General features: G+C 39.2%; 1 protein-coding gene across 18 annotated transcripts; it reads left to right on the forward strand.

Moving 5' to 3' along the window:
- The first annotated feature begins 34,749 nt into the window (after window positions 1-34,749).
- On the forward strand, window positions 34,750-167,255 carry LOC149176135 (protein ANTI-SILENCING 1-like). Of its 18 annotated transcripts, XR_016258049.1 has the most exons (15): window positions 34,751-35,195; window positions 39,995-40,053; window positions 40,170-40,609; window positions 53,210-53,648; window positions 90,609-90,765; window positions 90,898-91,745; window positions 91,839-91,865; window positions 133,232-133,324; window positions 157,283-157,361; window positions 157,689-157,779; window positions 165,603-165,720; window positions 166,021-166,137; window positions 166,273-166,349; window positions 166,480-166,556; window positions 166,664-167,255. XR_016258049.1 is itself a non-coding variant. In XM_089419893.1 (12 exons), exons 2-11 carry the CDS (start codon window positions 53,265-53,267, stop codon window positions 166,345-166,347), a joined length of 1,989 nt encoding a protein of 662 aa, XP_089276019.1. In that variant the 5' UTR covers window positions 34,751-35,195; window positions 53,210-53,264; the 3' UTR covers window positions 166,348-166,353; window positions 166,664-167,255. The 18 variants fall into 18 exon arrangements, 7 of the variants coding, with proteins under 7 accessions (XP_089276022.1, XP_089276023.1, XP_089276024.1 ...); XR_016258050.1 differs by lacking the exon at window positions 39,995-40,053 and having other exon boundaries at window positions 40,054-40,609; XR_016258048.1 differs by lacking the exons at window positions 39,995-40,053; window positions 40,170-40,609 and having other exon boundaries at window positions 166,273-166,353.
- The last annotated feature ends 121,103 nt before the right edge of the window (window positions 167,256-288,358 follow it).

The following is a 288,358-nucleotide window of genomic DNA, read 5'->3' on the forward strand; positions in this document are numbered from 1 at the left end:
ATATGATTAAATAATGAGTTTTGAAAAATAATTCCTTAATATTGGAATAATGAGAAGCCACAACCTATCAAAATGTGATGTCATGCTTTCATGTGTATGATGGTTGGAAATATCATAGATAAATATTATTAATAATGTTTTTTGAAAAATAATTCTTTAATATTGGAATAGTGAGAAACCACAACCTATTAAAAGGTGATATCATGCTTACATTGCACAAATACTCAAATCTATCTTAATGACTTTTAGGATGATCACTAACTTCCTTAAGGTAGTGCATCATCCAATTCTTATGAAAATCAATTTCATAGTCATAATCCCTTAATAATAATTGATATCACATCATCTAAATACATCTTTGAATTTATAGATATTGTGTATTGATGTTATAGCATCCCTACAATAATGTTAAAATCCATGACATCCTCACTTATTGTAATCCATGACATCCTCACATATATGAATAACATCTTAACAATAATATTAAAATTAATGGAAGCCATTAATGACATCTTCACATACGTGCTTTCTAAAAATTCCATAAATAAAAATGTAAGGATGGAAAACAAATGTGATTTTGATATTTCTATAAATTAATATTATTAACATATACACAAATATAATCAAATTTATAATGTTTTTACATATGGGATAGTTCAAAGTTTCAATTTTTGAAATAATGTTGGAATATATTAGATACTTTTCTTGATGTATGGATGTCTATTAGAATATCACAAGTATGATAGATGCACCATAAATAGTATCAACTTGATTTATTAAAAAAAAATTGTATATATACAACAACTCTGCAATAGATACCTATGGAATGGGAGACAGGATAAAAGAATTTTTGCTTGGATAGGTTGGAAGAAAATCACTCTGCCAAAAAAATGGGGTGGCTGGGGTCTTAAGGAACTACCTGAATTTGCAAAAGCACTTGCCGCCAAGATGGGGTGGACTTTGCTTACTGGACAAAATCTCTGGACACAGGTAGTATATCATAAATACATTTGGCCTCTTAATATTTTGGATTGGGCCCGTCTCCCTACTTGGTCAACAATGGGATGCTCATCGGTTTGGAAGGCTCTGATTCATTCACTGCCCCTCATTCGCAGCAACCTTGCTTGGCGCATTAATGATGGAATGACAGGTCGCATTGGCCTAGACCCTTGGTCCAACAGTGGGGGGAGACACATCCTTTCTCCTGATCTTGTATTGCACTTACAGGCCCGGAATATATGTCATTTTGCTCACATTGCAGACCAACAGCGCTCTGATATTTTCTCACAGGCTTGGAAATCCGCCCAGCAATTGGGTCTCCCATTACACTGGCATCAGGAGTGGAATAGTTTTACTGAGGCATTGGCTGAATCTCACATCCGTATTAAGCAAGGTCCGGATGAGCTCATTTGGTGCGCTGCTGATCATGGGGTTTATGCTCCTAAACTTGGATACTCTGTTCTTATTTCTCACAGAATGCCTGATCCGCTGCAACCATGGTGGCATACCATTTGGAAATTAAAGGCTTCCCCCCGATCAAAACTCTTTTTTTGGTGTGCTCTCAATAACATTGTGCCCACAGGGGAACATCTCACCCGCAGAGCCATTTTTGGCCCCACTTGGTGTTTTTTCTGTAAAAATTCTACAGAGTCACAGGATCATATATTCCTACTCTGTCCTGTCATCGTCAACCTATGGAACAATATATGCAATTATCTGGGTATAGCTGTTGATTGGAAGGGGCATGACATTAGGAACGCATGGGACTGCTGGTCTCTCCGTCACCCGGGAACAAAACTACTAAATCTCCCCCCTGTTGCATCATGGCACATATGGCTTGCACGTAATCGAGCTATATTCGATGACAGAGAGATTATATGGGCGCGGGTTGAAGCATCCATCATGGCTGCTTACCATGAACTTCCCGATCCTCCTCCCCCGCGAACGCGTCACATACAGCCTATGCCTGTTATAGACAGAACAGTCCCGTGGGCTTTTTTCGACGGAGCTGCCAACCAGGAGGGATGTGGCGGGGGTTTTATCCTGCACATTAATGAGAACCATCGATTCCTTGCCAAAATAGGCTTTGGCATTGGATCGAATAATTTTGCTGAGCTATCTGCTGTTCACAATCTCCTTCAATTTGCATTAATGCATCATCTTACAAGCATCAATATATATGGAGACTCAATGGTGGTGGTTAACTGGATTAACAATATTACCACATGTCATTCACACACTCTCAGCAATATATTACATGATGCTCACATTCTCAAAGCTGCTTTTAACCATTGCACATGTTTTCATATCTACAGAGAGCATAACAGCGATGCTGACAAATTATCCAAAGAGGCCACGTTACTTCCCAGAGGCGAGGGGATAACAGTTGAACAAAATGGAGCAGAAGAGTTCCAATTTTACCACAGGCCTTTCATAGATCAGAGACATCAAAGGGACAACAGTCCCAACAGATGAATAACAATGACAGTTTTTGTTTTTTGTTTATAGACCTATATAGTACCCGGAGCCAATGTTATATAACAGAGTCCTCTAATGGACAATTGATAGTCTTGTACAGACTGTATAATGAACTCAGATCGAATACTGTTTATATCTACAGAACTACTCCTTGAAAAAGGATTTTTGTATGAACAAACTGCAATGCCTTGGCATCTACTTATGTAATTTTCAAATTATAATGAAAGTTACTGATTTTTCCAGTGGAAAAAAAAAAAAAAATTGTATATTAATTAATTTTTTTCTTCTATATGTTAGCCCATTGAGGTAGTTTAATTAGCAATCACCGTGATATGAAGTATTGTGTAAACCATGTGATTCAAGGTTCACATCCCCTATAGGTCAAGACAACAATTAATATATATATATGTATATAGATATGACCATGAATGACTTCTAATATGAATAACTCAATTGATTAAGGATTTTGTTAAAGAGGTCAATATAGTAAATAAATATAATTTGTGATAGAATACAAAATATCTATTATGGAAATGAAATTAATCAAATCAAAACAAGTAAAACAATGGTCATAGTTGCATACATAGTCCCTGGCTTGGCTCTTTGTGCAGGTTCTGCATTTTGTCATCATTTGAAAACACTCAATTCTCGCAATCGTTTCCGTAAGTCGCACCTCCGCAAGTGTTTATTATTTTTGCTACACAATAATCAATGTTTCATTCTGTGGAGTTTTCCTTGTGCATAGATTTCATTGTGCGAAGCTTAAAATAAAATATTTTATTGTGTGGAGGAAACTTCCTCCGCACTTCGCATTAATTTAACTTAGATTCATCTTAAAACTTCCATGTACCAATCCCTTATGATTTGGTGGCCGCATCCTTCTTATTGAGTTGTTGTGATAGTGTTTTATGATACCAAAAATGTTCATAAATTTCAACATATCTTGCAGTATTCAATTTACCACACTCATTGCAAACAACACTTGTGTGTAAAGTCGTCTTAGAGTTTCTTGGTTATTAGAAATGTGTCCATTCTAGTTACAACTATAGAAAAATTGTATTTGAATTGTGTACTTGTACAAGAAAAATGTATATAAATTGCATACCAGTGCCCAAGGAAATAATCCAGATTCTAAAGAGAGATTAAGAGTTTTGCATGATGTTACATATTTTTCGATTCCATTCTTAACCGTGACAAACAAATAAATAATGGAAATTGATCTCTATCGCATTAAAAAAATACAACAAATGACCCTTCAGAGAAAAGATCAGAATATGTCATAGCCATTGTCAATTGCTTATAGAAATATGTTCTAAGGGCCTAGGCAGAGGGACAAAACTACATTTATAGAAATCTATTCAAAGTTCTTCGACCCATAAACATGAGTGCCATCCCAAGAAATTCGATATTGTTCAAATGGCTAGGCCACCATTGATGGAAATCTGATCCCGTTCGAATGGATGGGTCGCGATTGATGGAAATACAATATGTTCCATGCCACTCTGTTCCTCAAACGAATTTCCATAAATGAAAAAACAACGAGGCATCGAGAATGAATTTATTGGCCATCCATTTTTAGAGTAGGGAGTAAAATAAAATATCAAAGGGAGATGCAACAACAAAGATCAAATGTAAAAGTTTTCATTTTGTAAGAAGAATTTTAGTTGAATAAAACAAATTTAAGATCAAACCAATCTATTACGATACGTGGTCATGATCTTTTGCTGCAATGGTAGGGCTTGCCTAGTGGAAAAAGAATTAAATGGTTTTTTTTAATAGTAAATTCCTTCTATGTTGAATATTGATGTTATAAATATTAGACGAATAATAATGACGAAGGGGATATCAAGAACCAAAATTATATGTTGTGTACCGAAGAAGAAGAACCATTATTAAGGCTTCTTGAGTTAAATCAACATAAGGAAAGTTCTACACAATGAATTTCTTCAATTAAAACAAATATTAGCCAAGTATGAATTGCTTGGAAATGGGATGTATTATTTGTTGAAATGGTATAGGTGATTTGTGAAATTTATATAATTTAAGTGTTGTAATTTTTTTATAATGTGTTGAAAGTATTTATATATTTAATAATACAATTTAAATAATACAAAAATGATAAACATGTTTCAAACCATTAGACTGCATATCATTAGTAAAATCAAATGCCAATGCCATTGTTAATCGACGAATGGGCAAATTTTGTTACGTAATGAAACTGAGCCTAGGCAACATGGGAATAGAATTGAATTTACAATATTATCATAGGAACAACCAAATTGAAATGTTACTTAGAGTTCGAAATCAATACACAAAGATATAATGTGTAGTTTCATGTCATTTTCTGTACTTTGTAGAAAAACATATAAAAAGTATATGACATTTGGTTCGGTCGATAGCTAATCAATAAATGGGAAAGTAGGTATGTGTTACCCAATTATTCTGGTATCTATTTTACATGGACTAGTGAATGACCAATGAAAATTAGAAATATAATATGCCTATATATATATATATATATATATATATATATATATACATAGTTGAAGACATATTGAGTATCTTCAACAATAATGGCATCTGTTGAAAATCCTATAATATTAATTACAGTTCTAGGTTTCCTCTTAAGCTACTTGGCTTTGGTTGGTGCGACTAATGATGCAGGCCTAGGGAAGGGCTCATCTATTGTGGTTGTGTACAAGGTTTTTTGTGATACATGCTTGGAGGAAAAGCTTTCTGAAAATGGTGAGACAAAAAGTCAAAACATACGAAAAAGTCTCTGCACTCTCTACACATAAATTTGATTGGATAAAATTATCAATGTTGCAGCCAAGGGACTGGAATTACCATTTGAGTCCATATTTGTAGTCCACAACTTCAAATTCTAAGCATGGAGCCAAGTTTGTTGCGACAAGACCCACTGCTCATGACATTGATTCCTTCATTGCTCCCATCTCTCTCACTATTCAGATCAATGAGTTTAAGGCCAAGATTAATTTATCTATTATGGTGTTATCTTTTGCGGAAGTTTTCATTGTGCAGAGTGTGGAGGTGCGGAGAAAACTCTGCACAATGAAAGCTCTTTGCACTCCACATACAATAATGAAGGCAAAACCTTGTTCCAGTTTATCACTACTAACCTAAAACATATGGTAAGCATTTTACGTGAGAATTGCAACTTCGGTATTTAACAAAAACAAAAAAGAGTGGGGAGTTTTGCATGCACAATTGTCAAATTGGACATCAATGTTTGTTGTCAAAAGTGTTTTATAAAAAAATTGAGAGCAACCTCTCCTCCATATTTTATTCATGTCGCCTTCATCTGATCACATTGATCCACCTAAGACCAAAGCAAAATAAATCCTATTTTGAGAAGCAAATTTTTCACTCAATATGACATATCTGCAATGGCCATTAATAAAGAACATAAAATTTCTATCAACACCATGAAAGTATCAGTGCAGAGCTTACAATAAAAGCATTCATTGTGCATAGGAAGCTTCCTTCACACCTTTTCACTCTGCATTGAGTTAAAACCTCCACGTACCAATCCCTTATGATTTGCTCCTAAATTCCAACTATTGTAAGACAAATGTTAATGTAGATGAACCGCCGTTGTAGTCGATGACACATGATGAGATGCAAGGGATGCACTTAGTTGGAAGATGCCACTGTGTTTAGTATCTGAAAATGTCACCCATGAACACATATCAGAATGTCGACATGATGAGATGTAAGGGATGCACTTGATTGGAAGATGCCACTGTGTTTAGTATCTAAAAATGTCACCCATGAACACATATCAGAACGTCGACAATGATTTGTTGTATTTATAATGCTCACACACGATGCCAATTTCAAAGTTGTGGCATTTAAATACCAATAATGTGATTGAGCAATAATTAAATCTCTCACTTCATTGCATTTAAGCAATGCACTGTGTGGAGGAAGCCCCCTTCGCACAATGAAAGATTTCATTGTAAGCTCCACAGAATTAAACAATATTTGCACGAGTAATTGCATTTGGATTTTCATTTGTATTTATCTTTCGAACACACATAAAACAATTAGACCATGTGGATATCCAATGGATAATACAAATTAACAATCAAATGAAAAAATGAAATATGTTTGACATTTAAAGGTTGGAATGCATACTAGAGGCACATGGGAATCTCTTAAATATGTAACCAATCTGTCACCCTAGGATATTGGAAACATTGACAAATCGTGGACTACAATCATATTCCATTCAAATGTCGGTACTGCCAGGAGTACAATCATCTGGCTTGTGATTGCAATAATATGCCCAACAACAAAGCTTCAGATCATCCTACTCCTCCTAAGGAGCAATCACATACTCAAAAGAAAGGAGGCAACAAGGGAAAGAACGCATATTCCAATTCTCAACCTAATCGTGGTAATAATGTAGCATCAACATCCTCTAATGCATTTTATGTGCTAAAAAATTAGGGAGTTGACAGAAAAAAAGTCCCAAATGTTGTTGAGAACATTAAAAACAAGAGAATGAAAAAGAGGTTGAAGAAGTTGAGGAATGGGAAATAGACGGAGGAAATCCTACTATGGATTTAGATCTTCCCAGATAAACGTCTTTGAACAGGATTCTTGGCGCTTCACAACCTCAAATCCCTCCAAAAACCCTTGTTAGAGTGTTGTAGAAGAAATTGTGGGGGTTCTCACCCGCCATGTGGCTCATAATTTAATTTGGGTGGATGATGGTAGCAACCATAAATAATAAAGCCCCAAAAAAAAGTTTAGTTGAACGATTAAGAAAACAACTAGAGAAAAAGAAGTAGAACAAAATAAAAAGTTTGGCAATCAACTGGTTATATCATATGTTTTCAAAGGGGAAGGCGGTAAAGGCGGAGAAGAATCAGAAGCGGGAGGGCCTCAAAACCCTACTTCTAAATGAAGCTATTATCTTGGAATGTAAGGGGCCTAGGGAGCCCAGTAAAATCCCCTAGCGGTCAAACACTTGGTTATGGAAGAAGTTCCATGGGTTTTGTTTGTGCAAGAAACAAAGCTAGAGGGGAATGAAGTCCTTAAGGCAATAGAAGTATTCTGGAAAGGGAGTGTTGGGCTAACTCAAAGTTCAAGAGGTTCATCGGGAGGATTGTGTACTTGCTAGTGGGAGAGGCAATTTTCTTGTGTTGAAAACATAAAAACACAACATTGGATAATGGTTCTTCTGGAATCTAAGGAATCTGGGGATCACATCCCAATGGTAAACATCTATGCTGTTGTGCTATATAGTGAAAAGATAGAGTTATGGGACTCTCTAGATGAATTAAAAAACAAAGGTTTGCACCAAAATTGTGTGATCGAGGGTGATTTCAACACTACCCTAAGTGTGGTTGAAAAAAGAGGAGGAAACATTGTAAGAGATCCATCCAGGGAGCGAATTGAAGATTTGATAGCTCAGTGGGACTTGTCTGAAGTAATTCCCAAAGTCAGAAAGTTTACGTGGTCAAATCGGAGAATGGGGGACAACTACATTATTGCCCGTCTTTACATATTCTTAATCCATAGTAGTTGGATCTTAAAAGGATCGGAGTATATTTCAAATATCAAAGCACAAGGGAAATCTGACCATTACCCGATCACACTACAGATGGAGAAATTATCAAAATTTTGGTCCTATACCTTTCCACTATAATTCAATATGGATTCAAAAGGAAGGACTAGGGGATATGATCCAACAGGCTTGGATTACTCTTGTGAGGGGTTTTTCAGCCTTTGTTTTGGAGACCAAGCTCCTTTAGGTGAAGTGTGCTCTCCGAAAATGGTTTAAGGAAAAGTACCAGTCGTCTGGCCAAAAAAGAAGAGAATTGGTAATCTAGTTGGAAGAACATCACAAACTCCTTCAATCTATGGCGATGGAAGATGAGCATATAAACCATGAGAGGGATTTGACTAAAGAACTTTATTCAGCGAGCAGGAAAGAAGAGGAATTAGGTAGATTAAAGTCAAGAAGCCTACGGCTAAAGGCATGAGATATGAATATTGCCTTTTCTCACAAGCAGGCCAGGGCTAGAGAATTAAAAATTTGAGTCAAGGAAACAACATTGGAAGGTAGACCAAGGCTCACTTCATTTGAATATATCAAAATGGAAGCTTTTAACTATTTTCACCCTTTGTACAATGTTGATCAAATTCCACTAGATAAAATTGACAAACTTCTCCAAGTTATTCCCAAGGTGATCTAATGATCTGAAAATTTGGAGCTAATCAAGCCTATCAAAGAAGATGAAGAATTGGAAGTAATTTAGTCCCTTCAATGAAGCAAGGCTCCAAGCCCTGATGGATTCACCATCAATTTTTATCTCTCCTTTTGGCCACTGATAAAAAAAGCCTTGATTTGGATGTTAAATAGCTCCAGGGTGAAAAAGAATCTGGGTGTAGGTATCAACTCTTCCTTCCTGGCTTTAATTCTGAAGGAATCAAATCCCATCAATTCTCTCACTTTCGTCCCATCTCCTTATGTAATGTGAAATACAAAATTTTAACAAAAATTATGGCAAATCGGTTGAAATAGTTGCTACCCTCCTCCATTGCATAAAATCAAGGGGAGTTCATGCAACAAATAAATGTTCTCAGCAATATTGTTCTAGTGCATGAAGTTATTCACTCTAGTAAAGAAGCAGGGGAAGAAGGAATGGTAATTAAGCTAGACATGGCCAATGTCTTTGACAGGGTTAATCACTCTTTTATGTTCCTCATCCTGGAAAAATTGGGTTTTTGTCAGGAGTTTATTCAAAGGATAAAGACTTGTATTAGTGCTCCTTGGATAACATTACTTGTCAATGACATGTCCACTCCCTTCTTTTTTAAAATCGATATTTCCATTACACCAAAACCCACAGGTGTTTGTAAACCGATGCATCACTAGAGTTAAGAGATCCACGAGAGGTGGTTGAGAACATGTCACAAAACACACGGGAGAAATGGGTTGTCCAATGTCCAATAATCTCCCCCCCTAACACAAGTCAAGTGTGATTCAAACTCAATACCTATGGCTCTAATACCACTTGTTGGAATCACGATTTCCATTACACCAAAACCTGCAGGTGTTAGTAAATAGACGCATCGCCAGATCTAACATATCCATGAGAGGTGGTTAAGCACATGTCACGAAACACACGAGAGCATTAGTTTATCCAATGTCCAACATTTTTCTCTCCTTCAAGAGGATTGAGACAAGGTTGCCCCTCTCCCCTCTTCTATACATTATCATGGTTGAAAATCTCAGTAGAAATCTAGAATAAGCAAGGAATGAAGGGTGCCTTATGGGATTGAGTATTGCCAGGAATGTTAAATAAATCAATCATTCTCAATTTGTGGATGATACACTTTTTCTTGGTGAAGCCTTGAGAATAATAGCATGTGGTTTAAAAATATTTTGGATTCATATTTATTCTTATCATGGGGGTTGCTAAATAAGCGGAAGAGCGAGCTGTATGGATGGAATTGTTTTGAATCTATATTGCAAGAGATATCTCGTGTTTTTGGAATTCAAGTGGCCAGAAATTGGAAATTTTTCTCATACTTAGGCATCCTAATTTTTTTGGGGTCTTCAAATGGTGAGGATTGGGAAACAGTTATTCAAAAGATCGAAAAGAAAATCCTATCCTAGGGAGCACAGTGGATGAATGTGGCAGGTGTTAGAGCCTAGATTTGCCTCAGGCTGAAAAGACAAGATTCTAGGTCCACATCAAACCACGCTCAGCCTCGTAGCTAGCCCTACGAGGACAGGAAAGGGCTCTCTAAGGGTCGATCTCGGCAAAAGACAAGCGATGGGGCTCGAGATGACTGAAATAAAAGTTAATTTTAGGCTAGGTATGAAGTACAAGGGTTCAATTTGAGTTTTTTGGGTTTTGTGCTAGAAACAGGGAAAGGAAAATTGGACTCGGGGATGAGGCACAGTTTCTGCAGAGTTCTGATTGGGGCAAGGAAGGCAATCATTTTGATGCTTTAAATTGAGTGAATGGATAGATCTGACTGGTGAGGAGCTAAGGAGAGCAAGAAAGTCTCAATAATTCTCCTTAAACAGATGAAAACATGGAAATTTAAACAAATTCAAAGGCAGAGCATAACAGTTAATGGATTCCACCTTAATCACTCATTTGTTCAAATTCAGAAGAAAAGAGAGGAAAATGATACACATAACACTAATGAACTTACAATTACTTAGAGAAGCACACCATCAAACATAAAGCCACATGGATCCCAAACAGTGCTGCAAAACCCTGGTCTTTCCTTAGCAAAAAATGCAGAGATAAAATGTACAATGATATGCCAAAGCAATCCCAAGTGTCCAACCCTGAAAATGACTTAGGAATTACATGATATAGACTAGCCCAACCCATTCCCTTGCCTCTAGGGGTCAATCACATCATTCTAGGAGTTGTTTCAACCAATTCTAAACAAAGCACTAAAATCTAGGCAATCAAAACAACTTGCCTCGATAAGGTAGGAAACTGATTCATTCATTAAATTTTCACTTTTTGGTGAATGAATCCTCTAGAACAAGTAAATAAGTGCCAAAATTACATCATTTTTATCCAATTACATCAAGATAGATCAAAAATTACGTCACAAAGCAAAACTAGTCAAACTGGCCGAATTTCTGAGCTAGAAGGTGAAAATTTGAGCAAAAATCCTCTGTGCGCCGCACCAAAATCTATATGCGTCATGCCACTTTGGAGCTGATTTTAAGGCACTTCCTGAAGTCCAAATTGAGTTCAGGATAGCTTGTTGGAAAGGTATTTGAGTCTACTTTCCAACCCAACTGGAATATTTCAATTTGGAGTTCATTTTCCCTGTCAAAAATCAAATATCCCAAGACTAGTCAAAATGTGCCAAATGAGGTTGCCTCAAGGCAGAGTGTTGTTGCAGTCAACTTTTGAATGCCTTCCTCAACTCCAAATTGAGCTCATGATAGATCATTAGAAATATATTTGTGTCTAGTTATCATTTGACTCATCAAGAAAGTCATTTGGCCAGTCAAGCTATGAGAAAACTTGATTTTCCCAAGGTCACTTCAGAGGTGCATCAATTCTCCCGAGGCAATTGTATTTTTGAAATTTCTCTAAAACCATGACACCTGTGTAAAAAGTGAAGGATTTTTTTCTTTCTTGGCCTGTTGTGGACAAAAAACTCTTTCAGTTTTCCAAAATTCATCTTTTATTGCTTAGAAACATCATTTGAGTGAAACCTATCCTGATGTGTGGAATAAGGGATTTGTCGAAGTGAAGCGAAATGAAGGGGATAGGGAGCTTCTAAATTCTTGAGGAAATTTTGGGAAGTAGGGAGGGATGTTAGGAAGTAGGGGAAAGTGTAATCTCAGAAATTGAGTGAGGGGAAGGGGTGAAAAAGGGCAAAACACAGGCTTAGGCTTGAAAATTGTCAAGTTGTAGCAAGAAACTAGGGTTTGTGCGAAAATGAGGAATTTGGGGAATCTCAGTGATGGGAAGTGTTTAAAAAGGTACACTAAGGATAGGGGAAGGTGTATGAACATCAGGATACAAGTTTTGCTGATGATTTGACCATCCAAGAGAAATTTCCTTCAAAACCCTAGGAGAGGGAAATGAACCTTACCTAGGCACAACTGAAGCATGAACAAGGCGTAAAACGACCCAGTGAAACTTGACATGATGATGAAAACCCTCTGAATGATGGTACACTCAGCTGAATGGTGACACGGACCGACATTTGGACAACTTTGAAAGGAGTGAAAGCAAACCCTAGACCTAATGCCTAGTGACCAAATTTTACTTGAAGACCCACTGAAATGATAAAATTTGACCTTAACACCTTAAAATCACTTTGTAAGAGCATGTTTGATCACTGGAGGAAGGGTGGAAAGGCTGACACTAACAGCAAGAAAGACAGTCCTTATTAAATCAATACTATCTTCTTCTAGTGTATATTGGATCTAGATTATTGGCTCCTAAAGGCATATCTCGTTGAAATAGTAACCTAATTTGGAATTTTATTTAGCAAGGAGGAAAAATAAATGAGAAGTGCTTTCATTTATTCCACTGGAATATTGTGAGGTTCCCTGAGAAGTATGGAGGTCTGGTAATCAAAGATCCAGAATACATGAACTTAGCATTAGGTGCATAAATTGTATGATGACTCCTTATTGAGTCCAAAGAGTGGTGGAAGCTCGCTTTTCTTAGGAAATAATTCCACAAAAACATATTGCTTAGACCAAAGGAAGAGCCTTGGGAGTCTTTGGGATCTAAGATCTGGAAGCTATGGAGTGCAACAACCATGTTCGTTCTTTAGTGTTTGGCTTGGAATTCGAGAAATGGAAGGATTAGATTCCATCTTCTACATATGTTTGCGAAGGGGTAGAAGTTTGGGATCTGGCGGCTTTGATAAAAGCACAAGGCCTCTAAAGGCTATAATACATATCAAAATGGGATCAAGATGGACTATGGATAGCTTGGCAGTGCCCTAATCTTCCAGCTCAACTCTCTAATCAATGGTTAGCTTTAACCAAATCCTTGAAAGGGTTTGCACCAGTAGCAACAAAAGAATATGGATTGGATGTAAGAAACCATACTATACAGTGAAGGAAGGGTATGAGTTTTTACTTTCACGACTCTCTCTCTCGCCTTTATCTAGGATTTGGGGGAAAATTTGGAACAAGGATGGCTTGCCTAAAGTCAACAAATTTTGTTGGGAGTTAGTTCATGGGAAGGTCTTGACAACAGAAAACTTAAAATCAAGGAAGATTCAAGGTCCTTCATGGTGTGCCTTATCTCAGGCGGCAAAGGAGGATATTCAACATGTCTTCTTTAGGTGCCTCTTTTGTCAAGAGGGAAGTTCAAGTTCCACGAGTGCTGGATAGGGATGTTGATATTCACTTTCTTACTGAGAGGGAGTGTTGGAAATGCAACAAGAAAATTTCACTTTGACTTTGCCTTGGTCAAACTAGAGAAAATTCAAATTTATATTTCAGCAGAAATCTTGGAGGTAGTTAACTGAGGTGACATGGAACTTGTCACTTAGTTAACTCAGTTAATTTGAGTTGGAAAAGTGATCTGTAAAATTCTGTGGATATTTCACTGGATAGTTCGTCACAACATATCTGATAATATTATATTAAAAATATGAGATTATACACTATTACAATTTTATTAAACTTGAAGATCTATGCATTTAACTATAAGTAGTGCATGCATGTAAAGGGAAATTATGCAGAAAAGTAGAGAACAACAAAATAATCTCACACACACATAAGACACAATATATGCTCTTTAGGAAACCCTTTCGGAAGAACACCCAGCTAGAAGGTGGGTTCACTTCACTCTCTTTCTTTGTCTGGAAATATGGTTGCAGGTACAAATAAGTAATGCTTGTGGCCCATGTGCTGCTACAGTGCGCAAATCCTCTCTATGTGCTCTACCTCCTATCTCTCATGTCTATCTTTGCTCAACTATGGAACAAAATTCTCTCGAAAGAATGGAATGCCTCTTCCTCCTAGTGGCTCAGTTATAACATAACTCGATAACATACTAGTGGTTAGTTTTGACTACATCAGATCTTAAATAGAGTTACAATATGGACTCTTTTAGAGTCTTTTACATTAAAATATATGTGAGTGTGTGTGTGTTTCTAGCCCATTTTCCATAAATAATGGGCACTGACACGACATCCTCCTGAACTATAGGTGTGAAAATAGGAAGGTCAACTTCTAAGTGGCATAACTTTTGCATATGGACTTCAATTGACGCGCTTATTGCGCCTTTGGAAAAATAGTTGTTTGTAGAATAACATGAAATGATGCAAGGCGAGAGCAATAAATTTTTACCCCCAAAAAACATTGTTTGATGCCTCGAAATGCTCCCAAAAGGTTCTAGACCTTGTTTTACCAAACTGGGTCTCGTCGGTAAAAATGATCCCTTGAACTTATTCCTCCACTTTTTCCACTCCAAATGCATTGAGATGGATGACAAACAATATAATGATCCAATCCAGATCACACCTCCCCATTTTGGGAGGATTTTCATCCCCAAAAGCTTCTACTGAATGAGTTGAGGAAATTTTTCCTCCACCTTCTCTCTGGTGTATCATTTAGCCTTGCTTGGAAGCTGTCCCTTCAATCCAATCTACCAAAGGTCATGCGGCCCCTGTCTTGTATTTCTAAACCTCTTCTGCAAAACTGTATCTTTTGTCAACTCTGGCTGAGAATATGGTGTCAAATCCTCCACAAAAGGTAGGACCTATTCCTCTTCCTGATTTTTCACGGAATACCCATAGAGTTTCAAATTATCTACATTCACAACTAAGTTAATGTGCATATATGGTGGTAAACTGAGTCGATAGGCATTATCACCCACCTTTTCCAGTATCTCAAAGGGACCATACCTTAGAGCCTTGGTTTTCTTACCAGGCCCCGACAACCTCTCCTTGTTCCATTGTAACCATACTCTATCTCCCACCTTGAATGACTTCTCTATTCTGTGTTGATCATGGCTAGCCTTATACTTCTGTCGTGACTTCTGAAGTGTTTCTTGTACCTGTAGATGGATCTGTCTGATCTTCTCTATAAACTTTTCATCCCTCAAAGCATATCATGTAAGAAGTTCCCTCACTCCTCCTTATTGCCCATATGCAATATCCAAAGGTGAAGGTGGCAAATATCTAAAACAAGCCTCAAAAGGGGACTTTCTTGTAGAAGTGTGGACTGCTCCATTGTAAGAATGTTGTATATATACCAGATTTTCATACTAGGCCTTCAGATGCTTATGGTTATGTCCCCTCAGAAGCTACACCAAAGTCTTGTTGACTACTGTTGTTTGCACATTTGTCTATGGATGGAATGTTGTGGATCTCTTCAACTTTGTGTCCATCTTCTGCCATAATGTAGTCCACAATGCACTGAGAAATATTGTATCTCTGTGTGAAATGATGCTCCTTGGTATCCCAAAGTGCACCCAAACCTATCCAAAGAACAAGTTTGATGCTTCTTTCCCGCTGTGGTATTTTTACAGGGCATCATAACACACATCTTATTGAACCTATCAACTACCACGAACAGGTAGTCATGTCCCTTCCTGGTTGTCAGTAAACCTCCCTCAAAGTCCATGGAAATGTTTTCCCAAGGACGAGTAGGTACATGTAAGGGATGATATAGATCTTGTTTCATGTTGCTAGGCTTGTTGGTACAACAAAGTATGCATCCTCTTATGAACCTAGCTACTTGATCTTGCATCTTGGGCCAATACACATACCTCTGCAAGTTAGCCACAGTCTTCCCTACACAAAAGTGCTCTGCAACCTTAGAGGTGTGAGCCTCTCTGATCAACTACAATCGCTCACCTTTAGGAACACATAGTATATCCAACCTGTAGAGTAACCCATCCTAGAGATGGTAGTTAACCGTTATATTGCCATTGTGCACATGAATCTCACTCTGCAGCTATTGATACACCTCCTTGAAGTCCTCGTCTTCTAAAGATGCCTCTCTATATGCATCATGGGTGAATGGCTTCATGTGCATAAGAGTCCCCAAAGTTGTGATCTTTAATGTGGGTGGCCTTGAAAGCATGTCGACCAAGTTGTTTGTGCTTCCCTTCTTATACCGGATCACCAGATGAAACTACTGTAAAAACCCCATCCACTTGTAGTGCCTGGTCTATTGTAGCGTACTCTAGGCCTGCAAGTACCGTAACGACTGATGGTCTGTGTGTATTACTATCTCCTTTCCCATTAGATACTGCTTCCACTTCTTCACAACTTACACCATGGCATAGAGCTCCTTCCAGTAGGTAGGATAGTTAAGGGCCACCACACAGAATACTTCAGAATGGTAACATACAGGCCTTCCTCCCCGCATCAAAACAACTCCCATAGCATACCCACTCGCATTTGTCTCCACTTCAAAGGGTCGTTGCAAGTTTGGTAATGCCAAAACTGGTGCTTGGCTAATCTTCTTCTTTAGCTCCTCAAAAGCCCTCTACTGACCTTTTCCCCACTTGAAACTCTTGCCCTTCACTATTATGGCATGGAGCATGTTGGTATTGTTGAAAATGAGGTTATGAACATCCTCAGGTACTGTGCTGCTCTAATGAAATTCTGACCTCATAAACATTAGTAGACATAGACCATTTGCTAGCAGTTGATGCTTCTTCAATATTTCCAGCACCTACGTCAAATGTGAGATATGCTCCTCCCATGTAGCACTATATACCATTATATCATCCAAATAGACAATAACAAATGAATCTATAAAAGGGTGCAATACATCATTCATTAATCTCATAAATGTAGTTGGTGCATTACATAGGCCAAATGGCATAACTAACCACTCATACAAACCTTGCCTGGTTTTGAAGGAGGCCTTCCATGTATCTTCTTCTTTGACTTGAACCTGGTAATATCCAGACTTCAAGTCCAACTTGGTGAAGTACTTTTCTTGCTACAATTGATCTAGCAGATCATCTACCCTGGGCAAGGGGCATTTGTTCTTGAGCGTGATTTTGTTCAACGCTTTGTAATCTATACACATCCGCCAAGTCCCATACTTTTTTGACATAATGATGATAGGTGACCCACATGGTGATGTACTCGGTCGAATGACACCCTGTTCCAACAACTGCTACAACTATATCTTCACCTCACTTGCTTCTATAACAGACTCCCTATACAACCCAATATTTGGCAACGGGGAGTCTGGCAATAATTGGATCTCATGCTCCATGTCTCTCTTAGCTGGTAACCATTTAGGCTCTCATAACACATCCTTCTATGCCTATAACAACTCCTCCAATTGTTGTTTATGTTTCTTAGCACACCCCTCTAAGGATGCCTTGCCTCTTATTGACTCCTTTGTAGACTGACTTTCTCTTAAAAACAATAAAACATACTTCTTGCTGTAACTGATCAATTTATTGGCTTGGTTGGCACTTACTAGTGAAATTTTCAGCTTTCCTTTGTGTGTGTTGATGATGAACGATTTTCCATCCTTAATGAGTCGGTACTGATTGACTCTCCTCATGAATATTGCATCTCACATGTACATGTATGGACCCCCAAACACGACTCCACATACATTAAGGAAAACCAATATAGATCTACGTCATCAATAAAATCAACATTGATAGCAAATCTAATTTTACATTGCTTTGTTACCTTCATCTCTGCATCCTTATTTACCCATCCCAGTGGATATGGGTTTGGATGATCACGAAATTCCAACCCCAACTTCTTGACTAGCTCTGCTGCAATGAGATTCACCTGTGATCCTGAGTCAAACAAAGCATCAATCTTTGTCTTCTTGACCTGTATCTTTATATGGAAGAGTTTGGTCATTTCTTTCTCTTCTTGTTGCTAAAGGATACTCAGATTCACCTCCTTTTGCAATGAAGTGTAGATGATATTCTCATCCATGTCCGAGCTGCTTTCAACTTGGTTGCTCAAATTCGTAGACATGATATTCTTCTTCTTATTATATTTCTTCTTGTTCTTCAGGTTTAGCTCTGGATGCAACTTCTAGCACTTCTCCTCTGTATGGCCATCAATGTTGCAGTAGTTGTAGTGTTTTCTAGGATCTTTGCAATGGTGTGTTGTGGTTGTCACCTTTTTATATTTTCCTCCTCTTTGCTTCTTCTTCCCCTCCTTAGAAGATTCATGTTTCTCATTCTGCTTCGATCCACTTGATTGCACTTTTTTCAGGCCTATGTTTTCCAGGTATTGTGCTTGTACACAAGCCTCGTCCACTGATTTGGGCTTGAACAACATCACTTTCTCACGCAGATGGTGGTGCAGACCCCCAAAATACTTGAGGAGTACATCTAGTTTATTTTGAGAGATACCCAACATTATAGCCATATTTCTGAATTTTGTGGTGTACTCCTACATGCTTTGGCTCGACTTTTGCTTGAAGTAATGCCACTGGATCCAATGGTCCTCCACGTACCCGATGAGATAAAATTGTGACTTAATGAGGGTTTTGAAATCCTCCCACTTAGTCATCGGAGGTTCTCCCTCCAACCTCAAGGTTTCTGTGTGGGTCTCCCACCAAGCCAGTGCATGGCCCTCTAATTTTAGCCATGCGAATGAGATCTTTTTCTCTTCCTCGATCTGATGGACAATGAAATAAACTTCCAGTTGCTACAACTAGTGGTTCAACTTTAGAGCGTCGATCTCATTGCTGTACAACTTGATATTGAATTTTGATTCCATTTTAAATCAAGATTGATTGACGAAACTCGAACTAGGTTGATATTTTATGGGTTCTTTCTTTGGTTGGTTCTCTTAGTCTTCCCGATCTCCCGATCCACCTTCTGATTTGTCCTCTGCATTTGAACCCCCATCTTCTCTAAAGCCCCAACTTATTGCTTAGGGCTTCCATGAGGAGGTTTACATTGAGGTTTATATCCATTACTTATTGTTCGAGCTGTGAAAACCTCACCTCTACAAGATCAAGAGGTTCATTTACATATTCGTTGGTCATGATTAAGGTTTTACGATTTTCAACCCCACCGACCTAGATCCCTTGCAAATATCCACAAATACCCAAAGAAATATTATCTGATACCAAATGATCCGTAAACTGTCATGGATATTCCACTGGACAATTCATCACAACATATCTAATAATATTATATTGAAAATATGAGATTTTACATTATTACAGTTTTATTAAACTTTAAGATCTATAGATTTCACTGTAATTAGTGCGTGCATGCAACTGGAAATTATGCAGAAAAGTAGAGAATGACAAAATAAGCTCACACACACATAATACACAAGATATTTTCTCTGGGAAACCCTTTCAGGAGAAAACCCAACTGGAAGGTGAGGCCGTTTCGCTCTTTCTCTATCTGGAAATATCGCTGCAGGTACAAAGAAGTAATGCATGTGGCCCATGGGCTTCTACAATGCACAAATCCTCATTGTGTGCTCTACCTCCTATCTCTCCTGTCTATCTTTTCTCATCTATGGAACAAAATTCTCTTGAAAGAATGACATGCCTCTTCTTGCTAGTGGCTCGGTTATAACAAAACCTGATAGCCTACTAGTGGCTAATTTTGACTACATCAACTCTTAACTAGAGTTACAATATATAATCTTCTAGAGTCTTTACATCAAAAACACGTGGCTAGCCCCTTTTTTATGAATAACGGGGGATGACGCAACATCCTCCCGAACTATAGGTGTGAAAACAAAAATTCAACTTCTGAGTGGCATAACTTTTGCATAGAGACTCTGATTGATGTGCTTCTTGCATCGTTGTAAATATCTTTGTGTGTAGAATAACATAAAATGGTGCACCATTAAAGTGGTGAATCTTTACCCCTAAAAAGCGTTGTTTGATGCCTCAAAACGCTCATGGAAGGTTCTAGACCCAGTTTCACCAAATTGGGTCCCGGCGGTAAAAAAGGTCCCATGAGCCGATTCCTCCACTTTTTCCACTCCAAATACATCAAGATGGATGAAAAACAATATAATGACCCTATCCAGATCATGAAGCTTGAGTTCAGTTCAGTATGATAGATTTCTAATTTGTAGAAATCTATTTAAGTTAATTTGAGTTATTATCAGTTAAACTAGTTCTAACTGTCAAAAGAACGAGTGGAGGTCAAGTTATGGAAGTGGAACTTCAACCACATTCAGTGATCAATTAGTTAACTGACCAATCAACCCAAAATAATTTTTGCATGCAGAGAATTCGAGTCACCCAGTTGAGATGGAGATTCTGTTGAAAATGCAACAAGATGATGGAGCTTAGTGGAAAGGAGTCGCATTCACTAAGTGGCCCTGTAGGCTATTTTTTGGTGCAAAGTCTATTTTTAGACATATGGATCATGGTCTATGAGTTGCAGGATGATATTTGTGGATGATTGGTCATGCTGGTAAAAATAGATGGACTTTTATTTTTAGACATATGGGCGGATTCTATTTTTAGACTGCCAGGCTAAAAATAGAACAGTCGAATATTATTAGCTCATAATAATATTTGGACTATAAACATTATCTTATCCTCTTGGAGCACTTCAGTTCGAGCTACAGATGTGGCACATGCAACTGTAAGAAGGAAATACGCTTTTCTTATGAGTCAGTTGAGCTATTGCATGGTGGACTTCAGTTAGAACTCAAGTAGTTGAGTTTGGTGGAGTTGATTGAGGAGTTGATGGAGTTGTGTTCAGTTTGACTTGGTTAAACTAGTTGTATTTAGTTTAACTGCAGAATACACTAGTGATGAGTGATGTGAATTAATAAAGCAACTAAAGAATACATCAGTTAACTTAGTGCATGGACAGTTCAGTGGTGACAGGTGTTAGAGGTCGAGATTGCTATCAGTTGTGACTATAGTTGTGAATGAGATTTTGCACATGCATGGATTGAGTAATGCCAATGAGGATTGCGTGGTTCAGCCAAGGAAATACGAGTTTGCTTCAGCCATTCATCATTGTTCTCATGCAGGATTGCGTAGTGGAGGCAAGCAAAGCAGTGGAAGAGATTTGAACCTGTGATTGATTCATATCTGAGCTAGTTTTGTGTGTACCAGGTGGAGATAGTACTGAGTACTTGTGAGGAGTATTGTACTATGTATTGTTACATGTTCTCAATCATTATAATATACAGATAGTGTGGGGTTTTCAGTGGTATGCTTTCCCCGGGTTACATACTGTGTTAATGTGCACATGCGATTGATGTTTCATTGTTTTTAATTCCGCAAAATTGATGATCAATGTAGAGGAGGTTATGTATTATGCATGCATTCCGCAATAGTGTATAATCAGGATAATCTCTGTGAATAAGTGTTTAAATATTCAAAATTTCTATAGATTCCAAGGCAGTGTACTATTAGTTGTAGCATATTCCAATGTGTATAGGTGGTGCATGCAATCAGAGGAAGGACCTAAGCAATTGTGCAATTCAATAGTGGGAAATTCTTAAATAATAGGGGCTGATTTCCTAGAGGAAGAATGCAAGGAAATAGGATCTTGGAGGGCTTGAAAATTGACTAAGTGTTGGCCAAAGTCAGTTAGTCAGGCAGAGGGATAGATTATACACTTTCAGGGTGTGCTCAAGCTTGAGCAAGCATATGTATTTCATCTCTATTCTCTGATTAATGGAATATAGATAACAAGGGGTTTTGAGCAGTCACTTTCTCCTAGATAAATATTTGTGCATATGTGATGTTTCCTTTGCAGCATGTCTATGATTTGTGTTCTAGACGGTGAATTAACATTTGTAGATCAATAGAGTAGCTTCAAGTCTTGGGATTTAGTAAATTTCATGAGAAATTTTGAATCTACACATTAATTTCTACACTGAATTCCCAGGAGTTTTAATCTTGACCAAAAAATTGCCAAATTGTTGAGCTAGAAACATAAAAAATAGAGGTACCTTCCTTGTGAGAAAATTATAGCAGCTTGAGGGGAAAGGGACCTAACTTCCCAGGTCCAAATGATTTGCCTCTAAACCAGAAAGCCTTGAGCACCAGAATTCTCACGAACAAGGGTGCTTTTCCCAATCTAACACAGATCAAAGAGGAATTAAAGCCAGAATTGGAGCTCTTCGTAGAGCTTCCACTAGAGAAATCGCCTTAATGCTACAATTGAGAATGGAGGACGAACAAGCACCCAAAACTCCAACACCAAAGAGGGGAGAACTCTTAGAAGAGGGAGCAGGGAAATGAATGGCCTAGAGGAGAGGTCCCTTGTTAGTTTAACTCTACCATCCCTCCCTTCCCACATGAATTTTATCATCATAGCAATAAATTTACCTATGCTTCAATCCAACTTATTCATCATTATATTGCATGAAGTATTTTCTCCAAAGCTTGATCAGAGTAAGTTTGATGTTTTGAGCATGCGATCCAGGAGAGACTTAATGTGCATGATGAGAGCAACCATAATAGGACACATATTGGATAGAAGTTGTGTCAACATATAACCTTTCATACGCTTGAATGAAAATTAGGTCGTCATTATTCAATGTGGTATTATTCAGGTGGTAGGCTTAATAAGGGTGAGAGGATTGAAAATATTGTGATTAGTCATGTCCCAATTCCAAGAATATTTGCACCTAACCTTATCATTTGAAGTCCTTTGAATACTTAGAGAATCAAGCATTTGGTTCTAAGCTCATTGATCCTTAGTTCAATTTCTTCCATTGAGCAAGCCACACCTTCCATCTCATCTGCTTCTGAGTGATTGATTCTAAGGATATGGAATGAGTCCATACAGTGGAAGGTTGTCATCAAACATATGATTCTTTGGAGAATTATTGAATTCATATATTTGATCGTTATTAGGGAATCCCCAAAATAGATCAAATCCTCCACTCCTTTACCCTTAGCAATGTATAATCCTTGCAGGAGACCATACATTTATGCTTCGTTATTCAATCTTCTTCCTTACCCCATGAAAATTTTGCTTCAGCTATTCCATCAAAGATTGAACAAAATCCCTCCCCCTCCTTCCAGCCCTTGGATTGTACTTTCAAACTATATAATATTTATTATTTTAATTTAATTCAGTCTATGATATGTTAAATATTATAATGGTAAAAATAAAAGTGTGGAAAAGAGTAACCTAACAACTAGCCAAGTTAAAACGAAGACTCAACTTTACCAATCTACATGCCTAATTATCTTATAGTGCACACACACACACACATATAGATACACGTGGGTTATGGCACAAGTAATTGATTAAAACAAGAGTTTTGTGAGGCAAAGTCCATTTATGTGGCCAGGTATTTCTTGGTGATTATGTCATCAAGAAATTTGTAAAATGAACGAGATGGAATACATTTACTCAACTTACTTGTAGATTGGGAAATTCTTAAGGGTGTATGGGAAGAGATTTTAAAATGAAGATCCTCCTCTCCACTCCTCTCCTCTCCTCTTGTTACAACCATCCCACTGAACAATTTGGTAGCTCCATAGTCATGAACAACCTACAGACAATAAATATAATTCATTAATATCAATTATAATCAAAATAGATGAATCCTTACCCCGATAAGGGTGCATGCCTAAGAAGAGGATAGTTGGATGGATGATTACCCTTGCGTGGAGACATGATACAAGAATTAATGCAAGGTGGTGGGAGGGCAAGTGAGCTACTCCCCCGTATTGTTTCATTTACTTTGCAAGTGTGTGACCTTTAAGTCTCTCTGGGCTGGCGACAGTACAAATGGATGGGTTTAAAGACTCAGGAAGGTGCCTGGTCGGGCCATTCATTGGCTAAGATATTCTGGAAAACAAGCCTTGTGACATATACAGTATACCAGTGCAGGGTTTGCTCAAACTTGAGCAAGCATATGTATTTCATCTCTATTCTCTAATCAATACAATATAGATAGTAAGGGGTTTTGAGCAATTGCTTTCCTCCAGATAAATCTTTGTTCATGTGTGATGTTTCCTTTTATGTCTATGATTTGTGTTCTAGATGGTGAATTAACTTCCGTAGATCTATAGAGTAGCTTAAAGTCTTGTGATTTAGTAAATTTCATGAGCAGTTTTGAATCTACACATTAATTTCTACACTGAATTCCTAGGAGTTGTTATCTTGACCCAAAATTTGGCAAATTACTGAGCTAGAAACAGAAAAGACAGAGGTACCTTCCTTGTGAGAGAATTGCAACAACTTGAGGGGAAAGGGACCTAACGTCCCTAGGTCCAAATGATTTTCCTCCGAACCAAGAAGCCCTAATCGCCAAATTTCTCACGAATAATAGTGCTTTGCCCACTCTAACATAGATTAGAAGAGGAATTGAAGCCAAAATTGAAGCTCTTCGTAGAGTTGCCACTCAAGAAACTGCCTTGACGCTACAATTGATAATGGAGGATGAACGAGGACTGAAAACTCTAGCACTAGAGAGGGGAGACCTCTCAGAAGAGGGAGCACGAAAATGAATGGCCTAGAGGAGAGGTCCCTTGGTAGTTTAACTCTACCATCCCTGCCTTCCCACACAAATTTTACCATCATAGCAATAAATTTCCCTATGCTTCGATCCAAATTATTCATCATTATACTGCATGAAGTATATTATCAATGCTTGAGTAGAGTAATTTTGATGTTTATAGCATGCGATCTAGGAGAGACATAACGTGCATGATGAGAGCAGCCATAATAGGACACATATTGGATAGAATTTTTGCCAACGTATAACCTTTCATACGCTTGAATGATAATTAGGCCATCATTATTCAATGTGGTATTTATTCATGTGATAGGCTTAACAAGGGCGAGAGAATTGAAAATATTGCAATTAGCCATGTCTTAATTCCAAGAATATTTGCACCTAACCTTGTCTTTTGAATTCCTTTGAATACTTAGGGAATCAAACATTTGGTTTTGAGCTCATTGATCCTTAGTTTAGTTTCTTCCATTGAGGAGGCCACATTTTCCATCTCATCTACTTCTGAATTATTGATTCTAAGGATATGGAATGAGTCCATATAGTGGAAGGTTGTCATCAAACTTCTGATTATTTGTAGAATTTTTGCAAGAGAACTCTTTTTCGGAGCTTTTTTGAATTCAGATATTGGATCGTTATTAGGGAATCCCAAAAACGGTCAAATCCTCCACTCCTTTACCCTTAGCAATGTATACTCCTTGCAGGAGACCATACATTTCTGCTTGGTTATCCGATCTTCTTCCTAAGCCCCATGAAAACTTTGCTTCATTTATTCCATCGGGATTGAATAAAATCCCCCCCCTTGTGCCACCCCTTGGATTGTACTGAAATGATATAATATTTACTATTTTAATTTAATTCAATCTATGATATGTTAAAGATTACAATGGTAAAAATAAAAGTGTGGAAAAGAGTAACCTGACAACTAGCCGATTTAAAACGAAGAGTCAAATTTACCAATCTACATACTTAATTATCTTATAGCGTGCACACACACACACACATATACATAAACATGGGTTATGGCACAAGTACTTAAACTGATTAAAACAAGAGTTTTGTGAGGCAAATTCCATTTATCTGGCCAGGTATTCCTTGGTGATTATGTCATTAAGAAATTTGTAAAATGCATGAGATGGAATACATTTACTCAACTTACTTGCAAACTGGGAAATTCTTAAAGGTGTATGGGAGAGATTTTAAAATGAAGATCCTCCACTCCTCTCCTCTCCTCTTGTTACAACCATCCCACTGAACAATTTGGTATCCATATTCATGAACAACCTACAAACAATAAATATAATTCATTAATATCAATTATACTCAAAATAGATGAATGCTTACCCCGATGGGGGTGCATGCCCAAGAAGAGAACAATTGAATGGCTGATAACCCCAATATGGAGACATGATACAAGAATTAATGCAAGGTGGTGGGAGGGAAAGTAAGTTACTCCCATGTATTGTTTCATTTACTCTACAAGCATGTGACCGTCAAGTCTCTCTGGGCTGGCGACAATACAGAGGGATGGGTTTAAAGACTTGGGAAGGTGCCTAGTCGAGCCATTCGATGGCTAAGACATTTTGGAAAACAAGCCTTGGGACATATTCAATATACCAATGGGAGTCTCGAAGGAAAGATTGTGCATGCTGACTATAGTGTATGCTTTCAATTTTTAGGTTCAATTTTTTCCTTTGCATTCTAGGACTTGCTATGTTCAGTGCTCTGGGGAATTATGTCTCCAATGTTTAAGCATTTGGTTAAGGTGGAAATTAAGCCACTTCTTGGTGTGCTTGGTGAATTTTGGGGTGCTGTGGGGATTTCTTCTCTGATCCTGGTAAGGGGATGGGTCTTTCAAGGCATGAAAAATGTTGCACGTTGGCTAGGGGGCTTCGATGGTGGTGGAAGTATAGGTCGTTGAGGTTTTATACAGAGTTATGCGTTTAGAGAATGACTCCCCAGTGACAAGAAAGGTGTTGGTGGATTGGAATCTAGCTAGGGTGATAATTCTTTGCCTTAGGAGCGAGTGACAATTCTCGGGGGGGGGGCTCCTTGTCATTTCTTACGGTGTTGGTAGAGGCAACTTGGTTGAAACACTGGTGCATTCATTAGGAGTTTCTAAGTTGTTTTGGGGTGGCAGGAGAACAATTGTTTGGTGGATTTTTGATGTTTCTTGTGTAGCCATATCTATTATGAAGCTGACTTTGAGGTCTTCTCGTGTGACCAAAGCCTCCCCTACCCTGCCTGGTTTAAATGGGAATGATTGTCATGGGGGCAGTAAGGCTAGTCATGTTCATGGAGGTGGGAGAATTACACGAGGGGGTCATGGTCATGGTGGTGGAGCGAATAGATGTAGAGGTAAGGGTAGAAGTAGGAGCCTCGCTGGGCGTGGGCATGGGAGACCTCCTCATCGTATAGTTTCGTCCAGTTCATCAGAGTAGTCTATACAAGCAATATTAGAGGCTCAGGATAGGATTTGTTAGGAGGAACATGAGGTTGTGATGACAGCACTACAACAGCTGCAATACTTCCAATGCCACCTTCGTGAGCGAGTGGTTGTGGTGTGAGGTGGATAACATATTCTTTTAGAAAAAATGAACAATTTGGAAGCATGGTTGACTCATATGGAGCAACATGTAGACTGCCCGTATCACCCTCCTCCCCCCATAAGGATAGGGCTTGACAATCCAGCATCCATCGCTTCCGATGATTAGCCATGGTGACTGGGGTGCTATTTATTTTGCAGGTTTTTTGGTGTCTTTGGCCTCATCGGATTTGCGCGACATCCCTTAGTTTATTTTGGATGTTTTGTAATGGTCAGTTATCGATGGTCAACAAACCCGGTCGAGTGAGACCACTAGTTTTTTGGTACTGTATGTAAAATCTCCTAGCAATTAATAGAAAGTCTGATTCACCAAAAAGAGAAAGAAAAAAGAGATGAATCCTTGGAGAAACAAAACTGTATTAAAGAAAATATAAACCAATTGAAAATATTAAAACTCACATATTTATAATCAAGCCACTGTGTTGTGCTTTACTAGATTGATATATAAAGATGGATTACACTTCAATTGAATAGTCATATGTGATTTATAGTTTTCCATAAAGTTTGAATGCATATTTAGCTATGGAAAAATCAAATTCTCTATTATTAATTATGGAAAAAAAATACTTATTAGTCTATATAAAAGTAAAATCTCCTTGTTCTATTATGGAAACAACAAAAAATTGTATTGAAATTCTTTATTATCTAAAAGATTAACTCGACTATAATTTTCCAATTTTAAGAGTTAAAAATACTATTTATCTGGAACTAAAGTGGTGTAAGTATGTTATTGATATAGTATAAATTCACACACACACACACACACACAAATACGTGTGTGTGGATACAGGTAGTTGTTAAATATGCCCTTCAAAATGACGTTTAATAATTTAATTTAGTGTGATTAATGATGCACAAATTTTAAAAATGCTAGTAAATAATGGTTAAAAAAGTGAAATATAGGAAAATACCCATCAAATTTAACCACTGTTGCCAATATCCCTTGTGGGTTTGAGAATGAGCATGATGGCTCAATCCAAACTCTTAAGTGGGAAAACCATAATAGAAAGAAAAAAATAATCCCTTTACAACTAATGTTTTTCCAAATACTTGTAAAATATACATATATTTACATTCCATTTCTCACTACTTGGTGATTTATCTTTGATTGACTTCTCATTTTCCTTGGTGAGATATTTTAGGCCTTTTTCCCATCTTTGATACAACTTGTATTTTTAGCGAAATGTGGGGGTCACCTTTTTGTGAGCGATCTTTAATGTCTTTGTCTATTTTAGTAGATTCTTCTTCGTATGCATGATTAGCCTAAAAAATTGTTTTTCTAGCCTTATTTCTTGAGGTTTCAAAAGGGGATCCAACGTTCACAAGGGATTGCTGATCCACTCTCACGAGTTTAAAGGATCCTCTTTAACATACACTTCTTCCTGCCTAATTTTTGTTTCCTCTTCGACAAGAGATTTTTCATGGTTTCCTTTTGCTTCTTCCTTATACTCGATCTCCTATTCCTTTTATACCATATAGTGTTTGCTTTGAGCTCCTTCCCATTATTTATTTATTTTTTCTTCTCGGACTTTATTATTTTGCAAATGCTTGGGCCAATTTTTTATTACATGCTCTTTTTCATAACACACTTAGCAACAAAATGAAACATTTTCATAATTAAGCTTTTGAATCCATACATAGTCTAGGGCTGCGAAATTTATTTCAGTAAGGAAACCCTGATTAAAATCCATCTCTACACATATTCGAGTATATGTGTTCTTAAAAAAATCATTAATTTATTTATTATTATAATTTTTTATGGGCTATGACAATAAAATTTCCCTAGTGCATTTCCAATAGAAGTTAACGATGGGAGATTCGAAAGATGCATGGAAAGGTTCAAGAGACTTACCCAAACTGGAGCCATGGAGATTGATGCCGAAACTAGATCAAAGATAGGAGACTAGAGCCGCATGAAGACACCAACACTACCTTGAAATTATGGCTGGCAATAACAAATAATCTTCTTATCCTCAATATTATCGAAGACAATGACAAAAAACCATGGGCTAGAGGATAAATATTTAGATGATCAATTAATAAATATTTCCACGAGTCAAAGATCCAGTTGTGAAAATTAGTCATTTGCGGCCAAAACCTATTAAATTGACAAACTAAACACTGTTTTTTTTTTTCACAACTAAAGGCTTCCTTCTCCAAAGGAACATTAAAGGCATGAGATTCTAGAACTATCAGAAGAGTAGATCTAGATTTCAAAACGACACTGGATGAAAAATTGCCTTGATTTGATTGAGAAGAAGAATTTGCGAAACCAATTGCCATTCTGTTAAGAGATATTGTTTTCTTCACTAGATCATGAAATTTCGCCATTAATCAGAAAGTTGCGGCAACCACGTAACATAAGCCTATTGGGATGTTCACACGAGGGGATGGGGTAATTGGTTAGGGAGAAACCCTAACTGCTGCATGAGGCTTTATAGCCAACTCCATTGCTCACCATCCTTTAACTTATCCCTCTTCATAAAAATATATATTAACAATTAAAAAATATTTATATACAAATATCTCTATGTAACAACAATAAAAATACTTTAAAAATACATTATAATTGAATCATTCACTCTCATTATATATATATATATATATATATTTTCATGGATCCTGTTGCTTTGTTTCCTAAGACTCAAACTTGCACTCACTGTAAGTCCCTCAAGGTCGCTCTGGACCAGATTCGATCCATGCATATTCAGTATCGGGATAAAAGCAAGATAGATATTGCGTACCTCTATCATCAGTGCAATGAGTACATGAAACAATTCGAGCAACTCAACAACAAATGTGCTCATTTGGAAAATGTAATAAGTGTGTTGCAAGAGATGGTTGCCAAAAAACCAGGAGAATGCTCAAATACTTTGGACTATGGCAGTAAAATCCAAAAGACAGAGGAAAAGTAAGTCAACAAAGACTAAAAGGAATGCTATCTCATGGCTCACTAGTACTCTCCTTTCAAATCAACATAATTTACTCCTTCCTCTCGACTTTATATCTTCAATCATATTTAGCTATGCCATGTAAATGTAGTATGCTTCTATAACAATTTGTTAGATCTTTCAAGCTAAACGCAGTAGGTAAATTAGGAACTTTTGATGTTAATGTAACAACTAGAAAGGAAGGATCAAGGACTTTTGTCTCTCCATCTCCCTTAATCGCTTAAACCTTTATGTACTAGGGAGCCTTGCTCCCTTCTATTTTGGAATGAATATAACATACCCAAATTTGTTAACAAAAAATAAATAAATATAAATAAATTAATAAACCATTTTTTTAATACTAAAAACCGTAAATACTTATATTTAAAAAGATCAACTTGTACATATAACTCATCAAAATATATATTTACAATAAAAAATTATTTATACACAAATCTCTTTATATATAACAACAATAAAAACCACTATATATTTCAATCTTATTCTTATCAAAATTCATCAAGAATTTGTTGATGTTGATTACTACTTGGAATTACTTTAAAGATTTAACAATATCTATGAAGGCTTTTGTGAGTAGAGTCATTCAAAGATCCACCACATAATAGAAATATTACCTTTTATCCAATTTGTATATTGCTATTTAAATGATCTAAAATAAAAAATAAATTTAAGTTATATTGTTATTTGAATTATTTAAAATAAAGCAAACATTCAAAGTTCAAAAAAGGAACATGCTCATTAGGATTTTCTTCTTATTATCTACCTTGGTATTTAGACACTAGGTGATTTCTTCTTTCTTTCTGTTAAGCCTTGTTGATTTGTCTGTTTTCCCCCCGCTTGCATATGTTTCAGTCCAATAAATCCCACATGGTAATATGAAAGAGCTGTTGATTGAATTTCTTCCACTATTGTTCTTTTATCCTTTTCCAAATTCTCAATTTCATCCTCCATCTCCCTCATTCTCTCTTCCATTTCATCTAGCCTTCCTTAATAATGTTAATTTCCATCTACTTGTTCTTAATTATTTCAACCTTAGAGTTTAGACTTGGAATCTTCTTATGGGTGGTTTGTTGGTCTAGCTTATGATTGCACTCTCATTCTCTTCACTTCCCTTCCCATTTTCACACATATAGAGAAAGATAATCCTAATTTTCCATTGAAAGCTATGCATATTCACATTTAGGTTTGCATTTTCATAATTGGCACAACTATTGTAGTATTCATAAGAGTTGACCATGCTACAAACTTATGCCAAAACAACTAGTAAAAGGAATAAAGCTAGGGGTGGTCCAAAGGGATTTTACTTTCCCAACGCTGCAAGCCCCATGCTAAGGAGCAAAGGAGAAAAACAAAGCCAAATAATGATAGCTAGTTCCAGCCTAATTGATTATTACTCCCACACATAAACGCTTGCATCGTTCTTGTAGATCTAATGACTAAGACTTCCTTTAAAGCTAGGTTAATTTGTATGCTAATTGTGGGCAAATTTAAAACCCTTAATTCCACCACCATTAAGCTTTGTCACATGTCCCAATTGCTTAACTGCATTACAAAAGTCATCACTTATCTAATTTATCATGGAAGATGGAAAATTTCCAAAGGTCACCCATTTTTCTTCTAACATTGTTGATGCAAATGGACCAGATCTCTTACGAGCACATTAGATAAAACATCGAACTTCCCAAATATTTGATGAAGTTCTTTAAAAACAAAGATTTAACCCAATATTTAAATTATAATTACAAGTTTGCTTAAAGGATTGCCTTGTAAGTCCCATGGGGTAACTTAGTTGACAAAACATGTAAACATGTTATGTAAATTATTATGAGATCTTTAGTTCGATTTCTTGATTTGTTCATGTCCATGTTAAGTGTAGGCATGGTGCACCTATGAAATCAATTCCATATTACACAAGTACAAGACTACCCCAGTTGTTAATTACACTAAAAAAAGAACTACTTTATAAAATTGGTGTAAAATATATTTGCCCAATTATAATAGACTAATCTATGGATACAAACAATTTTCTATTTTTACTTTCATATACAAAAATAATAACATACAATGTAAACTTTTCATACAAATATCTATTTTAAACTAGATAAACACCTAAATATTTACTCAAATAAATAGAAAAACAACAACATACCACGTAAACCCTTATATACAAATATCTATATTTAAGGTAGATAAACACCTAAATATTTAATCAAATAAATAGAAAAAAAAATAGCATGCAATGTAACCCTTATATACAAATATCTATATTGAAATTAGATAAACACCTAAATATTTACACCCTTAATTAGTGAGTCTCTCGTATTAATCACAGGTTACAGAATGGGTTGACGTTTCGAACCAACTAATGTGGTTCATTCTCAGGACAAATGGTGAGAAAAATAGTGTTAACAAAAGATTAAATAGCAGAGAAGCATCTGGGTCTTGAGATAGCCATTAGGAACTAGCCGTTGAAAACTAGCTGTTAGGGGGTTAAGAAATAATTAAGGGAAAAAAATAAATTAAAATTTTAAATTATATCTTAATTTTAATTTATAATAATAAATTCCAAAAAAATAAATATAATGATAAGATTAACAAAAGGCATTAAAAATAATAACCTTAAAAAAATTTAAATAAATAAATAAAAATAACAATAAGAATATAAATAATAAAAACAAATAACTTAAAGAATATTAAGATAACTAAAAACAAATAATATAAAAATAAAAACAAATAATAATACCCTAAAAAAAATTAATAAAAAAATAATAAAAATAATAAAACAATTCATAATAAAAACCTAAAAAAACAATAAAAACAAATAATAATAACAATAATGGTAATAGAATAATAATCCTAATAATAATAAAGATAGATAAATAAATAAATAATAATAAAAAAAACAATTAATAATAATAACCCAAAAATTTAAATAAATAAATAAAAAAACAATAATAACCTCTAAAAAAAATCACGAAGAGAGGGCAAGAATCTAACTCCTGTTTAATTTCCAACTATAATCTAACTCCTGTTTAATTTCCAACTATCATCTCGATTGAGGTTGATAGATTGCTTCTCAATCTCAATGACTTCTCTATGTTTCTAACGATGGAAATGATCAACCCTAGCAATGACCTGAGAATTCTCATTGCACACATGGTGTTTTGATTTTGCGGCATGTTCAGCTAAGGCAGAGGAACGAGAGTGATTATGTCTAATGTCTACGACATGCTCTTGGATTCTTTGGTGGATTCTTTGGTTTATGGATCGACCCGTCTCACCTAGGTAGGGAATCCTAGATGAGCAAGGAATGGAGTAAACCCCTTTCATATCTTTGGGGTCAATTGGGTCTTTGACCGACCTAAGAGAATTTCTAATGGTATTAAGGGGTTTAAAAGACACAGAAATTTTGTTCTTTTTGAGAATATGAACAATCCTATCAGTGGTCCCCTGGATGAAGGGAAGGGAGCAATCCTATCAGTGGTCCCCTGGATGAAGGGAAAGGCCAAATTGGAAATAGGGTTATCACTAGATGGCTTAACACAAGATTCTTTACTGCTTTGAATTGCTCTGAGGCCGTGATTTTTTTAGAGGTTATTATTGTTATTTATTTAAATTTTTAGGTTATTATTATTATTATTTATTTAGTTATCTTTATTATTATTACGATGACTATTTTATTACCATTATTGTTATTGTTATTATTATTTGTTTTTATTTTTATATTATTTATTTTAATATTCTTTAAGGTATTTGTTTTTATTATTATTATTATTTTTATTACCATTAACATTATTATTTTTATTTTATTATTATTTATTTATTTAAATATTTTTTTTAAGGTTATTATTTTGAATTGTTTCTTGTTAATCTTATTATTATTTATATTATATTATTTATTTATTTTTTGGAATTTATTATTATAAACTAAATTAAGATATAATTTAAAAATTAACTAATTTTTTAATATTTTTTTTTTCCCTTAACCCGTTGTTTCCGGTAAAACCAGCTGTAATTATTCTAGCCGTTAGCTGGATATTCTGCTCGATCTATTTATAATGTATAGCAAGATCTGCTCATTCAACTTGTCCTGACGAACCACACTGTTTGGTTCGAAAAATTATCTGTAATTATTCTAGCTGTTAGCTGGATATTCTGCTCGATCTATTTATAATGTATAGCAAGATCCGCTCATTCAACTTGTCCTGACGAACCACACTGGTTGGTTCGAAAAATTATCTCTATGTGATTTTCGCCGAAGATTATTCTCTAAATTGATATGGATCACAGAGGCCTAAATTCAATATTTCTTAACTCGTTAACAACTAGTTTTTAACGGCTATGTGAAGAACGGCTATCTGAAGACCCGGATGTTTCTTTGCTATTTAATCTTTTGTTAATACTATTTTTCTCCCCATTTGTCTTAAGGATGAACCACATTAGTTGATTCAAAACATCTACTCATTTTATAACATTTGTTTAACCGAAAAAACTTCCTAATTATCAATATAAATCACAAAAATCTGAGACCTGGCATTTACACCCCTACTGATTTTCCATTAAAAGCCCGCATCATCGGCGAAACTCAATACTAACAAAGCATTTTGAGATTACTAATATTTAACCCCACGTTTAGTAAAAGTCATTTGACTTTATCCTTGGTAGGGATCTCTCCCACATTCTTGTATAAGAGCGTGACGTAGGGTTTAGTTTGTCGTACCAGGAAACTAACCGTAGTTAAGGAGCGGGACGTAGGAAAGTAACTTAGTTGAGGAGGAATTGATGTTCTGCTTTCCTTTTAAAACTGAGTCTGGCTCTCTGGTTTCCAATTTTGTATGTATTCTTTGGAGCCATGATATTTTATAGATAACTTACCATTCTCACATTGCCACTCTTCCGCCGGAGCCAATAGTAGGGTTTGGGTTTGGGTCCAAATATCACATGGGATGGACATTCACCCTGTGGAAATCGACAGAATGACTTCGTTTTTCTCCACTTAGTAGGCCGAACACTCTTTCATCTAAAATCTCTGTTTCTTTCCTTTAAAATGTGCGCTGAGCCAATGGATACCCATTTATCCTGAGACGAGCGTCCGGAATTCTGCATTTCTCTGAAATATATCATAAACCCACCTATGCATTTCGAAGCTCACAACCTTTCAGTGGCGAATGCCAGGCCCAAAACATCGTTTGCAGTTACCTCGGGGTTTAGGGTTCGGCTGGACAGTTTCATTTTATAACTTTAAGGTGAGTTTTAATGATACGCCTCTGTAAATTCTACAATTCTTTTCCTTCCTATCGTGAAAATGCTTGTTAGTTTTTGAATTTAATGAGGGATTTTAAAAGTCTAGGTACGGAATGGCGATTAGGTTTAGGATATAGCTTTAACTAATGGCGTGTTCCTACAGAACGACCATTATAGCACATTTTGAGTGCAACTGCATTACTTTAAAATATTAGTAGTTCTAAAACCGTGGTTGATTTTTTCGTAGACCTACTTCTACGATTATTTAATGTGTAATATCTCTTGTATGCTTATCTAAACGGAATCCTTATGGTATTTCCAGTTCCAGTCGTGCCTTAGAACTAAATGCTTTTAGGGCCACTTTACATTGGCATATTATTTGATGAAAGTTATTCCGAGAAATTAAAATCAGTTTTGAAGCTACTTTAAGAACCTCTGCATATTACGGGGTCGCTTTGCGCAAGTTCTAACGACGAATTATGTAAAATCATCCATTATCCTTTCGCGCAGTACTTGTGCAAAGATTTCTGTTCAATTTAAAGTGAAAGCTAAAATTTGTGGTGCCTGGCAATATCTGAAAGAACTTTTTGATCGGCTTTAAGAAATTTTATTTCACTCTTTTATTATTTTCAGATATTCTGACTTAAATTCCCTAGATTACCCTAATCACTTGAGAGTGTGCAACAACCTTAAAAAATAAAATGGTGTATCCTTCAAGCAGATCAGATCGTGCTTGTACGATGTTGCATAAAAAAATGTGGTCATATCACTCTTCCATTTGACCCCAACTGCTAATTTGTAACTCTCATCATCGAAAGAGCCATGCCTCCAAAAGGAAGAACGGCTTTTGAAGTCAGGATTGGAAAAGCGAAGGGAAAATAGAAGGGAGACTATTAAAACGGGTTTTGAGACTCGCATCAATTTTCAATAACGCCTAGGTTATAACCACAGCATCGGTTGATTCCTGCTCGGAGAAGCGGAAGCCTTCGCCAATATACAGTTTTCAGAAAACAGTCCGATGCCATTGTCGCCATGAAGCTCGTCATGTAGTTTGTTTTTCCTTTCGAATCTTCCCTGTTTTTAAATTTTTAAACATGAAAAACCCCAAAAAATTTGAATATGCATAGTCTAGAGTCTAGACTGTGTATAACAGGGGTTTTGAAGAATTTCTCTACACTCCATCACTCTATTTGTGTGAAAGGGGCGGTACTTGAGAGGAATCGAAGAGCAAACACTACAGATAATAGTTGGTTTAATCCTGAATTGTTCGTAATTTATTATAAATGTGTTAACTATGTTTTTATTTCGAGTGCTTCCTGCATGTCTCTTTGCATCGTCATTTCGAACGTATGGGCGTCCATTGCTCTGAGATTTCCAAAATCCGTTTTGTCTTTCAACCACACAGCCTGAAAACCATAGACTAGTTTATTGTTGTGAAAGACTGGTCAAAGATTCCTGTATCAGTGGAGATTCTCAATCAAGAGAAAAATTCTGTATGTGCACGCGCTTCGAAAAATGTGCCCCGAGGTCAGACGTCGCACTACATAATACGCGCTTTCTTTGGCGTAGGCGAGTTTATTGTTTTGCAAAAGATCGGTCAAAGATTTTTTTATCAATGGAGCCTCTCTGTGTGTACATCCTTGGAAAAACGTAGCCGGAGGTCAAAAGTTACACTGCATAACAGTTTCTTCTTTCAGCTCATGTGGCAAGGACCGAGGGTTATCTCTTCTACCAAATTTTCCAGTCTTGCGCTGGACCCATTTCTCTTCGATATGCCATTGTGGTTGGCCATACCACATTGAGAATGGAATCCTTGTGGGTGGCTTTCTACTCTTGTCAACTTCACTGCTGAACCAGGGCCTCGGTGGCATCTGTTTTATATTTTGCTATAAAGAGCAATGCAACTTATTAAATTTCTTCAAAATTTTATAATTTGAATATCAAATATGCTATGATTTGAGCCTGGCCTCGTCCCTTTTTTGGACATGCCATTCAGGTTGGACAGACGTCGGTGAAAATGGAACCTTGGTGGATGGCCCTATACTCCATAACCTCACTATTGAGCCAAGCAGTCGAGGGTATTTGTTTTATATTTTGCTATAAAAGTTAATGCAAGTTAACTTCATAGACATTTTATTACTTAAATATTATTTCAACTATTAGGTTATTAAAATAATATAGGAAGCATCAAATAAGAAGAAATCAACATTAAATTGACATTAGTAAACGTAAATGAACAAGAATATTGATATATGAATAACTTAATCACGATAACATTCAATTATCAATGACATTATTGTAATATATTGCAATTAATGTGTAACTACAAATTGCAAACAAAAAAAACATCTAGACTTAAAATGATTTCCATAATGTTGTGTCATGTTATGTAAACATCAAATAAAAATAAAAACCAACTAGTTAAGCATGGAGTAAATGTTTTAATATTATGCAAATATTTTAACTCAGTCAAATTAAAAAAAATGATATATATATATATATATATATATATATATGACCAGCATAGATCTATCTTAACTCATGATTTATCAAATGCTGTTCCTGAAATTTTGCACTAAAAAAAAGTTTACACTTTGAGAGATTTGATCCCTCTCGACATTTGATAGATTGGGAGTTAAGATAAATCTAGGATGGTACAATTTACATACCAAAAATTCAAAAGAATATACTACATATGCATATGACATGTATATGGTTATATATTATCAATGGGGAAGTTGGGAAAAATAGAATCAAAATCATTAGCAACCTTGGATTTGAGGAGTCATAATAAGGACAAGGGCTAAAAACAAAGAGCTTTAGGCCTTATAGCTTTGATGATGCTAGTTTGTGTTATTGCCTTTGTTGCTTTTTTCTTGAAATTTAAACTTTGGCATTCTTTTATGGTTTCATTGATTAAATTCTTCAAGCTCAACCACCATGTTTGAAATGTAAAAATATCATACTGTTTGCTGTGTGTTTTTCTCATATTTGTGAAATAATCTTTTGTACCCTTTTCCCATAAAAAATTAACCTAACTTAAGGTTCACCTTTGGCAGATGGTGGTGAACCTTGGTAATATTAAGTCATGATTTTCCTTGTGTCCAAGATACCTTTTTCAAACTTCCACCTATATATAGGGAATAAGATAGAGATCACCACAACCTAAATGTATTGGGCGTACAGTTTACTTGTCCTTGATTCAATTTGAGACTTGTTCCCCAACCTCAGTGAAGGATATGGGCTTGCTTTTGTGCTTGAATGCAAGTGCTTCCATACATATTTTTAGGATATTCATGCTGATATTCAACTCTTTGACATGATCACCAAGTTGCTTGTCATATAGGGCTAAGATATGAGGTCCTATGTTGCTACAGGTTGATTGGGTTAATATAGAGTGAGACATCCCCTCTTGTTACGACTTACAACTACTGTTGCAAGCAGATAGTCTTATGGTGTTGTGTAGGCCAAGGTTGGCACCCATCCCTTCTTTCTCAAGGACATCTTTAGATTTGTCTTCTTTCTTCACAGGATACACACCATGGCAGATTCAATTAAAGGGCATGAGAGATACCCTTACTTGGGCCCATTGCTACTTCATGGAGATTACCTCTATCAAATGCTTAGCACGAAGATGAACATTGAAGCTTATTCTTTGAAGCCTCTTTGCTTCTTCAGTCCATTGGTATCTCTATCGAGAACTTCCCTCTTTTTAGCTATTCTATGAACACCCCTAACCACCTTTTCTTTCTCAACTAAGAGATCAACAATGTTGTTAGAGAAGACATATATCAATAATATACAAGTCACTTGGATCTCCCTTCCCTAGACTTTTGGTATAAGACGACCTTCTATTGGAGCAATTTTTGTAGTTGAATGACCTGCGTATTTTCTGCTTGATTACATGCCGCTAGCCACCTTCTTATCAATCAAAAGATCAACAAGGTTGTTACTGGTTAGTGAAGACATCTATGATTCTAGTTGCAATGTACATAGGTCACCTGGATTTCTCTCTTAGACTCTTGGCTTTAATATGGCATTTTACTTGTAGCCCTTTGTGCACTTGATGGATGAGCTTATTGTTCACTTTGCATACACTTGACTCCATTGGCCACATAGCATCGACCTTCATGTAATGTCGTCTACAAATTGAGGACGAATGGGAAGTAATAGTTATCCATTCTTGTAAGCTATAGTCCTCCATAAAGGGAAAAAACACCCAAAATATCCTTTCTGGGCAAGATTTGGGGCAGCTAGGTTTAAAAACCTAAAGGTGATTTGGAGTAAGAATACTTAATCAATTATTTAAAAAGATAAAACCTCTAAGAAACCTAGAAATATGAGATGGATGGAATCATTTTGGGCATCAAGAGTGGATCAATATTACTCTATTGAATGGGAAGTAATAGTCTATCCATTCTTGTAAGCTATAGTCCTTCATAAATGGAAAAATCCCCAAAATATCCTTTCTGGGCAAGTTTTAGGCAACTAGGTTTAAAATACCTAAAGGTGGGTTTGGAGTAAGAATACTCAATCGATAATTTAAAAAGATAAAACCTCTAAGAAATCTATAAATATGAGATGGATGGAATCATTTTGGGCATAAGTGTGGATCATTTCATCTGTTTTAGAGCATTAGCTCTAAGGGTTTTAAGACACCTTCTGTCTTGTCAATTTCGGTGGTGAAACATTCCACCCTAGTTGACACATTTCTGTATTTCTTCTCTTTCTGTCTGGCACAGGAGCACCATCTGGGAAAAGCAGTGAAGTTTTAATCGTGTTGTCCCTTGTTCTGGCACAGGAGCACCATCTGGGAAAAGCAGGGAAGTTTTAATCTTGTTGTCCCTTGTTCTGGCACAGGTATATCTTGAAGAAGAAAGCAAAACTTCTTATGATCTGAATCTTGTCTGGCATATGGCCATTTACTGGAAAGATAGTGGAATTTTCTGTTTACCTTGTTCTTGGTTTGGGCACAGATGTACCATTTGAAAGGCAGCGAGACCCTCTGTGGCTATTGCTCATGATCTGGGGTTCAAAAATGAACAGTGAGGAGGATACCCGAAATTTGTTGGCACTTGATAAACTTCTGGGCCAAATCTCGCCGCCTCTACCCAAGCACTAGCAACAAAAAATCGGAAGCCTGAGGAGTATTCCAAAATAGGAGAACATACGCTGTGTGAATCGGGAATCTCTTTGTGGAACAGATATTCTCCTGTACAGCATCCTTGAAATGAGAAATCAAGGAAGGATATAGCTGACGGAAGGAGTAGTCTTCTCTGCAGGCCGAACACTATCTATGGAAGAAAGCATCTTCTGTGCAAGATCGGGATATACGCTAGAGTGTCTCTGTGAATCAAATTTTCTGAAGCTCAGGACCTGTCACAAAAGAAGTCCGAATTGCCTTAACAGAACCGAGGTCAGTCCAGAAGTGACTCTGGCCCTTGCAAAGGCTGCGCTAAGGGTAGTCCTTTCATTCTGAACATTGCAGAGGATATACAAACTGTAGTTAATTATCTGCTTAGAAGATTCTGTGTATTGAACTAGTTTTGGTTTTCTACTGCGGATACAAGTTATATTGCTTATCTGAATGTAAACTCAATATTCTGTGGTTTGGTTCTTTCCTTTGAGAACTGGACTTGTCATTTGACAGAATTGAAGTTCTTCATTATATTTCCTTAGCTTATGAAACTCTGGTTATGTAATGCATTATTGTGAAGTCAAATAAAGAAGATTAATGGTAGTGGATGAAGAAAAAAGTTTGTAAAACCCTATTGGCCAAAGAAACCTAAGTCAGAATTGACCTAGGTCACTACACTTCAGGTTCTCACTTGAGCAATTTAGGGTTTGTTCTTGTTAACGTCGATTGATTCTCATTGTATTTCACTGGAGGAGAGGATATGTCGGTGACACTATTTATATCTGAGGAGGATTTAAATTTCAAGTGCTCCATTTTATTACAAGAATTGTGCGAGATATCATTGTCTATTCCATGATTCTAGGGTCACTTTCCATCTGTTTTTGTCACTGTCCTTACTAGACTGGCTTGGCTTTCTTAATGTGTGAGGTGTTGACTCTTCAGTTATAAGCATTGTGGGATTTTTCTAGACCTTGTCATAGAGATTGATTCTTGTGTTAGTTAACCTACTTTTGCGTGTGAGGCCTTCAGTGCTGTGCATAGCCTTTGTAATTGGGTTATGTTCTAGCCTAGTTATTTTATGTACATTATATATGTAGTCCTCATGTTTAGGTGTTGGATGTCCCCACAAAGATACAGAGGAGTACTCACTTTTAGCATGAGCTATATTTGAGCACCTCCTAGGGTTCCCAATCATGGCCTCATAGTCCTTGAGACTTTCCATCTGACATCATTGGGTGGCTTGTTGGTGGCTTCTCAGTGATTGATGTGGAAGCAGATACTTCTCTGCTTGAGGCTGATTGGGTGACATTGTTAGACAAGATCTCTTCCAAGTAGGTAGACAAGATCGCCCAGGCATTAGCAGTGGGTTACCTCTTCCTGACAGCAGTGCAACGGGCATTCTAGATCTCCCCCATCTCTTCCTTGAGACATTGTATTCAAAGTATTCTTCATTCAACCTAGGATGTTAGCAGAGATAGATCTAGTGGACCATGATATTTTTCTTATATATTATCTAGACTCCAGTCTATGGACCCTTCTATTTTGTACACCTCCCCCTGGTGTGGTCACCCATACTTGGAGTCAAGGGTTTATCATACTTTTGCATGGATATCAATCTTTAGTTAAACTGGAGACATTTTGGAACTCTTGCTTTGTATCAACTTCATTGTACTTAGTAGTCCCATTGACCTGCTTTTGTAGTCATCGGTTGGACATTAATAGAATTACTTTATCAACTTATTTATCCCTACCCTCCCCTTTTTCATTTCTTTCTAGTAATGGATAGTGGCTTTCTTTTTTCTTTGCTGTATTACTTAAGCTATTGCATATTTTACTTTTGCCTCTCAGAGTAGCCTTTTACATTCCTACAATTTAGTATAACTGATGTTACTTCTTAGTTCCATTACCTACTCTTTTGTATTTGTGGACATCAATAGAACTACTCATATTTATCATATCTATCTAGTGACTGCTCATACTTTCTCTTTCTTGCTGTCAACAGCCTCTGAACTTCTAGTACTTGTCTTTTGAGCTGCTGAATTCCTCAACAGTGAAATCTACAATGTGAATTTTGTGAAATTGACACTTTGAACATCTTAAACTCTTCCAGTCTCAATTTGTTTGCCATAGGAATGGCTACACAGAAATGACCACACGAGGAGTCTAGTCCTAGTGTGTTAAAAATTGTCCAGATTCCACACACAAACACCCACAAGGGAATGGCAGGATTAGAATATTTGCCACAAGAACGCTCTATCTTCTTTTAAAAATTTAATGACAACCTTCGGTATATTTTTTTTTGCATTGACAAAATTTTCCTCAAATTTATCTTTGTAACTTTGAACTTCATTCTGAATTAGGTGACTTAAATGCTTGAACATGCTTTATTTATGCTTGCAACTAGGTGTACGAATTTGGCTCAGACGACATATAACGGGTTCTGCAGATCAAGATACTATGATCCAAGTTTTCACACTTCACACTTGGTATATTGCAAAAATGCAAACCAATAATCTTAAGAATAATTTTCCTAAATATTCAGGACTCAAACGAATATATTCAATTTAAATCCACTTGGTTACGCCTTTTTTCAGGCATGCGACATCATCTTCTCTTCTAGACTCGTGAGTTCTGCACAATTTGATTCTTCAAGTCTATGTACTCTTTTTCTTTCTCACTTTATTTGTTTTTTTCTAAACCGGAACTCAAATATTTTATATTATGAAAATCTGTGCTCGAGGCACAACACTAGAAGAGTTAAGTTTTGTTCCTCCACCTGATATCTTGTAATAAACAAAACCATAGTTTTCCTATCCCGTAACTGTTCAACTTATAGATCCTTCAGGGCTGTCCCAGGATCAAACAAAATTTACAAAGAACGATAAAAGACTATGTATCAGGAACCTCCTCCTTGGGCATGGAAACAGGCTGCATAGCAGTGGCCACAACATTCAAGTCAGGAATGAACCATGGGCTGAATGAAACTGAACTACCAGAGATCTGAGAAGGATGGGTACCCATTTCTTGTCCTTGCTGGATTTCTTCTATCTGACGGTGCAGGTGACTGATTTCATTCTCTGCCCTTTGTAATTGAGACTGATGCTCTCCGAGTATTTCCATAGTGGTTGTCAGACTTGATGCCATTTCATTGTGTCTGATCTGCAACTGGATCATTTACACCTGCAAGAGCTGAAGGCCCCGTTCCATCTTATCCTGATGGGTTCAATTAAACATTGTATCAAGTCTTTGCAGCTTCCAAGTGACCATCAAGATATGTGCTAGCAGAGAAACACACAACCCAGCATTTGATACCTGAACCAATTTGAGATCTTTGAAACTACTGTTTGTTCTCTGTTTCCAATTTCTCACTCTGCTGGTGCATTCGCTTTCCCCGTCTGTGAGAATGCTGGGAGTAATGTGCATTCTTGACAGCGAGTACAAGGGCTTGGGGGCTGGCCTGGGCTGACCTTAGACCCAAGGTCGTCTTCCATATGCAATATCTTTGACAGTGATTCAGGAAAAGACTGATTTTCAGGCAAACGTCATTCCTGTGCTGCAGATGCTCCAAACATGAGTGTCCACTGTCCAACCTGTCATCTTCAATATGATCAACTATCAAATCCACTGAGGGCTGGAGTAAATTTATCAGTACGAAACTGTAGACCACTACATTGGCCTTCCTCCCCAGGCACATTTGGTGATGAAGTTGATCTTGTTTAATAATCCATATGCATGGGAGATCCACATGGCTCAGTGTGGCAAAAGCCAAGTTGAGGGTCGGTCCCCCTTTCGCTTAGAAGTTAGAACATAATTTCATAAATAATTCTTGTTTGTTTAAGGGATAATGAAATAATCCCTTCTCAAGTTGATCTTGTTTAATCCATATGCATGGGAGATCCACATGGCTCAGTGTGGCAAAAGCCAAGTTGAGGGTCCCCCTTTCGCTTAGAAGTTAGAACATAATTTCATAAATAATTCTTGTTTGTTTAAGGGATAATGAAATAATCCCTTCTCGCATTGAAAATAATTGTGCTTGGTTTAAGAAATGAACCTTGATTTGCAAGGAGATTAGCTTTCTGATTGTTATGCCTTAGGACATAGTGGATTGATTGAATTGTCATTGTTTTGGTAAAGAGAAAATTTGGGGAGTCTCCAAATATTAGATGGCAAGTTATTAATTCTGAGTCCCCTACTATAATCAGCTTCTGCAGGTTGAGAACAGAGGCTTGAAGTAGCCCCTGAAGGAGGGCATATGCCTCCACTTGATTATTTGTGGCTTGTTGTTAAAATTGGCAACTAAGGCCAAACTCGAAGTGGGTCGCCTTATTTATGGCAGCTGATATTTTTCCTAGATTCTTCTTGTTGAGAGGTGTAGGATTGATCTAAAGATCATCCGATTCCGGCAAGTATTTATGGAGATATGAATTTATTTGTATTTACTTGACAAATTGTCAAGGTCGGCCAGCAGCTAAATGTGTGGCACATTCATTATCAACTCATCTTCTCTCTCCTCATCTTATTGGGCAAGCAAGAAGGACGAATAAAGGCAGCCTCTTTCACATGTGCAAGAAGGACAAATTAGGGCAGCGTTGACATTTCTAGGGTTGTGTTGACCAAATGTTGGGCTGTTTTATGGAGAGTTGACCAAGCGTTGATCAAGGGAAGACCTGCGCTGACTTTTTAGGGGCTGCATTGACCTGAAAGTGGACCAGCGTTGACTGGTTAGGGCTGACCACAGATTGCTGAACTTTTGACTGCTGTTTTGATTGATTATTGTGGACTGTTTTGGACTGCTGAAGGTAGCTATTGAAGACCGAGTTCTTCAAGTTGACTAGAAGTCAATCTGGGGCTGTTTTGACCAAGTTTGACTTTGCTAATTTAGGGTTTGCTGCTGCTGTTATAAAATTACAGAATTCTGAATTGTACTATTTCTCTCTGCTGAACTATTGAAGATTAAAGAAGAATTGATCAAAGGGTTTCACCACATTGTGGTTTGTCCCTGGCTAGCCGCCACATCTTGTGTCTCTTGTCTTGGCTTGTTTTCTGTCGATCGTTTAATGTTCTATCTGCGCTCTACTTTATGTTTATCTGATTGCTAAACAGTGGCTAATAAAAAGATTTGAAGTAAACTGCTCTAAGCATAGAACATACCATAATTTAACATGGTATCAGAGCTTAGGTGAAGACAAAGTCCAAGCAAGAGCAAGAGTTAGAGCAATCACCGAAGGCTGTTGAAGCAATCTTAAAGAAGTCATGGGGCCTCAGCGCACTTCCCCGCTGAAGACAAACTTCATGAGAAGTCTGCCTATCACGGATGGAAGATGTCTCTCGATCTGACATTAGAAGAGCAGGAAGTGTTGGACCATGTGAGAGGCAGAATTGTTGAGCCTCCATCAAATGCATCTGCTGCTGCAAAGAACAAGTGGACCAGGGGAGAAGTCAAAGCAAAGAAGATTATCTGAGACTCTATTGATAAGCGCCGGTGGCCTATGTTTACGAGCTGACCACCTCCAAGGAAATCTATGATAGACTAGTGAGTTTATTCAAAGTTAAGAAGGGCAAAGATGAGAGTATGCAAGCATATTTCTTAAGGATCACTGAGATCAAGAATGATCTCCTATCTATGGGGAGTAGTTCCTGATAGGGAAATGACAATCACAACTCTCGGAGGGCTGCCATCTGAATGGTATATATTTAGGACTACTCTTCTCAATAATAATGTAATTCCTGGATTTGAGGAATTGATGGCAAGATGCATTCAAGAAGAAACAAGGATGGAAGAGCAAGAAATGCCCATGCTTAAAGGCAATCCCTTTGTCTTTTCTTCTCATGCTAAAAGAAGAAACCATTCCGAGGCTAAATCCAAAGGAAACGCTGGACCGAAAGGTGGAAGAAAAGGACGATGTTACAATTGCAACAAAATGGGCCACTATGTGAGGGAGTGCCCTGATAAAAGGGACTCACACCATGACGATGACCAAAATCACTCTCAAGGCGATCAAAGGAATGGCAGGTCCAATGGCAGAGGTAAATGGAATGCTGGAAATCAAGGACGAGGTCAACCCTTCAAGAAGGCAAGAAACTCCAGGTATGAATCTAACGTTGTTAACAATAAGCAAGATGAATATTATCTACCAGTGGCCCTCTCTACTACTGCTCCCCCGGACTCGTTGGGAAATTGGCTTATTGATAGTGGTGACTCAAGGCACTTCACTGGTTACAAAGAAGCTCTCTCTAATCTGATAGAGAAGGAGACCAACCTGGAAATTGTTCTTGGGGACAACTCAAACTATCCCGTGAAAGGCGTAGGGAATGTCACTCTTCAATTGAATCAGGGAAATACAATTCATTTACAAGAAGTCCTATAAGTACCTAATCTAAAAAAGAATCTGGTGTCCATTTCGGCAATGGAAGACAAAGGCTACAAGGTGGCCTTCATCGATGGCATGGTACGTGTATGGAAAAAGAATTTTAAAGATGCTTTCACTCTTGGGTTTCGAGTTGATTCATTATATCAGGTCGGAGGAAGTCCGCTGGGTGTCATGTCTTGTGACACATCTTTTCAATCCGAACTATGGCATCAGAGGTTTGCTCACCTTCATTATAAAGCTCTACCCGATGTGAGAAAAATTGGTGACCGAGATGCTCGAGTTCAAATTAGAGCAAGAAGGTGTATGTCCAGGATGTGTTGAAGGAAAGCTCAAAAGGGGACCATTCCCCTCAAGCCAAAGCAAGACCTCCGATATATTGCAGTTGGTTCACTTAGACATATTTGGTATGATGCTTGTGAACTCCTTGGGAGGATATTTATATTACCTCACTTTTACAGATGATTATTCTCACAAGACTTGGATATACTTCTTGGAAAAGAAGGATGAAGTGTTCTCTTGGTTTCGTCACTTCAAAGCTTTGGTCAAGAATCAAACTGAAAAGAAGATCAAGATCTTAAGGACTGATAATGGGATTGAGTATGAATCCAATGAGTTCCATGACTTTTTCGAAGAGGCTGGCGTTAAGAGGGAGATTACAACACCATATACTCCTAAGCAAAATGGTGTGGCGGAAAGGAAGAATTGTACAATTGCGGAAGCTGTCCATGCTATGCTCCATGATCAAAGACTTCCGAAATTTCTTTGGGCTGAATCTGCGAATACTGCCGTATATGTGCAAAACCAATCCCCTCATCAAGCATTGGGTTCCAAGACTCCCGAAGAAATGTTCACTGGTAAGAAACTTGATGTATCTCATTATAGAATTTTTGGAAGTCTTGTATATTTTCATGTGCCGAAAGAGAAAAGGAATAAATTGGGTGCATCTGGAAAGAAAGGAATCTTCGTGGGCTATAGTGAAAATACTAAGGGCTATAGAATCTGTGGTTGGTTAAAGGGAAGTCGAGATTAGCCGTGATGTCACCTTTGACGAAGATATGGCTCTTAGCAAAGTTGACAATCTTTCTACTCAAGGGAATCTAAAGAAGCCGACACTAGGAAATCGGAGGAAAAGGAAGATGAGACGATGCTCGATGTGGAAGAACCTATGGATCCTATTGATCCCCCTCCGCAAGAGCCTTCCTCTTCTAGCAAGAGGCCTTCATGGCTTAGGGGGACACTTGATGATGTCGAAGGACACATTGCACCCCGAGGGACTTTCCGTTAAAGTAAGACCCCGGACAGGTATCAGGGATACTTGACCATCATGAGCACGATCATCCAAAATGAGCCTTCTTCATTTGCAGAAGATGTCAAGCTTCAAGTCTGGAAGGATGCTATGACTGAGGAATATGAGTCCATCATGAAAAACGATGTCTGGGATGCGGTCCCCAGACCCAAGGACAAAGCCGTTGTCACTTTAAAATGGATTTACAAGATAAAGCATGGAGCTGATGGAAGCGTTGAAAAGTATAAGGCTCGTTTTGTCGCTCGTGGCTTCTCTTAGAAGGAAGGTATAGACTATGACGAGATATTTGCACCTGTTGCCTGATACACCACCATCTACTCGATCATAGCCCTTGCTGCTTCACAAGGATGGAACCTACATCAGAGGGATGTCAAGAATGCATTCTTGCATGGTTCGATCAAAGAGGAAGTCAATGTGGAACAACCCAAAGGATTTGAGATTCATGACTGGGAATCTCACATGTGCAGGTTGAGGAAAGCCCTCTATGGGCTGAAGCAAGCACCCCGAGCATGGTATGATTTGCACTTGTTGCCCGATACACCACCATCTGCTCGATCATAGCCCGTGCTGCTTCACAAGGATGGAACCTACATCAGAGGGATGTCAAGACTGCATTCTTGCATGGTTCGATCAAAGAGGAAGTCTCTGTGGAACAACCCGAAGGATTTGAGATTCATGATCGGGAATCTCACATGTGCAGGTTGAGGAAAGCCCTCTATGGGGTGAAGCAAGCACCTTGAGCATGGTATGAGAGGATCGATAGCTACTTGATGAAGCTGGGATTCAGTAGGAGTGAAGCTGACCCTAACCTTTACTTTAAGGTTGAAGATTACAAACCTCTCATACTGGTGCTATATGTTGACGACCTTTTTCTGACAGGTGCAGACCCTCTCATTCTCAAATGTAAGAGGGAGTTGGCTTCCGAGTTCGAGATGAAGGACCTAAGACTTGTGCACTATTTCCTAGGACTAGAAGTTTGGCAGAAACGAGGGAGATTTTCCTATTTCAAGGAAAATATGTGGTGAAGATATTGGAGAGATTCGGTATGGTGGACTGCAAGCCCGTGACTACCTCGATGGAGCTTTACTTCAAGAAGTTAAGCGGTAGTGCTGCCGGACCTGTTTTACAAAATGCTACTGAGTATCGTCAACTCATCGGAACATTGATGTTCTTAGTGAACTCTCGTCTGAATATATGTTTTGCAGTCAACACGTTGAGTCAACATATGGTTGAGCCTCACCACACACATTGGATTGGTGCCAAGAATCTGTTGAGATATCTTCGTGGCACAATCACTCATGGGTTGAGATACACTGCCGGAAATGTGAGACTACATGGATATTGATGCTGATTGGGCTGGCAGTGTGGTGGACCGAAAGAGCACCTTTGGGGCACTGTTTCTCTTTGGGATTTGCCTCGATATCCTTGATGAGCAGGAAGCAGAAGTCGGTGGCTTTGAGCACCGCCGAGGTAGAGTACATTGCTGCTAATATGGCCTCTTGTGAGGCGGTCTGGTTGCGGAATCTCTTCAGTGCGTTGTTTGGATTTACATTGGATACTACTGTGGTCCTGTGTGACAACTAGAGCAGGATTCGTTTATCAGAGAATCCCGTACTTCATGATCGCTCCAAGCATATTGATTTCAGGTACCACTGTATTTGAGATATGGTGCAGTAGGGAGCCATAAGGCTCCAACATATCGGTACAGATGAACAGGTCAAAGCCCTTGTGAAAGGTCAAATTCTTGACTTTCCGAGAACGACTTGGCGTCGTTGAGAGATCCTCTTATGAGGGTTGTGTATGATGCATACATTGAGCTCTGGGAGCTCCAAGGGGGCGCGAGGTACTTTTTGGAGCAACATGCGACCACAGGGTGACTCACCCTCCCCTGGTGGTGCGCTAAGTACAACGTGAATGGTTCAACCTTCCCCTGTGACACCTTGTGGCGACTGTGGGACATGATGATTAGTTCTCCTGTGGGCCAGGATGATTAGTTCTCCTGTGGCGATTGTTGGATAGGATGATTTGTTCTCTTGTGGACATGATGATTAGTTCTCCTGTCGAGGCATCCTACCCATGCAGTCTGGGACTCATGGGAAGTACCTCTCATCTGATTAATGAATAGGGAAATGGGGTTAGGGACCATTAGTAGTACTATCGATGGATGCATTGTTGTATCTACCGTACTCCCTATGTTAGGATGACCTCCATTGATCTGGGATCAATGATACTGATCTAGGATCAGTGAGAGTGGTATGACACACTCTGAGATTGACATTGGGTCAGTGGAGGATGGTTTGATACATCCTTGATCATTTCTTCTTCTTCATAGTTCAGCAGAGCAAAGCCAAGCAGTGCATTTGATGGCAAGGATAGGATTGACGGTCAGATGGATTAGCAGATGGAGTTCTCCCTAGTTGTGAGGGAGTGTTAAAATTGGCAACTAGGGCCGAACTCCATGTGGGTCACTTTATTTATGGCAGCTGATATTTTTCCTAGATTCCTCTTGTCGAGAGGTGTAGGATTGATCTAAAGATCATCCGATTATGACAAGTATTTATGGAGATATGAATTTATTTGTATTTATTTGACAAATTGTCAAGGTTGGCCAGCAGCTAAATGTGTGGCACACATGCCCAACAAACCATAAAAGTACAAGTGAGGTTGATTCATTATCAACTCATCTCATCTCAACTCATCTTCTCTCTCCTCATCTTATTGGGCAAGCAAGAAGGACGAATTAGGGCAGCCTCTCTCACACGTGCAAGGACGTATTAGGGCAGCATTTAGGGCAGCGTTGACTTTCTGGGCAGCATTGACCAAATGCTGGGCTGTTTTATGGAGCATTGACCAAGGGAAGACCTGCACTGACTTTTTAGGGGCTGCGTTGACCAAATGCTGGGCTGTTTTATGGAGTGTTGACCAAGGGAAGACCTGCACTGACTTTTTAGGGGCTGCGTTGGCCAAATGCTGGGCTGTTTTATTGAGCGTTGACCAAGTCTTGACCAAGGGAAGACCTGTGCTGACTTTTCAGGGGCTGCGTTGACCAGCGTTGACTGGTTAGGGCTGACCACAGATTATTGAACTTTTGACTGCTGTTTTGACTGATTATTGTGGACAGTTTTGGGCTGCTGGAGATAGCTGTTGAAGACTGAGTTCTTCAAATTGACTAGATGTCAATCTGGGGCTGTTTTGACCAAGTTTGACTTTGCTGATTTAGGGTTTGCTGCTGCTGTTATAAAATTACAGAGTTCTGAATTGTACTATTTCTCTCTGCCGAACTATTGAAGATTAAAGAAGAATTGATCAAAGGGTTTCCCCGCATTGGGTTTGTCCCTGGCTAGCCGCCACATCTTGTGTCTCTTGTCTTGGCTTGTTTTCTGTCGATCGTTTAATGTTCTATTTGCACTTTACTTTATGTTTATGTGATTGCTAAACAGTGGATAATAAAAAGATTTGAAGTAAACTGCTCTAAGCATAGAACATATAATAATTTAACACTTGTTCAATTCCCTAGGAATTTAGTTTGTCTCTGTCTTGATTCCTTGAATAATGAATTTCAAATTTTTTACCTCTTTGAACCAAGGTCACCTAAGCAATGTGGGATATGAATTTTACAGACTGAATCATTGATATGATAACAAAGTTTAAAAAACCTCCGCTTTTCCACCTAAGTAACTTCTTGTGGCAAAATCCCTGCTGATTGAATGGAACTTTTGTTTGGCATGTTGTGTTGAAACTCAAGCAACCATAGAGTCAGCTTCTCTAAATGATGCTACACATCCTCCAGCAAAATGTTTACTTTGGACATTGTGGCCACAAATTCCCACAGTCATATTATCCATTGTGGTCCATTAATCTCCACTTTTATTCTTGTATGGCTGTACCTTCGTTTTAGTTAAGGAAAACAACTCTCTCTTTTCCTTAAGTCTTATCTCTTTTCCATATGTAGGTTTGGATACTCCTCAAATTGCTTTGCTTCATTCCTTGTATCAGTGAAGGAGGTCTTGTCCATTTTTGTAGGGATAAGGTTCTCTATTAGTGGTTGAATGCTTTGGATAACTTTTGTCTTCATGGTCCCTCGTGAGTCGTAACAAATGACTTGCATGGCAATTGCTTGCTTGTCCAACTGCAATTTTTGTAATGTCAAGCAAAGTGTCCACATTATCTACAGTTGATTTCTGTGACGTGTTTTTTCATATTATAAAATTCAAATTTGCCCCCCAGTTTATTGCTTCCCAACTAGAGATTTAGAAAGCTCCAGCTAGTTTTTTCTTATCAACTTCTCTTTCTCACTACAAGAGCTAAATAAAGGTTATATAAAAATCCAATTTGCCCCATTTTGTTTTGCTTCTTATATCGGGATTTAGAAAGCTAGTATCTTCTTATCAACTGCTCTTTCGTGCTCCATGAGGTAAATAGAGGTTATTTTCTTTTTTGTGCTCTGTAGTGTTTAAGTTGTAAGGATATACTTTCAGGGAGCGGTCATTTTCAAATATCATAGAACATGCTCATGATTTGTGGACAAATTGTTGATATATGCCCCTTATTCTCCATAATCCCTAGTCTATTATTAATTTCTCGATCTTCTTAGCATATCCTTATTTAAGATTGCAATCGATGATGATTGGTTGTCGTCATACTAGGGTACTTTATTTGTGCTTATGTTACATATTCATCTTTGAATATAGGGCCTAATAAAAGGCTTTGCTACATATGTTGGTGGAACCACTTCCAATGCCTATGGGTAAACCTTCTTTTCTTCAACTTGTCTTTTTTAAACAATAACTGGTGAATTTTATTAGATAAATGTTTGTTTTGGTTTTCAGGTAATCTTAAATCAATTTAATAGGTTATGCATTACATGCCCATTTTGTGTAAGGTCCTCTTCTAGGGACATCAATAAGTTTTGTTTCCGAGCTTTTAATCCATATATTCTTGTTAATTTGGATTATTATTTTTAGTGTAACTATTATGGTATTCAAATGCTCAAAATTGGTTTGAAAAGATTCCTGTAAGAGTTGAATAATGTCATACTAATATGATATTCACTTAGCTGCTAATGTCTTACAATATTCTCTCTCTGATTTTTTTGATCTGTTTTAAGATGCTTAGCTTTGCACTTATCTTCTCTGAGATGCACCTATACTTGTTCTATGTTAGCTGACCTGTATATGTTTTATATACTCTTGTTTTGGAAAGTTGTTAAGACATCAAATCACAACAACGGAATTGGAAATCCAGCCAAAAGTCAAATATGGCTCCTCCTAAAGAAGGATCAAAGAGTGCAAGTCACAAGCAAGGACCTGAAACAGACAACTCTGAATTTCGTTGGGGGGTGAAACGTGGAGCGGGAGCTAAAGGAAAGGAGATACAATTTTATGATTCATTCACTTATGAAGGTGTAGAGTATTCGCGCTATGATTGTGTTTATATTCACAAGGATGGTGAGTCAGATCCCTACATTGGGAAAATTATCAAAATCTGGGATGATCGTAAAGATAAGAAGAAGAAAATGAAGGTCCTGTGGTTCTTCCGGCCTATTGAGATTCGTAACTGGGTGGATGTTGAAAGCTGCACAGAGAGGGAGATTTTTCTGGCAGGGGGGGAAGGAAAAGGTGTTTTTAATATAAACGTCCTGGTATGTCTAAAGCTTAAAACCTCAAATTATGCTTATTGCAAAACATTGTTTTCGATAGTCTTCCTGCTGCAATGTGCTAGTTTTTTAATCTTACGGTTTTGCAGACTTTTGAATGGATTTATATGCTTGCATAGCCACATATGCAGACAATTTTTATCATTATATTCTTCTAAATGGTTGGTTTCTATATTTATTGTATGTCTATTTGAATACTTCATTATGAAATATTTGCCTTTTGAATGCACTGAGAGAAGTGAGGTGCTCTGACAGCCCAGTTGGATGAGATATGTAACATGCATACGTATGCCTGTCACTCTAATAAAATTAAACATAATTTTTTTTTGTCTGACATGAAATGGTAAAAAGAAAAAGAAAAGGATGGACAAAAATAATAATAATAAAATAAACTAGCATAGATTCACTTGAAGTTTGGACCTTTAAAGCATCAATGGGTTTGTGCCTTGTTATGTTTTATCCCACTTGCTGTTTAACAGATCTGGGGTTAAGATGGATTTACACTATTATGCCATTTCTGATGCTTTTGTCACATGGTTGTACAATTCTACATGCTTTATCTGTCTCTTTTGTTACTTTAATTACTTGAATCCAGGGGTTGGAAGGACAAATATGCAGTTCTTTTTGAGCAGTTAAATTTCTGTATTAATGCTGTAGTTGAAACTTGTTATAAACAGGTTCTGATTCTGCATTTTGATGCATAACAGATTTTTACATGAGAAAGTGGGAAGGTTTTTTCTATCAGATATCAAAAGATTATGATAAAAAAACTGTGTTTTCTGGGATAAAACATTGTGTAAGATCACATGAGGTTATGGTTTGCCAATCTCCCTGTTTGCAAAGAAGGTTATGTGAGTTGTTATTGTTTTTAGCTAATATTCATTTCTTGCTCTTGCTGATAACTTCAATCTTTGCTGTAGGCTTGGATTTATAATGTTAATATTACAAAGGGAGGTGTTTTTGCAAAATGTTTTCTCAAAACAAACATATTATATCAGGAAACATGGATTGAAAAATACACGATAAAGATTAAAAGAGAATTATTGCTTGATTATTGAATGATGCAATGTTGCAATCATAGGTCAGGAAGGAGCACATTACTTAACTCCTGTTTCATTACATCACTTTATTAGAAAGACTGCCTACCCAAGTCAATTATTATGACTTTATTTTTTGAAAAAAGTACAATTATTGTATGCATAAATGTAATTGTGATCACTATATATACCGCCCTCCCATAATGGTCATATTGCATAGATTAGCTTGTCCAAAACAAAAACAATATCTGGATCAAGTAGGATATTTGTGGCCCATGATAGATGTATAAGAGGTATGTTCAATCAGCTGTTGGAAATGGACTGTATTTGGCATGGTTGATGTAGAACAAGTCATATCACCAGATTTCTGTTTGAATATTGATTCACCAGCTGGATGAGAGCCATTGTTTTTTCGTTGCTATCAACAGTTGAAACATAATAAATCTGTTCTTTACATTACCTTCTATGGGACGTCTCCTCTCCATCTGAAACAAACCTGTTCTTCCATGACCATTGTTGGAATTTTTATGTGTTAAATTATGCAACTAGGGTCAAATTCCACTTTGGACAGCTCATTTGATGGAGATAATCATTGCATTAAATCCCTCTTTTCGAAAGGACCAAAATTGACCTAAGGTTCAATCAAATCGGTCAAGAAGAAATGGATTTTTGAGGTCAAGCCCACAAATTCAAAATTGTCAAGGTCGGCCTTGGGTCAAATGACACATCTCATGGACAAAATGGCACCCCTCAAGTTGCATATAAATATAAGTGTCCTCATACCTCATTTGGACATCACACAACACACATTCCTCTCTCTTCATTTGGTTGGTTTGTACATATCTGGAGCAGCCTGTTCTTCTTCACATGTGCGGAGGTGTGGATGCATCTTTGACTTCTGATGAATGGGCATTTGGTTTGGCTTGGTTTTCTTGGGTTTTGGATCTGATTAAGGAGGACGAATTCAGTAAAGAAGGAAGGATGAAATTCTGAAGCATCTAGACCACCTTTGACCTGCATTGACTTTTCTGCAGTTGAAGTTTGGCCAGCGTTGACCAAGCGTCAACAGGAGCCTTTTCACTTTGATTTTCTTTGAGAAAGTCCGTCCCACCAGGCTGCATTTTTGGGCTCTAAGACCGATGCATTTTGAGGAATTTGACTGCTGTTGAGTACAGTTTTGACCACAGAATAGAGATGTACATTTTCTCTGTCCTCTGGCCAAGTTTGATCGAAGTTTTTGGAGCAATTTTGATTGATCCTTGACCAGCAAAAGAGGCCGCATTGACTGGGCTTTGATCGAATTAAATTGGAGCAGATTTGTCCATGCTTTGACTGCTGTTGACTTGACTGGTTGGGGCTGACTGCGCTGTTGTTGACTGCTATTGACTTGAACAGAATTACAGTTGACTTTTGTTGGGGCTCTCTCTCCCTTGTCTCTATTTTGGATAGATTCTTGGCATATTGGATATTGACATTGGATATTGGCTAGTCAAAGTTTGACTTTTGACTTGGATGATGTACTCTCTCTGCTGAACATTTGAAGACAACCTATTAGAAGAAGATTTGCAAGGGTTTTCTCCCTAGTGGGGTTTTTTGTGGTCATTGACCAAATATTGTGTCTCTTGCCTCTTGGCTGTCTTTCATTGTGCATTGGAATAATTGTTCTATCTATTATTATTCTATTGTCATTGGTTAAATTGAAGAAGTGGAAATTGTTAAATTGGATGCTATTGGATATTGTTGAAGTAATGGTTGCAGCATAGAACAATTGATGAAAAATTAACATGGTATCAGAGTTGAGGTGAACACCCAAGAGACAAAGGAAGAGCATCCATCTTCTTAGCTGATTGAAAGGGGAAAATCTTTTTGTAAAAATGTCCACCTCTTGTTTCAAAGCTAATGAAAAGCTAGCTGACTCATATGGATTTGCAGCATGTAAGACCAAGATCAACGTCACCTTAGATGAGTTTGATGTTTTGGAGTATGTGGAAGGAAAGATCTCAACCCCCACCAGAAAATGCATCTCAAGCCGTCAAGTCCAAATATAAGAAAGGGGAGATTAAAGCTAAGAAGATCATTATTGATTCTTTTAGAGATCATTTACTTGTTTATATTTCATCCTTGAAGACTTCCAAAGAAATGTACGATAAGATTGTTGGCATGTATGAGCTAAACAATTTGAGTCATATAATGGAATTGAAAAATCAACTCAAGGAGTCTAAGTTGCATAAGGGAGAAATTGTGTAATCCTTCTTCATAAGAATCACTGAGTTTAGGAACCAACTTTAGACTGCACAAGAAATCTTACTTGACATGGTATTGGTGATGACTACCCTTAGTGGCCTTCCTTCATCATGGGATATGTTCATTACTTCTATCAACAATAGGGAAAAGTTCCCTTCTTTTGATGTGCTACTTGCTCTATGCAATCAAGAGGAAGAATTCAAAGGCCAAATGAAGGAGAGCCCACTGCCTTTGCTGCTCAAGGGAAGAAGAAGAATGTAAAGAAAGGAAAGGGAAATCCATCTAAATCAAGAAAACTTGCTCAATCCAATCGAGATTCCAAGGACTCAAGAAGATGAGATAGATAACACTACAATTGTCATCGGAAGGGTCATGATGCTCGAGATTGTCCTGAAAAGAGAGATGCACCAAGAAGAAACTCTTCAAGGTCCTACAACAATGATTGTGGCTTCAATAACAACAACAGGTCGTATGATAGAAGAGATGGAAGGAGAAACAAAAGAAGAAGAGACTCTCTTGATGATCGTGAAGATAACTATCATCCACCAAAGAGGTCTATAAACTCCATATATGAAAGTAATGCTACTAATCAATTTGTGTATATTCTTATTTTCGCATTATCTAGTTCATCTCCTTCGGTTGCTTGGGATAGTTGGTTGGTTGATAGTGGGGGCCTCTCATCACTTCTTTGGATATAAGGATGTTCTCTCTAATTTGGTAGAGAGGGAGACCAATTTGAACATTATTCTTGGGCATACCACTCATCCCGTAAAGGGATTTGGTTTTGTCAAATTTCATTTGAACTCTGGGGAATTTGTTTTGCTTCATGATGTGATGGGATTGAAGAAAAATTTGGTATTGATATCTGCCTTGGAGGATAAAGGAATGAGGGTTGCATTCATCAAAGGAAAAGTACTCACTTGCCCTCTTGGATCCTATATGAGAAATGCCTTCACATTGGATTCAAGGTTTGAAGGACTATAAAGTCAATGGAAGACCCCTTCTAGCTATGGTCCATAATACAAATCATCAAAGCAAGTTGTGGCATCGAAGGCTGGCCCATCTACACTATGATGCACTTCCAAAATTGAAGAAGTTGGTCTTTGGGATCCCTGATGTGCAAGTTCAACATGATGAAGTATGCCCTGGGTGTGCTAGTGGAACAAAGACAAGGAGACCATTCCCCTCTAGCGAAAACAAAAGTACTTTTGTTGGATATAGTGAAGATTCTAAAGAATTTAGAATATATATTTTTGGTCAAAGGAAGGTTGAAATTAGTAGGGATGTAACATTCAATGAAGATGTTGCCCTTAGAAAAGGAAGGGACCTCCCTCCGCTTCCTCCTCCTAAAGACAAAAGTGTTGATATGGATATTCTAGAAGGTCTTTTTGTGCTTGAATCTGAGAAGGACATCGTTGATGATCCCATGGAGTCTATTGACCCTCTAGAGCCTCCTCCATGCGAGAAACATGCTGTTGCTCGTGGAACTTTCAGGAAAAGCAAGAAGCCATGCATGTAACAAGCATACGTTGTAGCTATGAGTAATATGATTCAAGTTGAACTTTAGTACCTTTGAAGAAGCTGTGAAGGAACAAGTTTGGAAGGATGAATTGGCCGAAGAATGAGTCTATTATGAAAAATGACGTATGGGATGTTGTGCCGAGACCGAAGGGAAGATCTGTGGTAACCTCCAAATGGCTCTATAAGATCAAGCATGGGGACGAGAAAGCATTGAAAAATACAAGGCAAGGTTCGTAGCCCGTGGATTCTCTCAAAAATAGGGAGAAGATTAATGATGATATATTTGCTCCGGTGACTTGATATACTACCATTCGTTCGATAGTAGCCCTTGCTACAAGTCAAGGATGGACCCTTCATCAAATTGATGTGAAGACTACTTTCTTACATGGTTTGCTTCAAGAAGTGTATGTTGAACAACCTCCAGGATTTGAAGTTCATGACAAGAAGACCCATGTATGCCGATTGAAGAAAGCTCTCTATGGATTGATTATGCTCCTATCGACAATTACTTGATGAAGTTGGGATTCACATGGAGCAATGCTGATCCAAACTTGTACTTCAAAACGATCCAAGGTATGCCTCTCATTTTGGTATTATATGTTGATGACTTATTCATGACAGGTGCAGACCATCTCATTCTAGAATGTAAGAGGGAGTTGGCTTCTGAGTTCGAGATGAAAGTGCTTGGTTTGATGCACTATTTACTGGGACTAGAAGTATGGCAAAAGCCTGGCGAGATTTTGCTTTCACAAGGAAAATATGTTGTAAAATTGGTGGAAAGATTTGGCATGGTTGAGTGTAAGTCCTTGCCTACACCTATGGAGATGAATTTCAAAAAGATGTGTTGAGAGGCTGTTGGACCAGACCTAGCAAATCCCTCTGAGTATGGACAATTGGTTGGTGCTTTGATGTTTCTCGTGAATACTCGCCTCAACATATGTTTTGCAGTTAACACCTTGAGATAGTTTGTGATCGATCCTCACCATGTACATTGGGTCATTGCTAAGCATGTATTGAGATATTTGCATGGGACTATTAACCTTGGACTGAGATATGCCGTTGGAGAAATTAGACTACATGGATATACAAATGCAGATTGGGTTGGCAATGCTGCCAACAGGTAGAGTACTGTCGGGTGCTGTTTTAGTCTGGGATTTGCCATGATATCGTGGATGAGCAAGAAGCAAAAATCTGCAGCCCTTAATACTACTGAGGTTGAGTATGTTGCAGCTAGCCTTGCAAGTTGTGAAGCAGTTTGGTTGAGGAAGCTCTTTGGAGAGCTATTTGAGCAGGTTCTGGACAAGACAGTTATATATTGTGACAACAAGAATGGGATTCGCTTGTCAAAGAATCCTATTTTCCATGACAAGTCCAAGCATGTAGAGATCATATATCATTTTATCCAAGACATGGTGCAGAGAGGAGTCGTGAGACTCCTTCATATTTCAACAGATGAGCAGATAACCGACATCCTCGCCAAGCCTTTTTTGAAAAGGAAGTTCTTGGTCTTTAGGGAGTAGCTTGGACTGGTTGAGATGACCCTTTCAAATAAGGATCCTAACTGATCAAGAACACTAAGCAGTGCTGTTCCCCCCTGGTTGAGCTCCTAGGGTGTGGAATGGAGCTATAGGGCTCATGGGGATGAGAGACCTCTGACCGATAAGATGTTGAGACCTGGGATCTCCCCTAGTCAGAGTATGCCCCAGTTAGTGTCCTGCCCACTCTGTGGGATAACCTCTCCCATCTTGTTAATGGGTTACGAGACATGGGATAGAGTGTGATCCCTACCGCTTGAAGAAGATGGATCTCACCCAAGTTGGTGGATGCATGTGTTCTACCATCTAACTCTTTATGGTTAAGATGGATGATCAGGGATAATAGGGTATAGTATGATCCTTACGTTGATCTCACCTATTGGTAGGGATTTGGGGATAAAGTGTGATCCCTATGCTTGGGGTAGGTTGGTCTCGCCCATTGGCTCCCTGATGATGATGATGATGATTCTAGGAGATAGTTGGAGCCCCCCTGCAATATTTCATCTTTTTTAGATTCGAGAATGTTTAACATGAGATGATTAGAGACAAACAAAGATGGTACATGATGATCGGATGGCATGATGATTGATGGTTAGATATTGGTATTAACACTCCCTCTCATCTAGGGATAGTTCAACCTACCAATATCTGACCAAGTAGGGTCAAATTCCACTTTGGACAACTCATTTGATGGAGATAATCATTGCTTTGAATTTCTCTTTTTGAGAGGACCAAAATTGACCTAAAGTTTACTCAAATCGGTCAAGGGGAAATGGATTTTTGAGGCCAAAGCCCACAAATTGAAAATTGTCAAGGTCGACCTTGGGTCAAATTGTTAGTTTTTGTAGCATCAGATGTTGTGTTCTAGCCATGAAATTTGTCGGAGAGGCTAGAATACATGAGATATCCAAAACTCAGAAATCGTTTATGGAAATTCCGCCTAGAAATGGCTTAATTAGATTATTAAGCAATTTTTAAATGTTTCCTAAGTCTAAACTTAGGGAATATGGTTAGTTAATCAGTATTAATTAAGTCAAGGTGAGAATCATCGAGAAACTCACCCAGATCGATCTGGGGATGATCGTAGCCATAGATTAAGTTTTAATCTTGGCCGTTGGTGCTCCAACAAAGGATTATAAGAGGAGGTTGATGTGGTGATGGAGAAGACACCTGAGACACTTCTGCAGTTCAATTTCTTGGCAGATTGATTTCCAGAGTAGCAACAATCAGTTGCTGGAGAGAGAGCTAGAGATTGAAGCAGTTTGAGAGGGGCAGAGACGGTGAGGTTGGAGGAGGCATTCCAGATCCAATGAGTGCATTTGCAGAGAGGAAGAAGAGCCATAAAGAGGCTAACATTGGGGCAGCGCAACAACCTCTAGAGGCAAGATCGATTTGCTGAGAGGGAGAGACGACTTTAGTTCCAGAGGCCGGGAAGGAGTCCAGAGTGTCGGAGAAGCATCTTTCCAGTCAACAGAAGGCAAAACGACTTCATCAATGATAAGAAGAGATAGATCAACAACTTCAAAATTAGCCTTTTCGAGGGGGCAACCTCCTTTACATTACACAAATGAACAATTCTTGGATGATACAAATGACAAGACCTCCTTTCTATATATAGGAGTCTAAGGTGTCACAATATAATCAGAGTCTACATAATAATAATATTGCAAGGGCACAACAATAACAATAGTGGGCTTCTATGGGGAACAATAATACAATAAGGGGGTTGCACTGATAATAATAAGGGGCTACACTAGTAGTATAAGGACCTTACATGACCCTCTCCTTCAAAAAGGTGTTGTCGTCAACGCTTGAGTAGTTATGGATGCTTTTTTATAAAATTCTCATCCTCCCATGTGGAATCTTCAACAGGTAAGTTCTTCGACTTGATGAGATACCTGAAATTGATTGATTTCGTAGCTGTCAGGTTCTTGTTTTCGTGACTGCTTCAGGTTCCAATATGATTTTTCCTTCCTCGTCAAGTTCTTGCAATATTGTTTGAACTGGGAGCTTGTCACCTATAACCTTCTTTAAGCATGAAACATGGAAAACTTGGTGCACTCGGGCAGATGCACGAAGTTCTAATTTGTATGCCATAGTATTAATCTTTTGCAGCGCCTTGAAAGTACAATAGTACTTTGGTGATAATTTGTTATTCTTCTTAGCTTGCTTGAGGGACATTTGTTTGTATGGCTGTAGCCGTAATACCCAGTTGTCTACATCAAAACTTCTTTCACTGCGATGTTGATTTGCGTAATACCCTATCGTCTACATCAAAACTTCTTTCACTGTGATGTTGATCTGCATGTTTTTTCATTCAATTATGCGCCAAAGTGAGGTTATCCTTTAAGAGTTGGAGAGCTTGTTGTTGATGCTCGATGTGATCTTCCACTGCTTAAACCTTATAATATTCTCTTAAAGATGATGTGATGGATGGTGGATCATATCCATAAAGTGCCAATGCATTACAAGATATGGTCGGATTCATTTCTTCTCTCTCGAGGGTTGGTTCCTGGTGTATATCCTCTTCTTTTGACGTTTCTTGTTCCTTTTCTTCCTCCTCACAATAGATGTAAAATAATTTCTTCTCAACACACTTATGACCTATAGTGTATTTACTATTACAACTGTAACAGAGACCTTTTGCTCCTTTTTTCCTCCAACTGTTGTAGTGTCAACCTTGTAGGTTGTCCAAGGCTAGGAGCAACAACACTTCCGTCTTTATAGTTGTGAGTGGTAGACTTCCTTGTTGCCATAATTTTGCTTTCCACTTTTTTGGCCACCTTGAATGCCTACTCTAATGAATCAAGCTCCCAAAGACGAACCTGATATTGGGTATTATCCAATAAAGTCCTTATGAAAACATCAATCCTATGCTCCTCCGAAATATCTTTTTTTTTTGCTAATGCAAGAGTCAGACCTTCTAATTCATTAATCATCAACTAAAGTACATAAAATACAACCAATCTCGATGGGACGTGGACCAAGGAGAGAACCTAGCAAAACCTGTAACCGGGCCCAAGGCCAAAGCCTCGCCCCCTACAACCAAACCTAACAACTCTCTAAAGAAAATTACAAGAATCTTGTTACGGACCCGAAGAGGAAAAGAAGTGCCAAACTTTAAAGTTTTCATATCCGCACAACTCCCTAACTCGCCAATCAGAGAAATGAGCGATAAGCCTCCTCCTGCCAAGAACAAATTGCTTCTCGCCATTTTCCTAACTTGCTTCTTTAATCTCAACCGTTGAACCTCCCCGCTCGATCCAACGGCTATGTCTAAAATCGCTATGCTAAGCAGTACGACTTTTACCTAGAGGGCCCACCAACATGCTCGAACAATCACATCTGTAGATCTGCCTCGCAAGATCCTACGGTTGGGGATCGTATCGCACCCGCCTAGATTCACGAACAATAGCATGCGATGAGGGCAGTATTCCTCCTAACCCCACCGCCATGTGGAACACACTAAATGGAATCGCTCCCGAAAGAGAAAAATCGCTTCTCGCTTGCTCGGCTTGCGATCACCGGAAAACCGCTTAGGCCACGGAAAAGCGAACAAAGAGGAAAAACCGCTGTTTTCGTGGCCTCCGAGAGTTCCCAGCTCCTGACCGCTCGCTGCGTCTGCCCTTCTAGAACCAATGTAACTTGAATCAACCACCATCCAGTTTGTTATCCAAAAAGCCAAATCGCTTGCGCTGTTGCAATTAGAAACTGCAGTGAACATATTAATCTGGGATGCGAGGGTTGACCACTGCAAGCAACCGGCAAAAGACCTGACTATGAACAAACAACTAAACAAAAAACTGCTAGTCATTTGTACCTCGCCTCCATGTCTCTATTCAGAAACACTGTCTTATCTTCATCTGCTTGGTCTTGACACTTCGCTTTTAATCTATTTTGAGGTAGCTCTTGCTAGTTCGTTGCCACTCTATTATCTGTGCAGATCACTCCTTGATTGGCCATAAAATCTGCCAGTTTATTGGCCATTCTTCGCACATGAATAAACCCGACTGTTCTCAAGCTCTGGAGGTGATTGTGTATCCGTTGAAAGACCTGTATCAGCCTCTAGTTTCTTGAGGCTTTTTCTGGCTTCGTACCTCAGCTGATTTTCTTGATCGAGTTAATGATTAACTCTGAATCAGCTTCAATGATCACATTTTGGCGGTTATCCTGAACCAGGAACTCTAATCAGTGCTCCATTGCCATTAATTCCGCCATGTTGTTGGTGGCTCTTCTTAAATGGCAATAGAAGATGAACAAAATATTTCCATTTTCATCCCTTAACACCCCTCCATGGCTGGCCGTGCCCGGATTACCTTTTGAAGCACCATCAATGTTGAATTTCAGAAAACCCTTAGGGGGAGGATGCTAGAAATCTAGCTCAGGATCCAAAATTGAAACTTTCCTATCCAAGCCTTGATGAAAAAGTCCCTTCAACTCTAGCTGACAGAGAATCCTCGAATCTGTTGCAGAAGATGGATTCGTAGGGAGATTTCGAACTCTAGAGCCATCCGTCTTCTTAAGTTGTTTTAGGATCAGATCATGAAGGTAATGGGAAGGTTTCTTAACATTCTTGAAGATTCTATTATTCCTTTCTTTCCAGACATTCCAAATAATGAAGCTTGGTGTAAGGGCCCAACCTAAACCAAGAACTTCGTTATCCGAAAAGTTCCTTCTCCAGTTGATAAGGGTATTGATAATAAACCCATAGTCCCTGTCAGACTGTTGGAAGATCGAGGCAAAAGAATCCCATAACCTGGAAGTGAAAATGCAGGTGTTGAGAAGGTGCTCCATTCTTTCCTCTTGAGCTTCACAGAGCTGGCATCTGGATGGCCCCAGTAGACCCCTCTTCCGAATGTTATCCCAGGTTAGAATCTTCCTATGCAGAACCAACCACATGAAGAGTTTAATTTTCATCCAACCTTGATGCCTCCATAGGTTTTGCCAAATCCTATCCGGAGGGAATCTACCTCAAGGTGTATGAGTTTTACTTCCTTGAGCTTAAAGGTACCTTCATTATTGTTGCCCCATCTCAGCTAGTCATGCCCCCTTGATACTAGAATTTTCCTTTGTTCTAACACTTTCATTAGTATCTCAGTCTTAGCTTTCAGGGGGCTGTCATCTCTGAAATCAAATTTCCTCCAATTTCTCCATTTCCCTATACTGTTGTTTTGATCCCAAAAATCCTTAACCTTGGAAAGCCCCTTAGTATCTGCCTCTGCTTTGAGGTCCTCCAGATCCTCTTTTAACAGAATAGGTTCTTGTTGCCATCTGTCCTCCCAGAATAAAGCTAAGTCTCCCTCTCTAATTTCCCAGAAGCTGTTATCTTGAACTAAGCCCTTGTTTTCCCAAGATTTATTCCAAATGTGTGATCCCTTTATATTACCATCCATCCTTATGTGGTCATTATCTTGCCATGAGCTAGCATATTTTTCTTTCCAAATGATTGCCCATTGAGCCTCTGGTTCTTTTATCCAGCGCCACCATAATTTTGCCCCTAAAACCTTGCTTAGAATCTCAGGATCGTCCAATCCAAGACCCCCGTGGTTTTTGGGTTTGCAGATCTTTTTCCTAGGCTACTAAGGCCCATTTCTTCCTTTCTTCCCCCTTACCCCAAAGAAAGTCTCTTTGTATGTTTCTGAATTGATGCAGGACTTCTTTAGGAGCTGGGAGAGCTGAAAACATAAAGAATGGGATTGATTGAAGTATAGCCTTTGTGAGCACCAACCTACCAGCCAAGTTCAAGGATCTCATAGTCCATTTCCTGGTTTTATCTTGCAATTTATTAATCACCGGCTCCCATATGCTCTTGTGTAATGGTTTATTAGTTAGAGGAATTCCTAGATATTATGAGGGGGAGAGAATTTCTTTGAAAGCCCAGAATTCTAGATATGTTCCTCTGAATAGCAATATTAGTATTGAAGGAAAAAAAATCTTAGATTTGGAGAGATTAACTTCCATACCTGAAGCCATGGCAAAGTCACTGAGTATTTGTTTGTACGCAAGAGCTTCTTTGACTCTGGGGATTCCTTGCAACATGGTATCATCAACAAATTGTTGATGAGTCAAGGCCTGTCCATTGTCAGAGAGTTGGAGACCTTTGATTTTGCCAACTTCTTTTGCATGCTTGATAGACCTACCCAGTCCTTCCATCATGAGGATGAAGAGAAAGGGAGAGAGTGGGTCACCTTGCCTAAGGCCTCTAGAAGGAATAAAAGTCTCTGAGGGAGAAGCATTGACCAGAATTGAAAAGCTGGAAGAAGTAACCAGAGCCAGGATCCACCTCAACCAATTGTGATCAAACCCGAAAGCAATAAGAACTTTCCTGATATAGGTCCAATTCGGCTTATCATAAGCTTTGGCTATGTCCAATTGCATGACCATTCCAGCCTTTCTCTTTCTAGTTAGAGAGTGAACCACTTCATGTGCTTGAATGATGTTATTAAGAATTTGCCTTCCTTCCACATATCCTGATTGTTCGACAGAAAATAGGGTAAGAAGGAGGGGTTTGAGTCTATTGGCTACAACTTTTGATATAATTTTGTAAACCACATTACACAAAGCAATTGGCCTGAACCTATCAGGGGTTTTATTCCAACTCCTGTTTAGGGATTAGGGCTATAGAAGAGGTGTTCAAAGCCTTTAAAATAGTTCTGTTCATTCTGGAGTCTTCTACAGTTCTACTACATTCATAATATCTTGTTTGACAATACTCCAGGATGCTTTGAAGAAATCGACATTGAAACCATCCGGGCCTGGCGCCTTACCATTCTGCATTTCTTTGAGTACCCCACTTACCTCCTCTTCAGTCACTGGCCTATGAAGGTTGAAATTATCCTCTCTAGAAACCAGCCTGGGTGTATGTTTAGTGAAGTCCCTGATGGAGTGTTCTCTATCATAATAGGTTTCCTGTGCTATGCTTTGAAAGTGCTGAACTAGAATTGCTTCTCTTTCTTCCTGAGAATTGAGAAGATTTCCTCCTTCGTCCTTGATCAAAGAAACCCTGTTATGAGCTCTATTCGCCATGGTGGATTTGTGGAAAAATCTAGTGTTTCATTCTCCTTCTTTTAGCCATTGAACTCTACATTTTTGTCTCTAGAATATTTCCTCTTGATTACATAAATTCTTCCAGTTTTGATGATATTTGGTGACTTGATCACTTCTGACTTTATCAAAGCCCTCCGTGATGAGGGCTTGGTTGAGTTCCTGCATTTTACCTTAAACAGATTTTTTCTCCCCAAAAATATGGCCATATTCATTCTTGTTCCAATCTTTAAGTCGGAGCTTGATGTGTTCGAGTCTTTTTTGAAGAAGGAACATTCTGGTGCCCTGAATGTTTAAATCTTCTGACCAACATTTGGCTATGTTGTTGATGAAATCTGGGTGGGAAAGCCAGATGTTCTCAAATCGAAAAGGTATGTTCCTGGGGTTACCAATGCCCTGAACCTCCAGTTGAACCAGCTAGTGATCTGAGCCTCCAAAGGGGAGAACTCTTGCTACCATTTCCTTGTCATTGAGCATAAGATCCTCTGAGATTATGAATCTGTCTAATTTTGACGCCACTTGAGACTCTCCTCCTCTTTTATTGTTCCAAGTAAAGATACCATTACTCGTTACAATGTCCACTATCTTCATCTTATCGATAAAGGTTTGAAATGCCGAAGAGTCTTTGCCTAGAAATCTGGTTCCCCATTTTTCTCCGAAAGTGATTTGATCAAGTTGAAATCACCCCCCAAGATCCAGGGTATTCCTGCATATCTGTCTTTGAGATTCTCCAGAGAATTTAGAAATCTAAGTTTATCATCCATTCTTTGCGGGCCATACACATTCGTTACCAAGTAGGTTTCCTTGTCTCCCACAGGTTGAATGACCACAGATAAATAATCCCTAGATGCCTCAGCATCTATTATGCCAATTTTTTGTGGGTTCCAAAGAGTGAGTATACCTCCTGCTGTATTCTCTGCTTTGACTTCCAGAAACTCAAATCTATTGAGCCATTTACTATGGATATCTTTTATTTTCTGAATGGAACACTTGGTTTCCTGGATGAAGATCACATCCGGAGCTGCTTGTTTCATTCTGTTACTTAGTAATCTTTGTTTTCTTTTACTACCTAGACCCCTGATATTCCAAGAAGTGAACTTCATAATTAAAGATTAGTAAAGGAGTAATTGGATAGGTCTTTCATCTTACCTGAATCTATCATTAGCTTTCCACATTCCATCAATAGCTCATTTTGCTTTTTTCTGCCTCTTTTCTTTCCTGGGTTTCTGGGTGCTAGTCCTGGTGTGGTTTTAATTGTTTTCACTCCTTCGTTGCCCTGCCTATCATTCTTTGTCTCTCCACACCTTTAGTCTGGGTTTTCCACATAAACAGCGGTTGAACTCTATTGAACACCTCTGGAGGTAACGAGTCTAACCCTTCTCTGGTTCCTTGATTCAAGAAACCTTCCAAATCTAGGTTCTCTTTCTCAAGAATTTCCTGTAGTTCATGGTCCTCCATTTCCATCTCACTCTCGGTCATTTCATGGTCCATCTGCATTTCTGCATCATTCATCATAGTTTCCTTCTGTTTGTTATTATCTTGTGTTTGTTCACTAACTGCTTCTTTCCCCTCCTCCACTGGACCTCCTCCCTTTGCCTGATCTGCTTTTGTTATACCTTCATCCTCTTCGAGAACTTGAAACCTGTTTTGGCTAGCTTGTCGCCCTTCAGATTTATGTGTCTTTGGCCCTCTTTTGCCTCCTTTTCCTTTATGTGCCACCTTGTGGAAGCTTTAATAATCCTTCATTGTGTCAGTTTTGCTTTTATTTTCTATTTTATTAAGAGGGCAATCTCTGAACAGGTGCCCATGCTCGTGGCATTTGTGACATCTGAAAGGAATATGTTCATAATCTACTGTTTGTACCCATTCTTCATCAAATACTTCCAAGATAACCTCATCCGGCAGAGCTCCAAAGAGATCCATCTCCACACATATTCTAGCAAAGGAAGTATACTTTCCCCTTCTAAAGGCCTCAGAAGCTTTGACAAAACGTCCTAACTTATTTCCAATGGCAGATAAGGATTTCGTTTGCCAGTAATCAAGAGGTAGAGAGTAGAGTCTTACCCAAACGGGGACCAATGTAAAAGTTTCACGTTTCGGAACAAGATTCATGGTCCATGGTCGCATATAGAGGGCTGCTGTAGCATAAAAGTAGGGCTCTCCTTCAAGCACACTGTCCTTGTCTTCAGTATTTGCAAATACCACAGTGAAGAAACCCTTGGACCCAAAATGTAGGTCAGTGTTGCCTTTTGGTTTCCAATGGTATTTAATCCACGTTTGTAAGGCTTTTTCAGTGGGCTATAAACCCGTGAATTTACAAATGATTGCATGTGTCTGCATGTGGTCGCTGTGCGCCTGCAGCGCAAGATCATTTAAAATAACTCTGGGAGTAACCGCTGCTTTGGGTTTACATGGTCCCATGTGTGCTTTGTCTTTTGTTCTTTGCTCCTTGTCTTCTTCCTCATTTTCCTTTGTGCCATTATGCTCCCTTGACTTGGTTCCATCTTATTCCTCTTCACTCTTTCTTTTCCCTCCTTCTGAAGGCTCTCTAACATTTTCCATTGGTTTTTTGCCTCTGCTAGCCGCAACCTATTTGTAGGAGGGATGGAGTTCCCTCCTTTGCGTCCTTCCACGGAGAACAACCTCTGTAATAGCCTGTAACCTTAGGTTTTCGTCCCCTACTCCGAAATATCATTTACCCCCTTATATTCAATTTTTGGAAGTTGTCCATGTGCTCTGCCATTGAACTTTTGGTTTGAGATTTATCAATTGGATAAAAAAGGTGTTTCTCTTTATATCCTCATAATGTGCTGTATAATTTCCTCCGTAAATATTGACCAAGTGACAATTTGTTTATGAGAGCAAAACCATCGATACCATACAAACTGATTGGGTTCTAAATATAAACTTGCAATACATACCTTTTGTGTGTTTTGCAGATTTTGGAGATCAAAATATTGCTCCATTTGTAGTATCCATGTTATAGGATCCTTGCCATCAGACTTCCTCATATTGATCTTTGGAATATGGTGGGTCTTCAATCCAACGTTAGATTCTATGAAATCATGATTAACATTACTTTTGTTCTCATCATGAGTTTACTCTACTACCTTTTCGTCATTAAGATGCCTTTCTTGTAGCAACTTTGTCCAACCTTCCTGCGAACGTTCCATGTCTTTCTTCAAATCTTCAATGTCGCCTTTCAATTTTGCTTCTATACCATCGATATTAGCTTCCATGCCATAGATAAAACCATTTATCTTATCTTCTATTGTATTCTTCAAATCATCCATCCAATTTTACTTACTAGGTGGTTATATTTTCTTGATTCGAGTCATTCTTTTTCTTGCTTTTAGGAGCTCGATACTGAAACGATTTTAACTCTGTAATTTTGGATCTCCAATTTTTGAAATTTCTCCTTGTGGTAGCTCTCTGAGTCCTCTTTACAACCCCGCAAGTCTGATCGATATTGGATTCTTCAAGAAAGAGTTATGCACAATCTCCCTCGATGACTTGATTATAGACTGGTTCAGTAGAGCGAACTTGTACGACGTGCCACGTGTCACTGTTTCGACCTTTTTCCTTGAAAACGGTACCCAACAAACTACAATCTGTCCTCTTTCTGTTACTTTTACGAAATTTGAATCCGATGCTCAGAGAGAAAGTTACGAAGATTTTCCCAAGGTCACCTGTTTGAGATTGAATTCTGGAGCTTGCAAAAACCCTAACTTCCTCGTATCATATCTTTGAAAATATAGTGAAACAAGATCTGAAATTTGTACAAGAGGTTCACCAGATTTCAACTCAAATGGGTTTTAATTTCAACTTCTGAAGCTTTGTAGAAAAAGAAGCTATAGTGAAAATGCCACGATGACCTGTTTGAAGTAGCGAAACCCTAGGATCCAAAGCTCTGATACCAAATGTTATGCAACTAGCGCACAAATTAGAAGAAGAGATAGATCAACAACTTCAATCTCTAGCTCTCCGACAATTGGTTGCTACTTATTGCACTACAGATCGGCAGGATCCTTGAGGAGTCCACCTCATGGATCATTACTTGGCTACGGGGGCCCACAATATTCAGTGGCAGGATGGATCAGTGGCAGTTGATGCAGTTAGTACCAGAGTGACAAATGACAACAGGTAGCTCAGTGCAAAGTTGGAAGCAACGCAGATTCTTCAGTGGCAGTGCAGATGCTAGTAGTAGTTAGAGACTTGGGAGACAAATGCATCATACTGAACACAGTTGATTCAATATTTTAGATGCTTTTCTACTGCAGATGTTGCAGTTGGAGCAACAAGAGATGAGAGGGAGTTGCAATGCAGATGTAGTTTTGGCAGTAGTTTGGCAACGTCAAAAGCAACACAGATGCAGAGTATATCAGAGTTGCACAATAGTTGGTGGGCATTAACAACCAAACATCATCAACGTGACAACAAATGATGCAGAGACATGGTGTTGTGGCAGGGAGTGCAACAATAGAACACATTCCTCGCTAAGAGGGAGTGTTAGTTTTTGTAGCATTGGATGTGTTCTAGCCACGAAATTTGGTGGAGAGGCAAGAATACACGAGATCTCCAAAACCCATAAATCATTTTGGAAATTTCGCCTAGAAATGACTTAGTTAGATTATTAACCAATTTTTAAATATTTCCTAAGTATAAACTTAGGGAATATGATTAATTAATCAATATTAATTAAGTCAAGGTGAGAATCATCTAGGAACTCACCCGGATCGATCCCGAGATGATCCTAGCCTTGATGAAGTTTTGATCTTCGCCGTTGGTGCTCCAACAAAGGATTATAAGAGGAGGTTGATGTGGTGATGGAGAAGACACTTGAGACACTTCTGCAGTTCGATTTATTGGCAGATCAATTTCCAGAGTAGGAGCAGTCAGTTGCTGGAGAGAGCTAGAGATTGAAGCAGTGTGAGAGGGGTAGAGACAGTGAGGTTGGAGGAGGCATTCCAGATTCAGCGAGTGCATTTCCAGAGAGGCAGAAGAGCCATAGAGAGGTTGACACTGGGGCAACGCAATAGCCTCTAGAGGCAAGATTGATTTGCTGAAAGGGAGAGACGTCTTCAGTTGCAGAGGTCGGGAAAGAGTCCCAGAGTGTTAGAGAAGCATCTTTCCAGTCAATAGAAGGCATAACGACTTCATCAGAGACCACTTTGAGGCTAGACTACCAGCTGGTAGCGCAGAGGCTCACATAGAGGGTCAGAGGGTCGAATTTCTGAAGGCAAGTTGTGGCGGGGATTCCCTGTAGATCTTGCTAGTATTTTATCTTTGTAGGATTTTCAGATTTCGACATTCAATTGTACTTAGAATTTCTCACTACTGCATAATAATAAAACCCTCAACTGTTGCACCTGTTTTCTCGCATTGGGGTTTTCCGGGGACTTTTGTCCAAAAATAACAATGTCAATTTGTGTGTGTGCTAGAATTTTCTCAGTTTTTAGCGCTATTTTATTTCCACTGTTTTATTTGTGAAGGTCGCAGTGTGTTTATTTCGATGTTGCTGTAGCAATAAACTGAATAATCAATTTATTAGTTAAGATAAATAATACCAGTTGTTGCAATAGGATTTCGATATTGGAATTTTCACACAAGTGATACATCTCATGGACAAAACCCTCAAGTGACATAAATATACGTACCCTCATGCCTCATTTGGACATCATACAACACACATTCCTCTCTCCCTCTTCATTTGGTTGGTTGTACATATCTAGAACAGACTGTTTCTTTTCACATATGCGAGGGTTTGGAGGCATCTTTGTCTTCTCTCTTTGGTATCTTTGACTTTTGATGATTGGGAATTTTCTTGGGTTTTGGATTTGATTAAGGAGGTAAAATTTAGTAAAGAAGGAAGGACGAAATTTTGAAGCAGCTAGACCGCCTTTGACCTGTGTTGACTGTTCTGTCGTTGAAGTTTGATCAATGTTGACCAGGGTCAAAAGGAGCCTGTCCCATCAGGCCGCATTTTTAAGTTTAACCAGTTAGACATTCTTCTTGTACTATTTGGTTTATTTCTCCCTACTTGTTTAATTACTTAACAAGTTATTTACCATGTAAATATTGAAAATAAACACAAGTACAATATCAACATCTACAGATCATCAATTGAAAGAAAACAAGCACACAAGTGACACTGTTATTTTTGGACCAATGTCCCTGGAAAAACCCAATGCGGGAAAACTGGTGCAACTATTCAGAGGGTTTTATTATTATGCAGTTTTCAGAATACAATCAGAGTGCCAAAAATGGCTTGCCCAACAGAGAATGTCCTTGGCAGTAGTACCTTTCCTCAAAGAGAGATATTCCGGCTGATTAATCACTGGATGAACGATCCCACAACAACAATTGCGGCTTCCACTGTTCTACGTCACTCGGATAAGGACTGCAACACCCTATCCGACTCACCAGCGCCCAGTCTGTCCCATGAAATCCTCCCAGCGCTGCCTCTTGTCCCTGTGTCAGCTTTGCCAGCCTTTGCGCAACTTTTGGAGCTTCCGCGTCAGCCCTTAGACCCTCTTCATCACACAAGCTGGCCTCTCCTGGCTCTGCACAACTCTTGGATGTCTTTGCGTTGCCCCCAGTTGCCTATGCATCAACCTATTCGGGCTTTGCGCTCTCTCTGGTACCAACTCTGCCTCTCTTCTATGTATTCACTGCCCCACGCTGCTGATCACTGATTTTATCTCTCTTAGCAAACCTTGCTCTAGAGAATAGAATGACTGATCACTCTGGTGAGTTCTCCAACTAACCCTCAAGCCTCCTCTTATACTTTTCTCGTCGGTTCATCAACGACTGAGATTAAATCTCTATTCAATGGCTAAGATTAGATTTGGCTTGATCCATGAATTTTGGAACATTCTAACCCAGTTTTATATTAATACCCATTAATATTTTATTTTTCCTAAGTTTAGACTTAGGAACTCCATTAAAAATATTAATTATTTTAATATCTCCTAAACTGGTTAGAATCTGCCCAAACCCTTTCTGGGTCTTGGAGATCTAATGTGCTTTAGCCTCTCCACCAATTTTCATGGCTAGAGCACATCTGATGCTACTCCAAATCCACACTCCCTCTTAGTGAGGACTGTGCTCTAGTAATACTCCTCACTGAGTATCACCCTGATTATCCAACACCTGTCCATGTGTTGATGCTAGGCCTCCCCGTCCAACATCATTTGCACCGCTGCATCTTGTACTGCTGCCCATGTCCCTGCCACTGCCACTGCCATTGTTGCATCCATACGATAGCTCCCTCTGCCACTGTTGCATCCGTATTGCAACTCCCTTTGCATCCGTGCTGTTGCTGTTCCATACTCCCAACACTGCATTTGCATTGTTCCATACTCCCAACACTGCATTTGCACTGCCACTGCTAACTGCTGCACTGCAAGTCAGTTACCAAGAAGTAAGTAACTGATCCACCCAACTTTGACATCCTTGTCAGGCTTGAGACACTCCTGATGCTGAAGCTTCCTTTGCAGCTAACAAGTGCTCCCTCTACTGACCTCTGCGCTGCTGCAACAACTCCCTACATCTCGCACAGTTGCACACCTCTGTGCCATCCCGTTGTCGGCTAATCATATCTGCATCCTGAAGGCGGCGGAACGTCATAGAAAGGCGGAGAGCTGGTGGCGAATAAACGGAGTACGGGACCAGCACAGGCTCATAAGTATAAAGCGAGGAACTAGGCGGAAAGCGATACCCTGGTCAGTGGATTCTTATATGTAGCCTTGGTCATATGGTGAAAAGCCTATATTGGATTGGAGCCCATGCCCGCACCAGTTTTGCTGCTATAGTTTACCCAGTTAGAGAAATAGCACCAGCAGCAGGGAAGCAAGCAACGGGAGAAGTCAAGGTAGGAGCAGAGCCAGTTTAAGTTAAAGCAGCAATTATGTACATACTACTGAACGTTTTTCCGAGCTAGCTACATTTTGACTGTGCTTGAAATGGGAGCACCCATTCTTATGAAGATGCAGGGGTTTCACCTGTTGACTCGTAATCCATTTAAGTTGAACCAGTAAAACACTGGTGCAACATTCCCGTGCCTCGCACTGTCGTAGCCTGCTAGCCTTGCGCTGTTCGAGGACTCCTGCACTGTAACACTCTCTGCCGCTTCATCCACATCCGTCTCTACCCACATTTGCCAATCCTGCTACTCCTCTTCGGGGCTCCCTTAGCAAGGTATAATCCAAGAGGTTGGGTACCTCAGGAATCCTGCCCCTCATCGCCTGTAGTCTGTCTGACTACAGCTCGATGTCTCCCCACTTCTCCTCAAGTGGCACATGATCCCTCATGGCACAATCGTCATCACTCAAGGCGAAGACCTTGATGCGATGTCTATCTAGAATGGATAGGATCTTGGCCTTCCAGACCACAAAGTTGGACGCTTTGTCCAGCCTATCCTGATCCCTCAACCCATTCATGACCATCTATCTGCTCTTCACTGTTGACTCCTACGACTCTCTTTACTTCCCGCCTGGAAGTTCTTGGTTCGACTTCTGCTGAGTCTCTCTGCTCTTCACTGTTGACTTCTCCGAGTCTCTTTACTTCCCGCCTGGAAGTTCTTGGTTTGACCCCTACTGAGTCTCTCTACTTCCCGTCTAGAAGTTCTCGGTTCGACTCCTCCGAGTCTCTCTACTTCCCGTCTGGAAGTTCTCTAAAAATCGTTCTGCCAACATCAAGTTGCCCCTCTTCGATCGTCCGTGCAATTGCAACACTGATCCAAATTCCTTGGCTAGAAATCCCTCTCGGCAACAACTCCCTCCACCTTGGTCTTGCCTTATTAGGTATTGTTCTGACCACAGTGCCCCATCAGCTTTGCTTCGCAAACTACCCATAGCCTCCTATGCCCCAACAACTGAAGGATTGAGCCACTTAGCTCTGCGCAATCCCGACTTTAGCAAATCAGCTCCCTCAACCAATTGTGTCATCCCTCCTGGCCTCTGCGTGAGCCTGATTTTGTCTCCCTCAGCCTCTGCGCTGGCTCTCTCTGGCCCAGACTGATGACACAGTCCCCTTGCGTCATTCCTTCCTCTGTCACTTTTTGCAAGGATCAACTCTCTCACTCGGGACAACTGAATCTGTTGCAAATGCTTTGCTCGGCTGATGCCTTCAGTTTTCCTGTGATTTGCAACGACCCTCTGATACCATGTTGGAATTTCTAAGTTTAACCCGTTAGAAATTCTTCCTGTACTATCTATGGTTTATTTCTCCCTACTTGTTTAATTACTTAACAAGTTATTTACCATGTAAATACTAAAAATAAACACAAGTACAATATCAACATATATAGATCATCAACTGAAAGAAAACAAGCACACAAGTGACATTGTTATTTTTGGACCAAAAACCCAATGCAGGAAAACCGGTGCAACTATTAAGAGGGTTTTATTATTATGCCGTTTTCAGAATACAACCAGGGTGCCAGAAATGGCTCACCCAATAGAGAATGCCCTCGACAATAGTACCTCTTCTCGGAGACAGATATTCCGGCTAATTAATCACCGGATGAATGATCCCACAACAACAATTGTAGCTTTTACTGCTCTGCGTCACTCTGATAGGGATTGCGTCACCCTATCCGGCTCACTAGCTCCTAGTCTGTCCCAGGAAATCCTCCCAGCGCTGCCTCTTGGCCCTGTGTTAGCTTTGTTAGCCTCTCGCAACTTTTGGAGCTTCTGCGTCAGCCCTTAGATCATCTGCGTCACATATGCTGGCCTTTCTTGACTCTGCGTAGCTCTTGGTTACCTCTGCGTAGCCCCCAACTACTTATGCGTCAACCTCTCCGGTACCAACTCTGCCTCTCTGCGATGTATTCACTGCCCCTCACTGCAGATCACTGATTCTATCTCTCTTAGCAAACCCCGCTTTAGAGAATAGAATCACTGATCACTCTGGTTTGTTCTCCAACTGACCCTCAAGCCTTCTCTTATACTTTTCTCATTGGTCCATCAACGGCCGAGATTAAATCTCTAATCAACGACTAAGATTAGATTTGGCTTGATCCATGACTTTTGGAACATTCTAACCTAGTTTTATATTAATACCCATTAATATTTTATTTTTCCTATGTTTAGACTTAGGAACTCCATTAAAAATATTAATTATTTTAATATCTCCCAAACTAGTTAGAATCTGCCCAAACTCTTTCTGGGTCTCTTGGAGATCTCATGTGCTTTAGCCTCTCCACCAATTTTCATGGCTAGAGCACATTTGATGCTACCCCAAATCAACACTAAGACCGATGCATCTTGAGGACTTTGATTGTTGTTGAATATAGGTTTGATTGCAGAAGAGACCGCCTTAGACCTGTGTTGACTTTTTTGTAGTTGAAGCTTGATCAGTGTTGACCAAGGTCAAAAGGAGCCTTTTGACTTTAATCTTCTTGGAGAAGGCCTGCCCCATTAGGCCACATTTTTGGGCACTAAGACCATGCATTGTGAGGAATTTCGCTGTTGTTGAGTACAAGTTTGATTGCAGAATAGAGCTGTACATTTTCTGTCTCCTCTGACCAAGTTTGACCAAAGTTTTTGGAGCTATTTTGATTGATCCTTGATCATCAAAAGAGGCCACATTTATTGGGCTTTGACAGAATTAAATTGGAGCAGATTTGTCCATGATTTGATTGCTGTTGACTTGACTTGTTAGGGTTGACTGCACTGTTGTTGAATGCTATTGACTTGAACAGAATTACAATGGACTTTTGTTGGCTCTCTCTCTCTCTCTCTTGTCTCTATTTTGGATAGATTCTTGGCATATTTGGATATTGGATATGGACATTGGATATTGGCTAGTCAATGTTTGACTTTGACTTTTGGATGATGTACTCTCTCTGCTAAACATTTGAAGACAATCTAATAGAAGAAGAATTGCAAGGTTTCCCTCCCTAGTGGGGTTTTTCCTTGGTCATTGACCAAATATTGTGTCTCTTGTCTCTTTGTTGTCTTTCATTGTGCAATAGAATAATTGTTCTATCTACTTTTGTCCTATTGTCATTGGTTAAATTGAAGAAGTGGAAATTGTTAAATTAGATGCTATTGGATATTGTTAAAGTAATAGTTGTAGCATAGAACAATTGATGAAAAATTAACACCATGCGTTTATGTCTTAGCTAAGAACATAAACACACTAGAGATGCTTAACATTAAGCATTTTTGCACAGTGGAATATAACAAGAATGAGATCAATAACAATACACAATATTTATGGCCCAAAACATGTATCTTATTAGTCCTTCAATAAGAAAACCATAAGGCTCCCTTACTAGGGAACATGGCCCTTTACAAACCCCAGTACAATGCTATAATACAAGATATACAAGTCTTTACTTCGACAATAACTTAGGGGTGAGGCCAATTCCTTTAGGCTCTCATCTGCCCACATACAAATGCAACTACAATTATCAAATCACACAACTGTAGTACTACTAGGGCTTAACTAGCCCACCATAAATCATCAATCAACAAATTACTTACCTGGGCATACTCCTTTAGTCCATGGTCTCCGTGCTTTAGCTCAATGAACCCTTCAATCATGCGCAACAACAGCGGGTCATTTTTTGGCCTACTATACCAGCCTGGACATCACTACGTCCACCAACGAATTGATCCTTTAGCCCAACTTTGACCCTTGGCCTCGTGATCTATCTTTGACCAGCTTTCAACAACCTACCTATATACTTCTAAGACTCACGATCTATTTGTCCTAGCTGTCATTGGCCTTATCAACCTTCCTTTAGCCTTACAACAACCCTTAACTACTATTGTTCAACCTGAGACTTCTTTGTTTACCTTGTAGCCAACCCTAACCACGTTGCGACGAACCGTTTATAGGCTTGTTTCAGTCTTGGCCTATATGATCTCCCAAGCGGACTGCTCCTTCTAGGTCATAGCTAGCGTTGTTGGACCTCGGCCTCTGTTTTGCTAAAGTAGGCCTCAATCTAGGGCTTGGTTCTCATGTACTAGTTCTTGGCTGCCTCTCCTACAATTTAACATGACCTCCTTTATGGCACTCCACCCTTCCAAATAGGCTCCACAGAAATCTCATATAGTGTTCCTTGGTTGCGGCCTCTCCTCTCTAGACTTCAACCTCCCCCTTGCTTTGGCTATGTATCTTGTAGCCTCCTCAACCTCCTCAGAACTCAACCTCTCTCTAGCTTGCTGCAACTCTTCTAGGGTTGCCTTGCTCACAAATGAATTCCTTCTTAGTTGTGCCATTAGCCTCCTTTAGCTTTCAATATATACCTTTCCTTTAAGTGTATTGGGAGCCCTCTATGTCCTTCAAGAAACCTCACTTCACCACTCAACAATTAATTAGAATATGAAGTTCATTTTCTTGGGTTCCAAGCCAACTCCTTTGGGTCAAAACCCTAAACTTTGGGTTCCTCGCCCATAAGCTCTTTTTTTTTGTGGGTTTTCTCCACTCGAAAATACCTTCCAAGCTAGCCAATTTCAAGAGCCATTGCAATTGCTTTTTTTTTTTTTAGCTTTTTTTGTCAACCACAAATCATCTATTATTGCTGAAATAATATCTTAGTGTGGGTTATGCTTCAAAATGCAACTAATTGAAAGCAACTTTTTCTCAAAACCAGTTACATGGCACACGTTCACAACTTCACCCATTGGTGCGGAGGAGTGCCCCCCCCGCTCCCGCACTCGAAATGCGCTTAAGATGGAAGTGCTCAGGGCCATGCTCTTGAATTGCTCCTGTTTGGGAGTGATTTTCGGAAGTGCGCTCTTGTAAAAAATTTCATTCCCTAGCTTTTCTTCGCAATTTTTTTTCTCTCGCAAAGATGTTCACAACACAAATTTTTTTCAAAGAAACAAAATTTTTTGAGTGGGGCAGCCTAATATTCAAGCATATGGCCCTAATATTGGTATGTAATTCATGGTAATGTTAAATTCTTAAAATAAATGTGACATTTTCTTTTATCTTTCATTTAACATTATCCTTTATCTTTCTTTATCCTTTTACTTAAATTTTTACTTAAGTTTTTAACTCAAGATGTTTGAGAGTGGTTCCGACCTCATTGGATTTCATATGGAGAAAGTAGAATTTTAGATCTTATTGAAAATCCAACAGACTTATTGGTTTTTCATGATTGGGGGTGGGGGATGCAATGTTTCCTTTGGATTTTGTCATGTACTAGGGTATCAATCTCATATTTAATGAAGAGCACCAAGCCCTCTATGTACCTTGATGCTAGTGACATTGGTTGTCGAACTCCTCTATCATGATCCTACTAAAAATGTACCCATCACGTAACAAAATTTTGACTTGACATGCTACTTTTTTTTCTATCTTATGTTAATGCTTAGAGGGTGATATTAATGACAGATCCCATGATAGGCAATGATTTTGATGATATGTAGGTATTTGTTGTAGCATGATTTTTTTGGATGCTAGAGGTCATCTAGAGCTTGTTTGTTGATGTATTTTCGATTCAAAGATGGATTGCACTCTACTATTTTTGTTATATGCATCCTTACATGCTATGTAAATGAGAACTTGTAATTTGTGGACATGTGGTTCATGAAGATTATAACTACTAGATGATTGATGTTATATGGTTTAATCCATATTTTTATGCTTTTTATAACTAATTCATCATGTTACATGCTTTTGTGTATATATATATATATTTAATTCGCTCCCAATTCGCTACTGACCCGGACGAGAGGCTTCTGAAAATTGTTGCTCTAGTTTCCGCTTCCCCTCTTGCTTCCAAGCAACCTTGCTCTTACCTCTCAAAAGAACTTGCACACTAACCTTTTCTTGAAGTCTTTATTCTTCACCTAACGAAAACATAAAGCATAGTTTCTGTTCTAAATTCTTAATAAATTTTGTAACAAGATATATGTTAGGCTTACTGTGCAAATTCAAATAACATCAACTGTGGCTTTGTTCAATACCTCAAGTTATAAAACTAAGATTTAAATCCATAAGTCATTGTCTTGAGAAAAAGAATATTAAATGTAGATGCAGACTTGCATGTCATCCCTGATACACCATTTACATCGGTTGGTTGGTTAGGTTGGCTTTAGTTGCCCCTTTTTCTTCTGGGCCAAGTTGGCTTGGGCTTTGCACACATTTGCCCAGATTTTTGTTGATATCGTATGTTCTTTGATTCACTTGGCCCTATGTTGGCTCTTCCTGAAATTCAACTATACATTGGCCCAGTCTGTGTATTTTGGCTTAGCCTACAAAACACTTTATTTCTGCAACTCTGTACCACTAGGTCTGCATGCCTATTAACATTCGTTACTAGAAATGCGTCTTAGAAAAGGCATGTTCTAGGGCATTTGGCTACTGTGGCGCACTTTTGTATCTGTTGTAACAACGTTCTTTATCTCCTATAACAGCTCGATGTCTAATGTATGGATGCCTTAGTCAAAGCCTCATATGTAAACAATAACTTGCCCTGTCATTTAAGTCACCGGATTCGTCCTAAACCCCCTACGAATCCCGAATCCAGCGAATCCGACACGATTCGGTCCGGATTCGTGTCCAAATCATATGACACGTCGTCTCCGAGGTCGTGTCACGATTTTCAAAAGCGTGTCGCGATTTTGGGATACGTGTCTTGTTTCCAGGACTTGCTAAGCTCAATGCGGGAAAGAAAAGGGCGTGTTTGCTCATTAATATTTTCATTTGGCAAGTGATTTGTGCTGTTGCAGCAAGGAGTAGAGCATTTTGGCAGCTTCATGATCAAGTCTAGGCCCTAGTATTGATATGCTATTCATGGTAATGTTAAATTCTTAAAGTAAAAGTGACATTCTCCTTAATCTTCATTTTCATCCTTTTAGTTAAATTTTTAACATTACCATGAAATGACTCAGGAGGTTTGAGAGTGGTTCCGGCTTCATTGGATTTCATATGGAGAAAGTAGAATTTTAGATTTCATTCAAAATCCAGCAGACTTATCAGTTTTTTAGGATTTTAGGATTGAGGGATTGCAATGTTTCCATTGAATTTTGTCATGTATTAGGGTATGGAACTCGTATTTAATCAAGAGCACCAAACGAAGAGCTTTTGAATATGTCGCTCCCGTTCCCGTTTTCGCTCCCGCTCCCCGCTTTCGCTCCCGCTCCCAAGTAACACTGTTCCTGATGATATGGGTCTGGACACCACTGTTGAGTTGGCATTGGCCAACATGGATCTCAATGATCCAGTGCTAGAGCCGGTTAGATTTGATGACTTAGAGGGGTCAACCTCCATACCAGCAAATGCAGAGGCGACTATGGATACAGGGGAGGAGGAGGATGCAGAGGAGACCAGTGGGGACCATGATGATGGGGACAATGATGCTGATTCTGATGCTGATTGATGCCTTGAGGCTTGCATACCTATAGTTGTTTTATATTTTCTATTTCTATTTGCCATTGGCATTGCACCAACACTACCTATGTAACACATTTTGATTTGATGACTTAATGAGAAAACTACAATTGTCAGTGTGTTTATCTTACTATCTTGTAGTTGTAAGTTGTCTTTCAGTTATGAATTATGAATCATGATTTAAATTTTTAATAGATTTATCATTTATGTGACCAATACCACTGACATTTATTTGAATTTTGTATGTACTATGCATGCTAATAGCTATAGATGAAGATCTATGTTTGAAATCAATAAATTTGTATCATTAATTGAAATTTGTGTAAGAAATATGATAATATCTAATTCTATATATATATATATATATATATATATATATATATATATTTAATAAAATAATATATAACGTGTCCTAACGTGTCCTGTTTCGGGGGGTTAGCGTGTCCGAATCCGACACCACGAATCTCGAATCCTACGTGTCCCGAATCCCCGTGTCAGGTGACTTAGCCTATCATAGATTTTTGAAAGTCTACGGTTTCTTTGTAGAGTCCAGGAAAGCATTTGACATAGTTTTGAGGGAGGCATTGTTTCAAAGGCTCTGTGACACTCACATATTTGAGACCCTCTCGGAAGCCATTGTGAGACTATATGAGTTAGTTTTGGAATGACTCAGAATGGCAAATGACTTCTCCAATTTCATCCAAAGTACCATAGGGGGGAGGATATCTTCTACGTCAGGGTTCAATTTCGCTTCTCCTTTTTCCCTATGACATGGCCTTGTTGGTTTCCACCCCTGAGGGTTTGCAATGATAGATCGATGCATTGTCTGCCTTTTGTGACCTTTGACAATTGAGCAATTGACGATCAACTTGGGTAAAACAAAGGTTTTGGTCTTCAGTTATCAAAAAATTTCTTACAGACTTACATTTATACTATCAAGATGCCGAGATTGATATCACAACAACTTACCCCTACCTAGGGGTGCAATTCACTAGGGCTCATTTTATGTTGAGAAGTGTATCAAGAAAGTCTCAATTTCACTTTGCCTTTGTCAAATTGAGAAAATTTGAATTTCGACATCAACAATCAACTTTGAGGTAATTCACTGAGGTGACATGGCTCTTGTCACTTAGTTAGCTCAGTAAATTCGAGTTAGAGGGCTTGGAGTTTAGTTATGCATGTGTGATTGCTAATTTGTAGCAATCCAGTTCAGTTATTTCTAGTTGTATTCAGTGAAACTAGTTCTAATTGTTGTGCAGGCAGACATCAGTCTAACTCATTGATCATCTAGCTAATTGATTAATCAATAAAAAATAGCTAGTGCATTTAGAGAATTTGAGTTCCCCAGCTGTGGTGGAGATTCCAAGGTAGTGTAACATTAGTTGTAGACTAGTCTTGAGTGTACAGGTGTTATATGAAATCAGAGATCCAACCTTAGGAATTGTGCAATCGATTGGAGGAAAATTCCAAAAACATAGGGGCCTAATCCCTTAGGATTTGCGCAAGGAAATAAGAGCTCAAGTGGAGGCAGGAATTGATAAAGTCTAGGTCAGAGCTTTTCATTGATAGATAAAGGTTATTCACTTGCAAGTTGAGCTCAGAGCAAGCAAGCAATCATAATACATTCTCTATTCATCTGATTAATGTGAGCAGACTAAGGGGTTTTTACAAGTTGGTTTCCCCTAGATAAATTTGTGTGCTTGTGTATGTGATTGATGCATGTTTGCTAATGTTCTTCTAAATTGTGAATTAATTTTTGCAGAGCAGTAGAGTAGAATTGTGTCTCTTGATTTAGATTAAATTTCTTGAGTAGTTGCAATTCCATCACGATATTTCTACATGGTATCAGACCAGGATTCACATTAGATCAAGAATTTCAAAGTTGTTCCTCAAGAGGTTCGAATTTGTAGCTTCAGTGTAGTAGGATTTCTTTAGGGTTGGGCGAATGACCTTCAACGGATTGAGATTAGAGTATGCCTTGGAAGGTAGCTCGAATTTTATTTCCTGGATGGATCACATGGAGGTAGTGCTTAATGATAATGGATTGCTGGAATATGTCAAGACAAGCATTCCAAAACAAGGATCAACTGATGCTCAGAACGTAGCCCAATTGAAGAAAGATGTAGCCAAGGCGAGGAGAATAATCTTGGAGGGAGTGCGAGATCACATTGTCTCAAATCTCCATAGCAAAGAAACTGCGTTCGTAATGTGGAAGGCACTGACAGAGCTATTCGAGAATAACAGTGACCATAGAAAACTGACCCTCAAAGACGAACTTCGAAACATCAAGATGTAAAAGAATGATACTATTTTGCAGTATCTCACTAGGTTTACACAAGTTTGGGATGAGCTTGGAGGGGTTGGTGTGAATGTTGTAGAAGATGACCTGGTGAGCCTAGCTATTCTCGACCTTCTCAAAAACTGGCATAACTACTAGGACTCGGTGAATGGAAGGGAGAAACTACAGAATTGGGAACGATAATGGTCCGATTGGGTACAAGAAGAGATTAGGCGAGATACCAGAGATGGAAGTTCATCCAAGGGAGAGGATGAAGATAATTTTGCATTGGTTGGAAAGGGCAAGAAGGGCAAAGGGAAGAGATCTCAAACCAAACCAGAATCCAACAAAGGGGGCAAGAAGAAGGACTTGTCCAAAATAAAATGCTTCAATTGTCATGAATTCGGGCACTATATGCCACAAAGTGTCCACACAAAAAGTCTAGCAAAAATAACTTAGGAGGAGCAACGGGTGAAACATTGGCTTCACAATTCGAGCTAGACTTCAACCTTATGGCATGCATGGCCAACACTGTGATGGGGAGTGTTGGTACTTGGACTCAGGTGCATCATTCCATATGACAAGGTGTAGAGAGTTTTTCAATGACCTAGAGGAGAAAGATCTCCAGATGCATATTGAGCTTGGGATGACGGAAGGTACAACGCTATTGGATTGGTACAGTATCCTTTAAGAGGTAGTAGGGATCCCCTCTTCGCCTCAAAGATGTCATGTTTGTTCTAGGCGTAAAGAAGAACCTCATCTCTGTAGCAATATTGGAAGACCGCGTCTATGATGTAATTTTCAGTAAAGGTAAAGCTGTTTTGAGGCATATAGCTACTAGACATGTGAAGCAGATCACTGTTTGTGTGAAAAACCTGTACAAACTTGACGTGGAAGATTGTGCTGCTTTAAGCAGTAAGGCAAAGAAATTGCAGAATCACGATGTCAATGAGCTCTAACACAAGAAATTGGGCCATTTGCATCATGGTGCCTTAAAAACTATGCAACAAATAACCACTGGCCTCCCTGAAGGATCACTTGAGCAGTAGGATGTCTGCAAGGGTTGTACCTTCGGGAAGTAAGTGAAATCCACATTCCATGATCGAGATAGCAAAACACATGTAGTCTTGAAGAGAGTCCACTTTGATGTTTGTAGACAATTCTTGACATCCTCCACTGCCAGACATAAGTACTATGTTATTTTTATTGATGATTTCTCATGGAAGTGCTAGATCTTCTTGATGCGGAAGAAGGATGGGACATTCTCAAAGTTTATAGAATTCAAGGCACTAGTTGAGAAAGAGACCAATAAGAAGGTGAAGGCTCTCAGGAGTGACAATGGAGGTGAGTGTTTTGAATGACTTAAATGATTTCGGTGCGAAATAAGGCATTCGAAGAGAGCTCACAACACCCCACAACCCACAACAGAATGGGGTAGCTGAGAGGAAGAACAGAGCCTTGTAGGAGCTGTGAGAGATATGCGACATGACCATGGCCTGCCACTGCATTTGTAGGCAGATGCATGTAAGACAACAATTTACTTGCAAAACTAGAGTCCTCATCGGATTCTTGTTATGATTACACTGGAGGAGGCTTTCTCGAGGAGAAAGCCAGATGTGTCTCACTTCAACATTTTTGGAGCATTTGTTTATTGCCATGTATCCAAAGATTTGAGAAGAAACTTAAGCCAACAATAGAGTAGGGAGTTTTTGTGGGTTACTCCTAAACTCCACACAATTAATGTGTGTCCTTGCCTTCCCATAGAATGACAGTTGTGCGATTGGATTTAAAGTTTGATGAGGAGAAAGCAATGAGATGTTCTCTTGAGAGGAAGCTTCAGATCCAACCAGAAGAGGAGCTTTTAGTTCCAAAGGAGGAGCCTCAAGAAATTGTGGTGCAACCACAAATGGAGGATTAGAGAGGAGGTAGAGTGGAGACGTCCACTCAAGCAGAACCATCCAGAGAAGGTAGAAAAATAACCCAGGAAGCTGATAGATTGGTGCAGGATGTGAGGGAGAATGTGGGACCTCCTTCAAATTTGCGCAGGAAAAGGAGGTCACTTGAGAGATACACCGGCTACATGGTTCTAATGACTGAGCTTGTAGAGACCGAGCCATCCTCTTTTGAGGAAGCAGTTGAGGAACTAGTTTGGGTTGATGCAATGGTGAAAGGATATGAATTCGTCAAGAAGAATAGTGTTTGGGAAGTGGTCCCAAGACCGACAAGATAAATCAATTGTGGGTTTGAGATGGATCTTCAAGGTTAAGCATGCAACAAACATAAGCATAGAGAAGTACAAGGCCATATTTGTGGCCAAAGGATTCTCTAAAGTTGAGGGAATTGTTTATGAGGAAACCTTTTTTCCCGTAGCAAGGTATTCATCCATTAGATCAATTTTTGCACTGGCTGCGCAGATGAGGTGGAAGATCCACTAGATGGATGTAGAAAACAACATTTCTCAATGGTGTTATTGAGGATGAAGTGTACATCAAGCAACCAACAGGTTTTGAGACATTTGATCAGGAGTCTAATGTGTGCAGACTCACGTGAGCATTGTACGGTCTCAAACAGACACCCCAAGCTTGGTACACTCGGGTCGACAATTACCTCACTGGATTGGGCTTCACCAAAAGTGAAGCGGATGCAAACCTCTATCGTATTTTGGTAGAAGGTAAATTGCTTTTCATTGTTTGATATGTTGATGATTTAATATTGACAGGTTATGAGCAACTGATCAACTCTTGCAAGGAGGACCTTGCAAGGAAATTTGAGATGAAAGACATGGGTCCCATGCATTGCTTCCTCGTGCTAGAAGTATGGCAAGGTGATGGGGAATTTTTTGTGTTTCAAGGCAAGTATGCCACCAAGACACTGCAGAGATTTCACATGGAGAGTTGTAAGCCCATAAAGACACCTCTAGTGACCGACTGGAGGAATGAGAATTCCATTTCAGGGGAAGAGGTTGATGCTACCATTAATTGGTAGCTAGTGGGTTCACTGATGTATATTGTGAACACACGACCAAATATGTGCTATGTAGTTAACTAGCTGAGCCAAGCTATGGTTAGGTCGACCAAATTGTATTGCAAGGCAACAAAGCATGTTTTACGATACCTCAAAGGCACTACCCAGTATGGATGATCGTACAAACAGACAAAGGGAATGAAGATGTGTGGCTTCATAGATGTAGATTGGGCAGGGAGTCCATCCGACTGAAAGAGTAAATCAGGTGGAATTTTCGGTGTTGGGTCTGCAACAATTTCCTTGTACAACAGGAAGCGGAGGTTTGTGGCGCTCAACTCTACAAAAGCTGAATACATGGCTCCAAGTCAAGCAGCATGTGAGGTGATTTGAATGAGTAAGATACTTGTGGCGCTGTTTGGTCAGGACATGGATCCTACTGTGATCTATTGTGATAATAAGAGTTACATTACCTTGTGATAATAAGAGTTACATTAAGCTTTATGAGAATCCGGGTTTTCATGATCGATTCAAGTATATAGATATTCGGTATCATAATTTACGAAATTGTGTGCAGAGGAGGATAATGATTCTACAATACATTTCGACAGAGGAACAAGACGCTGACATCGTGACAAAGGCTTTGTTGAGAGAAAAGTTCAAATTCCATAGGTGCAGGATAGGGGTGGTTGAAAATCCCTTTCTTGCTAAGAGGGAGTGTTGTGAAGTGTAGCGCATCTCCCGCCTTGACTCAATAAAGGATATGGTTCCTTGGTCATTATTGAAAGACAACATTTCCAGAGTGACTTCTAGGACATATTGTCTAAACTTGTGGATGAAATTTTTAGGCCCATAGTTCTTTATGGTTTCAATCTCTGGGGGTTGAGCTTGTTGTAGACAGATTGGGTCAACTTGGAGAGAGTATAGACATTGCCTCTCAATTGCGTCATTTGCTATAAGTGGATCGTTCCACAACCCATTATTCAGGAAGAGTTTGATGTCCACCCATTTTGCCTCAAGGTTTTTTTTTTTTTTTCATTTTTAGAGTCATATCTTTTAGAGACACCGGCAACAAGAGAGAGAGGTACCCCTACCTTGCTCTTTGTTCCTTGGAGGATCACGCCTCGAAGCCCCCCTCAAGATGTGCTTGAGATTGGTTATTCGATGCATCTCGTCTTCTCTAATCGCTAAATATCTCCCTATAACACCTCCTCCCATTCATTTTCTCCCTTGATGTCTCGAGGCATCTTTTGTTGACTCAACAAACACTGAATTAGTCCAATATTTACAGATTCTACATTCATGTTACTTGGACCTCACCTTTGATGAGCCTGGGCTCGAAGATGATCTTCTACCTAGAGCACTTTTTGGAGCTGTAGCATCATAGTTTGCCTACCTTACACATGCAGATATTGGATGCACTCGCTCAAGAACTTTGTTGGAACAATCTAAGCTGGTTATCATAGACTCTAGATTGAGATAGACCACCATATACCACAATTGGATAGGGTCTACCAACTGTGGCACCTACGAGAGCGAAAACCAGAAACACCTCAATTTTAGGTGCCTCCTATACTATGAGATTAGAGGACATTTGTTAGTTTCTGTAGCATCAAAGGTGTTCTAGCCTCGAAACTTTGTGGAGAGGCTAAAACACAGGAGCTCTCCATAACCCAAAAATCATTTTTGGAAATTCCACCTAGAAGTGTCTCAATTAGATTATTAGCCCATTTTTAATTATTTTCCAAGTATAAACTTAGGAAAAGTGGCTAATTAATCAGTATTAATTGAGATAAGGTGTGAATCATCTAGAAACTCACATGGATAAACTGGGCCCTTGATTAAGTTTTAATCTTTGCTGTTGGAGGTCAAGCAGAGCATTAAAAGAAGAAGTTGATGGGTAGATGGAGAACACACTTGTGGAGTTCGATTTCCTTGGGCAGTTTGATTTCCAAAGAACAGCAACAGTTGTTGGAAAGTCAAAGAAGGAAGCATTGAGAGTGAGGGGCAGTGAGTCTGGAGGAAAGTTTTTCCAGATTTAGAGAGTTAGCTACAGGAGGGTTGAGTTTCCTCAGTGAGATTGCACAAAAGCTTCAGAGGCAGAGTTCGATTTGGCTAGACAGAGGGTCGATTTAGTTGTAGAGGCTGGGAAGATTTTCGGAGGGTGCCAGCGAGTCATTCTTAGGGGCTGGATTGTGCAGAGGGCTTGATCATATTGTTTAGTTTGCTTGTGTTTTCCTTCTATTTCATTAATGTAACCTGTATATTTTCTAATCTCACTTGTTTGACTTGTATATTCTTTTGTGTTGCTTGTGTGTTTGCAGTTACTCAGTCCGTTTCTGATCAGTTGTGGTCCCTAGGCTCTCCACTCATTTCACCTCATTGTGGCTCAGATACCATATCTGATTCAGTTGTGGTCCCTAGGCTCTCCACCCGTTTCTCCTCCTTGTGGCTCAGATACCATATCTGATTAGGCACATAAAATGTGGACAGGGAAATACACACCAGAAAATAACAAAGAGCTTTTTATTATTATTGAATGGTCCATTGTCTCAATACATAGTAGGATGGCAAGAAGTTTGTTACGAATCTCTGGAATACTTACTCATCTAATAGTTTATTATTTACTAAGTTATGTTACCTTATTTTATTACAAGGACTCTATACCTAAGTCATTTATTATGATGTTCTTACATGACAATTTCGACTATAATGTACGCCTAAATCTAATTATGACCTTTGTATGCAACAATTTTGAGGATGCCTCATCAAAGTTACTCACCATGAATTTTCTTGTCCTTTGGACAGTTAGACATTCTTGGGTGTAGTTTGTTTAATGAGTGGATGGGACGTATATTGATGATTAAATCATAATTTGTGTATGTGATGTTGTGGCATTCATTTTGGGATGAACATCTGATATCTGTCAGGGCTGATTAGCTTAACCATTGAAATTGTTTACTTTTTATAGGAGGTCATTATTGGGAAGTGCAAAGTCCTTTGCACATCCAAAGATGCACGGAATCCACAACCCACAGAAGAAGACTTGAATGATGCAGATTACCTTTTTTATCGGTACTTTGATGTAGGCAACTATACTGTATCAGAAGACTTTGGCGATATGGAAGGTTTGCATGTTTTGATGTTAAGAAACTGCTAGCTGAATTTTAAGATTCCATTCTTGAATGTTTTACTTGTTATACGTGATGGGCATGGGTATTTTACTATTTAGTGAATACTCACTAAAATACTTTTTGCAGGTGATTTCATTTTCAACAAGCATGCTTGGGTTAATAAGGCCGGTCCACCAGTCAATCAGCCTGGAGCAAATCAAGTTTTGGCAGACAAATTCATGGCTAATGGAGATGAGAGGGGAAAAACAGGGAATGTGATTTTAAAGGATGAGCTAAATAATAGAGATGTAGAAACTAAAGATATGTTGTCTAGTTTACCAGTTAAAGAGGGTGTTGTTACAGAGACTCCAAAAGAGGATGGCATGGAAACTTCAAAAGGGGATGATGTGCCAGATGCTCCACGATTGGAAATGGAAAAGGACGAGACTCCTAAGGAGGAGGTTAGAAAGGATGAGACAGAAGTACTAAAAACAGATGAAAGAGAAAAACCAGAAATGCCTTCAAAAGTGGGCATTGAAGAAGATGGTGCGAAAAAAACTGCAGGATTAGAATTAGGAACTGGTGGGAAAAAAAACTCAGAAGTGCCATCAAAAATGAATTCCAAGGAAGATGTTACAAAAGAATCTATGCGACCTGAAGTAGGAACTGGTGAGCGAAAAAATATTAGACGTGATTCATTGAGAGAAGAAAAGAAGCCCATCAAGAGGGCAAGATATACAGTTGACTCTGATGAGGAAGATGATGGGGTCACAGGACTTAAAAGGGACGGGTTGGAAGATGTTTCAAAAAGAAAAATTGATTCCAAGAAAGAAATCTCAGGTACCGAAAAAAAACTTGTCAAGAAGGCCAAAGTGGAGGACAATTCTGTTAAGGCTTCAGAGGGATTGACTCGGACAACACCACAGCTAATGGAACAGAACAAGCAAAAAATATCTGGTCGTGAGATAATTGAGATTACAAAGAAGCCAGAAGTGGTAAGATCCATGATTCTGTCTTTGTTTGCTTGGTAAATAACTCCCTTGTTTGATTAATTTGCTTACAGTATTACTTTGTCTGCTATTTTGCAGGAAAGTAATAGATGGTTCAAGGGACTTGTGAGTACTCACACATCCTTTTTTGTGTTTACTGTATATTTATGTCAGTAGCTAGAATGAACAACTATATTTTATGGTCTGTTAAGATTTTGGTGGATGGATTTGATTATGCAGAGAATTGAATGAGAAAAATGTTTTGTGATTTTTTGTTACATAGTTTTTAACTCTGAGAAAGGCATGACTTCCAATCTGCATGAAATCTTAGTTGGTATTTAATGTTTCATAAGCTCTGCTTATATTTATTCTCAGTTAGTTTCTTAGGTACCACTTCTCCAAAAACCATATAAATAAATGTGTCAGAAGCTTTGTATGTATGTCCTATTAGTAATATGAAACTCGTAGTTGTGGTCACTTTTCTCGAATATGATAGTTTTGTGTCTCACTCTGTTTGAATAGGATATTTCCATACATTCTGTTGATTTTGGACATCAAATGTACATAAACGAGAGATATAGGAGTTAAACGTTATGAATGCAGTCATCAAATACTTTGGCATTTCTTTTTCTTTTCTACATGCCATGTATAATTTACTTCTATAGCTGCCTTATAACAAACATTAGGACTTAATAATATTTATTATTTGAACTCCTAATATCATAGCTATTACTATAAAAAGATCATTTATAGTACATTATTTTGTTACATTGAATATTGTATTGCAGTGTTATACTGCAACACGTTCTCTTAACGTTACAATATTAACTATTAAAACTTGATTGACAACAAAGAAAACTTTGTGAAACAGATTCTCTCCTCTGCAGTGCTGGAATCTTGCAAGTACCCCATCAAGCTTTCTTATCACCCTTGTGAGTGTAGAACTTTTTGAATTTTTGAATCCTTGAGTTCCAGAATTTTATAAATCCCTGAACTCCCAAATTACTGGTCCTGAATTCCCAAACTACTTGGATGACTATCCATGCTGAGTTTTAAATTTTGTCCAATCCAACCTGTCTTGGACATCCAATCACTCAGAGCAGTGTTATCGGAAGTTCTCATTAATATAGCAAGAGTGCATATAACTAAAATAGCACTTAATGCAATAAATTATGAACCAAAAACACAACAAGAAAGAGGCTCTATATGGCCTCTAGTGTCAAAAAAATATTCTCCAACAAATACCTACATATCATTAAAGTCATTGCCTATATTGGTATCCTCACCATCAATATCATCTTCTGGGCATTAAAATAACATAGAAAAAGCTTCACATGTCAAATTGAGATTTTGTTTGAGTGATGGGTACATTTTTACTAGGGTCATGATAGAGGAGTTCGACAATCAGTGCCACTAACATCAAGGTACATACAGGGCTTGGTGGTCTTGATTAAATGCTAGTTCAAGTCCATTGGGTTTTGACTCGGATCTAAAATTCTGCTTTCTCCATATAAAAACCACTTTTAAACATCTTAAGTCAAGTAATGGTAATGTTAAAAGTTTAAGTAGAAGGAAGAAATTGAAATATAGTGGAGAAAGTCAATTTTTGTTAAATTTAACATGTTCTTTTCTTAGGAGTTAGGACAGTTACTTGAAAGTTCCATATTGGTATCCTCACCATCAATATCATCTTCTGGGCATTAAAATAACATAGAAAAAGCTTCACATGTTAAATTGAGATTTTGTTTGAGTGATGGGTACATTTTACTAGGGTCATGATATAGGAGTTCGACAATTGGTGCCACTAACATCAAGGTACATACAGGGCTTGGTGGTCTTGATTAAATGCTAGTTCAAGTCCATTAGTCCATTGGGTTTTGACTCGGATCTAAAATTCTGCATTCTCCATATAAAAACCACTCTTAAACATCTTAAATCAAGTAATGGTAGTGTTAAAAGTTTAAGTAGAAGGAAGAAATTGAAATATAACGGAGAAAGTCAATTTTTGTTAAATTTTAACATGTTCTTTGCTTAGGACAGTTACTTGAAAGTTCCATATTGGTATCCTCACCATCAATATCATCTTTTGGGCGTTAAAATAACATAGAAAAAGCTTCACATGTCAAATTGGGATTTTGTTTGAGTGATGGGTACATTTTTACTAGGGTCATGATAGAGGAGTTCGACAACCGGTGACACTAACACCAAGGTACATACAGGGCTTGGTGGTCTTGATTAAATGCTAGTTCAAGTCCATTGGGTTTTGACTCGGATCTAAAATTCTGTTTTCTCCATATAAAAACCACTCTTAAACATCTTAAGTCATGTAATGGTAATGTTAAAAGTTTAAGTAGAAGGAAGAAATTGAAATATAACAGAGAAAGTCAATTTTTGTTAAATTTTAACATGTTCTTTGCTTAGGACAATTACTTCGAAGTTCCATATTAGCCCAATTATTCAATCATTTTATTTTCATTAGCAATCACATAAATCATTATCACATTGATAGTGATTGAAGAAAGAACATAAATGGAAAATGTTGAAGACAAGCCAAGACAAGAGAACACAAGAGTATCGCATAAGCCAAGGAAAAACTCCAAGATGGGGAAAACCCTTGACCAATTCTTCTTATTATTAGAAACAAATGTTCAACAGAGAGAGAGAGAGAGAGAGAGAGAGAGAGAGTACAATAAAAAAGTCAAGATTGACTTGCCAATTTGAACATCCAGAGGCACAACCCTTAGATCAATAGGTTGTCCAATCACAATTGAAATTATGGAGCAGTGAAGTTGTTCCTGATGTCATACCACTGAAGAGACTTGGTCTGGTTAGGATTGCTTGCAAATCATATCATTTCTGCACATGCCTTTGCTGCTCTTGGTAAGGGCTTGTGACATACTGCAACAACCGTCACAAACACTTCCAAACCATCCTTCTGCTGCGACCTCTCTTCAAGTAGATCAATAGATGGTCCAATCACAATTGAAATTATGGAGTAGTCAAGTTGTTCCTGATGTCATACAGCTAAAGACGCTTTGTCTGATTAGGGTTGCTTGCAAATCATATAATTTTTGCACATGCCTTTGCTGCTTCTGGTTAGGGCTTGCGACATACTGCAACAACCCTCACAAACATTTCCAAAACATCCTTTTGTTGCGGCCTCTCTTCAAGTCAATCTGTCCTTTCTCTAGTACAAGTCTACACTTCATACAACCCACAAACAAACCTTCATGACAACCTGCTGTCATCAATATGTGTTTGCGGTCAACTTGGGTATATGATTATCCTCTCTTCCCTTTGTTCAACAAGATAATGCCTGCGACTAGCACGAGGTAGGATACTTGAGGATGCGACCCACCAAGGGGAGGGTTTTCACACCACAAACTCACACCCAAACCCTCCTTATGCTTGCGGTCAACCTCCATGATAGCTCGGATCTGTGGTAGGAGATAAAAGAGCCCAAAACAATCCTCATATAAGCCCAAATTTGCCTTTAACAGGCTCGACCTCTAGCCTAAGGAACTCAGCCCATTAGGTAGCCCAAACAAGGCGTCAAATTGTCCCTTCCTTCTTCGCTGGAGCTATCCTTCCTTTACGGCCATTTCAGAGAGAGAAATGTGTGATAAGATGTGCTAAATAAGGTTGGAGGACACTTCCTTATAGGATTTGGAGAGAGGTTCCACTTGAATAATTTACCCCAAGCCGACCTTGAGAATTAGCACGTGTGGGATTAATTTCAAGAACATATTTTTCTTTGACCAAATTTGATGATCTTTAGGTTGATTTGAATTCAATGCCACAATTATTTTCTTCATAGGAGCTGCACAAAGAGGAATTTGGCCCTAGTTGCCAATTTTAACAATTTTAGGTTTGGATTTTAGGCTGCCTCGTTCATAAATTATAGTTTTCTTAAAAAAATTGCATTTGGAGGGTCTTTGGTTGCACTATACAAAACCAACCAGTTCAGTGAAAAAGGGTTGGTTTGGTATTGAACCAACCTTTTTTGGTTTTGTGCCATTGGTCAATCAGGTTTAGGCCCCAAAACAATTGGACCAACTGGTTTCACTAATTCTAGTCCAGTTTCAATAACATTGTTGATAGCACACAACTCCACACCCAACCAAAAACTCTGATTGCGTCTCATAGGTTGCGATACGACTAAGACTCTTTCCCATCCACTTTAGGGCTATAGACACAAGCATTCCACTCATCTAAGAGAATCATCCTTTGCAACTCCAACATAATATTGTGGAGAGATTGAGATGAAATGAAGCTAGTCATGAAACACGTGATAGCACTATTGCCACACAATTTAGTAGGGGTCTTAGGAGGGGTACTTAAGGGACAACTACTAGTCCAAATGACAACAATGGGACAAAGACCCACTGTCACCTCAGTCAGTGTCCCCTGCTCTTTATGGGCTTTTGCCGATGGGAGGAGTCTTGGTATAAGATAAATCACAAGGATTATGGGGTTATTGGTCAAGTATGGTGTGATTTCCAAAGCCCATTCAGAGGAGAGACTCAGATAATGGCTTGGTTGCTTCAAAAGCAAGGTAATGGCTCTCCAAGAAAGGCTTATGTGGAGGCCTAGACCTAGGAGGAAGAATACTAAGTACAAGGAATACTCCTAAAATCAAAGGTTTCCCAGGGAATGGGAAAGACCTCTGTCATGGTTATGTACGATAACAATCATACAAGGATTTGGGACCACAAAAGAGACCTAGGGGGATCCAAGCGAAACCTAGGGTTTGTAAAATTACAAGAGGAATAACTTTCAATGGGATGCCTAGGTCAAGCAAGGATGAGAGAGGTCAAAGGGTGATTAACTGCCAATGAGTTTTCGACAGCAAATGACCTCAGAATGCCACTAACCAAAGAAGCCTAGGGGTAAAGTTGATGTTGGAGTTAGGGCTCAAGGTTTCTCTCAATCTAGCCACGATATTTGCTTCAAATTTTGAGGACACTTAGAGGAAACCCTAGCGCAATAACGCAATTTGCACTAGACCATAGTTGGTCTTCTAGGGAAGGAAAACAATTTTTTTAGAGGTTGATCAACCAAGATTAGGACCGAGTGCCTTGACAATTGGGAGAAATGGAGTCAAGATGAACTATGACGAAGGAACTTCGCTCTATCAAGGAGTCCAATGCATCTTTTCACTAACCCAAATGAGGTAGCTACCCAATGGCAAAGGAATTTACACTTCATTTGGCAAGAGATGATTGAGTTTCAAGGTTTGCAAGACAACACAAGCCTCTAGGAACATTCGTTCACATTTCTTGATGAGTAATGCATGCAACACTTCTATAAACAAGATCATGATAAGACATCCCATACATCAGACATGTAATAAGACAAAGATATAACATCAAAAGTACACTTACAAAGAAATACGAGTATATCCATGTATCATAATTGCAATTAGAAGCTCCAGGACAAGAATAGTGAAAATCCAAACATCAAAATGCTTCAACAACATCCAATTTCGTCGATCAATTGCAGGTCCAAATTCTTTTTACAATATAAATCCCAACCCAAATGATCATGAGATACAAATGAGGCTCATCTTCTATTTAGATGAGCCATAATGAGTTTGATTTAGTCTAATTAGCCTAATGAGCCCCTAAAATAATTTTAATGTTCAAAATAACAATCCCATTAGTGACAAGCCAACCAAATAGCTCATAAGTACAAAACAAGCCTTCCTAATGAGGCTAAAATGATAACAGTAGTGGTGTAAAGGGCTATTGGAAGGCCAAGATAAGTCCTCCATGTGCCACGATGAAGAGGAGGGCTCCCAAAATGATAACCTAAGGGGTGGCCCCTTGGTTTCAAAGCAAAACATCTGTGGTGCTCCCAAGTGGCTGAGGGGCACAATGAATGGTCTCATGGGTCTCTAAATGGATCAAACATGTCGATGCTCCATCAATAAGGGCTAGAATGATGATGCAAGCCCTCCCATGTCTCTTTGAATGAGACAAAAGTTCAAAACTTTGTTTGGGCTCTGGATTAGGTGCTAAGTATCAAGTACAAGTATGTGGCCGACTAGGCAATGTGGTCCAAGTGCTTCATCATCTCTGTATGACTGTAGGGCACGAGCAAGTAATATGAGGTGTTGAAGAAACCCTTGGCATGGCAATCAATGCTCTATTGTGGTGGAGGCCCATGTCTCTCAACGCTCACTCTACAAGTGCCATCATGAACCTCTGGAGGGCTTGGATCTCGTATAGGGAGTCCAAGCCCAAGATGAAGACCCACCTACAATCCTGTATAAGATTCAATGCGTCTCCTCACCTTCTAGTACAATAATTCATTAGTGCAATTTGAGTAAATAAGCTTGCAAACCAAGCACAAAGGTGGACACTTCATAGTTGGCATGCCTTCCAAATGGGCTTCAGAAGGTACATGTGTTTCCTTGCTCAAGAATAGAGGTTAATAAATGACTGTATTAGGTTGTTTCAACCCCTAAGGGAGTGGCAGGTCCGTGGTACATTTGTCAAATGGCACATGTCATATGAAATAATGGTGGAACAAAGTGTGGCGGTAGGGAAGGCTCCAAGCCACGTGCCATGGTATAAGGGTAGCTATATTAAGGGAAGCCCACACATGGGTGTATAGATGCAAGTGGGAGTCATTGTGGTACATGAGTTATCTTGACCTTTGTTTTTCCACCCTTCTTGATATGCCTTTTATCTTTTATTGATTTTTATTTTTTCTTAACTGCTCAGGGATTTAGGGAATGAGAGTATGATGCACATGATAAAGCAATGAATATCCCCTTTAGGTTTGGAATTCGTTGCCCACCAGGGGTTGGGACAATAATGTGTTCCTAAATGATGTGAGGAGCACTCATGGGGCCCTAGGAACTAGGTTGATGGCCATAATGATAGTGGGCAGAGCTCATGTTTGGCTTTTTTCCCACGTGCTAAGTTTGTATGTATTAGCCATATTTTGCATTTTATGGTACATTTGCTGTTGTAAGTGGCCAAATTATGCTTTTAACTTTTTTTTAGCTACATCATCCTCCGGGGCATTGCTCTAGGCCTGTCCCAAAGTGTGGACAAGGGGAGGGGGAGGCTTACTCCTTGTGTACCTAGTGGACAAATGTGGACCATGATGGGAAAAGTGTAAAAAGGGATTATAGTGAGTGGAGGGGAGTGATGTATATGGTGCCGAGAAGTAGGACCACAACTAAGATCGGGTTTTCCAAAAGTAGTGACACTCCTAAAGCTAGTAGCCAGTAAAGGAGATCCCACAGGACTGGGATACAAGATTAACCACCAAGTTGGGACAAGGGAACAAGAGTACATAACAATCCCATTCTTTCCGTTGAATCCCCCCACTAATCCATGTGCAAATGTGTCCAAGATAAGCAAGCAAAAACACCCAGTTGCATAATGGAAAGCCATACCTTCAGGGTTGGAAGGCCCACCTTCAAACTCACAATCATAACAGATGGGCAAGGGCACATAATGGCTGGCTCAAGTGGCACATTGAGCTATCTGGTGGTTGCCGACTGAAGACAAATCTAGGAGAAAAATTCTCCTATAGGGGTCACCCACTAGTGGTGGGTAACAAGCAAGATGAACCAACACCTCGCCCCCCTTGTGAATTGTCTCATGAGTGTTAGAACAAATGTATGATTTTAAATATATTTTTTAACAATCCTAGCTGATTCAATAATTTCCTTGATTCAAGGAATTTTGCCCATGTCCTCTAATATCAAATTGATGCAATGGGCAGCATAAGGAGCCTAATATAAGGTTCGATACCTCTCCATGAGCAACTTGCCAATGACAACATAGTTAGCAACATTTTTCATAATGACTTGGACAACATAGTGTGGACCCATCTCTTGGATGAAGTTATGCAATAACTCACATAATAACTATGCATCTCTGACATATGTAGATGAATCAATAGATTTGATAAACATTGTCCCCTTGGGACAGTCAACCAAGAAATTCACAATGGACTTGACCTTCCCATTTGTTGAATTGCCTGACATAATTGTGGAGCTTGTGATCTCCCATAATTCTTTCAGCTTAGCCAATCTCCTTGTGCAACTAGCCTTTTCCCCTTGAAGGAGATGCCCTCTCAATTCATTATAAGAAGGCTCTTTGTAGCCTGGAACAATAATGGCAACAACTTCAAGCATGGAATGGTAGAATGGGTTGTTCTTGGCAATGTTGATGGTATGCAACTTAATAGAAATTTTTTTCCACAATTTTGTTAGCCCACTCCTCCCTCGATTTCACCATTGATTGAATAGAAGGTGAGGATGTTGAGGGGACAAATATTATTCAATATGAGCTCGAGGATCGGATTTCCCTCACTCCTGAGACGCTGTAGATCTATTTGTGGGCCTAAGCCTTGCTTTTTTGCTTTTCATCTCTCTTCTTATGCATTTGAAAAATGGATTAGTTTGCAATGTGGACAAATTTCTAGGGTGGATGTCGTCCAAATCCTCACTTTATTCCTTGGTATTTTGGTAAGGTAGTATTTCAAATGGTTGATTCTGCCAAACATTTCCATGCCACATAACTTGCAATTCAACCTTATTATATTGTGACCCTCATATGGTAGACCATACTCCCATATTGGATCCAATGTGTTTGGCATTTTGATTCTATATGTATACAAAGTGTAATAAATATTAATTATGTGGAGGGAGTAGGATTAAAGATCATGAGTCCTCGTGCCATACTCCCATATTGGATCCAATGTGTTTGGAATTTTGATTCTATATGTATACAAAGTTTAATAAATATTAATTATGTAGAGGGAGCAGGATTAAAGATCATGACTCCTCATGTAAAGGCACCAGAGACTATATTTAAGCTAGGGGCCTTCATTGTAAAAGTCATCATCGTTGTTATATATATATATATATATATATATCTTGTTGTAGCATATGGTATTAGAGCTAGCAAATCTGGCCTCACCACTAACATTTGTACCGAAATTCGCATTGGCATTTTTAATGTACGATTTCGTGTTAGTATAGTCACCATTCCTTGTTTGTTGACCACCAAATTAGTTGGTTGTTCCATGTCCCATGTCCAAGTTGATCCTGCTGCGCAATTATTGCCATGACTACCACTGTGTCCTGTCATTTTAACCGCCATTATATCCCTTCGACCGTCGTGCCGTTCCAAACACTAAATAACTTCTTTTCCCTCCCTTGTCATCACATAGTTCATTGTCGCTGCCCATTGTTTTTCTCTCTTCAAAACCTTGAACATCACACCCCTCCACAGTCACCATTGCTTTTCCCGCGTATTCTATGCTACCCCCCTGTGACCCGTCAAATCACCACCCTTTTGTTTCCTGTCCACTTCCACCGTTCTTCCGTCCATGTCCACCAACACCCCTCTGTTTTAATAGTTATTATTTACATAAGTTTTAATATAAAAATAATAAGTATAGCTATAATATATTATTAATTGTAGTTATAAATATTTATTAATTTAAATAATATTTAGTTAATATAGTTTATAATAATAATAGTAATAATAATTATAATAATAATAATTAAGGAAACAAGTCAAAATAGAACAAAACTCACTAACAGTTACTTGAACAATGACTATGAGTGAATTTAATAAAAGATTAGACGATTTTGAGAAGAGTTCAATTAGAATGACAAGGAATTTGCGAAGCTATAGGCAAACAAGAGAGTTTAGAGAATCAACTCACACAATATTATAGAGCCATTTAGAAGGACCAAGTAGACCTACAAAACTTGGTTGACCAGAATCACAATTAAATGATGAGTATGTCGAGCCAGATCATTAAATCAAAGAATAATGCCGCCACCAAACAACAAGACTCTTCGAACACGTTGAACTCATTAGGCTCACGTCACATTCCTGAGTCTCTGCATTCATCTACCATACCAGATCCACAAAACAACATACCACATTTTCAAAATATGATGATTTAAAACCAAATTCCTTCATACAATCAATTGATTGTCACATAGCAATGAAGAGAAAAGCTCGAGTTGTCAAAATTCGACGGTAATGAGAAACACTGTGTCGCATGGTTCAACAATGTAGAGAAGTATTTTGAGATTTACAATATTGGCAACGATGATGAGAAATTCAAGCATGCATCCATGCAACCTGAAGGCAATGCATATAATTGGTACATGTGGTGGAAGGAGTTAGCATATGTGACTAGTTGGAGTAAATTCAGAGACGGTTTCTTTAAACTAATCTAGAATATGGAGGAAGAAGAAGTCTTCACGAAACTCACTAGACTATAACAAAAGGGAAGTTTGGACGAGTATACTAGAGAATGGGAAACACTAGCTACACAAAGTACCAAATTATTAGAAAAATGCTTATTCAATCATACATCACTGGACTTAAACCATATCTCCAGAATGAACATAAGCTTCATGGTATTACATATATGAAAGAAGTGATACAAAAAGCAAAAGCGGCAGTAAAGAAATTTGAAAGAATGTCGTTGTTGAAAGTTGAAAGAATATATTCAAGACAAAGGATTCCCCAAACTTCTAACATGGAGAATAGAAAATACCTTCCACCACATCAAAGAGTAGGACAAAAATCTAATCTGGAGGTGCAAATAATAAAAGAAGGCAAATGTAAACATAGTGGGGGAAAAATGGGACCCCATACACATGTTTTAAGGGAAATGATACCAAGAACTTATATAAATGTGAAGCAACACATGATTCAGATAGTGAAGAATCAGACATAGATGAAGTTGAGGATTCTCAATTATTTTCCCCATAAACAAACAACAAAAATGTTTCGCAGGTATCACTGTCAGCCATGACAGGAATCACCGAACCCCAAACCTTAAAGTTAAATGGTTATATAGAAAGAACAATGTAATGGTTCTAATATATATATGAAGTACTCGCAATTTTGTTGATACAAATCTTGCAAAAAGACTGAACATTTTAACATATCCAATGCCTAATATGAAAGTGATAGTCGTAGACAGAAGGAGAATCAAAGGAGTAAGAAAATGCCATAAGGTTAAATTGCTGATTAGGACTACAATTTAGCATCTCCATTTTACACCGTACCGCTTGGAGGAGTGGATGTGATCCTAGGTGTCCAATGGCTACAAACCTTAGCCACTTACTCTCCCAACCATAAAAAAAATATATAAAGTTTAGACGAGGACAAAAATTTAAGTTACATGGTTTTTAACCACCTCAAAAATCGTATTTTATCATCCCAACAGATGGTGAAGTTGATTTGAAAAGGGCAACAACTTATATGGGGCAATGTCATCAAATGAAAATGTTGGCTTCAAAATTGGTTAGTGTTGAATCACCTAAGATTCAGGAGTTAACTAAAAAACACAAGAAAGATTCCAAGAAATCCCCTGTAGATGCCTCCTGAAAGAGAGGTTGAGCACATTATTGAAGTCAAATCTCCTAAAAGAGAGAGTAAGCACATTGTTGAAGTCAAGTCGGGATCAAACCCCATCAACATCAAGCCATATAAATATCCACATCATCAGAAAATTGAAATCGAAAGAATAGTCCAAGACCTCTTAAAATGTAGTATCACCACAAAAAATAGAAGCCCTTATGCTCCTCCAGTGATTCTAGTCTAAAATAAGGATGGATTTTTTAGACTATGCATAGATTATAGAGGATTGAACAAGATAATGATTAAGAACAAGTTCAGTATTCCCTTTATAGATGAAATTTTAGATGAACTCCATGGAGCCAAATATTCTTCAAATTTAGACTTGAAAACTGGATACTACCAAGTGAGAATAAGATTATAGGACATCACGAAAACCACTTTTCGAGCTCATGAAGGTCATTACGAATTTAAAGTAATGCCTTTTGGGTTAACTAATGCTCCAATGATCTTCTAGGCTACTATGAATGCGGTATTCCAACCATACTTAAGGAAGTTTGTTTTAGTTTTCTTTGATGGTATTCTAGTCTATAGTAAAACATGGAAGTACCATCTTCAACACCTCGAACAAGTTCTCACTATAGTAGAAAAAGTTAGTTTTATGCAAAGATGTCCAAATGCACCTTTGGAAAAGAAATAGAGTACCTCAGATACGTATTATCCAAAGGAGTAAAGGTAGATCCTAATAAGATCAAGGCAATAAAAGATCGGCCTAAACCAATCAACATCTCCAAATTAAGAGGATTTTTCGGGTTTACTGGATACTATTGAAGATTCCTTTGAAACTATGCCCACATAATTGCTCCTCTAATAAATCATTTAAAGAAAAAGTTGTTCATGTGGGGTGATCAATCCAAACAATGTTTTGAAATATTAAAATAAGCTCTGTCATTAGCATATGTATTATCAACTCTTGATTTTTCAAAGCCTTTGATGCCTCTAGGTACGGATTAAGAGCCGTATTAATGCAAGATGGTCATCCCATAACTTTTGAGAGCAAAAAGCTAAATAAGAGGGAGCACTTGAAATCAACATATGATAAAGAGATGCTTTCTATTATGCATGCCTTAAACCCAATGGTGACAATATCTTCTAGGAAGCAAATTCTTGATATGTGCAAATCACAATAGCCTATAGTACCTTCCTCAAAAGAGATCACTTTCAATAGAACAACAAAAATGGTTGGATAAAATAGAAACCTTTGATTTAGAAATTCGTCATAAGAAGGGTAAAGACATTATTGCAACTGATGCTCTATCTTGAAAAGATAAGTTCCATCATTATTTGCAATCTCAAGTTTCAACTATAGTGTCATAACAGTTAGACGAAATTTGAAGTGAATACGCGAAGAATCTAGAAACATGTAACCTTATTAATAGTCCTATTCAAAATTCAAAACTCTAATGGAGGAATGACATCCTTTGGTATAAGGGACAAATCTAACAAGTCCCACTTTGAAATTTGAAACCAAAGTTCTTAAGGAGTGTCATGATTCACCAACAGATGGGCATGTGAGATTCTTTAAAACCTACTATAATATACGTCAATCATTTTTTTGGAAAGGGATGTACAAGGAAATTAAACCATTTGGCAGAATGCGATAAATGCTAGAGGGACAAAAATGGAAATAGTTGAACACCAAGATTGCTCCATTGCCGGCATATTCCAAACTAGAAATGGGAAGAAATATCAATGGACTTCATTGATGGGCTTCCCATGTTGAATGGGAAGGATAAAATCCTTGTGGTTGTAGACCGACTCACTAAATAAAGAAGCAACCCAAGCGTCCAAAAGGATCTGCCATCCTTTTGGACGCTTTGGATGCTTGGGTTGCTTCTTTATCTTTTTTTGGGATTTTCTTAGCCAAAGTTCTATAGAAATCTGGTGATAGAATTGCATCTCCTGAAGAAATTTTAATCTAAATCAAGAAGCACAATTCTATTCTACCAATCTGCGGAATTCAATTCATAATTTATAACAACAATCTCAGACATGCAATAAGAAATAACACACATGCACAATATTTTTTCTAGAGGAACCCAACTGGGAAAAACCCCTCAAGCCTCTTTGCAGTAATCAAATGAATATAGATGTATTACAATTACTTTGACCCAGACTTAGTCAATTTCTGCCTTTGCTTGAGCCCCTATTTCCTTGCGCAATTCCTAGAGAATTAGCCCCTATTTTTTAGGAATTTTCCTCCAATTGATTGCGCAATTCCCAACGTTTGATCATCTACCTGCATGCAACACCTTTACACTCAAATTAGTTTACAATTGATTGCTACACTGCCTTGGAATATCCACCACAACTGGGAACTCGAATTCTTTGCATGCACTAATTATTTTAAGCTAATTGATTAGTTAACATATATGATCACTAAGTTAGACTGCCGTCCCACTACACAAATGACCTTCCACTAGTTTCTCTGTTGAAGAATGTAACTAGTGTTGGTCTTCATAATTATACTTGAGTCATGATGTAATATATTTGTCAAAAGAAATTTTTATTATTAATAATAAAGATGGGTTTCATGCTTGGGTCAATGGTCTATAGGTCAAAGCACCCATTGAGTGCCCTAGGAATTTTTGAGACAAATTTATTATGTAAACCCTTGTTGGGATCATTTATTTTGGTCATGATGAACCCTCCATCCATCATCAACTCAAGTCGGCCTCAAAAGCTCTTAAATTGGCTCTATCTACAAGTCGGTCTGTCAACTATTCATGTTAGCTCAATTATAGATAGAAACCACTATAAATAGCAAGGTGAACTCGACCTATTGAACACACTTGGATCTGCGATTTTTGAAGTAGAAGGATGAAGTGCGAAGAACAAAAAAGGAATTTATTGCAAAACAAAAAGACTATTGCAGGACAACAAAGTGAGGGTAAATCAGATCATTTACAGGAATAAATATTGAGTGTTTACAGGACCATAATCTTGAAGTGATTGTAGACTGAAATATTGGAGGACAAAATTACAGACTGAAGTATCTGAGGCATCATGTGATTGTAAGACAAAATTGCTATTGGAGAGTAAAGGACGAATTGCAGAAAGGACAATATTTATACTTGATGGATGGAGGGGTAATAGTCTATGTCAAAGGTCTTGGTTGTCTTACTTTGATTTGAATCTACTGAAGGAAGAGTTTGACTGGGTTTTCCCCTCCTTGGGGGTTTTTCCTTGGTTGAGTGCCTACATCTGGTGTCTATGTGTTTTTCATGTCTTGATAGCTGTTTGATGATCAAAGAGATAATAATAACTAAAAGAAGAAGAAGAACTTAATAAGAAGATCACAAACATCTATCACCGTTAAAAAGAAATCGAATTTGAATACCCTAACTAAGCTGCCCTAGATTTCTCAACACCTCCAACTGTTAGAACTAGTTTAACCGAATTCAATTGGATATAACTGAACCGGATTACTAAAATTTAGCAATCACACATGCTTAACTAAACTCCAAGCCCTCTAACTTGAATTTATTGAAATAATTGAGTGACAAGATCCATGTCACACAAGTTAATTGCATCCAAGTTGTTTGTTGATGTGGAAATTCAAATTTTCTCAATTTGACGAAGGCAAAATCAAATTGAGACTCTCTTGCTGCATTTTTCAACAAGGACAAAATTCTGTAGGTGACCTGTTTGTTTGAAAACATTCACGATATCTGATTGTCGTGTTTTCATAGTCCAAAACTTGAGAGCATTGCAAATTGTTATGCTTCAATATGATGTGATCTGGAAGCCGTTTGCTTAGATCTATTTCCACACCTACTTTGGCAAAGGTAAAGAGATGTGGAAGTAAGTCGTGACATTACTGTTGATGAAGACATTGCCTTTGGGAAAGCCAAAGATCTCCCTATTGCAAGCAAGGACGATGATGACCTCGTTAAAAAACACAAGATGAACCTTCGACAGATGATCCTATGCCTAATGTAGATGGCACGATGAATACTATTGATCCACCTTCTGGCGATTTCTCTACCTCAAGGAAAAGACCTCTATGGCTCAAAGATACTTTCGAAGATGCTAGAAGACATATTGTTCCAAGAGGGACATTTCGTTAAAGTAAGAAGCCGAACATGTGTCAAGGGTACTTGGCTGCCATGAGTACTATTGTTCAAGCTGAACCTTGCACGTTCGAAGAAGCTGGAAAGCACCAAGTATGGAAAGATGCGATGAATGAGGAATATGAATCAATGATGAAGAATGATGTCTAGGACATGGTGCCTAGACCCAAGGACAAGTCCGTGGTCGCCTCAAAATGGCTTTACAACATTAAACATGGAGCTTATTGAAGTGCTGGAAAATAAAAGGCCAGGTTTGTTGCTAGTGGCTTCTCTCAACAGGAAGGAGTGGACTATGATGAAATATTTGCACTGGTTGCTCGATATACCACTATCTGCTATACTATTGCTATCGTTGCCAATTGAGGATGGAGCCTACATCAAATGAACGTCAAGATTGCTTTCTTGCATGGCTCACTTAAGAGGAAGTCTACTTGGAACAACCTCAGGGGTTTGAAGTACAAGACAAAAGGACACATGTCTGTTAGCTAAAGAAAGCCCTCTATGGGTTGAAGCAAGCCCTTAGGGCATGGGACAAAAGGATTGGCAATTATCACGTGAAGTTGGGGTTTACTAGAAGCTAAGTTGGACATGCCTCTTATTTTAGTCCTTTATGTTGATGATACCTCTTTGACCGGTGCAGACACTCTCATTTATCAATGCAAGAGGGAGTTGACTTCGGAATTTGAGATGAAGTACCTAGGTCTGATGCATTACTTCCTAGGCTTGGAGGTCTGGCAAAAGGTAGGCGAGATTTTCCTTTCTCAAGGAAAATACACTGTGAAGTTGCTAGAAAGATGTGGGATGGTGGAATGCAAGTCTGTGACTACTTTGATGGAACTAAACTTTAAGAAGCTGTGTGGAAGGGCTACTGGGCCCGAATTGGCAAATCACTTTGAATATATACAACTTGTGGGGGCCCTGATGTTCTTGGTAAACTCCGGACTGAACATATGCTTCACTGTAAATACATTGAGTCAATTTATGGCTAAGCCTCCTCACATACATTAGATTGTTGCTAAGAATCTCTTGAGATATCTCTGCGACACAATCAACTATGCGCTGAGATACATTGCCACGAATTTGAGGCTACAACGATATTCTGATGCTGACTGGGTTGGTAGTGTGGTGGATAGAAAGAGCACATCAAGATGGTTCTTCTCATTGGGATCTGCTTCAGTTTCTTGGATGAGTAGGAATAAAAAATCAGTAACTCTAAGCACCGCCAAGGCCGAATTTATTGCAGCTAGTATGGCCTGTCGTGAAGCTGTTTGGTTGAGGAAGCTCTTCAATGAGCTATTGGAGCACGTGCTGGATACCACTGTTATATAGTGCGATAACTAGAGTGGGATTCGCCTTTCAGAGAATCCTGTGTTCCACGACGCTCTAAGCATATTGATATCAGGTACCACTTTATCTGAGATATGGTACAACACAGAGCAATAAGGCTCCCACACATCAGGATTGATGAGCAGGTTGTTGACATCCTCATGAAGGCCTTGGGGAAGGTCAAGTTCTTAACCTTACGAGAGAGACTTGGAGTCGTGGAAGGACCCTCCCATGAGGGTCTTGCTTGAGTTGGGCATTGAGATTTGGGAGCTCCTGGGGGATTGGGGTACTTCTTAGAGCTATGTGCGACCATTGGGTGAGTGGTTCACCTTCCCCTATAGGTACGTTGTGTATAGTTCACCTTACCTTATGATACCCCATGATGAGACATGAGAGCATAGGGTGAGTGGTTCACATTCCCCTTTGATAGCCCATGATGATACATGAGAGCATAGGGTGAGTGGTTCACATTTCCCTATAGTTGATGATATATGCATAGGATGAGTGGTTCACCTTCTCTTATGGCATATGAGCAGGATGAGTGGTTCACCTTCTTCTACAGATGCCCCAACATACATCCTACCCATATAGTCCAGGAATCTTGGGAAGTACCTCTCATATGTTCAATGAGTTGGGAAAAGAGGATAGGGACCATAGCACTATAGATGGACGCATTGTGTACGGCTGTACTCCCTATGTCTAGGATGCATGATGTTCAACAACTTGATTTGGGATCAAGTCCGATTGGGGTTCTACCCCTTGGTTATGTGGACTGACCTTTGTCAGTGGAGAGTGGCAAGGTCTTATGACTCACTCTCGATCGATTCTTCTTCATTTTCTATATCAGTGTTCAACAGAGTTGAGAGGAGAAGCAGAGATGGTACATGATGACAGGATGGCATGATGATCGATGGTCAGATATTGGCAGTTGGAATTCTCTTAGGTTGAGACAGATGTTAAAATTGGCAACTAGGGCCAAATTCCACTTTGGACAACTCATTTTTATGTAGATAACTATTGCATTGAATCCCTCTTTTTGAGAGGACCAAAATCGACCTAAAGATCACTAAATTTGGACAAGGAGAGATATTGTTTTGAAGTGAAACCCACTCATGTGCAAATTGTCAAGGTCGACTACACCATCATGTAGGCTTATGAAGCCCAAGAGACAAGTCTTTTGACCCTCATCCACTCATATAAATAAGAGTGACCTCCAACCTCATTTGGCACCTCATCAACTCAATACAATCTTCTCTCTTCTCATTCTTTTGGTTCGTACAAATAAAAAATAGAAGGAATCTCTCACACGTGCGAAGGGGCAGGCAGTTGTTTCAGATTGGCCGAATTGTAGACTAATTGCAGTGTGTTGACAAGCGTTGACTTGGGTGAATCTGACTTCCTTTGACTGATTTTTGTTGGAGATTTTCTATTTGGGCAAGCAACATTAATTAGCATCTATGTTGTAGGAAACGTGGTAGGCAGGTTCGTTTCCCTACGGAAACTGGGACGAAACGCGGAAACGCGTTCGGTACGGCTGTGAAATGCGTTTCCGGTCGTACTGCCACGTTTCCCGAAACGGAAACATGGCCAGTACGGCCGGAAACACGTTTCATGGCTGTACGGCCCACGTTTCCCAATTAACTTGTGTTTTTTTTTAATTTTTTTTTGTAAGTTGTTTTTTAATTTTTTTAGGGTTATCTAGTGAGTTCTAGAAACCTATCTAAACTTATAAAAGAGAAGTTTGTCTCATTCTCTTATCACACTATTCAGCAATTCGTTACTCTTGGAGACTGGCAGTTGTTTCAGCTAGGGTGTTTTGAGCAGTGAGCAAAGTAGATTTCAGCAGCAGAAGCAAGAGATTTCAACAGCAAGAGAAAGAGATTTCAGTAGCAGCAGATTTGGCTCCGCTACAGCCGTATTTCTCTTCTCTTTTCTGGCATTTTGGGGTAGCTTCAGCTACAGAAAATTAATTTGGGTAAGCAACTTTCATTTTGTTAGTTTTTCCTACTATTTCTTAAATTTTTCTAGGGTTTATGCTGCCAAAAATATGAAAAACGTTTTTTATTTATAGATTTGTTTTTTAAATTTATGTTTGCAGCGGATTTGGCTCAGCTACAGCCATATTTCTTCTCTTTTCTGGCATTTTAGGGTAGTTTTAGCTACAGAAAATTAATTTGGGTAAGCCACATTCATTTTGTTAGTTTTTTCCGACTATTTCTTCAACTTTTCTAGGGTTTATGCTGCCAAAAATATGAAAAACGTTTTTTTATTTACAGATTTGTTTTTTAAATTTATTTTTGCAGCAATGGCTTCCAGCCAAAGTGCAGTTGCAAGTTCAAGCCCTAGGGCCAACCCAAGGGTTGAATATTATCCTCTTTGGAGGCATGTGACGAACCTTCAAAGATGTGGATGTGGTGGCTCATGGGAATGGCGATGCAATCTTTGCAATAATTTGTACAAGGGCTCCTACCCAAGAGTGAAGTCACATCTATTGCATGGAGGAGGACAGGGGATTTCAGGTTGCACAAAAACAATAGATCCATTGGCAAGGAGGGCATATCAAAGAGAGCAAGATGAGGCGGATGGTACTAAGAGACGGTATGATGACCTTACTCAAGCTCCATCTATAACATTGAGCCAAGGATTGTAGCTGAAGTAAGAAAGAGGAGAGCTGGTCCCACTCAACAACATGAACAACCAACACCCAAAAATACCAGAGGCCCAGGGGCATCCCCTTCAGTTCAGGATAGCAGAATTGCTAGATTGGTGAATGTGCAAGCAAGAGAAGAAACTGATTCCAGAGTGGCTAGGTGCATTTATGCATGTGGTATCGCATTCAATGTTGTTCGCTCTCCTTACTGGCAAGATATGATAAGGGCAGTTAACAAAGCTCCTCAAGGGTACAAGGGACCCACCTATGAGAAAGTCAGAACCCAGCTTCTCAAAAATGAGAAGGACCTTGTGGAGGAAATTTTAGCTCCAATTCATTCTTCCTGGAGTAGCTCTGGGGTTACCATAGTCTCAGATGGTTGGACAGATATAAGGCGCAGACCATTGATAAATAGCATTGCCACTTCCCCCAAAGGAGCACTGTTTATCAAGGCAGAAGACTGCTCAGGAGAGGTGAAAGATACACAGTTCATTGTTGATGTTATTATAAAAGCTATTGAACAAATAGGGCCTAACAAGTTGGTGCAAGTTATCACGGATAATGCACCAGTTTGCAAAGCTGCAGGTTTAATTATTGAGGGGAGGTATGACCACATCTTTTGGACACCATGCATTGTCGATAATTTGAATCTGATCTTAGAGGAGATTGACAACAAAGTTTCCTGGATAAAGGAACTCACAGGGGAAGCATGGGAGATTGTCAAATTCATCACCAACCACCACCAATATCAGGCCATATTTCGAGAGTACTCCAAATTGGAGTTGTTAAAAGTTGCTGAGACAAGATATGCCTCAAACTTCGTGATGTTGCGCCGCCTTGTTGAGGTTAAGCATGCATTAGTTTCTATGGTGGTGAGTCAACTTTGGATTGAGTGGAGACAAGCAGATTCAGAGCAGGGATCTATGGGGCGTAGATTGTGCCTTGATGAGGATTGGTGGAGCAAAGTAGATTTCTTGCTAAAGTTCACAACCTCTGCATTTGAGCTTCTTCGGAGTGCTGACACTGACCAACCTTTCTTGGAGACAAGCAGATTCAAAGTGGGGATCTATGGGGCGTAGATTGTGCCTTGATGAGGATTGGTGGAGCAAAGTAGATTTCTTGCTAAAGTTCACAACCTCTGCATTTGAGCTTCTTCGGAGTGCTGACACTGACCAACCTTTCTTGGGAGAGGTATATGATGGCATGGATTCCATGGTTGAGAAAACTATGGAAATCAGTTCGCAAGAGACTCCACAACTTTTGTTTGTTGGTGATCATTTTGCTGGTTTGATCAAGAAATCATTGTTGATAGGTGGAACAATTTCAACACTCCATTGCACACTTTAGCACATGCTTTGAACCCAAAATTTTATGATGAGGAGCTTATTGCGCAAAGCAATGGGAAGAGGACGACACCCCATAAGGATAGAGAGGTGGCTAATGGGGTGAAAAAAGCCCTTATGAGAATGTTTCCTTCTCATCTACACAGGGAGGTAAAGGAGGACTTTGCCAGTTTTGCTGTAGGAATAGATGATTATGCAGATATATCAACTTTGGAGGAGAGAAGCACCATGAATCTAGTTAGGTGGTGGATTTGTCATGGAGCAAATGGTGTACATTTGCAAAACCTTGCCATTCGTATTCTTTCACAAGTGGCAAGCTCTTCATCAGCAGAAAAGAATTGGAGCACTTATGGTTTTATTCATTCTGTGAAGCGCAATAGGTTGGGCTCACAGAAGGCAGAGGATCTTGTTTATGTGCACTCCAACCTTCGCCTTGCATCTCGTAGGGGTCCAGAATACAACAGTGGTCCTTCTAAAGAATGGGATGTGGATGCAAAAAATCTTGATTTGGAGCTCTTTCTTGCTGCCCTGAATATTGAGGCCGAGTCTGGAAGTGGAATTGGTGCATCATCTTCTTCAGCACCACCATCCACTGTTGAGCATTGTGCTGCTTCTATTTTTGATGAGGATTGTTATGATGAGGATTAGTCTTTTGTCTCTATAGTTCTTGCAGCCTTATAGTCTTTATTGTACTTGCAGCCTCATATATTAATATAAATAAAGGCTGATTTTGAGATTTTGTCCTTGGATATATAATAAAGGTTGCTTTTGGATTTTCCTATATTTTTATTTTCATTTTGTGATCATTCATGAGTAAATGTGATGTAAATTTAATCTTAATGTTCAAATGTAATAAATTATAACGTATCATTAATGCTTTATGATTACACACATACATATATATATATGTATATATATATATTTTTTTAATATATGTATATATATATTCGCGTTTCCCCGTTTCCAAAATTTGGGGAGGTCGCGTTTCGTATCGCTTCCCGTTTCGGAAACTCGTTTCCATTTCCCCGTTTCGTGCAACTTAGATTAGCACTGAAACTGAGGATTTCTGGGCTAGTTGACCAACATTGACCGCAACAAGAAGTGAAACTTTGACCAAGTTTGACTGAATGTTTGGGGACTATTTTGTGTCGACTTTGACCAACAAGAGAGGCTGAGTTCCTCTGTCCTTTGACCAAGCTATTTTGGAGAAGCTTGGCCAGACAGTGACTAGTGTTGACTTTTTGGCTAGGGTTGATTTGATTTCTAGTGACTGAGAGCAGAATTGTAGATTTGACAAGGCTGCTTTAGACAATGGTTTCCTCTAAGCATCTGACTGCTACTAGACCCAACATTGCCCATTGAAGAATTTGCATTGTTTTTGACTTTGCATTAAGCCTCTTGCTCTGCTGTCAACATTGATCTACACAGGGAGGTAAAGGAGGAATTTGCCAGTTTTGCTGTAGGAATAGATGATTATGCAGATATATCAACTTTGGAGGAGAGAAGCACCATGAATCCAGTTAGGTGGTGGATTTGTCATGGAGCAAATGGTGTACATTTGCAAAACCTTGCCATTCGTATTCTTTCACAAGTGGCAAGCTCTTCATCAGCAGAAAGGAATTGGAGCACTTATGGTTTTATTCATTCTGTGAAGCGCAATAGGTTGGGCTCACAGAAGGCAGAGGATCTTGTTTATGTGCACTCCAACCTTCGCCTTGCATCTCGTAGGGGTCCAGAATACAACAGTGGTCCTTCTAAAGAATGGGATGTGGATGCAGGAAATCTTGATTTGGAGCTCTTTCTTGCTGCCCTAAATATTGAGGCCGAGTCTGGAAGTGGAATTGGTGCATCATCTTCTTCAGCACCACCATCCACTGTTGAGCATTGTGCTGCTTCTATTTTTGATGAGGATTGTTATGATGAGGATTAGTCTTTTGTCTCTATAGTTCTTGCAGCCTTATAGTTTTTATTGTACTTGCAGCCTCATATATTAATATAAATAAAGGCTGATTTTGAGATTTTGTCCTTGGATATATAATAAAGGTTGCTTTTGGATTTTCCTATATTTTTATTTTCATTTTGTGATCATTCATGAGTAAATGTGATGTAAATTTAATCTTAATGTTCAAATGTAATAAATTATAATGTATCATTAATGCTTTATGATTGCACATATACATATATATATGTATATATATATATATATATATATATTTTTTTAATATATATACATGTATATATATATATATATATTCGCGTTTCCCCGTTTCCAAAATTTGGGGAGGTCGCGTTTCGTATCACTTCCTGTTTCGGAAACTCGTTTCCATTTCCCCGTTTCGTGCAACTTAGATTAGCACTGAAACTGAGGATTTATGGGCTAGTTGACCAACATTGACCGCAACAAGAAGTGAAACTTTGACCAAGTTTGACTGAACGTTTGGGGACTATTTTGTGTCGACTTTGACCAACAAGAGAGGCTAAGTTCCTCTGTCCTTTGACCAAGCTATTTTGGAGAAGCTTGGCCAGACAGTGACTAGTGTTGACTTTTTGGCTAGGGTTGATTTGATTTCTGGTGACTGAGAGCAGAATTGTAGATTTGACAAGGCTGCTTTAGACAATGGTTTCCTCTAAGCATCTGACTGCTACTAGACTCAACATTGCCCATTGAAGAATTTGCATTGTTTTTGACTTTGCATTAAGCCTCTTGCTTTGCTATCAACATTGATCTACACTCCTCAACACCTGACTGCAACTATTCTGCATCAGTCACTTCAGAATTTGATTGCATCAATTGACACTGATCCATCCTGCTATTGAATGACGTGGTCCCTTGTAGCGAGGTAATGATCCATGAGGAAGACACCTTAATGGACCCTTCCCATCCTCTGCAACTATGGGACTACAACTCCATATCGCTCCACCTCACTCTTAGAGGTATAGCTGCAAACATGGCAAATTCTTTGTCCAGCCTGGAGGATAATTTGTCTATCTTTGCAGACACTGCTACCTGGTCCTGCTTCTCCCGCTTGTCCTTGTTGAGAGGACATTGGGTACTGTAGTGGCCAACCTCGCCACACCTGAAGCACTTGACCTTAGATAGGTCCTTCTTTTTCTTCTTCTCACCTTGTCTTTGATTGGGACCCTATGATGCAAGGGCCACATTCTCCTCTTCCTTCTCACCCTTCAAACCCTTGCTATTGCTTCCGCTGATGGAGCTCTTGACTAGAGCTCTCCTCATCTAATCCTGCTGCAGGTCCGAGCATATCCTGTCCCACCCTAGTAATGTGTCTCGTCCCAAGATGTCTTGAACGAAGACTTCCCATTCTTTTGAAATACTATTTAGGGCCGCACGCACAAGCTCTGTAGGTTGAGGTGCCTCCCCAATGACTGTACATTGATCCAAAATTTCTTGAATTATGGTGAGGAAGGGATCTATGCCTTCAACCTTTTGCATCCAGATGTTTCTCAACTTCTCTTGTAGAAATATCTTCTGTTGCTCGGAAGGATTCTGATATAGTTGAGCGAGAGCATCCCACATTTGCTTGGTGGTGTCCTTGCCAGATATATGCGAGCTTATATGGTCCTGGACTCCTTCCAAGATCATTCGCTTTGCCTTTGCCATCTCTCTTGTATTCTCAAAGCTGATTTGCATCGGTTGGTACTGCGACAATGTTCTTTGCCTAGGTCTTCAGGACATGTTCATCTAAAAGGAAGGATATCCTAGCCTTCAAGATGACATAGTTGTAGGCTCTCTCCAACCTATCTTGATCTCTAAGACCAACTGTGGCCATTTCGGAAATTGAAATGGAAACTCCCTCTTTCACTTGCTCGGTTGCTGACTTTGCTATTCGCAGTCCCTTCTCGAGTGAGAAAATCTGCTTGTAGCTATTGCTGGCTGCAATTGGAAATACAAATTTCTAGACTAGAAACCCTATGAGAGAAATTTCCCATTGTTTGTGAACTTTCTCTTCCACCCGACGCTGATTCAACAATTGCAAACTGTTACAAAACCCTTTTGCGCCAAACAATGAATTTTCCTAGCGAACTACCATTCTGCCTATTGGAATCACTCAAATTGGCAAGCCGAATTTTTATGCCAATCTATATTGAAAAATCGAACTGCCCAACAATTCGCATTGCCTGGCTTGGGCTTTGCGCAACCCCCAAAAATTCGTCTTGTTGTTCCCTCCGAACATCATATTTCTTCCTCTGCTTCTAAGCTTTGTTGTCTGATCAAAATCGCTCTGATACCATGTCAAAATTTAAATATTGCAACGAATAGAAATTATTCTTCTAACTGAAAATTAATTAGTAGTTTATTTGCTACGACAAACAACGAATAATTCACAACTACAATTTTCACCAAATGAAAATACTGCGGAAGATAAACAGGGAACTGAGAAATTATTTGCACACACAAAAAATTAACACCGTTATTTTTGGACTAAAGTCTCGGGAAAAACCCAACTTGGGAAAATTGTTGCAACGATTGAGGGTTTTTATTTTTAAGCAGCGGTGAAATAATTTGAGTACAATCTGGATGTCGAAAACTGGCTATCCACAACAAGAAAATCTGTTTGATTATTTGAGGGAATTTCCTTTCTTCCACAAGCAACCCTAGCACAACTTGACTTCAAAAATTTGTTCTCCTGGACCCCTTGTGTAGGCCTTTACGCAATGCTTACACAAACCCTTTGACATCTACCCAAAACTGCCTCTGATCAAGTTGTTTTGCCTGTCTCTGTTGTTGGAAATGATCCTCTGTCCTTCCTGAAGACTTTCCCAACTTCTGGATGCTGAATCAATTTTGCAAAAGCGAAATCGAATTGCCTTCTGTTGCTGCTTGCATATACGTCTGCGTAGACTCACTGGAAATAACTTGGCCTCTTGATGCTGCCTCTTCGAAACTGGAAAACTTCCTCTGTGTCACCGTGCTTGTCGCTCTGTGTCTTTGCTTCCCTTCTCCAGCTTGAACTCTTCTCACAACTGTTGTTGCTCTCTGGAAAATCGAATTGCCCAAAGAAATCAATCTCACTAGTGTGTATTTTTCTATCTACCCATTGATCCCCTCTTATAATCTCTAGTTGGGACTCCAACGACCAAGATTAAAACATAATCAATGGTTGAGATCATTTCTGTATTGATCTGTGTGAGTTTATAGGTAATTCTCACCTTTCTCAATTAATACTGATTAATTAATTGGTTTACCTAAGTTTAAACTTGGAAATATTTAAAAATTGGTTAATAATCTAATTGACATATTTCTAGGTGGAATTTCCAAAAATGATTTCTGGGTTATGGAGAACTGTTGTGTTTTAGCCTATCCGCCAAGTTTCGACACTAGAACACTTCCGATGCTACAAAAACTAACAAATGCGAGTGCTAGCCATAGGTGTGACTCACAAAGTGAATAATACGATCCATGAGCCACTGTAATGTGAGCCTTAGAGATGCGATGCCACTATGTAACTTGATGCCACTGTGAATATAATTCGAAGATAGAATGTGTGCCAATGACGTGTGGGAGCCAAAGTCATTTCCGAGTATATAAGTGCGAGAGTCATTGTGCAAGCTACTGTATAGTATAGCGACGCCACCTCAGAGATAAAGCGATCTTGTTGTACGGTCAAGCAGTGCCACTATCATGTGATGCCATTATATATATATATATATTTATATTTATATGCAGATAGTGATGCATAGAGAGAGTGCGAGCAATCCTCAAATATGTGGATCACAAAGAATAAACAAAGCTAGCCACATAAGCTATAGAGCGTGCCACAGGGACAATCACTGAACCACAAAAAAGAGCGATCTCAGAAGTAATTCAATGAACCACTATAAAAATGTGAGCCTCATAAAATAATGTGAGCCAATGTTAATGCTAACCACTTAAGATTTATATTGAGCCACTGTATGGAGAGCGAATCACATAGTATATAGCGAGGATGTGTGTGATCGAATTCCACATTTGGAGATGGATCGATCCCCTTTTCATACACATTCAAGACGCCTTCAAAGGTCAAGCCAACTTAGGGTTTAGGAGGGAAATACTTGTATTTGAATTTGTTCAATAATATTTAAATATATATTTCTTTAATGATTGCTTTCCACATTAATAATAATAAGAGGAGTGCCCAACACATTAATATTAATATTACTTTTATCCATTTGAATTTTCCTTTGGGGCAAGGGGGATTCTCATGGGAAATTCATCCCATAGCTGCCCAAATTTCAACAGTCTATGACATCATGAGTTTTTGGAAAGTTTCTATTACCCTACTGATTTTTAGGCCATTACACATTTTTGGTAGATGCTCAAGGGTGAAGTCATTGGCTACAAAATGGATGTGTTAAAATGAGAATTACCCTATTAAGATTTCTCAATTTCATGCTTTGGTCTCCCCCATTTTTGTTTTTACACAGACGAACATGGATAGGAATTCACATAATAATATGGAAGAGTGGATTCATTCATTAATTAGATCATGGGATTTCTCATTAATAGTAGGAGAAGAGTATATTACATAACTTCCAAATGCCTAACCACTAACTACTATATTAATTACAACCTTAAATGCCTCATTATTACATCAATTTATCAATGAGAATTTTACTATGTATGTAAGTCCTAAACATGTCTGATATGACCAATATCTCAAATACCTTCCCAGAATGGTCATTTTACATGTTTGTTAAAAAAATAAAAAGGCAAAAGCTTTGGACGAGCAAGGTATCTACAGTTCACACATGATAAGATCTTTAAGATAGTGACTAAAAGTGAATTGTATTTGATAGGTTGATGAAGTGAAATTTACCAGTGTTGCGAACATCGTGATCGAGATTAAATTGGTGAGGGGAAATATCGTAAAAATCGGGAAAAAATCCGAAAATACAAAAATATTCATTTTTTTTCAAAATTTTTAATATCTAAAGCGTCAACAACTTAAAATAAGATACATTGACACATAAATATGATAAAAGAACTAATATATAAGATGTGTAATATCATTTCTAGTGCTACATCACACATCATAGTGAATCATGTCCTGAATAGTAAGTCTTGACTCCCGAGTCCCAACTCAGCCTCAGAATACCAACAAAAAATATAATAATGTATCTCATATCATGAGTCATAATGTCATATACAATGACATGAACCAAATAACTAATACTACTGATTTCCTCTGCCCCTCTTGCGAGAAAATGCAATAGCTTTCCCTTTCCCTCTAGATGTAGATGCCGGTGGAGTTGGTAGTGGACTCTGCTGTGCTCTAGAAGCTGAAGAACTAGGGTCTATAGGAGGTAGACCACGTCCTCTAATGGTGGCAGGGGTAGCTTGGGTAGGTTGTGTCATCTCCTCCTCTTGTTGCTCCTCCTCGTCCTCCACCCCCTCTATGCCTTCCACTACCTCTTGCTCTAACCAATCATGGACAGACTCCATGAGAGGCTTCTCGTTCTCCACCCTCCATGCAGCAGTGGTGTCAATCCCATCCAATGAGATGGCCTCCATATTAGGTGTCCTCTCAAGTTGCCTCACTCACAATCGAAGATTGTAGTAGACATAGACCATGTCATTAAGTCGTTGGGACTCCAACCTGTACAAAGATCATAAAACAATAATTATAAAAAAAATATTATTTAATGAATTCAAAAATTAATTGGAAATTTGGAATATTTTAAGTTTTAAGTTTAACTTGTTGTGCTTCTTGTTGTGTATTTTTTCAAATACACTCTAGCTGTGCTCGCATCCTGAGGAGCTACATGTTTGGCTGAGGATACGAATGGCAAGCTTTCGTAGATGGGGTACTCTAGCACCATAGCTTCTCCACCATGCATCTACAACAAAATTACAAATAAGATAAACTTAAGAAAAAAATGAAATTTGAAAGTTGAAGCAAAGTATGAAGTTATGAACTTGAAGAGACAATGAAATTTGAAACAATCTAAAAAATACATGGCATTTTAGTCTTCGTATCAACCACAACCATCTCAAAGCTAAATGTGCCACCTGCCATTCTGTATATCTCCATTTCTTTGGAGATTTCTGCACGTTTTGCTAGAGATGGCACGGTCCTCTGAACACAGGTGAAGAATCAATCCATGATCTCAACATCAAATAAGAACCCACAGGGGTAAGAAAATGCGGGGTTCAGGGAGATCCTTGCAGCATGAATGGGAAGATGGAGTGTGTTGTTCCATTGTTCATCAATCACTTCCCATAGGAGGAGTTGCTTTTGAAACCCCTCATCTCCCTTATCATCATAGTAGGCCCGAATGGATTCTTTGGCCTTGTCCATGGCCTCATACAAGTAGCCCATTGTGGGCTTGTCAACATCAACTAATCGAAGAACCTTTACCAAAGGTTCAATAATGCTGCACGCCTCATGCACTCTCGCCCAGAAGTTTTCCTGGTATGAAACTAATCTGCATATGGCCTCTTCCTCTACTTTGGGGTTAAATGTCAAAGCACACCACTCATCTAAAAGAAACATTCTTTTCACATTCCACATAGAATTCAAGAGGGATTGAAGAGATATGAAACTGGTGGCAAACCGTGTAATAGCGGGGCACACCAACTCCTTTTTGTTGGTGAATTTTCTCAGCAAATGAAGTACAAATGCATGATTGTATATAAGTTTTGTAATGCCTTTTGATGACTCAACAATATCTTTGACAAAGGAAAATTTTCTTATGTCCTCCAACATAAAATCATTCTAATATGCAACACAAGGTGTCCAAAATAAAGTAGGATGCCTCTCCATAAGCATCTTGCCAGCAACAACATAATTTGCAGCATTGTCCGTTATGACTTGGACAACATGTTCTACACCCACCTCCAAAATAAACACATCCAAAAAATCACATAATAATTTTGCATCTTTGATATGTGCAGATTTATCAACAGATTTCATGAACGTTGTCCCCTTGGGACAATTAACCAAGAAGTTTATAAGGCTTCTCCCCTTTTGATCGGTCCAACCATCTGACATCAGAATGCAATCCCGTGTGTGCCCATGATACCCTAAACTCCTCCAATCTTTTGGTGCAGTCAACCTTTTTATTTTGAAGAATGCGACCTCTAAAGTCATCTTAAGAAGGGATTTTTTTACCCTGGGCCAATAATTGCAATAACATCAACAACAGGCTGGAAAAATGGATTATTCCTTGCAACGCTAAAAGGAATATCACTCCAAAGGAGAAACTTGCCTAACAACTTGCCAGCTTCTTCTTTCTCCTTTTTTTTAAGCATTGAAGAGATAGATGGTTGAGAACCAGTCATGGTTCTAGGAACAAAATATGATGAGGTCGCAATAGGTTTGGTTGTAGATATTGATGCTGATGTAGAACCAGTGCCACTTTCATATTGACCTCCTAACACTCTCCCTGCTAGTTGCTTCCTTAGATCTGACTTGGACAGTTTGGCTTGCTCTAATTCTTTCAATGATCTGAGGGCTCTTTGGATGATTTCCAGAGTTGTATTTTTGCAAGGCCCTACCTCATGTCCAGGGATTTTTGCAAGGTGATACTTCAATCTATAAACCCCCCTGTCATATGATCCCCACACAACTTGCAACACAAGTTTGATCTATCAAACCCTCCATCAGGTTCACCAAATTTCCATAGAGGGTTCAATTTCCTTGGCTTGTTTGTAACTTGGTTGAACTTTTGAGTTTTAATGTAAGATGAAGTTTGAAGTTGAAACTTGAACCTATGGCACAAGAAGAATTGCAAGTTAAAAAAAAAAAAAATACATACATGACACAACACATTGAATTTTTGACAAAAAATAAAACCTCAACTCAATCCAACAATAATAAAAAAAATGCACATTCAAACCCAAACAAAAATGATGCAAAAGAAATAGAGAACAAGAAGAAATTAAACTAATAAATCTAACAATGAAGTTTTTGCAGTTTTGACCAAAGTGAACCCTCTCCACTCTATGCAACAAAAATGAAAAAACACAATCAAATCCACTGAAAAATCATTGATAATCAATGGGTCATAGAAAGCCAAGCAAAAACAAGAAAAAAAACAAAAAAAAGGCCAAATTTGGTGCCCATACCTGGAAACCACGGTTTGCCGAAGAAATTTGGTTCAAACATGAATTTTTTTTCCTTGGGATGCTAAAATCTTTTGTTTTTCTCCTCTGCCTTAATAGTCGCCTTCCTCTCCTCCTCATCTCTCAAACAAGCCCGCTGTTTGCAAAAAATGACAAATAAAAACCAAGAATTCGCTTTTAAAATGCGCTGTTCTGGAGCCGCACGATGTTTTCCTGTCGAATCGTGATTTTTTGGAAAAAATTGCTATTTTTCCGAAATAAAAAAATGCCTTAAAAATCGTCCGATTTTATCGGCAAGTCGCGATTTTTTGAAAACATAGCGATTAAATCGCGATGTTTGCAACACTGCAATTACATGACTGCCCTTTTGTCTGACCATTGACTTATTGGCCATATGAGAGCCAATGTTGGCTGAACAGTCAGCCTTTCCACCATTGACATAGAACCTGGTTTGTTCATTGAACTCATATTCTCTGCTTTTTTGCAGTTCAACATATCAAAAGTTTTTTGGTTGTTTCTCTTACGAAGCACCATCTCTTTTGACCAATTCATCCTCACCCTGTCCAAAATTCTTCTTATGAATTACAACAAATAATGCATAATATGCCTACTCTTGGCCTTCTCATTTTTGCTGATTTTGACTTGTTTCATCAGCAGCATCAATTGGGGTCTTATTTCTTCAACTGTGTCACTTGACAACTCTTTGGCCTAGGCATTATGGTTTGAGTTTTTTGGGTGAAAATACCTCCATTTTTTTACTGAACAATCTTGCATTCTCAACTTCTATCAACCTGAATAAACTTTGTTCATCCACACCCATAGCAATCAATGATCATCTTTTTGCTATTCTTGTCAACAACAAAACACTTATTATTGCTGAAACCTATATATACACGTGGGTTATTCTTAATTATACTACTCGTCGAAAGTAGAATTTTCTCCAAACAAGACATTTTTAGCAATCAATGATCATCTTTTTGCTATTCTTGTCAACAACAAAACACTTATTATTGCTGAAACCTATATATACACGTGGGTTATGCTTAATTATACTACTTGTCGAAAGTAGAATTTTCTCCAAACAAGACATTTTTAATCATTACCTTCTTATCTGTTTGTTAAGTAGGAATTGTCTAGATGCTCCTGAATCAATGTACCAATCATTGTTGCTGCTTCTTAAGTCCTTGTATTTCATCATGAATGCATAGATCTCCACCTCTTCCTTGTGTTTGATCACATTAGCAATTTTCTTTTTTTGGATTGACCATCTTAAGAATGCTCTTCGCTATACTTTTCATCCCACAATGATCTTGCAAAATCGGCTTATATGACCTAATTTGCTGCACTAAAAGCCTTTGACAGCTTTTCTATGTTTACATTACTCTATTTCCATCATTTTCTTTGTTTTTGTTTGCTATATTTGCTCTGAAACTTCATTGCAAGTACCAGCTCTTAAGACTCCACTGCTATTCCCCAATTGTTTTCTCCATCTGTCTTGCTGCAAGAGTTTAGTGCTTTAACTACTGTACTAGTAATGTTCAAGGTCTCATAACTATTTGCATAGGGAAAAATCAAACTTTTCAGAGTTATAACCACCATCTCTTCTTTTTCCATCATCCTTTCAGTTGACCTCTAATATCCTTGATTTTTAACAAATGATTTTGCAAGGAGTTAGATGAATCCATTGTTAGGAGATAAGGGTCACTATCTAATAAAGTGACGTTATGAGTTTAACATATGTTAATGTTCGTTTTTTGTGTAAATTAATCTATCCCACATTCATAAGTCCAAATGATTTGGTTAGGGAACAATTATAGATAAGGAGGTAAATTCCATTGTAATAAATGGATTAGACTATTAGTAGTTCATTGATAATATCATATGGTGTTATTGTGAGTATTTTCCTTTGAGCTTAGTTATGTGACTCAACCTCATCTACGCTTTCTTCATTTAGTGATCTAGCTCATTTTTGTAATACGGTATCAAAGCATGGAGGAGTCTATGAGTCTGAAGCCATATCAAGAGTTTTGGGCCTTTGATAGACAAGGTTTCCACCTTTGTGACTTCAATGTTTGAAAGCCATAGAGAGATTTATCAATAGTTAATAGCCTTTGAAAGACAAGGTTTCCGCTTTTGCATCTTCCACAATTTGAGTACCATGGAGTTTGTGCGAATGTGAAGACATAGGGACTGTTGTTGATAGAGACAGATCGAGGGATTGCTAGCATGACACATGAAAGAGCCAAAAGGGGCTTAGGTCATTCACAGCCAAGATCAATTTAGAGGATTTTGAGCATAGTCTGTTCTTGCTTGTATTGATGCCCATATTTACAGATCCAGAACAATTGGTTGCTCGACCTGAGATGACATTCTACTCAAGAAACGGTTGTAGTAGATTAGCTACAGAAAATGGGTCACACAGCTTGGAATTGTAGATTTCAAGCCAATGACATTCTAAAGGGAAGAGCCAAAGACAAATCACATGTAGCAAATATAGCCATAATTGAAGATCTACTAGATGTTAGCAATGGTGATAATATCATTAAAGAAAGGACATTTGATGCATTTGAAGAAGCCCACACTTTGAAGATAAGAAAGGATTTAGTTAGATATAACTTAGCATGGATGGATGGTTGCCTACATGGTTTGAGAGTTTGTGAATCTTGGGAATTACTCCCTTTTGATGGTCATGAGACAACTTAATGGAGCACTATTGATGTAGCTCAACATGGATGGTAGCACTATTAATGATTTGCTTAGTGAGCAATGAGATGTAAAGAGGTGAATTCTATTGTAATAAATGTGCCATTTATTCACTAAGATTATCATATTACGTCATCGTTGTAGAAAAACTGAATTTAGGTGCAACCTGGTTTCAAGTTGATGAAGTAACTTCAAGTTTAATGCCCAGCCCAAAATATTTCATGCAGCTGTCATAAACATGAATATTTTCAAACTTAAAACACATGAACCTACGCTACTCACTTCTGCTGAAAATAACACAAGAAACCCACAAATTTAACAGAGGCGTTTTTGGTCAAATGACCCTGGAAAAATCCCCAGGGGAAAGCCAGTAAGAGAGAGAGGAAGAGTTTTTATTTCTCAGAGAAATTTTACAGCAGTCAAATTAACAATAAATACAATTTATCCCCCTTGGAAATTGTGCCCATGTTGTTGGAAGTAGTGCTTCCATGTGTATGATGTGATTTACAGGTTGTCGTTGTGAGTCCTGAGGTGATTATCTAGAAGCTGTTGTTTCCTACGTGTGTGAGTTGCATCTGAGTCATTGTGAGCCATAGATCCACTTTCGTAGGATCTAGACTTGTTGAAGTCAGTGACTTATTTCCTTTATATATGGAATTGTTGTGATCAATAATATATCAAGGGAGTGATTTGTGTCGTGTAATCGCTCTCTCAATCTCTTTCAATCTTTCTAATATGGTATCAGAGCCATAAGACTGAGATTAGTGAAGCTCAATTCATTATGTGGTTGCTTCTATTTATTTTGTGGATCCAGCATTGAGTCTTCCTATTTCCCCGGATGGCGTAGGAACCAATAACTTGGATTGGCCGAATCATGAGCTTACAATGGCTTGGATCATTCTCTGTGACTAGAGATTTGTCTATCTGAATACGTGAGTCTTTGACTGGGCCGACTCTCTCGTTGTAAGCAGAGAAGATCATTCGAGCAAGTAGCTGCGTAGGACGTTACACCTGTTGCTGTGAAGGCCTAACTGCTGGTTTATTTATCTCTTCAAAGTGATCTGTGTCCATGCAGATTCACTGTACCACAAAATAGCGTCAAGATCTGCAGCGTAAGAGTTCGGTGGCTGGGATGTACTGCTTATTGCAATTTTCTTTCCCTCCAGAGGGATCAGCCCACGATCACGTGGATTGTGACATTTTCATCCCTGCGGATTTTTCCGATTTCATCTTTGAAGTGGGATGTTGAATTTTAAATTTATAATGCATAAAACAAAAACGCTGTAGTCTGTGACAGGAATTGGGTTCGATGCTTTCATAGCAGTTCTGCCCAAATTTCAAACACCAACGCCGACACCACAACACATCGCTGGTTCCGGAGGGAGGCAAGAAAATATAGAGATTGCTGCCTTAGCGTAAAGAAGAACCAGATCTGCACTTACAGTAAAATCTCTGATCTCAAATTTGAAGAGGTAACATGGACTGTCTACCTTTAGAGAAATTTAATGGCATCAATTTTCATACATGGAAAGTTAAAGTTCAAATGCACCTTATGAATAGGGGTTTGTGGAGTATAGTAAAAGGAACCAAAAAAGCTCCTATTGATCCCAAGCTCTTAGTTGATTGGGAAAAGATAGAAGACAAGGCTAAAGCTATAATTGGATTAGGTCTTTCAGATTCTCAGCTGCATTTGATTGATTTAGCAAAATCATCTAATGAAATTTGGGAGCATGAGTAAACTATTTGAAGAAGAGGCTATGAGCGCAAAGTATTCTTTAAACTCCAGCTCATTAGTCTCGAAATGCATGATGAGACACCTCTCTCTAATCATAAAAATGAGTCGATGTCTCTTTTCAGGCAATTAGCTGAAATTGGTACCAAGTTAGATGCAGACGATGCTAAAGCAATTCTATTAAATAGTCTGTCTCCTAAGTATGACAACATTGTATTCACATTAAGTCAAATGTCCTCTCAATCATATGAAGGAATGGTATCATCACTTTTAGCTGAGAAGGGTTCAACAAAATGTTGGTGGTCAGCATGAACTCGCACTATTCTCCAAAGGCAAGATGTAAAAAACCAAGGGTTTAACAAAATGCTTCTATTGTCACAATATGGACATACGACCTGGAATTGTAGAACTTGTGCAGGGTTTCTTCTTAATGGCAAAGAAACTACAAATATGGCCAACTTGGATGACTTGTCAACATCAGATAGTGATGAAGTGCCCCCCAGAACCACCTCTTAAACTGTTCTAAAAGTAAAAGAAACTTAAGTTTTTCTGTTGTGTGTTTGTTCATGTGTCCAAGTCTGTGGTATGAGTTGAAGTTGTAGTATGCTATTATGTTGTGAAAAAATCAAATGATGCAGAACCACAAAGAACATGCCAACTATTGAACAAACTAATCTGACCTGTCGTGCTCCGGGAGCATTAGTTATAGGAAGTTCTTAAGAAGGTCAAGCTGGTGTGACCCGTCGTGCTCCGGGAGTCAGTACAGGTTATTTTGTAAGGTCAAGTTGTGGAATTGTCTGCTGAAGACATTCTGTACCTAGAATCCTATCCTAGATAACTGATGAAGGCTGCGGAGGGCTGTAGAGGCAGTTCCATAGGATGGTTCAGTATTGAGACTGACCCATTGTGCTCCGGGAGGTTGAGGAGAGTCAATTCTGTGAAATACATCAACGATGGTCTGAAGCGGTTATGTCTTAAATGAATCAAGTGGGAAGCTCGAAAGTGTGGTGAAGAAGAGAGCAGAATCCGTGAGATTTCAGAGTGCACATGAGTGCTAGCGATGAACATATCAGACAAATGTGAAAGCGATTCATATATTGTTGTAATGTGTGTTTTCTATATTTGTTACATGTAAGCATTGGGGGAGGGTGTTGGAAGTAATGCTTCCATGTGTATGATGTGATTTACAGGTTGTCATTGTGAGCTCCCGAGGTGACTATCTAGAAGTTGTTGTTTTCTATGTGTATGTGTTGTATCTGTGTCATTGTGAATCATAGATCCACTTTCTTCGAATCTTATCATCTAGAAGTTGGTGATCTACAACTACATATGTAATTTGTTACGTGCTCAATAATAATACAGTGAGAGAGTGATTTGTTGTGTGCACAATCTCTCTCTTTGCTCTCCAATTTCTAACACATATTCCCTAGTTTTTTGCTGCCTCATCTCCTCGATTTTTGTGCCCAAGCCGCCTTGGAAACTGTTGCCATCTGCTAAGCAATTTCTGCTGTACAACCCCCTAAACTTGTGCCCAGTCAACCCTTGAAAACTCTGCCCAGGTGTATGACCTGTGCATTAAATGTGCTATATCAGTTATTGATTTTTGTGCTGCTTTCTGTGCATTTATTGCTGAACAGCATCTCCAAATTCATGCTGTACCTGCTTTGATTTTCATGCTGCTCCTAGGGATTTGTGCCCTCTCTCAACTGCTGTGTGAACTGCTCTCTCTTTCTCTTGAGCTCAGCTCCTCTTGCTGAACTTCTACCCTTGGCTCTCTTTCTCCTCTTCTCCAAATCTCATGAAGAATGGTGTGTAATTTCACTCTCCCTTTCTCCTTTTATTTCACCATCTCAAGATCAACGGTCAAAACTTAATTTCACCTTGAGCCCACTTAAAACACTTGAGTAGTCCAACTTTATAAAGTTACACTCGCTGTATTAAAAGTCACATTTTAGTCATTAAATATAAAATGTCACTTTCTAACTTGCTAAAACCACTTTATAAAGTAAAGTGCATAGAGAGTGAAATATGTTCAGTCACTTCTGCATGCTAGGCACTGCCAATGCAAAAGTACCTCTCGAGCTACAAAACTACAATTGCGAGTATCTTCCTTTGAGTTTAGATATACGTTTCAACCCTATCTAGGGGTTTCTCACTTAGTGATCTAATTCATCTCATTATATCCATTTTAATTGAGAATAACATATTTTAAAGGAAAAACACTCAACCTTTGTCTGAATTTTCATGCATCTATTGTATTTTCGCCTGCGTGATACATGCATCATTACTATCTTGAACCTCGGGAAGCATCTTATTTGTTATCAAGAGCTTGATTAGCATTATTGCCTCTCGATTCTTTACATCATACTTTGCTTGGGAATTCACAATAGCCTTACTGTGCACTTCTTTTCCATATACATTTTTGTCCAAACATTTGTATTCAGATATGGCTAGCATATTCTATTTTTGCATCATCTAAATTTCTGTACATTAAGTTTTTCATTCTGTCCAATGTTATATGTGATAAACTAACCATCTTTTTGTAATTTAAATACAACAAAGAAATTTGAATTTGTTGCTAAAAGTCAACACTTTAAAGCCCTACTGCTGTATTGAATAACAATACATTCCACGAATAGTGAATTATTGCCCTGCTATTGTTTGAAAACAAAGTCGTTGTGTAGCAGTGAACTAAGAAATTTATTATAATTTGCATAATCTTATGTTCAACACTATAATAAATTTTGAGATGATAAAAAAATAGGTTCTCTTTCAAGAAGAATTTGAAACATACATGTGAGACGTCCTTTGTGACTGTTTTTGCATGCCTTTCTTTTTATTAAGTCGGCCCTAGCTAGCCCCCGCTTGATCTCTGTGCACACAATGAAATTATGGTAGGGCAGCCTCACAGTCAATTTACTTTACACAAGCAGGCATGGCTCTCCTCGCTTTATCAATTCGTTTTAGAAGTTGCGTTTACCTATCTAGGCTGGCTATTGGAGACTGTCCTGTCAATGCAACAATTGGGGTTCACGGTTTGATTCTCTTACCTTGGAATCACACAATGACTTATCAAACCCTTTTGGTGGCTCGTTAAAAATAGTTCATTTTATTTTTAATTATAGACATTGTGGTGTGAAACAGTCCCCACTTTCCTGTTTGTGGTCCCATGGATTCTTTGATTCATGACCCTCTTTGATGGCTTCCTTTGTGTCGGTTCTCTTTTTCAGGGGGTGACTTGATAGCTTGGCAGCTAGATGGCATATACACCTTTAGGCTTTTTTAAATTTCTCATGGCAGATGCATCCTTTCCATTGGCAGCAGTGGTGACTCTAGATGTTGAGTGGTGGCTCTAAATTCTAATTATTGATGGTCACAACCATTCCTCATGGACACATGATTGAGTGAGTTATCGTCCTTAGATAAAAAAAAAAACATGCTTGTAATTTCTCTATCAACTAGCAATTCCCTTGTTCAGTGTTTGTGATTGCAACCCCTTATCACCTTTCTAATCGCATCAGTCCCATAACTCCTTCACTCTTTTCCGTGGCTTCTCCTCACCAAGGCTTTGATACCATGTTTTTACACAATTGTGGATAAGAGTTTGCTTAATAATGAGAGAATAGATTCATTAATTAAATAGATGATCCAATTTGTCTTTACATAGTAGGAGAAGAGGAGTATGTTATGTAGTTGCCAAATACCTAACCATTAACTCCTTCACTCTTTTCCTTGGCTTCTCTTCACCAATGCTTTGATACTATGTTTTTACACGGTTGTGGAGAAGAGTATGCTTAATAATGAGAGAATAGATTCATTAATAAAATAGATGATCCAATGTGTCTTTACATGGTAGGAGAAGAGGAGCATGTTATGTAGTTGTCAAATACCTAGCCATTAACTACTATATTAATGACTACCTTAAGTGCCTCATTATTACATCACTTTATCAATGAGACTTCAATTGTATGTGTAAGTTCTAAATATGTCTAATTTCTAAATATGATCGATGTTTCCAACACATTTTTGTCTGCTTTCATTTCATGGCTACAACAGGTATTTCCCAGTGTTCGACGGGATGCACCCCGACGCTCACCCATGCTCTGGGGATGGGGAAACTCTCAGAGAAACGTTTCCCCATGTCCCCTTTTTGGGGAAACTCGGGGAAACTCCGGGGGGATGGGGGGTCGTAGGGGAGACGCATATGCGTCCCCCCATTTTTTTTTGTCTAATAATTTTTATAAAACATTAAAAATTAAAAAAAAAATACAAATTTAAATATATGGAAGAAAATAAAAAAAAAAAATGAAACTATCTTAAAACTTAAAATTTGTCAAAACTTGATTTTTTAAAAATAAATAAATAAATAATATTATATTAAAATGTAAAACTTAAAAAAATTAAAACAATAACAAAAATAAAGTATATTAAAACTTAAAATAATAACAAAAAGTATATTATTTTTACTTTTTGAGAAATTTATTAGTATTTCACTGCTCAGTGCTTTCTATGTTTACTTTTAGTTTAGTATTCTATGACTAGTTTAGACTTCAACATAATGTCATTGTCATTGTCATATGATGAATTTACTTTTTATCGTTTTTGAAAATTTGATGTGCATTGCATAATTTCAATTGTCTAATGATGAATTTATCAATTTAGTTTAGATGTACCTTGCATCATGCCAAATGATGAGTTTAGATGGAACATTGCATAATGTCAGATGATGGATTCAATTAGTAATTTACTTGTAGATTTACAATGCAGAAATGTCAAATGAAATCCATAAATGATAATAGTCTATTATGTAATGATGATCATATTTAGTCTTTAGATGTACATTTCATAATTACTGAGATTTTCTATTTAGTTATCGACATATTTTTGGGATTTTATTTTTATATATTAAATTTTAATAATTTATAATTTATATTTTTTTATGACTTTGACGTTCCCCGTTTCCTTGAAAATTCCTAAATTTCGGGATTACTTATATACGCCCCCTTGTGCGTATCCCGTCTCCCACGTTTCCCCGTCCCGGGAACTCGGTGGAAGATTGGTATTTCCTATCTTCTGTTGTTCTTTAAAATAACACAAATGCTGAAGATTTCTATGATTTTTTGCGATAAAATGCTTCCTTTAACCATCAATATGGAAAGTAGATGCACATGGCGTTTTATGCAAAAATGGGCTGCTTAAGCAGCCACCTCAAGCATGGTCAAAATCAGGCATGTTTACAATAAAAAATGCCCAGCATCCAAAATGAGTCTTGGGTAAATAACAAACCATGAAAGCTTCCATGATAACATAAAAAATAATAATCAATGTCCTGGCTATCGGGTCAATATCCAGACTGTAACATAAGACCAGAGTCCAGACAAGATATGTATAAAATAAAAGTTATAATTGGCTCCATTTAGCTCCATGTTTTAAAATGTCCTTTTATTGCTTTCAAGGCTGCTTTATTATTAAAATTTATGCCTTTAAAGTCCAATGATTTCCTTTCATATTACACCTTCCATTCACCATTTGCTGAATGCAGTATAGGCTTTATTCAAGAGTACATACTCCACAACTTTACACCATCTATCTTCTTGATGAAACTTGCTGCCTTTTGTATTGACGTGCCTTTATTTTCACTAATTGCTGCTGCTTGAAAGGCCCATCACAGCATGTTCAGAATTAGAGAAGTGGGTAATAGGTACTGTTTTTTACAGCCATTTATATGGCTCTATTTATCCATCATATTTCATATTTTCACAATCTTTTCATCTCGTGATGTTGCAAATATTGTTAACTGTACTAGCATATTTTCCAATAAAAGCATTCGTCTTTGCTGATACATTGTCTAAAATTCTCCTATTGCTTAAATATATGTCCCTTTTTCTACATGATATTAAGTAGCAAGAATTCCAAATTAACTTTATTTCCTTGTCAGCTGTTTCGTTAGGGATAAATTATATCTAAGATTTTATGTTCGCAATATCTACATGGAAGTCGCCTACAAGCTATCTGTCAGTGCGTGTGTGTGTGTGTGTATATATATATATATGAATTCGATAATGTAATAGAATGTTGTGCGTTTAACTTATCTTAAATGTGTCCTTGGGGATTGACAGTTTCATGAGAAGGGGGATTTATTTATTTTGTCATATTTGATGATTGCTTTCTTGGATTTCCAGCCCTGGGATGAGCGCCTACGAAAGGGATATGAGCAGAAAGCTGTTATTCGATTACAAAACTTTGATCCTTCATACACATCATCTGAGATAGAAGTACGTACTTTCTAATAAGTTTTTCTACTAGATGAAGATATTTAAATTCTTTGTATTCTCTTGTCCAGCATCGTGCCATGTCATTAATTGTCTTTGATTTTCTAATCCTCTTTCTCCGGTCAGGAAATAGAACCCTTCCATCATATATTATTAAAATAAAGATAAATCTTTAAAATTATTCTGGCTCGCTAGATTGCATGAAAAATATCATCCAAAACTACTTTGTCAATGTAAAATGCAGTTGGGAAATATTCTTTTGGTTTGCTTGAATATGAAAGCATTTAGATTCCAGAATGGACTACAAATAAGTGAATGAAGACAAGACATATCTGATACCAGGGTATATGACAGGATTTTATATTCCTTACTGATGTTTTTGCTTGTCTGAGAGAAATTTCTCTTAGAAAACAAAGTGTTATGAAGCTGAGTTTCACAGTCAAACAGTCCTTAATTGCAAATTAGTGTGTATTTGACATTCTATCACTCAAAGTTGTCCTTGGCCAATTGCAGTCCCAAAGGGATTGAATGAACACATGGGAAAAATGCCAGTGTCACCTCTCACAGTACCTTTCTTGCTTAAGGCTAGCGCTTGTTAGCCTCAGGCTAGAATTCCTAGTGATCTGAAATCTAAGATCTTAGTATGCCTTGCAAAAGACTTCGATTCTGCAAAATATAGTTGCTAAAATCTTCAAAACAGTTCAGATTTCTTGTATAAAGTACCTGAAAACAGCAAGTAAACTTGAGAACAGTTCAGATTTCTTGTATAAAGTACCTGAAAACAGCAAGTAAACTTGAGAGTTATGTACAATGGCATCTAGAAATCAGCCTTGGTAAAACGTTTGAATAAAACAAATCACTAAATCTGGATTGAAGATGCCAAGGTAGTAGCCACAATTGATCGCTACATTACAAACGACTTGTGGAGGCAGTAGGAAGTTAAGAATGCAACAATAGCTTCAACAGAGAGGATGGCCTCAAAATAAGCAATACATAGATTCTGATCATTAAAATATTGAATTTGCAAGAGTGTTGTTGTCTCATAATCCAGGTACTGTTTTTGTATTAAATGACTGTAATGAACATAGCTATATACATAACATAGATAATGATAACATAAATTAATAATCAATAATTGATGAAAGGACACATCCTATCTAAAAGACATGACCTATTAACCATTTTGACTAGTCAATGCTATAAGTATTATCATCATCTCTCATTGGCTATGAAATATATTTATTACTTGTCCTATATGGATTTTAACTTCTTATCCTTTTTAAATTGGATATTCACTAAATGAACTTTGTTCATATTTCCATATATGAACCTTGTTCATTTCATTTGGAATCTAAGATATGTTCGGATCTGGTTTTTGGCTACAATCAAGTTTCTTTCAGACTTTTCATGATCTCAAGGTCTTTGACCACATTCGGCTTTTGGTCTTATAAATTGTAGGAAATCTGCTCCAAATTGAAGATATTTGCTGCCATATATTGAAGTTTGTGAACATTGGTTGCTGCCAACAGTTTATGATACCATCAGACATCACAGTGAAATGAAGAACCAAGTAAGCCAGGAAAATAAAAGTCTATTGTAGATCCTTGGTTGGAGAAATAAGATAGAGAGAGAGCATTTATCATCTCACAATTTCCCATATGCTATTCTGTATAGGTTCGAGCAGTTGACCATAGATATGCTGTCTTCAGCTATCAATTTTCATAGTGCAACCAACAAACATATGCACCTGGCACTGCAAATTCTGCTCTATATTAGTGATTTGGCTTGACCGTCTACCATTTATCTGTACACTACCCATTTTGCCTCTGTCAAGCACCTGCAATCTTGTACCTTTCCACTATAGAAATTAAGAATTCAAATGCTAATGTGGCTGCTGTGGGAAGAAGGTTGAATGGGGAGGGTGATGCAGTGGTCAAAACAACTGTTGCAACCCTCCAAAATGATAAATATTTAGGAGGAATAAATTAAGGTTTGAAAAAAGGTTAAAGGCCACATTAAAAAGGAAAATTATTCTACTCACTGTATAAAGTTTTATTGTAATGAAAGTAGTGATATGTATATATATCAATTGGTGAAAAAGAAACGTTCGAGTTTGGAAGGAGAAAAGATATATGAAGGAAGAGATAAGGGTATTATCTAAATGTAATTTAGTTATGTGGAAAAGTTGAAAGAAATCTTAATAATGAATTTTATTAGGGAGACAGATTTCTTTTCTATAAAGGTCTTCCAAACTCATGTATTAATACATAAAAATGTATTCAAGAAAAAAGATATCACATCATTATTGGTGTAAACTGTGAGAAAAATTACATCAATGCTGACTTCGCAAATCAATTATTAATTGGAAGGCCTAGTATAATATATATTTTTTTTTGGTGAAAAGCAATATGAAATTTAGGACTTACAAGTAGCTATCAATTGATATAAATTCATATTCAAATTCAGTGTTATGCCTATGTTCGATAGGTCATAATTCTTGGTTCAATCTAGCTAAAACACTAAGTACCTTCATCTTAAACATGAAGAATAATTTTTGACATTCTCCTATATGAAGAAGGTAACATCACAAAATATTACAATGAGATCAAGTTTAGTGGCACCATCATCCAAAGTCCTCAAGGATGTATTTGGAGTGATCCTTCAAGATTACTAGTAGTTAATTCAATGTTGAAAATGTAACTAGCAAGGCCTTCTGGCTTGTACCTTAGCCAATGAAGACCATGAATTGTCCTCATGAGTTACACTTTAGTTAGGATGAGTTATATCCAGTTTACTAGAATAATCATAAAGTTATCATGTGTAGAGTTGGAGCTTCAGTTAAGTGGAAGTCTTCATTGGTTTGACTACAAAACGAGGTGGTAGTTAGCCGTTCAGTTAGAGCGAGTTAGTCTTCAGTCTTGATTGAAGAAAGAGCAAGTTAGATCTCCAGTGTTGATTGGAGAGAGCACGCGTTAACAACTCCAATGATGAATGGAAGGAGAGTGAGTAACACTCAATTAACTCTCCATCACAACTCAAATTTTAAATTTGGAACATGGCCTTTTTGCATGTTTGAATTGGGCCTATAAAGGAAGGACGTAGGCATAAGGAATAAGCATTGTTTTTCTCACAAGTTTGTGAGAGAAAGAAACTCACGAGTTTGTGAGAAGAGCCTTGATTGTGGAGGGCGCAGAGAACTTGTTTCCCAAGAAATAGGAAGAACAAGTGCTTAAGTATATAGGAGTTGGTTGTGTGTAGGAAGGAGTTGGGGTCCTAAGAAATAGGGGCTGAAGTGCGCTAGGAAATAGGGTCTGAAGTGCACTAGGAAATAAGAGATCAACACAAGGAATAAAGATGCTAGGTGCACAAGGAAGGAGGAGCAAAATTGAGGCAAGACAATAGTGTTTGTAGAGAAAGTCAAGGAGGCAATAGAGGATTGGTTGCAAGCTAGAGGGCCGAGATCAAGCAGTGATCTAGGCCAACCGAGATTATTCGTATCAGTTGAGATTTGTAAGTACATCAAAACGCTTTCTCAAGTGAGACAATTTGCTTTGTAATAGATTCAATTGCTTCATGACAATCAATAAAATAACCACCCCAAGCATGCACGTTTTCCATGTTGGGTTTCCTGAGAAAAGTGTGTCAATTTGTGTGATGTGTTTTTATTTGTAACAACCCTATTTCTCATCCTTATGTACACAATGTAAGTAATTTTAAAATAAAATTAAAATGGGCTGAGCCGAAGGGACACAGATTCCAGAGTTGAGGAGGTGGCTTGCTTGGGATGTGTAAGGTTTCCTTATGCAGGGAATTTGGACTGTTTGGACAACCACTAAAGGCTGGTGGGTGTGCCTTTAATAAATAGGTTTCTGAATTAAAAATGGGCTGCAAAGAGAAGTACACAAGCCATGTTTCTTGAGAACCACAACAAGGCAAAAAGGACAAGAAATTTATGAAGACTAGACATTTTTGCAAGGCAACAAGGACGAGATAGTAAATGCCAATGCAAAAGAGAAAGCAACAAAGGAAAAGAGGGGTTTCAACCTTATGGAGACATCATTCCTCATTCATTAATTCAAGCATATTGGATCATTTGTTCAACATTCAACAAGAAAGCAGCGGTAGAGCTTAGAAGAAGGGGACGAGTTTTTTGGTTAGCGGGGGTTTGAAAGAAAATATTTAGGAGAGGAGGAATTGTCTCTTGAGTCCCCATGACCCATAGGGTGGAGATTACCTTTCTCATAAATTCTTGAGGGTTGGGGTGGAGAAATTACTCTTGGAATTTTTTTTGAAAGTTTATGAGAAACTCGTTACTGTTTATTGACTTTGTTTTGGTTCTAGACTCCGTGTATTTGTGGTGGAACTATAGTACCTTATGCACTGGTTGTGCTACAACTCTGTTGGGGGAAAGAGAGATAGCAGGATCTCTGGATCCTAGTTTATCTGTTGGCAGTGTTTGAGTCCCAAGAAAGACCCCTCAATCTTTGGAATTTGGCTTGGGGGTGACAATTGCAAGTGAGATTCGCTGCAACTATCTATGGTTGGGTGGAGAGCCCTTTTCCCAGACTCAGTTTCCCTGAAATCACAAGATAAGTGCTCTCTTTTGCATTTGTTTAACTGACAATGCATGTATGTGTTTACATTTACGCATGGAAATGGTGCCTATAATTATAATGAACATGGGTTGCGTTTATGAATTAAAATGATGTTGATAAATGTATTGAACATGTGTTGTATTGTGCTTTGTGAAATGTATTCCAGTGTTGTTAATAACATATATCAGATAACATAATGTGCAAGGTAGAAAAGTGTTGAAATGGTTCATGGTCTTGAACCAGACTACGACATAATAAATAATAAAGAAGTCACAAGTTAAAGGCATCAAAATGGTTCATAAGAACTAGATTCAACCATTACAATATTTAGTATATGAACCCTTCCATTACTGAGTAAAAAGTTACAAAGGAGACACCCTGTTTGACAGGGTCTGTGTCTGCACACACACACACACACACACACATATATGTTTCTATTTTGTGAATAAGTTTATGAGGCATGTGTTATTTCTCTTTTAACTGTAATAACTTGTGACTCTATGTTAGAGGCTTCTCAGCGTTGCATTTTCATTGGTGCTGGGGTTCAACAAGCGCCACAATGTTGCTGGTCAAGGCATTGCAAGCCTTAGGGTGCCCCTTAACTTACAGATAATTGGGGATTGCTAATCTACTTAGGGGCCTTTTGGTATTTTATAACTCCCATAGACTTGGGAGGATCAGTTTTGTGCTAAGCTTAGCAGGGGTAGCGTCGGCAGGTGCCTTAGTAAGTCACCACAGTGATTATTGAATGCTGGAGCAAATCTTGATGATTGCAGAGCCATTGTGGTCGAGCCATGGCTGAAGAGACCTACCAAAGGCGATAGGCACAAAAAGGCAAATAAGCTTTGGTGATATCCACCGATAATGAAATCGAGGGCGTCGTTGAAGATCTGATAAGTTCTCTTTGGATGGGCCAAGGCAAAGATCAAATTGGAGGAGTGTCGCGACGAAGGAGGGCAGAGACTGAAACTTATAATGTAGTTGACTAGCCTTATCCTTCAACTTGGCAGAAACCTAGCCATGGAGGCTTGATATTGGCGTGCCTAGATCTCCCCTATTGCGATTGGATGAAGGGAAGGTGACGTGGCCCAGAGCTTCTATCTCGGAAGCTTTAGTTGCATCGCAAAAGGGATCAACAGGGATGTTGTTATGAGGGATGCGTTGGAAGACATGCCAGCTTGACGATTACGCCATTGGTTGAGAGGTGGGCCACTTAACAAGTTGGCTTGACAGATCGATTCTTGGTCGTTCACGAGAGTGCACAAAAAGGGAAGTAGGGTGAGTTAGCATGGGGTGTCAACCGGGAGCAAAAGCCGTGCCCCTGGAAGTGTTGATTAACAACGTAAAGGAGCAACATGGCTGACGGAGCGCTGGGCCAGCTAGGCCCACCGCTCGGAGGCACAAAGGGTGGCAAGAATGTATGCGCTGGGAAGAAGTATGCAGGATGACATAAGTCAAGCTGCGTTGTCAGGACGTTCACCTCGATTGGTGGAGAGGTGGTCCCACCTTATAGGTGAGCTCGACAGTATGATCCTCGAAAAGGAAAAGAGGTGCATCAAGGAGGGCGCCAGGACCTGGGAATCAGGGGGACTTGGCACAAGCTGCGGTGGCAGTTGAAAGTTGGAGCGACGGGACAATGGGAGGAGGCGGCTATGTGGCCCCACCATACATGCAAGTTCGGTAATGAGGCCCTAATAGGTAACAAAGGAGAACAAATAGGAATTGTCAGGATGGGGAAAACGGGATGACGTGTCCCGGAAGGTCACCTCAGAGGTATAAGGAGAACTAGCGTGAAAATGTTGGGGTGACGTGGTTTGTTCGTAGCTGTTGGATTCAGCTGGGCGCAATGAAAGCACAAAAGTTGGGCAGCGATACATCTGGAGGTTGTGAAAATATAAACATCCAAGTCTGGAAATGCATAGGAATGAATTATTACTGAGATGAACCATTGGAGAACAAGTTAATAAAAGAAATTTTCTATCTCATTAGGAATCGTATTATTATACTTTTCAATTTGCTCAACACTGTAGTTTGTTTTTTAAAAAGAAAAAAAATTATAGCTCTAGGAAAGATTAAGCTGCGGCGACCTATGTGAAACTAAGGCATTAACTTGAGGACAATAAAACTGAGGAAAACACACGACATAATCAACACAGATTGTAGCGAGTGCAGAGAAATCCACAAACCCAATAAACACTTGGATTTCTAGAGTAATTGAAAGCAACTTCGGAACTAAAGAGCATTAGGAAATTCTAAAGAAAATGCCTAAGCTATTGGTCCCTTTATGATGTCAGGGCACTAAAATTATGGCTAGACGAGCAAGTAGTATTAGGGTAAACATGACGACAACCTGAGGCGAAATGGAGATAGTGTATGGACTGTCGTGAGACCAAGTCTCTGAACCACGAAGTTATATGCTAAGCTATGAGTGGTAGTCACACACAAGTATATAAAACAATGAAGAAGGTAGTTTTTCCTTAGCTATGACATTATAGCTGAAATGACAAGTAATGTACAAATTGTCACATAGAACATGCAGCTGTAAAGGAATGACATTATAGCCAAAATGACAAGTAATGTACAAAATAGTCACCTAAAACATGCAGTGGTAAAGGAATCTTTAACATTAAACAATGGACCACAACAGAGAATTGAGAAAATATCTAACCATTCCATATATTATAAACCATTTCTATATATATATATATATATATAAGAATTTTAGAAAGTTCCAATTCAATATACATGTAGTATCGACAACAACTCGAGCTCTGGGGCCTCAATTATTGAACTAATTCATATTGTATAAGTAGATATTTGAGCTATCCAGAAAGGGTCTGTGCCAATATGGCGATAATCCCTTAATTTTTTTGGCTTCCCTAGAAACACCTAAAAGAGCCATATCAGTGAAGTAATGTATCGTAGAGAGTTTTCATCATTGTTGCGAAAATCGTTATCGGAGTAAATCGGCGAGGGGAAAAAATCAGAAAAAATCGTAAAAATCTGGAAATAATCAGGGAAAAATTGTAAAATACAAAAATATTCATTTTTTTTCAAAATTTTTAATATCTAAAGCATCTACAACATAAAATAAATACATTGACACATAAATATGATAAAAGAACTAATATATAAGAGGTGTAAATATCATTTCTAGTGTTACATCACACATAGGAGTGAATCATGTCCTGAATAGTAAGTCCTGACTCTTGAGTCCCAACTCAGCCTTAAAATATCAACAAAAAATATAATAATGTATCTCATATCATGAGTCATAATGTCATATACAATGAAATGAACCAAATACCTAATACTACTGATTTCCTCTGCTCCTCTTGCGAGAAAATCCAATAACTTTCCCTTTCCCTCTAGATGTAGATGCCGGTGGAGTTGGTAGTGGACTCCGCTGTGCTTTAGAAGCTGAAGAACTAGGAGCTATAGGAGGTATACCACGTCCCCTACTGGTGGTAGGGGTAGCCTAGGTAGGTGGTGTCACCTCCTCCTCCTCCGCCCCCTCCCCCTCTACGCCTTCCACTACCTCCTGCTCTAACCAATCATCGATAGACTCCATGAGAGGCCTCTCAGCATCAACCTTCCATGCAACAATGGTTTCAATCCCATCCAATGAGATGGCTTCCATATCAGACATCCTCTCAAGTTGCTTCACCCACAATCGAAGATTGTAGTAGACGTAGACCATGTCATTAAGTCACTGGGTCTCCAACCTGTACAAAGATCATAAAATAATAATTATAAAAAAATATTATTTAATGAATTCAAAAAATTAATTGGAAATTTGGAATATTTTAAGTTTTAGGTTTAACCTGTTGCACTTCTCGTTGTGTATTTTTTCAAATACACTCCAGTTGCGCTTGGATCCTGAGGAGCTACATGTTTGGCTGAGGATTCGAATGGCAAGATTTCACCATAGCGAGTCCACCATGCATTTAGAACAAAAATACAAATAAGCTAAACATAAGAAGAAAATGAAATTTGAAAGTTGAAGAAAAGTATGAAGTTATGAACTTGAAGAGACAATGAAATTTGAAAATACCTGGCATTGTAGTCTTTCTATTAGTTACAACCATTTGAAATCCTTCTGTATATCTCCATTTCTTTGGAGATTTCTGCACGTTCTGTTGGAGATCACACCATCCTCTGAACACAGGTTGAGAATCCATCCATGATCTCAACATCAAATAAGAACCCATATGAGACGATGGAGTGTGTTGTTCCATCGTTCATCAATTACTTCTCATAGGAGGAGTTGTTTATGAAACCCCTCATCTCCCTTATCATCATAGTAGGCCCGAATGAATTCTTTGGGCTCTGCCCATGGCCTCATACAAATAGCCCATTGCGGGCTTCTCACCATGAACTAATCGAAGAAGCTTTACCAAAGGTTCAGTGACGGTGCACACCTCCTGCACTCTTGCCCAAAAGTCTTCCTGGTATGAAACTAATTTGCATATGGCCTCTCTCTCTGGTTTGCAACTCATTGTCAAAGCACACCACTCCTCTGAAAGAAACATTCTCTTCACATCCCACATAGAATTCAAGAGGGATTGAAGAGATATGAAACTGGTGGCAAACCGTGTAATGGCGGGGCGTACCAACTCCTTATTGTTGGTGAATTTTCTCATCAAGTTAAGCACAAATGCATGATTATATATAAATTTTGTAATGCTTTTTGATGAGTCAACAATATCTTTGACAAAGGAAATTTTTCCTATGTCCTCCAACCTCAAATCAATACAATGTATAGTACAAGGTGTCCAAAATAAAGTAGGATTCCTCTCCATAAGCATCTTGTCAGCAGCAACATAATTTGCAACATTGTCCGTTATGACTTGGACAACATGTTCTGCACCCACCTCCAAAATAAACACATCCAACAAATCACATAATGATTTTGCATCTTTGATATGTGAAGATGCATAAATAGATTTCATAAACATTGTTCCATTGGGACAACTAACCAAGAAGTTTATAAGGGTTCTCCCCTTTTGGTCGATCCAACCCCATCTGACATCACATCGCATCCTGTTCGTGCCCATGATGCCCTAAACTCCTCCAATCTTTTGGTGCAGTCAACCTTTTCATCTTGAAGAATGCGGCCTTTAAAGTCATCATAAGAAGAGATTTTGTACCCTGGGCCAACAGTTGCAATAACATCAACAACATGTTGGAAAAATGGATTATTCCTTGCAACACTGAAAGGAATATCACTCCAAAGGAAAAACTTGCCCAACAACTTGTCAGCTTGTTCTTTCTCATTTTTTTAAGCATTGAAGTGATAGATGGTTGTGAACCAGATGTGGTTCTAGTAACAAAAAATGATGAGGCAACTGCATGGTTGGTTGTAGACATTGATGCTGAAGTAGAACCAGTGCCACTTCCATATTCACCTTCTAACACCTTCCTTGCTAGTTGCTTCTTCAGATCTGCTTTGGCCACTCTCTCTTGCTCTAATTCTTCTAATGATCTCATGGCTCTTCGGATGATTTGCACATTTGTGTTGTTGCAGGGCCCTGCATCATGTCCAAGGATTTGCGCAAGGTGATACTTCAATCTATAAACCCCCCCTGACATATGTTGCCCACACAACTTGCAAGACAAGTTCAATCTATCAAACTCTCCATCAGGTTCACCAAATTTCCATAGAGGGTCCAGACTCCAATTTGCTTGGCATGTTTGTAACTTGGTTGAACTCTTGAGTTTTAATGTAAGATGAAGTTTGAACTTCGAAGTTGAACCTATGGCACAATAAGAATCACAAGTTACAAAGAAAAAAAAATTACATATATGACACAACACATTGAATTTTTGACAAACAAACAAAAAAAGCTCAACTCAATCCAAAATGAACTCTCTCCACTCTATGAAACAAAAATGAAAAAACACCATCAAATCCACTCAAAAATCATTGATAATCAATGAGTTATAGAAACTCAAGAAAAAGCAAGAAAAAACCAAAACAAAATGGCCAAATTTGTTGCCCATACCTGGAAACCACAATTTGCCGAAGAAATTTGATCCAAAGACAAAGTTCTCTTGCTTGGGATGCTAAAATCTCCATGCTTCCTCCTCCTCTGCCCTAGTAGACACCTTCCAGGGTTCCTCTCTTACTCAACTCTCAATCCACGCCGTTGTCTGTTCAAAATGACAAAAAAAATTCATGTTTTCCCTTGTAAAACTCGCCGTCCGTTACCCCGGCGATAACTTCTCATCGAATCACAATAATTTCGAAATGATAACGCTTTTTTGAAGTTATTGCGGTTTTTTCGCCAATTTTTTTGAAAAAAAATGCGTGGTAATCGGCCGAGTTTATCGGCGATTCGTAAAAGTCTCGATTGTTTGATGTTATCGCGATAATATCGCGATTTTCGCAACACTGGTTCTCATGTAAATAATGATAAGCAGTGTCATGAACCTTTTGTGTAATGGACTTCTGTGTAAGAGGGAGCTACTTTTAAGTTTTGAGGCATGAACCTAGTGATATATTTGGCATAATGTATTGAAGGTCAATCGACATCTCCGTGATGAATGATTTAATAAAGCTGCTAAACCCTGATGGTGACTTGGTTGACTCTTTGATTAGTTTGATGATCTATATGGCTACTAATGGTTGCTTCTATGAGAAGCCATTGTTGAAATCTATTATTGTTGATAGTTGCTAATGTTTGCTTTTGACAAAAGCCTTGGTTGGAGTTGGATGAACAAGCTGGATATTGTTGTTTGCTGAATTGTACTGAGATCCACCATGGTTACACTTTTTGCTATTGAACTGGGTGATGTGAAGGAACTGTAATGGATGAGAATTCTTTTGAGAGGAAGCATTGATTACATAGCATCGTGATTCCTCCTATAAGCTGTGTGTCGAGAGACCTTGTGGTCTAGGAGATGTATTGTTGATTCTTCTTGTAGGTTGTGTGTTGAGAGACCTTGTGGTCTGGGACATGTATTGTTGGTTCCTCTTGTAGGTTGTGTGTCGAGATACCTTGTGGTCTAGGAGATGTGTTGTTGATTCCTCTTGTAGGCTGTGTGTCGAGAGACCTTGTGGTTCGAGAGATGTGTTGTTGATTGCCCCTGTAGGCTGCGTGTCGAGAGACCTTGTGGTCCAAGAGATGTATTGGTGGTTCCTCCTGTAGGATGTGTGCCGTGAGACCTTTTGGTCCGAGAGATGATTTGAGATGAGTGTTATGTATCTTTCCTTATGATGAGACTGATGATCTCTCCCTTAAGCTGTGGGATATGAGACTTTTGGTTGGTTGGGGAGATTGATCTTAAGAGAGAGAATGAAAAGTACCTCCGTGGCTAAGAGAGAGAGTTGGAAAATATGGTAGCCATGGTTTGTATTTTCATCTTGAAAAATAAATGGAAATTTGAATTTTTAAAAGTTGCCTCCAAATTTATTAGGTTGGATGGGCCCCTAGGTGGCATCCATTTTGATCCCCACTTGAAGGCTATGTAAAGGAGATAGTTTCTCCTCATTTGCACACATCAACTTGGTCTCATGCATCTCTGATCCAACGAAATTACAGGAGGGCCAAAGTTTTAAGAGGCCGAAATTCTAGGGAGGGGCGAAATTTCAAGTACTTGGATTTTAACATGGCACTTGATCATGATTTGGGTTACTAGTTTGGCTATTTTTTTTCTATTTGTTATTTATGATGTATTAATGAATCTGGAAAATCTCTCTCTCATAAGGAAAACTTTTCCGGGGTTTTCTCCTTGTGCGTTTTGCTCTGGCTGTGTGCCTAATTTCTGTGTCTCTTTTCTTATGGTTTCTTGGTATTTCTACTGTGATTTGCTACTGCTCTTTTATGCTTATGAATGATTTTTCTTATCATCGCTCTATGAAATAAGTGTTAAATAATACTAATAATATTTTGATGTTGTGAAAATATGAAAATTATTCTAAGCATTGCGCTGGTAAAAAATTCAACAAGGCCATGGTAGTTGAACATGAGAGTCTGATGAAAAATCAGACTTTGAACCTAATAGTGCTTCCACGAGGTAAGAAACCCGTTGATTGCGAATGGGTGTAGAAAGTGTTACCCACCATTTTGTGGGTGATATCCCTAGGAGATTTTTTTCTCCAAGATGGTCCTCAACTGACAACGAACAAACCCTTGCAACCACCAAGTAGCTCGTTGTGCCATTTCTCTGCCACCTGAGCTAGCCATGTGGTCCTTCACCCAGCGGTGATGATCATATGTTTGAAGGAGGGCTTCCCGAACCTAAGGGTATGCCTTGTCATTTGGTAATTGAGTATTGTAGTTTGTTTATCATGGACACTTTTGGGCATGGATTAATGGGGGGATTCAGTGGAAAGAGTGGGCTAGGTTTGTGCTCTTGTCCCCTAGACCTCTTTTGGATGTTAACCTTAGACCCTACTCTCGTGGGATCTTTTTACTGACCCTTGGGCTTTAGTGATGGTACTACATGGGAAACCTTGATTTTGTTTGTGTGATCTCGCTTCCTCATCCATATATATTATTCCCCTTCCACTCATTACAACCCCATTCATCATTTCTCCCACCTGGGCCCACATTCCTCCACTGGGTCCACATAGGGCTAGCCTTCTCCTTCCCCTTCCCCTACCCCTTCCCCTTGCCCACACCTTGGGTCGAGCCTGGAATGATGCCTCGTAGGTTGATGCAGCTGAAAAGAAAAGTAAAAGCATAATTGGCCACAATCAAAAGGAAAATGTACCACAAAATGCAAAAGATGGCTGTGACAAACACATTTAGCATGTGGGCAAAAGCCAATATATGAGCTCTACCCCATCATCATGGCCATCACCCTGGTTCCTACATGCACCAAATGAGCTTCTTTTATCATTCAGGAACCCATGATCGTCCCAAGCCCACTGGGCAATGAACGCCCTACCTTAAAGGGGTTATCCGCTACTATATCTCACACGTCATGCTGTTATCCCTTGAGCCCCAAGTAGTCATTTAAAGAAAATTCATAAAAGGCAAAAGGCGCATAAAGAAAGGTGGAAAACATTCAAGGCTGGAGCAACTTGTGTACCATGATTGATCCCTCCTATGTATTATATACCCAAGTGTGGGCTTCCCTTTTATTAGCTACCCTTGTACCCCAACATGTGGCTTAGGGCTGACCCATTTCATCCCCTACTCCATTCATCTCTTTATCACATGCCACCACCCTTTAAAGGATGTACCTTGGACATACTATCCCCTTTAGAAGTAGAAATCGCCTAATAGGATACTTCGTTAACCCCTTTTGGAGCTTGGAGACATTAGCACATTGCCAAAGCCCACTATGGAAGAGCATGCCATTATGAAGTGCCCACCTGTTTTCCATGGTTTGTAAGCTCTTTTACTTGATTTCCTTGATCACTTTTTGTACTGGAAGGCTAGGGGATGCATTCGGTATTATGCAAGATTGCAAGGGGTATCCATTTTGGGTTTGGTCTCCCTATACGGGGTCCTAACCCTCCAGAGGGCTACATTGGCACATGTAGGTTGTGTGTTGAGAACCATGGACCTCCACAACAATAGACAACACTCCGTGGATCCCCAGAGATGTTCAAAGACTACTCGAGATTCACCTATTGGACGATGAAGATGCATCTCGTTAACCTTTGCCCAGCCAACCCCACAGTTGTACCATGCACTTGGCAGATGACCGAGGACTTGTATGTTGACGTGGCATCTCTTACATCATCATCTGAGCCCTTTCAAATGGTCTACATGCATCTTCAACTTATTTGGAGACCCATGAGGTCACTTGTGTGCCCTCACACCTATTGGGAGCACCACATGTTTATTATGTGGAGAATAAGGGGCCAACCCCTTGTCCATTACGTTTGGAAGTCCTTTTCATCATTATGGCATTTATGGACTTCATCAAGTTTCTTAGAGGGCCCAACGACATGTAGTATTGATCATTCGACCTCTTGAGAGGCTTGTGATTTTGTTTATGAGCTAGTTTGGTGGGCTTGTGACCAAAAGTTAGTTATCTTCACATTATTTTTATTTTAGGGGCTAATGTAGGCCCAAGTAGATAAATCGAATTCATTAGGAGTGTATAAATACAAATGATGAGAGTTCATCTCTCATCATCACTTGGTTTGGACTTGTATCTCTCTTGAGATTTTTTCTATTCCTTCTTGGTGGACGAAATTTTGGAGCATGGATGAATTTTGATGTATGGTGTTATCACTTAAGAATTTTAATGCCAAAATTTCTCATACTAGCTTGATGGTAAAGATTCGGTGCTAGTCTAAGTTTGAGTTTTTGTTTGCCTTAGAGTCTGAGTCTTAGGAGTCCACTATGCATTCTCATTCACCACTGGTCTCATAATTCACACAATTTCCATGTGTCAGCTCTGTTCAAAGGTTATTATGTGCTACAAAGCTCTTTAGGTGATTTCGTAGTGCATAAGTCAGTTTTAGGTGTTTTCGCAGCGCAACTGTCTAGGTGATTTCGTAGACCCGGTCTAGGTGATTTCGTGCTGATCCATAGAAAATCTCACCCAGCTGTCATATTTATCAGAATCCTCATCATTAGGTCATTAGCTGTCTTGGTATGCACAGGTTGCAAGTTTCAAAAAGAAGCAAAGAAAAGAAATACATTTATGAACTCCAAAGTTTTATTATGAAAAGGTAGTCAACTTCCAGGAGGTCTCTAAAGCAACTGAAATCCTATTTTGGGAAATGGAAAGAGGTTTTTATTCCTAACAGACTGAACTAGAAAAACCTCCTTCAGTTTCCTCAAATCCATTACGATCTGAGAGAAATTAATGACCAAAGTTGCGCTACGAAACTGCTGTAGGTGCAGTTTTTCATCTCCTGTTTTACACCTGTTTTTCAAAGACACATTCTGGGCGGTAGGGAAGGTGTTTCAAAAAACCAAGATAGGTTTTTGTTCAGCATGGATTGGTTCACAAAAGCCTCCTTCAGTTTTTCTAAATACTTTTTTTGTGAGAAGTTATGAGCTCTGTCCCAAGCCCTATTTTTCAGCGAGAATAGAAGCTTATATCTCATGTCATCTTCACTTACCATTATATTGGCAATGCAAGAAAAAGGAAGCAAGGCATCATGATTTAGTTCCAGAAAGGGGTTGGGAAATCAATCTAGATCAACTTCATACAATTGCAGACAACAACACAGTGGCAATGGTTGTTATCAATCCAAGCAACCTATGTGGCACCATTTTTACCCATGATCATTTGGCTAAGGTTGCAGAGACAGCTAAAAGGTTAGGTTTGTTAATAATCTCAGATGAAGTATATGCTCATATTGTCTTTGGTAAGAAGCCATTCATTCCAATGGGATTCTTTGCATCAACTATACCAGTAATTACTCTTGGGAGCATATCGAAGAAATGGATGGTTCCTGGTTGGCAGATTGGTTGGTTTGTGACATGTGATCCAGATGGTATTCTGAGGAAATCTCAGATAACTGAAGGCATTATTGCAACCCATTTAATTGACTAGGCACTAGATAGGTTTGTTGTTGCGGCTGTCCAGAATCCTATGTGTAATCTCTCATTAATGGTTGGCACAACAGATGATTGGTGTTATGTGGAGGCATATGGAAAAAATGGGGTCCATATATATATTCAGTTTGAAAAGCTCCAAGGCACATGAAAAGAGACATTTCAAAATAGCAAAGGGCTCAAAATGGAAAAATTTTGGTCGAAACTGTGTCTTTTGGAATAACATAGCAGTTTCGTAGAGCGCTACGAAACTGCTGAAGATGATGACTAAAACTCAGCAATTTCATAGCGCGCTACGAAACTGCTGAAGCTAAAACAATCTGATATCAGTCAACCGGTTTTGAGATACAAGCGGAAATTTTGAAAGGGGAATATATACAAGGCATCATCTGAAGCTATCAACATTCAACCATGTAAAGACAGGTGGAGAAAATATGGATTCAAATCCAGCTTTAAATTTTTGTCATAAAGTGAACACACTTACCACAGTTCAAGATTTGTCAAAACGGTTTGAAAGAGTTTTTGCCTTTACACATGACAAAGGTGGCCAGCACATCAAGGACGTGGCAATCTGTTCTATTTTGGGTAATCAAATATAAATGGCATGTTTCTTTGGATTCGAACATTTGAGGCAAACCAAATACGGGTAAAACAGCGGTAGTTTCCTATGTTTCAGGGCAATGGAGAGGATATGACATTAAAGGCCAACAAGCAGCTACAAACACCTACCACAACCAAACTAAAAGAGACCACTTGTCAGGGAATAAATCCTGATTGTAATAAATGCTACATTCAGCATGATGTAGAATTAGAATCCTAATTGTTTTAGGATTCTAGAGCTGTCAATTAGTAGTCAGTTGTATTTATTAGTTAGTTAAAGGGTTAATAGGTGTCATTAGAAGTAGTTTTCGGGTTCCCTTAAAGTTTAAGGAGGAATCTCGATCAGTTAGAATAAGAGCTCTATATATAGCTGAAACAACAATGTAATCAGGGTTGGAAAATTTTATGGAAAAGCTTGTATTTGGCCTATGTAAGACTCATTTTCAGTAATACATGCTTTACTTTACTTCTCAGGATTCATGAAGGATTTTTTATGTTCAGAATATGTGATGTTGTCATTTTCTTAATTCTTACAGTGGTATGGATGTATAATCACTCAGAATTCACTGAATGTGCTCTGACTTCCTATATACATTTATAAACTGTGTGGTCCCATATGAGTTTATGTTCTGAATGTTTAAATGCTGAATGCCCTGACTTCCATGTAGGGTTGAGTTCATTGTTATATTGAGGTGTTGTTGACTCCATAAGCCCAATGGATAGTTTTGTTTAATGTGTTTCCACCATTCATATTTTTCACAGTTGTTCTATAAGAGTTAGCCATCTTATCTTTAATCAAAATCATTAATCCATCAAGAGAGAGCCCTCTCAGGTTGAGGAGGCTAAGCCTCAACCTAAAGTAGGTTGAAATAGTTACTTAGAGTCAACTTGACCAGCAGCCTATCAGGATCTGATTTTGAGATAACATATGGATTGACTTTTCTTATCTTGGAGCTTCTTAATTGGCAAGTTTATTGATGGGTGGATATATTTTCTTACATGTAAGTACAAATTTAATGTTGTTTCTTCTTTTACTTTGTCGCATGCATTGATGATGAGATTTTCACTATACTAGGGCTAATTGTTGCATGCATTCACTGTGAAATTGTGGGGTTATGTTTCTATATAGAATCTCTTTGTGTATGGGCCATGTATGTTGAACGAATTCTCCTAGGGATAATTCTATCGTTGAATTTATCTTGACAAGCCATCATACTTCGCAAAACGAAGTGTAAAAGCTTTTAAGGTCACTCTCCTCCCTAATTAATCAATGAATGAATTGATTTACAATGAGCAATGAGCTTGAATTGATTTACAATGAGCAATGAAGCTCAATAAAGAATACAAATGTATTTACAGAAACAACAAGTTTCTACTAAGAAACAGAAACAAGAAGTTTCTAATAAGAAACTGCGAATACGATCACAGATGATCTTATCCGAATAAAATACATAAATGAGCATTAAACACTAAAATAGCATTATTCTAATGCCCTGCCTTAATGCTCAATCTATCTACAACACCTATAGACCCTCTGAATTTTACAAACTTATCAGGACCAAGGGGCTTGGTGAAGATGTCTGCTGGCTACTCCGTTGTGGGAACATACAGCAACTGAATGGATCTGTCTTCAACAAGCTGTCGAATGTAGTGACAATGGGTTTCCACATGCTTTGTTCGTTCATGGAAGACTGGATTCTTGGCGAGTTTGAGCACTCCCCGATTATCACAGAACAAGGGAGTAGGACCTGCCTGGGAAACATGCATATCCGCAAGCATACGTCGAAGCCAAACTGCCTCACAAGATGCCTTAATTGCTCCCCGATACTTTGCTTCTGTTGAGGAGAGAGCCACTACCTGTTGCTTCTTCCTAGTCCATGTGACATAATCAGATCTCAGACTAAACACATACCCAGCTGTAGATTTACGATCATCAACCGAACCTGCCTAGTCGGAATCTGTGTAACCACTGAGTGTAGGATCTGAACTCCGAGTGTACAGAAGTCCATAATCAGGAGTGCCACTCACATAACGTAGCACATGCTTCGTTGCTATCCAATGATCAACCCTAGGAGCTGTCATGAAGCATGAAATGTAGCTCACTGCAAAATTGATATTAGGTCTAGTGGCAGTAAGGTAGATGAGGCTGCCCACTAATTGCCTGAATAAAGATTCATCCACAAGTGGTGAGGATGACTGAGCCGAAAGTTTGAGCCTTGGTTCCATAGGAGTCTTGGTAGGTTTGCAATACTGCATTTTGAACTTGTCCACAAGACTTCTGCATACTTGGAATGAGAGAGAAAGATGTTGTTCTCAGTCTGGTAGACTTCAACCCCCAAACAGGAATGAAGAAGTCCCAAATCTGTCATATCAAAAGTGCTGCACAAATCCTGTGTGGTCCCATGGATCAAATGTGCTGAACTGCCAGTAATGATAAGGTCATCCACATAGACAACCACAAACAGAATATCATCACCAATATGCTTGATATACATATTTGCATTAGATGGACTCCTCTGAAAGCCATGATCTGTTAGGTACTTATCAATTTTCATGTACCAAGCCCGAGGGGCTTGTTTCAGACCATAGAGTGCTTTGACTAATCTACAGACTTTCTGTTCTTGACCGACAACCTTGAATCCAGGAGGCTGCGTCATGTAGACTTCTTCCTGTAAGTCACCATTCAGAAAAGCACTCTTTACATCCATCTGTTGGACTTTCCAACTGAACTGAGTTGCTAAGGCAAGGACGAGTCATATGGTACTCATCTTGGCTGTAGGAGCAAAGGTCTCTTCATAGTCTATGCCTTTCTTTTATGGGAACCCTCGAGCAATAAGGCAAGCCTTATACATTTCTAGGGTTCCGTCAGCTTTGTATTTCACTTTATACACCCATTTGCAGCTAATGGGCTTATTCCCTGTAGGAAGATCAGAAAGGGTCCAAGTGTGATTCTTCTGAAGACTCTAGAATTCAGCTTCCATAGCCTGTTCCCACTCAGGTGTACCCTTAGCCTCTTAATAGGTTTGAGGCTCAAAAACGCTGTGTAGGTTAGCCATAAGAGCAAAATTTACTGTAGGCTACTGTTTGCTCTTATTTCTAGAAGTTCTACCTTCAAGGAACTCATTATCCCGGAGATCACCAATAGTTTTAGCCCACCATTTAGGCCGGAGAGTAGAAGAACCAATATCTGGAGTAGGTGGAGGAGGCTCAGGAACAACAGGAGCAGTGAGGAGGATTATTTTCCAGAGGGAACTCAGGTAGTGCCTGATAAAATACTGATGTTGCATCATCCCTCCCATTAGGTGGACCTAGCAGAAGAAGAACACTGTGAGGCTGATCCTCAGAACACTGCTCAGAAGGAGGGGATTGAAAGAACCCTCTGTCTTCATTAAACTACGTCCCGATTGAAGATAAGACGATCAATGTCTATATCTATTAGCCTATAGGCCTTGTGGTGATCACTTTACCTTGTCATCATGAGTTTTTGGCTTTTGGAATCCAACATAGAGCGCTTAGCAGCTGGAATCCAAACATATGCAACTGAGGCAAACACTTTGAGGTGACTGATCTTAGGCTTATGGCCAGACCAAACCTCTTTGGGAGTCTTCCCCTTAACAGCGTGAGTAGGTGATCGATTAAGAAGATAGACAACAATAAACACTGCTTCAGCCCAAAATTTGTTCGGAACACTCCTGTGTTGTAACATGGAACGAGCCATTTCAACAACTGTATGGTTGCGACGTTTGACAACTCTGTTCTGCTGAGTCTGAATATTAGGTAACCTTGACACAAGTCCCTCCCGAGATAGCTGAGAGAGATAATGAATATTTAGATGCCCATATCTTTGATGCCACAGAGTGCTGATGGGAGAAACACGAGCTGCTAGAGCCACTTCTGGAGAATCACCAGTGTCAAGAAGCCTATATAGGCCATGATCCTCTAGGCCAACAACAACTGTAAGACGAGTTTCCCTGTCAATAATAGAGCACTTATGTGCACTGAACACCACATCGAGCTGAGGAGAGTTCCTCATAATCTAGCTGACAGACAGCAGATTAAGTTCAATACCAGGAACATAGTACACATTCAGGAAGATGGGTGTGCGCCCATTAGACTGGATCTGAATTGTACCTCTGCCAACTACTGTGTACTCCTCACCTCCGCCGAATACCATAGAATCACTAAAAGATGAGAAGTCAGTAAACCAGTCACGCCTGTGAGAGAAATGACGTGATGCACTAGAGTCAATGTACCAGGCAGAAGACGGGGCATGACACCATAATCAATGAATGAATTGATTTACAATGAGCAATGAAGCTCAATAAATAATACAAATGTATTTACAGAAACAACAAGTTTCTACTAAGAAACAGAAACAACAAGTTTCTAATAAGAAACTGCTAATAAGATCAGAGACGATCTTATCCGAATAAAATACATAAATGAGCATTAAACACTAAAATAACATTATTCTAATACTAATGACAAGTGAAGTTGTCCTTCAAGCCTCCTTGACCTAGAAACAAAGTCCATTATGATATTCTTTGTGACTCCAATCTCCCCAAAGGATTAGGCACTGGTCTACCATAAGGTGATCACTTAAATAATCATTTTTCTTCACCTCTCCTTCTTTATATTAGGTCTAGCCACAATAGGGCTCCTAGGGCATCATTTTCTCGACAAACCTCCCATAGCAACATTTCAATCTTTTGGCCTCGACTGTGATGTTGTGTCTCCTAGGCCTCCTCCAAATCTGACGAATTTTGGCGGTGGGGTTGTGAGATATCCCAAGCCCTAGCCTCAAGATTGGTTTTTGCCCTAGGTTTCCCTAGGCTAGTTCCTCAGAGGGATCATTTTACACCTTTAGGTGAAAATTATTTCTTCGATCCCCTTCGCATGGTTTAGGTCAAGTTCACCATTGGTTGCTAAATTCCCTCCTTTTGACTTGCACTGGGTCCACTTGGTCCTGTGTGGTCCCATACCTTATCAAAGGTAATTCTTCAATAACCATTTGGGGAACCAAGTTCCATACGCATTGTAGGGATTGTGAAACTCCTTTACAATTCACACTCCTTAAACCTAACCACTAAATCCTCATCCCCTTTTCCGAGAAGACTTTGTACCTTGCTTAAAAAGCAAGCAAGTCCCACTCTTGAGTCTCTCCTAGGAAGGGGTCTCCGAGATCACTTCACATCCATCTTAGTTGATATATCCTCTATAAGTGATTCTCTATATATATCGAGTCTCCTCCCATCGGTGAAAGTCCGTAAAGAGTAGGAAGCTTTAGTTGTGATGACAATGGGCTTTAGCTTCATTGTTGCTTTTGACCTAGCAAGGGCTCCTCTTTGACCCCCTACTAGTTTGGGCGGTAAGACAAAGTACAAGGTAGTTTGCGCACTTGACAAGCTCAAAACAGGGTTGGTTCCAAAATAGCTCTTTTAGTGAGAGGGCATTGATTATGAGGAGACCTTTGCTCCTATAACAAAGATGAGTGCCATCCAACTTGTTCTAGGCATGGTAGCACAATTTGGTTGGAAGGTCCATCAGAGGGATGTGAAGAGTGCCTTCCTCAATGAAAATTCTTAGGAACAAGGCTACATGTATCAACCACAGGGTTTTCAGGTTTCAAGGAGCAATTGGTCTGGAGACTGAAGAAGGCTGTATATGGTCCGAAGTAGACACCTAGGGCATAGTACATCAAAATTGGTAGATACTTCAATGGTTCGGAGTTCTAGCAGAGTTCTTTAGATTCCAATATGTATGTCAAAAGAGTTGATAATGATATTGTTATTTTGGTCATATGTAGATGATATCATTATTATAGGTAGTAAGCAAAGTGCTATAGAACAAGTCAAATCCAATAAGAGCAAAATTTTTGACATCATTGATCCAGGCCTCCAAAGTGTGGAAGATTGTCAAATGGGTAGCAGCTTTTTTGTTTCACAAAAAGAATATGTCAGGAGTTTGCTTGACAGGTTCAGAATGAGTAATTGCAGAATTATATTCAAGCATTTCCAGATTACTCACATCAGACTTTTATTGTTGACGTTATTATTTAGCCAGCAAGTGTGGCTCATCTCTGTCCTGAGGATAAGCCACACTTGCTGGCTTCTGACGTCAGTAATCTGGAATGCTTGAATATCATTACTGTTCTCACAAAAGCTTTCAATCTGTAAATGCAAATTCTCATCTACACCTATGGAGAAAGGGTTGAAACTTTTAGCCAACACCGACTCTAAGGCAGCTAACAAGTTAGTATACAGGTAATTTAGCTTGATATACCTTACAACCACGCACCTGATTTGAGTTTCTCTGTGAGATTCATTTCCAGATTTATGACAACGCCAAAGGTAGACCATTGGACTGCTGCAGAGCAAGTGCTGAGATATGTGAAAAGGACACTAGACTCTTGCATTCTGTATAACAAAACCAAATCCCTCGACTGTGTCGGTATACAGATTGAGATACGTTTTCAGTCTTGGCATGGGTGCAGTTATATGGTTCAGCAAGAAGCAACATGTAGCAGCCCTTTCATTGACAGAAGCAGAATATCAAGGAACAGTGCAAGGAGTGTGTGTGGCAGTTTGGCTCAGGAGGATGCTTTTAGAAGTGTATATGCAGAACTCCTGGCCAACTCTCCTGTTATGTGACAATCAAAGGGTGATCAAACTTGTCATGAATCCAGTCTTCCTTGGGTGTACTTTATCAAACATCTTGTAGAGGATGGATCTATCACACTGTATACTGTCCCACAGAAGACCAAGCTGCAGGCATTCTCACCAAGTCTTATGGTCCTGAAAATAATGTAAAATCCTGGGGCAAGCTTGGTTTAGTTAGTTGATTGTCCATCAAGGGAGGGTGTTATAGTAAATATTAGCTTATAATGGTTGATTAGATAGTAGACCTAGGCATAATAGAGTGAATTTCACCTTAGGTTATTTTATGCTTTTGTCTTGCTTCACATTATTATGTTTCTCGATCTACTGGACATACATAAAGTAGATTAACTTAACATGTTTGTAATCCCATATGAGAAAGAAATCTTTTGCTTTCTCACCATGCAATATAAAATGGAGAATCCTTTATATTGGTTTCTTTATATGCTTGATTTCCATAATAATGTATTTGTCTCCATTTTATCAATGGGGATTACCTAATAGTATGACAGATAAGAAGTACCCAGTAATTCTAGAATTTTCTGTTGATTTACTTTCTTATCTGCATATATGGCTCATGGGTATTTGGTTAATAATTAATGTTTCTGAATTTGCATATCATATAATTTCTGACAGGATATTATGTGGCATATTTTTGGGGAACGCTGTACTGCAAAGGTCATACCCCGGACTGCTTTTTCAAATCTAAAATGTGGTACGGTTTTGATTAATGTGTTACAGTGAAATCCTAGTTATTTCTGTATCACAAGTGTATTCTTGATTTGTGAGTTGGGTGACTGAATCGTGGGTAGATTCTAGCTGCATGGGTTTGTAGGATAGATATGTAGTGTACTGCATCCAGCTTTGTTAATCAAGAACACCAAAAGAACTTTTGATAGGATATATTATGGCTTTCATCAGTGATATCCTTGTTGCCTCGATGGTCTATTCCTAGTGAATATATAGTTTTGGGAGACTTTGTTTTGCATAATAGCATTTGTTTTGTGAGATAAGAATAATGTTATTATCCGTGTTGGAACAGGTGAAGCACTTGTTATTTTCAGGACAAAAGAAGGAGCAGATATGGCAGTCAAGAAATTGGAGGAGGCATTTCTAATGCTTTCAGATGGAAGGTTCTCTCCAAATCATTGGTGCTAATGTCCCTTTCTGTATTTGTGGTCAATGTTCATATTGCTCGAGACTAATAATATTGGTTAAAAAGAGTATCTTTCGCTTCATTGTTTTCTTCTTCTTTTGGCTTTCATGCTTCTACTTTTGTGCTTTGACTATTGCTTTTGCTACCCACTCGATGCCCCTAAAGTGAGCTATTGAGTGCAAAGAGCTTTGTAGCCATAGTGTTTTAAGTGTATTGTATGTTCCTTGTTGTAGTTGGAGTCATTGAGGAGTCATTGATACGTAACAATTCCTTTGATCTAGTTGGGGTTGGTAAGGACCCCTTGATTGTGTCTAGCAAGTTATTTTTGTTGCCACAGAACATTTGTAATAGAGTTATGTTTGTTGCCACAGAACTTCTTTTGTAATATTATCAAGCTTTTCTTATTACTTCGACCTGCTTGGTACCAGCAAGGAGACCTTGATATAGTTTTGGTCAGCAAGATATATTGTCAGTACAGCAAAAATGTCTTTTTGCAATAGTATCAATGTTGCATATTTTTTCTCTTGCACTGGTTGGGGTCGGTAAGGTATATTGTTATTGTGGCAAAATGGATACCTTTGCAATAGTCTTAATCTTCCACATTTTTTCCCTTGTATCTTGTTAGGACTAACAAGGTGTTTGTCAGTTCAGACACAGGGGGGTAAGGTATGCATACATCCAGAGTCCATAGAATGTAGCAATGAAGGCACTGTGTCTGAACTGACAAACCCCTTTGTTTGGGGGTCCTTTGTCCCACAAACAAAGGGGTCTCATACACCGATTTGGTGTCTGGTTTGGCTCTGATCTTAAAATCAGATTGCTATTATTATAATATAATTTGTGAAGCATGAGAGATTGACTTCTGTGATTGTCACAGACATATTTATTGTTGTCCCACCAACTCAGGTGTGGTTGGGATGTGAATTGGTCTGGTAACTTGTTTCATGTTCGTCAATTTCTAAGAGAAATAATTATTTGTCACGAGATTAATGAACTGTATTGTATGCCATCATGTAATTTCTTATGTGAAAAAACTTAAAAGTGATTAAATCACTGTGGTCGATCATTTTTTTATTGAGGTGGTTAGAACTTAGAATTTGAATGTTTTACCCTGATCATGAAGCGTATATTTATTTAATCCATTCCAATGAAGCATGGTGTTGTTGTGCATGTAAATTTATTAAATACTGATACCAGAGCTTGTAAATGAATAGTTGTATGTAATGAGAATTATTTTTCCCAAGAGTGATATCGGAGTTGCATAATTGAGCTGTGTTACGGGAATTGGATTGGAAGTGGTAACAGAGCAGATTTAGGTTATGTGTTTGTGTGTGCTGTGTTAGGCCGTGAGCTTGTGTATTTGAGGCTCTTACAGTGAACTGGAACCCTGTATCCTCGGAAGAGGGGGAAATTCTGCAATAGCAAGACGAATTTATATACAACATTGCAGGAAGTCAACTTAAATGGCTCAAGCTTGGATTAACTATGGAAAAAAATAAGAAACCAGAATAAATTCTTCAAATCCTTTTTGTGACCATGTAAATGCCATAGCAATATAACTGACTATAAAAGGTTCTTACAGCCATTATATGAAGATCAGTGTCCCAGGGAAACTCCCACACAGCTCTAGATCAAGAACATGTAATTCCGTGTTGTTATTCATCCATGTGTAGATTTTCTCATGTTTCATTCCTCTGCTGGTTGTGTAGGTACTAATATTGACAGGCTAATACACTAGACAAGCACACTCACACCCATGACCAATTCCTATTGGTAATATTTTGTTGTTCCTGAGACATGGTTCATATCTGGACCATTTCAGGAGCCTTGTTGGAGAGCCAATCTGGTTACATTCTTTACATTTCAGCCTCTAGTCTTTCCAAACTACATTTCAGTTATTTCGTTTTGTCTCCTAAATGTGTAGAATTGGCATCTATCTTGATACTGTCTTGTGTTGCCTCTTCGCACAATGAATTCTAACTATTCTGAAAAGAGATGGTTTAATTGCATTTGAAAGATTCTCATTATGGGAGTTGTATTATGTAATGATAATTTTGGATTTAACTTTTGGAGTTGACGTTCCATAGGCCTCAAGGCTAAGTTACCAAGATTCAGATAAGGATCTGGATCCAGATTCGCTAGATTTTTGAAAATCCAAGATCTGGATATGGCAAGGATATGTCAAGTACAAAAAGTATAATAATATTTTGTAAATTAAAAAAAACACTTGTATAGTTCAAAAATCAAATCTATTTATAAATCACAACATTTAGAACCGAAACCATTAGATATATTATAAATATGATCATGTGTCTCATCCATGATCACTCTACTAATATCATAATATGCAGTAGGTTTAACTACATATCCTCAAATGGATCTACATTCTCTTCTGCATATTGCAACTCTACATCATGAATAGATGATGGGGGTCTTGGAATGTAGGAAGTTGCATTAGTAGGCTGGACACGTGGTGGAACAATATCCTTAGGTAGGTTGAGGTGAGTCATGGCATTCAGTTTTAGGTTCAAGTCAGAGATCTCAGGCTCCACATCCCACATCTTGGTCGGACCTTTTTTATACTCTGGCTCAACATGTGATAGAAGACAGAGGTTGGAATGAACATACACAAGATCTTCAGCCTTTGCCTCTCCCAGCCTCTTTCGCTTTACTGAATGGATGAAGCCATATGTACCCCAATTCCTCTCCGCTGATGAGGAACTAGCAACCCGTGATAACAACCTGGTGGCTAGAGTTGAGAGGTGAATGCTATCCTCACCATGGAAGCCCCACCAAGTAATAGGATCAAGATTGCCTCAATCATCTAGAGCTACTCGATTTGAAAAGCTATCAGTAGATAGTACAAGTCTTCCAAATTCTTGAAGTACTTCCATTGCAACTCCCACATCTCTTTACATTTTCCTTAAAGTTGTCTTGTATCCTTGTACCACTTCAGAATCCTTGTTTGTGTTGAAATATGTAACTAACATCAGTCTTCATAATGACTTATGTAATCATGATTTTATGTAAAAAGAAAAATAAATTTATTATTGTTGTTCTTGAGGCATGTTTTTCATGCTCGAGGGAAATTTATTTTTAGGTCAAGCACCCATTGAGTGCTTCTAGGGCTTGTCATGTATTCTACAAGTCAATTGGGTCACTATCATGTATTGAAGACCCTTTTGGGCATGTTTTATATTGTAAAGGAAATTTTATTTGAGTCAAAATAGAGTCAAAGGACCCTCCAAGACCTTGTCAAGATGCAAGCAACAAGTCGGCATAGGGACAATGTCAAGTTGGCCCATAAGGAGTGAGATGAAGCTCATAAATAGAGAGCTCGACCTCATTTGTTAAGGCATCAATCAAGTTCATTCTAAAGCTTATGAAGTTTGAGTAAGTCTAGCGAAAAAGAGAGAAAGGACGAGAAAATCAAAGGTTATAAGGATTATTTTTGGGTCATTCACCTCACATGTGCGACACAGTTAGGGCTACTTTCTGTAGCTGCGAAGATCAAAGTTGCAGTCACTTCAGGAGGCCGAAAAAATAAGGTGTCCAAGAGCAGTTTGTCAAGTCGAGTTGTCAAGAAAGAAAGATCATCTCTAGCGAAGAAGAGAAGTTCTCCAAATCTGCCGTAATCAGTCCACATGTGTGGAATCACAGAGATTACAGACATGCCAAAAATTGCAGACCTGTGATAGACGCTGAAAAACTGGAGAAGTCGAAATCTTTGTGATCTTGTGGAAGTAGGTTGTTTATTAGCATATTAGGAGCATTTGTTGGCACACATACCTAGTGTTGTTTGCATCTATGGTTGGGAAATTTGTCCACTTCATGTCTTCCAAGCTCTAGAGTCTCTGATCGCCTCTAATATGTAGAGAGCTAGACACCTCTAATATGAATTGTGAAATAATGCAACAAGCAGTCGTTATCGAATGATGGTATAGATAATGACATCTCCTTATGATCTCATACTATATGGGATAGATGAAGTGCTCCTCAATTCTTTCAAACTTCAGAACTGTGAAACCCTCTCCATCCATGAGATGTGCCAATCAAACTTAATGTTTCACTGGTGGGAGCAAACCCTCAAATGGCAAAGTAGAATTAGCCATGTGACTAATGATGTTGAATGTAAATGAGACAGAGAACAAGGCCACCTTCTATTGCGACCTTTAATTTCCCTATTGATTTCATGTTTTGGAGGGTGGATGTGGCTAGGGGCATCCAGAGAATACCTGAAGGAGGGAGGAGCTCAATACATGTTGATGCACCGATAAGTGAAGAAGTCTTTGTGAACCAACACTGCATGTTCCTTGAATGTCCCATGGAGGCAAACCCCTTGGAAGAACAAATGGCTAGGGGTATCTCTCCCGTCCTGTGCAAGGGACGAGTGCTAAATTTGGCTTGGACAATGGCTCGAGGAACATTCTGTGCTCAGAAGATTATATTTTTAAATTTGGAGTACAAAAGGATTGAACACTCTATATATGAGCCCAATCAACTAGTAGCGGGCTAGATCCCCAAACCTTGAAATGCATATTGAAAGAATGACACTCGGACACAAAAAGTGATACATACTTTTTGTCAAGTTGGGGTTAGGAAGCATGTCCTAGGAGGAAACTGGGACTTATTAATGGGACCCCAAGTAACTATATGTTATAGTAATTTCCACCTTGCTTCCTGTTAAAGATGTGGAAGTTCGATAATGCACTGTTAGACATGTTATATATGGTGTAACATTGGGAGCACTCCTAAGGATAGGGGTTGCTCTTCCCGTGCTCCTGAGAGGTGGGTAATACAAGAGGGATGTTTCCCTATGTTCCCTTTTGGGGGGACGTGGTAGGAAGTGCCCCCACAAAAAATGAGATGCTCCCATGCCTTTTTTGATCGAAGTTGGCCATTGAGGATGAAAGAGAAAAAGCAAAATGAAAATAAAATGAATGTAAATCTATGAAATCGCTGGATGCAACGCACATGTTTGTTGGACTCAAGTCTCAAACCCATGGAATTGCTGGAAATATGCCCCAAGATGAGTCTAGGACCTATGAATGGGACCTTGAGTAACTATATGTGTAAATACTCAATCATTGAGTCATGGTAGTCATGAAACCTAGGATTCTTGGAAAATTGTGTTAAGGTTTTTAAGTTATAATAATGACATCCAACCTATGTGTTACTGGCCCTTTCTAGGGACTTGTCCAATGAAAATCACTGCAATCATATCTTTAGGTTCTCTTCCCCAAGCATTAACTTCCTATTGGTCCATGCGATTATCACCCAAATCTTGTATCTTTGAAACTGACAGTGCTTGGTATGTTGGACATTGGATAAACCGGGTGTTCCGTGACATGGACTAACCGTCTCTCGTGGATCCTTATCTCTGGCGATGTTATCTTTGACTAACACCTATGGGTTTTGGTCTAACGACAATCGTGATTCCCAACAAGTGGTATCAGAGCGTAGGTCACGACTTCGATACACACCCAGCTCGCATTGTTGGGGGGGGGGGGAGATTGTTGGACATTGGATAAACCAACACTCCCTGTGTGTTCATGACATGGACTAACCGCCTTTCGTGGATCCTGATCTCTGGCGATGTGATCGTTGACTAACACCTGCGGGTTTTGGTCTAACGGCAATCATGATTCCCAACATGGTACTCATCGAACTCATTAATATTGTAATATTTTGCCAGCGTTTTATTTTATAATAATGATGTTCAATATATGAGACACTGGCCCATTTGTGGACTCTTCGAAAGAAAGCCGCTGCAATTTCATGTCACCACTTTGATACATTTGTAAGTGATGGGGCCATGCTGCTGTCCTAATTGTTTAACAGCTTGCAATTTTTGGATATTCACTCCCCCTCTTTCCACAGGATTGCCAACTGACTGCTTTGCCTTGCTTCTTTTGTTTCTGAAAATTCCTCTGTTCTTTTAATTATTTGGACGGGGGTTTAGGTTGCCCATATAAATAAAGCTTGAGCTTCTCAGCTTGATTTTTTGACTTTATTGACTATGTTTTATTGATTTTGTTGAGCAAGGTCACATTGATCAACTTTTCATATTTGTCTTCTACCATTGTCGCTTACCATGATCATTGACCTTGTACATATGTGCTGGCTTTTAAGTTTTAACATTCAAGATATTGTATTTATGTGTTGGCTTTTATCATTCAAAACATTGTATATATGTGCTGGCTTTTCAGATTCTTATCTTCTTTCAAGATCTTTGCCAGCTGCTTCCACAAATATGTTAGCTTATTGTTATCCCCGCCTGGATACATGTTTTTGTACTTGTTTCTTATCATTTGATGGCTTAGAATTTGTGTTTTCAGTTTCATTTTGCTTTTTGTGTGAACTTGGCTGCTTAGCTTCTTGTTTACTGGCTGGAGTAGCATACCTTTTGAAAACACAATGTACAAATTCAAAATTAAGCATTTGTTTCAAAGTCTTGCTGATCAGGTGCTAGGCATGTTTTCATGCAGCTTATTTGCTTAGATGCACTGAAGGATTTCTCCCAGGGGTATTGTTCTTGAACTTTACTATGTTGCTTATTCTTCTTTGTTTATCACCCACTCATTTGGTATTGAGCTAGTGAGATACAGGGCTCCAACATCATTCATGCTCATAAACACTGACATTCTCGTGGAGTCTTTGTGATTTAGCAGGGTGCATACCAACTGTGTTGTGAGAAATCCACACTTGAGCCTTCAATTCTGAGCATGCTTCAATTCATCCTCTCTTTTTAAATTGAATCTGAGTTGCTCGAGAGAGATTGAATGCTAAAGTACATAAGCTCATGGTTCATTTCTGCATGCCCTAGGGATAGAGCACCCATATGAGCATTTCCTCTTTTGGGACAGCATGGTGCACATTACATTTTGGTGTCTTTGTGTTACCGTTATTGACATGTTTTTATGTTGTTTCCTGGCAAAAAGGGCCATTTTCCTTGTATAATGCCAGCTGTAAATAGCCAGGCAAGTGTTGGTAAGGATGTTGCTTGCTTTCTCTACCTTAATTGCTTTTCAATTTCTCATGTTAATTGCCTGGTGCAAGTCTCAGTTATTTGGATACCACCAAGAAATTTCCAATAACTGAATGCCCAGCAAGATATTTAAGTTTTTCAAAAAATTTAAAATTTCCTTTATTCACTGTAACAGAACATGACTTCTGCCCTGTGTACTTGCGATATGCCAACTCTAATTATGTGATCAATCATTCTACTCAATTGCTAACATAGATCTACACTGCACAGTTTCTTGGAGGCATGCTCATTTCTTACAGCTTGATAAGCCCAAGTCTAGACCTTTATGTCAAGATAATACCCTATCCACTTTCACATTTAGTTCTTCCCTGGTTCTAAAGTTTGAGCACCCACAAGTGCAAAGTTTTTGCATTCAAATTTCAAAACGTTTTAGATGCACCAATCACGGATGTAGCAATTTCTTTTCAGTTTGATATCTAAGTTCTCTCTTCTGAAGACCTCCTGATATACTTATGGCTAGGTGTAAGAAGTATTTACAGAATGAGATTGGTCTATCTTACAAAGTGCATTCTTAATTCATTCTTAAAAAATTGCATCTAATCTTTTCACTCTTTTGATGAACCTTTTTATCAGTGAGACGCTTTGAATTAGGATTGCCATGATGTAAAGTATTGGACTGCTTTTAGAAACTTTGTTTTCTTGCATTAGGATTAAAAGTAACTTATAATATTTAGTGATCAAAGCTTAAAATATTCATCATGCCAAGTGCTTGTTCTAATGCTTGTCCTACTAGTTGTAATGGTTGGTTGCAGGCCTCTTATAGCTACAAAAGCAGCAGCTCCTGTGGCATCTGGGAAGCCAAAATTTGCTGGACATATTTCTATAGAAAAACATAAACTCATGCATCGGTCACATCAGGCTGAGGATATTGTGTGTAATTAACATCCGTTAGTTCAGTTACAATTTAAGTAATGTTGACAGCAATATTTTAGTCCCACCTCAGCTGAGAATTAGGCCTGATGTCAATATTCTTAATGCGCTGAATAAAAACGGCGTGTCGTGTTTCACTCTATTTCCTAGTAAAACACAGGCTAAAATATTGTTTCTCGCTCCGATAAATTATTAGAACATTTTCTCTCATTTACATATTTTATTGGTGTAAAACTAATTTTCTATTGATATCTTGATTTTGTTTGGATTTACCTTGATTTTATTTGTCCTTTTTAATAGAGAAAAGCAGTGTCAACTTCACACTGTTCTCAGCCAAATACAATTGAGTATGAAATGGCTATGGAATGGCGGCTTCTACAAGAAAAATCAGAATGCTGGTGGAAGGAATTATACAAGGTATCAATTTTGTCCAGACTCCTAACTCAAATTAATAATGTTGGTCTTATCAGAGGGAGGATCATATGTTTAGTCTGATTGTTTGCAACAATAATAAAACTGAAATGAAAATATTTAAAATTGTATTTTCTGCAGCAAGAAAATTTGGAGCTTGACAAAGTGAAGCACAACCATCTTATTTTGACTGCAAACAAGAAACTGGATAAATAGAGGCAGGTTATATCTATTACAAGCTTTTTCTGTATTCAAGTTTTTTAACCTTCTATCTTTCCATTCTATCCTTTATGCAAATTATGGGGTTGCATTAGTTTTTAGTCTGATTACAAATTTTTTGTTTTACAGAATTGTGTTGATTGTTAATGAAAGTATTTGACCAGTTTGGTTTTTTCCTTTCTTTTCATGCCCTATTTTTGCAAAAGGTAAATTTTTGATTTGTTTTTCAATATCAGGGAAAGGAGACTTGAATTTGAGGTGAATGATGTGAATGTCTGCACCTTTTAGTGCTAAGAAATTTTCTGTTTGTCAGCTTTTGCAGATGGAAGAATGGAGAATTTTTGTATTGTTACATGTGGATGATGCTACCAGGTTACATTATAAAGAAAGTACTACATGAACTAGTTAGTATGTCAGCAAGAATGTTGCAACGATGTCAAAGACTTTGGAGCCAACTCTAGATATGAAGGCACATTAAATTCAGGTCTTGACCAGTTGATGATCTTAACAGCTTTGTTGTATAATAATTTATCCCGGTTCAATTGCTTGGCTCCCAATGCAAAGTACCTTGAGTTAAGCACAGCAATTGCTGCAAATGCACATGGTTAACATGGCATCTGTAACTGTTGTGAATGAGATGTATGGTGGTACTGCGTATGAATATGTACCATATTAATGATTGAAAGGAGCATGATGTAACAAATTTTCAGTTGAATATTGTTGGTTAGTACATTTTGCAACTATATTATATAGATTATTTTTTTCATGTTTTGACCCTGAGGGCAGAATGAAACAAACACCCTTCCTGAATAAGGAAGTTTGGAAGTTCCTTTTTGACGTTGTCATTGATGCTTTTATTCTCTGCAACCATCAAGCTAGCCCCGTCATTTAATTTCCATGATCAACGTTGATGATCAATGCATGTCATTCACATTGGATGCTATATATTATCCCCATAGTTCTTAGCATATGTGACAAGTAATATGACTTAAGATATGAAGTTGAAAATTACGGTCTCTTTATACAGCTTCATAAACTCTACAAGGCTTCTCTATGAGCAACTATACTATCTTAGAAATAAATGTTGATTTGAATCTTTACTAAACCATGGATCCACCTGTCCTTTCTTATTCTAGGCTATGGAAATGATGAAAATGGTAAGAGAATTGATGCACTTTATTCTGCACAGGATAATTTAATTGGGTGAAGGCCAACCCTTGTAAGATGAGGTTGTGGGCTGGTCTTATTTGGTCCTGTGTCAGCTTTTCAAGGTCGGTTCTCAAAGGTCAACCTAGTAAGGTTCTGATCAATCGTAATAACAATGCGTTGGTCTGAAAGGTCAACCCATTATCATCTATATCAGCGCTTTAAACGAAAGATTGGTCATAAAATATCAACGCTACCAAGATAAGGTCTTGTGTTCGCCTTATTGAGTAGGAAATCGCACAGGTTCATTTAATATGATTTTAAAATATGAAGTTAAAAATAAAGTTTCCTATTTAGACAGCTGCATTAACTCTGGAAAAAGCCGCTTTAACAGCAACTACAATATCCTGGAAAGTATGGTGCTTTTATTTTTTTATCAAAGCATGCGTTCACCTGCCCTTTCCTATCGTTAGCCATGGAGAGATGAAATTGGTGCACTTGACTGTTACAATACAAACACTCTGGCGGTGATGACGTTTTTCTGGTTCTGAAAGATTTACCCTTCTAAAGGAATATCGTGTGTGCATGTTATTTGGTCTTTTTTTACTGAAGTCACATGGTTTGGGTTTGACCATAACTAGGTTTGGTTTGACTTTGAAATTTTTGATGAGGTTCGTTATTAGATTCATTTATATACAAATTTTTATTAGATTCAAGCTGGTTGTTAGCTTTGGTTCCCATTAGTTCTACTGTTAGAGAATGTGATACATTCTTATTCTCAAAGATCTTCATTTATTGTATTGGGTTATGCTATCAACGCAGATCTCCTTTTGCTATTTGCAAAATTAATACTCCTTGTTTTAGGTGTGTACCTTGATTTTCCAACCGCTTCCGTGTTGTGGTGTTGTGGCATCCGAGGACGTGGGTGAACTGAACATTTTCAAATTGTGTCACCAACATTGCTATTTTTCGAACAATTGGAGGGAAGTTAAGGCGTCGTTGTGAAGTCGCCTTTGAAACCTGCCGAGTTACCACCATTAAGTCCCCTAGAATCATCAAGCTTATGATTTCTTGAGCCCTCGCTAATACTAAACCTTTCCATAATGCCCATAACTCTACCTGATTGTTTGTTGCCCAACCTAGGCTGTAGGCAAAGGTGTATTCCATTTGTTCTTTGGCACTGTGTAATGCCCTTCCTGCTCCTAACACCCCTGGGTTGCCTTTGGAATTCATCTTTCAAAGTCATAACTGTTGGAAAATCAAAGTAGTTATATTAGGGTTTGATTCTTCTTTATTGATTCTTTCAACAACACCTCAAAATGCATTCTCCAATTTCCTTCTCTCACTGATGGCCGTCACTAAAACTTATAGCTGTTAGTCGTGGTCTAGTGCATGGCACTTGAAGTAGAGAATCATATATGTCACTCCCTCTTAATCAGAGGATCTAATTATTTCCGTACATCCTCTTAACTTAGGGAGATTTTCTTCATTCAATCTCCCTCTTAACTTAGGGAGATCAACATATTTTTGTCATCAAAGAATCTTTTGTGGCTTCTAACCATTTCATCAGAGTTATCATCATCCCCATCATGCTTATCACATCAATGAACATCTTCACCATATTTAAAATTGTTTTCTTGCACACCTTAATTAGCAAATACAACCAAATCTATAGAAGCATGAAGTTAACCATATCAGAATCATGAAAACATTTCATTTTTATACATCAGATACCCAAACTTAATTACAAACAAGAGACATATATTCTTCAACTTCTTGCTAGGGACTTTGTCATACACGTTATACTACATAACAACTTTCATTCCATCTAGGGTTTCAATGTTTCTTTGAAAGGTGTAACATACCCTACTACAACATATAACAAACCCTAGAAAGAATTCAAATATAGAGCTAAAAGGAATCTAACAACTTTTAGAATTCACATGTTTGATTTTCCACTAGGGTTTCATATAAATCCTAGATTTCATACAAGAGAATCAATCAAAACCAATCACATCTTAGTCATTAACATGACTAACTTCCACTAGGATTAGTTGCAATCCCTAGATTTTCAATCAATCATCAATGACAACTAAAACTCGGATTTCAACGATCTTTTACAAATCTCAAATTATCACATTGTCATCATACATCAAAGATATTTACTTCTACTAAGGTTTAACTCCAAAACCCTAGAATTTCATTTTTTACAATCTCAACAATCATTATATAAATAGAACTCAGATTGTTATATCACATATACTAGAGATTTTAAGTACTACTATGGTTTAGCTGCAAAACCCTAGATTTCCAAATATCATCATCTTAGAATCTTAGACAAGGACTTAAATTAAATAAGACTTATGACCATCAATAACTAGGTCAACACATATATCTCATAATTCATAATCATGCAAAAGCATATCATATTAGACATACACTGACCTAGACCAAACTAGGGTTTCGACCATATGTACACATATGCCAAGGGCTTTATTACTAGGATCTTACTTTAAACACATAACAAAGGTTTTGCTTATAGGCCCATCCAAACCCCAAAGATCCAAGGTTTCATAGCAAATCAAACCCTACAATACCAAAATTTCAAAGGTTCGAGATTTTAGACAAACATCACTTAACCCTAACAAGTTAAGATTTCATGATCATACTGAAATCCAAACATGACATCATCAACAAGAACTTCAAATAGCATTTCAAAATCACCCAAAGTCGTTTTAGGGTTTCAGAAATTCATATTAGCATACCCTTAGGTTAGGGTTTTTTGAGAGACCATGTCTAAGGTTCTATAAAATAAGTTAAGAGTGGGAGCGGGGTAGATTTATCAAGTGATGAATCACCCAAAACACGAATCACTATGATTCAATATAGTTAGACACAACAATTTTAGTAATAGATTGTTAAATGAATAAATAAAAGAAATCAATCTTTTAAAGCATACCTTTGTTCTTTGACAAACCTTGTCTTGAGAGGTCCTCTTTCATACTCGAGAATATAGCAGATGTATTTCAGAACATTAATATCTGTTGGATTTCCAAATATTCAGAGGTGATCCACTCTCAACTTCTTTCCTGTGAATACTTCTTTGGGTGTTGTATTATCAAGACTCTTATGAGGACTTCTACTTTGAATGTATACAACTGTCATCATTGCTTCTCCCCATAAGAACTTCGGTATATTTTGATCAAGAAGTATAGTTTGAATGCCTTATTCAATTGACCTATTATTCCTTTCGACCAATCCATTTTGTTCGAGATAATAGGGAACAATGAGCTCCCTCTTAGTACCTGCTTCCCTACAACATGTAATCAATTCCTTAGAAGTGTATTACCCACCATTGTCATACCTCATAGTTTTTATCTTTCTTTCGGTTAGGGTTTCCACTTCAACCCTAAACTCCTTGAACTTATCAAATACTTCATCTTTTGTTTTAAGAAAGTAGATCCATGTCTTTCTAGAATGGTCATCAATAAATGTCACACAATAGAGATGCCTTCTAAGTGATTTGTTAGACATGGTCCCACGCACATCAAAATGGATGAGGTCTAATATCTCTTTAGACCTAGTTTCATTATTTTGAAATGGCTTTCTTGTATGTTTTCCCAAAGATCGTCCCTTGCACACACCTTCATGATCCCACTTCATATTAGGAATACTATGAACTATTTTGACTAAGAGTAGGGATAACCTTATAATATAGATGACCATACCTCCTAGGCCATATTTCAATGGGAATTATTTCCATATGAACCAAAGCTTAAGGAGGTGGTTAAATGACCCTATAAATACTTCCTTCACGAACTCTTATAAACCTCGCTTTATCAATGCTAGAGTCTTTTCCCCATCAACAAAATCAATTCTTTCCCCTTTGTCTTCTAATAGAAAGAAAATCCTTTTTCAAACGTGGAACATATAGAATGTTGTTGAGACGCAACTTCAATCCACTATCCAACGTCAATGATGTTGATCAGAGGTCTCTAAAAACATAGCTTTAGTTGTCACCCAATTCCAATGCATGAGAAGATGGCTCCTTTGATAGTGTATGAAGTTGTCTACTTTCACCTGTCATGTGTCTCGATGCTCCACTATCAACGATCCACACATTGTCATCAGTGAGAGAACATGTAAGAGAAGCTAAGAATCTACGACTTTTAACCTTGTTGAACAAGTAGTAGATGACCTCGTTGATCCAACTTCCAATAGTGCCGATACTCATTATTTGTATTTCATCATAGAGGGAGAATCCATGCGAACAAAGTGATCTTCGACCCTTCCTGACCATAGCTTTGATAACATGTTTGAAAATCAAAGTAGTTATATTAGGGTTTGATTCTCCTTTCTTGATAAATACTTGTGAGTGTGTTGACTTCTTTTACTTCTTCATTATCTTATCTTTCATCAAGCAATTACCATATTATCTGTGAAGATCACAAAACAAGAGACCAAAGATATAGGCACTATGTTAGGGAAAACCCCCTCTAGGGGAAACCCCAGTCAAGATAATTCTTCCTTTCAATAGTATTATTTGAGACTCTTCACCCTAGACCAAGACCATACCTTCCCTCCACACTAAGTCAACCTTTCAAATCTTCAACCCCTTCCAATAACTTCGACTAGGCAGCAACGTCCGACAACAACGAAACTTAGGAGACTTCTATCTCCAAGTCTAGAGCACGAAACAGAGAGAGAGAGAGGTACGCAAAGCTTGATTTTCTTCCTCTTCTTAGAATTCCCCAAAATTGCACTTATTTCGACTTCCCGACAACAGACTTCACACTTCTCCAGCTACTCTTGAGATACCAAACTAGCTTGAGAGATGATGCTCCAAATGACTTCAACTAGCTTGTATTTATAGGCTTCTCATGGGTCGAATTAGGGTCCTTAGGCCGACTTGATGTGGAGGATACATAAATGATATTTGACTCAATACTAAAACTTCAAGATAAATGATTTAGTGCAACTTTCATCAACAGGTGCAAAAACAACGTGAGAAGGCCTGGCACGTTTGCCATATTAAGTTGTGCACCTTCAAGATAAATGATTTAGTGCTACTGTATGATAGTAAGTTTGATAAATTCCTGGGAAAGTTCAAAATGCATTCGCTGGGACCATACGTTGTTAAGGAGGCCACAGATGGAGGCGTGGTACAACTAGTCAAACTAAATGGAGATCCTTTCCCAGGAAAAGTGAATGGCAGCCGCTTAAAGTCCTACACGGGTGACCCAACTATTTGACTAGCCAATAGAAGCATAGTTTTCGCGCTCCAAGGATCCGGTCAACCACATGGGACTATAAACAAATGCAAGGGATACTGGCACAGATGCAGGGAAGTAGTTCGGACACAGAGGTCTCGGAACAATGTATGCAACAGATCTAGCAAGCAGCAGCTTAGTGCACCACTGACTTCCACGCAGTTCGAGAACAGTTGGAGGGACTCTGCGCCAAGATCGCCGCATTGATAGAGTCAATCGAGGGTGATTTACAATGTTTGTGTTGGGGGCTTGTTGGGCATGGAATCCCCCTCAACGCATGTTTTGGGGCTTAATGCCCAAGTTTTGATCGAATGTTGTTGTAAAGCTCCGCGAATTGCGGGCAAATAGAGTCATAGGGTTGTTCGCCCTAGTTTTGTAATGTAATGTCCGCTGGATAGACCTACGCATGGTCTACAGACGATGGGATTGTATAAATAGACTGAGGCTTTAAATGTATAAGATAACAACCAAGGGAGAATAGAAGATGGACATGAAAAGTCTGAGTGATTGAGTCAAGTGCAGAGTGTGTTTGTGGGTCGTAGAGTTGGAGAAGGCTCTATAGCTGAGTGCGCAAAGGCCCAGTAGTCTGCCGTTGAGTGCGCGGATCCTTGCAGTTGAGTGCGCAGGGTGAGTTGAGTCTGTAACTGTGGAAAGAATTAATAAAGAGAAGTTTTGTTGTAATTTTGTGTATCTGTTCTTGGGTTAATGCATGATTGATATAACTTGCAAATACACTGTTTATTACCTGTGCGCACTTGTATGAATGTTTTATGTTGTTAAGTATAACTCAAAGCACTCAAGTAGGCAAAGATAATTAACTAACATTCGAATATAAGCAAGGTCTTGGGTAATAGTGCAAAATGCGGCATCGCCCCTGGATAGGGCTGCGCGAAGGTAGTGTATCAGGTTGCGAGGGATGGAAAGGTGCACAAAGCAACCTGCGCACAAGGAGAAACTGCGGACCAGTTGAACTCATTAGACATTTCCAGGGTGTGAAAACCTGGTTCTAGCACCCTCCCATACTACTTCGGGTGAGATCTCAGTGCGCGCTTCGCAGACTCTTGCCGAAAGGACTAGCAATACCAAGATTTGTTTGTCTAATTAACTCTAAACTTGGGTCAGGCCCCAACATGCCAACAACCACACTCAGGCATTCCTCAACTTTGACTCTAGCCTCCTCCTTTCTGGAAAATTTTAGAGATCTCCATAATATCAGACACTCTATCTACTACATCAATTGGCCTCAACTCACTGAGTGGCCTTTCATTCACAAACTGAATGAACTTATTGGTAGATTAGGAGTTATTTTCCCCATCTTCTTTGGTAGCTAGGATGAAAAACTCATAATCCTTCATCACAATCTCTGTTCATCCATCAAAGTTATGTACTCCCAGTTGATTTTCATTTATGCTATGATTTCATCCTAGATAAGTTGCTTGGCCTGCAGGAGAGACATTTTTCCTTTCGGCTTTTCTTTTAGCTCAACAATCTCTTGGTTTTCTGCATGGAGGTTCTTAACAATTAGGTCTGTGGTCTTGGATGTCTCAAGCTATTTTTATTTTTGTCCCAGGTTTTTCTGGGTAGTGTCCGAATCCTTCTGCACTTTCTTAAGCCCCCCTTCTGAAAGATGGAGTTCGGTGAGGGTATTGGTGAGTTTCTCTATGGGATTTTGGGGATTTTCACACACAATCACTGCACAAATGTGTGTGTCTATCCTCTGCTGAAGTTTCGCTACTTGCTACTTGAGGGATATTATCTCATTGTTTCTTTCGATCAGTTCTTTGGCCATGATTTATTTCTCTTCTTCCACCTGTGCAAGTTCCCTATATTGCACATGTTCACTCCCTAACATCTTCAATTTGTGCCTTAGCTCCTGTATTTCTGCTTGTGAACTTTGGAGGAGGGCTTTAAATGCAACTTTATCTTCTGGATTTACCCCAAACTTCACAATCATCTCCTTGAAGCCCTCATTCTTCACGTGTAGAGCTATGGAGTTAGCTCTCTCCTATTTAAACCTTGTTGCGACCTTCTCCAACAGATTCTCAGCCTTGTTGATGGTCATTGCATTTCTATTGAGCTCACTGTACAACATTTCCCCCACTTGCATGTGGAAGTTAATCTTATCCGGCATAGGGGCACTGGTCAAGCCTAATGAAACGCCCAGAGCCTTGAACTAAGAGCCCAAAGATAGTGACTGTGATAGTGGGTGTTGGAGGGAGAACTTCATTTGATTTCTTTCTAATTCCATGGTAGCTAGAAGTCTGGTCTGCTAGGGGATTGAGTGAGATTCCATTTGCTACTGCATCTCCTCCCTTACCTTCTTGCTTCTTTCTTCAATGGCCTTTCTAATAGGCTAGTTGGTCTCAGTAACGGTTGCACTTCCTTTGGAACTTAAAATAGCTACCTTTGAAGACGATGAGGTAGCAGGCTGTAATGGGTCTTCCAAGGTCACCTGAAAGCCTTGTTGATATGGTCTTATCTATACCAACTTGGTCTTAATTTATTCCTCCTCAATTTCTTTGATTTTTACCTTTTTCTGGGGTGTACATCTTCAATATCGACATCTTCAGTTTGGTCAATGGTCCTTTTCTATGCTTTGTCCTTCGATGCTTCAGTCTCGATCTCCATCTTTGTATTAATAGGCCATGATTCAAAGTTAGCTTTCCAATCGATTTCAGGCCTATCCTCATGTTCATAAATTGAAGCCTTTATTCTCTCTCTTCTCTTGGCAGTGACACCATGAGGATCATAATGCCAGACCTCCCCTTGATCAAAATTCATCTATTTGAGTAATTCCTTAACTGACTTGTGGCCCTGCCTGGAATTGACAATAGAAGGTCCGATAGACTTGTCAAATTTAAAAATATATCCCTTCTTAGCAGGGACAGTATGAACTTGGTCTAAATTAAGGCTCTTTCTGGTGAATTCAAGAGTGAAAATCGTCATGGGCATAAAAACAGGCAAGTGGTAAGGAGGAAGCTCACACCCATAGACCCAAAATTCTGTGAAGTCCTCAAATATACCAATCCCCCACCATAATATCCTTGCTAATATGGAGGATTACTTTTTTCTGAGGGAGAACTTTGGGTTGGGAAACAAAACGAATGGTTTTTTAGGAAATGGCCATGTAGAAGGATTTAAATTGGTCCTTTTCTGTGCCTTGTCCTTCGATGCTTCAGTTTCGATCTCCATCTTTGTATTAATAGGCCATGATTCAAAGTTAGCTTTCCATTCGATCTCAGGCCTATCCTCATGTTCATAAATTGAAGCCTTTATTCTCTCTCTTCTCTTGGTAATGACACCATGAGGATCATAATATCAGACCTCCCCTAGATCAAAATTCATCTATTTGAGTAATTCCTTAACTGACCTGTGGGCCTACCTGGAATTGACAATAGAAGGTCCATAGGCTTGCCAAATTTAAACATATATCCCTTCTTAGCAGGGAAAATATGAACTTGGCCTAAATTAAGCCTCTATCTGGTGAATTCAAGAGTGAAAATCATCATGGGCATAAAAACATGCAAGCGGTAAGGGGGAAGCTCACACCCATAGACCCAGAATTCTGTGAAGTCCTCAAATATACCAATCCCCCACCATAATATCCTTGCTAATATGGAGGATTACTTTTTCTGAGGGAGAACTTTGGGTTGGGAAACAAATGAATGGTTTTTTAGGAAATGGCCATGTAGAAGGATTTAAATTGGGAATAGCCCTCAGGGTCTTTCCTTTTCCTAGCAACAACGTCCGAGTCAAAAACAAACTTCCTTTGTTTGTTGGAAGCCACCAAACTGAGACACAGACAAGCGAATTTATCCACATGAGTGTACATAAACAAGAAGAACAACATGGAGTAATACCTAAAATAAGAGGTGGCAGGGAAATGGTGCAACTGGAATATTATGGCCTTGGTTGGAATATCAGGGATGTCAAACAAATGGCCATGTTGCATCATTTGCCTTAGAAACCCTAAAGAGGCTTTAGAAGCTATATTTTCATTGTCATCGCCAAAAAAATGACTAATTAGGGATAGTATGGAATGAATAGGCTCTGCAAAGAGGGTTATAGGGAAGCTGTCAGTAATAGACAGACACTATAGGCTAGGGGCCAAGACCATTTGCAGAAAGGATTGATGCTCATCAGTTGGAAGGGTAGTGTAATGGTAGACCAATGTGGTTTCTGTGAACTGCTGGGGTTCAAAGGATCTTGGGTAAATGAGGTATTTTTGAATTAGCTCTTGGGTCACTTCACGGATTTTGACCCTGGTTGAGGAAACAAAAAAATTATTCTCGTCTATGTAGGCTACTGCAACCATGAGACAAAATCAGGGAAATGGTGTACTGAGGGTGCGATTTGTTAGTATAGGCCTAAATTGACCACCCGAAATGGGTCTTCCCCTCTGACGTGGCTACCATACAAGTTGAGTCGAAGGTCCACGAGGTGGTAAGCACTAGATGGGTCAGCAATTTGTGCCTCAGTGCCCATGACATGCTTGAATTTGGAGGAGGGTTTAACCTCACGAGATTTAGAGGGCTTAAGGGCTGCTTTCTTAATGTTCCAATGAATAATAAAATGAATCGCTGGTGAAAGGGAATGACCAGTTACCTAGTTTCCCTAGATATAACTGAAAATGACATTGGAAGGGGTGTTTTGGATCGACTGAATAGTTGGACGACGTTTTCAAAATAGACAGAAGATGGGAGGTGTTTGCATCGAGAAAAAATTTGAAACTTTCAAAAATTCAAGACAAGAAGGGTTTTTATAGGCGGAGAGGGGCCAACAATTGGTTGACGTGGGGGTGGCGACATGAGAGGATGTGTGGCAAAAGGAGATTGGGAGGTTATGGGCGATAGTTGTAACAGAGCATGAAGAGGGAATATATGTTTCTATTTTAATTTGAATTCCCCGCCCACATGGATGTGCGCCAATGGATTGATCGTCGTGGTGGGTGGTCCCCACCATACCCTGGATGGTAGGAGAGCGGGATGCCAGATCCGTCGGTCACCTGTAGGAATTAATTGGGTTCATTGGAATAGTAGGCCTGCCAAGTTGACTTGTCAACTCTGGGGGTTAGCGCCTTCCTATCACCCGCGCAGGTTACCCCCCCCCAATGCTACCGAGTGCTAGTCGGGCATAGATGGACAGTGATCCACCCATTAAACTTATCGAAATTTAACCAAAATGGCACATATGCTCTAAAACTCTTCCTTTATCCTGCTATGCTTACCTGGTGGTGGTCCAAGAGTGCGGGTTTGAACCTTAGAAATTTGGTCATGGCGCTAGGGCCTTGTAATTGCCCCCATCACTGATTTAGTTGATTTTTTAGCCAGGAATTTTGAATTTGACTTCTCAGCCCTCTCTACATAATTATTAAAGGGAAAAAACATTGGCTCCAACTAGGGATAATGTATTGTATACAGTGCATTGAGAAACTACAAATTAGTGCCTTACTCCCTAGGTAAGGAGTCATTTTATTTATACCTATATAAAATAAAAAGCAGTAATAAAAACCACAAAACCATGATGGTATTTACAATGGCTCATTGGAATTTACAATGGATGAGAGTTGACTTCTCCAGTGCTCGAAGTAAGGCTTGAGGAACTGCCCATTCACTAGTAGCTCAAGCACTTCACCATTTAAATTTTCTAGCAAGAAGGTATTATTACCTTTTGCTTCAACAATCTTGAAAGGTCCAAACCACAAAGGGTCAAACTTGCCATTTTTTCCTTTGTCTTCCCTTTTGACATCCCATCTAAGCATTAAATCCCTTGGATGTAGATACCTGTCTTTTTCCTTTTTCAAGGGCTTAATGTTTTCCTGGTAACTGATCAAACTTTGATTCACTTGTTCTCTGCTCTCTTGAATTTCTACCAATTGATTTATCTCTCTCGTAAGAGAATTTGGCTCCTCCTAAAAATCTTGTAAGATTTTAGCTACTAGAAAATCTAACTTCACGGGGAAGATTGCAACCTTCCCATAATCTAACTCAAAATGGGACTTCCAAGTGGACCTCTTGGTGGTAACCCTAGTGGCCCATAGGGAAAATTTCAGCTATGAATCCTAGTTCTTTTGATTATCTGATATTGTTTTCTTTAGAATCCTTACCAAGGTTTTATTTGAAGATTCAACCAATCCATTTCCTTATCGATAATAGGTGGTAGAATGGCCTACTATAATGTTATATTTTTTGGAACAAATCAATAAAATTGGCTGACTTGAACACCTGAGAATTGTTAGTGACAATCTTCTTGGGGAAGCCAAACCTAGCAAGGATGTTTTCTTCCGCGGACTTAATGACTACAACATCCATTGCATTTCTTGTCGGGGTCGCTTCTACCCACTTAGTGAAGTAATCAGTAGCTGCGAGTACCCATTTGTGTTGAACACTGGAAGATGGACGCATTTCCCTAATGAAGTCCAACTCCCACTCCCTGAAAGGTTCTTCAACGAAAACAAGGATTAAAGGAAAAGGTGCTAACTTCTACTTTTTTGCAAACCTTTAACACTTCGCACAGGCCCGAACGTAGGTATACACCTCGCTGAAAAACTTAGGCCAATAAAAGACCGCCTTGAGTATTTTGTGGGATGTAGCTCTCTAGATGTAGTGTCCTCCATAGACACAATTATGGAATTCATCAATTACCTTATGGATTTACTTTTCAACCAAACATAGCAGTAAATTCCCCACTAGGTCCTTCCAATACAATTGGCCATTTGAAATAACAAACTTCTAGGCTTGTAGCCTTAGAGCTATGTACTTAAATTTATCAAAGTTTACCGGACACCTTAGAAAAATTAGATAATGTACAATATGTTTATACCAATAGGACACAATGTATTTCATCTGGATTTTCTGGGCCGAGGTTTCAATCCCTTGTTGTTGCTCCATTTTTTCACTTTCCCCATATTTTCTAGCTAGTAAGTTTATGCCCATTGCTTGGAAATTTGCTTTAGGCAGAATTTTAGCTAGACCATTCCCCTTGATCGAATTGGTAGGTTTGATATCCATATCATACTCCTGTATTTTAGTAATCCTTTTGCCTCTTTTTCCTTCACTATTAGTTTGCACTAGGATATATTTCACAACCACTGTAGGAACATAGGCTTTTATATTTGATTGCAAGACATAGATCCTAAAAACATTTATGGATTTGACCATGGAATAGGCTCGTTTCTCCAAAATATTGTCTTTTAGTTCAACATCTCTTAGCACTTCACTAAAAAATGGAATTGGTTGCGTGTGTCCTTCATCATTTTTCTGTAGTAAGACAATAGCCACTGTGTGAGAGGAAGCAAAAGAAAAAAAGAAAAATGGTTTTAAATAATCCAGGTTTACTAATACAGGAGCTTCTGCAAAAGGATTTTTTATTATGGAAAATTATTCCCAAGCTTCTAAATTCCACTTCACTTCTTTATCCTTCTTCAACATCTCTGTAATTTCTTTGACTATCTTAACATATTTTGGTATGAACCTCCTTAGAAAGTTTATTTTGCCCAAGAAAACCTAGATTTCTTTCTTAGTTCTTGGTAATGGGATATTGTTGATGGATTCCACCCTTTTGGGATCAATCTTCACCTTTTCCTTTTCCACAATATGCCCTAGCAGTGTTCCCTCACTTAGAGCAAACTGAGATTTCTTGTGATTTAAAGATAGCTCATACGTTCTACATTTCTCAAATGTGAACCTTAGATGTTCAATGTGATTTTCATCTGTTTTTGAAAAAACAATGACATCATCCGGTAAATTAGCACAAATTTTTCCTGTTCTCACACAAACACTAGATCCATGTCTCTCTGAAAAGTGGCTCATGCATTTATGAGGTCGAAGGGCATTCTGGCATACATAAATGTTCCCAAGGGAGTGGTGAAAGCAATTTCTTCTGATCTTCAGGGTAGGCAACCATTTGATTGTATCTTGAAAACCATCCATCATAGACATTCGAGATAAACCTACCGCCTTCTGTAGAATGAAGTCCATTTTAGGCAGCAAGTAATTGTCTTTTAATGAAGCCTTGTTCAAATATGTGAAGTCAACACATAACCTTATTTCCCCATTCTTCTTTCTGACATGGACTAAGTGTTCCACCCAGCCTAAATATCTCAAAGATGATTTTGGCTTGGAGCAATTTATTTACCTCTTTTTCAATTGACGGTATTTACAAAGGATTAATTTTCCTGAGATTCTGTTTATATGGTTTCACCTCGCCTTTTAACGGTATATTATGTTGAACGATAATAGTATCAAATGTTTTTAGGTCATCATAATACCAAACAAACACATTCATATAATGTTTAAATAGTTCCAGATACTTCTTCTTGTACCCATTAGGGACTCCTTTTTCCAATTTTATCATCCCGACGTATTGGTCTATATCAATGTTGCAATCTTCCACCTATTATTCTAGCTCTTTCTCAATAGGTTTGGCAACCACATCATTTGGGTTAAACAACCTTTCTAATGGGACCAATCCCCTGTGGATGGTGTTACCCTTTAATTGTAAAATATTGTGTCAAACAATAGTTTCTCCCCAAATAACTTGCTGTTGATCTTTTACTTCCTCATCCTCCTGGTCAATCACCAAGTTTGAAAACTCTCCAATAATCTCCATGAAGCGTTTAATTTGTTCCTCATCTTCAAAAATCTACCAATGTTTGATGTTGTATGGCACTGAAGGTCTATACTTGAGTAATGGGTTTTGAGGAGGCTTGAAGTTACTAGTAGCTACAGCTAAGGAGTCAACCATCCGATTTCTATCTTTGGGAAAAAAATTGATATTAAAGGCTAAGAAGAAATTATCAATCATGTCCCATACGTCATTTAGGTAAGCCTTCAATCTTGGATGTTTAGCTTGGCATAGATTTTTGATTTGCTTGACCACCAACTCTAAGTCTCCAAACACTGTCAAGCACCCAATGTTGAGATTCCTGACATCTTTTATTCCTAACAATAAAGATTCATACTCAACAAAATTATTAGTGGCTTCAAACTCTAGCTTGAATGAAAGAGGAATTATGTTGCCTTCTGGAGACACTAAAAACACACCTGCCCCATTTCCTTCCTTGGAATAAGCGCCATCAAAGTATAACTTCCATACTTTATCACATTCTGGTGATTTTTTGTTTAGATAGACATAACACTCCGCCTGTGGTTCATCCAAGATTAGATCATTCTCCTCTAATAGAAAACATGATAAATATTTCTCTTTACTAAACAAAGGAGAATTATTTGAACAATCAACCCTTCTAACTGTCTCTAAAAATCTCGATTCTCTATACAATCGTATTTATTCTCCACCAAACACAAGGATGGTAGCATATGTTATATCTAATTTGATAGGTCCTCCAATATTATACCCCCATGACCTAGACAGGAACATACCAAACCTTGCAGGGATGTCAACAACCACAATGTCCATTACTACAAATTTTACAAAAATCCGAGCCAACTTGACCACCAAATATTTAATCATCCCCAGGATATTTACTCTCTTAGAGTTAAAATAGTACAAATCCTTATATTGTTTTGTTATTTGCAGCCCCAACTGCTTCATCAAAGACAATGACATCAAATTGTGAGAAGCTCCTGAGTCAAGCATACAGTCATGTAAAAGAAGTTCATGAATCACCAAGGTAACATAGAATGGGGTAGTGGAAGAGTCTTGCTCCTCAAAATGAGGTCCAAATAAAACCATGGGCCTTTCTTCTTGGAGGTTTAGGCTATCTTGCATAGGAGATGTGGTAGGTGGACACATAAAATGAAATAATTGAGCTTTGTAATTTAGATGTTTCAACAATTCAGTTAAGGGAACATAAATTTTGACCTTCTCCAACTCTTTTTGAAGATTGAAGGCAAATGGGGTGCTATCAGCTGTGGCAACCTCAATAGGCCCTTTATCTCTATCAAAGACGGGTTTGGACGATAAGGGTGACTGCGCTATTTTAGAAACTTCAAGCTTGTGAAGAATGGAATCTAAGAACACTTTCCTTTTTGGTGAGACTTGGTCCATAGGCTTCTTTCCCTTCTCAGCTCATTTGGGAGAATTTGAGGGAGGGGGCTAATCATTTTGGTCATGCATTATTGACCTTTTCCTAGAGGATATGAGGTCATAATTTCTGTGTAACTGAGCTTGCATGAAGTCACCAAATTGTGTATAATAATTGTCAATCTCACCATCATCTAGTGGGGAATCCAACTCATCCCCTTCTTCCTCATGTGCTTCAATTTCACATTCCTCTTCAGAGAGAGAGGATGTTAACACCAGAAAATCATACACATGTTTAAAAGGTGTCCAACAGAATGCATAAGTGAACATTTTACAACTAAATACATCATGAAGTTAAAAAATCAAAGTTCTTCCAAGGTCCAAAGTTTATATATATATTTTTTATGTTTCACGACTATCTCTTCGATGAACATGCACACACGAAATATTATTCAAATGGTGCGCAGTTGCAGAAAAGGATGATTCAATGATCCAGGACCTCTCTACACACTTGGGGAGGATTCTATGACATGAGCTCAGTCTAGTACAACCAAATTCGAGTTGCCTTGAAGATATGCAACCCTTTATGGAATCATCTTGTCCTACTCATTTGTCATTATCATGCATAAACCAACAGGGGGAAGATGGATTCAAAAAACTCTATATAAATAGCCCATGGGAGAGCCAAAATATGAGACATTGTTATGCTGTCCAACTTTCTATCAAGAGAAAACCACCATTACATTATTGAAGCCAAATAAGGGAAGAGTACTAGCATGTTGGCGATATTTCTTCTAAGCAATCCATCATCCTAGTGAGAAAAGAGGAATCCACCATTGGAGATTCTTCATACTTCTTTGAGAGAGAGGATAAACTTGCAAAGAGATTGAGGGAAAAAATCCCCCATTGTTGAGGATTTTTGAGCACCATAGCTCAAAGAATTCTTTTCTAGTGTCTAAGATTCATCTATTGTGTTCAACCTCTACTACCATGAACCAATAAAGGGATATTTTTCTATTATCTTATTGATTTGTTTTCTCCATTTGAGCACTGTTTGTGTATTTAACTCTTTGTTTAGTTTATATTTATGTATGCATTGTTTCCACTATTTGCACTGTTGTGTTTATTTAAACCTATCCACTAACAACATCAATTATGTATGCAATCCTTTGTAGGGAACAATCAACTGCTAAGGAGGTGTCTTTTGGTACACCATTGCCACAAAAACACTACCATAGGAATGGAGACCATAGTGCTGTATTTTCATTAATCTAAATATTGTTTTCGTAGGACCTTCTCTCTGCACAACCATCCTACAAGGTGCTCAACACCTCTCTGGGATTTTTATAGAACCTAAGGACTCGTTCTGAGCCCACAAAAGTGAAAATTTTCTTTTTCTTTCTCGCCCATGCATATTTTTCTCTGATAGACGCGTGCACACACATGTGTGTGGCTAAACTCGCACGGTCAGCAGAAAGAAAAAATAAGCCTTGCATTTGTCTCTTTTCTGAGGTGATTGGCAACCTTTACTGACTTTCCTTCACCTTTGCATTATGTATTTTCTATTTAATACCCCTGTTTGCTTTACTAACCTCAATTGGTGGGGAAATTAGATTATTTTTCATTTTACATTTGCAAATGCACACATAACTTAATTAGGGAGAAAAAGTAAGTGGAAAAATTCCACATATGTTTTTCAAACTATTTTGCTAAATTTTTCTGCAAATCACATAGCTTAATTAGTAAAGAAGTAAGTGACCCATCATCCAAAAATCTTACTACTAACCAAAGCATTTAATTCATAATTTTTTGAGGACTAGGAGAAAATGTTATTAGAGAAAGTAAGTAATCTCTGCTTCCCTTGCATCTCTTAGACAAACCTGGGCTTGCATATGAAAAATTTCTCGAAAACATTTGAATGTCCATCTCCCTTGTTAAACTCCACATAGTTTAATAGGAAAAAATTAAGTGGTCCATCATCCACAATATATTTCTTTTTTCTATGCAAGGAACAATCAAAACTTAGTGTAATTAGAAGGATATTGAAAATGATCATTGCATATCCACATCTTATCACACTTTGTATGCTCACTTATATCACACACTAAGCTTCCTTACACTTTGTACTGAAGGGCATCCAATTTTCGGAGCTTTGGGCACTTAGCCTATTTTGGCTTACAAAACCACTCCATAAGTGAATTAAGACCCCTTAAAAAACAACCATAACTTGAACCAACTAAGATTCCCCAAAGGGGCCACCAAAAAAATTATAGTTCAGGCTAGGACCATTGGAAGTAGGCATCCCATACACTGCCATGGTCATGTTACACCTTTGAAACATAGTTGTTGGATTTTTAGGGAGCATAAAATCCTCCAATCATCTCACAGTAAAGAATACCTGAGCATGGAAGAGACCTGATTCAGATGGTGTTCGACTTAGGTCTAGTACGTGTAGTACTCTTTGGGGCTACCTGACCGATCTAGTGCTCAGGACTGGTAACTAACTACCAAGAAGCTAAAGAATTGAATGTGTAGGAATTTACAGGGAAAGTTCCTCAGACAGAACCCTGAAGGACACCGCTCACAAACAGATCATAGATCAATACACCAGTGTTCTTGATGTGGTTAAAATCCTCAAAGAGGGAAACAGTCCAGGACCGGAGCCAACGCGACCATTTCATGCAATTTATTAATAAAAGAATGAAAATTTACATAATCTTCTCTTATGAACAGTTACCCTACAGATGACCATCACCTAGGTATCTGTCACCTACATGTATTCCTTGATTCCCAACTAATTGTATCACAGTTAAACATGACCTTTTAAGTCTGTGATACACGCATTTTTCAGAAATATCTGCGTGCACAAAGGTTAAGATGTTTTGATAATATCACATTTACAAATATACCAAGGGAACAAAATCATACAATTGATCTCATCTCTAATCAAATCCTAGAATGGCATGCATCACATATATATAACCATCAATATACATAAAACATCAACATAAGATACATATCAAACAAAATGTAGAAATACACAAAAAGTATAGACGCAGATGACACATCATGAGAGACTCCAAAAATGATCTCGTTTATACAACGAAAAATATATGATTACAAGAAATATAACATCATCCACTGGCCCACTACCAGGAAAAATAAGTCAACAAAATATAGAGGAGCATCCTCATAATGGGTGCTTGCCCTGGTACATACATAATCCCGTCAAGAAAGAAAAACCATCAAGTCTATCTAGGGCCCTGAAGGCCCAATCTCTGCATTTGGAGCCAAAATCAGACCAGCTGTAGCCGTCGCCATGGTCATACGGTGAAAAAATGGTCGGTGTTCCCGCTCCAGTGACATCGTCGTCTCAACAACGACCTCTGCCAAGCCAACCCATCCATCAATAGGAAATACTCTAGTCAGGGTCTCCACCCTACCCCATGCATCATGGTAGCTTTGTAACTTGGTCTTGAAAACTGCCAAGCACGCCTCTATATCCTTAGCATGCTTACGCCATCGCTCTACATCCTCGCTCGCCGCTATGATGCTACCCTCTCTGGAGGGCTCACCAATCTCTAACCAATGCTGTTGCACTGGTCGCTCAGGACCAACCCGAGGCTCAGCTAGTGGCCTCACCACCCTCGGTCTATGTGGAATAGGGGTATCCCCTGCAACACCCATATGCCTCAGACCATGGCATACCAAATAGGTCAGTGGTTGCCCCCATGGTCCCGCATCTCCAAGTAAACAAGAATGGTATCAACATCATCATAAATAAAATATCATAATGATACATGCAAACAAATATATCGATACAAATGCAAAAATCAAATATACATGCTGGTCCACACGCATCCCCCTAAGGAAGTCCCATATTCAGATCTCCCCAGAAGTCCACACCGTGATAGGGAAACTTCAAAATCAATTGAGGTTTGGAGTTAAAACAATCCTATACAATGGCATTCCAGTAATGTCGCACCTCACCAGCCCCATATCTCGGCATCACAATCGCCCAAAGATGCATACACGGGTTCCTAACAGGCCCCACTAGTACTACTAAGATAGGATGGAGCATAACTACTTGCTCATACATAATGCTGCAGAGTACACTCCCATAACAGAAACTCATGAGTGCACCACGCTGCACCTGCGTAAGTTGAGACAACATCCCCCGATGCAGCAATCAAGCCCAATCAAAAAAGTGCCACACCTGGAGCTACTGAAGAACCACTATATGGGGCCCGATGCTCTGTTGGGGGATGATGAACCCAGTAACCTCACAATCATAGCCAAAACTTCTTTCTCGGTGAGGTCCAACACAACTGTAATATTAATACAACCCTCCTCATAAGGGTCACACCCACAATGAGCGACACCCTCTACCTTTGCCCAATGCTGAATATCCATGTGCCCAACTAGCAGTGGATAAGGTAGTGCCTCCCCATGAGGCAGCATACCAGTAACAAAATAAATATCAGTATGAACCAATATTGGAAAATCTGTTAAACAGATGACCATCACTTGCCGATCCACATCCCAACATCTGATAAAAAAACACAAGAACATGTCTTGCGACCTCAAAATTGGGTTTTGAAGGAACTTCAAAAGCCCCCAATGCATTAGTAGCTAGCTAGTTGCTGGATCCCATGCCATAACTACACGCAATCGCTCCTAATCTCTCTCCCTCTAGATCATCCTACTAGCCAGGATACCATGTGTCAAAAATATAACCCCTAGGCTATCAAAGAGGGAAAAAACCAAGAAAAACCCTTTTTTTCTCATAGCTGCGTGCTTATGAGCCTGAAAGATGTGATATCATGCATATGTTTTCCCAACAGATGCATGGAAGCACATATTTTAGGCCCCTAAGCTGCGACGTCCAACGCACCCAGGACCGTACACCCATTTCTCAAAAAGGTCTGTGGTCCATGCATCTGTGTCTCACACAGACATGCAACCATCGCACTTTACCTTGCCCAAGCTACGGTGACTCCCGTAAGGTTTCATCGTGACATTTATTCCCTCAGATGCACAAAATGCACATCTAAAGAGGATTTTTGCGTGGAGTCACTGCACAAAACCCTCAGTTTTGTGTAGAGTCGCCATGCAAAACCTTAAGGTTTGTGCAGTGACCATGCAACTCCAAGCAAGTTGCCGACGTGGGAAAGAGAATCAACCCTAATAGGATGTATAGGGGACGCATGTATGACCTAACTACCCTAAAACTACCAAATTTACGAATATTAAGGTACACGCTCTTACCTGGCTCTACCCACGTGCATCCCAGGTGCTCTGGCTGACCGCAACGACATGAAAATATCGAGGAGCTCGCTTTGACCTCTACAACTCAACAATGAAAATGAGTGATATATCCCCCCCTTAGCCCTATCTATCCCCATTTTCGCCATGTTTTGGGGTCCATTACAGAAGCTTGGGATATCCATTGAAAAAACTGGAAGAGACACAATCATCCTTACCACACCATATTCATCATGGAACTCTCTGTTCTAGTAAATGAAAAAACTCATTTTTGGGCCTGTCACACACAAAAATTCATGCTAGGTACTCCTCTAGTGCTTTAATTCATAGCATTTAATTAGTCACATATTATATGTATGTTTTAAACTATGTGTTCACTTGGGGTATTGGTTGTGTCCATTGCAGGAACATTGCACACGATCCACTTCGACCAACACCCCGACAAGAAAATAACAGAGCAGGTATCATTCTCCACTTAGCATGATAGGCTTCCTCTTAAGATTTGCATATCCTGAAATCATTTCTCCAAAATTCACCATAATTTCCCTCATCTCGACCATGTTTATCACCATCTCGCCTTCATATATGATAAACATTTGCACTGGTCGATAGAAAGACACCCCCCCCACCCCTCTCCCACACACCTCATGGCTCACTTCATCTTTGTAGACCCCTCTTCACTGACAGTATCCATGAAAAATTACTCCAACTCGAGAACCATCCCACTTACATGCCTTGAAGTTAAACTTCATTACACTACACTCGTTCCACATAAACACCATTTCTCGGGCCATCTCTGGTACTTTAAGAAGGATCTAGACGGATGCACCTCCGCGTCTTACATTTGGCCTATCATTCACCCGTATTGCATAACCCATCTATGTGACTTCATCCACCTCACCAACCCAACATGGAGACCAACCAATGGGGTACCTGCCCTCAACAAAAAACACCACACCTCCATACAATTCACCATCATTATGGGGCACCCGCCCTCGGAAAAAAACACCACACCTCTTTACAGGTCACCATCATTATGGGGCACCCATCTCCACGGATGTACATCCCAAATGACCCTCATATTCTTTTGGCAAGTGTACAAATATTTTTTCAGAAAAAGACCCCCACCCACATTTTTTGCTAATATTCATGTCTTTTACCTGGCGGCAGTTTCTAGTCACTCTTGGTTAGAGCTGACACCTCACCAACAATCACTTTCCATTTTCATGCCTGTCAGAATATACTTACACCCACCCTAGGAATCCTACTGACTCCAGGAACATCACCATCAGTAAACATGTTTTGTCGCTTCCATTTGCACAACAAAGCTCAGACCTCGGGCCAATTGTCCATATCCTCTTATATCTTCAACTCTTGCTATCATGCCTTATTTGATCCAAGTTACTACAATCTATTGACATCTCATATTGATTCCCTAACTCAGCATGTCAGGAGATTAACGCTCCTCTCCTGTCAACTTCAACATTTGTATTCTAGGATAGGAGAAGTAACTTGGATATCCTTGGGTGGTGATGAGCCTCATAAATGGGTAATTATATGGGCTCATTTTACCTCATAACCTAGTCAAATAAACCATTCTCTTAGCTTATTGTATGATTTTCTGATTATATTTATGCTTATAGGGTGAGCTGAGTTAGTTATTATGCCATGTGGTCTAACATGTATTTAATGCAGATTATTGATGGATTTCGAGGTCAAAGTCAAGGATCTAGTGGTCAAACTGCAACCATAATTCAAAGTAGACAGAGGAGAGGACTTATAGGAGGGAATCCCCCTCATTTATTGCTCCTCACTTCAAATTCCCCTTCATTCAGCTCAGAGTACAAGCAGCCGAATCATGCACTAGAAGGCAACCGAGCAAGTGGAAGATGATTGATAGTTATCTCAAGTTTTGGGAGCCAAGACTCCCTGATTTTAAGGAAGCTATTGGTAGCTTTAGATGTATAAGTAGAGAGGCCTAGGGCCTCACTAGGGTCAACTTTTTTTTTTCTTGTGTAAACTCTGCTCAAATTTTGAGCTTACTATTTTATGACAGTTTTATGTAATCTTGCTATTTTTTGATAATGAAGATGGAATCCTTTTTGACCTAGCACTGAGTTACCTCAGAGGGCTGAAGCTCTTGGGTTAGGGCCCAATCCAAGCAAACAAGCTTCTCTTTACTTGTATTTGTATGCTTTACTTCAGTTTGTAGATTAGTTTGCTGTTAGATGTATTTCTCTTATGGTTAAGAATAGGTTGCTTTTGATGATTTAGTAGCTTGCTTCCATTTCTTCTTTCTGTAGTAGGTTAAGCAGTGATCAGAGAAGATTCAAAATGCTAACAACAGTTCCTTGGTCTCTCTTCCTCCCTCTGGGACCATGCTTTGAGGCAAATACTCTCTTGCTGCCCCAAAAACAAATATTTCCCTCATTCCTAAGACTTCTAGTGTTTGCAGCTCTCTAGTAGGTTGATAGTCCAATTTTTCTTTGCTTTAGATCTTCTTTATCATGTTCACTTCCTAATTTTCAATATTCCTTTAGCATGCTTTCCTTTCTTATAAAATTTCCCAACATTTCCTTCTACACATCATAGTTTAGGCCATTTTAATGCAAAACTCTATTTTTCCTAGGATGCACTCATTTCATTGGTTTCTTGATTTTCTTGGTTGATTGTCAGTTTCTATGCAGTAGATCTCTTCCAGTAGTAGGCCATATTACCAGCAATCACACCCTCCATCTGATCCATGCCCTATAGGTCTGCCAAACCTCACCTCAATTCTACCATAGTTTCCTTCATTTTTCCTAGAACGTCTTCCTCTCTCCTTGAGCAAACCCAATCATATTTCTCTCTCCTAGTGATTCATGGTAGACCTTAGGCACCCTAACACCTCATTCCAACCTTCATCCACCTTTTCTACCCACTCTCACAGCCTCAACACAATGAAAATTTCTCTCGGCCTCCTCTTGTACCTCCTGTAGTTTCCCTATTTTCCTCCTGCAGTTTTTCTGTGTCCTCCTGTAGTTTTTCCTGTAGGATTTATTTTGAAGGCCGAGTGTGGTAAAATCCTCCAGAAGGCCACCTAAGACCTCCTTGGACCCATCCACACCATCCTACATTCTCCCAAGCTCCAAAACCGCCCTCTAACACCACCTGTTCGCTGCCACACTCACACACAATAAATTAGATGCATGTTAAATTCACATAAAAACACATACAAATAAAAAAATATGTTTTTTGCTTATTTAGTTCCAGAAATAGCATAGTTAGATGTTTTTTAATTCCTTGAGTAGGTAATGGAATTTCTTTCATGGTTTTCATAGTGTTTTTGGCAAAAGTAGAATTAGCTTGTTAATTAGGGTTTACTAGGTTTTACTTTACATTCCAGTCTTTCTCCTTTCTGCAGTTAGAGTAGCATCTGTAGAGTAATCTTTCTTTCTTTTCATAACACATAGATCTTTTTCTAAAATCTATAGAATTTGGCTTGAGCTCCTAGTGATATCGCGCCGGCTGACTAAGTGACAACCTGCAGTGAGAACTAGTACTTGTGCATATAGCACCGATGCTTCCAAGTTTGTTATGAACTATCGGGTTGATAAAAGTAAAGTTGGTAGCCTAGGAGTTGCAACATTCTTGCTGCAATACTGGCACCCACCACTTTTTGGCGCCATTTCCGGGGAAGCGTCAGAGTATTCTGTGATTACTGCTTTCTTCTATTTCCTATTGCAACATTGTGCTAATAGTTTATTTTGGCAAAAATAGAGTAGTCATTTATTTTCTTTCAGTTCTGCATTTCCTTTCTTTCCTTTTCAATTCTGCAAATTTCCATTCACAAGTTCATTTCAGCTAGTTTCAATTTATTTTGTTCAATCACAATTTTAGTTTCTGCAGGTACTTTCAGTGTGGGGAAAAGGAAACAAAAAACCAACCAAAAATATTTCCTTTCATGCCTCGTAGGAGTGGAGATAACTCCCAACACTCCCACTGCTTCACACAACCAACCTTCTCTCTTCTTTGGTGGCTGCAATCAAGAAGAACCCTTAGGTGAACATTCAGACATAGTTGAAGAACCTATAGGCAAAGAAGAAGAAGAAAACATTCCTCTGCAACCAATGGTTGAAAACAGAAATGCTAGGGGAAATGGAGAGAGAATAGAGGGTACCTATTTTCTATATCAGTACTCTCTCCATGGTTTGCTGATATAACAAACTACTTGGTTTCAACATAGTTCCCACCACACATATCCTCAAAAGAGAAGAGAAAGATAGTAAGGAAAAGCGCCCCTTTCACCTGGATTGGAGGCATTCTCTTCAAACTTGGCCCAGATCAGATCTTGAGAAGATGTGTCAGGGAGGAGGAAGTCTTTGACGTCCTCCTGACCTATCATGAAAGGCCTTGTGGAGGTCATTTTGCAGCAAAAAGAATCGCCTTCAAGATATTGCAAGTAGGCTACTACTGGACCACTCTTCATCAGGATGTGAGGAGATACATGAGCCAGTGTGATCGGTGTCAGAGGATGGGGAAAAAAACTCCAAAGGATGAAATTCCCATGCAACCTCAAGTGACCTTTGAGCCATTTGAGAAGCGGGGCATGGAATTTGTGGGGCCTATCAACCCCCCTTCAAAGCAGAAGCAATACATCATTGTGTGCGTCGACTACCTGACAAATTTGGCAGAGACAAAAGCAATCAAAGCAATGACAGAGGAAAAAGTAGTTGAGTTTTTGAGGGAAAACATATTCTACAAGTTCGGGTATTCGAGAGAGTTGGTCACAGACCAAGGCAGTCAGTTCACTTCCAACCTGATTGAAGACCTACTCACACATCATAAGATCAAGCACAAGAATTCCACCCCTTACCATCCACAAGCCAATGGGCAAGTGGAGGTCACTAACACATATGGCTAGACCACATATGCCATCTGAAGAATATATTTGAGTGATGCCGAAAATACGGGATATATTTGAATCCCAAGAAAAGTGTATTTGAAGTGTCTGAGGGGAAGCTACTTGGGAACATCATTTCTAGAAGTGGGATCAAGTTTGATCTAGAACAAGTTTGGACGATTACACAGATTCCTAACCCAACTAACAAGAAAACCATATAGTCCTTCTTGGGAAAGATAAAATTCCTCCGGAAGTTCATCTCGGATTATGCGCAGATAGTGAAACCTATGCAAGAAATGATTAAGAAGGACATAGTCTACAACTAGGGTAAGAAGGAAAATAATGCATCCACCTATATCAAGTAGGCTATAGCAGATGCTCCTACACTTTACAACTCAGAATTTAAAAATGATTTCTTGCTATACACCTTTGCCTCCAACACTTCGCTTGTTGTAGTACTTACTCAGAAGGATGAGCTGAACGACAAGTGCCCCATCTCCTTCATGAGTGAAAGCATGCAAGGACTCTTAACTACCCCATCATTAATAAACAAGAATATGTAGTATACAATATGGTGAAACACTTCAGACCCTACCTGCTGAAGAACCATTGCATAGTCTTTGTGCCACACCCAACAGTCAGATCACTGCTTGTACAACAAGAGCTGGGTGAAAGATGTACGAATTGGATGACAGGCTTGCAAGAATATGATCTTGAAATCAAGCTAGTTCACACTGTCAAGGGTCATGGTCTCTGCAAACTCACAGCTAAAGCAGTCCATGCACAAGAGGAAGAAGAAGAGCTCGTTGGTTGCGAGCAAGAAATCGAGATGTACGATGTAGAGAGAGGATCACCCACTTCACATGAAAACTCTTGGTATGAAGATGTGTGCTAGTACCTTAAGCATGGCACTATATAATCTGACTTCTCATGAGATAGAAGAGGGCACTGCACCTCAAAGCATTACCTTAATAGTTGGTGCATGGAGTGCTTTATAGAAAGCACAACAACAAAATGTTTCTCAGGTTCCCGGAGGAACATGATTTAGAGAAGTTTTTGCATGATTTTCATGACGGACCAACCGGGGGCCAATTTACGAGAAAAACTACTATGCACAAATTCATGTGAGCTGGTTTCTACTGGCGCACATTATTTAATGATGCACATACTTATGCTTGCAAGTGCCCAGTTTGTCAGTGATGCACCGACAGAATAAGAAGGTCTGCAGCGCCGCTGCACCCTTTTGCAGTGACTGAACCATTTCAACAGTGGGGCTTAGACATCATTGGGTAGATATTCCCGCATTCATCAAAACAAAACCAATACAGCTTGACAACAAAAGGTTACTTCATACAGTGGACAAAAGTAGTTCTACTTAAGTAAGTGAACGATCAGGAAGTCATCAAATTCCTTCAACAGAACATCATCTCATGATTTGGCGTTCTTGTGTCACTTGTTTTTGACAATGCAACTTGGTTTTTGTCTTTAAAAGTTTATGATTTTTCATTTCAATATGGTATCATTCTTAAACACTTAGCTAACTACTACCTACAGTGAAATGGTCTCGCTGAATCTACAAATAAAAACCTCATCCGCATTATCAAGAAGGCCATTTACTCTGAACAATGAAAATGGCACTCTACTTTCACTAAGTCTTTATGGGCTGATCATGTAACGCCCAAACCCTCTCCGAACACTTCGCCATACTTCTTGGTTTATGGGAAAGAAGCCATCCTTCCGCCAATCATCTACTTGCATACTGTCTAATTGTCCCAAGAATCCCAATTCAAGCCTTATCTACTAGTTCAGCGTAGGATGGATACACTTCACAAGCTACAGGAAGAAAGGATGAAAGAAAAATAAAAATTCATACTCCACCAGAACTGTATCAAGAGATGGTTCGACAAGAAGTCTGAAGGGAATGCTAACTTTAATGTGGGTGACTTAGTCTTGAAATGGGACAAATGCCATGAAGACAAAGGAAAACATACGAAGTTCTAGTCCCTGTGGATTGGTCCATACACTTTCCAGGAAAAGATTAGCCCACATATGTACCGTCTACAATGACTTGACGAGAATATTGACAACCTTCTTTTCAGTGGCCAAGACTTAAAGCATGATTTTCAGTAATCCAGGGCCACACCATGCGCTATGTACATAGTTTGTTTACTGCTTGTTGTCTTTTTGCTTTGCTTTGCTATTTTTTCTTCGCTTTGTTTTTTTTCTTAATATCGTGCTATTTTTTGTTTTTCCAATAAGTGATGCCCTCTATTGAGTTTTGGATTTTGAATGAGTATGTGGTTGAGATCCAAAGAGTCTTGTGACGCTACAACACTTGGCCAGTCTTGTATCCATCTTCTCTGTGCTTGGTTATAATATTTGGCTGATGAAGTCTTGATAGAAAATATGATCCATTTGTAAGGGAAACTCTGGTCCAACCATGAAACTATGTCCACACTGGAAAAATCCATGCCCATTCTCAATCTTTTGCTCTGTGTGTTCAAGCTCCTACAACTAGTAGGAATGGAGAAGGGGAAAATTTAAATGAGAAAACATAAATTAGAGCTCTTACATGCTTCTCTGAAGGAACAACCTATTCTGTTCTCAATAATTCAGGATCCCTCTTCCACCCCAAAAATAAATAAGTGCCTATGCACAAACCTATTTTAAAAAATACAAAGGCGAAAGAAGAGAAAGGCTTCCTGCGCAGAGACGTGAAGCATACAATTCCATTGGGGTATTGACCAATCTCGTTGGCAATGGAGCAATGCATGTGTTCCTACGTGACTTCACTAGGGTACTTTCCAGGCCTGCTGGCAGTGGAGCAACACCAGAGAAGAAAAATTATACTCTGAAATTTTTAAACTTGCAAGCCAAACTACCCTTCCTAATTTTGAAACACTTTGATAAAGCTGAAACTTGTTGTTGTGTTTGACTTAGTTGGAAAAAGGTGGACCATGTCTATCCATGGGGTAAGGGGGAAATCGAAGTAACCCACACAATGATTCAATACTCCCTACTAAACCAAGGCCCTATGCTGTCAATGAACCGAAATAGAGAAGCTGGTATTCAACCAGTGTGTTGCCAAGTGTTGTAGCGGCTGCAACACCCTCCAAAATTTTGGTTTGCATCTAATTTCACAACCTTCCTTGGTTTTTCCTTGATGATTGCAAACACCTGGGCTGAACCCATGATCTTGTGTCAAGTCTTTACACCCTCTTTGCTTGATCGTTCACCGAATGTCTTTTAGCATGTTGGTTGCAATGTAATGCTTACAATCTTATTCTGGCTATGTTGAAGGTATATCTTTGTGTGTAGAAGTTGTGTTTGCTATGTAAACATCATTCGCACTCACACATGAAGTTGTACGTAGTGTCGCGCAAGTGTCATCATGGTCATTCAATGATCTATCTCAAGTGTCACAATTGTGTTCGTGCCCTTTAGTCAGTCACACTGTTGGCTTGTTGGGGCCTAACCTAGGTTCAGAGTTAATTAGCCAAACAAATCCCTGTATTACTGGCCCTTTCGGCAACAGTCCGTGGAGCACGGATTGAGGTCTCACCCCAAGTAGTATGGGGGGATGCTGGAACCAGGTTTCTGCACCCTTGAGATGTTTGAGGGGTTGATTTAGTCCAACTGTGAATACCTTCGCGCAGGTTACTTCGTGCACTTTCCTATCTTGTGAGGCCTTCACGTCCTTGTTATATTCATCTTCGCATAGCCCTAACCAGGGGCTGTGGGGCTTTCGTGTTGCTAGAGAAGCGATCTACGCTATCTCCCCAAGTCACACTAAAGATCTTAATTATCTTCTTATAACAATTAGTCATCTTTGCGTAAACGGATACCTTATATTATATTCACTTATTCAACACATTCATATGAGTTCACGCAACAAATAAACAATAAACTTGCAATTCATACCCAATATACTTCAATGCATAAAATAGGAAAAGATACACAGAAATATTGTAAAACTTCTCTTTACTAATGCTTCAATTGGTTACAGACTCAACACACCCTGCGCACTTAGCTGCAGGGGTCCGCGCACTTAGCTGCGGACTACTAAGCCTCTGCGCATTCAGCTACAGAGCCTTCTCCTACCCTACGACCCAAAGACACGACTCTACACTACGACTCAATGCTTCCTTCTTAGATCTTCCCTTGATCCATCATTCTATGATTCTTTTTACACTTATAGCCTCACTCTATTTATAAAATCCCATGGTTCGCTGACCAAGGGTAGATTTCTCAAATCGACATTACATTACAAAAAGGAGGGCGAACAACCCTCTGACTCATTTACCATATTTGTGCTCTGTGCCCATAAATCGCAGAGTCTTTACATCAGACCTAGTCAAAACATGGGCTTTAAGCCCAAAAACTTGCCTTGGGGGGATTCCACGCCCAACAGGTCCCCAACACAAACATTGTTGACTCGCCCTTGAGTCACTTTGTCGATGCGGAGATCTTTGCATGGAGACCTCCCAACTCTGCTCGGATTGCTGCAAGGTCGGTAGCGCACTGAGCAGCTGCCTGCTGTATCTCCTGTAAGCGTTGTTCTGAGACCGTGGTGTCGGAACTGCTCCCCTATATCTGTTCCTGCGTCCCCTGCATCTGCGCAAGCTTGCTTTCAATTGTTTCTATGATTACAAAGGCCTCATCGATCCAAGGCTGAACACGTGCCTTCAAAATAACTTCTCTGTGTTACGCTGTGTCTAATTTCTCCTTAAGCGCTTTGGCTTGTTGCATTCACGCGAGCCTCTATGTGAGGGACACCGTCTGCATGGTCCCTTTGACGTTGTCATACTGCTACTATATCTCACGCGCCTCTGTTTCTAAGTGCTATATGTTTGGGTCCTCCTGCAGATTGGTCCCAAGTCAAGCATCACATCGTGAATAGTGACTACAATGGTCACTTTCCAACCAACCCACACGGCAACGCAGCCACCCTTGCGCGGTCGCGGACCTTCTGACACTTTTCTCCTGTACGCAGCCTCGATATCGTGTAGCTCTCGAGCCGAGTAGTTTATAGTCCCGCACCTCCTTTCAACTACATGGAGCGCTAAGACTGTACTTCCCACAGCTAGTCAGGGGGCTGCACCACCTGTATAGGGTTTCAACCTGTCATCCATCATTTTTCCTAGAAAAAATCCACCTTTCATTTTGAATATCTATGTCGCACACTTTACCATCTGCATCGCGCCACCATGGGTGATCTCTTGGTAATATATGGTCCAATCAAAGGCATTGAGCTAATCAAATCTTGGTGGTATTCCCCAAATTTGTCAACGTAATCGTGCACACCCTGATTTATCACCCCGTTTTTCTTATCGAGAAAATCCTTCTTGATTTCTTCCTCAAGCTTCTTGACTTTTGCTGTCACCAGAGCACTTTTGTCCCTTAACCACACCCTTTATTTCATGATTCCTTGGAGACTAAGATCACCCTGTCAGATTTCGTCCTCAGGTTCCAACCATTCTTCTTGATTCAGCTGTGCGATCCCTATTTCCAAGGCTTCGTGAACCGTCATATCCACCGGCACTGTTATGCACGAACTAAGCCTAACATACCCTTTTGGGACTGCAGTGGTTTCTCCATAGGCCAGCCTAGAGGGTGTCTGTCCTATAAATTTCTTATACTTTGTCTTATAAGCCCACAAAACTGTTGGTACATGCAGGTCCCAATCACTTCACTGCGCATTATATACCTGATTCAGTGCTTCGCACACTTCGTTAAAGGCTTCTGCGTGGGTAACCTTCTGCACACTCGTTCTTTCCACACTCCATCATCCCAACTAGATTAATCGTTCACGCAATTGCCTCACCCACACATGCTTATTGACCATGTCCCTTAACACAAAGTTTGTGTGCATCCATGCAGGTTGTTTAACATATGCCTATAGCCACCTGGACAAGTGCGCGTGCGGACCATCCCATCCATTATATTTATCTGTTAGTCACATCTGAGGCTTTCCAAAATGCATGCGCATCATTTTCTTGCATTCATGCTAGTCCTCAAAGCTTCCTTGGTGCGTACCCCACCACCTCATGGGCATAGCTCGTAGTACCCATTTCAAAGCCTTGAAACGTTGCTGTTTCGGAACCTCTCTTTCAAATCTGTTCAGGGAAGCATCTACCTCGCTTAGTCCATGATAAGTAGGAAGATCCCTCACTTCTGTCGATATGCAGTGCAACGATATTGTCATCATATTATATTTCAATGTGGTCACCTCGTGCAACCGGTTCTTCCATCGCTCTATTTCCTCATCAGAATTTGATTTACAGGAGCTTTCGTGCTCCCATGAGATTCGTCCATACGTGGTGTGGTTTACCCAGTCTTGCTCTCACGCGGTTATTTTGTAATTTCAGTCCAAATCGTCATCACTTTCATAGTCGCGCGCCGACTCTATGTAGCGCGATCCTTTTGCAAGGTCCAAAGGCACAACTACGCGCAAAGACTTTTTCTCAAAAATCATCTTGCCCTTCATCAGATTTATCACCCCGTTCATGTCAGTGGCCCAATCGATTCCTAAGAGTACAGGGTAGGGATTGCTGTCATCAACAATCTCTATCATTTCAAAGTCTACTAGCATGATTGCCCCTTCAATATCCATGGTGATTCCCTGCAATCTCCCCATAGGTACTGTTAGAGCCTAAATTTGTCTCAGGCTGAAAAGACAAGGTTTTAGGTCCACATCAAACCACGCTCAACCTCGTAGCTAGCCCTATGAGGACAGGAGAGGGCTCTCTCCGGGTCAATCTCGAAAAAAGGTAATCGATGAGGCTTGAGATGACTAAATTTGCAATTGATCTTAGGCTAGGTATGAAGTACAAGGAGTTTGAGGTTGATTTTTTGAGGTTTTTGTTGAATCAAAGGGAAAGGCAATTTTGAGTGCAGGGATGAGACACAGTTTTTGCAGAGGTCTACTTGGGGCAAGGTAGGTGATCGTCTTGATGCTTTTAAAGAGAATGAATGGATATATCTTACTGGTGAGAAGCTAAGGAGAGCAAGAAGCTTTCAAGGATTCTCCTTAAACAGACGAAAACATGGAAAATCAAACAAACTTAAAGGCAGAGCATAACAATCTATGGATTCTACCTTAACACTTCATTTTTTCAATTGCAGAAGATGAAAGAAGGAAAATGATACACATTAAAAACTTACAATTACTGAAAGAAGCACACCATCAACACAAAAAGCCACAAGGATCCCAAACAGCGCTGCAAAACCCTGGTCTTTCCTTTGCCAAAAATGCAGAAGTGAATGTACAATAGAGTGTCAAGCTTTTCCCAAGAGTCCAAACATGAAAATGACTTAGAAATTACAAAATATAGGCAAGCCAACCTATTCCCTTGCCTCTAGGGGTCGAGCTCATCATTCTAGGAGTTGTTTCAACCAATTCTAAACAAAGCACTACAATCTAGGCAGTCAAAACAACTTGCCTCTATAAGGTAGGAAACTGATTCATTCATTAAATTTTCACTCTTTGGTGAATGAATCTTCTAGAACAAGTAACTAAGTGTCAAAATTACATCATGTTCAATCAATTACATCAAAATAAGTCAAAAATTACATCACAAATCAAAACTACTCAAACTAGCCGAATTTCTGAGCTGAAAGATGAAAAATTGGGCAAAAAATCTATATGCGCCGCACTACTTTGATGCTGATTTTGAGGTACTTTCTGAAGTCCAAATTGAGCTCAGATTGGCTTTTTGGAAATCCCTGCCTGTCTACTTTCGAACCCAAGTGGAATTGTCCAATTTGGTATCCATTTTCCCCTCCAAAAGTGCATTTTCCCAAGACTGCTTCCTGTGTGTCAAAATAGGGGCAGTGAGGTCATTTTTTGCATGGTTTTTGACCTTTTGGGGACTCGGAACTTGCGCAAGTTTTTTGTCCAAGTACCAAAATTCATGACTTTTCATGACAAATCCAAAACTGCAAGCCATTTGTGATTTGGAGCTCCCAATCCTATGGGTTGCGCAAGGTGCGCGGCGCATATATGGAAAAAGCCTGTTTTTTAGCACAAAAATTTCAAAATGTCAAAAATTTCTCCAAATTTCTTGAAATTTGGACTGTAGGTCCCCCATCAAGTGCCATGCTCAACTAAAGAAGTTTCGTTCAAGACTTGGAGCCGATCACGTGTTTTGTGCCTCCTCAGTACCCTCCTGGTGTATGCAGTTTCAGTTGTAGAGTCATTGTCTCGGTCATATGATGTATCGGTGCCTGCCTCCATGATGTTGAAAGTCTATGCAAAGTGTATGTTTGATTTGTTGAAAATGAGAACTGAAGGCTTGATGTCTTTGTCTCCAAGTGCCAAATATGCCAAGGGAAATGAGGAGATATGAATAGGGTTTAGGGTTTGGGATTGTTGTAAGGGTTGGGAGATTTTTACAAGGGCTAGGGTTTTGGGGTTTTAGGATTTGAATGGGGTTAATGAGTTTTTATAAGGGTAAGGGATTAGGAATTTAGGGATTGTAGTGTAGGATTGATGAGGGGATTTTTGGAAATGAAGAAACAAAGGGAAATGGGGAAAGGGAAAAATCCTTGGTGACAAAACAGTGTTTCAAAACCTACAACAAATTTCCTTACTTTCAAAGGGAGGGTTCAAAGTCTTGTTTCAACGGCCATCATCCATAAACCAATCACATTCATCACTAAATACAAAGCCACAACATTGGATGAGAGCCTACCTGGAAAATTCATGCAAAGAATGGGTGAATTGGTGAAGTTTCCAGCAAGTTTCAGGGCTTGAGGCTATATGCGCCGTGCACTCTATATGCGCCGCGCCAGTGTAAATTTACACTGGAAATTTTCTCTATATGCGCCGCGCCTTTTTCCAGGAAACTTTTGGAGGCCTTCCCGATATCCATATTGGGTGCAAGATAGCTCGTTGGAAAGGTATTTGAGTATAATTTCCAACCCAACTAGAATTTTTCAATTTGGAGTTTATTTGCTCTTTCAAAAAGCAAATCGCCCAAGACTGGTCAAAATGTGCCAAATGAGGCTTCCTCAAGGCAGAGTGCTGTTGCAGTCAACTTTTGAATGCCTTCCTCAACACAAAATTGAGCTCATGATAGTTCATTGAAAATATCTTTGTGCCTAGTTACCCTTTGACTCATCAAGCAAGTCATTTGGCCAACCAAGCTAGTACAAAGCTTGATTTTCCCAAGGTCACTTGAGAGGTGCTTTCAGTTCCCCTGAGGCAACGATATTTTTGACATTTATCTAAACCCATGACACCTGTGTAAAAATTGAAGGAGGGTTTTCTTCCTTGGCCTGTTTTGGACAAAAACCTCTCTCAGTTTTCCAAAATCCATCTTTTATTTCTCAGAAACATCATTTGAGTGAAACCTATCCCGATGTGTGGAACAAGTGAATTGTCAAAATGAAGCGAAATGAAGGGGATAAGGGGCTTCTAAATTTTTGAGAAAATTTTTGGAAGTAGGGAGGAATGTTAGGAAGTAGGGGAAAGTGGAATCTCAGAGATTGAGTGAGGGGAAGGGGTCCAAAAGGGAAAAACATAGGCCCAACCTAGAAAATTGCCAGGTTGTAGCAAGAAACTAGGGTTTGTGCGAAAATGAGGAATTTGGGGGATCTCAGTGATGGGAAGTGTTTAATAAGGTACATGAAGGATAGGGGAAGGTGTATGAACATCTGGATATAAGTTTTGCTAATGATTTGACCATTCAAGAGAAATTAGTTTCAAAACCCTAGGAGAGGGAAATGAACCTTGCCTAGGCGCAACTGAAGCATGAACAAGGTGTAAAATGACCCAATGGAACCTGACATGATGATGAAAACCCTCTGAATGATGATAGACCCAGCTGAATAGTGACATAGATTTCCATTTGGGCAACTTTGAAAGGAGTGAAAGCAAGCCCTAGACCTAATGCCTAGTGACCAAATTTTGCTTGAAAACTCATTGAAATGACAAAATTTGACCTTGACACCTTAAAATCACTTTGTAAGAGCATATTTGATCACTGGAGGAAGGCTGCAAAGACTGACACTAACATTGGCTCCAATGGGGATGGTAGCTCCTTGGAGGTGCCAAGAACGACAGATCTTTGGGAGAGCAGACAGTGCCTTCGTCCATTGGGCAATGGAGTCAAAAACTTAAACTAAAATGCGTGACTGAAAACTGATGACTCGACGACACAAATTGACTCTCACTCAACTAAAAACTGACTCAATACTTAAACACAACCGAAAAACTGAAAATGATGCTCAAAGTGGAGCTTATTCATCAAAACCTACTCTAACAATTTCATTCATCACCTGATCAAGTGAAATGAAACAACCAATGTAACCAAGTAAGTATCCCATCTGTTGTTCGAATTCTCCACAAGTGCTCACTTATGAACAGCAAGAGAGAACTACTGAAAGGCAACTCCCATGACAAATTAGAAACATATCTGTTGAATGATATGGATTCTCTATCCACCTCCAAAAACACTGCATAAGGATCGTGAAATTCAAGCACACTGGAACTTAGCTCATCCAATGGATTACTTCTCTTTTCCTCATACCATGAATGCAAACTTTGATCTGAGCCTTGTGACAAGACTTCTGCTGAAGATGACAAAGAAACCGGCTGTTGGATCAAGTTTGTATCAATGCACGTTTCAAGCTCACATATAGTCAATGGAGAAAGACTTTGACTGCAAACCTCATCCAAAACATCAGCTATTGGATCATGAAAAACTTGAAAAGACTGCTGCAATGTGTCCATTGAAACTGTATGACATCCTACTGGCTGCTCATCTTTTTCTTTAGAGATAGTACAAAAATTATGCCTTATAAACTGAAATGCTTCGAAACAAAAGGGTACAGAATCCTCTTGCATCATTAAATCATGTATTTCGGCTGCCACACCTTCATCTGTAATCTGACCTTCATCCTCAACATTAAAACTGAGTGATTGTTGATTTCCTACAGGTTTCTCATTTGAAGATTTACTATACAATTTACCCTTCAAAAACTGACATGATTCAAAATAGAAAGGTAGGGAATCTTCTTGTATCATTTGATCATATGTGTTAGCTTCCATATGTTCATGTGCAACTTGACAATCAATGGCATTTGGGGGTTGGAAATCTGAATATGAAAAGTCTGGAACAATGTTTTCATCGCGCTGAAGAGGATCCAAATCAATACTAGTCGATAGTTGATTTCTGATTGCATGGAAGTTGTCTCTGATGAACTGACATGAATCAAAGCAAAAAAGCAAAGTTCCTTCACTTACTTCAAACTTTGCTGCACTTTCCTCGTCAATGTCATAGCTGATATGCATCATTTGATCATTGTACTCGAGCTGTTGTAAGTGAACTTCCTCCTCCCACAAACTAGCTGCTGGTTGTCTACAAGATTAGCTTCTGTTTGGAGAACATAATCATCGTCATACTGATCAAACTGAGGCAAATAATCACTATAAAACACATCATCAATCATACATTTCATATCAACAGATCTCTCTTCTCCAAGATGATCTATAAGACAATCATTATTAGATCTATGACAACTGGGATAAGAAAGAAAATGTTTTGGATCAGCAACGTGTTCTTCTTCAATTAGCGAGCCATGGGCTTGAACATCATAATTATGCCTTGCGGTGATCCTTTGCATCATCTCTTCCACTGCACTTACCAAAATGTCAAGTTTCACCTCTAGAGATTTCGATTCCTCCGGATCTATGTTTTTCATCTCTTCTTCTTTCAACCTTGCCCGTCGGATCAACAGATGCGCCTCTACATTTACTGCACTGTTTTGCATCTCGTGAAGTGTTGCAATATTCCTTTCTCTCAACTAAAACTCCATTTCCAGATCAAAGGCACCCGGGTAGTGCAAGAGAGCAGATCTAGGAGTAGACCTTATCTCAACTGGCATTGAATAATAAACTTGATTAAATCTGGCAGAAAATTGTTGTATTGTCTCCCCTGGCATTCTTTTCAGCTGGTTATACTCTTCTATAATAAGGAAAAGGTTCTGCCCAATCATCCACCCATTGAGAAAAAATTTGACGAACTGCTGGAAATCTGAGATGTTTGCATCAGGCAGGGCTTTGAACCAACTCTTCACTTTGCCTTGCAAAGAAAGAGAAAAAAGCCTTATACTGACATCTTCTTCATCAACTTCAAAAAGGTCTAGAAAGGACTCAAAATTCTGCACATGTTGCTCAACGTTGACATTCTTACATTCACCGTCAAACCTCGGCAAGTATAGATCATAGTTTTTGGGGAAAGCATGGAGAACAGAAGGAAAAACAAGAGGTTTATACCGATCTGGAATTTTACAAGGTGTAGGGGTATGTACAACAGGTATAGAATTAGTCTTGGTCTCTTGAGGCTCATCAATTTGAATATGGTCATCACAAGATTTAGAAGAAAGGTCTTGATCAAGCTCAAAGGTATGCAAATCTTTGGTATTCACAATCTTCAAAGGGAAAGAATCAACTGCAGGCCTGGGATCTTTTCTCAAGCATAGTATTCTTTGCAAAGCCTTCTTTACATTCTCAGGAAAAGAGAAGAAATAATTTAGAACAAAGAACAAAATGTATTGGATGCAATTCCCACTTGAATACCTGATCTGTCCATATTGTCCCTTCATGTTTCTGCTGGTCAGGATCATCCTCCAGTGGAGTCTTTGGATCTGATCTCAAAATTAATTTAGAGTCGTTAGGTGAATGATTTCAGCCTTGCCAGTGTCTGATCGTTGTCCACCATCAACAATCAGATCTGAACTTGATACATGTGCTGGGGTAATTAACAAGTTAGATGTCACGTTTACAAGCTAGACTGGAGATTGACTGAAGCAACGTTTATCTACTTTCGCTAATGCAAAGAAAAAGAGTTTCGGAGGCTACCTAGCATAACTTCAGGCTCCGTCTGTAGCTTATAAAACAAATGACATCAACAAGCAAACCATGTGTTCATCCCCAGTATGGTCGCCACTATGTTAGAGCCTAGATTTGTCTCAGGCTGAAAAGACAAGGTTCTAGGTCCACATCAAACCACGCTCAGCCTCGTAGCTAGCCCTACGAGGACAGGAGAGGGCTCTCTCCAGGTCAATCTCAACAAAAGGTAATCGATGAGGCTTGAGATGACTAAATTTTCAATTTACCTTAGGCTAGGTATGAAGTACAAGGAGTTTGAGGTTGATTTTTTGAGGTTTTTGTTGAATCAAAGGGAAAGACAATTTTGAGTGCGGGGATGAGACATAGTTTTTGCAGAGGTCTACTTGGGGCAAGGTAGGCAATCGTCTTGATGCTTTTAAAGAGAATGGATGGATAGATCTGACTGGTGAGAAGCTAAGGAGAGAAAGAAGCTTTCAAGGATTCTCCTTAAACACACGAAAACATGGAAAATCAAACAAACTTAAAGGTAGAGCATAACAATCTATGGATTCTACCTCAACACTTCATTTGTTCAATTGCAGAAGATGAAAGAAGGAAAATGATAGACATTAAAAACTTACAATTATTGAAAGAATCACACCATCAACACAAAAAGCCACAAGGATCCAAAACAGTGCTGCAAAACCCTGGTCTTTCCTTTGCCAAAAATGCAGAAGTGAATGTACAATAGAGTGTCAAGCTTTTCCCAAGAGTCCAAACATGAAAATGACTTAGAAATTACATAATATAGGCAAGCCAACCTATTCCCTTGCCTCTAGGGTGGAGCTCATCATTCTAGGAGCTGTTTCAACCAATTCTAAACAAAGCACTACAATCTAGGCAGTCAAAACAACTTGCCTTTATAAGGTAGGAAACTGATTCATTCATTAAATTTTCACTCTTTGGTGAATGAATCTTCTAGAACAAGTAACTAAGTGTCAAAATTACATCATGTTCAATCAATTACATCAAAAGAAGTAAAAAATTACGTCACAAATCAAAACTAGTCAAACTAGTCGAATTTCTGAGCTGAAAGATGAAAAATTGGGAAAAAAATCTATATGCGCCGCGCTACTTTTCTGCTGATTTTGAGGTACTTTTTGAAGTCCAAATTGAGCCCAAGTTGGCTTGTTGGAAATCCCTGCCTGTCTACGTTCTAACCCAAGTGGAATGTTCCAATTTTGTGTCCATTTGCCCCTCCAAAAGTGCATTCTCCCAAGACTGCTTCATGTGTGTCAAAATAGGGGTAGTGAGGTCATTTTTTTCATGTTTTTTGACCTTTTGGGGACCCAAAACTTGCCCAAGTTTCTTGTCCAAGTACAAAAATTCACGATTTTTCATGAAAATTCCAAAACTACAAGCCATTTGTGATTTGGAGCTCCCAATCCTATGGGTCGCGCAAGGTGCGCGACGCATATAGGGAAAAAGCCTGTTTTTTAGCACAAAAATTTCAAAATGTCAAAAATTTCTCCAAGTTTCTTGAAATTTGGACTGTAGGTCCCCCATCAAGTGCTATGCTCAACCAAAGAAGCTTCGGTCAAGACTTGGAGCTGATCATGTGTTTTGTGCCTCCTGAGTACCCTCCTGGTGTATGCAGTTTCAGTTGTAGAGTCATTGTCTCGGTCATATGATGTATCGGTGCCCGCCTCCATGATGTTGAAAGTCTATGCAAAGTGTATGTTTGATTTGTTGAAAATGAGAACTGAAGGCTTGATGTCTTTGTCTCCAAGTGCCAAATATGCCAAGGGAAATGAGGAGATATGAATAGGGTTTAGGGTTTGGGATTGTTGTAAGGGTTGGGAGATTTTTACAAGGGCTAGGGTTTTGGGGTTTTAGGATTTGAATGGGGTTAAGGAATTTTTATAAGGGTAAGGGATTATGAGTTTAGGGATTGTAGTGTAGGATTGATGAGGGGATTTTTGGAAATGAGGAAACAAAGGGAAATGGGGAAAGGGAAAAATCCTTGGTGACAAAACAGTGTTTCAAAACCTACAACAAATTTCCTTACTTTCAAAGGGAGGGTTTAAAGTCTTGTTTCAACGGCCATCATCTGTAGACCAATCACATTCATCACTAAATACAAAGCCACAACATTGGATGAGAGCCTACCTGGAAAATTCATGCAAAGAATGGGTGGATTGGTGAATTTTCCAGCAAGTTTCAGGGCTTGAGGCTATATGCGCCGCGCCAGTGTAAATTTACACTGGAAATTTTCTCTATATGCGCCGCGCCTTTTTCCAGGAAACTTTTGGAGGCCTTCCCGATGTACAAATTGGGTTCAAGATAGCTCGTTGGAAATTTATTTGAGTCTAATTTCGAACTCAACTAGAATTTTTCAATTTGGAGTTCATTTGCCCTGTCAAAAAGCAAATCTCCCAAGATTGGTCAAAATGTGCTAAATGAGGCTACCTCTAGGTAGAGTGCTGTTGCAGTCAACTTTTGGATGCCTTCCTCAACTAAAAATTGAGCTCATGATAGCTCATTGGAAAGAAAATTGTATCTAGTTACCCTTTGACTCATCAAGCAAGTCATTTGGCCAACCACGCTAGGAGAAAACTTGATTTTCCCAAGGTCACTTCAGAGGTGCATTCAATTCCCCTGAGGCAACGGTATTTTTGACATTTCTCTAAAACCATGATGCCTGTGTAAAAAGTGAAGGAGGGTTTTCGTAATTGTCCTGTTTTGGACAAAAACCTCTCTCATTTTTCTAAAATTCATCTTTTATTGCTCAGAAACATCATTTGAGTGAAACCTATCCCGATGTGTGGAACAAGGGAATTGTCGAAATGAAGCGAAATGAAGGGGATAAGGGGATTGTAAATTCTTGAGAAAATTTTTGGAAGTAAGGAGGGATGTTAGGAAGCAGGAGAAACTGGTATCTCAGAGATTGAGTGAGGGGAAGGGGTCCAAAAGGGCAAAACACAGGCCCAACCTAGAAAATTGCCAGATTGTATCAAGAAACTAGGGTTTGTGTGAAAATGAGGAATTTGGGGGATCTCAGTGATGGGAAGTGTTTAATAAGGCACATGAAGGATAGGTGAAGGTGTATGAACATCTGGATACAAGTTTTGCTAATGATTTGACCATTCAAGAGAAATTAGTTTCAAAACGCTAGGAGAGGGAAATGAACCTTGCCTAAGCGCAACTGAAGCATGAACAAGGTGTAAAATGACCCAATGGAACCTGACATGATGATGAAAACCCTCTGAATGATGATATAATCAGCTGAATAGTGACATAGATTGACATTTGGGCAACTTTGAAAGGAGTGAAAGCAAGCCCTAGACCTAATGCCTAGTGACCAAATTTTGCTTGAAAACTCATTGAAATGACAAAACTTGACCTTGACACCTTAAAATCACTTTGTAAGAGCATATTTGATCACTGGAGGAAGGCTACAAAGATTGACACTAACAGGTATGATCTTTTGCTGGTTTTCCATTCACAATTGGATAGGAGACCATTGTAGCATAGGCCTTCCCATGTGCTCCCATGTCTACTTTGGTAGAACATTCACGTCCAATCCTAGGTCCAGAATCACTTGGTCCATCTCATATTCTATGATCTGCACGATCAACCTCATTTCTCTTCCCGTCCTTGTCGCATGCTTTCCAATCTTCCAGACTATGCGTAGTTCTCCTGGCGTGGTCCCAACACATATATTAATGAGTTCTTGCAATCCCTTTATACCCTTACTATCACGTAGTAGCTTCATGCATGTTTCCAGGAACGTCGTTAGCATTGATGGGTCCGTTTCTGGCTCCGGTCTGTCTTTGCTTCCTAAAGTGGAGGCATCATCTAAGCTCGTCATAACTTCCATAAAGGATTCCTTAGCACGATCCAAATCAAACTCTGGTTCTTTTGTTGAAGCCTTGCAAACCCAAGTACTATCTTCCAACTGTTTGCCTTTATCATCTCCTGTCATAATTTGTTTTAGGGAAAACTAGTGTCAATTCGAACTGCTAGTCCCACTAAGCCGGGTAGCTATCTTAGAAACATGTAATGAAAGATTTTCAATAGTTCCTTTAAGTGTGATAGATGGAAGAGAAGAAAAGAAGACCAACTTGGATCTTCCGCTTTGATCCTAGCTTGATTTCTCCTTTCCTTGATAGAATTTGCCACTCCTCTCCTACTTATCTTGCTTTAAAGAGTACCTGTAGAGTCAAAGTAACAAAAAACTATCAAAACATCTCTATCTAAAACATCATAACCAATATGGAATCAGAAACACATTGACCATACAATTGCATTCATAAACAATAAGATTCACAAATACAAGATCATATGGAGGAAAACTTAAAGAACTTTATTAATAGTAATGTAAGAGAGGATTACAACCCAGCTGTCTGATCCAACATCATCCTCACATTTGTAGAAGCCCTCTTAACCTCATGAACAAGCAAATCACCCAACAATGTAATGTCTCCTCAACAAACCAATAACACTTCCTTACAAAATACAAAATTCCAACCTCTAGATCTCTCAGATGAGTGATCCATTTATAGATGTCTTGCTAGGGTGTAAGTTAGCTCTGGGTTTTGATTAGTGTCATTCCACTGATAGTTCTTTTTTCCACTTGGAGATTTCATGATCTCTTACTCATCCCTGGGTGAATTTAGAGAGGCAAGTGTCACAGGAGAAGTTTCTGGAAGATTCCATGATCATCCACCTTGCAAACTGTCTCTGCCGTTTGTCTATTCTCGCTCATCGCACTCCATAGAAGGCCATTTCAGTATGCATCGCACTTGTGCAGTTAGGCAGTCAGTATGCATCAAACTTTGTCCATGGAGCAGCTTGTATGGTCCTGTTTTGGCCAGTTCTAAGTGGTTTCTCAGGTGGAACTTCTAGGAAATGATGTAATCAATTGACCATGATCATTTAGGGTGTGAAACAACACTTTTAGGGACTTAAGGAGCCCTTAGTTTATGGACATATGAGTTTGGGGTTGCAGTGCCCAAATATGTCTATAACATAATTCCACTTCAGAGCACAATGTTTACATTAGGTCTTCCTTGCGCGGCTCAAACCTCATCCTCTGCAGGTTCTAAGTCGGGGGAGCTTGGAGCACTCCCTTGTCGCACAACTTAGCTATTAGTGTGGGAGAATCCTTCGTTTCATGATCAAACAAGGAACAATACAGACATGATGGACACATTGGATTCATAAAAGCACAGGCACAATGTCCTGCCCCCCCACATTTGTAATATATAAGCTGTTCGCAACCTCTTCCAGGTCCTCCTCCACGCTGGCCTCATCCACGCCCCTGAAATCCGGTTCGTGCCACTCCTGCATTCTGGTCAAGGGGTTGCGTTTCGGCTTGAACCATATAGGTGGGAGTCATATCCATCATCAGCTCATAGCTTCTACAGGTGCACTCATCATGTCCCATTGATCTACATAAATTACAGACCAACTGTAGTGACGTGTACTTCTGCAATAGATGACAATTGTCTGTAACATGTTTTCATCCTATCTGACAAATCGTGCACCACAAAGTAGGTGCCGTTCTAGTTTTTGCTTGTGCCTTCAGTCTTATCGGCATCGACCCTCCTCTCACGAGGTAATTCGCGAACACCGGGAAGTGGTCCTTGTCATGGCCCTGACCCTTACACTTTACACACCATACTTCTTCACGCACTTTCGGGCGAGCTGTCCTGTCCTGTTTCAGACTCTGCATCTCAAGGCATAAGTTTTTCAACTGCGTGTGGTTCTATTGAACTCCCAAGTTAGGATCTTGTATCAAGGTTTCATGCAGCCTCATCACGATCTCCAAGGCCGCGTTTCGGCTTGAACCATATAGGTGGGAGTCATATCCATCATCAGCTCATAGCTTCTACAAGTGCACTCATCATGTCCCATTGATCCACGTAAATTACAGACCAACTGTAGTGACGTGTACTTCGCGCTAGGTTTTGCCTGTGCCTTCAGTCTTATTGGCATCGACCCTCCTCTCACGAGGTAATTCATGAACACCGGGCTGTGTTCCTTGTCATGGCCCTGACCCTTACACTTTACACACCATACTTATTCACGCACTTTCGGGCGAGCTGTCCTGTCCTGTTTCAGACTTTGCATCTCAAGGCATAAGTTTTTCAACTGCGTGTGGTTCTATTGAACTCCCAAGTTAGGATCTTGTATCAAGGTTTCATGCAGCCTCATCACGATCTCCAAGGCCACGTTTCGGCTTGAACCATATAGGTGGGAGTCATATCCATCATCAGCTCATAGCTTCTACAGGTGCACTCATCATGTCCCATTGATATACATAAATTATAGACCAACTGTAGTGACGTGTACTTCTGCAATAGATGACAATTGTCTGTAACATGTTTTCATCCTATCTGACAAATCGTGCACCACAAAGTAGGTGCCGCGCTAGGTTTTGCTTGTGCCTTCGGTCTTATCGGCATCGACCCTCCTCTCACGAGGTAATTCGCGCACACCGGGCAGTGGTCCTTGTCATGGCCCTGACCCTTACACTTTACACACCATACTTCTTCACGCACTTTCGGGCGAGCTGTCCTGTCCTGTTTCAGACTCTGCATCTCAAGGCATAAGTTTTTCAACTGCGTGTGGTTCTATTGAACTCCCAAGTTAGGATCTTGTATCAAGGTTTCATGCAGCCTCATCACGATCTCCAAGGCCTCTGCCTAAGTTGTTAACCTCTGTTGTGACAACCCGTTCCTTAAATGTGGCATTAACGATGCTACAAACCATTTGTGGTGCTATCCATCTGTCAAAGTCATATTGGCTTCGTGAATTGTGCACTTCAGTCTCTAAAATAACTCCCAAGGAGTGTTTCCTGGTAAGACTATGATCTCCCTGAACTCGATGATCGACTGCGCCTCTAACTTCGGCCTGCTAAATTATCTGTTCAGCACAATTTGGATATCCATGATCCTTGCATTCGGATTGTCATTAGAATTCTTGATATACTACGTCAGCGCATGATCCTGCAGAGCGCTGACCAACATTGCTTTCTTTATGTTATCATCTGTAACTCCCTACGCTTCCCATATGGTTTTTATCATGAACCAAAACTGGTCCGGATCTTCATTTCCTACTCCCTTGAACACCGAAAACTTTATCGCGCTTGCCATATTGACTCGCAGTGGTGGCGAAGGTGGTACGGGCGAAGATGGGGGTGAAGGCAGTGAAGCTAGTGGTGGTGTGGGTGGGGGTGGTATGCGCAAAATCCTGTTCCTTATCAAATTAATCACACTTCTTGGTGAGACCTTCGCAAGCTCTTCCTCGTCCCTTCGCAGAGGTGAAATAAAGGGGCTAGTTTCTAGTTTTGCACTATCTTCGTTTATGTAAATTCTCCCACTTTGTGTAGCCCCAAACATTAATCCACTTTTCATACAGTAGCATTTTAATCCAAGTGTTCAGAGACTTAACATACTTACCTTGTGGTCCTTTGAGAAAGCATCACTCGGCCTCGCTGTAGCTTACCATAGTGTCTACTGCGAACTCAGTAATGAATCCTCCTATAATCTAATCCAACTAGTGATCAACATCGCATGCGATCTTATCCTCCGATACTTCCAATATGCACACCAACTCTGGAGTCCACACAATAGGATTATCGAGTTTCCACCTTCCTTGGTTATCTACTAGCTTCGCGATCCATTGGTATATCTCAGTAGGGAAAGATGCGAAGAATATTTCTTCGATCTCTATGTACAAGTAGCAGTCTAACCACTCTTCCTTTGATAGTTGTAGATTCCTATTCTCCTGTGTCGCGAACTCATGAATTCTATTGTCCAACCAACCTTCAATTTCCTTCTTAGTTGGATTCCAATGATACGACATCAGGCATCTCTATGCAGATTCCGGTCCCGGCAACAGAACCATTTGTTGGCTTGTTGGGGCCTGACCCAGGTTCAGAGATAATTAGCCAAACAAATCTCTGTACTACTGACCCTTTTGGCAACAATTTGTGGAGCGCGGACTGAGGTCTCACCCAAAGCAGTATGGGGGAATGTTAGAACTAGGTTTCCGCACTCTTGATATGTCTGAGGGGTTGATTTAGTCCAACTTTGAATACCTTCACACAGGTTACTTCATGCACTTTCCTGTCTTGCGAGGCCTTCATGCCTTTGTTATATTCGTCTTCGCGTAGCCCTAACCAGGGGCTATGGGGCTTTCACGTTGCTAGAGCAGCGATTTGTGCTATCTCCCCAAGTCACCTCGCAGATCTTACTTATCTTCTTATAACAATTAGTTATCTTTGCATAAATGGATACCTTATATTATATTCACTTATTCAACACATTCATATGACTTCACGCAACAAATAAACAATAAACTTGCAATTCATACCCAATATACTTCAATGCATAGAACAGGAAAATATACACAGAAATATTGTAAAACTTCTCTTTACTAATTCTTCAATTGGTTACAGACTCAACTCGCCCTACACACTCAGCTGCGGACTATTAGGCCTCTGCACACTCAGCTGCAGAGCCTTCTCCTACACTACAGCCCAAAGACGTGACTCTACACTACGACTCAATGCTTCCTTCTTAGATCTTCCCTTGATCCATCCTTCTATGATTCTTTTTACACTTAGAGCCTCGCTCTATTTATACAATCCCATGGTCCCGGGACCATGGGTAGATTTCTCAAACCGACATTACATTACAAAAAGGAAGGAAGACAACCCTCTGACTCATTTACCATCTTCGCACTCCGCGCCCACAAATCATGGAGTCTTTACATCAGACTTAGTCAAAACTTGGGCTTTAAGCCCCAAAACTTGCCTTGGAGGGATCCCATGCCCAACACACAATGAACATGTTGTATTGTTGGTTTGAGGTGTCTTGTCGTCGATTCATGTTGAGTGTGTGTTCACAAGGTCATGTATACATGAGTTCACTCGCTCACACACTTAACCATTTTTCTGAAAATTTGTAGACTAGACCACCCTCCATCGATCGAAACTCCACTAAGATGCATTCCATAGTCTTAGTCCTTAGTGACCAAGCAATGTTTCCCAGAACTACGTAGAGATTGAGGCTTCCTCCCAGGTAGTATGCAATGTGAAATCCTAGGATCAACCTAGCTGAATATCACCCAAAATAGCACAGAAGTTTCCTAAGAAGCCATCTCAGTCTACACTTCCAGCAAGCCTATCCATTGATCCTCCTACTGGTCAACCGGAGAATTTGACTGAAGCAGTGACCTAGGGCTGCACTCAACTCCAAAATTGAAAAGAATATTCCAACCTGCCTGCTTGCACTACCTTAAGAAATTGCACAGATAAGAGGGAAAGACTCCCATTTTCTGTCACTGCACTATCTCTGGAAATTGCACAGTTTTCATGGACAATCCACCTACTGCCCGACACCCTGCTCAACCCAAAAACTACACAGACTTGTCCAACATGATTACCTCCCATATCTACATAGTTATAGCCAGTAAACTCCCACAACCCTATCTCGACCTCCTCTGGAAAGCTGCGTAGTTTTCACTACCAGTGCCTCCTGCTGCCCGCACTACCTTCCCTTGAAAAATTTCAAAATTCTGCCTCCCAGCTGAGCCATATCCTACAGATGTCACTAACTATCTCAGACTACTCAACCCAGCCTCTTAGTGACATCTGCGCAATTTTTCCCGATAGTGCCTCGGAGCCTTGCATCCTAGCCTGAAATGTTCTCTGCAAAGTTTCAGAGCCTTGTCCTCTCTCCCACTCACTTGCACCCGAAAGTGAAAGATGATGCATCATGGTAGACTAGGGAATTTCTAGATTTGATGTCGTTTCATCATGAGTGATTGTAGAGACAGGTACATGGATGAGACATGGTGCAACGACGAATGAGATGAACAAGAAGCGCATGATAGGAGAATTGTTTGTGAATGGATGAATACATGAAGCATGCCAAGTACCAATGAAGGGGATACATGCACATGAAACATCAAGCGAACACCAATACCATCGAAGACTCCACACACCTTGTCATGCGGAGGTGAAGCTATGATACAACAAAAGCACATTGATCACTCAACAACACAACAACTCGACATGGACACCACCATCAACATGAACATACTAGCAGAGTCATGCCGAGTCATGTCATGAGTTGTCTCGGCCACATCACTACTATGGGCCATACTGTTGTAATCAATGTAATGTAACGTGGAAGTCCAAGAAACCCATATAAGAATTTGAAGAGTCATGTCAGTTGAAGAGTCATGTATAGCAAACAGTCATGGGGAAGTGGAAGTATCACAAGGGTCAAGTTCACCTTTGGATATATATACCCTTCATTTTTACATGCAAAGTACTTTTCACCTTGGCTCCTCCCACATAGCCTTGAGAGTCTGTAGTGTTTTTTTAGGAGTGAGTAGTGGCTCCAACGCCCCACTATCAGGGTTAGTGATGTATGGTGTACGGATGTGCCTTGGAACTTTCGCTTAATTTAAAAGTCTATTAATAGGAAAGCACATTTTCACACATGTATTATATTCGTTTGTAAGACTATTCTTTGGACGCTTGCAATGCATGTTGCTTTAACCTGTACTAAGATAGTTGAACTATTTCGGTTGTTTTAGTGCATATGCTATTGGAAATGTGTTGTATTAGTTGTTAACATTGTCTCACCTAGGTGGAATACTCCGCCGGACACTAGACATATTCATTCTTGTAAACTTGTTATAACGACCGTCGCACTCATGTGGACTACTTTGTTGGGTGTTGTACATGTTATCTGTTCACTTTGTGTTTGTGACTGCCGCATCTGTGTGGATTACTCCACCGGAAGCTATGGAGATCTTGCTGTGTTGTGTGTCTCTAACTGAGTTGGAGCTATTCCCTTTCGACTTGAGACTCACCCTCACCCTCTCCCTCTGCAGTGAAAGAAATTAGGCACAAGTTACAGTAAGCACTCACCAGGCACACTAACCTTGCTATTTGAAGACTAAGTATACCACTCTCATATGTTGACAAGCAAGAGCTAAGGCATATCTTTAAGATAATGGCAACTATGCCATCATACTAGATGGGACTCGTACACTGAATGACGTGAGGTCTAGTTGGGACTTCATACTAGGGGGATCCTCTAAATGTTGGCGAGTCCAACACCATCAATAGGTGGTAATTTTATGTTAATGATTGATCATGGTGGTATCAAATACTTATTTGACTAGCCAAAGATGAATGCTAGACAAGGCAGATAGCTAAATTTGATAAGTGAATTTGACTTTGAAATTAAGCACATTAAAAGAAAAGAGAGTAGGGTAGTAGATGCACTAAGTAGAAGTTTTCAAGAGGTTCACCTAGTAACCATAAGCACTTGCTCCTATGAAATTAAGGAGAGGATTAAAAAAGGGTTGATAAATGATGAACATTACCAACATGTGAAGAAGAGTTGGAAGGAACAACCAGATAAATCAATAAGTAGAAGCTACCAACTCAATGATGATAGAATGCCAATGTTCAAGAATAGGAAATATGTGCCCAATGCTAAGGATTTAAGGAAGCTTATCATGGATGAATTCCATAAAAGAACTTACTTGGGTCACCTTAGATATCAAAATATAATGAAAACCATATAGAGGACATATTTTTGGCCTAGAACAAAGAAGGATATTATTGAATATGTTGCAAAATGTTTGGAAAGTCAATAAGTAAACGTAGAGTGTAGGCCCCCAATTGGTATACTGCAACCAACACCAATTCTAGAATGGAAATGGGAGGTCACATACATGGAATTCAATATAGGTCTACCCAAAATAGCTAGGCAACATGATGCCATCATGATGGTAGTGGATAGGTTTAGCAAGGTGGCTCACTTTATAGTTGTTAAAAGTACACATAAAACAATTGCTATAGGCCAAATTTTCATGAAAGTGATATTTAGATTGCATGGGTGTAACAACCCTGGTGAAATTTCCATGTAATAAAAGTAAATAAAGGAAGAAATAAGACCATGGGTAAGGGACACGTATTCCAAGATGAATGTTGGGAAAACATATCCTAGTGGGCATCACTGGATGTGTGTTTTGGCTAAGGAAAATTAGCAAAGGTTAAGGCAAAGGCATTAAAAGGAAAAAAGGCATTTTGACACATTTATGTATGAAAATAAAGGAAATTAGGAGAAAAGTAAGGTGAAAGGTCATAGGTTGCATGTGAGGAAGAAATTGAACGAAAATAATGGAATGTGAAGAAATTAGAGGCCTCATTCATAAAAATGCTTCTGAGGATCTGTTGGAAGGTTGCCTTGTGTTAGGCTTGGTCAGTGAAAGTTTGAAGCCCTCTCATTATTTTCTCTCTCTCTCTCTCTATCACTCTTGGTCACTTACAGTTTTCTTGGAGCACTTTAGTTGAGAGCAAGGAAAGGAAAAGTAAGTAAAGTAAAGGAAAAGAAAGCAAGGATCAAGGAAAGGAAAGTAGGATCAATTAGCTTCAATAGGAATACTTGCAGGTAACCTTTTGCATGTGTGATTTCCTAACTGGTTTGGACATGCATGGATTTTCATGTTGGTGTATGGTTCTCTTGCTGTCAGTGGCATGGTTTTTTCAGGTTATGACAATGGATTTCAGCCTAGCCTTTCATTTTTCCAGATTCCATGGTGTTGGGATGTTTATTTTGGTTTTTGAGCTTTGGTTTACAAAATGGATTTCAGAATTAGGGCCGAAGGTGGTCTCAAGTTCCATTCCCAAAGGCCTAGGAATCCCTTGGCCAGTTTTGGCGGAATATACAGTAAATCCTAAGTGAGAAGTCTCAGTTTAGGGCCTAGTGATCTGGGTTAGATTGTGGTAAAGCCTGAGAGACTGGTCTTGGTTTAGGGCCTAGTGATCTGGTTTGGATTGCGGTAAATTCTGAGAGACAAGGAGACAAAAAATTCCTCAAGGATAGTGATGGATTCCAAATGGCATTCCAAATTCTGTTCAGTTGTGATCAGAGCACCGGTTTTGGTGTGATCATGGTTTGATGAGGGTGGATGTGGTCTAACCTCTGGATTCCCTTAGTTTTTCAATGAGATCCCACATTCGTGCTTGGAATATGGTGTTAGAGCCTAGATTTATCTCAGGCTGAAAAGACAAGGTTCTAGGTCCACATCAAACCACGCTCAGCCTCGTAGCTAGCCCTACGAGGACAGGAGAGGGCTCTCTCCGGGTCAATCTAGGCAAAAGGTGATCAATGAGGCTCGAGATGACTAAATTGATAATTGATCTTAGGCTAGGTATGAAGTACAAGGAGTTTGAGGTTGATTTTTGGGGTTTTTGTTGAACCAAAGGAAAAGGCAATTTTGGGTGCGGGGATGAGACACAGTTTTTGCAGAGGTCTACTTGGGGCAAGGTAGGCGATTGTCTTGATGCTTTAAAGATAATGAATGGCTAGTTCTGACTGATTAGAAGCTAAGGAGAGCAAGAAGCTTTCAAGGATTCTCCTTAAACAGACGAAAACATGGAAAATTAAACAAACTTAAAGGCAGAGCATAACAATCTATGGATTCTACCTTAACACTTCATTTGTTCAATTACAGAAGATGAAAGAAGGAAAATGATACACATTAACAACTTACAATTACTGAAAGAAGCACACCATCAACACATAAAGCCACAAGGATCCCAAACGGTGCTGCAAAACCCTGGTCTTTCCTTTGCCAAAAATGCAGAAGTGAATGTACAATAGAGTGTCAAGCTTTTCCCAAGAGTACAACCCTGAAAATGACTTGAAATTTACATAATGTAGGCAAGCCAACCTCTTCCCTTGCCTCTAGGGGTCGAGCTCATCATTCTAGGAGCTGTTTCAACCAATTCTAAACAAAGCACTAAAATCTAGGCAGTCAAAACAACTTGCCTCTATAAGGTAGGAAACTGATTCATTCATTAAATTTTCACTCTTTGGTGAATGAATCTTCTAGAACAAGTAATTAGGTGCCAAAATTACATCATTTTCACTTAATTACATCAAGATAAGTCAAAAATTACATCCCAAAGCAAAACTAGTCAAACTGGCCGAATTTCTGAGCTGAAAGATGAAAAAGTGGGCAAAAAATTCTATATGTGCCACGCTACTTTGCTGCTGATTTTGAGGCACTTTTGGAAGTCCAAATTGAGCTCAGGTTGGCTTGTTGGAAATCCTGCCTGTCTACTTTCCAACCCAAGTGGAATTTTCCAATTTGGTGTCCATTTTCCCCTCCAAAAGTGCATTCTCCCAAGACTGCTTCCTGTGTGTCAAAATAGGGGCAGTGAGGTCACATTTTGCATGTTTTTTGACCTTTTGGGGACCCAAAACTTTCCCAAATTTCTTGTCCAAGTACCAAAATTCATGATTCTGCATGAAAAATCCAAAAGTGCAAGCCATTTGTGATTTGGAGCTCCCAACCTTATGGGTCGCGCAAGGTGCGCGGCGCATATAGGGAAAAAACCTGTTTTTTAAATGCAAAAATGTCAAAATGACCAAAAATGCTCCAAATCTCTTGAAATTTGGGCTGGAGTTCTTTCATCAAGTGCGATGATGAGATAAAGAGGCCTCGGCCAAAATCTGAAGACGATCGAGCTCCCTTTGCTTCTTTTGCTTGCGGATTGCCTTCTTCAATTTTGCCTTTAGATTTCTTATCTGAGCCTTGCAAACTTGGTTCCGTGCCCTGTATTGAACAACCATATGTCTCAAAAATGCATTATCTCTATTGGATTTGCTTAGCTGCTTCTCCAAGTAAATGTTGACCCTTTCGAGATTAGACTCTCGATCCTCGTTGACCTGTCGCTCTAGAGAAGTGAACTGAATCCTCCTATGTCGGGCAGCTTGGCGATTCTCTCTGATGTTCCGTAGCTCCATGATCTCATGTTGATCTTCAAGCTGCTTATTTCTGTGTTCTAGATACCTGATGTTCCATTTAGCCATCTCCAATTGGATTTCCAAGGCTTGAATGTCTGTTTCTTGCTCCTCAATCATCATTCTATATCTAGACTTCTCTAAATCCGTAGCTATCTCAACATCAGGAATGATAATGAGACCTGATGGCTCACCTGAAGGCCCTTTCTCATGCATGGGATTCTTGCCCTTTTCCTGTACCTGTACCTATGGTGTTGATGTTAGAAGCGAGGCCCCTTCCACGCCAGGTGGAGATAACACTTGCTTTGCTGCTGCAAACAAAGGTCTGGTACCTTTCAGATAGCCTCTCTGATATGTAATGAAACTAGGCCTGGTCTCATGATGCTCATACTGCTGAGAAGGTTCACCCTCATGTTTCACCTCTGATACTTCTCGTGAAGCTCTGAAGAAATCACGTGAGATAAAGTCATCCCAAGTGAGAGAATCACTTTGAGTTTTTGCCTCATATTCTGATGAATGACCAGATGACATCACTGCTAATATACAAGCTGCCTCAAATGAATGCTGATAAGTGAAACTGCTGTTGGCAACTGAATATGGACAGTTCCTTTGTTTCAAACAATGCTGTGACCAAGGGGAAACAATGTACAAGGGATATTAGGAAAGGGAAAACATTAGGGAATTGGGGAATTTTGAAATGAAATGTATTTAGGGATATGAGGGGAAAGGTAAATATGAGATTAGGGTTTTAGGGTTTGGGATATTAAATAAGATTAAGGAGTTTTTTATAGAGGTGGGATATTAGGATTTCATGGATTGTAGTGTAGGATAATGGGGGAATTGATGGAGGGAATTAATGAGGAAATATGAGGAGAGGGTTTGGGAATAAGGAACAAAGGGAAATGGGGAAAAACACAACCTTGGTAACAAACTGTTTTCAAACCCTACAACACTTTTACATTGATAAAGGGATGCTTTTAAAATTCGGTCTCCACGGAAATCATCTATGAACCCATCACATTCACCATTAAAAACAAAGCCAAGGCAATGGAGGCGAGCCTACCTGACAAATTGATCTGAAGGGGAGGCGATTTGATGAGTTCTCGGGCAAGTTACGGGCTCCAAACTGTAAGCGCCGTGCTTCTTACCTAGTGCGCCGCGCAAGTTATATGCGCCGTGCTGGTTATAATTTACACTGGCCTGGATGACTGTGTGCGCCGCGCAACCTGTTATATGCACCGCGCAGAGGAAATGAGTACCAATCCACTCCAAAATTCTCAAACGCGACTTGCAATTGTTTTCTCCTCCTTTGGCATGCACAAATGACTTGAAACCTCATTGAAAACCCTTATATAGACACCAATTTGATTTTTGCCTCTTTCATAACCCACTTTGTTATGTTTTGCAATTGACACTTTTTCAGGATTAATAGAATTTTGACCTTTTTGTTTCCTCTTTAAATTTGGTTGAAATAATGATTTTCTTTGACAAATTTTTGCAGGGATAGCTATGATATGATCTGGAAAAGGAGACCAGGGCTGCGCTGGGACATTTCAAGAACTGAAATTTTTGAAAATTTATTACAAGAATGAAATATTGACTTATCTTCAAAACAGAGTTTTGAAGAGAAGTCAGAATCTATCCGTATAATGATAAAAATCTAACAAGGACCTCCCTCTAGCCTGCTGGATTCATTTAAACTTTATCAAAGACCTTATTGACTTAACCCTAGACCTAATGACCGAAAAACTGTTATGACCCAGAGACTGAAACAGGACTGCAAATGACTGTTTCAAGACTTAATTTTTTAAAACTAGACCTAAGCCAACAGTGCCAAGCACGAGGGGAATGAGTGACAAAAACATCTCCGTCAGATTTATGGCATGCTTCTAATGAAATCCAACTGATCGAAACTGATGAGACACCTAAAAATGAAATGCAAAAAAGAGTTTTGATCTCTGACGGAGGGATAACCAGACCGACTCTAACATATGGCACGAGGGTGACTCGTTGAAAGAGAGATTTGGTTCAGCCATGTCTGTGGTCGGGTGGTACGTGGAAGTCCCGAACCTCGTTGGATTTTCCTATGATTAATAAAAGCTAAGTTCTCTTACTTTTGCACTGATTTACATGCAGATTTCATGGATGTCATATCCCTGATATTTATATGGTTTTTTGCTAGTTATAAGCATCGTTAAATGACTGATTCATGTCATGGTTATTTCATATATTTACTTGTAACTATTAAATGGATGGATGCAAGACCTAATTGATGATGTAGTGGCTCAATGGAGAAGGAGGTGATCCTTATGGTTATGTTTCATAAGTTGTTTTAGTCGTTTATGATCTATCTTGTATCCTAGACCTGTAGGTTGCATTGATGCCAAGTGTTTGACATAATGTCAGTCCCAGTTGGGGATTCTCAGGCCTAGTCCTGAGGGTTATTTTTGATTGATCAACATTATTATTATGTTTTTAATGAATTTTAGAAGTTACAACAAGTTCTGGGTAGAGGCTAGGATTCTAGGCTAGAAAAGTGGCTTAAATCCTGGGGCCACTAGCACAAAACTGGAAATTCTGGTCCACAATCGCTTGTAGGCAGACCTGTGAGAGCGACTTTAAGTTGTTGGTTGCTCCCTTGCCATAAGAACGATTATGGCCTAAGAGTTGCACAATAACAGTGGGACCCAAGGATAGGCTGTTTGAGTGGCTGACTTGTCTCCTGAGGGTTCTGTTGATGATGTTGGGTGACTGTATGAGATGTTCCATTAATTCCAATTTTTTAAGGTGACATGGGAGGTCGAATATGATCATAGTAGCATATCTTCTCATGTTTACTCCAGTTGGCATGGTTACTTTGGGTAGGCCTAGGAGGGGGATGTTATAGAACTGTATCAGAGCATGGTTCAACTCTCAGACTGGATGGGTGGTGTGTTGGTCATACATGCATGTCAATTGCATGTGTGTATCTTACACTTGTATTTCATGTGCTTGTTGCATTTTCTTGATGATTAATTATGGTTGTAGTATGGTTATCATGGAAGATTTGATGATTGATGATTGATTTTATGGAATGCATCATCAAGAGTATATAATTGGTTACATGGGTATATGTAGCTTGATTACATCCTTGTATGTTGGGTTGCATTCTTGGTTATTTGATTACATGCATCATTATTATAGGTTGATTACATGAATTGATCGCTTATGCTTGACTACATGTGTGTTGGGCATGGAATCCCCTCCAAGGCATGTTTTGGGGCTTAAAGCACAAGTTTTGACCAGGTCTATTGTAAAGACTCCGTGATCTGCGGGCATGGAGCACGAAGTCATAATAGAGTCACAGGGTTGTCCGCCCTTGTTTTTGTAATGTAATGTTGGCTTGAAAGATCTACCCATGGTCCGCGGACCATGGGATTGTATAAATAGAGCAAGGCTCTAAGTGTAGAAAAAGGAGGGGAAGATAGAAGCATGATGAGTCTAAGGAATTGATTGAGTCGAAGTGTAAGTTGTGTCTTTGGGTCGTATAGTAGGAGAAGGCTCTACAACTAAGTGCGCAGACCTCTGCAACTGAGTGTGTAGGGTAGGTCAAGTCTATAACCATTGGAAGTATTAATAAAAGAGAAGTTTTATCATCTTTCTGTGTATCTTTTCCTGTTTTATGTATTATTCGGTATAACTTGCAAGTTTACTGTTTATTTGCTACACGAAATCATATGAATGTGTTGTAGAAATAAATATAACATAAGGCATCCATTTACGCGAAGATAACTAACTGGTGTAAGAAGATAAGTAAGATCGTGGGTGTGACTTAGGGAAATACTGTAGAGCGCTGCTCCAACAACGCGGAAGCCCCATAGCCCCGGTTACGGTTGCGTGAAGGTGAATATATCAGGGTGCGATGTCCAGGGAAGTGCACGAAGTAACCTACGCACAGGGATTGATAGTTGGACCAAATCAACCCCTGAGACATCTCAAGGTTGTGGAAACCTGGTTCTAGCGCCCCCCATACTACTTCGGGTGAGACCTCAGTCTGTGCTCTGCAGACTGTTGCCGAAAGGGTCAGTAGTATAGGGATTTGTTTGGCTAATTAACTCCGAACCTGGGTCAGGCCCCAACAAGCCAACAAATGGTTCCATTGTCGGGACCGGGATCTACATAGAGATGTCTGATGTCATATCACTAGAATCAAACAAAGAAAGGAATTGAAGATTGGTTGGATAGGAAGATTCACGAGTTCGCAACACAGGAGAACAAGAATCCGTGACTATCAAAAGAAGAGTGTTTAGACTGCTACATATACACAGAGATCCATGAAATTTTCTTTGCATATTTCCCTACTGAGCTATACAAGTGGATCGCGAAGCTAGCAGATAGATAAGGAAGGTGCAAGCTCGACAAACCTATTGTGTGGACTCCAGAATTGGTGCACAGATTGGAAATGTTGGAGGATAAGATCGTGCACATTGTTGATCACTGGCTCAATCAAATTATAGGAGGATTCATTACTAAATTCGTGGTAGATACTTCAGTCATCTACAGTGAGGCAGAGCGACGCTTCCTCAAAGGACCGTGAGGTAAGTACGTTAAATCTTTGAACACTTGGATTAAAATGCTATATTGTGAAATGTGGGTTATGCGAATAAATTGATGTTTGGGGCTACGCGAAATGGGAGAATATACAGAAACGAAGGTAGTGCAGAACTAGAAACAAGCCCCTTGATTTCACCTCTGCGAGGGGATGGGGAAGAGCTTGCGAAGGTCTCACCAAGAAGTGCGATCAATTTGATAAGGCAGAGGATTCCGCGCATACCACCTCCTCCCACACCATCACTAGTTTCACTATCTTCACCCCCATCTTCGCCCATACCAGCTCTGCGACCACTGCGAGTCAATATGGCAAGTGTGATAAAGTTTCCAGTGTTCAAAGGAGTAGGAAATGAAGATCTAGACCAGTTTTGGTTCATAATAAAGGCTGTATGGGAAGCGCAGGGAGTCATGAATGACAATCTAAAGAAGGCTATGTTGGTCAATGCTCTACAGGATCGTGCGCTAACCTGGTACATTAAGCATTCCAATGACAATCCGAATGTGGGGATCGCGGATATCCAAACTGCGCTAAATAAAGAATTTAGTAGGCCGAAGTCAGAGGTGCAGTCGATCATTGGGTTTAAGGAAATCAAAATGCTACCAGGCGAGACCCCTTGGGAGTTAGATTAGAGGTTGAAGTGCACAATTCACGAAGCTAACATGACGTTGATGGATGGACAACACTGGGCATGGTTTGTAGCATTTTTAACACCACATTTAAGGAATGCGTTGTCACAATAGAGGCTAACGACTCAGGCTGAGGCCTTGGAGATCGCGATGAGATTGCATGAGACCCCGATACAGGATCCCAACCTGGAAGTTCAGCAGATTCATGTGCAGTTGAAAAACGTGTGCCTTGAGATGCAGAGTATGAAACAAGATAGGATAGCTTGCCCAGAAGTGCATGACGAGGTATAGTGCATAAAGTGCAAGGGTCAGGGACATGACAAGGACCACTGCTCGGTGTTTGAAAATTACCTCGCTGGAGGAGGATCAATGCCATTGAGATCGGAGGCACAAGCAGGACCTAGTGCAGCGCCTACATTATGGTGTGCAATTTGTCAAATAGGAGGAAAGCACGCTACAGACAACTGCCATCTGTTACAGAAGTACATGCAAAATTCACAACAATTGTTCTGTAATTTCTGTAGATCAGTGGGACATGATGAGCGCACCTGTAGAAGTTATGAGCTAATGATGGATAGGACTCCTACCTACAAGGTTTAGGCCAAAACGCAACCCCTTAACCAGAACGCAAGGATGGTGCGAAACGTATTTCAGGGGCGTGGATGAGGCCGAGGTGGAGGAGGACCTGGAAGAGGTCACAAACAACTGATATGTTACAATTGCGGAGGGCCAGGACATTATGCCCACGATTGTATGAATCCGACGTGTCCATCATGCTTGTATTATACATTGTTTGATCATGAGACGGAGGATTGTCCCACACTAATAGCACAGTTGCACAATAAAGGAGCGCTCCAAGCTCTCTCGAATAAGAGCCTGAAAATGATGACGTCTGAGCCACGCAAGGAAGACCATAATGTGAATATTGTGATCCGAAGTGGAATTATGATAGGGGATGACAAAGGCAAGCAGCCTGAAGAGAGTACTTGGGTTCACAAGGCTCCAATGAAAGAACCAGAGTTTGATTTGGAGCATGCTAAGGAAACCTTCATGGAAATTAGGAAGAGCTTCGCTGATGCCTCCACTTCAGGAAGCAAAGACAGACTGGAGATGGAAATGGACCCATCAATGCTGACGACGTTCCTAGAAACATGCATGAAGCTACTACGTGAAAACAAGGCTGTGAAAGGGCTACAAGAACTTATAAATAGATGCGTTGGGACTGTGCTAGGAGAACCACACGTAGTCCGGAAGATCAGAAAGCATGCGACAAGGACAGGAAGGGAGAAGAGATTGACTGTGCAGATTAGGGAATATGAGATGGACCAAGTGATTATGGACCTAGGATCAGACGTGAACGTTCTACCAAAGCAAACATGGGAGCACATGGGGATGCCTACGGTGCAATGGTCTCCTATCCAACTACGAATGGCGAACCAACAAAAGATCCTACCTATGGGAAGATTGCAGGGAATCACAGTGGATATTGAAGGATCAAGCGTGCTGGTAGATTTTGAAGTGATAGAGGTTGTTGATGACAACAATCCCTACCCCATTTTATTAGGGATAGATTGGGTCACTGATATGAATGGGGTGATAAATCTAAAGAAGTGTAAGATGATTTTTGAGAAAAAAGTCTCTGCGCATAGGTATACCTTTGGACCGTGCAGAAGGACTGCGCTACACAAAGCCAATGTGCGACTATGAAAACGACGACAACTTGTACTGCATCTATAAGATAACCGCATGAGAGCAAGACTAGGTAAATCCAACTGCGGATGGACAAATCTCATGGGAGCTCAAAAGCTCTTACACATTGAATTCTTATGAGGAGATAGAACGATGGCAGAACTAGTTACACGAGGTAACCACGCTGAACTGTAACATGATGACGATATCACTGCGCTGCATATCAATGGAGGTAAGGGATCTGCCTACGTATGATGGGTTAAGTAAGGTAGATGACTTCCTTAATAGATTTGAAAGCGAGGTTTTGGAGAAGCAACGCTTCGAAGCTTTGAAATGGGTACTGCGCGCTACACCCGCGAGGTGGTGGGGTACGCACCAAGGAAGCTTCGGTGACTAGCGCGAATGCAGGAGAATGATGTGCATACAGTTTGGGAAGCCTCAAATGCGATTAACCGATGATATTTCCAAATGAAATGGTCTGCGCGCCCACCTATCTAGATGGATACATGCATATGGTATGAAACCTGTGCGGATGCACATAGTCTTCGCATGAGGAGACACGGTCAGTAAGCAGGTGCAGGTAGGGCAATGGCACAAACGACCCCTTCGGTTGGAACCACAGAGTATAGAAAGACCAAGTGCATAGAAGGGTATCCGCGCAGAAGCCTTTAACGAAGCATGCAAATCACTGAACAAGGTCCACAATGCACAACAGACTGACTGGGAGTTGTGCGTACCAATGATTTTGTGGGCTTATAGGACTACGTGCAAGAAACTGACGGTGCAGGCGCCTCCAAGGCTGGAGGATGGAGTGAATGCTGTAATCCCCATAAAGTATAACATGCCTAGTCTGCGCATAGCAGCACCAACATATATGACAGTTTGCAGAACCTTGGAAGAAGGGGTAGTGCAGCTGAATGAAGCAGAACGCTTGGGAATTGAGGAAGAAATCCGACAGGGTGATCTTAGGCTCTAAGAAGTTAGGAAAGAAAGGGTGCGATTAAGGGATAAAAGTGCTCTGGTGGAAGCAGAAGTCAACAAGATTGAGGAAGAAATAAAGGAAGATTTTCTCAATATAGAACACAAGATGATAAAACAAGGTGTGCACGATCACGTTGATAAATTTGGAGACTATTGCTGTGAATTGATCATCCTGATGCCTTGGATTGAACCACATATTACTAAATGGATCAAACATGGTGGCGCACTACCGTTGATAAAGTGTGTGACGCAACCAGTAACAATAAAAGGTGGGTATTTTTAAGGAAAAGTGATGGATGACCTGATGAAACCCTATACAAGTGGTGTGGCCACCTGACTAGCCATGGGAAGTACAGTCTTAGCGCCTCAGGCAGTTGAAAGGATGCGTGGGATTGTAAACTACTTTGCGCAAGAGCTGTGCGATGTTGGAATTATGCGTAGGAGTAAAGTGTCACAAGGTCTGTGACCGCGCAAGGGGGGTTGCGCTGCCGCGCGAGTTGGCCGGAAAGTGACTGTTGGAGTCACTATTCATGATGTGATGCTCAACTTGAGACCAAATGGAGTGGGCGATAGGCATTTAAGATGTGCTTTATGGGCAAGATATGGGAAAGTTTGCCGCCAAGGGAGCATTAATGAATTGGATTTGGGGGGGATGGTCGAATTCAAATTCAAAAGACGCTATAAATTACAACGGGATGCCCAACAAACAACACTTGGTCATTTGTGAATTAAGCTGTCATATGCCCCGCGTATTCTGAGCTGAGACTTGTTTGCCCTATGTGGAGCATTGATTGAGCCCCTGAGTACACGATAATATTTCTGGACCAACAAGATGGCAGCGTCACTATAGGTTTTAACCCCTTACAGAAATTACCTGCATATGAATTCTAAAACACACAGAAAATAAACAATGCGAGAGCATAACACACATATACACAAAGATTTTCCCCTGGATCCCAAAACCGAGACTACCAGCTTGATTTTTCATTATATTCCTTTCAATGTTACAATACATATTTATACATGCCGAAGCATCCAATACCATGGACCGAAAAACCATCGCGTCCAATACCATGGACTGAAAACCATCGCGTCCAAAAAACATGTGCAAAAATCATGCACATAACCATAGGTGGGTCTGCCCAACCTAACATAGGGTCCAAAACCAAAATCCCATAAAGTGGGGTTACAGGTGCCCTTCAAACCCCTTGTTAACTATGTGGAAAGAATATAACACAACCCAACATTCTCCCTCTTATTGTTTTCTTTCCACAGGGGGCCACAAGAGAGCTTAGTCATTTTCCCAGCCCTGAAATGCCCATTGTCTCTCTACACCAAGAGAACTTCTCAGAGCTCACAGATTTTGTCAATGCATCTGCAGTATTCTTCAAGGTGTCCACCTTTACCAGCAACACCTTTTTATCTTCTATCATATCCCTCACAAAGTGATACTGAACATCAATGTGCTTTGTCTTTGAATGATATGTAGGGTTCTTTGCCAAGAAAATTGCACTTTGGTTGTCATAGTCTATCCTTATAGCTTGTACTAATCCCATACTTGAACAGAATCTCTGCAACCAAACTGCTTCCTTGCTTGCATGAGTGGTTGCCATGTATTCTGCCTCTGTAGTTGATAGTGCCACTATAGATTGTTTCTTACTCATCCAACTGACTGCACCTCCAAATAGGTTAAACACATACCCACTTGTAGATCTTCTCTAATCCAGATCTCCAACCCAGTCTGCATCAACAAAGCCGCGAATATCCAACACTTTGTCCAATCCTGGTCTTCCTTGGTATCACAGACCATAATCACTAGTGCCACGCAAATACTTGAAAACCTATTTCACTGCTGTCCAATGCTCCTTTCCTGGTTTTGACATAAACCTGCTCAATACTCTCACTGCATGTGCAATGTATGGTCTAGTAAAGACCATTGCATACATCACGCTATCGACTACACTTTCATATGGAACATGGGACATGTCCTCTTCCTCTTCTTGTGCCTTGGGACATTGTTCAGTAGATAACCTCACACCTACAGGAATAGGAACCTTCACCAGTTTACCATCCTGCATATTAAACCTCTGCAGTATTGTCTCGACATACTTCCTCTAGTTTAACCATAGCTTCCTCTTTGCCCGATCTCTTTTAATTTCCATGTCCAAAATATAGTTTGCAGCACCAAGATCTTTCATGTCGAATTTGGAGGACAATTGGGTCTTCAAATCCTGGATAATTTCTTTTTCATTTCCAACCAGCAACATATCATCCACATACAAGACCAGATAAATAACACAGTCACCAATTAATTTAAAATACACACAGTGAACTGCTTTGCTTCTAGTGAAGCTAAGTCCTCGTATAAATGTATCAAATTTCTGATACCACATCCTTGGTGACTGTTTTAAGCCATATAGAGACTTCTTTAACTTGCATACTAGTTCTTTCTTACCCTTTGTTGCAAAGCCTTTAGGTTGCTTCATGTAGATTTCCTCTTCTAGATCCCCATGAAGAAATGATGTCTTCACTTCCATCTTTTTTACCTCAAAATCAAAAGCAGCAACAACATATAAAAGATATCTAATAGAAGTTACGTTGGCATCAGGAGAAAAAATATCACCAAAATCAATTCCCGACACCTAGGAATAACCTTTTGTTACCAACTAAGCTTTGTATTTCTCCACTTTTCCTTCTGCGTTTGTCTTCTTTTTGAACACCCATTTGCTGCCAATGGGTTTCCTTCCAGCCTGCAACTCCACCAGATCCCAAGCCTCATTTTTTTGCAAAGATGTCATTTCATCAACCATGGCCTCTTTCCAGAGTTCCTCTGAATCTACTACTTCCTTCATAGTTCTAGGATCATCGTCAGTAATATTTAAAGCAAAATTTGAACAGAAAGCAGATGGAATATACCTTTCAGGTTGCCTTCTTTCTTGAACTGATCTTCTCATAGCCGGAGTTTATGGCTCTTCATATGCTAATTCCTCCTCTACTGTAGAGTCTGATTCTTCCTCCTTTAGCTCAAACTCTATCTTCTCAGGTTCCTTTCGTTGGACTTCATGTTTAATAACATTTTTCACCTCTCTGAACACCACATCTCGGCTGTACACAATCTTCTGTGTGATTTGGTTCCAAAGCTTATAACCCTTTAAACCATCCTTATACCCAATGAAGATTCACTTTTCAGATTTACTATCCAACTTGGTTCATTTCTCCTTTGGAACATGTACATATGCATCACATCCAAATACCCTCAGATGTGAAAGAGAGGGTTTCATACCAGTCCATACCTCTTGTGGAGTATTATCCTCCAATGTTGATGAAGGTGACCTGTTGACCAGGTAACGTGCAGTATCCACCACCTTTTCCAAGAATTCCTATCCTAACCTGGCACCACTGAGCATGCTTCTTGCCCTTTCCATCAACGTCTTATTCACACTCTCTGCAAATCCATTTTGCTGAGGTGTATATGGAGTAGTCTTCTATCGTGCTATACCACACTTCTTACAAAATTCTTCAAATTCCTTACTGCAAAACTTTCCACCGTGTCCTCAACACCTTTATCTTCTTCTCTGTCTGGTTTTCCATCAGAGCCTTAAATTCTTTAAACCTGTCAAAGACTTCAGATTTCTTCTTAAGGAAATATATCCATGTATTCCTTGAGAAGTCATCTATAAATGATACATAGTACATAGACTTACCTAGTGATCACAGGTCCAAACACATCACTGTGCACAAGTTCTAATATCTGCTTCTCCCTCTTACTACCAGAGGGGAAACTCACCCAATTCTGCTTCCCATATACACAATTTTCACAGAAATCAAAATCCAGAGAACTATTACTCATACCTTCTACCATACCTTTACCATGAAGTATCCGAAGGCCCTTTTCTCCAATATGTCCAAGCCTTTGATGCCACAACATGGTCTTCTCTCCAGAGAGCACTAGATTTTCTACTCCACTTTCAAGAACCACAGAACTATTGCACCCATCAATAACAATGCTACCTTGCAGCTTGTACAGAGTTCCAATCCAAACTCCCTGCATCAATACTAGTGCTCCCTGAACAATCTTGCAGGTATCATTCTCGAACACAGTTTTTACATCTGCATCATCCAACTTGCTAACAGAAATAAGATTTTTGGCTAATGCAGGAATATGTAAAACACCTGGAAGTGTTCTAACCCTTCCACCTTGCAACTTCAACTTTACTTTTTTGCGACAAACAATTCTAGCCTTCCTGTCATCCCCCAAGAAGACATCACCACCATCATATTTCTCATACTCACAGAACCACTCTCTATGGGGAGTGAAGTGAAAGGATTCACCTGAGTCAATCAACTATGCCTCATGGTCTACATGTGTACTTGAAGAAGCCAAGTACATATCCCCACCTTCATCTGAGGTGGTTTTCAACTCTACAGAAGGAGCCTCATTAGATCCCTTTTCTTTGTCAGGAGCTTTAGATTTACAGTCCCTTTTGTAGTGCCCTCCCTTTCCACATTTCCAGCACACCACCTTTACAGGTTTTCCTAGAGATTTAGATCTCCCTTTAGATTTAGATCTCCCACTCGATGACTTATTTTTGTTTCTGTTCTAGGTCCACCCTCGTATAGACAAGGCATCACCCATTTGGCTCTCCATATTTTTCCGTCTCATCTCCTCCGTCAACAAGGATGAGATTATTTCATCAAAATGCAAGGCAGTTGCATTGCTACCTATTGCAATAACCAGACTATCCCATGAATCTGGTAGAGAACACAACAAACTGATGCACTTATCTTCATCTAAAATTTTAATATCAACAGATGCTAACTAACTTACCACAATATTAAATTCATTCATATGCTCTATCACCGAGTCTCCATCTTTCATCCTCAGGTTATACAACTTTTTCCATAGGAACAGTTTATTCACTAGAGACTTAGATTGGTACAAAGTCCCTAACTTGTCCCACAAACCCTTCGCCATAGCTTCCCTTGATACATTCAACAATACTGAATCTGAGACACACAATCGTATTGTGCTCTTTTCCTTCCGATCCAACTTCTTCCATTCTTCATTGGACACTCCAATTGGTTTAGTACCCAGATCTACCACGATTCGTTGGTTTTTATCCACCAACAGATCCTCCATCTTGAGTTTCCACAACTCAAAACTCTGACCATTAAATTTCTCCATCTCTATCTTTCCACTGCTCACCATCTTCTTTCACCACCAGAATCGATCTCGTAGATCTCCCACTGAACAGGGTCTACCACAGGCCCAAGCGAAACCCCTCAACAACAAAGGCATCCCCTTGAAGCCAAAACAGCTCTGATACCAAATGTAGGTTTTAACCCCGTACAGAAATTACCTACATACGAATTGTAAAACACATAGAAAATAAACAATGCGAGAGCATAAAACACATATACACAGAGATTTTCCCCTGCATCCCAAAACTGGGACTACGAGCTTGATTTTTCATTATATTCCTTTCAATGTTACAATACATATTTATACATTCCGAAGCATCCAATACCATGGACCGAAAACCATCGTGTCCAATACCATGGACCGAAAACCATCGCATCCAAAAAACATGTGCGAAAATCATGCACAAAACCATAGGTGGGTCCGCCTAACCTAGCATAGGGTCCAAAACCAAAATTTTTTGGGGCACTGCCCCGGACCCCATAAAGTGGGGTTACAGGTGCCCTTCAAACCCCCTGTTAACTACGTGAAAAGAATATAACACAACCCAACATTCACAAGAAGTTAGGGAAATTGCAGAGATGACCGCTGAAAAGGCCGCGTAGGCCCTGACTATGAGGGATGCCCCTGAAGGCACCGGGATTGTGGAAAAAGTCCTTAAATCACCGTGCATTCCAAGGTCAAAGAAAGATAAACAATTGATGATTCCTGTACATGTGTCCCCTCGAAACCTGCTTCGCACAAGGTTACGATGGAAGAGAAAGGGAAAGCATTTAAATTGGAAACTGACGAGGAGGAGGAAGACCTGGAGGACCTAATAATTGAAGAATATGAGGATGAAGGCATGGAGGAAGAAACTAAGCCTACACACCCTCCAACAAAGCTGCCTGTGTTGTAAACGCAACAAGATGATGGATCTTAGTGGAAAGGAGTCGCCTTCACTAAGTGGTCCCGCAGGCTATTTTTGGCGCAAAGTCTATTTTTAGACTATGTCTATTTTTAGACATATGGATCATGGTCTATGAGTTGCAGGATGCTATTTATGGATGATTGGTCATGTTGGGAAAAATAGATGGACTTCTATTTTTGGTTCACAGTGGAGTGATCAGAGTCTATATTTAGACTACCAAGCTAAAAATAGAAACAGTTAAATATTATTAGCCCTTAGTAATATTTGGACTCTAAACATTATCTTATTCTCTTGGAGCACTTCAGTTCGAGCTACGGATGTGGCACATGCAGCTGAAAAAAGGAATCACGTGGTTTCTTATGTGTTAGTTGAGCTATTGCATGGAGGACATCAGTTAAAACTCATGCATGTGAGTTATGTGGAGTTGGATGTGGAGTTGATGGAGTTGTGTTCAGTTTGACTTAGTTGAACTATTTGTATTTAGTCTAACTAAAGAATACACTAGTGATGATTTGTGTGAATTTATTGTTAATTAGTTCACTAATTATTAACTCATAAAGAAACTGAAGAATACATCAGTTAACTCAGTGCATGGACAGTTCAACAGAGACAGGTGTTAGAGGTAAGTGAAAGGGTGAGTTGTGACTATCAGTTGTGCATGAGATTTGCACATGCATGGGATTGAGTTATGCCAATGAGGATTGAGCAGTGTGGGCCAATATCTAGGAAATTGTAGCTTGTGCTCACCTGATTTCTCTTGCAGGATTGTGTAGTGGAGGTAGGCAAAGCAGCGGAAGAGATTTGAACCTATGACTTGTTCGGATCTGAGCTAGTTTTGTGTGTAACAGGTGGAGATAGTACTGAGTACTTGTGAGGAGTATTGTACTATGTATTGTTACATGTTCTCAATCATTATAATATGCAGATAGTGTGGGGTTTTTAGCTGTATGCTTTCCCCTGGTTACATATTGTGTTAATGTGTGCATGCGATTGATGTTTCATTGATTTTAATGCTGCTAAATTGATGATCAACGTAGAGAGATTATGTATTGTGCATGTATTCCGCAATAGTGTATAATCGGGATAATCTCTGTGAATAAGTGTCATATTATTCAAAATTTCTACATGGTATCGGAGCTGATTGATTTGTAGAAAAAGTTCTATAGGATATCAAAGCGGGATTGATCATCAGATCTATTATTCAGAAAGTGTTTACATTTTATTTCTTCAGGCAGAGTCTGTAATCGGGCCAGGTAGCTTTTGGATTCATCCTTCTTTTAGAAGGTGAGATATCCAGTGAATGCCCATACAGTCGATCTCTGTACAAGAAATACTTTGTTCTCACGAATTTTAGATCAGAAGCGGTTGAGTTTTGAGCTGGTGGAATGGCGCTCAAGGATAAACTCAGAAACATCAAAGCTGAGAATGGAGATGCCACAGATTGTCTGCAGAAGAAGAAAAATAAGCAAGCTATTGGATCTGCAGCGGGAGAGGCCTTAGCCTCGCAGTTTGAGCTAGATTTTTCACTGATCGCATGCTTGGTATAAAGTGTGATGGGATCGGTATGGTTCTTGGACAGTGGTGCATCTTCTCACATGACAGGAGATCGAGATTTGTTTTCTGATCTGGATGAGAAAGATCTTGGAGTGCACATCAAGATGAGCGATGATGGTAGATACAGTGCGACCGGTATCGGTACCATTTTCTTTGAGAGGGAGTCTAGTAAACCCTTCAGATTGAAGGAAGTGATGCATTTTCCAGGATTGAAGAAGAATCTTATCTCTGTGGCGATGTTAGAAGACAAGGGATATGATGTTGTCTTCAGTGAGGGAAAGGCTTTCCTGCGCACCAAGACAACTGGAGAAACCCGGAAGATAGGGGTTCGAGTTAGGAACCTTTATCAGTTGCATGTAGATGCATGCAAAGCCTTGAGCAGCAAGGCAACTGAATGGAGGGTATATTACCTCTCAACATGCAGAGCCAAAAGAAGTCTCAGACGATTATGGAGGAGCCATGATTGGTGCAGCAGCTTCAAGAGGTTGTGGAGCAGCCACAACAAGGGAAGCTGAGAGGAGATCGAGTAGAGACCTCCAGTAGGGGGAAACTTTGAGCTAGGTTGGCAGAGGGATCACATGCAGCCATACCTCCAGGTAGGAGGTGGGATGATGTGGATTGATTGTCCCAAGGAGGAGGGGCAGGATCCTTGAGGTACCCAACCTCTTGGATGAGACCTTGCTATGGGAGCCCCAATGTGGAGTACCAAGAACTGACTGATTGGGTAGAGACAGATGTGGATGGAGCTGCAAAGAGAGGGGATAGTGTAGGGAATCCCAGGACAACGCATAGCTAGCAGGCTGTAGCAATGTGAGAGGCACAAGTGTTTTACACAATGCTAGGTGGCACAGAGAGGTGTGCAATGGTGCGAGATGCATGGAGATGTTGTAGTATCACATATTTCAGAGAGGGAGCACTTGTCAGCAGCAGGTAGAGCTTCAACATCAGAGTATGTTCCTGGCCCAACAAAGTGGTCAGTTGGGAGTGTTTTTGTTCCAAGTGTTTTTGGAGCAAGTGGATCGGGCAAATGTGTTGCATGCAGAACATTCCAGAGTTGCAGGATAGGGGTTGTAGATAATCCATATCTTGTTGAGAGGGAGTGTTGAAAATGCAACAAGATGATGGATCTTAGTGGAAAGGAGTCGCCTTCACTAAGTGGTCCCACAGGCTATTTTTGGCACAAAGTCTATTTTTAGACTATGTCTATTTTTAGACATATGGATCATGGTCTATGAGTTGCAGGATGTTGTTTATGGATGATTGGTTATATTGGGAAAAATAGATGGACTTCTATTTTTGGTTCACAGCGGAGTGATCAGAGTCTATTTTTAGACTGCCAGGCTAAAAATAGAAACAGTCAAATATTATTAGCCCTTAGTAATATTTGGTCTAAACATTATCTTATTCTCTTGGAGCACTTCAGTTCGAGCTACGGATGTGGCACATGCAGCTGACAAAAGGAATCACGTGGTTTCTTATGTGTTAGTTGAGCTATTGCATGGAGGACTTCAGTTAGAAATCATGCATGTGAGTTATGTGGAGTTGGATGTGGAGTTGATGGAGTTGTGTTCAGTTTGACTTAGTTGAACTAGTTGTATTTAGTCTAACTAAAGAATACACTAGTGATGAGTTGTGTGAATTGATTGTTAATTAATTCACTAATTATGAACTCATAAAGCAACTAAAGAATACATCAGTTAACTTAGTGCATGGACAGTTCAACAGAGACAGGTGTTAGAGGTAAGTGAAAGGGTGAGTTGTGACTATCAGTTGTGCATGAGATTTTCACATGCATGGGATTGAGTTATGCCAATGAGGACTGCGCAGTGTGGGCCAATATCTAAGCAATTGTAGCTTGTGCTCACGTGACTTCTCTTGCAATATTGTGCAGTGGAGGCAGGCAAAGCAGCAGAGGAGATTTGAACCTGTGACTTGTTTGGATCTGAGCTAGTTTTGTGTGTAACAGGTGGAGATAGTACTGAGTACTTGTGAGGAGTATTGTACTATGTATTGTTACATGTTCTCAATCATTATAACATATAGATAGTGTGGGGTTTTCAGCTGTATGTTTTCCCTGGGTTACATACTGTGTTAATGTGTGCATGCGATTGATGTTTCATTGATTTTAATGCTGCTAAATTGATGATCAACATAGAGGAGATTATGTATTGTGCATGTATTCCGCAATAGTGTATAATTGGGATAATCTCTGTGAATAAGTGTCATATTATTCAAAATTTCTACAGCCTACCTATATCCCCCTGTGGAAAGGGAAGGAAAAAGTGCCCAAGGATCTCAACGAGAGCAAGATCTCTCTCCAGACTCCACTCCTCCCGATTGACATCAACTTTGAGGGCACGCACATGGGGTGGGTGCCTAGCTTGAAATTTGAAGATTGGGATCTCGCTAACCACAAGAAATTACCTCATCTACAGACCATGCAGCTCTTGAAGCTCAAATAGAACACCACGACGAGGGTTATCGAATTAGAGCTACGAAAGTGGTTACGCAGAGTAGAAAAGCCAAGGTTATTAAACCTGCTCTGGGTGCCGCATTTCCACTGCGCCCCAATAATGATATTTGTCATCAGGAAACTGCTCTTCCTGGTGCATGGTGGGTGTTTGTGGCTGGAAGAGCCCATCCCCATCATGGACCACTTAATCCATCGCATTACCCAGCTCCCATGCAAAGGAGAGGACCCCGTAGACATCTCGGAGGGGAAGAGCAGTGACTTGGCCATCGCGGAGACCATGAAGAAGAAGTACAAGTTGGAGAAGAAGAAAAGGGGCTATGCCATATCCAACATCAACAAAAAATTAGTTAAAGTGGTGACCCAAATACTGGCGAGTAAAGTTATGCGTAAGTGCCGCTCGGATGAGGTACTCACGCCGGTGGTGGCACTTGTTGAGTAGTACGTGGAGGGGGTCCAGTTTAACTGGTCCGAGTTCCTATGCAAGGAGTTCCTAGAGTTCCTGGAATTGCTAGAGGACAGTCAGTTCCCCACAATTGACAGGGATCTACCGGAGGCCGTAAAGTATGCTTCTCTGTGGGCCACAAAAGACACAAACCAGATTTGTGACAGCAAGATATTCTGGGTGTTCATGGAGATGAACATCAGAATGGGGATTAACCACAAGCCACAGTTATCACCCACTGTCTACAACATCATGCAAAGTTTTGCAGAATTTAAAGCAGACCTCCACAACATATATATCATAGCGCGCAAGGACCTAGCCAAGAAGTGGAGCGAGCTACCCTTCATAGCCATGGATGGCGTAATTTTTGATGTATTGGAGACATGGCCGCCGGAGTAGCGGGCCCCAGACATCGCGATGGTAGAGAAGTTTGCTATGTAGAAGAAGAAAGAGGTGGCCAAACTGCGCATGCCATAGTTGGCAGAGAAGAGAAGGCAGGAAGGCACGACAACAAAAGTGCAGGAGGCATGGGACACTATGCAGGCATCAACAGATCAGAAAATGGTCATAGCAGCAGCATCATAGGAAGCAACCGAGAAGACATGCGAAGGCCAGAAGTTGCATTCTCATGGGCAGCAGAAAGAGATGGAGACATAGGAAGAATAGGGTGGCACGAACCCACAAATAACATCAACTCTATTGAAGCACTAGTGCCCGAGTGAGCAGATGGGGCTGCGCAAGAAAGTCAAGGCATCAAAGTTGTCTATTGACCAGACCACCCTTACTAAGGGTGATCTGCACAACATCGACAAGACGGTGTGTGATGTCACCTTTGAGGTCCTCCAGAACTTCATGCAAAAGAATTAGATTGTGTCGGGGGCCCTCAGAGCGTAGTTGTAGGAGTTGCAGGTGCACATTCTTCAGGCTAGTACCCTTTCGACCAGCCTCGAAATAGGGACAACTGCAGCAAAGCAGATGCTGCACGCTTGGACAACAAATACAATAGTACTGCCAGAAGGGGAACTGGTTACAACAAGTGAGGCCAATAGGCCTACGATTAGTGCATTGAAAGGTATCGGGATCAACATGGTCGCACTCCCGCGGGAGACGCTATATGTTCTACGGGATGTGATTTCTACAGAACTACGGGCTAGGGAGAGTCACGCACTACAAATGCTGAGCGAGCAAAAGATTAACATGGAGTAGTTGATCTTGCAGTGCGACAAAGTGGTGTTGCAGAACAGATAGATGGTATAGGTATTGGAAGAAGCCTGTCAGATGGTCCCTGAGTTGGTCATCCCAACAGATGCACCAGCAAAGGCGCACATCCATAGACTAGTAGCAGGGGTGTGTGAGGCGTGAGAAGAAATGACCAAGGTTTAGCTGGAGCTGAACCTTCAGATAGCCAAGTTACGGTTGAATGTGTAGCCTTCCACCCCTCTAGAGGTAAGAGAACAACGCGCCAACACTATTATATCAAGGATGGAAGAGATCGACAGTGCAGTAAGGGACTACACCAGAATGTTGGAGGAGTCATTTAAGTTCCTCACAAATCTGCAGGAGGATCCTAACATCCAGCACATAGAGACAGAGGCACGTAAACTCCAGCAGCAGTACGACAGTGTCAAAGGGACCACGCAGATAGTGGCCCTCACTCAGAGGCTCGCACAAATGCAATAGGGCAAAGTGCTAAAAGAGTAAGTGGATGTTGCACGACACCGAGAAGCAGTTCTAAAGGTGTGTGTTTAGCCTTGGATTGACGAGGCCTTCACCATTACAACAATAATTGAAGGAAAGCTTGCACAAATGCAGGGGATGCAGAAACAAATCCAGGGAAGCAGTTCCGACACTGTAGTCTCGAAATAGCGGGTATAGGAGATTCAACAGGAAGCCGCTCAATGCACTGCAAACCTCACAACGGTTCGAGTAGAGTTGGAGGGACTCCATGCAAAGATCTCCGCACTAACAAAGTGACTCGAGGGTGAGTCACGATGTTTGTGTTGGGGGCCTGTTGGGAATGGAATCCCCCCCAAGGCATGTTTTGGGGCTTAAAGCCCAAGTTTTGACCAAGTCTATTGTAAAGACTCCGCGATTTGTGGGCATGGAGTGTGAAGTCATAATAGAGTCACAGGGTTGTCCGCCCTTGTTTTTTAATGTAATGTCGGCTTGAAATATCTACCCATGGTCTGCAGACCATGGGATTGTATATATAGAGTGAGGGTCTAAGTGTAGAAAAAGGAGAGGAAGATAGAGGCACGATGAGTCTAAGGAATTTATTGAGTCAAAGTGTAAGTTGTGTCTTTGGGTCATAGAGTAGGAGAAGGCTCTGCAGCTGTGTGCGCAGAGGCCTAGTAGTCTACAGCTGAGTGTGCGGACCCCTGCAGCTGAGTGCATAGGGCAGGTCGAGTCTGTAACCATTGGAAGCACTAATAAAAGAGAAGTTTTATCATCTTTTTGTGCATCTTTTCCTGTTTTATGTAATATTGGGTATAACTTGCAAGTTTACTGTTTATTTGTTGCGCGAACTCATATGAATGTGCTGTATAAATAAATATAACATAAGGCATCCATTTATGCGAAGATAACTAACTAGTGTAAGAATATAACTAAGATTGTGGGTGTGACTTAGGGAAATAGTGCAGAGCACTGCTCCAGTAGCACGGAAGCCCCACAACCTCGGTTAGGGCTACATGAAGGCGAATATATCAGGGCACGATAGCTAGGGAAGTGCGCGAAGTAACCTGCATGCAGGGACTGTCAGTTGGACCGAATCAACCCCTCAAACATCTCAAGGGTGCGGAAACCTGGTTCCAGCACCCCCCCATACTACTTCAGGTGAGACCTTAGTCTGCGCTCCATGAAATGTTCCCGAAAGGGCCAGTAGTACAGGGATTTGTTTGGCTAATTAACTTCGAACCTAGGTTAGGCCCCAACAAGCCAACAATGCGGTTATGAATATGTGTAGTTGATTAACAATTTATTATGTAGGTTGATAGTTGCATGAGGAAATGTGTACAATGGAGTAATGGTTGTGGTCATGCATGTATGATGTTGGTTATAGTTATGCATGAATAGTAGGTCAAACATGCCTTGTGAAGTCATTTTATGCAATTTAGGCCATCTTGGTGCTATTGGATTGTTATGATGCTAATGTGTTGGATGCGATAGAGTAGGTGATGTAGATCATCAAAGTGAAGTTGCAGCATTGAACCTTGAGGCAAGAGCACATCATCATATAGGTATTGTATGTTTGGCATGCAGGTATGTAAGTTAAAGATTGTTATATGAATTAGGGTTATATACATTAGCTTTATGTACATGGCTTTTGATGTTATGGTTGCATACATGATAGATGAAAATTGATTAGCATAGTCATATGCACATGAGACAGATAGTCAAGAATGATGGTAACCTGTGGTTGTATGCATGGATAATGCTTTTTTTATGTTAGATAACTTTATTACTAGGTTATATGTTGTTAATGAGCATGATATATAGCTTATTGTTGTTATATGCTATTAACTTGATGATTAGGGCTATTTCATTGAGATCTTGATGTTGTAATTTGGATTGGTCATATGCGTGATGATTATGTTCATTGCATTAAACATCTTGATGTTATATGTATCATGCTAAATTGGATTAGCCTATGAAGATGGTTATGGTTATGATATTCAAGTATGAATCGACATATTTGTGATATGGTGTTGTACTAATCTAGATTGACTTTGCATATGTGTGAATGATAATTGTGTATGAGTTATGATGTAAACATGTTAGCTAGTGACTATTCTAGATATCATGATCTTATTTATGTTTGAGTTGATATGTTGTGAAGTTATATCATGCTAACTAGATTGATTGTGTAGACAAGATAGCCTCCCCTGAGACACAGTAAGGTATGAGTTTGCTTATGTTGTATATTTGGTGCTTGACTGTTTGATTATGTCATCTAGTTGATTTATTTAACATGGTATGTTGCAAGTTGGTTGAATGTTTGATGAATTGCATAATATGAGTATGTGTTCAAATGATCTTGTTTTAAGATGATTGTACTAATACATATGTGTTGAGATAGTTGATACATACTTGAGTATAGTAGGTTATAGTTGTAGCATTATGTCTAATGACTATGAGTTGACTACGAATTATGATATGATTGTTAGTCTTGGTAAAGATTTATTTCAAATTGATTGATATGATTGTTTTAATATTTGGAACATGTGGTTGACATGTGTGAGAAGTTGCAGCAAACATGATTGTTATTAGCATGACAAGGTAACAATTGATGTGCTTACATAACTAACAGTTGGGTGATGTGACAACACATAGTAAGCCTCGATTGTAGCAAGGTAAAAGGTAAATGAAAGGAATTGGGCAAGAATTTATTTGGCTAGGTTTGGAAACCATAATTCGAAACAAATGAGTGCTTTTCATACAGGGAGCCTTCTTAACCTTGATTTTGTTGACATTATGTGGATATGTGCTAGATTCATGAACATGTACTTGACAGGTATATTATCTATTCTCTAGTTACAGGTGGATGTGTCAAGATAATTGGAGTCCCTTGAGAGATGGTGTTGATGTGTTCAGTTGCAAGGCAACAAGCTTGGGATGAAAAGATGAGGTAAATGATGTATTTTTATGTTTATTTATGCACTAACATTATGTGTTTATGGCATTATAATGCAAGGAGTTGCATGGAAAGAGAGATTTCCATGAATCTTGAGGAAGGATTAGGTTGAGCTTTCCCTTGGAAGCACTGGGAAACATGGGGATTGAGTGATGGTGTATCTTTTTAGTCTTGTGATTTTGGTATTTTGTGGTTGTTACACTTGATTTGAGATTTTGCGTGTGTCGGTGCATAACTATGCCACTTTACTGTGGTGTTGTATTGTTGTTATGGGTTTTCATCATCTTCTTCTTGTTTGTTTCTTAGGTTTCCTTTTATGTGTTGAGTCTTGGGAATTGGTTGGGAAAGAGGAAAGTTAATGGATCTTGGGGAGAGTTTTGTGGTACCCAACAAGTAAGGTAAGACTCAGATGAAGCTCTATGCATGAGTAAGTGTAGTGGAAGGCAAGACTATGACAGTCAGTTGGACTGGTTGGTCCATAGTGGTAAATGAATGGTGGTAGTACAAACATGTGAAAGGTAACTAGAAAAGGTAAATTAAATGGATCTAAGGTGTTGGATTCCTTGGCTATGCTGGGAATGATTGTTCTCAATGTTGTACATGTTGTACACGGATAAAGGAAGTTCTCTTAATCTGACCTTATGTTATCTGGTAATTATCCCATGATCATGATTATACTGATGTTTATATATGTATACATGTATGGATGTATGTTGTTGTCTAATAGGATGATGATTGTTTTATCCTAATGATTATATATGTATGTATGCATGTTGTCACTGTCTGACAGAGTTGTCAAGGATCGTTCTTGTTGAGGAATGATTCCTTACGCAGAAAAATGACATGAAGAGGTTCCTAGTCTTACAAGGAATTAATTAGGTAGAGTAGTCACGAAAAATATACGAGGTCAGTCTCTTGTGGATATGAATTGATATTCTATACTTATATTATGCCTATGTTTATGAAAGGTAATGTGGAAGGATACATCTGCGAAATGAAAGCAATGTAGTCTGCGACATGCTGGGACAAGCATATATAAGACAGTAGGAAGAAGGTTTCTTGGTAGAGACAATGTGCTTGATGTGAGGTACTATTGGGGTGCATATGTTGTATATTTGTATATGTTGCATCTATGATGTTGTGCGCATGTAGTGTTGTGTATACATAGCGTGTGTACATGTTGTTTATGCAATATTATATACAGGATGGCGCATATAGTGTTGTGCGAATATTGCATATGCAGTACTAGGTATAGATGATGCTATGTACATGATGGATATGCGGTGTTGTGTGCATATGGTGCTATGCACATGTTTGATATATAGTGCTGTGTACAGATGATGCTATGTACATGTGGTGTTCTTTGCATGTTGTACATATGGTGCTATGTACATATGGTGTTATGTGCATGATTGTACAAGTGGTGATGTGAGCATGTGGTGCCATGTACATGTTATACATGTGGTGTTGTGTGCATGTGGTGCTGTGTACATGTCGTGCATGTGATGCTATGTACATGTGATGTCATGAACATGTCGTGCACGTGATGCTTTGTACATTTGATATTGTGTACACGTTGTAAAATGGTGCAATGTAAATTTGGCAGTGTGTACGTGTTATGCAGGTGGTGCCATGTACATGCGATGTTGTGCACACATTGTGTAGGTGGTTGTAGTGTACAAGTGGTACATATGGCACTAGTGTAGATGCATGGTGTTGTATGAAGTGTGTAGCTGTATGTGTGTGATGCACACTATGTGTATGTGAACATGGTTGAGGAAAAGGCACAAGGTGTTTTCCTGGTGTGGCAACCGATCCAGAGTGTGTATAGAATAAAAACAATGGCAGAAGCTAAGGATTGATTAAATGATAAGTATCAACATTCTATTTCAATTTTATCATGCATGTGATTTATGATTATGGTATATGATGATTATATGTGATCTATGATTCCGGTTATGATGGTTACATGTGATTTATGATTTTGATGGTTATGTCGTGAGATAACCTGAAATGATATTTTATACATGTTGATTTGGTAAAATACGCTATTTTGACTTGTTGTGATAAGAAGCGAACACGATTACAAGTGTACCTTACTGACGAACTATCAATGAGGTGTGATTTGAGGTTATTTTGATTTATTTGAATCTAATGGAAATTATGTGCTTGGAATAGGAATGCATGAACATGCCTGATTGGGTGGTTGAAATCAACTACAAAAATTGGCAGCAAGAACAAAAGGATTGGAACATTCAACAGTATGCTAGTAAAACACTTTAGGAGCAGGGCCATTGTGGGACACTCGTACCCAATAGTGTTCATCATTTTCCAGGAGCATTCTATGACTAGTATGATGGTTTTAAGGTAGGTATATGCCTTGGTTTTATATCTTCCGACATGAGGAAGTCTTGCCAAGGGATGGATTTCCCGGGATAGGGGATTCTAGGGAACTTGGAAGGTGAATGACTGCACAGAAGGGGATGACCAGATTTCCCTAGGGACTGCGTATCAGAGAAGGGAAGGTTGTGGATATATTGTTTTTGGTAATTAGCATTTCTAGATGGAATCAGATGCACATTGGGAGTGTGCCTTGGAACAATGAGCCAATAACTATTCGCTGAGGGGACAAGTGGCACAGGATTATAATGCTAGACATTGGATGTAGCTTTGACTATGTCAGTCGATTGTAGACTTCCTGGGAAGGAGGTGAATCCTGGTACTACTTTGAGGGTGGATTCCCTTGTTGATTGATATGGGAATCATATCATTTTATTTTTTGGTTTAGAAAATGTGCATATGTGGTTATTGTATATACCATAATGAGCTGTGTTACAAAGATCCAGTATGTGGTATGGTTGTTATCTGGTCATGTTTTCATGATGTTTACTTTTGAGTAGGTCATTCATTGTAAATACTGTAACGAGCTAAGTTATAAAGCTCCATAGGCATTTTTTTTTCTTTTAAGTGGTTTTGTTGAGGTCTTGGTGTGGTTTAACACTGAGGACGATGTTCCCTTGGGGGGGGTTCTATAACAACCGTGGTGAAAATTCTATGTAATAAAAGTAAATAAAGACAAAAATAAGACCATGGGTAAGGGACACACATTCCAAGATGAATGTTGGGAAAATATATCCTAGTGGGCATCACTGGACGTGCGTTTTGGCTAAGGGAAATTGGCAAAGGCATTAAAAGGAAAAAAGTCATTTTGGCACATTTATTTATGAAAATAAAGGAAATTAGGAGAAAATTAAGGTGAAAGGTCATAGGTTGCATGTGAGGAGGAAATTGAAGGAAAATAATGGAAAATGAAGAAATTAGAGGCCTCAATCATAAAAAGGCTTCTAAGGATTAGTTGTCAGGTTGCTGAATGTTAGGCTTGGTTAGTGAAAGTTTGGAGCTCTCTCATTATTCTCTCTCTCTCTCACTCTTGGTCACTTAGAGTTTTCTTGGAGCACTCTAGTTTGGAGAAAGGAAAGGGAAAGCAAGCAAAGGAAAGAAAAATCAATCAAGGATCAAGGAAGGGAAAGAAGGATCAAGTAGCTTCAACAGGAATACTTGCAAGTAACCTTTTTCATGTGTGATTTCCTATCTAGTTTGGAAATGCATGGATTTGGATGTTGGTGTATGGTTCTCTTGTTGTCGGTGGAATGGTTTTGCCAGGTTATGACAGTGGATTTCATCCTAGCCTTTCCTTTTTATAGATGCCATGGTGTTGGGATGTTTATTTCGGTTTTTGAGCTTTGGTTTGCCAGATAGATTTTGGAATCCAGAGAAGAGGTGATCTCAAGTTCCATTCCCAAAGGCCTAGGAATCCCTTGACTGTTTTTGGCAGGATGAACGGTAAATCCTGAGGGAGAAGTCTTGGTTTATGGCATAGTGATCTGGTGTAGATTGCAGTAAATCATGAGAGACAAGGAGATAAAAAATTCCTCCAGGATAGTGATGGATTTCAGATGGCATTCCAAATTCTATTCGGTTGTGATCGAAGCACCAATTTTGGTGTGATCAAGTTTTGATGAGGATGGAGGTGCTTTAACCTATGAAATCCCTTGGTTGTACTTGGATTGGTTGTTCTATGAGATCCCACATTAATGCTTGGAATATGGCACGGGGGTGACTGGTTGAAAGAGAGATTTGGTTCAGCCATGTGTATGGTCGGGTCGTATGTGAAAGTACCAAACCTCGTTGGATTTTCCTATGATTAATGAAAGACAAGTTCTCTTAATTTTGCACTGATTTATATGTGAATTTAATGGTTGTCATATCTATGATATTTATATGGTTTTATGCTAGTTATAAGCATGATTGAATGACTGGTTTATGTCATGGTTATTTCATATATTTAATTGTAATTGATAAATGGATGGATAAAATACCTAACTGATGATGTAGTAGTTCAATGGAGAAGGAGGTGATCCTTCTGGTTATGTTTTAGTCGTTTATCATTTGTCTTGTATCCTAGACCTGTAGGTTGCATTGATGCAAGTGTTTGATAGAATGTCAGTCCTGGTTAGGGATGCTCAGGCCTAGTCTTGAGGGTGATTTTTGATTGACAATCATCGTTATTATGTTTTTAATGAATTCTAGAAGTTACAACAAGTTATGGGTAGAGGCCAGGATTCCGGGCTATAAAAGTGGCTTAAATCCCAGGTTTGCTTGCACAAAACTGGCAATTTTGGTCCACATTCACTGGTAGGCAAGCCTTTGAGAGTGACTTTAGGTTTTGGTCATTCCCTTTCCCATAGAATGAGAGAAACTATGGCATAGGAGCTACATAATAGTAGTGGGTCCTAGTGATAGGTTGTCTGAGTGGTTGAATTGTCTCATGAGGGTTTTGTTGATGATATTGGATGACTGTATGTGATGTTCCGTCAATTCCACTTCCTTAAGGTGACATAGGAATCCGAATATGATCATAGTAGCATCTCTTCTCATGTTTACCCCAGTTGGCATGGTTAATTTGGATAGATCTGGGAGGGGGGTGTAATAGTGGGATACCTACAAAGATAATATCAGATAGGAATGTTAAGTTTGTTGGAAAAGTAACTAGGTTTGGTCTTCATATTAACTTGTATTTTATGTAAATGAAGAAAAATAATTTTATTTGTTTCAAGCATGGATTTCATACTCAAGTCTAGGTTATGCATGTTCTTCATGATTTTAGGGATTTGTTGAGTTAAAGATTCTAAATTGAGTCAAATTAAATTTGGACTCTTTGTAAGAAAAGGAATTTTTTTTTTTTAGTAAAATGGAGTCAAATAATCCTCCATAAGACCAAGTCGGCCCTCCAATTAATTAAGTCAGCTTGCTGATCAGACATGAACCTTCATAATGATGAAAAACTAGATATATGCGTGAATCCTCCACCAAAAGGCAAGAAGTTCATTGAGGTTATGAAGTGATATTCAAATTTTAGTGGAAGGTTTATGCGATTTTCTATAGAATGATAAGTGAGTTCTTTGAAATTTTATTACAAGGCCGAAAATATGAACCAGTATGTAATTTTGTGATAGGACTAAAAATTTGAGGATGTATGTAGTTTGCGATATGGCCAAAACTTATCTAAAGTTGGCAATAACACAATACTTTGATTTTGTAGTTTGATTGAAGTTTGATGAAGCTTGAATTTGAATATGACTTGGGAGAAGGGCTGACTTGGTGTTATAGACATTTTTGTGCCTTACAGCTTTGAGCATGAAATTTCCATAATCCAAGGGATCCAAAGTCCCTAAAAGTGTTGTTCCTGCCCCTAAAGGAACAAGGTCAACCAATGACAACTTCTCCCAGAAGTTCTCCACCAAAAACTACTCAGAATCAATCAAATCAGGATCAATTCAGATGCTCTACTAGCTGCCTCTGTTGCAAAGCACCCCAGTACACTAGCTAGGTGCGTTGCAACGCACCTAAATGCACTACTAGGGTGTGCTGAGCGAGAAATGCCAAATGGCAGTGTCATTCCGCGAGGTGTACAAACAATGGAAGCTTCCAGAATCTTCCTCAATGACACTTGCCTTACTGAATTCGACCAAGGATGAGTAAGAGGCTCTCAGCCTCCAAGTGGAAGCAAGAACTGACAGAGAGAAGCCACAAGTCAAAACATAAGCTGACTCATCCTCTCTGCTTACATCTATATATGGATCCCTCATCCCAGAGATCCAGAGGCTGGAATTTTGTACTTTGCAGAGAATTGCTGTTGGTTTGAGATTGAGATTAGTACATTGGGTGATTTATGCTTTGTTGGAGGTGAGGAAGGGATTCCTTTGCTGGGAGGTAGATGCTGGATCGGGACTCACTTGGTTGTATCTCCTCTTGGACTTTCTTATCATATCAATAAAACTATTTGAGTTTCTCCTACATGCTGTGTATCAATGATGTTTTGTTATATTTGCATGTTTAGCTTAATCTGATCCTAAGCTTTTTATGAATGTAAATCTATATCTTCGTGTAGTTTCTCTCTTCTGTGATCTTGCAGGAATTTGGCGAAGCTGGGCTGGTAAGGGAGCAGGGAGCTGGGAGCTATTGAAGAGAGGAGCGATTGGATCAACAAACTAGCGAAAGACACAGGTTAGTTTATCCTTCCTCTTCGTTTACATTTCATAAAGAAGAATACTCAAGTATTTTTCCTTGTTTGTTGCTACGGCACTGTCACACCTTAGAGTGGGATAGGGGCATTTTGAATAGATACTTTTCCCAACAACAGAATGGCGACTCCGCTGGGGAGCGTATCTAGTTAGTTTATTTGTGTTTCTATTGTTGTTCTTCTCATAAACTTAGGAGTGGCGAATCAAACTGCATTTGCCATTTACAAATGCAAAGTAGAGATCTGCTACTCTAGTCCATTCACTGGGCCTGTTTATGATCTGAACAGCTAATCCACAAATACTCTAACAGCCCTTTGTGATAGCTCTTAGTCCTCCCTTAAATCATCCCTCTAATTGTACCTTATTGATAGCTTTTATCCGGCCAAAAACCTTAGATCAAACTGCAAACCGTGACCCAGAACCCGGAGACAATTCTCGTTTCTGCTTCAGCGCAGGCTCTGTGAAGAGACTCTGCATTTCAACGCAGGTCCCGAGAGGGCTACCTGCGCTGCAATTCAGTTTCTCTGTGCAACAGGTGCGCTGATCAGCCTTCGCCTTGTGCAGCTGTGGTTCTTTGCTTCATTTTGTTCAGTTTTATCTCTTTTTTTTGCAGCCTGTTATCAGTGTGTGTACCTATCTGAAAACCCCTTTTCTTTGCCTTAATTCCACCTCAGTTGTATAAAAGAAACTGTATTTGTTTTTGTGTATTTTTTACATCATTTGCAGTTTCCCATTACAAAAGTAAACTAGTCATACTGTCGCCCTTAGATCTGGACCTGTCGTAAGTGTCGTTTTGATCTTAGGAGTAAGTTTGTTTGCTGTTGATAGTTGATTACACTTTTACTTTTGTCTTTTGGTTTGAATTTGTGAATTTCTAGTGTCGAAACAAGTGTTTACTTCAAAATCATAAAGTGTTGTAATCGTCTCTACTTTGTTGATTTCGAAAAAAGAAGCTTGTTTGTGATTTTCACTTGAAATCGAATTCAAATTTGTACAACAAATTTCTTTTTAGGCATCAATATTAAGAAAGTGAAAACAAATACATGCACAAGTGCATTTTCATTTTGACAGTTTATATGGCTTGATTTAGGAAAAGTGCATTTACAGTGTGCTCTATGCTCTTTGAGAAAAGATTGTGTATTTCTTTTCCCTTTGTAGCTAGGATTTTCATTGTTGAAAAGAGATAAAAGCTTGCTTATCATCTTTACTGCATTTAGGAATTGTATCTACATCTCGTGGTGATCCAAAAAGGCAAACTTCTAAGAAAGATCAACCTAAAATAAATTGAATGAACTTAACAACGCATTGGAACTTAACGCACAACATAGAGGTCTAGGCTAGAGACGTGTTCCGGCGTCGTAAAACCTGGTAACTGTTGGCCTCACTGATGGTTGGGTGATTCCTCCTGAGAGACGATAAGTGCCAGTACGGATTGTGCTCCCACGTACCGTCGAGTATATATTGGGAGACCCCTATAGGCATAAAACCTTTATCCATAGGAAGCCGTGTCGGCCGCCCTACTGATCGCAATGCACTAAACACAGCATTCGGGAAGATTGACCGCCCGTACCTTAAAAAGTATTCTGCGGTTTTGCGAAAGGTTTGGCACACCCTCTACCTAGAACTCCAGAGCAGTCCCTTTCGTTCCTTTTCAGACTCCTTAACAGAAAAGGTCCATCTGAGCACTTGTCACTTCAGGCTCATTAAAAATCGAAGGAGACTAGAGTCATCTTTTGCTTTTTCTCGACTCTCTAAAATTGAAAAAGCAAGTTGTGTCCAAGCGTCGTTAAAATTTATTTTAAACGGAATATTCATACCCTTTTTCTTGCGTTGATCTTTAGGTTGAGAAAATGAAGCCTACCAAACAAGGAATTCCCCCTGATGGAAATCCTAGTCCCTTCTCCTCTTGGGGAGATGTTGGTGCGCCCCATATGGCCACATTGTTGCTTCCAGGACTGACAATTGGCCTGCCGGTCTGGCTCTTCTCAACCAATGTCGTTCAGAACACCACTATTCCTGAACAGTCGAATCAGCAGTTAGACGAGTCCAGAATTTCCTACCAACCTTCTACTTCCTCTAATTCTTCCTCTCTTCCTTCCTCTTCGCGTGACGAGACTGGTAAAGCTAAAAACCAAGTTCCTAAGGAGAAAAAGGAAAAGAAGAAGAAAGAGAAAAAGAAGAAGGAGCCAAAGGCAAATAAGGGAAAACAAGTGTCGTCTAATGAAAATCCACACACAGCACCGACCAGGCCTAAATCGCCATGTGTCATTTGCAAGGGAGACCACTTTCACAGAAATTGTCCTTGCATCCCTCGGATACTAAGGGACTGGTCTCCCTGTTTGCACAATCCGGTGTCGTCAACCTCTGATGGCCATGTTGAAAGTACACCGTCAACTAGCGAAAGTGAAGTTCCAGGACAAAAAGGGAGGGCTAGACCTCCCTGTAGACTATGCGAAGGCAACCATGCCCTCCACCATTGTCCCTTCTTAGACGAGGCTAAAAGAGTCTTGGAAGATCGTCCGGTTTCACCGTTACGACTTCCTCCTGGATATAAAAAACTCTTGCCGAGTCCTTCGTTAGTTGAGAATCCAGCTGGCCCGCTCAAGTGGTCAGCTGAAGCATCTATCATTGAAGATAAACCAAATTAATCCATACCAGACGAAAGTCAAAATGTCGAGGCGGCAGTTGACCCGGTCTTGCCTTCAGAGGTTTTATCTTCGAATGATACAGTCACTAAAGAGGATAAGGATGACACCGTCCAAATTCTCTTCATCAACACAGGCTCCGACGAACACGGGGGCAATCCACCCATTCCTTTATCGCAGGAAGGAAGTTCGTCAGAGCGATACCCGGCCGTCTACTCGGTCCCACCACCAAGCAACCTAGTTGTATCCTTTGACTGGAACCAACTAGGCAGACGCCGTTTGCCAGCAAGCATACCATTCCGAATTATCGTTCAAATATACAGAATGGTCATGGATGGCACCATCATTGATGAGGGGGCATCTGTGAGTATCCTTTCCTCTATTGCTTGGAAAGCGCTTGGTTCGCCATCGCTTTTGCTTGAGATGAGAAATCTGACAGGCTTTGATAAAGGAACCAGTCGACCTTTAGGGATCCTCCCCAATGTGCCCATAACATTGAAAGGGAAGACCGTTCAAATGAACGTGATGGTCGTTCAAGGACCCTTGGATTATAACCTACTCCTTGGACGAGACTATATTTATTGCATGGGAGCCATCGTCTCCTCACTCTTTAGAGTAATGTGTTTTCCGCACGAAGGAAGATTGGTCGAGCTCGTGGACCAGCTTTCATTTCCTGGATCACACATCGCAAATAGTCATATACCATCCCTAAATGGTCTCTTCGCGCAAGAAATGTCTCAATCCACGGTCCGTCCTCCCGATGAGCGCGAGTGATTCGGAAGGATATGACTGGAACCCAGGGGGCATGCATCCTGGTCTACTTCGGCAGGAAAACTTCGGGTATAGGGTAGGTTTACGCGGGAGAATATGACTAGTCCGTACCCCGTCCGTGATTGGAAGAGGGGTTGTTCTAGAATAAGACTCTTTTGTCAAAGTTATGTGTTTGGCACTCGTTGTCACTCACCTTTGTCTATCTCGGTAGACATCGCCAAAGAAGTGTTTTGTTTGCTGCGCAAATGAGACAATCTTTGGTAACCTGAAAGAGGTAGGCCTCTCCCGGTTAAACAAATGTTTTTCCTGCAAATTGAGGGGTAACCTTGAAACTCTATTTTATACCTGGGGGCATGCAAACCTTTTGAAGTGCAAGCAAGGGGCGGCTATTTATTTTTTAAATTTTTAGGACCTCTAACCCTTTAAACTCGTAGGATTAGTCGTTTGCAAACTTGCATAACGAAAGGATGCGGGGCAAAGCTTTGTAAGGTGCAAGATCCATAAAAAATGGCATCTTCAATGAGACATTCTTATCATATGACTGGATTAATCGAGCAGTTTTAGCACATAGTTCATGCTCGTTAAAAAATAAACATAAGATCAAGCAGTTTTAGCACATAGTTCATGCTCGTTAAAAAATAAACATAAGATCGAGCAAGTGTTTCAATCCGCGTTTAAGCTCATTAAAAAATGAACTATCCTCCGGTAAATAACCACCGTGAATGTAACATTATCAGCCATTAAAGCCTTGGTCGTGTTTGCACTGTCACCTCCACTTTTCCATTGGCCGATCATTCACCTCCATTTGATTGTTTACCCATTTTGAGGAACAACTGCGAAGAGTGATTTCACTAGCCATCCTTGTGACACTGCCGTGATTGGAAAATTCCAACCTTTACCTGGAATCAGCTGCTACCCTTTTATCACTCGTTCCTCAAAAGACGAGTCTTCTTTAAGCTCTTTTCATCTGACTCGTAAAATATGAAAAGATTGCCGAGTTTGGGCCTTCCAGCTCGTTAAAGCGACCGGAAGTGCTATCCCTCCTCTAGATTTTAATATTTTTGGACCTGAGGGATTATTGCACAAAAATATCGAGCGCTTGTTTTGTTCGGCTCGTTAAAACTATCGAAATTTCATCCCTTCTGTATTGTTTTATACTTTTTCGGACTTAAGGGATTAGATGATGAAAAAGGACTTCCGGAGTTACCTTTACATTCCTTTTCAGACTCCCTAAAAAAGAAAAGGACCGAGTTATCTTTGTTGTTAAACTCGTTAAAAACATTAATAGCGACAAACTTGTCTTTAGGCGAGAACGAGTTTCACTATCGCTAAGCTCGTTAAAACATAGCGATGGGTTTTCCCGAAGGGCAAATTATAGAACAAGCATATGTTATCCTCCTCAAGCTTGACAAAAATAAAGAGGTATTGGTCAGCAATGACTGGGGAAAAATTGGGAAGAAACTCAAAGAACTTTTATTGGTAGCAAGTCGCTCTTGAACATGACACTTCCACTCCGTGCCTGAGTCAGGTTGGGTTGTTTCATTCACCGGTCACATCACCATGGTCTTGCCATACCATCCATCTTTGGGGTAAATTCTACCAATCCATCATATAAGTGTCGCCGATATGTTCAAGAGAAGTCATCCAGAGAAGTCACCCGTGTCCCATCCACTACCATACATTATACTTCATTCTTTCATGACCGCCACCCTGAACCATATATCATCAGATCGTTTTCACCTCCATCAAAATCATTTGCTCCGTTCCGTGTCACTGATGTGGGATACATTAAGGCCCTCCTTTGACGGATCGCTTCTTGTCGACATCAGCTCATTATCCAAGAAGTTGATCTAGGAACACCCCTTCAGTACTTTGAAGCTTTCATGCCTCAATGGCAAGTTTCTCACTTCCGGCGACAGGTATACATCAATGACCTTCGACCGAAATATTTTGCGTGGTGTTTGACGCCAAGTCCTTTATTCACACCACGTGAATTGTACTGCAGTACCTTGAGGGTCATTATCATTATCGGTGATTCCTCTCGCGCTTGTTAACAGTTTACATCATTGACTGGTAATCAAGCGATGTCTTTCCATGTTCGACTTCAAAACATTTCTCACATGGATCAACTTGTACTTAGAGTGAAGATCGGACGAGATTGAAGACCCCGGATCTAGTTTCATCCATCTGGGCTGCGATATATATTCAGGAAAAATAAAGACATTGACATGTACAGCATTGCAGCACAAATAATCATCCTACCAAAAGGATGATGATTTCATCAGAATCATCAGTCTACCATCAGACGATTGTCTGTCCTATGTATAGAAAAATGAATTTATAAAGCTGAGCATGGGAATGCCTGCCTCAGCTAGATCATGAAAACAGTATGAAAAATAATGTATTGTATTGTATCTTATTACAGGTCTCCTCCCAGCATTGAAAGAACTTCAGATCCTCCTAATAAAGCATTTCACCCGATAAACGACCTCATACTTTAGGGGGCAATTGTTATAGACATTTTTGTGCCTTACAGCTTTGAGCATGAAATGTCCATAATCCAAGGGATCCAAAGTCCCTAAAAGTGTTGTTCCTGCCCCTAAAGGAACAAGGTCAACCAATGACAGCTTCTCCCAGAAGTTCTCCACCAAAAACTACTCAGAATCAGTCAAATCAGGATCAATTCAGATGCTCTACTAGCTGCCTGCGTTGCAAAGCACCCCAGTACACTAGCTAGGTGCGTTGCAACGCACCTAAATGCACTACCAGGGTGCGCTGAGCGAGAAATGCCAAATGGCAGTGTCATCCCGCGAGGTGTACAGACAATGGAAGCTTCCAGGATCTTCCTCAATGACACTTGCCTTACTGAATTCGACCAAGGATGAGTAAGAGGCTCTCAGCCTCCAAGTGGAAGCAAGAACTGACAGAGAGAAGCCACAAGTCAAAACATAAGCTGACTCATCCTCTCTGCTTACATCTATATATGGATCCCTCATCCCAGAGATCCAGAGGCTGGAATTTTGTACTTTGCAGAGAATTGCTGTTGGTTTGAGATTGAGATTAGTACATTGGGTGATTTATTCTTTGTTGGAGGTGAGGAAGGGATTCCTTTGCTGGGAGGTAGATGCTGGTTCGAGAATCACTTGGTTGTATCTCCTCTTGGACTTTCTTATCATATCAATAAAACTATTTGAGTTTCTCCTACATGCTGTGTATCAATGATGTTTTGTTATATTTGCATGTTTAGCTTAATCTGATCCTAAGCTTTTTATGAATGTAAATCTATATCTTCGTGTAGTTTCTCTCTTCTGTGATCTTGCAGGAATTTGGAGAAGCTGGGCCGGTAAGGGAGCAGGGAGCTGGGAGCTATTGAAGAGAGGAGTGTTTGGATCAACAAACTAGCGCAAGACACAGGTTAGTTTATCCTTCCTCTTCGTTTACATTTCATAAAGAAGAATACTCAAGTATTTTTCCTTGTTTGTTGCTAAGGCACTGTCACACCTTAGAGTGGGATAGGGGCGTTCTGAATAGATACTTTTCCCAACAACATTTGGGGACCTTATGGAAGAATTTGTCTTTCTCTTTGGGTCTTTGAGGTCTCATTTTCATATGATTCTATAAGAATATGATTTTTCAAGTTTTCCCAAATTGTGGGGTTTTTACTTGGAATGAAGCCTATATATTATGTTCTTTGTGTCTTTATGCTCTTCATGTTTTGGTATTTTCTTGATGAAGAAGTAAAACTAAATAATAAAAAGACAACAAATATCACTAGTAATTATTAAGTAAGGAAAATGAACACAAATCTACAAATACCTTGATTTTCCAACCAAGTTCACATCAAACTTTTGGAAATCCTTGTTTGTTGGTTTTGGAACCCAGTTGACCTTAAGAACTACATATCATCCTTAGACAAATGGTCAAATAGAGAAAGTAAGTAAAATCTTGGAAGACATGCTAAGGATGTATGTGATGCATTAGCCAAGGAAGTGGGGAGATTAACTTCCACTAGTAGAATTTGCATACAACAATGATTATCAAGAGTCATTGAGAATGAACCCCTTTAAGGCACTTTATGGTAGAAAATGAAATACCCCTACCAGTTTGGATGATATAGTAAATAGAGTAATTGTTGGGCCAAATTTGTTGAAAGAATTGGAGTAGTATATAATAAAGATCATGCAAAGGCTAAAGGAAACCAAAGATAGGAAACAAAAAGTATTGAAACCAACATAGAAATCACAAAAGTGGGGGAGCATGTTTATATCCATAGCAAGCCAAATAAAATCTCGTTAAGAATGGGCTCATGTGCTAGGTTGGCATCCAAATATTTCAAACAAGTTTAGATTTTGGAAAGAGCGGGGCTAATGGCCTATAGATTGGATTTTCAACCCACAGTGAAAGCTCATAATTTTTTTCATATTTCTTTTCTTAAGAAATATTTTCATGATTCTAATCATGTTGTTGACTATTTTGTGCTACATGTGTAACTAGAGGGAGAGTTTCAACCAAAACCACTGTGCATCCTAGATCAAAGGAAAATCATGCTCTGAAATAGAACAATAGAGCATATCAAGGTGCAATGCAAGCACTTTGGACCTAATGAAGCCACTTGGGATGTGATTGAGAAAATAAGGGCACAATACCCCTCCTTTTTTAATCGAATAAAGAAAATGTAAGAGCTATGTAAAAATATTAGTTTTTGTTTGTTTTCATGCTAATAAGAACATCGAGGACAATGTTCCATTTAAGGAGGTGGGGTTTGTGACACCCCTGGTACATTTCCTCTAATTTTTTTAATGTAATTATGTAGTGTCCTTAAGTGTGGGATCATAGGTCCATGATCTAAGAGGGAAGAGGAAAGATAAACCAAGTGGGGTTAGTGGGCACCTTAAAATAATTTTATAGTGCAAATAATGAGAAAAAGAAGAGGAAGAGTCCAAGAGGGATATGAAGAGACCCTTGAGGAAATGATAAAAAGGAAAATGTACAAAAATATGGGGTTGGACCTCTTCTTGGTGGAGCTTATGATTAAAGCTAGAAATAACTATGAGATGAGGGAATGAGATTCCCTGAAAGAGAAAAATGCTGGGAAAAATATTGAGAGGGGGGCTGGGCTGAATCAATATTTTAAACTCAATATTCCAATTTTGTATTATGATAAATATACGCTAATGTATTAAGGAAACCTACTATGTATGGTACTTTAGAGAAGGAAAGCCGCGTATATCCAGTTTACTGATTTTTATGTATTTCATCATATGATTATTCTTAATCAATGCATCTGTTGATTAATTACTTTTCACTATGCAATTAAGAACGTAAATAAATCACACCAAACACACATAGAACACTGGGATTTTTAGGTGGAAACCCAATGTGGGAGAAAACCACCACTCTTGTTGTCTCTGTCTTCTTTCTTTAATATAAAGAGAAATATTACATTTGTACTGGTGCAGTGTCTTGTCAGTACGCAGGCACCTACCTCCATATATATTCTCTCATTTTCCAGCACCTACTAGAAGGGAGCTCCAACCGCTTGATCTGATTTACCATCTCCTACTGGAAGGGAGCTACTACCCCCCTTTTGAAGGTTACAATCCTTAGCTCCTTGTGGACCACTTTTCAAACAATCATCAATTAACCTGTAGGACACCTTTCATCAAATTTTCAAACTGGACCCATATCAATCATAAACCCAAACAAATTGAGGCACTGAATCTGAGACTGAAAAACTACAAATCAACTAAAATTTTGATGAAATCATTGAATGCAGAACCCAACTAGAAATAGTAAATATCAAATTCTTTACACAACTATAATGAATAAGACTTTCGTATATACATGTTTGCACTGTATAAGACCTACGTACAAATCTCAGAATACTAAATACTGAATCATCAATCATTGAATCATATATAGATAATTTTATAGATCACTTGAACCAATCATAGATTACTGAGTCAAATAGATATCACCATACTACAACATCATCACTAATAAACATTCATAACCAACTCAAGCCAACCAATACTGTCAAACATAGATTATCATTATAGAGACATCATCGATAGACAACAAAAAATAGAACAAAAATGATCAAATATCATCAAGTCATACTTCAAAACCCTAAAATATATACACGACTTCCCTGAAGCTGATCCATGTATGCATGTGCTTATAATTTCACAACACCCGTGTACAGATTTGAAAAAATGGTTTTGCAGGAAATATATGTGACCCTAAAGAGACAGATCCACGTATGTACACGACTATTCCCAAACACAAATACATACAAATCTGTAAAACTTCCTCTGCAAGCGCAATTTCACTTTCTACAAACTTTACTTTCAATACTACAAACTTCTGAATAAATAATTTAGATAAAAATATCACATTTTCATTAATATTAGCTAATTAGACATTTGCAACAAGTAAATCAATCAAGCATATATGTTAACATATTTCATATCTTTCAGATCTAACTTCTCCTTGCTTGTTGGTGCACACCTGTTTCAGGTCAAATGATTCATAGACAACCCAATACTTGCACACCCAACAATTTGATCACCATTCTTTATATAGTATTTACCTTAGCCAATACCTTCGGTAAATACCTTGGTCATGTCTTAAGTATTCTTTGACGAGATCAAATAACCGTTGACACACCGGTTAATATGGGCCAATACCATGGTAAAGACCCTTGGTATTAAAATTACCATGGTGTAGATTATGTATGCGATTTTGATTCTCAATACCTACATATGTACGCGACCTTGCTTCACAAGACCCGCATATACTTTCTCAAAATTTGTCTTTACCATCCATTTGTCATTGAACTGTCCTTTCTCTATTCATACTATTTGTGGTATCAGTACCACTTGGTATAAATATGTTGTTATCATAATGTTGACATCTTTATCAAGTATGTTTCCATCAAGGACAACACATTATCCATAATGCCAACAATCTCCCCTTTTGGACTTGTTGGAAACCACTTTGGTGTGTCATCACCACCTCTGAATACCTACAATTAAATTTGTAAAAACACCAAGAATTCTACTCCAAACACCAAGATTCTCTCCCCCTTTGACATCAAGGGAAACTAGATGGCCAATCCTGAATGAAGACTTCTCTCCCTCTGTATAGATAGGATCACTGTAGATCCGATCTACTAAACCTTTTGACTATGCTCCTGCTAAGCATATGAGGAACCTTATGAAGATATTCGGTAAAGAAAAAGACTTTATTATTTGACCAACCATGGCCTTTCCTATTACCAGTGACTCATGATTACATCAATCACCCAACACAGTTGGGTTACATATTTGATAAATTTCCCAAAATAATGGGATTACATACAGGGCATGACTTGATCCCAACATTACATCAATGTCTCAAAATTACAAATCATGACTCAATAATCAATACATGACTGAACGTTAAAATGATTACATCATGGGTATTTACATAACCTTTACATAGATAACCAAAACGAGGACCTCAACAATGAGGTTGTAGGATCACGATAATCATTAGAAACCACCATATACCATATAGAAACCTGCAATCATGAATTTTTGATAGCATAAATATAGAAGAAACATGAACATTCTCATCAAGAAGTAAGATAGGGAAAAGAAGCATCAATCTATTCAACATCATTAAATTATAGAAGACACATCCTCCTCATCAAGCATGTCAATAGATAAACTTTATTATGTGGAATCCATGCATCATTGATAACTAGTGATAGAACATCATCATATATATCTTTAACAATAACAATAGAAATATAAAGTGATTAACAAATGCATGCACCAAGACATTTTTATGAAACCATAATTCCAACAAGGGATAATATTTTCTTCCCCTAAACCAAAAGATTGTAGCAAACCAATGTCAGAAACAAAAGAAATGATGAATGAATATAGGAGGCTCCCCCTGAATCTGTGTCATTTTTACCAATTACTGATATGTATACGCATCTGTATAACTAAGAAACCACATACATACATGTCTGTCATTTACATAAAATGCGCCCAGAAAGTAAATTATAGTAATTCACAGTCTCAACTATAACTGAACATGAAATACTTGTCAGAATACTTAGTAGAGTGATGAATCAAGAATCATTTCTAATTTCTGTCTGAGATATTCAAAGGAATCATGTGGAAGTGGCTTGGTAAATATATATGAAACTTGTTCCTTTGAAGGAACATATTTCATTCTGACCCTTTGTTCAAGCACCTGTTCTCTTAGAAAATGATATCTGATTGGAATGTGCTTGGTTTTGAGTGCATGATAGGATTTTTAGAGATACTTATGGCACTAGTATTGTCACAACGAATAAGTATAGGTTGAGGACAATTGATTTGGATGTCTTGCAATGTTTGGATCATCCATAGAAGTTGAGTACAACAATATGCAACAACAACATATTCTACCTCATCAGTAGATAAAGCGATGGATCTTTGTTTCTTGCTGAACCGTGACACCAAGTGAGGTCCCAAATAAAATTCTCCTCCACTAGTACTCTTGCAATCATAATATTACGTGCCTAATCTACATCTGTATAAGCATGAAGTGAAAATTATACATTTTTGGGATACCATAAACCAAAATATTGATTTCCTTGTAGATAATTGAATATTCTCTTAAATTCTTGGAGATGAGTTTCCTTAGGATTGGATTGAAATCATCCAACAATTCCAACTGCATGCATAATTTCTAGTCTTGTACCTATAAGGTAAAGCAAGCTTCCAATCATAGATCTATATTTTGGTTGATTGGCTAAAGGATAATCATCATTTGGACTAATATTAAATCATGTTACCATTGGTGTGCATAACGACTTACAGTCTTCCATTCCATATTTCTTTAAAATCTGTTTGAGGTACTTGGTTTGAGAAATAAATATACTATTATCAGTTTGTTGAACTTGAAGACTAAGAAAGTATGTTAGTTCACCAAGTAGAGACATTTCAAATTCTTGCTGCATAACTGAAGAAAATCCTTGACTCATAGATTCTACATTTCTTCCAAATATGATGTCATCTACATAAACAACAACTATCAAAAGTTTATCTTTATCCATCTTGATATATAAATTGTTATTTGCAGACCCCTTTTTGAATCCTTGTTGTTGAAGGTACATGTCAAGACAATAATACCCTACACGAGGAGATTGTTTCAATCCATACAATGTTTTCTTAAGTTTGCACACAATATTTTTATCATTCCCAAGAATGAATCCTTCAGGATGTTCTATATAGACCTCTTCTTCTATATCCCTGTTTGAGAATGCATATTTGACATCCATTTGATATAATTTAAAGCTATGAAAACTTGAAAATGCAAGAAAAATTATTATGGCTTCAATTCTAGCTACAGGTTCAAATGTTCCTTCAAAGTCTATCCCTTCCTATTGAGCATAGCCTTTACATACAAGTCTTGCTTTGTTACAAACTACACCTCCATTTTCATTCAGTTTGTTTGTGAACACCCATTTTTTCCCAATAACATTTTTATCATGAGGCCTAGGTACCAATGCCCATGTATGATTCTTTTCTATCTAATCAAGTTCTTCATTCATTTCCTTAACCCAACATTCATCTTTTCTTGCTTGATTCACATTTTGAGGTTTAATTGTTGATAGTAAGGCTAGATAACTAGAAGTTCCAACAAGAGTTCTTCTAGTTTGTATTCTTGTGTCCTTCTCACCTATAATTTGAGATTTTGGATGATTTTTCTAAACATACCTTGAAGGTGCATTTTCTGATGTATATGTATCTTCATTTATTTCTTATAATGCTTCTCTATTTCCTTCTTATACACCCTTCTAACTTCTAACCAAATCTATGTAACAACGCATCATAAATATGGAATTGAAGTAGATCTATTATACAAATTATACAACGATAGGAAAAACCATGCATATACTGAAAGAAAGGAATAATAATATACAACTACTCTACCACTACAGTCCCTACTAAATAGGAGGGTTGTTTCTCCCTAGTGGGGTGCAGGAATGAACACGAACTTAGTTAAGAATTCAACTTAGAACAGTAACAACATCACCACAATGTCTTGATATTAAAAATAATTAAGAATTACAGGATCAGAGTAGTAGTGCTCTCCGTGCCATCCCCCATGCCCGAGGGATTGAGTTTCTCTTATAGAAATTACATACCCAAAAATCAGGAACAAATCAGTCATGAGAATCTCATGATTCTCATGCTGATCAATAAAATAGAAATTGTTATAACAAGTTCCTAAATACAAGTTCTATTCAAATACATCAGTTGGAATCATAACTGCTTAGATCTGTCACTTTCTAAATAGATAATTCGTAACTCTCCAACAATTGTCGCATGGAATAGTACCCACAACTTGATAGCTATGGTGTAACAACATCCTACGGTAAAAAAACAATTTGGGATGTAACAACAACATTGGTAACAACAACGACTTGTAACAACACCCAAAATATAACGACAACAATCTGTAACAAAAATGCAGTGTAACAACAAATTCTGTGACAACAACGCGGTGTAAAAACAAATTTTGTGACAACACACGAAGTGTAACAACAATATGTTTCATCATGCTCATAGATCAATTGGCGCGGCTGTTCATTTCATAACACTGTTCTCATAGGTAGCACCTGAAAAAGAGGAAAGGAACCAAAATACTTCTTCGAAGTTTTCCCCAGTTAGCCATAAAAAGGAATATTGCATCATTATATCTAGAAAAATGGAAAATAACATGATGGCAAAATATGTCGTTCATAATAAAGAAAGAGGCGGTTAATATGAAAAGTTCTATAGGTTCGGAGGGAAAAAGGTCAAAAGCGGGGAAAGAAAGTATATAAGATAGGTATAAAAGCTCTACCCAACATCTCCCCCCAAGAGAAGCAATTGCATGTCCTCATGCAAAGCCTTAGTTGCCACTGCTATATCTCAGATGCATATTTGTAAATTTATAAGCACCGAAAGCGTCTTCATTAGCAGGCTTGTATCCCTGAGTAGCCATCAACTTTCGTGGCCAAGACTCTTCTTCATAATCACACAAGTGGTAATGAGACTGGTACTCCTCCACTCACAACCAAATTAGAGGGTATCTGAACCTAAGCCCAATCCAAAAGGCTCCCAATGTTTTGATCACCCGAGCATATTCTAGTACTCATGTAACAACAGTCACAAAATTATGGAACCTGAAAGGATCCCCTTCTTGTAATCTAACATTGTTGGCTTCTGTGTGCTTGAGGCACCCTGTTAGTGCTTGGATTTTCATTTGTGCATAAAGCTTAAGGGAAAACCCCAAAATCATCTTTCTGTGGGCGGCTACTTGCTCCCTAATTTCTATAGTAATTAAGAATAATTTGAATTCATGTATCAATTTAGTGGCCATTCCTAGTTCTTCCCTAATCCACAATGCTGTTTTTTCCTCATTAGTTTTAGTTGACTTCATGGCCAAGTGCCATTCAATTTGATTTCTCATAAAAGAAATAAAGGCGTGCAACTGCAAATCCCCCATATAAGAGAAAATAGTTGCCACCATCTTTATACTAGCATATTCACAAATCATATTATGTAAAAACAACTCATAGAGTAAGCTTTGTTCATCAAAGTTATATGCACAAAAAATTCTAGGAAAGTGCAGGTAGAAGTACCCAGATATGGTCTATTTTCAAGAATTTCTCTTAATTGAAACAAATAATATCATTCCCATAGGAAAAATGGATATGATGGGGAAGGCCTCCTGGAGCCTAAGAGGTTCAGGGCAAGCTCATAAATCTTTTTCTTATAATTCATTAGGTCCAAAACCTACCGTTGTAGCAGCTACATTTTTTCTTCTTTCTTCTTCATAGCTTCTTTACTCCTCCGTTTTTCCCATCCTTTCACAATCTCCTTCTCTTCCCACTTCTCCCGAAGTGAATTCATCATTTTCTGATGTTCCCTAAGTGAGATCACTCCCTCTTGCAGAGTGAGTGCCTGTTGTTTCCATTTTTGTAATTCCAATATCAACAAAACTCTTTCTGAACACCATCCTTCATCAGGACTTTATGTTATCTCGCATGTAATATCATCTGAAGGTGTAACAACCTCTCAAGTGTGGATTTTCTCCATTTCCAATGTTGGTTCTTGTGTAACAACAACGTCATAAATGGGTTCTTGTGTAATAAATTCTTCTTTTTCTCCTTGGTTAGCTTCTACTTCCACTGCTGGTTCTTGTGTAACAACAGTGTCATTCACAGGTTCTTTTGTATTAGCTTCCAAGTTACTCTCCATGGGATGCTCCGTTTCAGCTACTAGTTCTTGTGTATTAGCAGAGTCTTCAACGGGTTCTTGTGTGTTAGCTTCCCAGGACTCAGTTTGTGTTTCCCTTGAAAAGGTGCTCACTACATAGACTCTGTACCCTGATGTTGCTAGTTCTTTAGCACAGGTCGTGCCCATATAAACTGGGACATTTTCCTCCCTGACCCTATTTACGGCCTCAACCAAGGTATCTAACCTCGAGACCCTTTATTCCACCTTACTCTCTGCTAACTGTTGTCTTAAATTTTCATTTTCTCTCTCTAAATTTTCAATTTTAAGGAGCAAGGATTGGGTCTCATCCTTACTTGGTGAGGGGGGTCCCTCTGGTCGAGCCTGCTCTTCTTCTTTCTACTTTGTCACTTCCTTGCTCTTCTCAGATGTGGATGGGGGTTTTGAATGTCCACTAACCTTCACTCTTTGCTTCGGCTGCTTATCACCTATCGGCTTGTCAATTGGTCTCTTTTCACCCCTTACTTTCGAAGGCTGGGCCTGTTCCTTAGTTTCCTCTAGAGCTTCCTCAGAAGTCTCAGTTTGATTTCTTCGAGAAGTCCTAGCCTTATTCCTCATGAACTCATCCCAACTTTTTCCCTCTTGACACATGGAATCTAGCATAATTATCTTAATAAGACCGTGGTTTGTGATGCAGTTCTCCGGGTGTGCAGTTCTTTTCACCGCCGCAGGCATATGCTTGATGTTTCCCAACAAAAAATATGGGAGGTTTATCATTTGTTGATGTCAGAGGTGATTCAACAATGGGAAGTGATAATTAAATACAGTTTTTTCCCTTCCCTCATAGGTGGTGTACATAATGAGGTAAAATGCAATATCTACCTATGGCTAGGGAAGCTATAACCTATCAATTCCACTTCCTTTCTTTTCCAGCAATTCTTCCCCTTGAAGAATGTCCTCCTTCAAAGAAGGGTCATTGATATTTCTTTTGAACCACCTCTTTCCTTCTGTTGGAAATGCTATCACATGATCAATTACCTCCTCTATGACTTCCAACTACAACCCCCTGACCTTCCATTGATACTTGTTCATATTCTTGGAAAATTTCATAGAAATTGCTTCACCCAATCACTCCAGCCTTTGGAAAAATCCAAAACAAACTACATCCTTGAATACTTGGCATGATTCATGAAAATTTTCCAATGCCTCAGTTGAGTCTGGTTCATGTCGAACTGCCTCCCCACCGATCTCTATTACAACACACTGTTCTTCTCTCTTCGTTTCATTGAGAAATTATGAAGTAACGAAACAATGCTCAGCTGTTCTGGCTCTATAAACTGTTCTCCTCCACTTTTGTTTGAGATTTCTGAATGAGAATACAACGCTTCAGCTGCGGGTGATGGTAGGGTGACGCAGTGAAGTTAAAGGCAGGGATTTCAAATTAGGTTTTTTACTACGCAATATTACTTCCCTATTAATGCTGAGTTATGGAGGATTTATTTTGAGGTACAATTCCCTTTTTGGCATGATCAGTCATAAAAGTTAACAATGGTGGCTATAAATAATAATTATTACAAAATCATCATTCTTTAATTCTAGTTTTAAAATTCATAGGTCATGTATAGGTCATGTCATGATGTAATTCGCCCTCCCCCAAACTTAAGTGTGACGACTGTCCTTGTCTATAAAAAGGATATCACATTAAATTTCCATAATTTCTAAATAAAAGAGGACAATGATATTACCGTTCCATGATGTACCTGGTATGACGTGGAAAGAATAAATTGGTGACGAGGTGTGCGTAATTAATTCCAGCGATCATGGCAATTACTCCTAAATCATGGTGATGAATGTTGTATATCATGACAGATATATTCACTTGGATCACAATTTGTAAGTTGTTGGCTAGTGTACTCCTTACCATAAATTTATTATTAGTTTCCACAAAGATAAAAAACAAAGAACTAAAAACAGGCTTGTAACAACATTATTGTAAGATATGCATGAAATGACAAATGTTGTTTCAATGAAAGTGTGTAACAGTCACCACAAAGTGGTTTTCAACTGTCATAAAAAAATTATCTGTCTGCGCCCCTAAAAAGAGGTTTTCATAGTTAGATTATTATTATTATTATTTAACTTTTTTTTTAAACAGGTGTAACAGTTGCCAATTGAGGTTGGTTTTTAGCTGTTACAGTTATTGGAAAATTTAAATTTTTGGCAGCATAGGGGAGTTCTCCCTTTCTCCTATTACCTGAAGGTCTGAATCCATGACAATGTTAACAAATGAATCCCTTGAAGCAGGTTTATGATATAACCAAAGACGGTGCCCATTAGCAAGTAATGGTGTCCTCACACTATCAATGGTAACCAAATTCATAGTCCCATTGTCAAAGACTGCATCAACTTCATAGGGACCTAGCCATCTAGTGCATAGATTACCCTTGAAATCCTTGAATCTCAAATCATATAAGAGAGCCCAATCTCCTTTCTGAAATTTCTTATTTTTGATAAACCTATCATCCCACTTAGCACTTTGCTGTTGGGTAATCTCTGTTTGTTGGATAGCAGCCAACTGTTTCTCCTCTAATTCATTAAGCTAGTTCAACCATTTTTTTTGTGATATAGCCAGATCCAGATTTACCTGCAATGTTGTTCTCAATGTATTAATTTCAAACTCTATAGGGAATAAGGGATTTTTACCATACAAAAGTTTGTATGGTGAGAATCCTATAGTATTCCTACATGTAGTTCTATATGCCCACAAACATCTGGAAATTTATCGGCCCAATTCCTTCGGTGGCTAGCCAGAGTCTTGGTAAGAATCCCCTCAATGACCTTGTTGGTGCTTTGCACTTGGCTATTTTTTTGTGGGTGATAAGGTGAAGTGACTCTATGATGAATTTTATACTTTTCAACCAACTTCTGGATCAAGTGAGATGTAAATTGGGGCCCTCCATCTGTCACTATCTCCCTAGGTATCCCAAAATGGACAAAGATGTCTTCAAACAAGAAGTCTAAAACCACCTGCTTCGTGGCTCTGGTTAGTGCTTTTGCCTTGACCCATTTTTGTGACATAGTTTATGTAGACCAATATGTAGGAATTCTATCGAGATGAAGGATTAATTGGTCCCACGAAATCCAAGGCCCATTTCTCAAATGGTTCTAAGACTATTTGAGGCTGTAACGACATCTCATCTGATTGCAGCGGTTGGCCCATCCTCTGGTAGTTATCGCACCCTTTCATGAACTTCTTAGCATCCTAAAATATTGTTGGCCAATAATATCCTGTCAAGAGGACTTTGTATCCTGTCTGCTTGTCTGCGAAGTTCCCTCCACAAGGTTCCTCGTGACAAGCTTTAAGGATATCAAAAATCTCATCTTCCCTGACACAACGTCTGATCTGAAAATCTGGTCCAGTGTGATAGAGATTCCCCTCTATCCAGGAATAAGTAGCACTCTGTTGTATGATCTTTCTCTTTTCCTTGGAGGATAAGTATTGTGGGAACTTTCCTACAACAAGATAATTGGCTATGTTTGCATACCATGGTGAGTGAGTAGAAATAACAAAAAGATACTCATCAGGAAAAGAATCCTCAGTAGGAATGAAATCATCATCAATAGTTAACCTAGAAAGAAAATCAGCTACTACATTATCTTTTCCAGGTTTGTCTAAGATTGTGATATCAAATTCCTGTAACAACAATAACCAATGTGTAATCCTACCATTGGTAATTGGCTTATTCATTAAAAAATGAATGGAAGAGTGGTCAGTGTGTACAAATACTTGATACCCGATGATGTAATGTCGAAACTTGTTGATGGCATGCACTACTGCTAGGAATTCTTTCTCGGTCATTGTATAATTGAGCTCAACTGGAGTCAAGTTCTTTCTTATGTAATAAATAACGTAGGGTTTCCTATCCTCTAGCTAGCCCAAAACAACACCCACAACAATGTCAGATGCATCTGTAGCTATGTGAAATGATAGTTTCCAATTTGGTCCATGCAAAATAGGGGCTGCTAATACATAGTATTTCAGCTTCAAAAATGCTTGCTCACACTTTCCTTTCCACACAAATTCCACATCTTTCAAAAGTAAGGAGAGTAGAGGCGATGCAATTTTTGAAAAATTCTCTATAAACCTCTGTTGTGGGGAAAAATGCCTATGCAGGACGATCCTATCCACCTAAGGTGTGACAGTGCCTTAGCAACAAACAGAGACAGCTATTCTAGTATTCTTCCTTTATGAATTAAGAATGAAGAGAGATGGGTGGACTGACCGGTGTCTTCCGTTTGTCCCTCGATCCGGTTTCTCTTCTCTTGGAGAGTTCCCAGCTACTTGCCTTCTCGCTCGCCCAACTTCAAGAGGTTTCTGCAAGATCACAAGAAGAGAACACTACACAAGACATGGATTCATATTCATAACTAGTTCAGGATTAGAAGTAAACTAAACATACTAATGCAAGCATACATCAAAAATACATCAGTATATAGGAGAAACCAAGATAGCTTTTTGATGAATAACAAGGTTCAGGAAGAGATACAACCCAGAGGGCTCCAATCCAGCATCTCTTTCCCAGCAAATGGAATTCCTATCTTCACCCCCTTCAAAGCATTAAGCACCCAATGATTCCAATCTCAAACCAACAGCAATTCTTTGCAATAACAAAATTCCAGCCTCTAGATCTCATGGAGAGATCCATATATAGATGTTTGGAGAGAGGATGAGTCAGCTTGAGATCTGACTAGTGTCCTCTCCCTCTGTCAGTTCTTGATTCCACTTGGAGGTTCTTGCTTCCACTTGGAGATTTGGAACCTCTTACTCATCACCAGTCGAATTCCCTAAGGCAAGTGTCATTGAGGAAGATTTTGGAAGCTTCCTGGGCTTTGACACCTCGTGGAATGAACTTGCCACATGTCAACTCTCGCTCAGCGCAGGTAGCCAGTGTTGCCTTTGACATTCAGCACAGGTAGCCAGTGTTGGCTTTGACATTCAGCACAAACAGCTAGTGGAGCCACTGAATTGATCCTGAATTGACTTGTTTTTGAGCAGTTTCTGGTGGAGAACTTCTGTGAATTGCTGTGGTTTGTTAGCCTTGTTCCTCTAGGGGTAGGAACAACATGTTTAGGGCTTTGGATCCCTTAGATTATGGACATTTCATGCTCAATGCTGTAAGGCACAAAAATGTCTATAACAATTGCCCCCTAAAGTATGAGGCCGTTTATTGGGCGAAATTCTTTATCAGGGGGATCCAAAGTTCATCCAATGCTGGGAGGAGACCTGTAATAAGATACAATACAATACATTATTTTTCATACTGCTTTCATGATCTAGCTGAGGCGGGCATTCCCATGCTCAGCTTTCTAAATTCATTTTTCTGTACATAGAACAGACAATCGTCTGATGGTAGACTGATAATTTTGATGAAATTATCATCCTTTGGATAGGATGATTATCTGCTGCAATGATGTACATGTCAATGTCTTTATCTTTCCTGAATATATATCGCAGCCCGGATGGATGAAACTAGATCCGGGGTCTTCAAACTCGTTCGATCTTCACTCTAAGTACAAGTCGATCCATGTGAGAAATGTTCTGAAGTCGAACATGGAAAGACATCGCTTGATTACCGGTCAATGATGTAAACCGTTAACAAGCGCGAGAGGAATCACCGATAATGATAATGACCCTCAAGGTACTGCAGTACATTTCACATGGTGTGAATAAAGGACTTGGCGTCGAACACCACGCAAAATCTTTCGGTCGAAGTTCATTGATGTATACCTGTCGCCGGAAGTGAGAAACTTGCCATTGAGGCATGCAAGCTTCAAAGTACTGAAGGGGTTGACCTAGATCAACTTCTTGGATAATGAGCTGATGTCGACAAGAAGTGATCCGTCAAAGGAGGGCCTTAATGAATCCCACATCAATGACACGGAACGTAGCTAATGATTTTAATGGAGGTGAAAACGATCTGAGACATATGATTCAGGGTGGCGGTCATGAAAGGATGAAGGATAATGTATGGCAGTGGATGGGACATGGTTGACTTTTCTGAACGACTTCTCTTGAACATATGGCGACATTGATGCGATGGATCGGTAGCATTACCCCAAATATGGATGGTATGGCGAGACCATGGTGATGTGACCGGTGAATGAAACAACCCAACCCGATTGTGGTACGGAGGAAAAGTGTCATGTTCAAGAGCGACTTGCTACCATCAAAGTTTTCTTGAGTTTCTCCCAATTTTTCCCCAGTCATTGCTGACCAGTACCTCTTTATTTTTGTCAAGCTTGAGGAGGATAACATATGCTTGTTCTATAACCTGCCCTTCGGGCAAGCCCATCGCTATGTTTTAACGAGCCTAGCGATAGTGAAACTCGTTCTCATCTAAAGACAAGTTTGTCGCTATTTAATGATTTTAACGAGTCTAACGACAAAGATAACTCGGTCCTTTTCATTTTTAGAGAGTCGGAAAAGGTACATAAAGTTAACTCCAAAAGTCTTTTTTCGTCATCTAATCCCTTAAGTCCGAAAAAGTATAAAACAATACAGAAGGGATGAGTTTTCGATAGTTTTAACGAGCCGAATAAAACAAGCGCTCGATCTTTTTGTGCAATAATCCCTCAGGTCCAAAAAGATTAAAATCTAGAGGAGGGATAGCTCTTCCTGTCCCTTTAACGAGCTGGAAGGCCAAGGACTCGGCAATCTTTTCATATTTTAAGAGTCAGTTGAAAAGAGCTTAAAGAAGACTTGTCTCTTGAGGAACGAGTGATAAACAGGGTTAGCAGCTGATTCCAGGTACAGGTTGGAATTTTCCAATCACGGCAGTGTCACAAGGATGGCTAGGTGAAATCACTCTTCGCAGCTGTTCCTCAAAATGGGTAAACAAACATATGGAGGTGAACGATCGGCCAATGGAAAAGTGGAGGTGACGGTGCAAACACGACCAAGGCTTTAATGGCTGATGATATTACATTCACAGTGGTTATTTACCGGGATAGTTCATTTTTTAACGAGCTTAAACGCGGGTGGAAACATTTGCTCGATCTTATGTTTATTTTTTAACGAGCATGAACTATGCGCTAAAACTGCTCGGATCTTGCGTTTATTTTTTAACGAGCATGAACTGTGTGCTAAAACTGCTCGAATAACCCAGTCATATGATAAGAGTGTCTCATCAAGATTCTATTTTTTATGGAGCTTCATCTCACTAAGCTTTGCTCCGCATCCCTTCTTTATGCAAGTTAGGAAACGGCTAATCCCAAAAACAGATAAATAACCGCTCTTTGCTTGCACTCCAAAAGGTTTGCATGCCCCCAGGCATAAAGTACGATTTCAAGGTTACCCCTCAATTTGCAGATAAAACATTTGTTTTACCGGGAGAGGCCTACCTCTTTCAGGCTACCCAAAGATTGTTCTGTTATTCTTTCAACAAAACACTTCTTCGGCGATATCTACTGAAATAGACAAAGGTGAGTGACAACGAGCGCCAAACACATAAATTTGACAAAAGAATCTTATTCCAGAACAACCCCTCTTCCAACCACGGACGGGGTACGGACTAGTCATATTCTCCCGCGGAAACCTACCCTATACCCAAAGTTTTCCTGCCGAAGTAGGCCAGGACGCATGCCCCCTGGGTTCCAGTCATATCCTCCCGGATTACTCGCGCTCATCAGGAGGATGGACCGTGGGTTGAGACATTTCTTGCGTGAAGAGACCATTTAGGGATGGTACATGACTATTTGCGATGCGTGATCCGGGAAATGAAAGTTGGTCCACGAGCTTGACCACTCTTCCTTCATGCAGAAAACACATTACTCTAAAGAGTGAGGAGATGATGGCTCCCATGCAATATATATAGTCTCGTCCAAGGAGTAGGTTATAATCCAAGGGTCCTTGAACGACCATCACATTCATTTGAACGGTCTTCCCTTTCAATGTTATGGGCACATTGGGGAGGATCCTTAAAGGTCGACTGGTTCCTTTATCAAAGCCTGATAGATTTCTCATTTCAGGCAAAAGCACTGGTGAACCAAGCACTTTCCAAGCAATAGAGGAAAGGATACTCACAGATGCCCCCTCATCAATGATAGTGCCAGCCATTACCATTCTGTATATTTGAACGATAATTCTGAATGGTATGCTTGCTGGCAACCGGGGTCTGCCTAGTTGGTTCCAGTCGAAGGACACAACCAGGTTGCTTGGTGATGGGACCGAATAGACGGCCGGGTACGACTCTGATGAAGTTCCTTCTTGCGATAAAGGAATGGGAAAATTGCCCCCTTGTTCGTCGGAGTCTGTGTTGATGAAGAGAATTCGGACGGTGTCGTCTTTACTCTCCTCTGTGATGGTATCATTCGAAGATAGAGCCTCTGAAGGCAAAACCGGGTTAACTGCCGTCTCAAACTTTAGACTTTCGTTAGGTATGGATTCAAATGGTTCATCTTCAATGATAGGTGCTTCGGCTGACCACCTGGGCGGGCCAGTCGGGTTCTCAACTAGTGAAGGACTTGGCAGGAGTTTTTGATATCCAGGAGGAAGTTGCGCTCGTAAAATCGGGCGATCTTCCAAAACTCTTTTAGCCTCGTCTAAGAAGGGACAACGGTGGATGGCATGGTCGCCTTCACACAGTTTGCAGGGAAATCTAGCTTTCCCTCTCTGTCCTGTGGCTTCACTTTCACTAGTTGACGGTGAGCAGTCAGCATGGCTATCAGAGGTTGACGCCACCGAATTGTGCAAACGGGGAGACCAGTCCCTTAGTATCCGAGGGATGCAGGGACAATCTCTGTGGAAGTGGTCTCCCTTGCATATGACACATGGCGATTTAGGCCTAGTCAGTGCTGTGTGTGGATTTTTGTCAGACGACACTTGTTTGCCCCCAGTCGCTTTTGGCTCCTTCTTCTTCTTCTCTTTCTTCTTATTTTCCTTCTTCTCCTTACGAACTTGGTTTTTTGTTTTACCAGTTCTGTCAAGCGAAGAGGAAGGAGGAGAGGAAGAGTTAGATGAAGTAGAAGGCTGGTTGGCAACTCTGGTCTGGTCTAGCTGTTGAGTCGACTGTTCAGGAATTGTGGTGTTCTGAACGACATTGGTTGAAAAGAGCCAGACCGGCAGGCCAATTTTCAGTCCTGGAAGCGACAATGTGGCCATATGGGGCGCACCAATATCTCCCCAAGAGGAGAAGGGACTACGATTTCCACCAAGGGGAATTCCTTGGTTGGTGTGCTCCATTTTCTCAACCTAAAGATCAACGCAGGAATAAAGGGTGATTGTTCCGTTTAAAATAAATTTTTAACGACGCTTAGACACAACTTTCTTTTTCAGTTTTAAAGAGTCGAGAAAAAGCTAAAGATGACTCTAGTCTCCTTCGATGTTTTAACGAGCCCGAAGTGACAAATGCTCGGATGGAATTTTTCTGTTATAGAGTCTGAAAAAGGCCAAAAGAAACTGCTCTGGAGTTCTAGGCAGAGGGTGTGCCAAACTTTTCGCAAAACCGCAGAATACTTTTTAGGGTACGGGCGGTCGATCTTCCTGAATGCTGTGTTCAGTGCATTGCGATCAGTATGGCGGCCAACACGGCTTCCTAAGGATAAAGGTTTTATGCCTATAGGGGTCTCCCAATATATACGCGACGGTACGTGGGAGCACAATCCGTACTGGCGCTATCTTCCCTCAGGAGGAATCACCCACCATCCACGAGATCGACAGTCACCAGGCTTTACGACGCCGGAACACGTCTCTAGCCTAGACCTCTATGTTGTGCGTTATGTTGCAAAGCGTTGTTAAGTTCATTCAATTTATTTTAGGTTGATATTTTTAGAAGTTTGCCTTTTGAGGTTCACCACGAGATGTATGATACAATTCCTAAATGCAGTCTAAAGATGATAAGCAAGCTTTATATCTTTTCAACTTTGAAAATCCTAGCTACTAAGGGAAAAGAAAGACACCATCTTTTCTCAAAGAGCAATCAGCACACTCTAATGCACTTTTCCTAAATCAGACATGCAAACTATCAAGATGCAAATGCACAATGCAGGTGTTTGTTTTCCGCTTTCTTAGTATTGATGCCTACAAAGAAAGCTTTTTGTACAACTTTGAATTTGCTTTTAAATGACAAGTACAAACAAGTTTACTTTTTCGAAATCAGAGAGGGTAGAAGAGATTACAACACTTAACGACTTTCGAAATGAATACTTGTTTCGACACTTAAAAGAGACAAACTCAAACCAAAAGCAAAAGTAAATGTATAATCAACTGTAAACAACCAATGAACTCTCTTCTAAGATCACAATCAACAGATCTGAATCAAGGGCTACAGGATGACTATTTCACTCATGCAAAGGAAAACTGCGAATGACGCCACAAACACATAAAAAACACTCACAGTCTTTTGTACAAAAGGAGGCGGAATTTAAGCACAGAAAAGGAGTTATCAGACTGGTACCTATGCTGGTTACAGGCTTCAAAAATCAGAGATCAAAACAAGGCAAAACAGAGCGGAGAACCCCAGCTGCACAAGGCCAAACTGGTTCAGCGCAACCTCAACACAGGGGTTTTGACATTCAGCGCAGGTAGCCTTCACGGGACCTGCGTTGAAATGAAGAATCCTTTCACTGGGTCTGCGCTGAAGGAGAAACTCTCGTTTCTCACTGGGTTCTGGGTCACAGATTGCTATTTAATCCACTGTTTCAGGCCAAATAAAAGCAACAAGCAAGGTACAATCAAAGGGATGCTTTGAGGGAGTACTAAGATCTATCACAAAGGATCATCAAATCATTTGTGAGTCCATTGTTCAGATCATAGACAAGTCCAGTGATTGGATCAAGGCAGCAACTGTCTACTTTGCATCTGGGAGTAGCAGATGCAGTTCGATTGTTGCTGTCAAGTCTATGAAACAAACAATGATAGAAACACAAATAAAATGACCAAACAGATCTCCCCAGCGGAGTCGCCAATTTGTTGTGGGGAAAAATGCCTATGCAGGACGATCCTATCCACCTAAGGTGTGACAGTGCCTTAGCAACAAACAGAGACAGCTATTCTAGTATTCTTCCTTTATGAATTAAGAATGAAGAGAGATGGGTGGACTGACCGGTGTCTTCCGTTTGTCCCTCGATCCGGTTTCTCTTCTCTTGGAGAGTTCCCAGCTACTTGCCTTCTTGCTCGCCCAGCTTCAAGAGGTTTCTGCAAGATCACAAGAAGAGAACACTACACAAGACATGGATTCATATTCATAACTAGTTCAGGATTAGAAGTAAACTAAACATACTAATGCAATCATACATAAAAAATACATCAGTATATAGGAGAAACCAAGATAGCTTTATTGATGAATAACAAGGTTCAGGAAGAGATACAACCCAGAGGGCTCCAATCCAGCATCTCTTTCCCAGCAAATGGAATTCCTATCTTCACCCCCTTCAAAGCATTAAGCACCCAATGATTCCAATCTCAAACCAACAACAATTCTTTGCATAAACAAAATTCCAGCCTCTAGATCTCATGGAGGAGAGATCCATATATAGATGTTTGGAGAGAGGATGAGTCAGCTTGAGATCTGACTAGTGTCCTCTCCCTCTGTCAGTTCTTGATTCCACTTGGAGGTTCTTGCTTCCACTTGGAGATTTGGAACCTCTTACTCATCACCAGTCGAATTCCCTAAGGCAAGTGTCATTGAGGAAGATTTTGGAAGCTTCCTGGGCTTTGACACCTCGTGGAATGAACTTGCCACATGTCAATTCTCGCTCAGCGTAGGTAGCCAGTGTTGCCTTTGACATTCAACGCAGGTAGCCAGTGTTGGCTTTGACATTCAGCGCAAACAACTAGTGGAGCCACTGAATTGATCCTGAATTGACTTGTTTTTGAGCAATTTCTGGTGGAGAACTTTTGTGAATTGCTGTGGTTTGTTAGCCTTGTTCCTCTAGGGGTAGGAACAACATGTTTAGGGCTTTGGATCCCTTAGATTATGGAAATTTCATGCTCAATGCTGTAAGGCACAAAAATGTCTATAACAACCTCCTATAATACCCTGCATGCCCCAAGAAACTATGTACCTCTTTTTGTGTATTGGCTGTTGGGATTTTCAAGATTACCTCTATCTTAGCAGGGTCTACCTTGAACTCGTCAGCAGAAATGAAGTGTCCCAACATGATCTCTTCATTCATCATCATGTGAAACTTTTCGGTGCTCAAAGCAACATTAGTCTTTACATAATGTCCCAATACTTTTTCTAGATTAACTAATTTTGTTTCAAAGGAATCACCATAAGGTGTAAAGTCATCCATGAAAATTTCAAGATAGTCATTCAACATATCCGATAAGACTCCCATTACTCCCCTCTGGAAATTTCTTGGTGCATTGCAGAGTCTAAAAGGGAGAACTTTGTATGTGAAAGTTCCCCAAGGGAAAGTAAAGGTCATTTATCCTGATCCTCTGGGGAAATCTGTATCTGATTGTAGCCACTAAACCCATATAAGAACAAAAGAAAATTCTTCCCAAAGAGGGTGTCAAGGACCTAATCTATAAATAATAGAGGGAAATGGTCCTTTTGAGTGGTGTTGTTAAGTTCTCTATAATCCACATAGACTGTCCACTTACCGTTCTTCTTAGGGATGATAAAAAGTGGAGACACCCACTAACTATTAGATATCGGATAAATGAAGTTATCATTTAGGAGTTTATACAATTCTTCTTTCACTACCTCCTTCAGTACAAGGTTCATGCGGCACTGCGATTATCTAATTGGATTGCAACCATCTTTCAAATAAATGTGGTGAGTGCATAGGCTGGGATGAATCCATTTCATATCTGTGTAGTCCCATGCAAATTCCTTTTTGTATTTATGTAATAGTTGTAACAACAATTTATTTTGCTCAGCAGTCTTGTTGGGATTGATATTCAAATACTTCCTTGGTTCTATTTCAATTGGATTACTGTCAGTATGTGGGGTGGTTCTCATTTGTTAAATTTCTTCATCTACCTCATCTACCTCCCTTGATTCTTCACTAGAAGTGACAAAAAGTGAATTACTAATAAATCCATTAATGATATCATCCTCTGTCTCATCCTTAAAATACTTGGCTTTTCCAAGGATAAGGGGTGGTAGGGAAAGATTTGATTCAGGTTCAAATTCATCCCACCAGGGATTTCTGAAATCCATATTTAGTTTTGCTGGGGGTAAATATTAAGGTTCTTTGTAGCCTATCCATATGAAATCATCATAGATCTAGATATGCACCCTATAAATGCATCTTTAGTGGCTAGCCAAGGTCTCCCTAAAATCAAAGGATGTCCTCCCAGATTGGATTTCTTTTACAAGATAAGAAAGTCAGGCGGATACCTGCAGGAAGCTACTATGATTACTACGCCTTCCAATACCTCCTTGGGTTTAACACGGGACCTATCTACTAATTCAAGAATAGTAGGCATATGTCTAACCCCATGTAGCCCCAGGGTGGTAAAAAGGTCCTTTGTCATTACTTTTATGGCCGCTCCTAGATCAATCAATGTATTAGTTATGGGTTGGTCATCAATATAAATAGTAACCATAGGGTTACCTGGATCATTATACTTGGTTAAGAGAGGCTGATTAGTCATCAATTCAGACAATTTTCCCATCACATGTATAGTAGCAGGGTCCTTAGGCTTCCTTCCATGTTTTTTAATGCACATGTCTTGTACTGTTTTAGCATAGATAGGCACTTCCTTAAGAGCTTGCAGTAGAGGAATCCATACATGAAAGTTTTGCAACTACCTAAGAAAATCAGATTCAGTTTGTGAAGCTGTTCCAATCTCAATTAATCTTTGGGGATACAGAGGATCCTGAGTCATAACAACTAAATCAACTGTTACAGGTGTATCAACTTTACTTGATTTGACTATTATAGGGGCAACAATTCTTCTTGGGTTGGCTATTACAGGTGTAACATCTGCCTCAAGCTCTACCATATCTTCTCTGGAAGACTCACATTCCTCCTCGGTGATGATAGGGGAGAGATTTTATTTAATCACCTTACCCGATTGTAGTTGAATTTCATTAAGTCCAATGGGAGTGATAAGATAAGTCTAGAAGGTAGTTGAAGCCTCTATGCTTTGGGATGCCTTATTATCTGGGTTAAGGTTAGGTTGCATAAGTAATTGGGGTCGCACAGAAAATGTAGGAATAGGAGTTTGGAAATGAGGCAATTGAAACTGCTGCTACATCGTAAATTAATAGGGGGCTAGACTTTGGGCATTCCCCCTCCAGTTTTGACTCCAAGGATATGGTTGAGATGGAGGATACTGAATAGGTGGAGAGGGAGACCACTGGTTCCAGGGTGAAGGAAACTGTGCTGGAGAAGGAGTAGAGTACTGCCATGGATATTGCTAAGCGTTATATGCATTATTCCACAAATTAAAAGAAGAGAAATCTTGAGACATACCTGGGGGCTATGGCTACCATGATCTCTTGGGTCCGATGAAATAGGAAGACTAAACTTCTTCAATCGACTCTCTAAGCACTACCTTTAGTGTGGGAAGCTTCAGACATTGACCTGTAGGATGTTCCAACTCAAAAATATTGCACAAGCTGATGTTGTTCATTTCAAAATCCCTCAAGGGATGTTTCTTTCTACACTTCAGATAGAACATAGCTAAACACTACAAGAAAAAAGGAAATTGGTGAGGGGCGAAAAATGTCACCATAAGCTCATTGGTGATGGTCAAAAGAGCCATCGTCACCAAAAACTGAATTTCACCAAAGGTGGCGCCGCCAAAAGTATAGGTGTTGTAGTGACATTCAAAGTCTGTCATCAATAATGATTTATAATGACGGATAGTGACTGTCACCATTTCATATGAGAAATGGCGATGGACCATAGCCTTTGTCATAAAAAAAAGAACGTCACCAAAGGTGGCATCGCCAAAAGTATAGATGTTGTACTGACATTCAAAGTCTTTCACCAATAATGATTTATAATGACGGATAGCAACCATCACCAGTTCATATGAGCAATGGTGATGGACCATAGCCTCAGTCACCAAAAATTAAATGTCACCAAAGGTGGCGTTGCCAAAAGTATAGGTGTTATGGTGACAGTCAAGGTCCATCACGAATATTGATTATAATGATGGATAGTGTCCGTCACCATTTCATATGAACAACAAAGATTTATTATGATGGATATTTCATGGCCGTAACTATTGGTGCATATATATGGTTACGTTCATTGACCATCACTAAAATCTGCATTGGCAGAAGTATAGGTGTTGTGGTGACATTCAAGGTTCGTCATGAATAATGACTATAATGACGAACAAAAACCAACACCATTTCATATCAACAACAATGATTTATGGTTACATACATTTGAGGTTCGTCACTATTGATACATATATATGGTGGCATTCGTGGATCGTCACCATTTCATATTTTGGTGAGGGTCAAAAAATGTCACCAAAGCTCATTGGTGATGGTCAAAAGTGCCTTTGTCACCAAAAATTGATCATCACCATTCCATATGGATGTCAGGGCACGATGGAATCAAACCACCAACCTCCTTCTTGTAAAGAAGGTGCTCTTCCATTGAGCTATCACCCTTTAAATAATTAGACTTTTAAAAATTAGACCTTGAAACTTCACAAATTGTAAATTCTACAACTTTCAATAAATTAAAGTCTCTACAATATTTTTACTAAACAAGCAAAGCAACATTGAAGCTACAGGTCCCTACCTAATGGTTATGGAAGTTATGAAAAGTGGGTGGAGGGAAAAATAATTATGTATAAGAGAATCAATATGTTCAGTTGAATACTCAATTAGAAGTGAAACTCTGAAAACATTTATAATCTATAAATGACTTATAACTAGAAAATGCACCAAATATTGCGAAGGAAATGTCATAAGTGGATAGAATATGGAAGAAGAAAATTGATGAAGATAGATGCAATATGTTATAGGTTTAGTGGAAGAAAAATCTCAACATGTTGTTTTTGTTTGGTGTTTAGATATTTGAATGATATCTAAACTTATGTGCAAATGTAACACGGATATTCGGAAAGCATGAATGACATATGATAAAAAGAAGTTATATATATATATATATATATATATATATATATATATATATATATATATATATATATATATATATATATATATATATCCTCCTTACATAAACCCAACATGCAATTTGGAATTTTACAAGTCCGCACTCAAAACATGACAACAACCAACAAATAAGAGAAATTGACTTGGACAGAAAGCAATAGCTTCACCTTCATTCTTGAGCTGCTTCTTTTTATTTGAATTTGACTTGTGACATTATTTATCTAACAAGGAATAAAAATCATCACTAGCATTAAATTCATCTAACACAGACTTTGGATATCCCACTGACATCTGCGTTTTTGTTGCCATGCTTGAAAACCATGGAGTTTGTTGTCGATAGTAGAATAAGATATGTGCCTGCTACTCAAGAACACATTCCTTATTAACCATTGTTACCTGACAGAAACCAAAGAGACAACATAATATTAGCGTACACAAAATCCCCTACCGAAATATAACCATAACTTATCAAAGAGTTTTAAAATATGTTCTTAATTAATAAACTTTGTATTTGGAAATACTATTTCTTTAGATTTAAAAAAGACTATGTTGTACAACACTTCTGACTATTTATCCAAGCAATTATATCATAGCATATGTCACACAGTAGGAATCTACAGTACCTAAAGTAAAAAGACAAATTTGCCCAAGAAAATAGATTTAGAAAAGAGCTTTGAAAACTATAAGTTTGTCATAAAAGCTTTAATTAATTTAACAACAAACTAGTTGGAGTTTGAAAATTAAAATCATTCATAGGAAATGAATAGGACAATGGCCAAAGTTGCTATTCATACAAATAAAGCTATAGTCACTATTTCAATTGCAAATAACTGAAATTTGGGCAGTGGTCTAACAGTTAGAGCTTATTTTCCGGGAAGATTCATCAATACCATCATTTTGTTTCCACAGTTTGTTGTGTCTCTAGATCCATATTAGATAGCTTGCCATTCTCAAGTTCTACCTTTCAAGTACTGATTTTTGGCTCACCCTTTAAAACACAATTCTACCACTCCATTTTATTTTGTTTTGTCAAGAGAATTGGCAGGACCTTCCCATCCTCTATTTTACATCATCAGTAACCATTCATCAATGTTATAAAGAATAACAGATACATAACAAAGGCCAAAGATGTGCTTGTTGTATACCTATGTTCTAGGACTCATTTGGCCTTACTGGTGCAAAGAGATCACCCTGAAAAAATAACATTCACGTGGAATTTACAAACTTTTTAAAATAAAGCTCCAAATAAACCAATCAAAATATGAACATCCTTTTAATCAATAAAATCTCTGACTTAAAATAAAAGTGGCCTAGAATTGAATGTTATATCAACTATGTCAAGTAACTAACATCAGGTGAGAAATACAAGCCATGCATATTTGATTAATGAAATAATTGATCTGGTAAAGCTCAAAAATAGATGACTTACAACTAAGAAACACAAATGACTTAGAACTAAGACATGAGGTTGCCCTTTCAACCCTGCCATTAAATAACTCTTCTTTATGTCACTTACCATTAAAATTTTTCTGATACCAGGTGGAAGTGGTATTGTAACAGTAACCTCTAATAGTTTGTGTCCATGACTAATTCTCAAGATCTGCTCCATTACCAGCATTTGGGGCTATATAAGATACATGCAAAAACCATCAACATGAAAATGAAATCTACATCCTTGTAAAAAAATGGGAGGAAAAAAAATGTCCACAAATTGAAATAAACTATAGGATACCTCATTCCTGAAACATGTCTATCTTGTCATGAACAATAAAAAAATAAATCAGGAGAAATGTAATTTTTAACACATTTTGACAATGAAATCTTTTGCATATTCTATGAACAATTGATGAAAAAAGTTAGCTAAATCTTGTCAGCATCAGGTTTATAGTAAAACATAAAGGAACCACTCCAACACATATATAATCCTAAGCATAAGTATCTATACATATAAGTATTTATTGAGGACATTGTATTTTGTGAAAATACGGAAGTCAAATCTTTGAAATAACACAATTTATGGTACCACTACCTTACGAAGTCCATTCATTTGAGTATTTAAGAAGTCCATTAAGGAATTTCTTCAAAGTTCAAAGTTAAAACAATTAACATGTAGCCTAAAAAAGCTCAGATTTGAAAAGGAGACAACCCAAAGATGTAGAGTATATATCTCACATTTATATATCCTAATTTCTAGACATTAAAATGACACTTTTTAGCATACTATTGTGAATTCAGCCCAAAATGCTAGAAAAAAATATTGATGGTTATTTTTCTAATATAGAGTTTTATACATGCATTTAGTTAAACAATTAGCTTGCAATCTCAAACATATCTAAGGATGCACACAATACGTTGCATCTTTAGTGTTGGTGTGTGAACTTGAGACAATGAAGTCCAAGATTTAACAGTTTGCCTACAATATGCACTAGGTGAATAAGTGAATAATAGTATTGTATATATGTGTTATGAATATATGTATTGCAGGCCAATAATAGTATGGTTGGAATAGTCACATCCAACCCTTCCAAGTTTTCCTATAATTTTCACTAGTATAATAGGTGAACAATAGAATTGTAGGTGTGCATTCTGCATCACTTACCTAAATCCAACATCTTCAGCATAGGAATTTCAAAGAATATGTCCAGAAATGGTAGGTAATTTGCAAAATGAAAGAGTTGGCTTGATTGTTTCTGGAGAAGACTATATTCTTACATTGTTTAATGTAAATTCATGACACTTTTCCAAGCTTAGATGGAACAAAAAGGAACCAAGCTAAAAGGTTATTTAAAGAATCCTTACTTAGCCAGGGTAATATGTTAGCCCTTTTTTGTCAAAAAGCATAAATGTAAAAAATTTAAGAAATTCAGTTAAGCGACTGTAGAAATGTTCTTATGAAACCACTAACGTAAACAAAGCTAAGAAATATTGCTTTGTAAAAGAGATATTCATGGTCAAATTAGCAAGAAAGTGACCTTTTAGCATAGTTAATGCACTAGTGCTCATGTTGTAGTGTTCCAGGGCATGCCAGGGACTACAGGGAGTGCTCATGTACCTCTAGAGAACAGGTGGGGAGACATCGAGCTATAGTTAGGAGGAATACAGGCAATGAGGGGGAATCCTTGAGGTAACCAACCTCTTGGATTATATCCTGCTACAGGAGTCCCGAAGAGAGAGTAGCAGGATTGGCAGATGTGGGTAGAGATGGATGCAGATGAAGCGGTAGAGAGTGCTACAGTGCAGGAGTCCCCAGGTAGCGCGAGGCTAGTATGCTTCAATAGTGCGAGAGGAATGAGAGTGTTGCACTAGTGTAGGATGGCACAAAGAGGTGTGCAACGGTGTAAGATGTACGGAGTTGTTGTAGTAGTGTAGAGGTTAGTAGAGGGAGCACTTGTTAGTAGCAGAGAGAGCTTCAACATTGGGAGTGTTTCTAGCCTGATAGTGATGTTAGAAGTTGGGGGGATCAATTACTTACTTCTCAGTAACTGATTTGTAGTGAAGTAGCGGTTAGCAATAGCACGATGCAACATGGTGAGAGGGGGTTATAGTGTAGATGCAGTGCTAGGAGGATGGACCAGCAGAAGCACAGATGCAGAGGGAGCTACAGTGAAAATGCAACAGTGGTAGTGGTAGGGCCATGGGTAGTAGTACAGGTTGCAACAGTGTAGTGGATGTTGGGCAGGGAGGCCTAGCATCAGCACAGGTACCGCTGCTAGAAAATTAGTGTAATGCTAAGTGAAGAGTATTACTAGAGCATAGTCCTCGCTAAGAGGGAGTGTTGATTTGGGGTACCATCGTATATGCTCTAGCCATGAAAATTGGTGGAGAGGCTAAAGAACATGAGCCATCCAAGACCTAGAAATGGTTTGGGCATATTCTACTCGGTTTAGGAGATATTAAAATAATTAATATTTTTAATGAAGTTCCTAAGTCTAAACTTAGGAAAAATAAAATATTAATGGGTATTAATATAAAACTGGGTTAGAAGGCTCCAAAAGTCATGGATAGTGAAGTGTCAATGATATTGGAGCATAGGTGAGGGAAATACCAAGCAAGAGAGAAAGCAATCAGTCAACTGCATGGAAATAATTTTGTCCCTCTCTACACATGGAGTAATTTCCTCTTCCATCTGCAGCAGGAAGGGTCTCGATTTGTGTATGTTTTGAGCATCAATCCCAGACTCTTAAATATTTCTAAAACAACTTCTTTATGTCTGCATCCATTTCCTATGGATATCTTGGCATCTAGTTTGGTTTCGTAATTGTAAGGAGTAGAATTTCAGCCTCTTAAGGACATCAACTTTTACACAAGGATTTCCTTTGCAACCAGTAGTTTCGTTGAAGAACAATGTGATTTTTGTCTTCCTCTTTGAATAGAAGTAGGGCTACAAAAACTAGTAAGATTTATATGAAAGAATCATCCAAGAAAAACTCAAATAATTCCATGTGGCATAATTTCTGAGCAACACTCTAGTCTCTATGATTAACAGGAATCGATGAACAAGGAGCAGTAAGGATTGTTAAGAATCCATTTGGGCTTGTTTGAAAAAATTTTAAAGACAAAACTATTGGAGACCTATTATAATTTGGTCCTCATTAGGGCTTTATTACTGAGCATGAAGGTTTTCATCTAAGTTTGTTGATATCTAAGGTTCAGTGGTATCACAGTTCACTGACAGTTTGGATCTAAAATAAATTCCATCAACAATTGATGAAACTTCTAGGTTTGTGGCATAAGCCATCGTCTCTTTGGAATATCACTCTAATCCTTGAATTTTAGGGAATTTAATATCTTGTGAATTGTGGATCTATTTCGATCCTCTTATGGCTTCAATCAATCGGCAAGGATGAGTTGTTAAGACATGAGAGTTTTGAAGTTCCTTTTGGATTGACTTGTATTTAAAGCTTACACCAATTATTCTTGAAGTAACCAGTGAAAGAAATCCTTTTATCTTGTAGACTATTTGAAAATTTCCCAAAAATTGTTTACAGCTCCTTGAAGCACTTCAGTCATCTCTGGTTAGGGCAAGGGCATATGGATATTTTAGACCAATTTCAGATCTATGGATAAGTGTTTTACTAAGATGTATGCAACTCGTTTTTAGATTGAGATTCTTCTGTGATTGCAACATGAATTACAGACCTACCTGTAATCTTTGTTGGTCATCAATTCAGTCATCTATGGCCCAATACTATTATAAGGATTAATAATTCAGACAGTTGATTAAAAGTTCTAAAGTTTGAATCTAAATGTTTCAAGGTCTATTCATACATATTGTTGATTGTAAAGCATATAAATTTTTGAAGCATTCAAACTCTACAATATGCAAGCTATTCAAGCAGGATGTTGTGCTAAAGTTGGCTTAACTACTGCATCATTATTGTAACAATCAGAGAAGATAGTAATTTTGTCAAGGGTTTCCGTAGTATGCAACAATATGAATAGAGAGAGGACTACTATTCATAGTTCTCACATTGCAATCATTTTATCTATACTAGATAGAAGTAGCATAGAAAAGCCTTGCTAGGGTTTAGATTGATGGTAATCTTGACCTTAATAAGCAACAAAGACAATACTTGACAACTACATATGTTGATGTCAGAATCCCTCATACAAATATGCTTTGTAGGTAGGTTTGAGCAAATATGTGACATGGAAATAACAATGTTCTTATATAAGACAATGACTTGATAGTGTTTTTATTGTGACACACATTAGAGCAGACATTTTGAGATACCTTAAAGTGTTACAAACCTTATCCGAAGTGCATAGTTGAAGAGTAATAACATTCAGTGTTTGGAGATGTTTTGAAAATGTGAAAAAATTTAAACAGTTGACCTTATATATATTGCAATTTGTTATATTCACATAAAAACATTTGCGTGACAATGACTTAGGAGGGTGACTGTAGTAACCTTATATTTGCCAATAATCTATGATGGTATGACGTATTAGATGTAGCACAATGACATATTATATAGTGTTATAACAATGATAGTGAAGTGTCAATGATATTTACGACAATGATGATTGCACAGTGATCCTTGACACAAAAAAAATAGGGGTGTGTACCCTAGATTATGTGCAACAATAACATTAGACTTTATTGCTATCATTAGAGGTCTGGAAATCTTTGCAAGAAATTAGTAAGGGTCCTTCATCACTGCAGTAAATTTCATTGATCCTAAAATCAAGTCTGTAAGAGAAGCTTGTTGATGGTTTTAAGAATAGGGAAACTATTTAAGAAATGGCAGTGGAAAAAGTATGACAAGAGTAGAAGAACAGAGCACAAAAGAAGGAATTAATGAGGTGCAT

The sequence above is a fragment of the Pinus tabuliformis genome, chromosome 4_1, assembly GCF_031772625.1.
Source record: "Pinus tabuliformis cultivar Carrire ecotype Pingquan chromosome 4_1, CPIR1, whole genome shotgun sequence".
Classification (NCBI taxonomy): domain Eukaryota; kingdom Viridiplantae; phylum Streptophyta; class Pinopsida; order Pinales; family Pinaceae; genus Pinus; species Pinus tabuliformis.

What these genes read in the sequence shown, in the direction of transcription:
- LOC149176135 (XM_089419893.1), top strand. Translation starts at nt 53,265, where the DNA reads ATGGCTCCTCCTAAAGAAGGATCAAAGAGTGCAAGTCACAAGCAAGGA. An exon ending in TTTTTAATATAAACGTCCTG is followed by an intron (nt 53,649 to 90,608) that starts GTATGTCTAAAG and finishes TACTTTTTATAG; the next exon opens with GAGGTCATTATTGGGAAGTG. An exon ending in TTACAAAGAAGCCAGAAGTG is followed by an intron (nt 91,746 to 91,838) that starts GTAAGATCCATG and finishes GCTATTTTGCAG; the next exon opens with GAAAGTAATAGATGGTTCAA.